The sequence below is a fragment of the Cyprinodon tularosa genome, unplaced genomic scaffold (assembly GCF_016077235.1).
Source record: "Cyprinodon tularosa strain WSP-4 unplaced genomic scaffold, ASM1607723v1 ctg573, whole genome shotgun sequence".
Lineage (NCBI taxonomy): Eukaryota > Metazoa > Chordata > Actinopteri > Cyprinodontiformes > Cyprinodontidae > Cyprinodon > Cyprinodon tularosa.
Window position 1 is genome coordinate 370,905 of NW_024039311.1, and position 288,159 is coordinate 659,063.

At 38.0% G+C, this 288,159-nt stretch overlaps 6 protein-coding genes, 1 long non-coding RNA gene and 1 other non-coding gene across 9 annotated transcripts; 5 read left to right on the plus strand and 3 right to left on the minus strand.

The window, feature by feature from the left end:
* Window positions 1–10,103: 10,103 nt before the first annotated feature.
* Window positions 10,104–13,522, plus strand: npy2r (neuropeptide Y receptor Y2). The gene is made up of 2 exons (XM_038306151.1): window positions 10,104–10,294; window positions 12,327–13,522. The coding sequence occupies exon 2, from the start codon at window positions 12,341–12,343 to the stop codon at window positions 13,433–13,435; it is 1,095 nt and encodes a 364-aa protein (XP_038162079.1). The 5' UTR covers window positions 10,104–10,294; window positions 12,327–12,340; the 3' UTR covers window positions 13,436–13,522.
* A 15,322-nt stretch (window positions 13,523–28,844) lies between these two features.
* LOC119797168 (PDZ and LIM domain protein 3-like) lies at window positions 28,845–45,909 on the minus strand. Of its 2 annotated transcripts, none has more exons than XM_038306126.1 (7): window positions 45,734–45,909; window positions 35,908–36,059; window positions 35,226–35,310; window positions 34,960–35,147; window positions 31,765–31,892; window positions 31,211–31,322; window positions 28,845–29,631 (listed from the first exon to the last, which is right to left on the minus strand). In XM_038306126.1, exons 1-7 carry the CDS (start codon window positions 45,887–45,889, stop codon window positions 29,442–29,444), a joined length of 1,011 nt encoding a protein of 336 aa, XP_038162054.1. In that variant the 5' UTR covers window positions 45,890–45,909; the 3' UTR covers window positions 28,845–29,441. The 2 variants fall into 2 exon arrangements, with proteins under 2 accessions (XP_038162054.1, XP_038162055.1); XM_038306127.1 differs by lacking the exon at window positions 45,734–45,909 and adding an exon at window positions 45,256–45,454.
* Window positions 45,910–48,068: 2,159 nt separating this feature from the next.
* LOC119797179 (sorbin and SH3 domain-containing protein 2-like) lies at window positions 48,069–121,826 on the minus strand. Its single transcript, XM_038306140.1, is given in 31 exon segments — window positions 48,069–51,160; window positions 53,336–53,442; window positions 54,945–54,982; window positions 55,242–55,322; window positions 55,783–56,262; window positions 57,232–58,236; window positions 59,032–59,220; window positions 59,392–59,520; window positions 59,619–59,733; window positions 60,135–60,232; window positions 60,948–61,027; window positions 63,480–65,294; window positions 65,630–65,805; window positions 69,563–69,612; window positions 70,581–70,637; window positions 73,417–73,488; window positions 77,144–77,258; window positions 79,037–79,241; window positions 79,377–79,427; window positions 85,396–85,462; window positions 87,497–87,672; window positions 88,924–89,050; window positions 91,588–92,016; window positions 97,388–97,990; window positions 97,992–98,015; window positions 98,260–98,384; window positions 98,527–98,553; window positions 100,718–100,807; window positions 103,014–103,069; window positions 115,525–115,684; window positions 121,397–121,826. Coding segments are annotated over 29 exon segments (6,603 nt in total). The 5' UTR covers window positions 103,024–103,069; window positions 115,525–115,684; window positions 121,397–121,826; the 3' UTR covers window positions 48,069–51,098.
* Window positions 121,827–138,700: 16,874 nt separating this feature from the next.
* tlr3 (toll-like receptor 3) lies at window positions 138,701–146,144 on the plus strand. The gene is made up of 6 exons (XM_038306131.1): window positions 138,701–139,023; window positions 139,374–139,847; window positions 142,481–142,678; window positions 142,826–144,666; window positions 145,138–145,448; window positions 145,856–146,144. Exons 2-5 carry the CDS (start codon window positions 139,401–139,403, stop codon window positions 145,367–145,369), a joined length of 2,718 nt encoding a protein of 905 aa, XP_038162059.1. The 5' UTR covers window positions 138,701–139,023; window positions 139,374–139,400; the 3' UTR covers window positions 145,370–145,448; window positions 145,856–146,144.
* Window positions 146,145–153,479: 7,335 nt separating this feature from the next.
* Window positions 153,480–164,879, plus strand: LOC119797184 (cytochrome P450 4V2-like). The gene is made up of 11 exons (XM_038306145.1): window positions 153,480–153,723; window positions 153,821–153,933; window positions 155,329–155,414; window positions 155,699–155,889; window positions 157,465–157,534; window positions 157,621–157,747; window positions 157,856–158,029; window positions 158,704–158,806; window positions 159,552–159,686; window positions 164,091–164,270; window positions 164,343–164,879. Exons 1-11 carry the CDS (start codon window positions 153,531–153,533, stop codon window positions 164,513–164,515), a joined length of 1,545 nt encoding a protein of 514 aa, XP_038162073.1. The 5' UTR covers window positions 153,480–153,530; the 3' UTR covers window positions 164,516–164,879.
* Window positions 164,880–168,632: 3,753 nt separating this feature from the next.
* On the plus strand, window positions 168,633–186,538 carry LOC119797185 (cytochrome P450 4V2-like). Its single transcript, XM_038306146.1, has 11 exons — window positions 168,633–168,918; window positions 169,026–169,138; window positions 172,107–172,192; window positions 172,510–172,700; window positions 174,755–174,824; window positions 174,911–175,037; window positions 175,145–175,318; window positions 175,416–175,518; window positions 176,268–176,402; window positions 183,987–184,166; window positions 184,257–186,538. Exons 1-11 carry the CDS (start codon window positions 168,726–168,728, stop codon window positions 184,427–184,429), a joined length of 1,545 nt encoding a protein of 514 aa, XP_038162074.1. The 5' UTR covers window positions 168,633–168,725; the 3' UTR covers window positions 184,430–186,538.
* Window positions 186,539–188,583: 2,045 nt separating this feature from the next.
* Window positions 188,584–188,689, plus strand: LOC119797192. The gene has a single exon (XR_005282559.1). It is a non-coding gene; the product is annotated as a U6 spliceosomal RNA (small nuclear RNA).
* Window positions 188,690–247,834: 59,145 nt separating this feature from the next.
* Window positions 247,835–248,081, minus strand: LOC119797173. Its single transcript, XR_005282557.1, has 2 exons — window positions 247,997–248,081; window positions 247,835–247,923 (listed from the first exon to the last, which is right to left on the minus strand). It is a non-coding gene; the product is annotated as an uncharacterized LOC119797173 (long non-coding RNA).
* Between the last annotated feature and the right edge of the window lie 40,078 nt (window positions 248,082–288,159).

Consider the following 288,159-nt stretch of genomic DNA (forward strand, 5'->3'; position numbering starts at 1 on the left):
GCAGGTAAGCCATGCTGCAACAGACTTTGGGTGCATCAAGAACATAGAATAATAATAAGAATAATAATTTCAAAGAATAATAATGTTCTGGTCTAATCCTAGGCCAGACGGACTCATTGTAGACAGGTTTGTGACAGAAATTTGATAAAAGTGCAAAAAAGCAAATTTTGGGTAAATGCAAATGCCATAATAAGTCACAAGCCTGTGTCACTGATGAAGCAGAGACTGTTGAGGAAAAACAGGCCTGACTCTTGATAAAGAGGTGGCTGCAGCATGGCAGAAGAAAATTAGTATGTTTGAAAGAAACACTGCAGCAAAATGTGTCAGTGCAAGATCTAAGTAAGGTGACAATTAGATCTGAAAAAAAATAAATAAATAAGAGGTGTTCAATTTATCTGATAAAACAGTCATGTAGAAGATAAAAGCAGTTTTGACATACATAAAAAAACACTCCGTAAGACACTGTAAACAAGTTTAGACCCACATTTAGCCCAGATGTGACTGATACACACAGGACTGATACAGAGTTCTCGTCTGCTGGTGCTCACGAGCAGAGTATTAGGAAGCACTTTGTCCCTGGAAGCTACACTCACATACCAACAGATGCTGGATGGAAGCCAGCCACCTTCATGGGAAAAACAGTGGAACCATATTCATATGATGATGTCATCTTCAGGGGAACAGATACAGGTACCTAAGGAGAACCCAGCCAAGTTTTCTGAGAGGAGAAGACTTTGGTAAAGAGCATTGCCCACAATATATTGCTGCATGTGACATTTTGAGCAAAAGGTAGAAATAATGGTGATTATTTAGCTAATAAACCTTCATCCACCCATCCATACATCTTCCTCCGCTTATCCGGGGTCGGGTCGCGGGGGCAGCAGCTTAAGAAGGGAGGCCCAGACTTCCCTCTCCCCAGCCACTTCTTCCAGCTCTTCAGGAGGAACCCCAAGGCATTCCCAGGCCAGCCGAGAAACATAGTCTCTCCAGCATGTCCTGGGTCTTCCCCGGGGCCTCCTCCCGGTGGGACGTGCCCGGAACACCTCACCAGGGAGGCGTCCAGGAGGCATCCTAAACAGATGCCCAAGCCACCTCAACTGGCTCCTCTCGACGTGGAGGAGCAGCGGCTCTACTCCGAGTCCCTCCCGGATGACCGAGCTTCTCACCCTATCTCTAAGGGAGAGCCCAGCCACCCTACGGAGGAAACCCATTTCGGCCGCTTGTATCCGCGATCTCGTTCTTTCGGTCATGACCCAGAGTTCATGACCATAGATGAGGGTAGGAACGTAGATCGACCGGTAAATCGAGAGCTTCGCTTTTTGACTCAGCTCTCTCTTCACCACAACGGACCGGTACAGCGCCCGCTTCACGGCAGACGCTGCACCAATCCGCCTGTCGTCTAATCTAATAAACCTTGCGTTGAGATTTTGATAAACACAACATTCCTCTCAAAGGATCTACTACCAAAAATAGAGCCCTGTGTTCTTGAAAATATTTACTAAGAACTTTTCTCCAAATCTGTCTGTGTTCTGAAACTAGCTAGTGATAAATTGCAACAAAAAGTAAATTTTCTCTAAGGATTACTACAATAAGGGAGTAATTTTAGTTAAATATTTAGATGTGAATTATCGTTTTAAATCATTGATTTAACCAGTGTGAATAAACAGAACATTATATATATATATATATATATATTTATAAATATACATACAGTATATGAAGAGAGAAAGAGATGTATTCAAGTTTTATTTACCGGTATATATTTTATTTATATGTTTTTGCTGGAAGCTGTTTTTTCTTTGTCTTTCATGGAAGCGGATGTAAACTTTCAAGCACAATGGGTGGTACAGGCCATTTACCCTTTACCATTTTAGGCATATGGATGCCATTACAGGGCAGATAAACAAACAACCAATGCTATTCAAATAGGGACTACAGCCTTCGAAAAAGGACTACAAAAAACAAATGTGACACCAATGTAGTGAACTATCAGCTTTCCATTACAAAACCACAAATGCACTGGGAAGTGTCCTGCTTTCTAGTCCTAGCTCTTTTCTAACTCCCAGTCTTATTTGGATAATCCTTACAGATTTGAATTATTCGGATGGGGCTAGAGGAAAAAAAAACTTTTCTAAGTTTTATTGGTAAACAAATCGTTTATTGCTAAGGTCACCAACCTTTCTACTAACTAATAGGAAAGGCTACCACTACTGATCTATGAACTGGAGGAGTCGGCGCTCACCTAAATTTAATGCATAATAAACATATTTTTGATGTTTCTTTTAAATTCCAATTTTCTTTTAGTAACTGTCATTTTGAAATCTATATAAATGCTATAATGCTCTACACGATTACTATGATGAAACGCTTTATAGGTTATTAAAAAAGAAGAGCAACATAATGAAATAAAAGTTCTGCCTTTATTTTGCCACTGACTGTGAGATTTTTGCATAAAATCTGGCATTTCAAAGAGTCCATGCTGTCCTTCACTCTACTCGTATAGCACTAGCCTTTAGGAGATAAACAGCCTGATGCCTTACAGTCATGTTTATTGTAAGTGGTAGCAAGATATTGCTAAGCCTTCATGAAGCCTCTTTTGAATAGATTTAGTTGTATAACAATTTGTGATTACTAGTCTTGCTGTAGATATCAAACTTATTTTGACTTACTTTTATTACGTAGACATTCTAAAATTTACCATATCTGTAAAAGAAAAGCTGATTACTTGAAGACACAGATGGCATACTCCTGAGTTAACACCCAAAACACTGCAACTAAAAGATGACCTCAGAGCAGTGTCCTCCCCACAGGAAGGTTTGTGTGAATAAGACAGTTTGAAACACACAAGGATGTGCACAAGTACAGATGTAGAACAATCCATTTTACAAGCTAATCTTTAATAAGCAGTGAATAAGGAAAGTTAGCATTACCTTTAACATCATCCTATAAAAGAAAAATTACTTTATTGGTTTCAAGTAAGTAGAATAGTTGGACATTTTTAGGGAGAGTGTTTACATATTTAGGCTAGATAGCTTGTTCTCATCTGGTCACAATTATAACTAGCTCATCTCCAAGACAACCTAACAAACAAAACCTAAGTTTTGATTATAAAGAATTGAAGGATATCCAAAAATCACTAAAATTCCATCATAGAGTAAAAGTTATTAATAATGGAACACATTCATCATATTCTTTCATTTGTAGTTATTATTGAACAGATCAATGTTAATAAAGAGGAATTGGATTGTTGTGTTTTTTTATTAGAGACTTACCGTATATTTATTTGGATTTTAAGAGGTTTATGTAATGTCTGGATCATAAGTTGTATTAAGCGGGTGCAGGTGCACAGGACCAGCTGAGATTGGAAGGTAATTCAGTTTTGTTCCCTTCAAAATTGGCACCTAAGTTTCAGGGTGGATTTACAGACAGTAATCACATCTTCTCATTGCGTCTTTGAAAATCAGGTTTTCTGTTTTTGTAAGACCAAACTACAACCAGAGGGCTTGTTTACTTGGATACTTACTTGAATATCACAGAACTTGCTCAGGACACAAACATGCTTAACCTGACTTTAATTCAGGGCATGATGGTACAGATATTCTTAGCTAAAAAGTTTATTTTTATATACCTTTCTTGTTATATGCTATTGGGATTTTTTTACTTTTAGTATTTTAATTTTGAGTTGATGAAAGAAAATTAAACATATGGGTTTTCCATCTTTCTTAGAGCTAAGTTCTGTTAGTTGAGGAGTGTGTTTTTTCTTCAATTCTACTGAATTAATTAGTTATTGCTAATGGCAAATACAGCTGTCAATCTTTTGGAGAATGTTGAGCTTGGACACTAGATGGAGAGTATCTGTAAAGAGCAATTTTAGATCCTCACTGAACCCTGGTTGGATTTAGGCCTTGACCTTGAATGCTTTAAATTTAGCCTTTGATAAATGTGTAGGGTTGTTTTTTTCTAGTTAGAAGGTAAATTTCTGTACTAGTCTCAAGTCGTCTGCAGAATTCAACACATTTTCCTCCAGAAGTATTTAACTCCCTGCCAAAAACTTCCCCACATCATAATGCTGCCAACACCATTTCAATCTGAAAAACTCACACAGAGAGAAAAGACCATTTGGAGAAATTTATTGATACAATTACTTTGTCTTTGGTGCTCAGACCTCTGCAGGAAACATAGCGCTTAATTTTGATAGATATGCATGAACAGGAGTAAAGAACAGGGCTGTTTCCCCCCAGGCCTTAAACTGGTGGTGGAGATAGATGAAGTTGGTCAGTCTGTAGACTGCTGGTTAGCGAGACGGTATGCTGAGCTTTATGGGGAGATCCAGTGGACTGCGTGAGCTGATACTAGAGCTTCACTCAGGGACCTGGAAGTCCAGTTGGATAACACAGGTTGAGAGAACCTGTCCATGATGAGCAAGCATGAAGCAACAGTGGAGAGGAAAATCTCCTCGTTGGGAAGAAACCTCTGGCAGTACCAGGCTCAACATGGCGGTCTTCTGCCGGAGCGGTTAAGATGAGACATGGAACGCAGGATGAGTCCAGGAGGAATGACACTCTGATGAAGCTTAGCTACGATGGTGGAGGAGGGGCTGGAAGTGGGCTGAAACGGTGTCATCTGAATAAATTCACAGCGCATCCACCACCTGTGCACAGGAGCAGACAGGTGCGTATTGGAACCTTTTAAGATGAGCTTTGGATGCCGATTTGCTTTCGCGGAGGGGAGGTTCAAAGCTGATTGGCTGTCACAGGTGGATTTATGAAAAAACACAATGAGTTTCTTCAGTTGATATTCCACCTAGGCTCCATGTTGCACTGTAAAAAAATAATGTGTTAGGAATATGTGTTCTTTGAACTGATCAGAATGCTGTGCATATTTGCTTTGCTGTGTAGATGCCTTTGGTAATTGGTACATATACTTAAGATTTAAGGATTATTTTCATCTTGCGATTCTTTTTGCGTATGAAAGGGCAGACACTTGTGTGAAGGAAAGCTCTGTGTTTAAATGTTTAAGCTTTCCTGTTTAAGCTGCTCAGTGGTGCAGTGGGTGGCAACGCTGCTTCGCATAAAGAAGGTTGTGGGTTTGATTCCTGGCCTGGGTTCCTTCTGCATGGAGTTTGCATGTTCTCCCTTTGCATGCATGGGTTCTCTCTGGGCACTCTGGCTTCCTCCCACAGTCCAAAAACCGGACTGTTAGGTTAATTGGCTTCTCCTAGGTTTGTGTGTGAATGGTTGCTTGTCTCTTTTTTGCCCTGCGATGGACTGGCGACCTGTCTAATATGTACCTCGCCTCTAGCCCGTAGACAGCTGGAGATAGGCACCAGCACTCCTCGCAGCCCCGCTTGTGATAAGCGTGACGGATTTTGGATGGATGGATTAAATGTCTATGAGACATGAGAAAAGATTTTGACAGAAACTGTAATTGTACTCAGACCAGAAATATGGCTCCGCTTACAGATGGCAGCGTTTACCATCGTGCTTGCTTTGGTCCAGAATACCAGTTAGAGAAGCATTTTCTACATACAGCTTGCCACATCTACACACCATTACATCATACACAAATTTGTAAAATGAGGAGACTTCACTGGCTCCAGCCATATTAAAATATTATACAGTGTTCTAGATCAAGGATATCCCAAATGTACAGTGACAGAGCTTGCTGTTAAGAACTATCCACTCCCTTTTATTTCCCAAATCTTTGTTATGTACAAAATGAAGATGATAACATTTTTTATTAAGGCATTAATAGAGTTTAAAAACACATGCAGGAATAATAGAAAATAATCCAAAACACTTGGATTATTGTGTTATATTATAACTTTCCTTTCTTCACAACAACTTTATCTTTAATTGTTGGAGACATTTTTTTTGTCTTCCATATCTTATTTGCTCAATGATATTCTCTATCAAACTGCTGAGGCCTTCAGAATGAGCTGTATATTTATCCATCCATCCATCCATCCATCCATCCATCCATCCATCCATCCATCCATCCATCCATCCATCCATCCATCCATCCATCCATCCATCCATCCATCCATCCATCCATCCATCCATCCATCCATCCATCCGTCCATGTCTGGGTTTATTACATGCAGCTGTACTCTGATTACTATTCAGATTACTTATGAAAGCTGTTGGCTGCAGATCAAAACTTATTGCCACTCCTTTCACTTTTTGGAGAACATTTTGAGTGAGATTTTACTACAATGTATTTGATGTAAAAAAAAGATTATCTGAGTACAAGGACCTGTAAGGTTTGAATCTGACTCTCATCTGCTCAAATAATACTTTGAAACAAATTAATTTTAACAGAGCTCACCTTCACATGCTCATTGGGTTTACAGTTTCCTTCCCAGCAGCAAAAGAGGAAAAAGACATGGTTTAGTTTTAGGTATCCTCTTTCCGAAGGACATCACTTTGTCATTTAAAGTCTGAATAAAAGGACTTTTTATTTTACGTAAGAAAGATGGACTTCAGATTAACCTTGAGTAAGATTATTTTAGCATTTTCTTTTCCTCTTTACTGAAGTCCATTAGTCCATTTAACATTATTAAATCATAATAGGGCAGCATTTTGATGTAAAATGACTTATTCCATTAAAACTCAGAAAACATACTTTACCATGAGTAAGATTCCACGGCCACAGAGCCAGAGGTAATTACTGTATTGATTAGAATGGTTTCCCTATGTGATGGAACTGAGGACACACAGATGACAGGGTTTGTCTGAACAAGGGGTGAGGGAAAATACAATAGTATAAAAGACATAATGGAGGCATGGTATTAGTGATATGAATTACAATTCTTTAGAAGTGACAAACACATCAATTTTTACTTTTGTAAACAGTGTGCTATGTGAAGTCTATATTCTCTTTCTGCATTTGTGGGTCCCTTTATTGTCGTGAACAATTCAGAGTATAAGTATGTATAAGAATGAATTCATCTGGCTTTGCATGGACGCCTCAGATGGGGCTCAGCCTGAGACTGTGAGGAAGAAGCTTTAACATGGCATTATCAAGTAGATGTTACAGTATCGTGCTAGTTAGGAGTCCCCTCTGCTCTTTTTTTTAAATGTCAGTTTGTGACGTACAGTCATAGCAAGTCATCACCTGAGAAAAACCATTGTCACACAAGAAAAAAAGACTGTATTTATTCTACCATTCAAACTTTGGAAAATATACAGTCACATTTCATTGATATTTCTGAGTTTATTTTGACATATATATGACTTTAAATATAAAAACTTCCCATTCTTTTCTGGAGAATCTTTAAAATTATTCTCAAAATTATTATTTTTTTTTGTTCTTATTTTTCATGGGAAATATGTGATTTTAATCACAAAATATTTCAGATAATTGACTAAAATGTGTTATTTCTTTCTTTCATTGACAATAGCCCTTAAATGAGACTTGCAAACACAAAAAGTATATATGAACACTGAAAACCAAACCACATGGAAAGGGAAAATGTGGCAAGCTGCAAAAAAAACAACCCCCCCCAAAAAACTACAATTGAAGAAAGCTGCAAAGTGGCTCTACATAAAGGCAGGCATCCAGACCACTTGGAGGAGATGATAATCATTTAATGTCTATGGACAAGATCCATTAGAAGGACATAAATGGGATGCTCATTAATAGGAAATTTGAATAAAGGCTCTGTTCGAAAACCTGGGCTGCATCCTCCAAGGACGCGGTCTACCTAGACTGGATCCTTCGAAGTCCTTGAAAATAAGGAGACCGGAAGAGTTTTGGCTGTAAATTCGACCAGGTCCTCCCTTCGGCGGGTTTTACCGCCATATGCTCTGTTGCTTAGCAACCGTGAAAGTTGACACACAAAGCAGGAAAAGAATGAAAACCGACGTTTTCAAACTGTTTGTTTATTTATTTATTTTTTATTATAAAGTGAACAAAGACTGATGTGAATCCAGAGTGGAATAAAGGTTCCAACCAGCGGGGGCAGGAACAAATAAAATCAAATGTAATGATATAAACCTTAGTCAGTTAAATAACATGCTGCTGTCATTTTGCACATCTCTGATGTTGCTGCTATTTTCAAATATCCATTACTGTAAAAATGTCCATAGCTGCATATTGGTTATTTATTCTCCAGTTTTATATTGTTAAAAACACTTTACAAGATTGTTATTCTAATATATTTTTCTAAGGTCCACATTTGTGTGACCATTTTCAAATATCTTTCTGCTGCTGTAACTTTGCCCATTGTGGGACAATAAAGGGATTTTCTATTCTATTCTATAAAAGAGGTAGAAAGATATAAGTAAATCTAAATGACGTATGTATAAAAAATATATCTGCAAAATCTCTAGTATTCAACAACAAAAAATATTTAACTAAGCATATTGTGCAAAACAGCAATAAAAAGATAAAAATCCTATCAGATTTATAGTCCCTACAATCTGTCCTTAAATTACAGCCAAACCCATTTACACAGTAACAGATTAAAACCTTTAGATAAACCAAACATTATACCAAACATATCTGACTCAATTACCATTAAAACAACTATTTTCTTTAATCTCAGACGGAACTATTCACAGACTTGTATTATAATAAACTGAACTTCCAATTTTCACCATTGTTCGGCGCCAAGTAACCTTTCCTCTGATCACGGAGCAACAGGCTAGCTTGGTCTCGCAATGAATCCTGGGAAAACCAAGGATACCGAGGATACATCGGACCCGTCCTCCAAATCGGGCTAAAAGAAGGACACATTTTAAGGCTGCATAACGAGTACTCTTTGAATCCGACCAGACCTCGGCGCAGCGCTATGACGTAATCGGCGTTCGAATCTGGCCTTCTAAGGAGGCGTCCTAGGTTTTTGAACAGAGCAAGAGTATCCTTTTATGCCTTTACGAGGAGTTCGGTCCATGATTGTCTCCTTCTAATGGTCTGGAGCCCTTTTTTTTCCACACAAAGCTAGTTTGCAGCTTCTTAATCTGGTTGTTCTATTTTGTGTTTGCAGGGTATTTGCACCCATCAGCCTTTGTATATAACTTTTTAGTGCTGTTAGTGCTGGTATTTTAAGCATATATAGGCAGGAAACCAATTTAGATCAGTGGCGGTTCTAGACCAAATGTTCCAGGGGCCAGCGTTTTTTCATGGGGGCACAGAAAAACATGAAGCAAAAAAAAAACAAACAAAAAAAAACAGGCAAGATATTTAAATATATTGAAAGAGCCGCATAAAGTGAAATTTCTTCAATTAGGCTTTATTAAAATTATATGTCTTCTAACTGAAAATATTTATTTTTGGCTCAAAAGTGTTCAATTGGATTATTGTTAAAAACAAAAAATAAATCCCTTAGCATAGCAAAAAAAGCAACTCAAGAAATTGTAGATATATAAATATATAGATAAAAGATCAAATCAAGCTATTATTTGGAATATTAGGTCAATATACATTGATCATTTAGGAATTTTATATATTTTTAACTTCATTTAAGTTAAAATTATAGTTTTCTATAAAATAAGAATTAGAACTCAAGAAAAACTGATAAATTCAGCTGTAAATCTTTTTTTTTTTTTTTTTTTTGAAAAAAGCAAGATTTTGAAAACTGGGATCCTATCTCAATATCACTGATGCAATCACCTTATTAGTTTTAAATGATTAGTAAAACAGAATGTTTTTTTAAGAAAAAAAAAATAGATCCAAAGGATCAATCATTAACCATGTCTGTTCCAGCACATATCATCATTAGAATTTCATTAGTATTATGTCTATTATGTCTACAGGGGCCACAACAGGGGCCAGGACATGATCTACAGGGGCACTGGCCCCCGTTGGCCCATGTCTAGAACCGCCCATGATTTTAATGCATATCACTCCCGAAAAATAAATAAAATGGCATCAATTTCATAATACTGATAGTTTGATTGTGCTTCACATCAACTTTTCCTCTTGTTGACTTCAGACTTTTAATATTCAAATTCGCACAGAGAGGATATATAACTATAGCGACCGTGTTGTGACTAAAATAACTATCATTTCTCAGTTCGAGGACGCGTTTCCACTCTGTAATCCAGGCAGCCTCATCATAAGGCAGTCAGAGAGCCGTCATTGCCAAACGGACCGCAGTGCGCACAGGGGAAAGGCTGCGCGCCCCGCTTCTGCGCGCACCATGTCGATCCATGGAAGATTTAAGCGATCAGGTTGCAGTTTAATCCGGTTTGAATGTTTTCTCTTCTGTGAATTGGAACTAAAATAAAAGTTTAAAAGAAGCATAAATAATGACGAAAATCTGAAACAGACTACCTCTTTGTGCGTTGAGGTAAGTGGATTTGAGCAATTGGTAAATTCATTTATCTCAAGTCTGTGAGTGTGTGGGTGAATGTAGAGCAAAGCGCTTTGATCAAGTCTCCTTAATTGAAAAAGCACCATTTAAGTACAGGCCATTCACAATCTAATAATTGTGAAAAAATCGACCAGGTGATGTGTGTATTATTTTAAGCCTAAAATCTTTTCCATTCTCCTGAGCTTAGTGAATTATGGTTTTGTTTTGTTTTCCATAGTTTATGATATTTCCTGTTTGTACAAATTCAAGTTAATTTCAGGATTCTGAACCTGTTGCCTTCACACAGCAGCAGATTCAGGTCCAAATCTAATTATTAATGGGCTAATTCTAATGGTTATCATCTATTTTTCCTTTGTGTTATAATTTCATGCATTTTAAAAGAAGCATTTTTTTTCCCAAATAGCATGCTTTCCAGCAAAATAAACAATCTGTGATATAAACCTAATGGACATTCTGATGGCAAAACTAAAAACATACTAAGTTATATGTGTAGTCAAATGTTAAACAGGCGAATTACTGTTTTTTGTTATAATCATTTCGTTATACAACATTTCTACTGTTCTGTTACTTCATTACATACAGTAGGGCTTTCTGAACCCCCTTCTTCCCATTTTATTCAATATAGCCTACTCCATGATATTAACAAAATCACTATATTTGTTTTGCAGTAATAATAGCTGAAAAACTCTCCTCTGCTCTCTTTGTCATAGTTTTTGGTCTGTATGGGATTTTTGTAGAAAAAGTGAAATGATACAGTTATTTAATAATAGGGATGATTACATTCAGGATTTTTTGAGTCAAGGTCCTGATATCTGCTGTATTTTGTAATCTTTCATATTCTCTTATGCATAATGTGTTTTCTCTGGTGAGGTCGTTAATTCACATGTTAATCACTCTAAGCTATTGTGCACTTTTTGCACATTGTGTTTTTTGTGAGTGATGAGTAGGTCTATAAAAAGCAAAACAATTATTTTATCCAGCTTTGACTGCTAAGAGAAAAAACAACATTGATTGATAAAAATGTTTGTAACTAGATAACACTAAATAGGCAGTTGCTGTTAACTCATCATTTTTTTTGGGATGTAAATACTGGTAAATGGTCTACAAACGCACCCATCTAAGCCTAAGTCTAAGTTATAAGCTTTATTGTCTGCTGTTTGTTATTCTAAGCCTTCAAAAACCTAAAACAGTTAACAACTTTAGACAAAGCAAAAGCAAATAAAGTATCTTGGTTAAAACTGTTTTACTATAAGCACAGTTTAGCATAAAAACAACAAATCAAAGCAGCCTATTTCTGTAAATTCCAGGTAAATAATATGAGTTTTTTTTTAAGTCTGCCGTAAGGTATTTATATTTCCAAGATAATTTACATTGCTCCAAATATTTAAAGACCGTGAAAAAGTATTTAGTTGTATTATTTACTTTTAAAAACTAAGATCTGAAAAAAAGTGTGCTTACTCAGCAGAGGCAATTCTGCAGAGGCAGTAAATATATATTTCCAAGATAATTTACAATGCTCCAAATATTTACAGACCGTGAAAAATTATTTAGTTGTTTTATTTCCAACAAAAAAAAATTTTTTTTAGTTGTATTATTTGCCTTTAAATATTAATATCTGAAAAAAGTAAGTAGTATATATATATATATATATATATATATATATATATATATATAATATATATATATATATATATATATCAGATATATCAGCAGAAATCTCTGACAATAAGCTTTCAGAACAACCTCTGCACTGACCTTCCAATAACTTGCAAATAAATCCTGTCTTATTTAAAAAATGTATATATGCAAGTTTATAATTAATATTTCTGTCTTTAAAGGTTCAGGGGAGAAAATCAAAAGATAACTGCTGGTGACTTCCTGTTATTTTCCATTTAAACTACTCAGGGTGTAATTAGCTTTGGCAAGTTATGTCCAGTTTTGCAAAATAGAAAAACAAATTATGTTAATCATTATCTCTCCTAATAATGATCCTATATTTATTCTACAGGTTGACTCTTAGCCATGAATGCGGATGAACTAAACATGACCGAAAAGGAACATTTTCCTCTCCAAAATGGACCTTTCAACTGCTGTTCATTTATAAGTGATGGGAATCTCTGGACATTGGATGACAGCACAAAACTGGTTGGAGTTCAAGTTGTTCTCATCCTCGCTTACAGCACAATTATCCTCTTTGGAGTTACTGGAAACTCCTTGGTGATTTATGTTGTCTATAAGTTCAAAAATCTACGCACAGTGACCAACTTCTTTATTGTGAACTTAGCTGTGGCTGACCTGCTGGTGAACACGCTGTGTTTGCCTTTCACTCTTGTCTACCTACTTTACGATGAATGGATGTTTGGTCAAGTGTTGTGCTTTTTGTTGCCATTTGCTCAAGGCATGACCGTACATGTCTCCACCATCACTCTGAACATCATCGCTCTGGACCGCCACAGGAGCATCGTTAACCATATGGAGACCAAGATGTCCAAAGATATGTGTGTTGTGGTTATCGTCATCTCATGGGCCCTCAGTGCCTTACTGGCTAGCCCTCTTGCCATTTTCAGGGAGTATGGTTCCTTTAAACTTTCCCCAGAAGAGTCCCTGCAGGTGTGCACAGAGAAGTGGCCGGACAGCAGCATGAATGGAAAGATCTACAGCTTCTCAATGCTTGTGGTTCAGGTGGTTATACCTCTTCTTATTAATTCTGTTGCATATATTCGCATTTGGAACAAGCTAAAGAAACACATGACATGCGGACGTAATGACAACCAGCGAAGGAGAAAGACCACCAAGATGATGCTGACCATGGTGGTAGTCTTTGCTGTGAGCTGGTTGCCTTTCCATGCATTTCAGCTCGCTATAGACATTGATAACACTGTTTTGAACATGAAAGACTTCAAGCTGGTTTTCACTGTGTTCCACATCATGGCAATGTGCTCGACCTGCGTCAATCCCATTCTGTACGGATGGATGAACAACAACTACAGGACTGCTTTTTTATCTGTGGTCAAATGTTATACTCCCCTCGGTGTCAAATACAGATCCTCGAAAAACAGAGAGAAACAAAAAGAGGAGGAAAAGGACTGTACTGACTTCCAATCAACAAATCTCTAATGTGAACCAGGATATACTTTGCTAACTCATACTCTACAGTGTCCTGAAAATGTATGTTGCTTTTATACATTTGTCATGTTAAAATGAAACACTTCTATGTATATTATTGGGATTTCACTGGGTGAAGTAAATCAAAGGGGAATTGGTATAAAGAAATAAAGAGAAGATACATGGACTGTGTCCGAATGTCCACCCTAACTCCTCGATCACTGTATAGAGCAGCAACTGTATAGTGGACTTTAAAGTTAACTCAGTTAACTGACTGTTTCGACACTCCCACTTTTCTCTCCCTGTTGGTAATGTGACTCTATTTTTGTGCAAGAAAATCACATGATGCTTTGTGAGGAGAGCTCTTGCAAAGCATTCTGGGATATATCAGCTTGTCTAGTGACCATTGATGTACACTATTTTTTAAGGTGCACAGTGCCACATTTTGATTTTAACACTTTTTCATCTAGGACACATTCAGACACCCCTACAAAATGGTGTAACCCTTGTAGAGTGTCCTTTATAGGGTTAGGGTGCAGATTCGGACCTTTTTTCCCCCCGCCTAAACTGTACAACTTCTAAATCAAATCCAGTGGAGCATGTTGCAAATAGGAATTGTAGGACAAAAAAAAGCTGCATCTCAATGAACACTTTTCAAATGCATTGTCCATAAATAGAAAGAGTGTGACGCAACTGTAAAACTTGTAAGGCCATCCACCTAACCTAACAGTAAAGTTAATTAAAGCACCATTCAGAGAAGCAGCAAGAGGCCCATCGTGTCTGTGGAGGAACTGCAGAGACTCATGCCTCATGTCAGAGTATGTATGTTCCTAAGACCACTATTAATTGTACATTTCAGAAATACAGCTTTTATTGAAGACTGGAAAGAAAAAAATATGGAAATAGAACTATAACAACTTGCTTGGATATTTTATTGAAAGATTAGCATAAACACATGGAAATCCACAGAGATATCTTGTAAAAGACTGAAAAAAGACTATAGCCTAAGGTTGAGGTACATCTTAAAGTGAAATAAAGAGCCTAGGCATACGATCAGAGGTGGAATGATTTAAATAAAACATATGTGCATGTTAGATTGGTCCAGTCAAAGTCCACACATCAAATTAAGTTACTGACAACCAGCCTGATAAATCCTCAGCCTTTGTGCACATGTTTCAGTCTGTAGACATGAAAAGCTAATACATTCTCCAAAGGAAAAAAGCCAAAGGATATTATATCGTATTTGCTTTAAAAAAAAATGTCCTTTCACTTTAAAAATATGAATGACTTAGTGTCAGTCTATCACATAAAGTATAATAAAATGACAAAATATGGAGTCCAGATTTATAATTTTTGGTTGAGGCTGCATGCATGTATTGTGTCTAACTGTGAGAATTACTTTAAATAGTTAAATCAATTTATAATGACCATTATTTGTAGGACTGCCGAGTCATTTTTTTAGCTGAAAGCCTTAACATAGTAATTTATGTAGTCTTTCTGTTTGCATGCAAATTGTAGGATTAAAGGTGGTATTTGAGGCTTTATCTATTAGTCTCATTATGTCTGAATCACATACTTCAAAATGTTGAATTATTTTGTTGCATTTTTACTCTGCTGCTGAGTGCCTGATCAATAAAAGAGAGCATGTAACTGGGATATTTATTTCAGACATAATGACTTCAAATACAATAAATAAATGAGAAATAAAGTTTCAAAGTTGATCTTCATGCAGTTTGTCAAAAAGACAGTTTCTGTCCTTTTGGAGATAAAATGCTGAAGGTCGATTATTGACCCTACACCTCCTTAAAGACATAATCTTCCGTTCATATGGAGTTCATTGCTTTTCAAGCCTGACACGTCCTTCTGAGCACCCACTGCACAACATGATTTTGTCAGGTGCAAACACTGGAGAGAAAATAAGAAAAAGAAACTGTACAAAAAGATAAGAAAAAAATGAGCTCCAGAAAGAATAAAAGATTTTTTGATCAATAACACATCCAAAGTTTTTATAAAAAAAAAAATGTTATATTGCATTTAAGGATTGGTTTAAATGCTAAAAACTGACAGAGTTGTTAAAGGGATTTCTTTTGAATGTAACATGGAATTAGTTGTGATGATTATTTTTAAATATAGTAGCTTAAATGTTTTTGTTCCATCCAGATCCTCCTTGATATTATCATGTTAATTATTTCACAAATACAGACAAAAATGAAGAGCTGAAATTTAATCTCCATATGGTTTTTACTGCCCAATTATGTGCTGTTTGTGCACATAATTTATAGACAGATGATCACCCTTTCAAAATATGAAGCATTTTATGCCCTGATCTTAAGTTTGTATGAGTAGCACTAAAGGGTAATAATACATTTGATTCAGTAGGACATTTGCTTGCAGACTTCTATCATCTTCACCCTTTTCAGTGAAAGAAAAATAAATCCTGTTTCACTAACTAAAAAGAGGAACATGTATAAAGTAAAATAATCCCTAACAAAATAATAGCACAATGTAATTTGTTAATCATATAAGTGTCACTTTGATGATTCAGTTTGTTTTGAGTTGGCTGTAATAAATCTAGCTGTATGACAAATGGGTGTCCTATTTTAATTTCTCTGTTGTTTCTGGTTACTTACTGTATGTTACAGTTCTTGATCTTTTTTATTGGTTGTGGTAATATATTTTTGTTTAAGGAACACCTGTTCATTTGCTGGTGAAAATTCTAGGTCATCCAGGTCTTAGTCATTCCAAACAAGTTAAAAACCAAACCACTGGACTTTCTTTTCCAAGTTTGAAGACGTTTCGCCTCCCATCAAGGAAGATTTTCAATTCAAAATGTCTGAATTATGGCTTAGAAAACATGCAAATTGAACTGGAAGAACAGGTCCGCCCCTTAGTAATAGGGAGTTGTTGAAGGCTTTGTTAGCCTGCAATACATGTTCATTTGCTTTAAAATCGAATTGACCTATCACATGGCAACATCTAAATGCATTAACACAGGGCAGTAATTCAAGTTCTCAAGGGACTAAAAATCTTCATAGAGACGTCCTCAAGGGCCCTTATCCTGCAACTTTTTGATAGTTCCCGATCCAACACATAGACAACAAACAGCTTAATTACCTCCTCAGTTAAAATTAAGTTCTCCAGATGGCATTATTTGATTTATGGAAGAGAAACATCCCGAAAGGTGCAGGACACTGGCCCTTGGGACTGGAGTCTGACAATCCTGGATTAAGGTTTCTAGTTTTGGTAAAGTCAACAGAGAATCAGCATTTGGAAACAGATTTGGGATTAGATTTAAAAGACTTGGAGTCATTATTGGGTTCAGTTTCCTCCTGTTCCTTTGCTCCCTGCTGGTGACCGGTACCTCTTTTCACTGTTCCTTTTGTGTTCTTTCTGTGCTGGGCGTTGGGTGCAGTCTCAGTCCAGGTGTGTCCCCTGAGGGCCTTGGGTTTCTGGGCTCACAACTGTGTTTGCCTTGGGCATGATTGACTGCCTTAGGAGCTTGTGGGCTTCTTTCTGCAACTCCTTAGGGGTTTAGCACCATAGCCTCTGGAGCCTTGAACCCAGGGTTCTCATCTGCCCATGTGGGTGTTGCTGTCCCTGTGTCCGTCACTTTAATCTTGGGTGCCTTTGGCTATCAAGGGCTCTGGCCTCTGCTGTGTCCGCCGTGGGCTCTCTGGGTGGGCCTGGGGCTCCTCACACCTTCTATAGAGCATATCCTGGCATTAAAGGAGGCTTATAAACCTTATATACACCTGCACACAGCACAGGTGTTTGGATCCAATTGTTCACGAATACACGATTTTCCCTTATACTAAGCTGCGGCTTCAACTAAATGTAGCTCTGAATAACATTGTTACTTTTCATAGCATTTGCCTTGTATACATATATTTACTGTGTGTCTATGGGATGCACCCTTTTTTATGATGTTTGGTATTTTTGTTGGTGTGGATGCAGACATAGGAGTTATTATATATTTTCTGTTTTTTTTTCTTAATTAGTCTCTCACTTTTGCTCTCTCTCTCTTCCTCTAAATCTTATCCCCTTTCTCTTTCTTAATTCCCTTTCCATCTCCCTGTTGATTGCATATGTTTCTCCATCAAATCCACTTCTGACAAAGTGTAAACGTATGGTGGTTCATTTGTGAAAGCAAATCATTTTGTCTGTATTCTTGCACGGTGACAACAATTCTCTGTGCTATATTGGCACTGAAAATAGAGGGGAAAAAAGTAATAAATAAAAAAAAAACACTGAGTGGGGCGTGGTTGTTGGTGCCAGATGAGTCGGGCTGAATATTTCAGAAAGTGCTGATGTACTGGTATTTTAAGGCACAGCTAAAAAAAAGTAAAACAATTAACCAGTGGGCAGCAGTTAGTTGAATCAAAATGCCATTTTATGTTTTAATTTGCAAGGAAATGAGTTGACTCATTAGAGATGACAGAAAAGTAAGAGTGCTCAAATAAAAAGCCATAATTGGGTATGTCTTATGCCCTAACTGAATGTGCAACATTCTGAAAGTTAAAGCAGTTAGCTGAATGGAGTGGTACTTGCATCAAGCCCCCACCACAAAGCCTAAGAACAGGAAATGTAAACTCTTATTCTGAGACCATTTCCTTTGGAGGAAACATCATTACATCTGTGATATTCAGTTTAGGCAGGATTTTTTGTAAACAATATGAAAACATGAACCTATATTTCCTTGTATCAAAAAATTGGGACCCTTTGTAACAACATCTACTTACCACACCCTATTGTTGCTGATCCTGTCCTTCCTCTCAGGATCACAGTGTTCCCATCTTCCAAAGGCTACTTCCTGGAGGATAATGCAACATGTCATAAAGCGGTACAAATCATCTCTGGTTTCTTAAGGACAAGTTCACCACTCTCCATTGGCCTCCTTACTCACGGGATTTTAGATCAACAGTGGAACTCTGATTAAATGGTGAAATGGAATCAGTTATAGATGTTTGAAGTCCACAAATCTGCTGTAGCTGTGTGATAGCATTGGGCACCTGAATCTCCTCATAATCCTCCAGATACCTGCTTGAATCTATGCTTCAAAGAGTTCATGCTGTTCGAAAGTTAAAAAAAAAACAGCCTGATTCTTACAAGGTGTATAAATAGAATCACTGATGGTGTTCGTTGATGGTAATTTTGCAGAATAATTCTATGTGATATGGGTTTTGTCACTATATGGAACCTGGGCAGTGCAGTGTAAGTTTTGCTACAACCAAAAAAGATGGACAGTACACATCTTTTCCAAACTAATTACATATTACACAGAGATTGTTGCTAAGCTTCCCCAGCATCATAAAAAATAAACTACTTCCTCTACTTATTCAGTTTCTCAAGGCTATTTTAGACAACGGAATGCTATTTTGGACAAACTATCAATCTTTTCTGATTTAAACTTATAAAAGCAGAAGTCACAATGCATATCAGATTAGAAATATTTACCATCAAATATATTTTTCTAAATAGTATACAAACGTATATGCAGCAACATGGTTACAGATATGTTATAGGAATGTGCAATGTTCAACTTTTACTTATTTTGATGGAATTCGTGTCATTATGGATCACATTTTTCATACATACTAATTAGTGAAGTTTCATTGTGAAAAAGACCCCAATAAAACTGGACAATATTCTATTTAGTATCCAAATGCTAGAGTAGCATTATTTAAAGTTAATCTCTATTGACCATTCATGCCAAGTTCATATGATCTGACTCTATGCCATTCTATGTTTAAGTAGAAAGTAATCATAATTTCATAATGTTCATGCAGTATATAATGAAATGTTAAAATAATGTTGACATGTCCCATCTTTACTGTTCTTATTTTTGTTCATTTATTTTAAATAAACCGTAACAACAATCAAAATCTAAAAGGATAAAGGAACTATCATGCAAAGAACCATTTTAGCACAAAAATATGTGTGATTTTCTCTCCTGTTTTTTCTATATTGCTACCTTGGAAATGTCTTAACATTCAGTTGATATGCCATCAGGAGCAATAAAAAAAATCCTCAGTAAGAGTGATTACAAAAAAGCTTAAATTATAAGAGACCAGTTTCCATCAAAAGTGGTTGAACAAGTGAACAATAGTGGAGCAGCAACATATTTAAGGACAGCCAAGGTTCACTGAGGAAGGCTATGCCGCACAGTACCTCAAATTGCTGTTGAAGGTTAAATTCAGTTGTGATAGATATTAAATCTGTAGAATGTGCTAAACGGCAAGGACCAATCGGTGCAGACTCCACATGAGTTAAAGCTTTGTTTCTCAACCCTTGATTCTATTGGTTTACAGTCCTGTAGGGTTTAGATCTGAACCAAGGTATTTATTTACATCTTCAGATTGCTATGAAGTGCTGCAGAATAAGGTGAATTACCTCATGTTTACATAAAGTTAAGAGCAGGCAGCAGTCCACATACACACACAACCTTTTTACACCAGGGTCAATAAATCTGGACTTAAATGATCCCCTGCTAAACTTTTGTTCCTGATAGCACAGCACACTTTCAGAGGTTTTTAGAGTGCGTGCCTTAATGGGTGGGTGTTGTTTTGGAAGCGAAAGAAACACCAACTCACTCTCAGTTGGATGATCATAATGTTATATCTGATTAAGGTAAGTTTTAAACAGACATTTGATTCATTTAAAAGGGCACATACCCTAAAAAAGTTTTGCTTTGGATTGTTGAGATTATACAAATCCCATCTGGTAGCTGTTTGATAAAAAACTACATAATCCATACATGTGAAATTCGTTAATGTTTTCAATAATGCATCTGTTTCATTTATATATTTTTTCTATATTATTATTATAGCACTGTTCTTCTGTTACGCCTATTTCTGAGACTGCTTGTAAATCTGCTCCAGTTTACTATTTTGGTACAATTTTTGAGGTTTAAGTTAATCAGCAGCATTAATCAGACATTAGCAATAGACTTCTGCAGCCATATTCACTCAATCTTCCTCCATTGTTAGTAAAAGAAATCATCTACTTTAAACTGTATGTGATCTGACAGGCACAAAAAGCCTTTATACAGCAAAGAGTTGAGTTTTGGTGCTCAGCTGCAGTGCGGGGTGATGAAAATTGCTTCAAAGAGAAGCTGCTGGGTAGTTCTGATTGGCACAGGTTTTATTCACTGACCAGCTTCTGCTGTCTTCTGTGCTGGTCTGGTTAGAGGCTTGCTAGAGGATGATGTGGGCCTGCTCATCTGGAAGCTGATGTACAGCCACTCAGATAGTTTTGTTCATTTTAGTTGTTTAGTGGATGGTGCAGCCAAAGGAATATGTGTGAGCACACAACATTCGTGTTCATTAAGCATGTTAGATGCAGTCAGAGTTGCTGCCATTGCTTCTGCTTAGGAGAACACACTACTCTACTTCTTTCCTTGTAATTAGAATCCATATCCAGGTAAAAACACATATTTTTTATGTTATTGCAAATTGACTGAGTCTATCAATGTCAAAGCATGCGAAATTTGTTAATATGCAAATCTTTTGTTCATCTTATTTAATAAAATAGAATGAATATCAATTGAACCCATCAAAAATGCTAGGGCAATGCATTGAATGACGACATGAATGGCCCTTAAAGAATAAATGACTATGAAATATAGCTCTAATGCATTTCTCTGTGATTTCAATGACACACATATTAAACTAACGATTAGATGATCAGCGGGAAAGACCCATTTTAAACTCACTTTTTTAGAAGATAAAAAATTATATAGTAAATATGGCTGCATCAATGTAATATGAAGACATAAATAAACAAGAAAATTGGGAAACACAGAGGGCACTGTTAAGACAGCGAGGGGGTTTTATTATTTAAAAGATTATTCATGCAGCCCACCTGGTATCAGCATGCCTTGCAATAACACTGTATTAGCTAAAATTAATTAAACATTGCAAGGACTCATATCACAAGCTCATGTGAGACTTGTTTTTAAATGCTTCAAGAGGACAAATCATCTACAGAATGTTAGAAAATAATACATTTGTGCAGTGTTTCAATGACTGCTGGCTTATGGGCTTTGTTTTGCTTTAATTGTAAGGTTTGAAAAATCTCACTGACAGAAAAACCCTGATAATGCACCAAACATTGTTCCACAGCTTACAATGTCTGGCTGATGTTGGTAGGGAAGTACGATCACTGAAGGCTTACCCAGTGCCTCTTTGTCTCGGGGGCTGCTGTTCCTTTGGTGACCCACCTCTCTGTGAGGAACATGACTGCCTGGAGGGATTGCTCTGCATCTGAGAGCCTGGCACTACTGCAGCATTTCTAAGGCCAGCTTTACCTGCCTCCTGCTGCTCTTATAGGTTCTGTGGACGACTTTTTGTCATTTTTGTTACAAATGTACACCTCCGGGTTACAAGTCTGAGATCACATCAACACAAACACATTTATTTCTACTTACATGTGCACCTATCCACACACACCTTAACACCAACACACTGTCCTCCCAAATGGTTAAACATAATAAAAAATAGGTTATTGTTACGTTATTGTGGTCTGGCTACTCTAATGCTCTGAACCTTGATTCAATAAAGTTATTTACACTTTAAGGATATTGTCTTTTTGTGGCACATGTAGGCAACAATTTGCTCCATATTGTATGTCTGATAGGTATACAAAAACAGCACTGACATTACATAAATACTGAAACTCTTTTTAATCTGCCAGTGTAAGTTCAGAGCCATGAAATAATCTCTACTCTATGTCTGAAACATCTCTTTGCTAATGAGGGGCAGGATAATGCAAAGCCACACATCTTATTATATTGAAGCAAGGCAAGGTAAGGTTATTTTCAAATAGCACATTTCCAAAGCAAGACAATTCAAGGTGCTGTGCATTACAAAATGTATAAAAAGTACAGTACACTGCAGTGGCATAAAGTTAATTGAATAAGAACATGACTGAGAATAAGTCTGTAATGCACCTTGGTTCCATTTAGTGATTCATAAACTAACAGAAGTATTTAGATGTTTATTCCCTGTGTATGGGGAACCAGTCTAAGGACTGGGTTATGTGTTATGTGGATTAGGGTTATGTGTCTGTGACTTGTTGTCTTTGATGTATTTACCTACTGATGTAAAGGCCCTGTCCTTGAAGTAGGATTCAAACCAGTCAGTACCAGAACTGACCCAGTTCTTCAACCGCGCTAATAGATTAGTGTAATCAACAGCATGAAATTCTGCATTAAGATCCAATAATAGCAAACTCTGCATTTATGCAGATAACATTGAACACTTTGACAAGGGCAGTTCCTGCACTATGGTGAGCAAACAGTAGAAGCCCGACTGGAAGAGTTCAAAGTAGGTGATGATTGTTTGGAAGGTATTTAGCTGCCAAAACACAGCTTCTACAGTAATCTCACCGATGAATGGGGAAATACACTGGAAAAAAATCAAAGTCTAGATAAGTCATTTTGTCTTAAAATAAGTGCATTTTTTCTTGAATTGAGGAGGAAAGTGAGACACCTTGCCAATGGAACAATACAATTTACATTTAAAATAAGAAAAAACCCCAATATAAATTGTCTTATTTTAGGTGCATATTTTCAAATTTTATTTTATTTTAAGAGTAAAGATACTCATTCCATTGGCAGATCATCTTATTTACCTACTCAAATTAAAGATAAGTACAGTTAATTTACTAAATGTTGACGTATTTCATTTCTAGAGCATTGTTGCAGTGTATGAGATAGGCCTGTATTTCTCCATATTACACAAACTTAAGAATATTTTAATTAGATTTTATGTTATATATAAACATTAAGTTGCACATAGGTTTGAAGGTGAAGACATATTTTCATCTTTGATACACAAAGCCCTGCTGGGCATAGGTAAACATGGATACCCTGGAAAAGCACAAACTCATGGAATAACAGCCTTAAATGTATGGAGTATTTTTTGCATATCACCAAACCTTCTCTTTTCACGTTTTTTTCAGAACAGCTCCAGCTTAGTCAAACTACAGAGAAAAGGAGAAAATTTTTGAATTTTCAGTTTCACAATCTTGCATCAGATACTTAACAGGAATTTTGTATTTATTGATATATTTGGTTTTACTTCATTGTCAGGTTTTGGGTCTCAACAGAAACTAAACCACCTTCTTAGTCTCATGTCTTTTGCAGCGTTGTGAAGGTTTTCTTCCAGTAATTCCTCATTTTTAGCTCCCAGTAACTCTAACAGCTTCCCAGTTACAACTAAAGAAATACATACTCACACAATGATGCTCTCCTTTTTTGATGTTGTGAGGACCCACATGCATTGTGACAAGCAAAGAGATTGGCAGCAAACTGTAAAAAATACAAGAATTGAAACTCAGACACTGAAACTCAGTGGTACAGGATAAAAAAGTAGAACAGGAAGCTTAACTGTGAAAGGATCTCAGAAATAGTGACAGGGTTTGTTTGGTTTAAGATGTGGTGAGGGAACAGAACAGAAAGTACTGCAGCTGGAGTGAAAGGAGGGGTATATTCACTATAATAAACATGTAAAGGGAAATTAACTAAACAGTTGGACAGATCTACCCAAAGAAAACCTAAAATCCTAAACAAAAATCAAAGTCCTAATATATGGAAATGTAAACAATAGAACATAAATCATAATAAAAAGTGTCAAGACAAAATAGTTGATAAATAGTGGTCCTGTTTCAGGTTGTCTTAACTGAGTTTCAGATCTCTGTAGCCCATACAGATTTTCACTGGGCTGCTTCTCTGATTAACGTTCACCTTACACATTCTGTCAAAGATGGTCAGCGCCAGGAAATATTGTTGTAGAACCCCTGCTGCTCTAAATTGCTCTACAGCTTCATCCGTCGTCTTTATTGGTCTTCAGATTGATATAATTTATATAAACAGCAACCTGAAGACTGTTATTCATATAAAGTCCTTATTGTTTCCAAGGCTTTTGTACAATCCCCAAATAAACTTTGTGGGTAAAAACAAGGTTTGTTTTTAACTCCTAAACCTGCTAGGATTTTTTTTGCTTCAAAAAAAAATCATACAATTAAACAAGTTATCTTAAATGTATTTACTTCAGTCAAACATGTTTATGTAGTTATGTGTAATTTAGATGTACTTTGACAAGAGAAGCAGATGGAGACAATGGGAAAATGCAATTGGCTTTCTAGGAAAACTAAAGAATGCGGTCCCTCCCCTATCCTGCCTTGTCTTTGTTTGAGCGATGTACTGGCCACTCTTTGCTTTTACAATGATTACACCAGTGTTCGAGTTTTGTAGAGCTCTTCCTGTTGACCATGTCCTCACTGATTAACTTTGCATGTACGTGAGGAGCTCAGGGATTGAAGAATTAGATGCCAGTCTCCATTTTTAGAAAGCTATTGATAGCGTTTTCAGCTTTGAGTCAATAATTGTTTCTTTAGCTGTCCGACATTATTGAGCAGCTGCTCCTAACAAAGCTGACCCTCAGGAGGACAGGACAGTCCATCCACTGATCAACTAAAATGAACAAAAGCTTAGAAGATAAATTTAATTTACCTTCTTGACTAATGGGTCCTGTCTGCGGGCATGTAAAATAAAACCACATAAAGTCATCTTCCAAAAAACTAATTTTGGTTTCAGCCTATACTTTTTTCCATTGTATTAATGTCCTTCTGTCAGTAAAGCATTGATTTTTTTCTATATGTATTTCATTGTGTAATCAGATGGAGCCAGCACACAGAATAAATGTACATTGAATTGAGATAGAGAAGCACAAGAAAAGAAAAAAAACAGTATTATTGACTATTAAAGATATTGGAGACAGTATTGTTTTAAAGGGATCGGAAATGTTGATAGATTCATTTATTTAGCAAATATTGTGATCTGGTTGCTCTAAAGAGAAGTGACACAGAATCACACTGGCAAACTGCCAACTATATTAGATGATGTATTTTGGTTCTGGTAAAAAAAAGAGATGTTTAGCATGACTTTCTTCTAAGATAACTAAGGAACTTTTGCAACTTATTTGAACAAGGGATCTGTACCCATCTTTACAATTGTAACCTAAAATAATCTTTAGAATTGTAACAAAAATAAAGAGTCATACTTGCATTTTATATATTCACTTATATATGCAAAAGGCTTAATTCAGGCGCTCTTATTAAGAATGGGGCTTTGTCTTTATGACATTCAGAATCAAGAGACTGGCCCCTCAAACCCTCATGAAAAAATGAATCACTCTCTGTGAAACTTGGCCTTTCCTTTCTACAATATATTCCAAAGTAAATTGTTAGTGATATAATAACTTAATGAAAGTCACTGAAAATAACAAAAAGTCACTGATAAAGGGGAAGGGCAAATGCATTAACTGAGAGGGGTCAATGAATGCTGAGGCACATACAGAATATTCCAATGGTTAAAAGATCTCTGCAGAGTGGAAGAGGAATGGTGGCCTAGTGGTTAGAGCAGAGTGCATGTGTTTTGAGAAGGCTTGAAGTATCTGGTTCAAACCTTACGGACACTGGCACTTCAACTCCCAGAGCAAAACTCTTTGCCCCTGGGTATTCTCAATGCTCTTTCTTATTACTTTTTTAATCGAGTGATCAAAAGCACAATACAAAAAAGAAATAGTGTACAAGACATATGTAAGGAAAGGGTACAAGAATACACTTTAGAATATAAGAACATATATACGGAGAACAAGTGTAGTTAGAGTAAAAGAGTGGGAAAAAAAACTAAATCACACATTTTAAAATAAATAACTAGACATGTCATATATATATATATATATATATATATATATATATATATATATATATATATATATATATATATATATATATATATATATATATATATATATATATATATATATATATATATTTCCCTGTAGGTTTTTAAGTTAACAATGTTTTAATAAAGAAGTATATTTTGAAATCCTCAATAACCACCCCTCCTTAAGCTGCCACCTTATAATGTTTGAGGTGTTTCACTGCTCAGTGATCACAGACTCTATGTTGTCTAAAGCTTAAATGCCTCTGGTAGGGTCTCCCATGGCAAAATGTCTCTGGATGATGGATCAGACAAAGAGAGGTTCAAAAAGCCTTTGTGATGATGAAAGAAATTGGTGCATGCAACATTACCAAGTATGACAGAGCTGGGACCTCCACCTGGAGCCGGGTCTGGGGTTGGGGTTAATTGCTAACTGCCCAGGGGTTGTGTCTTTCCTCGTTGTATTTGGCTGCGCCGAGCCCAAATAAGGGACATGAATGGGTTCTGACTGTCCCTTCAAACTATTGGCTGAGTGGTGTGGAGTAGTACCAGGCCTTCTTAGTGTCCCTGGTGGGCATAGTAGAGAACGACCCAGCCTATGGACGACTGTTTCCAGCAGTCTGTAAGCAACTGTCTGCAGCATCTTATGGACAACTGTCTCCAGCATTCTATTAGCGATTGTCTCCAGCAGCCTATAAGCAACTGTCTCCAGCATTCTATGGGCGACTGTCTCCAGCAGTCTATAGGTGACTGTCTTCAGCAGTCTATGGGTGACTGTCTCCAGCAGTCTATTGGTGACTGTCTCCAGCAGTCTATGGGCGACTGTCTCCAGCAGTCTATGGGCGACTGTCTCCAGCAGTCTATTGGTGACTGTCTCCAGCAGTCTATTGGCGACTGTCTCCAGCAGTCTATGGGCGACTGTCTCCAGCAGTCTATAGGCGACTGTCTCAGCAGTCTATTGGCGACTGTCTCCAGCAGTCTATTGGTGACTGTCTTCGGCAGTCTATGGGTGACTGTCTCCAGCAGTCTATGGGCGACTGTCTCCAGCAGTCTATAGGCGACTGTCTCCAGCAGTCTATAGGCGACTGTCTCCAGCAGTCTATGGGCGACTGTCTCCAGCAGTCTATGGGCGACTGTCTCAGCAGTCTATGGGCGACTGTCTCCAGCAGTCTATGGGCGACTGTCTCCAGCAGTCTATGGGCGACTGTCTCCAGCAGTCTATTGGCGACTGTCTCCAGCAGTCTATGGGCGACTGTCTCCGGCAGTCTATAGGCGACTGTCTCAGCAGTCTATGGGCAACTGTCTCCAGCAGTCTATGGGCAACTGTCTCCAGCAGTCTATGAGCAACTGTTTCCAGCAGTCTGTAAGCGGCTGTCTCCAGCAGTCTATAGGCGTCTGTCTCCAGCAGTCTATGGGCGACTGTCTCCAGCAGTCAAAGAGCGAGAGGCAGGATACACCTTAGAGAAGTTAGAAGTCTATTGCAAGTATATGTCCCATTGATTTATATTTAATTCTGGTGAGAAAAATGTGAGGTATTTAAAGGTGAAAGAGAGATCGTGATTAATGGTTGTACTATGGCTATGCATTTTTTATTATATTGTAATTCAATATTTATCAAAATCACATTGCAAGGCATAGGAGCTGCATCCTCTCTGTTATGTCTTCCTTTTTTCTTCAAACACTAGATGGAGCAATGGATTTCAGGTAATACACTCTACCTAAGTCCACATAGATGAACACTTAGCTGAAGACTAGATCTATGCTGCATTGGGAGCAAGATGAAAGATTGCTATTTAGAAATGGGACACAATGCTCTCATACCCATCAAGGAGAACATGCGATTGAGGTACATATAGCCAGACCTGTGGGTATTGGGACAGGGCCGTGTGGCTTTGAGATCAGAGTAAAAATCAGGCTTGATTGAATGAGTTTCCATACCTGACCAACAAGTGCCATATAATACAGCAGCTGCAGTGATGAAAAAGTGTGTTGCCACTGGACAACAGAGTAGTGGAGAGATGATAGCTCTTTGGGGAGTGGCGGCCTAGTGGTTAGGGCATTGGCTTGGAATCCTGTGGTTCAGACTACAAGCCCCACTCCCATCGACTGCCTCTCTGGGTCCCTGAGCAAGACCCTTAACCCCCTTAACGCTGGTCCCCGGGCGGTGGCGCTGGTCCCCGAGGTAATTTCATTGCTCTGTACTTGTGACAATGACAGGACAATAAAAAACACTGGAGGAAAAAGAAAAATAGCTCTTGCCAGGAGAGCAGCACTTCACTAAGGTTTTGGTGTGTGGATCCTATGGAGTTCTTGATGGCTGTTTAGTTTCAGTGAAAACAACTCTCAATGATTTAGCATATCAAGACATTTTAGATAATTTCATACCCCAAGCTTAGTGGGAGCAGTTTGGGGAGGGGCCCTTACAGTTAAAACTTGATTGTGCACCTGTAAAAAAAAGTTCAGTTTTTATTTTAAAGCAAAAAAAAGAAAAAGAAAAAAAGAAAAAAACAACACAAAAAATAAATTCATATAAATTCAAGAATTTTTGTGTAGAACTGTGGAACTTTTATTTGCTTATATATGTTTAGATACGTTTAATAATGACTGCTTTTACTCTGTAAACATATAAGTGTAATAAAATCAAGGACAAAACTAAATTCGAAAAAATATAGAGGCTCAAATACAGGAACAAACTAAGCTATAAGTTCAAGTTTATTAGCTTGTAAGTTGTGACAAATTACAAAAAAAAGTTTTGTTGATCATGAGTTTCTAGGGAGATATCTTGAAATAACAGCAGGAACTAGTTTGGGGATTCCTGCTGCTAACAAAGCTCCAAATGCTGTCTTCTGCAATTAGATACGTTTTACTGAGGGAAAAACTCCACAAATCAAGACTTCCAAAGTTCTGACCCATGCAATGAAATGTGATTTTCCTTTTTTTTTTTTTTTATTTTACAGTTGTGCTAGCATGACAGTTTTGAAGCATGGCTTTGGCGTATTACTCGTTGCTTTGTTTCAAACAATATTAATATTGAAGCTGACAATCAAAGCTCTTTACTTGAAAAAAATAAAACTTGGACTTAAAGTGGTGAAAACTTTTCCATTTAAATAATGATGGTGTCCAGTTATCAGCTGCAAAACGTGATATAATGATAAAGTGTTACATTGGGAAATATCACAGAGCTCTGATTATTTTGCACAAACAGCAACAGAAGTGCAGCACAAAACAAAACAAATAGGACCTGAGAGGACTTGCCAAAGTGTTTATGTCTGTGCTAATTAGGGGAAGGATCTAAGGAGAGGGAAATGTCGTGATGAGGTCGTGGCCCTCTGGAGGTCTCATTCTGGCTCGAGCGTGAATCTCACAGTACAGCTGACCTTCAACGAAGAAATAGCCTTTCTGTTTCAGGTTGACTTCACAGTCAGCACACACAAAGCAACCAGGGTGGCGAAATTTGTCTCTGGCTTTCACCACTGTCCCACTGTAGCAACGACAATAAAGAGGCGGTAATTAACAAAAACAACTTTTCTCAGATAAACATAAATAATCTTTGATTTTATGCACTTCAATTGACTAATTCAACCCACTGTTATAAGTAATAAGTTAATTTAGTATACTTTCTTTTCGGCTTTCCATAAATTTCCACTTTTTTATGTTTAAATCCAGTGTTCAATTGTTGAGCTGAACTTTTTTTATTGAGTCCAGCAGAGGAGAATGCAGAGACTATGAGAATGAATTTGTTTCTCAATAAGCTAGAAAAAGAAAAAGTTATACTTATTTAAGTATATGTTAGAAACATGTATTTAAATATGTACTTGTAATATGCCATTTCAAAACAAATACAATAATAATAAAAAGTAAAATCTAGAAAACAATTTAGCATTTGCCAGTGTCTGACTGTGATTCTGGGTGGGTGACAGAATAGCTTGAAAACAGAGAAGCAAAATAAAATGCTTTACAATTACAGTCAACTTACCACTTTAACATTTAAACTATTCCTGGTGCAAAATTAACGAAATGCTTTTTTTTTCTTCAAGATTTTAATTCTCTTATTTATTTCAGCTGTTATTTATCAAGATAGTTAAACATCAATGTCGTTTTTTTTTTTTTTTTTATTGACCTGCTAGCGAACAAGTAACTCAGTAACTTTTACTTAAAATAAAATTTTGCTTAGGGAATTTTTGTTTTTAATTGCTTAACATTTTACACCAGTAACTTTACTTGTATATGAGTAAAGTTTTGTTTGTTTTTTTTAAGCTATTTTGCTTTTTTCTTTGTACCAAAATTTCTATTAAAACTGTTTTCACTTTTTTATAGCAACAAGCACTGTGCAGAAATGATTTGATGCTGTGACATGTCAATAATCTAGGGGGGGTACCTAAGGGGGCCCAATCACATTTCAGGGGCCTCAAGTGACCACTGTTCCCCATCTAGCTCTGTCCCTGCCAGTGTCTCACCATTACTTCTGGTGTATCAAGCTTGGCTGATGATTACCCTAAATAATATACCCTAACTTCACAAGGACCTCCACAAATTTGATTCAAAGCTTATTTTATGAGGAACGCTGCAGACTGCAGAACACTAAAAGATGCATCCATTTAACAAACACAATCGGAAATTAAAAGAATTGATCAAAGTTATATTGTTTTAAAATATATGATTATTATAAGTATTCTAATAAACATTATCTAACTTGTAATTTTATAAAAATAACACAGAAAGATTAGCAGGAAATATTGAAAATAGGTTGCAAAATAAAATAAAAAATATTCTCTAGGTGATTTGCTGGCAGCGTATTATGTTTTGAAATCAAGTATGAAACAAGTATGAAAATATTGTCCTTGGTTTAAAACTTTTGCAGTAAAATAACCTAATTATTATTTTTAAATCAAAAGCAGTGCACATAAGCAATAGCAATAATCACTGAAAATGTATATCATTGTCTTTCTATACAAGCTAATACTGGGTTGACATAGATATAGAGCTGATCCTTATTGCTTGTGCTGTCACAGGTCAGGCCTTAATGACAACCACAGGTGATTTGATCTGTTTGTACTCACACAATCCCATTCCCACACTTGTCGCAGACGGGCAGCTTATGCAGGTTTCCTGTAGGCGGAGGGGGTTTGGTCGTGGGGGCTTTCACTGTGCGAGTCACAATGGGTCTAGTGCCTGGATGCATGAGACAGAACCTCTCAGCAAAACAAGCCTGTGACTAAATCACATAAATTAAAACAAAACACTTGAGTCATATATGGCAGGAACACTTGAGGGGCAGGGACACAAAATAAGCCCCTTGAATCCTAATTGATGCTTCCTTTGAGCCTCGAACCATACTTCATACTTAAACTCAACCTGGATGTTCCTTTTTACACAGCCAAGGAAACACAGAAGGAAGTGCTTGTGTATTGATATAATATCCTACTTTAAGAACACCGTGTTTGATTAGGGGAACACGTTTGATTGTGTCTCAGTGACAGATGAGCTTAGCGTTTAAGGTACACACTTTGACATTATCCTGTAACAGTTAAAATAGTATTATTGCTCTGTGATACAGAATGGAAATTGGTGGGAAAAAAAACATTGAAGTGATTAAAGGGAAAGATTATCTCACCATCACTGTCTATAAACTCCTGCAGGGCTTTAAATGATCCAGACTGCCGAGGCTCCTGTGGGTCATCCTGGTCTTTCTGTAACATTCGGTACACATCAGATTCCTCGATGCTGGTCAGAGCTCTGGGACTGAGCAGTACATGAAGACACAATTAAATTACAAAACAGAAAGAATGAGGCACAAATATAAACCCTAATGTCCTAAATGAAGAACAGAAAGGATAGATTCTTAATGCCTGAAGAAGCAAACAAAGTTAAAGCACAATGCATTGCAGTAGATGTCAAGTTACGACTTAAGAAAACTATGGTGTGTCGTGATTTATGTCTCATCCAAAGGTTTAAAAGACTCCTTACTATCTGCTGTTTCAGAGTTAAAGGCTGCATTTCAAATAATCAGATGACATTCACATAAAGTAAAGCATTACCTAAAATAAGAGGAACCAATATTGGAAAGCTAGAGGATTAATTTATTGCCCCCGGATGGGAGGAATATTAACAAAGTGACTCATATCAACTAAGCCGATAAGAATAACACAAGAAAGGTTTATAATCCTAACAAAACAAACAAAAAAAATCCCTACACCAGGTTAAAAAAAGAAAAAAAGAAAGTGGAAATCTTTGTTTTTTTTGGTTTTTGTTCAGGTCATCAAAATGCAGTTTGGCCTTAAAGGAATAGTACACCCAAAACATGATTAGCCTTCATTTTCTACTCACCCCCATGCTGATCAACACTCTGGAGTACTTTTTTGATATCTCAAATGCATCTGGAGATCTGGGAGGCTTCTTGCTGTCTGCTGACATTCAAATAATGGAGGTCTATGGTGACCGAGACAGAAAGGTCCATAAAAGTCCACAAAAACGTGTCAATATTCCTCCATACTGCTCGTCCAATGTATTCCAAGTGTCCTGAGTGGGTACCATCCAGAATTTACTCGAAACGAAGTCATTTAGAATGTTTTTAGAGCATAAACAGTAGTGTACAGTATTTCCTAAAAGCACGTTCACGAGTCTACGGAAACCGCGGCAGACCAAACCAGATGAAAGTGCACATTCAGCTCGGCAAAGAACTCATGCTCTTCCTCAACACTGAAGTCCTCAGACATTTTTCTTTTGTTGTTTCTTTCTTTGCACAGGTAAACAGCACATTTCTTCTTCTACGCTTGCATTATTGGCAGAGCAGACACTGAATGCGCACTTTCATCTGGTTTGGTCTGCCGGCTTCCATAGCGTCCTGAACAATCTGGCGCGCGCTTTTAAGAAAATCCTATGCACTACTGTTTATGCTCTAAAAACATTCTAAATGACTTCGTTTCGAGTAAATTCTGAATGCTACCCACTCAGGACAATTGGAATACATTGGACGAGCAGTATGGAGGAATATTGACACGTTTTTGTGGACTTTTATGGACCTTTCTGTCTCGGGCACCGTAGACCTCCATTATTTGAATGTCAGCAGACAGCAAGAAGCCTCCCAGATCTCCAGATGCATTTGAGATATCAAAAAAGTACTCCAGAGTGTTGTTCAGCATGGGGGTGAGTAGAAAATGAAGGCTAATCATGTTTTGGGTGTACTATTCCTTGGTGGCACCAAAGCCGAGAGGTTTCAATACTGAAACTACAGATTCACTCGGTCTATGTTTACAGTGCTGGCAAATGTCACACAGATCTGACTTTATTATATGTAATGCATATCCGACTTTTGAGAACTCTAATTTTGATCTTTTCACTTCCAAAAACATCCAAATGGTGTCACTTCTATATATTTTCATCTTGTCGTCTTCTCTTTGCCTAGTCATGATATGGTCATAATATTGTCGGCTCTCGTTAAACAACTTAAAATAACACAGAGATGCTGAGATCGGTTATTATTTTCATAAACAGTGAACTGCAGTGTGATGTCTACACCGTCCTTCTGTGCATGCAGGTCCTGTTGGGGCAGTGAATGTTTAGACTGGAGTATGATGGTCGCCACATTTAGGCCGTAGTTTGAACAACCAAGCAGAAAAAATGTCAGTTTCAGTGAGAAACTGCAAATGAACATCAAGATCTGCAGTGTGAATGCAGCCTTAGATCCACTTCCAAAGCTTTCATTTATACATACTATTTTCATTGTTTATTACCTCTGGTTAATTTTGTTTTAAAGAATAAATTCAGTCTTTGAATGAATCTTAGGCATGTAAGTTTAATATAAACCCAATCTACAGTTTAAGTCATCTCTGTGACACAAGCACTGTTTTATAAATCAAAGTTAAACAAAGGTCCAAATGATTTTTAGAATCTGAGGTGTGCTATCATCAATTAAAATAAAATAGGACAGATGAATCTTAGCTAAAAAATCAAGGTTAGAATTTCTTTTCACCATTTTAAACTGAATGTTTAGAAACATTCCAAAAGTCAAAACTGCATCCTTGAGAAGGCGATAAATTTTCGTTGGGCTCTTAAATACAGTTGCAGACAAATTACAGTTGTTAAACTGTAACTTTACCTGTTAATATAATTTAAAAGTACAAGGGTCCCCTCCAAGGATGAAAAATGAATGCAATATGAGGTCAGTCAGGAAATTCAAGCTAAATATTAAGATTGAGATATGTCCCTTTTGATGGCTCCATGTGTCACATTTTGGATCATCGGACCCAGGTGCAGAGAACTTACAGAAAAATACAAAAAATGAATTAAATAACATTAATGCTGACATTAGTTTAAAGCTTGAGCTTGTTTTTGTTTTGCAGCTGTTGTGCTGCATTTGGCATGGATAACCTTCTATTACTGTAGGTTATGGTAAAGTCTGAGGGCTACCAAAACACTGCCTTCTTTCAGGAAGCATAGGCTTAATCTCAGGTCATGGATCATTTAACAGGGTAATGACTGGATATATGGAGCTAAAAGCTCCTAAAAAAGGCACAGAATACATTGGAATGTTTTTCAATGGCTCTGCATGAGATATTAATCTGACTGAGCTCAAACTCAGGGATCTACAAATGCAGCATAGAGAGGCTACCCTTTAAACTTGAGACGGGTTGGTCTGTCAATTTACAAAGTGACTGTCAGACTATCTATATGTGTAATTAAAAGCAGCATCTAGTCTGTGTTGAATATTGCATTTAAAATAAGTCATTTCATTAGACATTTTGTCAGTTGTTTCACACCTGGTAGTTTTTCTATTTGAGTGGGAAAAGGTTCAGTGAGTAGTGACCACCTCTCAGGTTTTTGATGAACCAGGCCCCGGATCTGACCCTCCATGGCGTCCTGGATGTTGCCTGAGGAGTACAGGCCGATAGGAGTGTTATAGGACGTGGTGACCACCTGACGCCTGTCATCCAAGTTTGCTGCTGCCACAAACGGCTGGGCCTTTCGGTTGTGAGCAGTGCCGATGGGTTTATATTCCTGGAGAAATGAAAAAAAAAAATCAATATAGAATTTTCTCAATGATGAAATGGAAGATGGGTAATATTTTTTACAAACCTGTGGTTGTGACTCCAGGTTAACTTTAAATGGATGAGCTCTTCCATCCTCCACAATCCGTGGGGACCACAGCCTGGAGTCATTCCTGGAAATTATACACAAAACTGCCCAGATAAACACATATTCTAATAATCTGTTGGAGAAAACTATTTTAAAAGCAATGAAATGTTCTATTTGATTTAAATATTTTGTATATATATATTTTTTTCTTTAGCTATATTTTTTTAACATTAACACACTGCACTAGGAATTTAGACATATACGAATTAAATCATTACTTAGCTTAATATTGCAGCATAATAAGAAGAAATTACTAAATGTAATCAGTAAATCAATATAGCATATTTACTTTTTGTTGCTCTAACCTGATGGAATAATGCCATCAAATGTATCCTTCAGATTTTCAGTTCATAACCTGTCATAAAAATTAAACTACTGTCTTTTAAGGACATTTACACCTTAAAAAGACTTGTTTCCTGATTTAATTCAGTTTATCTTTATGGCCCTAACAAAAAAAAAGCAATCTTAGAGCACAATGCAGAGCTGGTAAGCAAGGTAATTTCATTTTATATTGTAATTAAATACCTTCATAAAAGCTGTTTTACCTCTCCACAGGTAGTACAACAGTGTATTTAATGTGTTTAAATAATAATAATGGATGTTTCTTTATTGTTTGTGTCACCTTTCCACAGTGAGGCAGAGCTGGTGGTAGCATTCCTTGATCTTGCTCTGTGCCTCACAGTGCAGCATGTCTGCAGCTGGGACTCCTTCGATGGCCAGGATGATGTCACCAGCACACAAGTTGGCACCAGATGCCTTACTGCCAGGAGTGATCTGGATGGGACCAGAGTTAGCACCGTATGTTTTTGACTTCTTTGTTGTTTATTTTTTTTACATTGCAACTTATTCAGGGGGACTGAGAAAATAGCATGGAGGGACAGGTTGCTTTGCACTAAAAGGAGCAAATTTACTTTACAATATTGAAAAATTGGTTAAGCTCAAAGGTATTCAATAACCCTGGAAAAATGTGATTTAAAATCATTTTCATTCAGCTAATAAAAAAAAGCTAAGAAATTAGATGGAAATCTCTCAGAAATAAATGTATAAACATTCATTGTTTAAATAAAGACAGAATGTATAAAAGATCTACGATCAACATGAAATGTAAATGTTAAACTTTTAAAGATAATAACAAATAATACAATATAAAAAACTTTAGTTTTAATAATATATGTCCTCCATTTAACTGTATAATCAATTAGTTATAAATCAGTTCGCCTCTGCTTTTATGACCACTGCTCTATACACAATGACTGCTGTGGCTCCCCCTGTTTGCCCAGATGATGCAGTTTCCTCCTTCAACTCCATCTGTGCTGATATGCTGGACTGCATTGCACCGTTTAGATATAACTCAACCAAAATCAAACCAGACCCTTGGCTCAATGATACCACCCAAGCTCTGAGAAAGCGCAGGTTCAGGAAAGACAAACTCCAGATGTCTGTGGAGATCTTGAGGGAGAGCCTTGCCAGCTTCCAAAAGGCAGTCAGGGAGGGTAAATGCCAAAATCTTTCAAATATTGTCTCCTCTAACTCTAGCAACCCCAAGGTGCTATTTAACATCATACTGTCTATGATTAGTCCATCTGGCAGTGTGCTGAAGAATGTCTCTGTGCATACATGTGAAAGTTTCCTGAAGCATTTTGTGGATAAAGAGGCAGGATAAACATTGAGCTTTGGTTGTAATACTCACTTAGTTGACAGTTGTACCTCTTCACTGCCCCCCCTGCTGTTCTCGAAAAGTTTGAGCTTGTGACATTGACTGTTCTCTTTGAGGTGGTTCAGGGGATGAGACCCACAAACTGTCCTCTGGACATCATTCCTCCCAGAGTTCTAAAACAGCCTTTTGACTCTCTGGGCCCATACCTTCTCACTCTGTTCAAAGGCTGCCTTTGCTCTGGTTTCATCCTTGCAGCTTTCAAGCATGCTGTTGTTAGGCCACTGTTAAAAAGAACCTAATCTAGATCCTGCTGTCAAATTTCTGACCTGTCTCGCACCTGTGATTTTTTTCCAAGGTATTAGAGAAACAGTTTTTTTTCAGTTGCAGTCTTTTTTTTGGGAGAGAAATTAAATTCTGGAGAAATCTCAGTCAGGTTTCAGATCGCATCACAGTACGGAGTCAGCTCTACTTAAAGTTCACAATGACATTCTGCTCTCTTTGGTTACAAAGAAATCAGTGCTGCTGATGATGCTGGATCTTACTGCGGCATTCAACACCGTGGAACATGCAGTTCTCCATGTTGGTGTTCAGGGCATGGTCCTGCAGGGGTTCTGGTCCTACCTGAGTGAACGGAGCTTTGCTGTGATGGTCGATGACTATTCCTCCTCCTCTGCCCCACTATCATCTGGGGTGCATCAGGGTTCCATCCTTGGCCTGGTCCTGTTTTCACCTTACATGCTGCCACTTGGGTCCTTAACTGCCAAACAATTAATCATTCCACCTTTACGCTGATGATGTCCAGGTATTTTTACCAGTGCTCCATAATACTGCCACTGCTCTCGACTCTCTCTATAGCTGCCTTTTGGACATTATCAAAAGCTTGGAAAGAATTTTTTTCACCTGAATGAAAGTAAATCTGACTTCATCCTTTTAGTTCCAAGGACGTCCCTCAGATTCAATCCGGGGTCGGGGGTTCAGTCAGCAATACCGCCAGGAACCTGGGAGCTGTCTTTGACCGTGAAATGAACTCCAAACAACAAATAAATGTTGCTGTCAAAGCTAGCTTTGTCCAGCTGCGCCTTTTGACCAAGGTGAGACCCTTTCTCTCATGCCAAGACCTAGAGAAGGCAATTCATGCAATTTTTTAGTTCTCGTTGGACTACTGCAATGCTCTCTACTCTGGCCTCCCACAGTCGTCACTCCAACAGCTCCAGTTAGTACAGAATGCAGCAGCTCGTCTCCTCTCTGGCTCATCAAGGCAAAGCCACATCACCCCCATCCTCTCCTCCCTGCACTGGCTCCCAGTACATTTTCGATTGATTTCAAAGTTTTAACACTTGTTTCTAAAGGCCTTCATGGTCTCACCTGCCATATTTAACTGAGATGTTGACCGTACATCGCCCCAGCAGAGCTCTCTGGTCTGCTGATCAAATGGTTCTGGACGTCCCACTATAAACAGTGGGGCAATTGTTCCTTTGTGGTTACCGCACCTAAACTGTGGAACAATCTGCCGCTTGGTCTCCGGGTTCTCACTGATCTGCACCTTTTTAAGTCCAGATTAAAGACTCTTTTTTTTAACTGGCTTTTAATACTTAGGATACATTGTTTTATGCTTATGATTTTAGTATGTTTTTTTGTTTTTCTTGCAGTGTTTTTATCTTTCTGTTAAGCACTTTGGTCTTCCTGGTGTTATTTTAAAGTGCTATATAAATAAACTGATTTGATTTGAGACAGACAAACTACTGTAAGTCAGATAAAATGTGTTTAGTTTCACTACATTGTTTTAAGCAGGAGGTTCTCTCAGCAGTCAGACATCTATTTACTTCACATTTACCCATCTTTGTTGGTAAAATGGAAAATAAATAAATCAAGAAACAATCTTGCATTCATTGTCAACAAAGTTGTACTAACCTTAGGTGAGGTCTTATGGGTAAAAATCCCAGGTCAGACCAACCAAAATAACATTTTACATACAGTTTGAATCATGTACGTGCTTTCTCTATCACAGCTCTAAGAATGTGGACATAAATTAAAAAGTCTACCTCCCTGTCTGATTTTAAATCGCTCCTAAAAACACATGTTTTTGCCTTGGCTTTCAAAACTATGTGAGATGTTGATTTTGGCCTGTGAGAAATAATTTTTTATTATTTCATTTTATCCTATTATAGGTTTTATATTTCTGATTTAATTATTTTTTTTTTTTATCTTTAATGCTTTTATGTTTTTATGTGTTGAAATGGTTTTATGTTGTTTCACTGTACAGCACTTTGGTCCTTCGAAACATTTTAAAGTGCTTTATAAAAAAAGTTGGATTGGATTGGATGTAGCATTTCTAAGATGAACTTCGGCAATTGATACCCAGCAACTAGTATATGGCTATTTTTGAATGCTTATACTTTCAGTGATTAGGAAATTCTTGACCAGGAGTATAGAATCTGTTTTTCTGACTTTTTCCAGAATGATTTATTTGTTTATTTTATTGTACGTAACCTTATCTGTAGTTTGTGTTCTGAGAAAGCATGACTTATAATCTTCACCTTCTGATAATCTAGTTTTGTTTTTTTTCTCTATCAAATCACACTTTAAAAACATCTATTAATTGAATGTGTTCATGGAGTTTTATCAGCAAAACAAAAACAGCATCCATAACATTTACAAAACTGTCATGAGCTGGAGGGGTCATGAGAAGAATGCAACCCCTGGACTAACTTTATATCCTGAAAACCAAAGGAAGTTGCTGTAGATAGATAAATAATCTGCTTTTGCTTTATGTGATTTATTTAAGTTTTTTTATATTGCATGCTTTAGTTTCTTCAAACAAAATCTTTCTCAATCCTCCCTAAAAAACTGTTTTTTAACTTTGTGTTTAACTCTTCCCTAAAACCAGTAAGCCTTTAAATATGTGATTGTTATGTAATACTCCAGATAAATCAATGTAGATATATATGTTGAGGGGGCTGTAGGAGGAGGTGATTGTTTGTAAAACAATTCATAGGGTTTGTTGTTTCATAGTCTGTCAAAATATAACTGTAAAATTAAATATATATCATCAACACAAAGTAAAGCATTACCTAAAATAAGAGGAACCAAATACGGATTCATCAAAAATACGTGATAAATAAAATGAAAATATTTGTGTTCAGCTCTCATTACTGAAATACTCCTAACAAAATCCAATGTGAACTTTTGTCTTCAGATGTAATAAACAGAATTGTGTGTTATTCTGCCTCAGTGTTACATACAGCTGTTCTGTGATGGCTTCAGAGATTTGTCTGAGAACTTTGGTGAAAATAGAGGGGGAAAAACAGCAGAGGAGTCGGGGGGGAAGTTTCATTTATGTTTAAAAGGACAAGATTAAAAAGAACTTTGAACTTTTGACTGAAGAGCTGATGTTCAGAAATGGTAAGTAGCTATAGAGCATTTGTCAGGATGCCTGTACAGTATTTGTTTTCTGTTGTAAATTACTTTTTTGTGATATGCTTGCATTTCCCTACTGTGGGATAACGAAGGATTGTTCTTTTCTATATTACTAAACTGAAAGAATATGGCACAAGAGTCAGGTTACCAAGAATGATTAATGTAAAGAATAATCGTTATCATTCATAAAAAGTCGTGTTAAACTTGTTAAATATAATAGAAGTGTACACTTCTCCATTAATTAGATATATTTTTTCCTAAACATAGTATAATGCAATATGGTATATGTTGTAATCTATATATTGTAAATAGATCTTCCTAAGGAGAACAGTTAGTTGAAGCAAATATCCCTTTTTGTCAGGAAAAAATTAATCCTCTTCATTGCATAAGCCACAAGGTCAGGGGAATAGAATGAGAAGACATGGAGCAGATTTTTCTTGGCTCAACTCCATTCTTTTGATGCCAACAACATGAGCCAGAGAGCTTTGACTCTGCTTATGATCTCTCTGCTAAACTTAGATCAAATCATGTTAAAGTTTACGTCCTGTTTGAGAGCCGTTGACTAAAAGAAGAAGCCTTATTTAAAGAATGATCACTCTAGGCAAAAACAACGGCAAACAGGCTCATAGGTCAAAGCACCTTAAGGGGGAAACAACCTACATCACACTTCACTGATAGGCTGGGCACAGAAAATGAAAAACAGAAAATTATATCATGGTTCAATTCAATTTCATTCAGTTATTTTGAAATAGTGCCAAATCACAACATGTGTCATCTAAAGGCACTTTATGAGATTATAAAATCCCCAGTTTATGTAGAATAATCTATAGGATACTAGTTAACACTCTGCTAAACAAATCTTGACTTTTGTGGAGAGTAATTAGAATGAAGCTATCAGAGATAGCAAAGAGAACAAGTAAAGAAGGTGCATTTCTGAAGGTTTGGCTTTGTTGAATGTTATAACAGTAACTCTGAACATCATCTTGAACACACCATTATTTAAGATAACAGTGGCAGCATTATGCTTTAAGGATGCTTTGCTTGGGCAGGATCAGAGAAGCTAATCTTAGTCGACAGGATATCAGGCAGAAATGAACTTAACAGACAATACTGGAGGAAAACAGCACAGCCGTGAAAATGGTTAATTTCATTCAAATGTCTACATTTGCAATGAAGAAAGACTATGGTTATTATTAGGGAATATTAAATTGAGCAGCTTGTCTGGCCAGCACATGAATTATGTCAAACTTCTTAATTAAATTGTCCTTTGTATTTGTAATCTCAGTAACATTAGATATGTCTGTTCTACAGCCAGATAAGAAAAAAAAATATATCCTGGAAACGACTTAATCTCTCTCTCCTTTTTTTATATAAATGCCTGTAAAATGGTGAAGATTTGTAAATTCTTTGTCTGTTCCACATCAATGGCACATCATCTCTTTATAGGCTGAGATTCCATGTTCCCTTTTCCTGCTCAGACCACAGCTTTAGAAGATTTTCTCTCCCTGAGTCTCACCTGGGCTTAGTATGTCTCTAAAATACAAAAACCAGACTCAAATGAAATCTAACAGCAACACTGATTTATTTACGACTTCAGTTTTTTAGTTTCCTTTGGGAGTGCATGACAGCAAATAAATGTTGCCTCACTGGGATGCAGTTAGAGAGAAGATCTGTAACTGATCTACATGACCCTGGTTGGATTAAACAGAATATGAAAGATTACATATGATTAATGTAATCTGATTGCCAGGATGTGATGAAGATGAGAAAGTATTTTCAGCAAAGCATTTAAGAATATCACAGGAGACAGTTCCAAACTGAAGCAGGCATTCCCACAGATGCTACACAGACCATGAACTGTATTGAGTCATATTCCATTACTAGACACAGCAAGTAGAGCGAGCTACACAGAGACGTTACACTGATCTAAGATTTGGTCATCCGCCTATAAATAACTGGATGAAAGTGTAGATAGGAGGTTTCATGGTGCCAAGAGGGAGAGGTAATTTACAGGGGTAAATTTGTCACTGATTTATTTTCTGTGAACTTTATTTCTTTTCAGCCTTTCAGTGATTTTTTTATTTGATTTTATTACAGCTCTGGTATCTGAAGCATTTTCATTTGAAATACAGCCTGCAATGCATTTTCAGAAATATGTTTGTTCTTTTGTTTTTCCCCTCTGGATTTTGAGTTTTACTGATTTAAACCAGATTTAGAATAAATAAATAAATAAATAAATTCTCAAATAAATCTACTTATAATCTAATAATGACAAAATCCCTCTGCTATGTATATTATTAACGTCAGGGAGAGAAAAAGCAAACACAAAATTATGTCTGCCACATTTTGTGTGTGTGTGTGTGGTCCTGTCCTGGCATCAGAATGAGGACCATATTTTTGATTTCACCAAAAAACTGAGAAACATTTAAAGATGAGCCCATTTTGCTTATTCTCACTCCGTTTTTTGACGATGGATAGGTTTAGGACTAAGGTGTGTATTGAGTCTTGGTTACAGTTAGATATGAACTGGTATTAGTTAAGCTTAGGGTTATTGTCAGGGGTAGGGTTGAGATGACTGGAAATCAATGAAACTCAATTAGAGTCAAATCCTGGTCCACACTATGACTAGATTTAGAATCATTGCTGTTTTATCCATAATCAGTGAGTGATCACATTTGAATGATTCAAATGTTAAAAGAAAAAAAGTCAAAGATAGATGTCATAAAAATAATTTAAATGCAGATTTTGGAGGAAGAGGTGTTTTAATACAGCATATTATTATATTAGGATGTAATTATCCACCAGTACCTTATTATAATTTAAAGAAATTCCACATAATGAATTATTTTTCACAGTAATAATGGAGTTAATGATCTCTAAAAATGGGTCTCAAGTACTCTAAGCGTCTCCTTCTCTGACCAGCCCAGAATTAATGAACACCTCTGAAATACTGTCACAACAGTCTAACATATTCGGGGGGGAAAAAAAGTTATCCAGTGCTTGTTGTGGATAAAAAGAATACTGGACGTATTAAAAATGAGGCTGTGGCCTGTTTGCTGAAGAAAAAGATGGTTCTCATCTTGTGTTTACTTTCCACAAGCAGCTGGAAAGCCAGTGAGTCATTAAGAGGAGGATGTTCCTGACCAAAAATGGCAGCAAATGGAGAAGCTGGAAATGATCGTGCATGAATGAAGTTTGAGAGCTCATTGCAGGAAAAATGCATTATTTTCAGCTCCTTAAATCTACATTTCTATAATCTATCAGGCCTTTCTGTTTGATTCCAAATCAGCAGAAAAAAAAACCTGTTCCTTAAATCTCTGCTGACATATGATTTAACCTACGTGGATGCCTCTCTTCTCTATCATTTCTTTACCATCTCAGGCCGTTCTCATCACTGCCCTCATATAGCCCTGTGAGTGTCCACTGACACAACAGGTGTGAGGTTAATGGGTACAGCTGGCCATATAACTACACTTTTATTTAGTTCCTGAGGTCTTTACCTAAATATAGATGAAGACTAACCCTAACAGAGACTGGGATTACCCATCTATTCTCATTTTAGCTTCAGTAACTCTGGGGGATTAGGCTCACAAATTAATCTAAGAACAAAAGGAGACTCTGCTGTTCCTGATCACTGTGGCTTGTGGCTTACAGACACGAGTTTCAGTATGTCAGATTAAACATTTCTTTGACTGTTTTGTTCTTGGAACTTCACGAAAGATTCATCTCATTAGATCTGGTATAAAACAAACCGTGCTTAGAAAAACATCACATAGATATTCAAACATAGTGGTGGTAGTGTAATGGTCTGGGGCATCTCTTTGCTGCTTCAGAACCTGTAGGACACTCTTACTGATCGAACCAGGATATCTTTTCTACCAAAAGTAGTACCTCAAAGGCAAGTGGGTTCTGCAAAAGGACAATGAAGAGAAGCACACCAGCAATTCCACCTTTTATAAGTGGTTCTGGTCAATGGCTGGACTTAGGTCCAGTGAGGATCATGTTGCAGAATGTTAAAAACACAGTTGCTTAATGGAAATTATTTTGCAAAGAAGATAGGGTAAACATTTCTCCAGAGTGATGTAACTAACTCATGTTCAGTTACTTCAGATGCATGATAACAGCTGTTACCACTGATGTTATGAGGATAATGACAGTCATAGTAAAATGTAATTGGACTTAGAGGCAAATGAATCTTTATTATTAACCCTGGTTAGTTTGGAAAGCTTTTTGTTTCACATAAATGTGCTTTTTAAATTACCTGAAAAATATATTTTTGACTGTTAAAGTATTATTACTGTAAAGTAAAACCTCTCCTGTCACGTAGATCTTGTTTACAAATTCCAATTGTTTACAAAATCCAAAGTGTTCAACACTAACTGAAGCCAAAGTTGACTTTTATCATCCTCTGATCAGCTGCATTGGCATTTACAATTTATATTTACTGTATGGTGGCTGATGAGTTTTTACTTCATCTTTATTTTGTGTGATAAACTCTCTTTGGTTTTCATTAAAAAGCAAAATTTTGAGGATTAGGGTGTGGTTTTGTAAATATTTTCTCAACTCTTAAATTCTTCTGTGTAAAACCTACTCCAAGAGTTCCTGACATATGGTCGTGCCAGGAAGCAACGTAAGCTGCTATTTGTATCTAAGCCGCATGCATCCACTATGGCACAGGTGCAAGCTCCAATCTGCACAGGAATGTTTCTAGAATGAACCGTTGTGAAAAGAGAATGTTGACAGTAAAGTATACAGGGAGCCCTTCAGAGGGAAAAACTCCCGCAGGAAAACTCTGCTTCAGATGTACAACTAAATATTTTTGCAGAATACTTTCCAGGTCTTAGATCACATGTTTACCTCCTAAAGTTAACTTTTTTAACACATCCCATTACTCACCCTGGAGATGGTCAAAGGCTGGTTGAAGTCCTTTCCTCCTGTCAGACGGAAACCCCAGGGGGGTGGCCCATCCAGGACAACATTAAGTGGCATGGCCCTTTAATATCTCCCAGCTGTTTTGACAGCAGCACACAGCTGAAGTGCTCGCTGCTGGGATCACAGTTACAGAATAGAAAAGTTTCAAGTGATGGAGGCTATGAACCAGGCTGTGGTGAGGCTTAGGGAGAGGGGGAGTGGAGAGAGCCCACCCCCGGAGTGAGGTAATTGGTCAGATTTTAGGAACGCAGTTATAGTCTGCAAAAACTCATGCTCACTTATGGAGTTTTAATCCTCTTTTTACAACCTCTTCGTTCCCAACAGAAGCCAGAGGTTTATCTCATAACTCTAATCTTTGATGTTTATCTTATCCCGAACATCTCTTAGCTCCAACTCTTCAGGATCAGGATTACTTACAAGCAGGGTTGAGATGTAGACATACCTTTGTCAGAAGGCTGTTGCTGTGAATGCTTCCACCCAAAGATGTTGGAGGTCTGGCAGTCCTCCTCTTTCTCTGTTTGATGTGTCCAGCTGCTCTCCTTATTTGGTTCCGAAGGCAAAGCTCCTCTCTGAGGTCCTTGAGGCCTTGCAGGAACATTCCAGTCACTTTGGCTCTGGACGGGGCTGAAGTCTCTGGTTTTTAATAACCAAATGGTTTTATTCAGATGTGGGTTGTTGAACAGTTATCAGATTATGATTTATGTTGTTTTTTTATATTTATAAATTCCTCTACTGGCCAGCAAAAACCCTTATTGGAACTGTCTTACAGCATTTCTTTTACTTCTCACAGGTTTTCATTAAGCACCAGTTGTACCCACATAGGAAAAGAACAGGACAAAAACTTCAATATTTTATGTTTTTACACTATTTACTAATTCAAAGCGAACAGCAAATTAGTAACATTAAGAATTACAATATTATCTATTACAAGGCCCAGCCTAATGTTATCAGGAGCCTTAATCAGGATTCAATTAGGGCCCCTCTGTTAATGAAATCCCTATCAGTAAAATGAGGGATTGCTTTCAAGTCAATGAGTCGATGCAATCTGCTCGTCTTCCTTAGACAGAAAACTTTGATCCAATCTGACTGTTTGATCTGGTTGAATTGTCTCTGTAAAGCGCCTTGAGATGATGCTCATTGCTTTATAAATAAACTGAATTTAATTGAAAAGCATTTCAAAAATGATCACTTCGAATCTGTAATAAGTTCAATCAGTTAAGTATAAAAGCAAACACTTAACTAGTTGATATATGATCAGATGTATTTATGAACAGACTTAGCTCAAGTTACAAAGGCCAATTAAAACCTGTACGATCACATTGACAGCTCAGATAACCTACAGCTACATGGGATCAGAGAAAAGTCTGGTTTTAAATCTTTTCAAACTGTACTTCTCAATAGTTTTTCAGGAAGTACTTACTGCAGAGTCAAAAGATTTTTGTTTGATTTGACCGCTTTTTTATTAACACAGTAGAACCTGATGTGTTATTATCATGTCTGGACCAGTTGTTCGGTGTTAAAAGCATAATTTTAAGTCATTTTGGGACCCATTCATCACTGGTAGAATATTTTTTTTCATGTTTGATCAGTTTTCCTCCTCTGGCAGATTTTTGGGGTACCTCAAGACTCCAGTTTGGGTCCTACAGTAGCATACACTTTTCACCCTCTATATGCTTCTTTTGCTGTCACTGGGAATATAGTGCATCTTTTTAATGATCATGTTCTGCCCTCTTCATGGCTCAGTGATACAGAAAGTGGCAATTTGGAGCCTATCTCACAGAGTTGGACGAAAATATACTATTTCTTCATGTGTATTATGTACGACATACACATGTACACACCTTCATTTTAGTTTGGAGTTTTACAATGGAGAGCTTCAGTTCATCCCTTCATTTGTCTAAGTTTGCATTTTTCTGTGGTCTTTTTCAGCAGGCTGCAGTGCAAAATTAACAAACCATATCCATGTGTCTTTCTGTCGCTTGATTACATTCAAAGAAATTCAGGACAGCAGTTGGGAGTTCCTTTGATACCCACAACAAAATCCCTACTGTTGTCTCAAGAAAAGCTGCGTGTGACCAGGAGCTAAAACTTGCAAAACTTGATTTGTCATAAAGTCCCTTTAATGGAAGAAAAAAAAAAAAAACTGGGGGGGGAACTTGCAGACCTTTAAATGATCTTTTGGGTACTTTTACTTGTTCTATTGTCAGGAATGTGGGGGTGTTTTCATGATCATGTTAGATTTTGCAAACAGGTCAGTGCAGTGAGTCAGTCTACTTTTTATAATAATATAGCACTGACAATGAAATTGAGCTTACCCAAAACATGTCGCTATTGTCTCACAGCTTAAAAGACGATTTTAACAGATATTAATTTTTTTTTTTTTATAACGCTGCCTATCCTCCTGGACTTTAGCAGCTGAACAATTCTGGTAATCCTTTTACGGTTATGTCTATTTTTATACAGTGTATTAAAAATGGTAATAAATATTCAATTTATCCTATAACTGCAACATGAACTAAGGAACAGAATCTAAGATGTAATATTGAAAAGGATCTGCCTCAAGGTTACCAAGTAGATAATGGCATCAAAACTGTATTAGTTATCAAACAACATTTAGCTTTTTTTTTTTTTTTTTTCTACAATTATATAAAACTGAACATGGTTATCAGTTTATGGTTCTGCTTGGATCAGGATCTACTTTCATAGATCAGTACTCCTAAAATATATTTTCCTTTTCAGTCAACATTTTGGTTGATCTAATAAGCTTAACAAAAAAAAAAGATTGACCAGCTTGATTTTATTAATAGTACAACTCAGAAGATCATCCAGAATTGCTAGAATATTGTAGAAATACTTGTAATCTACTGAGTACCAGATACAATTTAAATGTCATCACATCTGAAAACATCAGAAATCAAATTTGTTTGCAATTCTCTGCGCTTATCAAGGGCAAACAGGAGGTATAAACACTGAATATTTTTGTCTTCTCTGCACACTATCATTTCTACTTTTTTTTTCCTAGACTACATACGCATAAATTCTTGCATCATAAAAGAGGTTTACATGTACATGGCAATGAAAGTAGTGAAACTTAAATAAGGCAACAGTCCCTACTATAAATTGACCTACCATAACTTCGACTTCAAAAGCATTATGGCTTTTAAAGCACATGTGAGATCAGCTAAAGTTCTGCATTCCATTTGCCTCAGAAGATGGATATGTAAATGACATCGAGTTTTTGTTGCACGGTCAGAAAACAGCCCTTTGCTGATTGCTATTGTGCCGTCTGCTGCTATCAAAGGCTAAACATCTTTTTCTCAAATTTGTATAGATTCAAACATGAAATGAACATAGAAATCATAGAAATGCATTGAAAATATTTAGGGCCTCTGGCTGCTGACCAATCAGACACAAACCATTGCATTGTAGTTGTTCTGTGAATAGCTACCTACTCAAAGCTTGTTCTTAAAAAAAGCCTTTGATGTGAAAGCAGTTATTGTTGAAAAAAAAAAGCACATGAAGTTATTCATTTTCAGGCTCAGTGAGGCGTACCAGGCCATTTAAACTGAAACTGTCATTCCTATAACATGTCGATGTATGCTTGCAGTTTATTCAGGTTGTTATTTAGGTTTTATTCAGACTGGAAGAGAAAGTGAAAGCAAAATAGAGCTCAATTAAGCAGATTAAGAGTCTCTATTTCACCCTTAAATTGGATTCAAAACTGTTGCCAGCTTTCTTGAAATCTCGGACTTGAGGTGAATAAGTATGAATCCTTTTAAATGCAGACATATTTGTTTTACGCTATCAAAGCCAACATCTTTACTCACCAATGAGATGCTAACTGCAGCTTGGAAGTACTGACAACTAATTTAGTCTTTGTTAAAAATGTTTAAAAACGAATACAATGCATAATGATTGTAAATCATCTTATATTTTTTTTAAAGCAATAGATTTTATCTAAACCAGATCCAGTTAGGTTGTGAGGATGCCAAAATTAAATGATTTTCTCTCTATATAGATCAATTTAAAGAATCATTCAGTTTTTTTGAAATTCTTATATTTATCTTCTAGATACTTGAGATCAAGGGAAAAAATGAAATAGTTTCATACATATTTTTTTCCAGATTTATCTGGACTTGTAAAACGGGTAAAATCCAATTCCTTAGGTTTAGGCAGCACAGGACCCTTTCAAATGAAGGCAGTCTGTATTAAATACTCTATTCCTGCCAATTTGACTAGATTTCATAAACGGCTTTCACACCTCAGGCTTTGTCAAGACAGAATAGCTGCATCAGTTACTGAGCCATTCAATTTTACTGACTTTAAAGTGAAACAAATTCTGACTTTTGAGTATAAATAGAATGCATCAAACACATCACACTTACAGGTGAAAGACGAACAAAAATGTGAAGAAAGAAGAAACGAATGTGATGGTGGGTGAAAAACAGCTGAGTTTATAAAGTACGTGGATGCTGGCTGTAGTACAAAAGGCTTACAAAAATGACACAAACGCAAGGCGTGCTCACACCAGCTGACACAGTGAATAACAAGAAGTAACGTGAAGGTGGTTGTTGAATAACATATCTTAAGGTGCTTTAACAATAGTTTTTGCTGTCAGTGTCCATTCTTTGTGAAATGTTAAATGGGGAAAATAAGTGAAACAACAAAAACAAATAGGTGGTGTTCCCTTAACATGACAGCTTATCTAGGATGATAAATGGCAAATCTTCCAAATAATATGCACACATGAACAGTGATACACTACTTACTCACTCTGACAGCAATACATAAATTACCTCACCTCGCATCGTCAAATTCCACATTGGAAATGTGTGATAATTCATTACATTCCAGATAACAACAACCTAACAGCTCAATGATCATTGAAAATAAAACCTTGCCTCAAAACACTAGATTTAAAAAAAAATGTCTAAAAAAAAGACAATGACATGTTCATCTCATAACAATTTGATAAACAGTTTGTCCTCTTGATAAATACCTAAAAAGGTAAACAACCTTTCCGCAAACATTTTCAAGGCGACTGTCTCCTGACGTGCTGCAGTCAAACAAATCTCTAGTGTCATTAATCTGAAGGAAAAAAAAGAAAAGAGACATGCTTGTGTAGAGATACTGTTAAAGTGCATCAACCATAAAGTGAAAAAAACTTTTGAACAAAAACAATATTTTTAAAAAGTTTTGCAAAAATGTTGCATTGTAAATACGAAATCATCAGGGAGAATTTTCTCTATTCACCTGCAGCACCTGAAATAAATGACTGATGATTTACACGTAACTAATGTGATATTTGAATGGCCTATCATAAATGTTATGGAGCATAACTAACACAATACTGCTTTTTCAACACTTTCTGAACTTTATTTTCTTAAGGATTTCTTAAACTGAACACTGCCTAACTGCATCTTAAAGAGTTAAAATATCAGACTACAGAGGTGATCTTGGTAACTTACTGCCTGGAAAACAGCTAACATATAAAGGAAAGTATTTTTTCCGCCCTTGAATATCCTTTTTTCTCATCGCCAAGGAGCAGACATTTTTGAGTTCTCCAAAATAGAAAAATAATAGTAAAAAGAGAAGATTAAAAAAACAGCATCTTGTCAAAGTCTTTCATTAAAGATGGCTAGTTTGAGCTAAGGTTCTGTCTGTGTAAAGCTGAAAGCCTCAAAGGGATGCAAATCTTTAAGTGTGCTGCAGCCTCAGGTTTTCGCTGGCGTCCTGTGAGCGCTGTGCTGACGGCGATGAACGTGTTGCAGAAAGGGGCGGGGCCATAAAGCTCTCTTGAATCATCCTTATAGCTGCTTCACGTAGTTTCCTGGGAAGGTTCCAAACAGCTTGTTCCTTCGAGACGTCCCTTTACAAACATCAAGAAAAGGAGTCAGTCAGGCCTAAAAAACACTGGCTGTAACAGAAGTAGACTGGAAACTAGACACCTAAATGTCATCTAATGAGGCAGTCTTTTTGTGAGCTGGAAATGTAAGCTGATTTTAGCAGCAGTAGGATCCGTTTGAAGAAGCAGCAAGGATTTCTGACAGGTAAACATACAGTATTAGGTTTCAATGAGGTTTAAGTGTAGTACTAGATTGTGGAAATTAGTACCTATTTATTTTTATTTTACTTTATATTTGAAACATTTTTCTAGTTTAGAAGTCAACCAAGTCAAATAAGGAATTAAACTTACGTGTTTTATAACTGGGATCAATCTGTAATGTGTGTACCTTGAATCTTTCAGCATGATTAAACTGAATTGAGTTTTTGTAAAGAGAATAAGACATCCTGTTTTGTTATTCAGGGCTTTAAAAATAAACTCATATGGATAAGGGGCGCATAGGGATGGCCTGGGGTCTCTTTAGTTACCCCCACACCCCATTGCTTATGTGCTCTTTGCAGGTTGGATATATAGCTTTGGAACGGCTGTTCCTGTGCTTCACTTATGACCTGCCTATGCACTGTCTGCATGGCTGCACAAAGTTGATGCCTACTGTCTGTCTGCCTGGGCCCTCCATCATTAATAGCTGAACTTCTTCAGGTATTTCATATGTTTACTAAAAAGCACATTCCATAATACTTACTCAAGCAAAATTAGGCCATACTTTTACTGTTACATTTTATTCTTAGCTTCCACTTCATGAAGAGTGTGGTTATAAACCTGCAAGTGGAGGCACACTGACATCTAGTGGTGAAGGTGTATATATATATATATATATATATATATATATATATATATATATATATATATATATATATATATATATATATATATATATATATATATATATATATATATATATATATATAAAATTTGCACAAGTTTTGTTTTAACACATATTGCACATTTTCTGTTAATCCAATAAACCTCAATTCAAAACTGAAACATTACTGTGTCCATCAGTTATTAGATATGTCAAACTGAAATAGCTGTTGCAAACACCCAAATATTTAGAAATAAAAATAATTAAGATTACTAGGGGTGCCCAAACTTTTTCATATGACTCTAATAAAAGTACTGAAATATGGTGCGAAGCGAGGTAAACCCTGAACAGTTCCTCTGTTCATTGCAGCGCTGCACAGAGTGAGAAATAACGTGACCACATTGGTGTAGGGTTGTCAAAAGTATCGAAACTCAAAAAAGTATCGATACCAAAATGTTGTATCCGGATACAATACTCGTTTTTAAAAGTATCGATACAGTGCCACCACCAGTGGCACCTAAGCAGTCATTCATCTAAAGTGCAGAATAGAGGACAATGCACAATCAGAACACTGTGTGATTGAATAATTCTCTGCACCTTTCGGTTTCAGACTTTTTTTCTTTTTTTGTAACAGGTGCAGCTGCTGAGAATTATTTTTGTTTTTTAACCAGTTTGGCTAGTGTCATTGTTATGTGTGCAAAGCATAGCCAAGGAAGGAACACTTAATTTTAATTTTATAAGTTTTTTATCAAGCTTGCTTAATATTGTGCACAGCATACAACCGTTATTGTATTTATTTATTGTATTTATTTATTAATGAAAATTTTCTGTAGAATTTTGGAGTCTTTGTTTTTATCCTTGTGGTATCGAAAATGGTATCGAGTATCGAATATTTTCCTTAGTATCGGTATCGAGTTGAAAAGTTTAGTATCGTGACAACCCTACATTGGTGGATACGTTATTTTGATAAATAATACCAAAAATAAAATGAGTCAAACAAGGACAAAAAAAAATATCTCATTAAGCTTTTCTGTAACATGTTAATGGTTTCCTAACACAACACAGGGATTTAAAAGCAAATCAGTGATTTATTTCTCTTAAAGCACTAGCTACCTGTAGTGTTCTTTATCATGGAATGTTGGGGGGCATTTGTTCAAAAAGGGTTGACAACCATAGGTTGTTATTCTCCTGGATTATTTTATCAAGTTTTTTTTCTTCCCTTTTAGATGGGATACACATTTGTTGCATTTCCTATAAGCTACTATAATCTAGGTCCTTTTTACCAAACTTGAAAAAAACTATTTCTGCCTTGTTTGATGAATGATATTTAACCTTACCAACAAACCAGCCGTCATCACATTTCTCCATGACGTCCACAATATCTCCCTCCTTCAGCTCCAGCTCATCTTCATTTCGCGGGATGTAGTTGTACAAGGCCTGGTATCTGTGTTTAAAACACTCATGTCAGAAATAGATGGCATTGCTGTGTGTGTGTGTGTATAATACAGCTCACAGTTATATCCATATTTCTCACTACTATTATTATCTAGCTAATATTGTTAGCCACAAACCTTGATGTCTTTATAATTATATGTGATAGTCTTCGACAACTTTAATTTTTATTTTGTACACACAGAGTGTATACAAAATGAAATTTTGTTTTGCATAGCTCTCGTGACATTTTTATTTTCTTAAAGTGCAGCAGTGACCACAGGGACGGCTTTCATCAACATCATGTGTACTTAGTCTAAATATCGTATCTAGTTTCATTCCACCATAGCAGCTTCTTCCTCGTGCCTATCGCTTACTTGATTTGTGCCATTCTTCCAAAAAAAAAAAAAAAAAAGTTTGTGATGTACATAAATAATGAACCCATCTGAAGCCAAAATCTGGATCTTTGCAGCTCCTCCAGAGAAACCACACTGTAATGAATGCTCTTATTTACTGCCATTTCTGCTTGCTCAACCATCTTTCTTAAGGTTCACAGTTGTCCCATACTGGACTGTCTTTAACCTGCAATGAACTGCTCCAGAACTTTATCTATGACCCGTCTGTTCTGTATCTTGGCCCTGAACACAATAGCACACAAGGAAACTATGCATTCTAAGGACAACTGCTTCCACTGGTAGAAAAATATGGGGGCCTCAAAATGAAAAAAAAAAAAAAAATTTTTCTCTGCTTTAAGATTTAGCACTATTTCATGTTTTTCTGTCACATAAAATCCATCAACATAAATAGGAGTTTTTGGCTGAAACAAGAAGGGAAACTAAAAAAATAAAAGCCTTTGCATAACATTAAAGGAATAGTACACCCAAAACAGGATTAGCCTTCATTTTCTACTCACCCCCATGCTGAACAACACTCTGGAGTACTTTTTTGATATCTCAAATGCATCTGGAGATTTGGGAGGCTTCTTGCTGTCTGCTGACATTCAAATAATGGAGGTCTATGGTGACCGAGACAGAAAGGTCTTCCGTAGCGTCATGAACGCGCGGGCGCTCGCTTTCAGGAAATCCTATACACTACTGTTTATGCTCTAAAAACATTCTAAATGACTTAGTTTCGAGTAAATTCTGGATGCTACCCACTCAGGACACTTGGAATACATTGGACGAGCAGTATGGAGGAATATTTACACGTTTTTTGTGGACTTTTATGGACCTTTCTGTCTCGGTCACCATAGACCTCCATTATTTGAATGTCAGCAGACAGCAAGAAGCCTCCCAGATCTCCAGATGCATTTGAGATATCAAAAAAGTACTCCAGAGTGTTGTTCAGCATGGGGGTGAGTAGAAAATGAAGGCTAATCATGTTTTGGGTGTACTATTCCTTTAAGGCACACTTAAGCACATTGACAATATTTTCAGTGAATTAAAAACAGATCAAAACAGAAATGCGAAAAATATGGAGATAATAAAAATGTTGAGGGCAACTAATAGTACTTACGGCTCTCCTCCACCGTGGAGTGCGTCCTGTACCAACCGCTGTTTTACAGGGAGAAAAAAGTACATTTAATTCAAATATGCTTTTCTGTGTATCATCCTTGGTTCAGGGCAATAAACAACTTTATGTTGCTCATAGAAATGAAAAGTTGGAGTCTTATTATGGAACATTTTGATCCATTTAACCAAACAGCATACATATTACAAAGTAAGTTCTTAATCAGACACAAATGATGAGATGAATTATAATGTTTATTTCCTGCACGGAAACAGAATTGCAGTGGTTTTGCAGTCCCCCTACCCTTCGACCTCTAACTGGCGACAGATAGGACCTCCTTGACAAGATGGGGCTACGAGGGGGCTTACCGCCAACAACTGGATCCTGCTTAACAGGCAGAAAGACCAAAGGCACCTATAATCTTATAGGTCAGCAACCTTAATGATAAACCTAGCAAGCAGGGTGAAACTCTAATGTCATGCTGCAAACATCCTCGTCCGTCATGCTGATACCTACAAAAACCTGCCACCTTCAGAGACTTTATAGGGACATTAAAGCATGTCATCTGGTGGGCATACATGATTATCTATGTACTTTTGTGTTAATAAATCAGGCAAGTTAGTATTGATAGTATGACCTCTAAAATGTGAGCAAAATACCTTGAAAAATCTTGTAATAAAACCAAGAACCGAAAACTCTTAAACATTTAGTTTAATAAAACTAGACAAAACAACCCATTACATATCCAATTAGAGAGAAAATGCTCATCATGAAACTTCAGGTAAGTAAAATCTCTGTTAGATGCGGTTGCTTCATAATCTACATCTCCACATTCCAGCTTTACCTTCACCTTGGGGGATCTACGGCCTGCGTGTGAGACAACAGGGGTATTGTTGGGGGAGTGGGGACTAGAGGGGGGAGGAGAGGCAGGTTTAGGGGGAGACGTGTTAATGGGATGGAAAACTGACTGTGAGGTGTGGGAGGATGTAACTGGACAGGGTAGACGAGAGGAATTGGAGGACTGATAGAGAGGAACATCTGAAGAGGGGTCAGAAATGATAGAAAGAGACAATGGCAAAGATGGAGAGAGGGAGACAGGAGGAAGAGGAAAGGTTGACAGGTGAGGGAGGCCTGGGGGAGGATGAGAGACGACAGAGGGAGAGACAGACATTGTGCTGCGGTCTTGATGTTGGGATCTGGATGACGGGGAGGAGGAAGAACTTAGGAAAGGAGTAGGGAGTGTGGAAACTGGAGGGAGTGAGGGAGAGAGGGGAGGGAGACCGGAGCAAGGAAGCTGTGACGGGGAGGAAGAAGAGGCTTCAGCCTACAGCGACAAAAACAAATATGAAGTCACCAGATGTCCGCCTCAATAGTACCATCTTTAGTAAACCTCAGAAGGAACATGGAAGGAAAATCATCACATCCTTTTTTCATCTGTTTTGCAAATCTATTTCTACTTTACATTACTTTTACAAATTGTTTTGCTTAATTTGGTTTTGTTTTGGGACAAAGGACTTTAAACGCTTTAATCTGCATCTAACCTGCTGTGCTCTTTGAAAAAAATAAGAGGCAACAATATAAACCAACCACCAGAATTACTCTATTTTTTTATGAGGGCCTTTAGAAATTATTCTCACATACATCTTTTTTGAACTATTTGAACTTTTTCACAATTTGCTTGGTAGATTTTGTACTGAAAATGTTGCCTTTATCATCTATCTCAAGTGAATTTATTAGCAGGATTATGTTACATTCCTTCCAAGTAGTTGAAGTTATTTGCAAATGAGTCTCCTAAGCAGTCGGGCATAGCTGTTGCCATTATCAGCATGGAAAACACATTTTTTTGCTCAGTAGCTGAGCTGAGGCCTCCCACTCTGTTCAGGGTTGGCTTCTTTCTGATCAGAGGATGAAAGTGAATTCTGATGTGCAGAAACAGTTTAAAGCTGAGAACTTCTCTCTCTAGCCTGGAATTTAGATGGTCTTTCAGACAAAGAACAAATCATCTTTGGCAGTGACATTTTAAGTCTGCTTCTTTTGTTTGATAGGCCATGTCTTGGATGACAGAGTTCCTTATTCACCACCTTTGTCCAGATCTAGATGTGTAATGTTTAGCTGTAATAAAACATGTTTACAATGTTAAAATAAGTTACTAAGAAAGTGTTCACAAATAAATGCTAGTGTTGATATAAACTGTATTAATGTTCATTATAAGCTGCTTTGGATCTTTATTTTTCCCTTCAATGTTTCTTCTGGGAAGCTACTGAACTTACAAAGTGCTCACACCATGCTCTACCTGTTGACTGAATCGCTCATTTAACTCTCTAACTTTCTCCTCTTTGTCCTCCATGTCTTCATCTTCTTCTTCGATGAATAACTCTGTGTATATCTTTCCTTCTACTGATGGCGGCCTCTGAGAATCAATCCGCTGCTCATTTACCGATACTTGCTGCTCTTGCGTCAAATCAGACAGCGGCTTCATGTTTAAAGTCTTGTGAACCTGAACCTTTAGCTGTGCTGTGCTAAAAGAGTCAATATCTGCTGCCAGCGGACTGTGCTGGACTTTGTCCTGGAACCATCTGCTCTGAGCTTCTCTGTTTAACTTGACACATAAAGAGTCTATTGCAGTCTTTTTTGAATCATTGGCATCATCTCCGCTGCTGGAATCATCCAGAACCACTGACAACTCATCATAAGGGTCTCTCACATGCAGCTCAATATCAGGAGACTTGCTGTTTTCCTGCTCATGAGCAGATTCCAGCTGCTCTGGAATTTGGGTGGGTGAGTTTCCTGTCACTGACTTGGAGCAGGTCAAGCAATCAGGCCTGGTTAAGCTTGTTGATTTGTTCCCCTCAAAAACATGTACCCCCTTGCCGTTGTGTGTAACTATATAATCAGAGGTGAATGAGGAACAAGCAGGTGGAGGAAGAGGAGGAGGCGGTGGAGGGGTTGGCTGAGGAAGGACAGTTGCGGTGTGACATAAAGCTGCTCCTTTCTCAGAGAAAAGTGGAGCTTTAAAAGTCGGCCAGTTTGAAAAGGAGGAGCTTTTCTGCGAAGGAGCAGGTGAGACTGAAGTAGACACCTGTGCTGCTAGGAGAGGTGTGAGGTCGGGGGGAAGGGGTGGCGGTGTTGGAGGTAAAGGAGTGGCTGTGAGGGAATGGGTGGGAGTGGGGGTGGATGGGTCCAGCGTGAGCGAGAGCCACTCGCTGGTCACAGCCTGTAGGTCAAGCCTTCTGGGAGAGCGCTGAGGGGAAAGGAGGTCACGGGTGGGGAAGGATGGAGGTGGGTGATAGAAGGACTCCATGAAAGTAAAATGAGAAACAAAAGCATAGAGGGTGAATATTACAAGCAGGAAACATGGTTCAAACTGTTCAGGAATAAAAAGAAAAAGCTTTATAAAAGGGAAAAAAGCTAAGTTTACTTCTGTCTGCAAAATAATACATATCACCTTACTAAAGTATTTTACCCAAGTTTGTTACATTATATACACACATTCTAATGTATTCTATTCAAAATATATCCTGTAGACAAACACACAATTATATCAATGTAAGATTTAAAATAGATATAAAATCTTTTCTATTTTGTAAGGAAATATGAATCTAAAGAGTGTTTAACGTTTGTATTAAGCCTCATGTGGTAAAAAATTAAAGCTACAAGTCCATGTCTTTAATGGCTTATTAGCTTTAGAGATGACATTTTCTGAAAATGATCCTTTCATCAATCAGTTAAAAGGACAGTGTGGGGTGGAGAGTATCTATGTGTGACCTTGTAGCTCCGGTTCTGTTTAGGTTTAATGCATTACGTTATTATGAGGGATGGTAAGCCACTACCCCAACCTTCAAGGTATTTAGCTCTATTCTTCTTTCCAACATAAGGATAAGGAGGTTCTACAAATTTCCTTTTTATTCTATTTCCCTGCAGCTTCATGTGTTATGTGTTTATTTCTTTTAATCCATCACTTCAATCTGAATAAAATACCTTAAAATTTTCGGGAAATAAAATTAGAAAATAAATACTTTTTGAAGGTGCTGCTTTAATTTAACAAGTAATGCAATTTTTTTTAAACTACTGAGGATGTCTCTCACTTTCTTACCTTGACAGGGGTGGAGCTTGGCGCCCTGCTGTAGGCAACAGGATCTACGTGGTGGCTGGGACTCTTGGATGGAGAGTGCTTGACGATATCAACGTAAGACACCGGAAAGATGCCCTGTTTGATTGTGCCAGGAATCTTCCCCTCGAACCAGTTCTGATCCACCCGCCTGATGACTGTAACTCTCTCACCCTACATAAAACCAACAACATTTTGCTTATAGAAGCAATACACCAAAGTTGTTATGAGACACAATAAACTATGACTTGGGGAAATTTTGAGAATCTCTAATCTTATTCAAGGGCAGACATTAATATTCTGCAGTCACTATTTTTCAAGCACACAGTAACACAGTATAGCAACCTTTCTTAGAGACAGCTCCACGTTAGTGTCAGCATTGAAGTTATAGCGCGCCACAGCCTCGCCAATCTCCCTGATGTGTGCTGGAGGAGGAGGACGGATTGGCTGATGCTTCTCCGACGATGGCATCTTCTACAGCAGTGAGAGAATGGGTGCAAACAAGGAGAAGATGCACGACTGAGACGATCAATGCAAGATGAGAAAGGTGCACAAAACAGATGCAAGTTTACCTCAACGTACGCTATGGGGAAGATCCCCACTCGTCCTCTGTGTTCTCCTTCATACCAGTTGTTGTCTATTTGCCTGATGATGTTGACTGCATCACCCTTTTTAAATGTTAACTCCCTGGAACAGAGATGTCTTGGTGAAGTGCTACATGCATATTGGGTCAAGCGGAAAGACCAACTTAATAGGAAATGGAAAAAAGTATGATATACAGGCAGAAAATATAAGCCATAGCAGCACAACACTTTAGAAAAATGAATGAATCCGGTTTGGAAGTACATGCAGTAATGCAGATGCGATTAGTTTTGATAACAGACATTTTGCCGAAAAGCAGTAACGTAGAAAAGATTTAGGGGCTTCAAAATCTATTTTCCATCCTTCCATTAGATGGATGCAATGGATGGATGGGTGGAAAATCTATTGTAAAATCCTCTGACGTAACAGAATGCTGAGACGAAGTGAAATGCAGGTGGGGGAAAAAAAAGTTTTTTACATCCACATGCTAAATGTATAGTACTTACTTTGCTGTTTGTGCCTTAAAATCATAAATTGCTCTTGCAGGCTGTTTCTGATGGAGGAGAGAGAAGAGAATAAGTTGTGTCATCTGTTTATGGGAGACCTGGAAGAGCAATGAGAGAAAAAAAAAGAGCCAACGGACATCACCAGGTTTAACATAAATATATTTGCAAAAAATAGTGTCTGGAAAACGCATTTGTATTGATTGAGCTTCTCCACATGTCACTTTACAGCAACAACTTTAATGTGTTTTATTTGAATTTTATGACAGAGCAGCCAAAGCATTGCATGATATTGAGGTTGAAGAAAAATTATACCAGTTTTTCTTTTTTTATTATGTATTTGTAATGGAGAAAAGTTGTGGACCAACAGCATCATAAAGACCAAAGAATATGTAAAGTAAGTAAGTAAAAGACGCCAAAGGTAGATGCATATTTAAATCAGGTGGCAGATCTGCAGAAAGTACAAATAGTAGTTGTACACTCTACTAAAGAGTTGAGAGAAACGAGCTTAATAAGTTTGACAACAATCGCTAAGGGGATACAAAAAATATAGATATGTGTTTTGGTCAGAATACACCAAAAATAAAGTACTTTATCTATTGTATAGTTTTGCTGACAGGATTTTTTGTGTTTTAGGTAGGTGACACAAACCTTTAAAGTTTCTACCTGACCAAAACACAGCTGGTTACAACTAATCTATTCCCTGTCTTACAAATATATATATTTTTTAACCATTGTGGTGGTGCTGTTTATTAACTACACAAAAAATGCCAGTTTGCTGTAGAGGAACACAAGCAACTTATTTCCAGGTTGTACCTCTCTGTCAGGAGTTGCTCTTCTGCTCTGTGGTGTGTGGTGTCCATCCATGGTGGAATAACTCCTGGAGACATCCTGGTCTGTGATGGATTGAAAAAAAGCATTGATATTTAGAAAGTAGAACAGCAATCCCTCATGTGTAAACTGAGATTAACAAATGGGATTTGGAAATACATTGAACAACACAGAAACGATGTCATTCCAATGGGAAACACAGGGAATGAGAGCTTTGGTAAAAAAAACAGGTGTATTTTATTTCCATCACACAGGGGGGAGCAAACAAAGTGAACAAACTTAAACACAACATGGGACAAATGAGACGCATGTGGTTCTAAAAAGTAAATGCAACACAAGATGAAACGAGGGAAATACAGGCCGGCAAAAACATGATAAGATAAAAGGAAACATTCAAGCAAATGGCTTAAAAAAAAAGATTCAAATAAAATTAAATCAGTAAGAAGATGGCATCCAAATAATGATCCATTCGGAAAACAAAACAGAAAAATAAAGAATATACAAATTTACACTAACCAGCAACTTTGATTACCAAAAATTAGCCCTAAAAAAGAAAAATAATTCTCTAGAAAATAATATACCATATTCCATTGTACCATATAAGGACTGTGTCTGTTAAACATAAGTAAATCTGGATTCAATTGTCAAATAACAGCAAATTTTGAACAGTAGATTATGGAAAACAACCTTACAAAAACCACAGGTCATTTTGGGAATCAGAGTTGCTGCCAGACTTACATACTGTAAATTCTCAATACTGTAAATGTTGTTTTCTAAACAACAAAATAGCAAAGTGGAAACACCTTCTTTTTTTTTTTTTTTTTACATTACCGACAAGCAGATTGCTCTCACTGCCCATATTTGCACAGTCTAATGTTACCCAGATTACATTTTCTGCAAGGTTTTAAATGAAAATCACTTTCAAAGAAAACACTCTTACTTCACTAGCATCACTTTAACATAAAATATTTGCAGAAATATTAAAGGTGCAAATAACTGAAATGTACTAGCAGTGAATTAAAAAGATTAACATTGAGAATTTACAGTAAATAAGCAAGAATATATCTCAAATACATAGAAAATAATGGACATGGCTGTGGACCAAAAAGGCGACTCATGTTTTAAGTGAATGTAACTGAATGAGACTAGGCATGGGCTGGTTAACATGATTAAGTATACAAAGGATCGAAAGGTTCAAGGTTCCAAATTACTAGAAAATTTAGCTTTGATAATGATTTTCAAGGGAGAACACAAAGCTTTATGACAAAAATCTTAAATCAGCGAAGCTGATCAGCTGACTGAGAATACTGCATGTTCTTTTTATTACAAGTCACAGAAAATATGTGTGGACACTAAGATAGTGGCAGCTATTATTAGGTCATCTTCAAGCTACAGTTGGGCAGCTAGTGGTAGCTTGTCTGTTTAGTTACCAGCAGCCGGCTGATCAAAGAAGACAGCCCTACTAGCTACTTAGCCAATATGATATTCTTATACTTGTTTAAAAGCATAAAAAAAAGAACATTTTAGAACATTAAAAACCTACTGTAAAGACAAAATTCAGCTTTAGCATTTTCTCATTTTTGCCTAGGGGTTTACATAAAAATAGCAACAAGTGACTATCAAAGCTGACATTATTATAACTGTCATAAACGTAATGTTATTTAACATAAGTTTTTTTAGGCAAAGACCACAACACTGAAACCCTAGGGAAGCAAACCAGCCTATGCCTAATCCAGACATCAACACATTGGAATTTAAAACAAGAGCCAAACTGATGTCAATCAGTGTCAATCTTACAGAGTTTTGAAATCCTACTGCAGGAAAGGATTAATAAAACGATTAAGCAGAACACAGCCGGACAAATGGATGCACAATATTAAGTATCCAGTAAGTCACTAAGAGTTGATTAAAGCTACAGTGTGTAATTTTCATCGACATCTAACGTCCAGACTGCAGACCGCAACAACATGAACATCTCCCCCCCACCGCTTCTCCCCCCCAACAGTACGGCGAGCGTTACGGGACAAAATGTCTTCCACGACGTCCGCATCACCTACCTTCTCAAGTGAGGAGGTTTGTTTACATAGATAATTTTAATACTGCCATCTATTGTTCAGTACCGTCTCAGTTCATCTCTCTCAACTTGCCGTAGTTACTTTCGAGCGTAATGGGCGATCTCGCAATCGCTAGTTTGTTGGCTCTGCGCTGCCGTAGCGCAAAGATGTCTGCCTCCATGGCTGCGAGACCCGCTCCTATGTAATTATAAATAACGAATTCTAAGGCAACGCAAATATTAAGGTTAAGAGGCTGAGCTCGTAGATGATGATAAATAACATAGTTATGTATAATATATTACATTTCTGACTGTATATCCCTGTAATTATTACACACTGTAGCTTTAAATGATGCTCGATCAAAATATTTCTTAGGCAATCTTATGCATAAATATGAATATCTGATGACAATGTACAGTGATGAACTCCATGTATTTGAAAATGATATACATTTGATCTCCACCTGAATAACAAGGACCATTTCCATTGTCTTGCTCTCCGCTATATTCGTTATTGTTTGAGGCCTCCAAATGTCGTCCATAGCAGGCACTGACTGGCGACTGTAACCTTGGGGACTGTAGACTTGTTGTAGATGGTTCTCTTCTATGCGACACATACACAGCCTGGTTTCCCTCTGGGTAAACGGATGCAGAAAAGTGTCCCCCATGCCAGCAACCCCTTCTCCCTCGCAAAGAGGAACTTCGTTCAGGCACACTTGGCAACAGTTCGGCCAAAATTCTTCTCAAAATACTGTCATCGGGAGGCCTAGGGCTTCTGTGACCTCTCTCTGCTTGAATGTGCTCATAAATGTCTCTCAAGGCTGTATCTAGTGCTTCATAAATGGCCTGTTTGGACTTGGGTCTGCTACCACGACCTCCACCACCGCTGCTCCTCCTAGAGGTAGGTGGTGAGCCCTTTTTCCTGCGGAAAGGCACTGGGCTGACCAAGTAGGCCAGCTTAGACATCGCTTGTTGGGATTGCGAGCCCTGAATTTGGGAATGGCTGCTGTGACTCTGCTGTCTCTGGTTCTGCTTTTGCGCTCGCTCTCTCTCATGGCGAAGCATGGTTGTGAAGCGGGTGTATGAGGCTGGGCAACGGCCCTTGCAGGTGCTGACGAGGTGGCGGTGTTGGTAGCCCTGGCTTTGACCTAGACTTTGGTGACCTTGATGATGATGATGGTGATGGTGGTGGTGACGGAGGTGGTGGTGATGGAGAGTGGAAGATCCGTATAAGCTCTCGGATGAAGTTAGAGAGCAATGGTCAAAATCACTCTCACTACAAAATGAAGAACCTTCCACCTGGATAAAGTCACTGAGGTCAGATGCAATGGCGTCTTGTTCACTGTCAGAATAGTCAGGATTTTCTTGGGGGCTTTGCGGAATAGGAGGGGCCGAAAATGACTGCCCACGTCCAGGCTCAGGACCGACACGTGGTTGCCCTTCTGGTGGGCTACGAGGTATATGATCCATGCTGCAACGTACAATCCTGTTGTTGCTACTGGCATCTTCCTCTAATAATGACTCAATTGAAAATCTGCGTTTTGGAAAAATGGGGGTCATGCCTCCACCGCTGCTGGCAAGAGATGATGAACCACCTGGTGTTGTAGTGCCTGAAGGCACCTCACCATCACCTAAGTTAGGCATAGATTTGGACTTCTGAATAAGACGTTCATATTCAGAAATGCGATTTGGCACCATGTCCCTTGGCACTTCCACACCCCAAGAGGGTGTCCAAGGAAGGAGGCGATGGCGATGAAAATGAGGTTGGCGCTCTAGATCCAGGATACGGGCACGGACAGATCGGATTATTTCAGAAGGGATAAGCTGAGCTCGGTCAATCTGGTGCATTTTACGATAGAGTTGAAGAAAGCCTGGTGAATCATGTGCACGTCGCCGGTGAACAGGCGGAAGGGACTGAGTTGAGGTTAATACTGTAGAGTTATTCCCATCACACACCAAAGATCCAGCGCTTTCTGACCGAGTGGCATTTTGTCCACCAGAACCAGAATGACCGTCATTAAGCAAGTCATCACAACTGCGGGATTTGATTTTGCCAGAGGAGTGTGGTGCCTCCTCTGTGCTGCTCCATGTTTTATCATCCTGACTGTTCGGCTGCCAGTTGTTTGTGCAAAAGACAGACTGCTTTGAGGAAGAGCTGCCTGCCTGGCTGGAATCCTCGTGGCAACGATCAGCGTCAGAAAGAAGAGGAGGGAGAGAGGTACTCTCATAAGGACCTGGGGTGCTTATACTGTTTGAAAACATGTTGCATGCGTCCCCACCTTTTGGATGTCCAATAAAAGCAGCGTGGTAAAGGGAGAAAAAGAAAGAAGTTATGCTAGATTAACGAGAAATAGGGTGGAAGCACAGGGAAAAATAAATATACGAGAAAGAAATTGGAAGAAGAGTTAGGAAAAAGGGGTTCATTTAGTCTTCTCTTTTTTAGAATTCTGTCAGAAAACAAACCTACTAAAACACCAGATAGACATATTGTAAAACAAACAAAGGACATTTTTTTGGTAAGTTGAAATAATAAATGCAGTTAATGTGTGTCTGGGGAGAAAAGAAAAACAGTAATCATTAAGCAAAACCATGATTCTCAAACAAAAATGAATACCTTTGGCTCTTAAGGGTGAGGGAGGTGAGGAACGAACAACAGGTTTCTTCAGGCTGCTGCTGGATCTGTAAGTATCTGCTGATTTAGGGGAAATTGCAGCTTTGCTCTGAGACTGGGAATTCACTTGTGAACTTGATGGCTCAGACTTCCTTCTCTTCCTGTAGTCGCTGGTAGCACTACAACACAGACATCGACAGCTACGTTCACAACACTGCACCTAAAGAAATGCTGAGAGCATGCGCAGACTGAATTTGTACAGATGCTGTGGTTGCAGTTTATTAGCAGCTAAAATCCTTAAACAGTAATATCGGAAGCAAAAATATATAGACATAGATATAATTGAAATCAAAATATGAAGTAATTATAAATAATCAGTGTTTGTCCACATGCATTTCTCTTTTTTCAGTCAAAGTCCACAACATCTTGGTTCTCATTAAAATACAATATTCTTACAGCGGTCGCCTTAAATATGAGACTGCAAAATTCTAAGGAAGGCAGTTGGAAAATGAAAATTGAGGAGAGGAAAATGAAAAATAAAAGTGAATGAAACAGCTAAAGTGAGTTCAAAAGATCTAATATCCAAGTGCAACATTAAAAAAAACAAACAAAAAAAAAACAGGAAGAGGCCTGTAATGCATTTTGTTTAAATTTGATCATTTATCTAAGTTAAATGGACAAAGTTTTGAAACATAATGTTTTTTGTTTTTAGATTCATTTTCAATTCTGGGAAATGCTTAAATCCAATTTCATACTTTTGCAGATTGAGTGGGAAGTGTGATGTCCCTGCCTCTCTGACTCTAGTCACACTGACTTTGGCTTTGCCATAAACGGTTGATTCATTCCGATCCTGGCTGCATCCTGCAGAAACTTTCTCTGCTCCAGTCATATCTTTCTCCTTTCTTTTTTAGCATCTCTGTTAAATTAACCCAGTTGATTTTTCTTTTCTCTTTTTTAATATTGGGAGTGGCCATCTGCATCTCCCCATAATGCGCTGAGCCACCTGCAGCTGCACAGAGTGATACCCACTACGATGCTGTAGTTAATGTGTCCTTCCTTCTTTTCAAATTGAGGGGGTCCATCTTCCGCAGCATGCTTGCTTTATTCTGTGCTCTGTTTTATGGGGTAGAAAAAGCAACAACAAAAAAAACGTGGCGACTACCAGCCGTTTGGGCCTAGAATAGACTACTGACCATTTGGGAAATATCATAAATCTCCCTACTGCCACTCTGCCCTAGTATGAAAAAGTCAGAGTTTTCCGTCATTCCATTTCTGCAGTATAAACATCATTTTCTTTTTCTTCTTCTTTATAAATCTCACCCCTGTAGCTTCTAGATCTACAGTCATGGCCAAAAGTATTGAGAATGACACAAATATTATATTTTCACAGGATCTGCTGCCCTCTGGTTTTCATGTGTGTATGTCAGATGTTGTCATCACATACAGAAATACAACTGCCATAATATTATGAGTAAGAAAAGCTTTTAATGACAGAATGAGTTAATGCAGCAAGTCAATATTTGCAGTGTTGACCCCTCTTCTTCAGGACCTCTGCAATTCTCCCTTGCATGCTCTCAATCAACTTCTGGACCAAATCCTGACTGATAGCAGTCCATTCTTGAACAATCAATGCTTGCATTTTGTCAGAATTTTTAGGTTTTCGTTTTTTCAAACCGTCCATTGATGATTAACTACAAGTTTTCAATGGGATTAAGATCAGGGGAGTTTCCAGGCCATGGACCCAAATCTCTATTTTTTGTTCCCTGAGCCAGTTAGATATCACCTTTGCTTTATGGCAAGGTGCTCCATCATGCTGGAACAGGCATTGTTGATCACCAAACTGCTCTTGGACGGTTGGGAGAAGTTACTCTCGGAGGACATTCTGGTACCATTCTTTATTCATGGCTGTGTTTTTAGGTAAGACTGTGAGAGAGCCGACTCCCTTGGCTGAGAAGCAACCCCACACATGAATGGTTTCAGGATGCTTTACAGTTGGCATGAGACAAGACTGATGGTAGCGCTCAGCTCGTCTTCTCCGAACAAGCTGTTTTCCAGATGTCTCAAACAATCGGAAAGGGGATTCATCAGAGAAAATGACTTTACCCCAGTCCTCAGCAGTCCACTCCCTGTACCTTTTGCAGAATATCAGTCTGTCCCTGATGTTTTTCCTGGAGAGAAGTGGCTTCTTTGCTGCCCTCTTTGAGACCAGGCTTTGCTCCAAGAGTCTCCTCCTAACAGTGCATGCAGATGCACTCACACCTGCCTGCTGCCATTCCTGAGCAAGCTCTGCACTGCTGGTAGTCCGATCCCGCAACTAAAACACTTTTAAGAGACGGTCCTGGCACTTGCTGATCTTTCTTGGGCACCCTGGAGCATTTTTGGCAACAATGAACCTCTCTCCTTGAAGTTCTTGATGATGCGATAGATTGTTGACTGAGGTGCATTGCAATCTTTCTAGCTGCGATTCTCTTTCCTGTTAGGCCATTTTTGTGCAGTGCAATGATGACTACACGTGTTTCTTTAGATATAACCATGGTTCACAGAAGAGAAACAATGATGCCAAGCACCAGCCTCTTTTTAAAGTGTCCAGTGGTGTCATTCTTAGTTAATCATGACAGATAGATCTCCAGCCCTGTCGTCATCACCACCCACACCTGTGTTAATGCAGCAATCACTGAGAAGATGTTAGCTGGTCCTTTTAAGGCAGGGCTGCAATGATGTTGAAATGTGTTTTGGGTGATAAAGTTCATTTTCAAGGCAAATATTGACTTTGCAATTAATTCCTGTTACACTGATCACTCTTTATAACATTCTAGAGTATATGCAAATTGCCATTATAAAAACTGAAGCAGTACACTTTTTAAATATTAACATTTGAATCATTCTCAAAACTTTTGGCCATGTGGTACAGGTTGAATAATGACTAAAGGAGAGAAGCATCCCAAACTTTTGACCTCATTTGGCCCTTGTAGACAGGCCACAATGGACGCAACGCCGCGGTCTGAAACTTTAAAGTCAGCTATAAGGAAATACTTTAGCCACCTCAAGAAAATGGAAAACAATGGGTTGAACGGAAAAAGTTGCATTGGGGCAGTTGCCGGAAGCAATACAGCGAATCGCTTTTCATCCAGTGCTATTAGCTAAATCAAAGGTAAAGTGTTAGCCACTTTAAAATGAACAGGCCACCTTTCGCACGAGGCATTAGTACAAGAAAGAATACTAAAATGTTACTTAGACAGACAACATGGGGATTGAGGTGGACAAAATTTTTTAATGAGAGTTTAGAAGTTGTTGGATTGTGTAGTTGATATGTTTCAAGTTAAAGGCTAAAGTAAAAAATCCCGTAGCACTTTGTATACACTTTTTTATACTTAGAATTACGGTTGCTTTTCTGTTATGTAAGGATTTATACCTACGTGCAAAAATCATAAGTCTAAATGTAATTTTTTTGTAGACACTCTTTAAGATTTGTAAGTGAAGGAATGCTTTTGAAGAAAAAAAGACACCCAAGGTTTTTTTTTCCTCTTTCATTTGAGAGAGAACACACTTAATGTCACTGACATGAATAGCCTATTCATTATATCTCTATTCTGCTTGTTCTGTTCAGCCTGCAGAATGTGACTGAATAACCAGGCTAGCATTGAAAAAAAGACTGAGAAGAGGGGGTTGAGGGGTGGACAGAAAGTGAATAGCAGAATCAATAGATTTGCCGGTTAAATGTATTCAGTCTCAGTGGGAGAGAAAAGCATCCCAACATCATTAACTAAATCGCATTAACAATGCTTCCAATCTGTGCAGATCATCATTAGAGAAAGGAACCACATATTACCCGCACAGTCAGAGTTTTCACACTGCGCTGAATCACAACAAGGAGGGCTGCTGGTGAGAGGATGGGGGAGGGGGTGATGCAGAGGAAAATAAAGAAAGAGCAGTTACCTTGCAGGTCTCTCCGAAGCCTTGTCAGCAGGAGCAATGTGGAGGGACGTCTGAAACAGGGGCACAGGACAAAAGAGAAAAGTGAGCCCAGCATGAACAAAGACATCAGGCAGGACAGCTTACAAAGAACAGCCTGCATGCAACTGAATCTGTGCCACAGTCAAAACATTCCCTCAACTAGAGGTGCAATGAATACTGGTTCCACATGGCACACCTGGCCAAGAGAAGACTGACTTGTGTGCAGAATCAAGGAAGCATTTTCGGTCCCTTTTCTCAGCTGCTCTGAAGGATGATGGCAAAGGTGATATTGCAAAGGGTCTTATGAGCTCAGCTCAGGGGGGCAATTGAACTGCTGCAAAATCTGGTATGGATCAACTGGAATGGATCTTCAAAGCACAGGCTGTACTGTAGGAACACTTCAGCAGTAGAAGTGCAAATGGTAAAAGTCACTGTGGAAATAGTATGAACTAAATACAGACCATTCCCATTTAAGGCAGCAACACAGATTCCCCTTGTAACAACTTAACACCCATAAACATACACTCAGAGTTACAGCAGAATGGTTTATTATTAAAACAAAATCATGAAAGGTAAAGTAAAAAAGTAGACCTTAAATCAATTCAGGGTCAGTTGCAAAATGTTTAAACCAATTCTGACTTATTCTCTCCATCTAATACTACTGGGCTATTTTGCAGAACATGAAAAAATATCAGTTCCAAAGTGGGAAAAGACATACCCCAAAAGACAAACAGTTGAACTGCAGCAAAAGGTTGTTTTACTGATTATTTACTGAAGAAGACTGCCACACTTTTTAGATTTTACAAAAAAAATATATTTGAAAATTGAAATAAACTTCTCCATTACAATATCGCACTGTTTCCTATTGGTCAGATCGCATATCACCTAACATTTAAAAAACAAATTTTAACAGTTTTATATGAGTATATCAAATGCAAACACAATGTGGTTCAATGTATGTAACACATACATTGTGGACTAATGATGAATCTGAGATTACCTCAATGCGCTTGCTGGTGGAGACGTCTGGATTGTAATCCAGCTGTTTTTTAGGAGGCTTCAGCCCCAAACAGTAGCAGCAGCAAGCAGGTAGGGGAGAAGAGCAGGAGGAGGAATAGGAGGAAGGTGAAGATGAAGTGAAGGAGAAGAAGCGGCGGTGACATCATGGGGAGAAATCAAAAACAAAAGAAACATGTGGAGAGGGTAAGACCTGTTAGACAATCTGAGGAACCAGAGATGAGCCAGTTAAAAAAAATGGAGCCAACGAGCTTGTGTCACACAATGTACAAATATGCACCAACTTTTTACACACTAGCACACGTCTAGAGAGCAAACACCCAAACAGAACATGTCTTGACATAGAAAGCCCTATGCAAACTCTTTCACAGTGGTAGCAACACTCACTGGCAAAGCTGCTATCAAATAAAATATTTTCTATTGCAGTGCTGGAATATTATTAAAAAATCTTTTATTTACAGAATATATGTATAGGAGGGAAACAGAATTCATTAGTAATTCAGTTTCTAGCAGTTCTAGACTTTGAAGATACATTTAAAATTATTCTTCTGAGGAGAGCAAAAAAATCTTCAAAGCCCACAGTTAAAGAATTTAAACGTAACCATTACAACTATTAGACACTATCTAGTATCCATTTTAAATCCCAGCATCAAATATTTAAGCATGTTTCCTCAACACGTTAACTGGAACTCTGTTATTAGGGACTAAGCCTTTTAAAACCTAACAAACTAGGTGGATAAACACATGTATAGACTAGTATGTATATTATTACAGATGTACAACAAAAAATGAAAGGGACAGGAATTTAAAAAAAAGTGTAAACTTCTTCCCTATTCGTTTTCAATTAAATAACTGTTCTAAATAACTTTTGTTTTGTTTTTTCCAGCACATTTTTTAGTAATAAATCAGAAAATGAAATTACACTAATATTAAAAGGTATTCTTACAGTAGAGGGTCTGTAAAGCTGTTAGCCTGTTTCTCCTTTAAACTAGTAGCTTTTTTAATTACCAATATATCCAAAATAAATATGTGGTTGCTGATGTCAGAAATCTCAAATTGTAGCATGTCTATTAAGAACAGAGGTTTACAAACTTTTCAGCTTCCAAACTGAAAAATGGTACGAGAGTCGACTTATCGTCCTGACGACTGATTGAGAAAAAACAAATATTTCTGCAACATCAATTAACCATGGCTGTAATAATATTAAAAACAGCATTGATAACAACATCAGTTTGTTTAGTCAATTTTGAAGAGATTCTTCTATATCTTTAAGCCCCTTAACATAAATATTTATTGTTCATTTTAACTTCTATAGTGAATCCCAAGACCCCCTGCTGGTTACTAATGAAGGACCCAAACTTTGGGAATCAATGATCCAGAACATAAATCATAAATCACAATAGCATGCTTTAATTAATACCTGCTTGGACAGTTAAATTGTACTTCACTAATTTTAACCCTTTTCCTATATCTTTAAATACATAAAACTGATTAAGTGCAAACAAAAATAACAATACACAGGTAGATGGGTCCCTCTGTTTGTTCTAACATTTTGAAACTGTCGCAAAAGACTAAACACTGTTCTATTGACAAACAAGGGTTATACAAAAATTTTATGGGTGAAAATGATTGAACAACTAGAGATTTTATTTTAATACATGTAGATATTTCTTTATATGCGATTTTCTTCCCTCAAAATAGTTTAGTCCAGCTAAAGAATTTTTTTAATTATGCCACTGCAATAAGAAATAATTTATTGAAATATATTTCTTTAAATATCTTTACCAGCAGTGCTGAAAAAAAATTGCCTTGCGCTGTATTCATGCTCTTTTTCTACATATTTTTTCTAAAACAAACAAACAAACAAAAAAAAAATCTAAAACACTGCAAATACTTAAATAAAGCCTATCCACCAAAGCACCACACACATGCAAAGTGTAAGTGAAGACTAGCAAAGAAAAACACAAGCTTTAGTGGATATCTGAGAAGGCAGGGGTGTGTGTAATCAAATGCTGTGGTTTTAGTGCAAATGAAAAAGCCTCCAGCTGGCAAAAAAACTTTGTATTTTTATTTTAAGACTGTCGGTGAACAACCTTCGGTTTTGCTACTTATTAGGTGATAAGAGACACTTTAAAGATCGAAGAAGGACATCTCAACACAGCTGAAATTGTTACGGTACCTGACCAAATCAAAGAAGCACCAACAACTGATGTCATGCACTCAAATCATATCACAGACAGAGGCATGTCCTCATCAGATAATAATCACTTTGTAATCACACAGGCTGCTCTAAAGCAACTACCATGTAATCACAACCTACATACAGAGGGAGGCGCTAAAGGCTTGTAAACAGCCCAAGAAATCTAATCCGCTACTAAAAGAAAATGGAAAAAAAAAAACTACAAGCAGGTGGGAAGAAATGTATTTCCAACAGGATAGATTAAACAAAAGGTAGGATTGTTGTATGGTACCTTAAGTAACATATATTTATAAACAAGAATGATTTTTCTTTAAGCTTATAAAGTGCAAAAGAAGAATTCTCCCCCCACCTGCTCAGAGCCTATTAATTTATTACTAAACTACTAAATAAAAAAAATCAGAAAAATAGAGAATTCTCTGTCACAATTCTGTGTTTAGGTGCATGGATGTGTGTAAAGGGAGGGGTCACTGCACCAAACAAATACCACATGCCCAAACAACTAGCCCCACCCAGGCAGACGGTGGAAACAGAACAAAAGTGTCCCGGGTGTGGAAGGAGACTGAGGGTGTATGCCTTACAGCAGAGATATGTTTGTGGAAGCTGCCGAACCGCAACTTACCGGCCGCCCAAACTCCAGCTCGGAAAAGAACTTATACCAAGGCTCGTTCTCTAAATCTATGTCATCATAGGTCTGAGAGAGCATGACAGGGAGAAGACAGAAGAAAGGAGGTGTGGAGGGGAATCACACATAGAGAGACATGGACCCCATGGTTAGGAGTATGCAAATGTAGATGGACACAGGATGAACCAGGATGAAGATGCTAAAAAGGGGTGCTGATGAAGATTCAGCTTTTTTTTCCCAAATACTTCTCTTTTACAGAGCAATAGTGGCAGTGTGTTGTCATAGGCAGAGTCTATTCTAGATTGTTTATCATGCTCTTCTCTATATGCACAACAGCAAGTTTAAATGTCCATTTGCTCAACATTTATTTAATGCTTTTCTAAAAGTGTTCGTGCTCCTTCAACTTTTTCACTGTATTCTTATATAATAAACCACAGATCGCCAACTCCAATCCTCAACAGCTGGCCTCCTGTATAGTTTGGATATGCTCTTGCTCCCACACAGTTGAATCAATGGATTAACTAATAAACCCCTCATTTAATTAAGGTGTGTTGGATCAGGGAAATATCTAAGACTAGCCAGGAAAATAGCTCAGTTGGGATTTAGATCAGGATTTTGTGCTATTCTAACAAGTATATCTTTTGATTTCTATATTAAAAAAAAACAAAAACAGATGGGGCTTTCACAACATTGTCTACCATTGCATAATATAAAAAGGTATAGACCAGCCAAAACTGGCTGTTGCGGGGCAAAAAGAAAAATTTCTTTTAAAATGTAATATGCCGTTCTCTTTTATCCAGTTCAGAGAAATGCTAAAAAAAAAATCACTAATTCTAGCCCAACTTAATAAACTAATTATGTCTAAGACGATGTGGTGATATTAAGAATCTAAATCTTGGTAGCATCTTTAAAGTCTGCAACTATAAAATGCTGCCATCCATCATTTTTGTCCGCTCTCTCTAACCTTCATTCTGCCAAATAAAAACAGCTGAAGATGTGTTGCAGATGCTGTAGTTATAGTTACAGCTCTTTTTCTTTAAAGTGAGCTGGTATTTCAGATATATGAGTCACCCAAAAAAAAAAAAAAATACACAACAAAAAACATCTTTGTAGAGAATGTCAGGAACTCCAATATAAAACATTGGCACACTTAAACAGCCATTAAACAACAACAAAAGATCTCAAAGGAGTACTATTTTTTTCTCTGGCCCAATGCCTAGTTATATCTTTCATGTCTCTTTTTTCCTTTAAACCAGTGGTTCCCAAAGATTTTCTTCTGGGCCCACTTTTTCACTGGATTCTATATAATAATACCACAGATCGCCAACTCCACTTTAACAGCTGCCTCCTGTATACTTTGGATATCTCTTGCTCCCACACAGTTGAAATCAATGGATTAACTAAAAACTCATTAATTAAGGTGTGGATCAGGGAAATATCTAAGACTAGCCAGGAATAATATCCTTGATTTAACAGTATTTTGTCTATTTAAAAACTACTGATGCTTTATTTCACTCATTGCAAAAAAAAACAACAAACAGTGGGCTTTCACATTTTGTTAAATGTTTTTTTTCATGTTGCCTAAAAAAACTTCTAATTTAGAAATAAAGGTTCCTTTTTGTCTTAAAAAATTTATTTAGAACTAATAATCTATTTTTTAAGTCTTGTAACAATAAATTTAACTTTGCCTATCCTCAATCATTTTAAGTAAGCCTCTGAATGGAGAGCTGAGGTGCTGAACAGACAGCAGATCCAGCCAGTGTGGGCAGAGTCTACAGCTTTCACCTTTTATTGCTTCTATCGGGAGCTGACTCATACATAATTTCCCCAGGAGTGCTTTCTGCAGACATCACATTAAATGTCAAACTGTGAATTTTTTTTCTTCTCAGATCATTTCTTTGAAAAGGCTCCCCATCTGTAAAACATTCCTAATAATAGTGTTCAAATCTCAAACACCTTTTATTATTTTTAACCCAGCCTTTTATACAATAATCATCCCTGTCTTCTTTGACGTTTACAACAGAACTGAGAGCCAGTTGGCCGTTGCTAAGGGAAACTAATAGAATTTTTTTTTCCCCACAAGATGTACAGCAGCATAGATCTGTATAAAACTCTATATGGAAATATGCACACAAATATAACGGGTATTATAATCATTTTCTTATTTAAACATCCCTGTATAAAAAAATTAAAATCTAACTTGAAAAGATTAAATCCGTTTTGAAAATAAAACAACGGAAATCCAGAGTGTTTCACTTGCAACCCTAGAAATTTCTGTATAATATAGACTAAAAAACATTTTGTTTTATTCATACTTTTAAATTAGATATTATTAAGAAAAAGACCTAAAGCATTTTTCTATTCTTGTAAACTATGACTTCGTGTATCTCTGAGAGTAAATATAACATGTCAGGTTGGTAAGGAGGGTAAACAAACTAATAAAAGCTCAGCGATAGTCACCAGCTACGTCCAGCATTTTGTTTGGGAGAAATTTAAGAAAGAACTATTACTGTGTATTCAAACAAACACACAGAGGTTGCTTCATAAAAGAATGACTTAATGTGTTTTGGTCAAATTAGACTTATGGCTGACAAACACTGCCACTTTAGGACAGTACAGTGTCGATAGCATCTCTTCTGGTCTAGTACCTCTAGTGCATAAACAATTAGTGGGTGTTGCTTTAAATGATTCAAAGTAATTTTCTAAATAATTTCATTCAAACATATATTTAATTATTTGCTCAGAAATTATTCAAACTATCAAATTGACCTATCAAACTCAGTGAGAAGCAGAGATAGAACCCTGCATCGGCAGGCCAATATGTTTGGCTGATATTTTGGATTTTTTTTCCTATATCAGCATCGACCAATACATGCAAACACTTCCTGATTAATTTCGGCATCCAGCAGTATTTCCTTCAGATCATGATGGACTCATTGTTATTTTTGCTGCTTGATTTGTTATAAAACGTTTCAGGTTTTTTTTTTTTTTTTTTTTAGACTTGTGTAAAATTTGTCATCATTGTGCCATTTTTATCATATAAACAAAGTAAGAAAGTAATATCAGCTATAAAAATAATCATATTTGGGCATAAATTAAGGGCAAAAGAGAACCTAAGGCGGTGCAGACTAGAGTGAGAGATTTAGCAAAACTGAATGATAAATGTATCTTTACCTGTAAGCTTTAATCTTGCTATACGTTACAGAAAAAAAAAATGTCATACTGAAAAAAGGGGACAGTATTAAGTTCAGAGGATTCCAGTCCATCAAATACCATGAAAAAAAAAAAAAAAAAAAACTAGTATTTCTCACAAGGAGTTATATTCATAAAATATGAATGTGTTTGTAGATAACACTGGATTTGTTCCTTTACTTTAAGAAAGGACATTAGTATAACACTGCAATAAAATATGTCATTTTAGGGTCTTTTACACATCTTTCACATGATTGTCGATATTTGTGGAGGCAGTATGACATAATCAAATTTATCAAACCATGAAGAAAGAAAAAAAAACATTATTTTGGATGTGTATTTTGTAGTTTTGGCTTAATTCAAATGTACTTTTAAGATACAGCCACCTGTTTAGGCTATTAAACGTTTCTATGTCATACTCCAACATTAGTCTTCTACTTGGCATAAAACACAGTAACATTCATCAGAAACATATCTATATAAGAAAAATATTCTGTAGGAAAAAATGTCTGCTACTGAATAAATTACTCACTGGTCTTTCATGCTCCAAAATTGACGACTTGCCAGGCTCATACTCAAAAATACTCTTGGGCTCTGCTCGGTACTTTCGTGTGTCAACTTTCCGATCTGGAGGACCCCATTCATTCCTGACGTAAAGAAAAAAGAAATCTGCCTCTCAGAAAAATGCCTCAGACTTTATTAAGAAAAGGATGAAAAGAATCACTCAAATCACTGCATCCTGCTGGAACGTCATTTTCTATGTTTTCTTTTTTATGCTTTGTTTTTGCTCAGTTTGTGAGTTAATTAAGTCCTTTGTGTGTATTTACAATAATACCGCATAAGTCGAGGTATGATACTGGTAAACAAGGAAGTAATGGGGATTAGTAACATGACAAAATTCTGAAAACAAGGATTAAAAGCCTAAAATCCAGTTTGAAAAAGTCTAAGAATATTTGATTCCAAGAATGATAAGACTAGAAAAGTGCTCAAAATAAGTTATGTACATTGGTGATCAGTAAAGCTGAGAGGCATTAAGGTGTCCAGCTGATGGCTGGGTTAGTTAACGTCATTATTAATACTGATACTAGAGATGATATTCATGCAATGCTATTCTTAGTCTCTACAGTCTACAACATCACAAATAGATAGATTGATAGAAATAAAAAGAGCAGAGGGAGGGACTAGCCTTATGTCCATTTTAAATTTAGAAGCTCATCAACAAACACTAACAGTGACATGGCATTTTAACGCTTTTAACTGGTGTTCATTCCTACGAAAAAGGGTTTATCCTTAGATTGTTTTTAATTCATCTAATTGAAATATTTCTTTACTTGATGCTGTTTCCCTGTTTGCATTTGGAAAGTGCAGACATTTTCTTCTCTCTTGATGTTCTGATAGGACTCAGTGGGGGGGATTCATTTGAACTTAGAGCTGCAGTAGATCAGTTTATTGGATTAATAGCGGTTTGGTCTTCATTTCACTTCAACGGTTGAGTTGTTCCTTTACGAAACGATTTTGCAGGAAACAGGAGATTAGGATGGGCTCAGATGGGCTCCGTTAAGTAGCTGCATCAATTGTTGACATCTTGCTTTCGAATTGTTCGGTGCTGCAGGCTCACATCTGTTCATCTCTACATCTGCTCTATGCACTCTGTGCTGGAATTCTTTGTAGGTACAAGAAGAACTACAATCATTGTTAGGTAAGATGCTTGATATATTATAACCTTATTTTATCATAATTAAATAGTTTTTGTATATACAGTATGTATATAATGTTACTATACCCCTTTAACAAAATGTGAACCATAGAGAAGTTATAGGTTAAAAAAGTCTCTGCATCTGGAGCATCAGGGAGCATTTTGCCAATCTTTCCTTACAGAAATAAATATAATATAATATTATAATAGAACCCTATATATAATATAGGGTTCTATTATAATAGAACTATAATAGAACCCTATCTTTTTCTTATTACTGTAAAGGAAAAAATTGACTACAAAAACCTATAATTTAACATTGTAATTATGATGTGTTCCTTTTAATGCATGGGATTACTTTAAGCTTTTAGCTGCAATTTATGACACTTTAGTCAGAGCAATATAGTTAACTGAAGCTTGAATCTTCTTGGTAATATATGCTAAACTACTGTCAAATAAATGTTTAATGATGATGAACCAACAATGCACATTAGAGCTCATGGTTAATAAAGCTGTATAGGCAGATCTAGTGCTGAAGGGGACTAACAGGTCCTGCCTTATACCTTGAGCTAGATTTGATAAAAAATTAAATGTCTACTATGCAGTTATGAAAATTACACTTTACAACAGGCAGTCTGATGAGCGGAAAAAGGGAGTCTATTCTAAACTGATCCATTCTAGTTTCATTCTAACAGTAACGTGTTAAACAAGATAATTTCTCTCTCTTACATGTCAGTAGAATCTCTGTCACGATCGCTGTCTCTGGCCCTCAGCTGCAGGAGGGAAGGCATGGGTGGAGGTGGTGGAGGTAAGGGAGATGGTGAAGGCTCTCGAAGACCCACCTGCCCATCATTGTCTGAGGGGCTTTTGGACAGAGGTCTGTAGGTGTGTGTTCGTGGAGGGGGGTGGGCCATGGTGGTGCTGTAGTCTTCAGCTAAGGGCAGAATGGAAGAAAACAGCGGAGGGAGAAGTAATGAGGGCAATAAGAGAAAGAAGGAGACATATAGGTTGGGAAGAAAATGACAAAAAGTATGAAACCGCTTTATGTTCCATCGAAAACAAGTCTCACCGTTGTTTATGAAAGCATATGCAGCATTGTATGTGCCAGAGTAGTCATCATCTGGAGCAGAAAGGGTAAAAAGACTGATTGATATACAGAAACTTTAAAGCTCCATTGATACATTCTGACTGTAATACTTAAGCTTCACACCCCAGTAGCAAAGCAATATCGAGCAGAAGACACCTACCAATTAAAACCAGCTTCACATTATCTGTTTACACATAGAAATGTGCTTGTTTAGTTTTTGTGACACAGCATCTTATTCAAAAAAGTTTTTCACCCCCCCATAAAAAGAGCAATTCAGTTTGCAGCTCTATAAGCTCAAAATAGAAATCAATAAATGAAAATAATAACCCAGACCTGCTTTCTACTACATACATTGACTGGGCTCACTTTTCATTTACATCACTGACAAACTCAAAACTATATGATCTTTTATAACAGTGGTATGACCTCAAGATGAATATGATAGGAAAACCCAACCTTAAAATTGGGTAATTTATTGAAGCGAGTGAAAAAAAAAAATCAATAATTGGAAATGTTTTTTCACCAACTGCTTATAACTCAGAGTAGGAGAACATAACCTTATTGAGTTATTTTTGTGTTTTTATCAAATTCAAGAAAAAAAGGGGGAAATAATTTTGAAAGTAAAATTAATATATTAGAAAAAACAAATGTTCACCCTGATAGCAAAAACTGATGTTATGTGAGGATGAAGACAAAGTTTTGAGAGAAAATACTTAAAATAAATAAATATAAAATGACATTTGGAAAATGACTTACAAAGAAAAAACAGCTTGCTTGAAAATATGTTTTTACGAGTATTGTTTTTCTGCAATCAGAGTGAAAAAAAGATTTCTCTGTCAAATCTCTTTTCTCTCTGTCTCAAAACTTTTCAGGAAAGTATTTCAGGATATGTCTCCTAGTGAAAGGTGTGTGATGGACAGGCCTGTGTTCCTATTGGTCAGACTCCTTAGTGGTCATATTAGCTGCAAAGGTGGTTACGCCTTAATATTCACGAGGAAACTCTCACTCGCCCAGACTGCCTCGCTCCACCAGCAGGTGTGTTCCAGTTTCACAACACCTCGCCTGGAATGTGGATCATAGCTTACGGCTTGTTGCTTTTCTAAGTGTTTTATTGTGAATTTTCCACTGGGAAGTTTTATAAGACAAATACGATGCCAGCCATCTTGTTCAGTTGCAGACAGTTCTGGAAAGCTTCACAACAGACTTTTAACCCCACCCATTAAGCATAGCCATAAGATCACATTCAACTTAAACACACCTAATATCACCACTCAGCTGACAATTCTGTTGAAATTGACCAATAGGAACACAGGCCAGCCCATGACACATTTTTCACATTGAGAGAAAAATCCTCAATCAAGTGCAAAGACTTTGGTTTTGAGAGAGAAGAAACAAGCTTTGAAAGAAATATATTTTTAAGAAATAATATTTTTACTCGTACTCGTCGTCTCCCGCTTTATCCGGAACCGGGTCGCGGGGGCAGCAGGCTAAGCAGAGACTCCCAGACTTCCCTCTCCGCAGACACCTCCTCCAGCTCTGTTGGGGGAAGCCCTAGGCGCTCCCAGGCCAGCCGAGAGACATAGTCTCTCCAGCGTGTCCTGGGTCGTCCCCTGGGCCTCCTCCCGGTGGGACATGCCTGGAACACCTCCCGAGGGAGGCGTCCAGGGGGCATCCGAAGAAGATGTCCGAGCCACCTCAACTGACTCCTCTCGATGTGGAGGAGAACCGGCTCTACACTGAGCCTCTCCCGAATGACCGAGCTCCTCACCCTATCTCTAAGGGAGAGCCCAGCCACCCTGCGGAGAAAGCTCATTTCAGCCGCTTGTATCCGGGATCTCGTTCTTTCGGTCATGATCCAAATTTCATGACCATAGGTGAGGGTAGGAACGTAGACCGACCGGTAAATTGAGAGCTTTGCCTTTTCGCTCAGCTCTCTCTTCACCAGGACAGACCGGTGCAGCGTCCGCATTATTGCAGCAGCCGCACCGATCCGTCTATCGATCTCCCGCTCCATTCTTCCCTCACTCGTGAACAGGACTCCAAGATACTTGAACTCCTCCACTTGAGGCAAGGACTCCCCTCCAACCCGAAGGGGACAAGCCACCTTTTTCCGGTCGAGAACCATGGCCTCGGATTTGGAGGAGCTGATTCTCATCCCGGCCGCTTCACACTCGGCTGCGAACCGCCCCAGCGCACGCTGTAGGTCTTGGCAGGAGGGAGCCAGCAGAACTACGTCATCCGCAAAAAGCAGGGACGAGATCCGCTGTTCCCCAAACCAGACCCCCTCCGGTCCTTGGCTGCACCTAGAAATCCTGTCCATAAAAGTTATGAACAGGACCGGTGACAGAGGGCAGCCCTGTCGGAGTCCAACATGCACCGGGAACAGGTCCGACTTAATGCCGGCAATGCGAACCAGACTCCTGCTCCGCTTGTACAGAGAACGGATGGCCCCTAATAAAGGGCCCCTGACTCCATACTCCTGGAGCACCCCCCACAGGGCAGCACGAGGGACACGGTCGAATGCCTTCTCCAAGTCCACAAAACACATGTGGACTGGTTGGGCAAACTCCCATGAACCCTCAAGCACCCTACAGAGGGTGTAGAGCTGGTCCACCGTTAATATACCGTTAATAATATTTTTACCCAGCAAAAAATTAGAAAAATATATTCCAGTGTAAAACGTAAATTTTCAATTTGTTCAATGGAAAAATATTTTCTTTCAAAACTTTGTCTTCAGTCTCAAATAGCCAAAGTTTTTGCTATCAGTGTGAACATTTGTTCTCTCCAATATATTTATTTTACTTTCAAATTTATGTTCCCCTGTCAGATTGTTTTTTTTTCATGAGTTTAATGAAAACACAAAAATAACTCCATAAATATTAATTTATTTCAGTGTGATAATGAAGGCAGGCTTAAAAAAAATCTTTGGAATTTAATTTTGTGACACTTATTTGGCAGGAGGGCATAAAGGGAAAAAACTTTGTTGGTCCTGCCTGAGCAAACATTAACATGCAAAGTATGCTAAGCACTGCAGAAATTTTAAGTGCAACTGTGCTTTGGTCAATGGAGAGGTGAAGCAAAACAATAGCAAGGGATAATATATAAAATGTAGACGGTCGACACTCTTAGTCACTGTTATAAAGGATCTATGACGCTGTGGGCCTGTTCCTGTACAATAGGGCGTGAATACTTTGTAGAACAACTAAGATTATTAAATAATACATTCCAGATAGAAATTAGGTGATCAACAATCTTGATGGGCACACAATGAGTCCTCTATGAGCATAATGCTATAAAATGTTCAAAAATCGACATAGATATTGCTGACTAAGTCGGGTACACAGGAGTTTTTAAAAAATATAATTTGCAAACAATGGATTTGTAAATGCACCGAAATTAATAGTTGGATTCCTTGGTCATTTTAAGTGAGATAATGCTGTTGCAACAACAACAATAACTCATTCTTTCCAGGGCTTTTTAAATGCATCTTTAAAAAATGAGGCAGTAATCATTTACAGTGAAGAAAATAAGTAATTGAACACCCTGCTATTTTGCAAGTTCTCCTACTTAGAAAACGAGTATTTGAACACCTGTCTATCAGCTATAATTCTGACCTTCAAAGACCTGTTAGCCTGCCTTCAAAATGTCCACCTCTACTCAATTTATTAGCCTAAATTAGATGCACCTGTTTGAGGTCGTTAGCTGCATAAAGACACCTGTCCATCCCATATAATCAATAAGCTAAGCACCATGGGCGCCCGTGCCATCTGCTCTGCCACTCCTTGGACCTGGAATGCCCTCTCTGATCATCAGAGGGAACCACAGACTATCCACACTTTTAAAAAAGGATTAAAAACATTTATTTTTAGCAGAACCTCCGACTGTTCATCTTATATAATTATGCAACTGACTTATTTATTGATATTAATATTACAATGATGTTTAGTTTATTACTTTTTTTGCTTTTATCTTTCTGATGATGATTTTATCTTATGATGATTTTACCTGTAGCACTTTGAGATTTTTCTTAAATGTAAAGTGCATTACAAATAAATGTAATATTATTATTATTATTATCATTACAATCAGTGATCCAACTACTAACATGGCCAAGGTCAAAAAGCTGTCCAAAGACATTAGAGACAAAATTATACACCTCCACAAGGCTAGAAAGGGCTATGGGGAAATTGCTAAAGAGCTTGGTGAAAAAAAGTTCCACTATTGGAGCAATCATTAGAAAGTGGAAGGAGCTAAACATGACTGTCAATCTCCCGCCGACTAGGACTCAATGCATGTTCTCACCTCCTGGGGTACCAATGATCCTAAGAAAAGTGAGTAATCAGCCTAGAACTACACGGGAGGAGCTGGTCAATGACCTGAAAAGAGCTAGGACCACCGTTTCCATGGTTAAAGTTGGTATTACAGTAAGATGTCATGGTTTTAAATCATGCATGGCATGGAAGGTTACCCTGCTTAAACCAGCACATGTCAAAGGCCATCGTAAGTTTACCAATGACCATTTGGATGATCCAGAGGAATCATGGGAGAAAGTCATGTGGTCAGATGAGAATAAATTAGAACTTTTTGGTCATAATTCCACTAATTCTACTGTTTGGAGGAAGAAGAATGATGAGTACCATCCCAAGAACACCATCACTATTGTGAAGCACAGAGGTGGTAGCATCATCCTTTGGGGGTGTTTTTCTGCATATGGGAGAGGGCAACTGCACTGTATGCCCGAGGCCATGTATTGTTAGAATTTGGGGATCAACCTCCTTCCCTAAGTTAGAGCATTGAAGATGGGTCGAGGCTGGGTCTTCCAACATGACAGTGACCCGAAGCACACAGCCAGGATAACCAAGGAGTATCTCTGTAAGAAGCATATTAAGGTTCTGGCCTAGTCTAGCCAGTCTCCAGACCTAAACCCAATAGGGAATCTTTGGAAGGAGCTTAAATTCCGTGTTTCTTAGCGACAGCCCAGAATGTACAGGAAACGTTTGACCCTTGGAATTGCAAACAAATATTAACATTGATTTTCTCAGGTGTTCAAATACTTATTTGCAGCTGCATAAAACATTGGATTTTTCTTTTTTAGATTATGTCAATCACAGCAGAAATGCACCTACGATAACAATTTCAGACCCCTCAATGGTTTTTAAGTGGGAGAACTTGCAAAATAACAGGGTTCAAATACTTATTTTCATCACTGTACATATTATAAAACAGCTAAAAAATCTTTTAGATGATTTTCCAAAACAACTGTAATAGTCTCAGTATGCTGGTAAAGGTTCTCAGTCATCCAGGTCATATTCATTCCAAAAAGTTAAAAAACAAACACAGGGCAACGGAAGACCCCTGCCTATTCAGCCAGGCCAACAATTCCCTTTAACGATAGCCCTTTCAGAGACATAGACAGGTATGGGGCTTTGCTGGCTAACAAAAGAAGCCAAACGACCCCCATTCCAAAGGATGGCACGTTCGACCGTTTAAATTTTCATGTTGTCTAAGCAAAAACAAAGCTTTGTTGGGCTTCTGTATAAAGCAACTCCAAGCTATTTCTGACATTTTAATTGAAAAAGCTTCCTGGATGGAAAGCGAAACGTATTTAAACTTGGAAACAACAACAAGTGCAGTGATTTGTTTTTGTTTTTTTACTTTTTTGGAATAGTCTCTGTAGTACAATAAGAATATGCGCATTAAAATGCTCATATAAAAGTGTGAGCATTTTTAAAACAATTAAGCCTTGTGCTGACTATGTAAGACTCAGAAAATTAAAGCTGATTTCCCTGGATGGCTCTGGTCTATTAGAGTTCCCTATTCCATCTCCGCTCAAGACTCCCCTGCTCATGTCTAATGAGTTTTGGCTCGGAGGTTGTTTGGGTCGTTAGGTTTAACAGGAACTGACATGTAAAGATGCACGCACACTCGCTCACAAGTGCCAAGTCATCCAATCACAGCATATAATGGGGACATTTTAAAATTGCGTTAGTACTTGACATACCTGCTTTGTGGACTTTGTGAATCTGTTTGAACATAGTTTTGTACCAATCCTTTGGCCTATCAACTGTCTGTGGACAAACAAAAGAAGACATATCTTACAAACTATTATGACATGGAAATGCAAGCTTTAAAGGTTAAAAAAGAAACAGACTTGTTTACAACAGAATTCCAGTTACCATAACTATCTCAGTCTAAATGCTCAGCCAGTTCAGGCTTTTAAATTGCACTCTGGCCAAAAGCATACCAACAGATAGATAAAACATTCAGAAGATTTAATGATCTCATGCTGGGGTTAAAGAAAATACTGCACTCAGTTGTGTCATATTTAATAACTTAGTGCTGAAGAGAGAAGTTAAAGGACTCTGACTTTAACATTTTCTTCAATTTTGTATATCCTCAGCTAAGAAACTAATCTATTTATTTAATCTATTTATATTTATCTAACTTAAACGTGTTTAGGTAATTTCTAAAATATGACCATATCACTTTCTTTTACAGTACATCAATAAACATGTAATGACATGGTAATAACATAGCAAGTTACACCATATTTCTAGGTTACAAGAAAAACTATGAAGAATATTGGTAAATGATTTGATTAAAATTTTAGGCAGACAAGGTAAAGTCCTATATTTCAAACTCTTATTAGCAAGTAACTCATTTCACCGACAGTAAAACATTTATGTGTTATTATCTAGTAAAATGCAGTTTATTATTTGACATATATTAAAAAAAAAAAAACTAAAGGAAAGCAAGGCAATCATCTTAACTAAACTATTATCTATATGTACATGGAGTTTAGTCATATAATGCTTTATTTACCTGATCATAAGTTACATTTTACTTTGTAAGCCGTAGGTAGGTGGTGGCCAATAATACAAACCTTTGTAGTAACCTAATGGTAATTACCCACCAAAAGTCTACATTGTTCTACAATTGCAATAATTACATGCAGTTCCTTACTTTAAACTTATATACCTTTAATTTGGGGCAATTGCCAAATAAAGTGTTTCTTGTTACCTAGTAATATAGTGTAACTTGTTTTGTTATTACCATTTTATTACATGGTTATTGATGCACTGTAAAATAAAGCATTAACAAATATGATACATTTATATATAAAAAATTAGAAAATATAGGAAAGGGTGTGAAAGCAGCAACATATTTAATATAAATTTTAGTTTTACATTTGTGAACTAAAACTTGCTATAATCAAGGATGAAAGTTTGTTTGTTAATTTGATGATAAGAAAACAGAGGGGTAAAAACTGATCAATGATTCAAACTGATACCAATTGGCTCTAAATAATGTTATTTTACCACTTATACAGTATAGCTACGCATAAATATTGTTTTATAAATGTAACAAAATTGAGTGACACAGTTTTTTTTGCGCAGTAGACTAAAACCACAGAAGCTATGTTGATACATAAGCAAAGAAAGCGTTTGTGTTGCTGTGCCAAGAAGCCACAGGAGAAATGCTTGTCTTTGTGTAAACACTATAGATCCAACAGCCACTTCAAATAAGAGCTATCAAATGGCAGAGGGACTTAATCCTTCCGTTATTCAGATGCACTGAGCCCTAGTTCTGGATTCTGGAGGCTGTGCACGCAGAATTGGCAGAGACAAGAAACAGACCAATTAAAGCATCATTCTCCATGGTTACCAAACAGAGTGGCCACAAAAATGTCTGCTTGCTCACAATAAGGAGCATCTTTTTTCCCCCCTCTTTTATACCAACTGCTCTGCTTATTTTCCTCATTTCTTTCCGGTCCCTTTTCTTTCTCCAGCATGTCTACCGTGAATGCATCCTCTCAAGAAACAGACAACTGAGTGAAGCATTAGTGCAAGAAAGGTCTGAGCAGAGATAACACAGATTAAGCTCGTCTTCACAACTAGCACGAAAAGGAAGAGTCAAACAGACACTTAAATAGAGAAGGCTTTTAACATGGGATCAGAAGCTGCTGACAGCTGACAGTAATTCTCTCCATTACAACTAATTACATTCAGTCACATATGAAGTCAGTCTCCAATGTGTCATTTGTCGTACTCCTCTGTGGCTATCTAAAACAGGGTTTTGGATCTTTGGATTTGCAACCTCACCGTGCGAATGGCAATGGGGATGCCTGACTCATCCACAGGCCCGATGCCTTCGTAATGTGGGGCTTTAACGATGGACACCTTCCTTTCTTCCTCTGAGAAGCGAGCAATGGGCACTGTACTGCTGATGCTGGTGTGGCCTGAAACCACAGACTCTCTGGTGACCGACTCACTGCCCTCTAGCAACATAAACAGAAAGGAGAAGAGCACATAGGTTTATCTTTGCTGAAGTAAAAATATCTTATTTTCTTGCTTAATAAATTACATTTTGATAGGTATCATTTATATTTTCTTTAATCTTTACTGGCTCAAATTATTCCCACAGATATGAGTGCAGAAGATGATAAATGTTTTAATTTTTTCAAGGGATCAAGATCTTTAAGAATATTAATTTCTTTCTGTAAAGGTTTTAATTTTGATTTAAGTATCATGCACGCATTCAAAGCCAGGGGTCTCAACAATATTCCATAATGGTTCATGTCTTCACCTGGGAGGATTAAAAACCTATTAACTTGTCATTTGCGATTGCGAATGGCTGCAGCTGCTACTGTAGCTTCTCTCTGTGGCATAAACAGGGTTCATTAGACTGATGGACTGATAGGTCACGATCAAAAAAGGAAAGCCCGTTCTAGAGGTCCTAATGGAGATTGTGGGTGCCTACAGGGTGAAGTCAAATGCTTTCTAGATAAAGGCTTTTCTAGTCAACTAGAAAAGAGGGAGCTATGCAGGAACAGTAATACATTTGTTTAGATGATTGAGAGCGAGGAGTTCAAGCCAATGAATACTTAACTGTAAAGTATGTGGGGAGCAGCATTATTCAATACAGCTGTTTTTTTTTTGTCAAACTGGTGGATTGAACAAAGTTGATGAAATAATGGGGAAGCAATCCAGCTTTAAATTCATCAACTTTGCTTCAACTATTAAGAGTCACAATAAGTTCAAGAATAGGACAATGTTCCAAATGTTGACCACAGGTGGTTTTGGAATAAATAACACAAGCTCACATCAGGTTTATGTGATGACTTTTCCAAAAATCCTGACCTTAACCTTATTAAAATGTGCAGGTTATACTAAATTAAACTGTTCCTTCCAAGAAAATCAGCTATGGGAACAAAATGTGTATTCAAGAATTTATTGGTTTTTGAACAAGGTTTTACCCAATATGTGTTTAGAAGTATATTAATTCACATAATGTATACTTTTGACCTTGAAGGGGTTAATGAAAATCAACAAAGAGTTTTTTTGTTTTTTTTGTCTCGTTCTATTTCCGACTTATAACAATAGATAATAGTGTAATAATAATAATAATAATAGTGTTAGGCTGCCGTCATTACTCCAGACCTGAGAGTAGGGATTTAGGGGCATCTAGTTTCATTTAGGTGAGTTGATCAAACGCATAAACAAACCTGAAAAAAAAAGTAATCACTCACCTGAGCTTCTGTTCTGTTTGTGGAGCCCTGTGTGGAGTGAGGGAGGTGGAGGGGGGTATGATGGCGGGGACATGGGCCTCTGTGGATGGCTAGTACTTCCATTGATTGCATGAGAAAGAACTTGGCCCTAGGAGTGACCCAAAAGCCAGAAAAAGACACATTTTTCAGTAAAAACTTGTTATGAATAAGCTTGTAGATTCATAAAGTTTAAAATACAGATAATTTCTAAAGAGAAGAAAAATGTGTTACACAGGTAAAGTTGGACATATCACAATAAAAACATTTAGATATATTCATACAAATAAATAAGTCAGAGACTGTTTTGTTAGATGGGGAATTCTGGTTTTACCGATTATTAAATAGGAATAATAAAAACACATACAGTGAACAAACACAGCTCATTCACAAACATGTTGGTATTATTTAGTTAATGTAAGCAGGACAGAAGAATGGGAGGCTTTGCTTAAAAAAAGAATGGTCAAAAGTGCTGTCCCATTCAAAAAGCTTTGAAAGTAAATATTTATCAGGACGAAGACAAAATAGTTAAAAGTAAGATGTGATGAGACAGGTGAGTCAAAGCTTCCAAATCAAGAATGGATAAGTCAGGTTCAACCGAGCCTACTTCAGTTTTATGAATCCTGTTCATCTGCAGAGCTAAATACACAACCAATGTGAATATTCTCATTTTAATACACTGAGAGATTTTAAAACCACTAACAGAATTGAACGTTATTGCATAATGTAACAATGGGCTAAAACTACGTAAATCTAAATTCTTGGCGAATAGAAAAAGCAGTAGAGCAAGAATAAATATGACAGTCAAATGTCGATGACTGCTACATACTGAGCCCTCCTCATGTATTGGCATCCCTAAATACATTGATTTAAACCCAACTTAGCTTTTTTTGCATCAGCTTGCTATAACGGTACACTCAACAGTGGGCCAACATTAAGTAGCAGATTTTTGTCTCAAACACCTCCTTTAAAATCTGCATAACTAAAATTCTGGTCTGCATCTAGAACTTTTGTCACAGTTCCAGTTGTTTTAAAATATTAAGCATTGCCTTGACTATAGATATGGGCAAGTCTACATTGGCACAATAAAATGTTTAATAATTTCTTTAATAAATATTGTAGAGATATCCTTTCTAGTTGTTGCACTTAATGAGGGCAAACAATTTTATTTTTTTAATTTTTAAGGATTTTGTTATACAAACATTTCCAGTATATTTACATACATGACAATGTAATCAATAAATATACGGACATAAGGAATAGAAGCCTTGAGAAAAAGAGCTATGTGATTAATGTCATGGCTAAGGCAAAAAAAAAAACTGCACAGGCTGTTAAAAAAAGCTTAAATAAAGTACTTCAATTTCTTACAGCTTGGTAGGAAAGGTCAATGTGAAACAATTATTGTTATGATGTTGCCTTCAAATTGACATTCTAATATTTTTAATCTGAGCTCTTCTTAAAAATCGTTAGGAATTTTAACTCTGAGAGAAAAATGTATTTATAAATTTGAATAACAGAATAACACAACGTCCCATCAGAAGGAATGGGAATCAGAAGGTTACATTTTCACTAAGTAATTTCATACCAAGGGCAACAATTCTGTTGGGTGATTTATCTCCAGGTTTGAAAACCTGCCAGCTGTAGTCACCACATAGTTAATCATCACATCATAGTTATCTGCTGTGTTTACAAGCAGGAACCAATTCTCCAAAAAATTACAAAAGCATCTACTTCTGGATCTCCTTGTGTTCCTATGTTGCTGCTATTATTGCAAAACAAATTTTTTTCAGGCTTTCGGAGGAACAAAATAGAAAAACATTTTATTTATTTTTTTTCCACTGAAAAAGCAGTTCTAAATTAGCCCTTGCATCTAGAAAGTAAAGTATATATCAGCACAATGATCATTTTAAGTAATTTGCCATTGGATCTCCAATAAAAACATGCAATAAATGACTAAAACTCATGTCACTGAAATCTGCTGTCACCGGTCAGGCAATTCAGCATTCCGGTTTCTTCTATGCTTCAGTAGTCACATGATCTAATACCAATAGTTAGAAATAAACAAAATCAAAAATATATCTGAAAGCAAAGCTTTGATTTTACACTATTAATGGGAGGGGGTCATTTTGACCCTTTATCTTTCGGCAGAGATGCTTGACATGGCATGTTTCCTACAGATTATGGGTCACTTCATAAACACCTATTTCACTCTAACTCTTAAGATGTGAAATGTGATTTGTGCACATTTACTCCCATATAAGTTGATATATTTTCCTTTGCAGGGAAACATTGAAGTTTGGTGAGCATATACAGAAGAAGACACAAGGTTATGGGATAAGCAGAAGGATTTTTCCACCCTGAAATACATAAAAAAGAAAGCAGGAAAAGCAACAAGACAGGATGCTGAAGCTGACATTAGCTAAAGCTGACATGAAAAAATCCATTAATGAAATAACAGGGAATTAGATATTGAAGTCTGACAGATGAGGAGCAGTTAATGGTTAGTGAGATTAAATTAATAAAAATAAAAACATAGTAATCCAACATATTGTGTAGTTTAGCCATTAAAATGATTAGGTGGGAGAGAAGCAACATTATCTTTTATGTAAATAATGAAATGTTACAAAGGTGGCTTGTTCAGATAATTACATTAGTGACAGTGGCTGCTGCAGCAGTAGAGCCCACAGAGGTTGTTAGCACATCATCAGGCCCAGCAGTGGATATGTAGGTAGAGACAAGGCTGAGCGTAGGCGAAGGCGTTGGGGAGGCACCAGGTGAGTCCAGGCTACAGATCTGAAGCTCATCAAGCAGACCTGCTGTGGATGATGAGTAGTGGCTGAGCGCTGACACTGTCACGGGGGAAGTCGCCGGTGACACACAGCTACCAGTGCTCATGTTGCTGAAAGCTGTGATGCTCTGCCCACTGATTGTTCCAGCTTTCATAACAGCTCCGCTGGGAACATACGGAGTGGGTGACGATAAGGCCTTGGGCATTAAGCTTGACTGGTAGTCGAGAGACTCGGAGCTCTGGCAGCGAAAGGGGGAGTGCCGTGCTGAAGGGTCAGGGGAAGGAGGCCCCTGGTGTTGGAGTAAGAGGAAATTTGTGGGAGAGGGAGGAAAGGAGGCGAGTGCTTAGTTACATCACTTATTAGCTTGAGTGTCAAAAAGGGTGGAGCGAAAACAACATTTAAGGTTGGCAGATGGGGAATTCAAGCTGCAGCAACATGTTTAAAAAACAAAAAAATGCTGTACATTCAAGACGTATCATTAGTATGAGTTTTTGCACAAGACGACAAATTATTCTTCAATTTAATGAGACAAATATGTATATTTGGTTAATAACAGACGTACAATAAACATGATTAAGAATCACAGTATAGTTGGTCGAATGGAAGCACCAACACAACACAATTAAAAAGCAGAAAACACAAGTTGCATACAAACCAAATTGAAATACAGGATAGCTACCTAGTGATGTCCTGATAAGCTGCACCTTTTTTTTCTCCATCTCTGTCATCCAGTAAGACAGGCTCTTTGATTAGACATCTCCAAACAGCTTTTTGTTTAAGTCGTATTAAATTACCTTGATCCATTCAGCTATAATTTTTAAGACATCGCCTTAGATTATTTCAGCTACATTCTCTCCCAAGCTGAGCCATATTGGAGTAAAATGTTGTAGCTTTTGAATGTAGGAAGTTCATGGACACGGTGCGGCCCACAACATCATGGGCAATGGTAGGAACTTTGAATATAAATAGTAACTATTAATGCTCACTAGTTACTTTCCCCAAAAGTAATGGAATCAATTACTCAGTTACTGCACAATTAGGGTAACTAGTTGCTAGGTAAAGTAACAATGCAGTTACTTTATATCATTTAAAATTATCAAACTGTTATTGGAACTATATGATCGGGCATTTTATTACAAAACAAAGTTGTTTGAAATGATCTAATAAATCAAATAAGAGATGGTAGGGCTGGGCGATATAGAAAAAAAGCTTATCGATAAAAAAAATGCATATTGATCGATATCGATAATTATTGAAAAGATTTGAAACCATATTTTATGTGCAGCTCTGCCTGGACATTTTATGATATTGCTAAATGATTTAATTTTAATAAAGAACACAAACACAGACTTCCAATTAAGTCTTTATTTAACCATAACAGAATTGTTTTAAAGAAAAATAACTTAAGAGACCTGAGTTATGTTATTAAATACTGACAAAGAATAAACTAAAGTGACCAGAAAAGTAAATAAATATAACAAATAAATAAATGGAACCCCCCCACCCCCGACCCCCGCCACCGCCGCCCCCATTCTTCTGAGTTATTACTTTGAAGTTGCTGGCCCTTCAGCATTTTTCTCTCAATTGTTAGAACTACGTGGGAAACTGCCCAGAACTGAATGAATATATACATATTTTCCCGAAATTCTCGAAGATTCCTCGGAGGAGAGCCGCGCCGTGGCCTACACAGCTCGTACTCCTGCGGGTGTGAGCGGCTGAGATGATAAAAAAAAGTTGGTTGTGTTTTCAGACTTCGTTTTCACTGGTTCCCTACACATTTTACAGATGACTGTGGTTTGTTTTTTGTCTGACTTGCCATAACTGAAATACTGCCAAACTGGCGAACTACAAAAACCTTCTTTGGAACAATTTCCTCCGCCTCTCCTTGCTGCAACATCTTCATGTGCTCTGTGTTGTGGTTTGAGAGGGCGGCGCTTGGTGACTAAGGTGACCAGATTTCTGAAATCAAATCTGGGGACATTTCTTGCTCGTGGATAAAAATCAATACATCTTATCGAGATGAAATTAGGAAACGGGGACAGTAATGGTTTCATATATTTTTACATATTTATTAATATTTAAACAACAAAAATCAAGTGTAAAAGCCAGGAATGTGCCTTTCCAAACGTTTAGTATATCCTAAGATGAATAACATGAAGTGTTATTAGTAGAAAACTAGAACTGTGTCTCTGGGTTGGGGCAAAGTGGTGGGGGTGGGAGCGGAGGGGTCAAGGGTCATTAGCAGGGCTTTCCAATTTTGGGGGCCCAATGAGCTCTGCCGCCTCCTAAGGGGAGAGTGACATGAGGAAAAGAAATTTAGAAAAGTAAATACAAACATTTATTCTATGCCTGTGGCTGTCTGTTGAGACAGAGTTTCCCCACCTCTTCAAAAAAGTGCAACAAATACTTATTCTGTTTACATCTACTGTACATACCTATAAGAAATATTTTTTTTCTTCATTAACATAAAAAAAACAAGTAGTAGTCAAGCCTGCAGGTAAAGGTTCATATATGTTTCTTACTGTCACCTAGCCAGATCAATTCAATTCAATTCAGTTTATTTATATAGCGCCAAATTCACAACACATGTCATCTCAAGGCACTTTACAGTTCAACCAGATCATCCAGTCAAATCGATACAAAGTTTTCTATCTAAGGAAAACCAGTTGATTGCATCGACTCATTGACTCTTCAGCAATCCCTCACACTAAGCATGCTTGTAGCGACAGCGGAGAGGAAAAACTCCCTTTGAACAGGAAGAAACCTCCAGCAGAACCAGGCTCAGTGTGAGCGGCCATCTGCTGAGGCCCACTGGGGTTCAAGGAGACAGAAGCAGACATAGAAAAAGCAGCTGTAAAAGGCGGCCCCGTCCAGGAAACACACAGCCAGGCAGACGAGCTCTGAGCCAGCTCCCATGCCAGAGGACGAAGAGAGCACATCCAGTTAGTCACAGGACCACACTGGAAAACAGGCCGATCTCCAACATCTATAAACAAAGGTGTTGATGGCAGCAGCACAGCTGATGTTTCTTTCCAGGATGGAGTCACAGCCAAACAGGAACAGACGAGGCAAAGCTACTCTGAGGAAAAGCAGAGAGAGCAGAACGTTAGAGATTGAACTAACAGATTCTGCAGAATAGGAGAACAGAGATAGAATGAAGCAGAATGATGAAAAAGGGGTCCCTATGTCCTCCAGCAGTCTAAGCCTATAGCAGCAGAACTATAGAGATAGATCAGGATAACCTGAGCCACTCTAACTAGAAGCTTTATCAAAAAGGAAAGTTTTAAGCCTAGCCTTAAAAGTAGACAGGGTGTCTGCCTCACGGACTAAAACTGGTAGTTGGTTCCCCATCAGGGGCCTGTGTGTCTCAAAGTAGCAGGTTCATTTTTCCTACTAACCTGAGTATACAGCCACTCTGTGTTCCACAGCATACTTTGCACACTACATCACTCAATATGTTAGTTTATCACTCAAATCATGTCAACGCTTTATCACTTGAACTTTATTAATACATATTATACATTTTAAATGTTTGAAACAGAAATATTAACTGAACAGGGTCTGAGGCAGTGGCCCTGGTAATTTGGGTAAAATAATATAAGAGAAGACATAGCAAGTAAAAAGCAAAATAACCTTTTTAAATGTCTTAAACAAGTTTAACCATTGAACAGCAGAATAGGCTTAACATCAACACAATGTATATAATCCAAGAATAGTCCATATTTATAAACAGCAATAACATATACATATATAATTTCCTTCTTTTCACAGCTTCTGTATTGTGCATTAAGGCTTCCTCTTATGTTTCCTGCTCTCTGCTTTACTCCTCAAAGTAAATTTTTCTCCCTTCTTGTCAACCGTTTTTTCTATCAGAGTTCCTAGTTTCCTCCTCTCTCATTCAATCTCCTTTCTGTCTTTCTATCTTCTTCCTCACTCCTCCAGCATCAATCTTACATTATTCTAAAACAGAGACATTATATAATCAAAATCACCTCCAAAAAAATTAGGATGTGCAACATGAAAACTTATTATTAATATCTCATCTAAATACTAAAAATGCTAATTACCACAATATTAGGAGCTACAAGCAAAAACCACATAATAAATGGACATTAAACAGGTGGTTACCTCTATCATTCTCAGATCATGTAGATCTTGTCTTATTCAGTTCTCCTGTTACTGACTCCTATTTTTTCACAAGGAACTTTCATATATATCCAAACTGAGCAGTAAAAAAGCACACCAAAAACTGGAAGTCTATGCTCATAAATCACAACCATAAATCATCAAAACAAATTGAAATAACTCTACTTATAATAACTATCTGAAATATAAACTAAAGGTCACCTATCCATTCTAAAACATCTTTATACAAACCCTTGTTGATCCCTGGAGAACCAGCGTACCAGATTAGCGCCTTACAAGGAGTTTTCAATCATTTTGCTACATTTTAACCCAGCGTCTTTTACTCATGCTCAACTCGTGGTCTCGTCTTACTTTTTATTACTGTTTTAACCTGGACACAAACCAAACATTCATCACAAGATCAGCCCGATCAGAATAAAATTAATTGATTAACACACTTACCATCATTCAGCGTAGCTCCCCATCAGTTGCCACAGGTTGTAAAAAACGAACTTCCACTTCTTCTTCTTCTTCTGTTTTAAAAGTGATGCGCTCTTCTTCCTCTTTGTCTTTTAATGGCAGCTGACATCCAAAAGGATCATTACCTCCCTTATTGTGGGGCGCTCTGTTCCTTATCTTTATGTTATCAGCTGCGCAACCAGCTACCGTAATACCTATTTTTGCGCGCAACAGCTCTACCGTAATAACAGTCTACGCGCAACATTTTTCGCCTCGGTAAAATCGGGGACATTTCCGGGGACAGCTTTAGCCGGGGACAGGTGGTCCAAAACAGGGACAGTCCCCGGAAATCGGGGACGTCTGGTCACCCTATTGGTGACGGCGTGCCTGGGTCCGCGAATGTGATTGGTTGGGAGGAAGTAGTGAGTAGCATAAACCTACATGCTAGGCTACAATGAGAAGGAAGGAAAACTGGTTTTCTTTATCGAACTTTTATCGACTCTCTTTTTTTCTATTGCGCCACACGTCTATCGATCGATATATATCGTTATTGAATTATCGCCCAGCCCTAAGAGATCAATTATTAAAAATGATGACATACCTAAAAAGGATCCATGTTAATCTACACCATTTTGGTTTGCATGGTGACATAAGTTTGTTGAGACACTCATGGCGATATATTTATGTAAATATGATTATTATGTTTAATGTTTAGGATAAAATGACTATAAAGCCTATTAGATGATTTAGAACTCAATATATTTCTGCATTGGAAATGTTTAACTTGCAGTTAGATATGTATAAAGCTAAAAATAATGCTTTTTAAATAATCTAACAAAAATGTACTTTGTAATGATTTGATGAATGTTAGGCACAAGAGAACCAAATTGGGACACCCCTTCTTCTAGCACCAACACTGTTAATGTTTCACATAGTATATTTTTGCAAATTCAACTAATGCAACAAGTGTGTAGCCTTTTAGTCACTCTTGGTGCTACCAAGTCCAAACACTGCAAAGACCAATAAGCAAACAGTATGCGTCTTTCTCTTATTGCACTGGATAGTCAGGTATGTACCAATACTTGTGCAGGCGAAGGTCTTGGTGGAACTGTAGGAGGCTTTGTCATCTCTTGCGATGGAGCTTGAGTTGAAGTCTGATTTGGATCTTGATCAGGGACCGTTACCTCCACTCTTGGATTTGAAGCCAAATATTCTGGATTTTTTTGATTTTCTGCACCCAAGTGGACAGAAACTGAAGTCCTCTGTGATGGGGGATGGGAACGGTTTAAAAATGCTTGTGGAGGGGAAGATGGTGGAGGGGAGCTTGAGGCTTCGGTTTGATGGTTAAGGTGAGAAGGGGGGTCCGGGATAGTGACAGGGGTGAGTTTAAGTGAAGAAACCTTACGCCTCTGTGTGCTGTCAGTGGCAGATGCACTGAAGTTGCTAATGTCATTTGCAGCTGTGGACTGATTAACCTGTTGGAGTGAATTTGCACTTGTCTCTGAGTAAGAGTAAGAGGATGTGCTGCTAAGAGTGTAGGACTCTTTTAATAGTGCTTTGTCATTCTTAGTCAATGTTAGCATTCCAGGACTAAAGTCATTAGCCAGATCAACGACTGAATTGTAGTGTGGAGGATTGGTGCCAACAGGCAAGAGGTTAAAACTCTCTCTCCTGGGGGGGCGGCAGTGGTAAGGGACTAACATCCTTGTTAGCCAATCAGAAGCAGAAGCCATTGTAAGTTCAAACAAGTAGAAATAAGGAAGAAAACAAACATCAGCACAGAGATTCCATTATGAAGCTCTTTTAAGAATGTGTTCAAGAATACAAACACTTAGCAAAATCCCTTATTTCCAGCCATAATGACATTGACCAACAAATTACATAATTTTCACAATCCATAGAAAAAGATCAAATAATTTTATGTCACTCTAGAGTATGAGAAATGTACCTGTGGAGGAGACTTTTTGTCCTGTAGGTTGGGTCTGACACTCCGAAAGCCTTTAGCAGCAAGAGATGAATTACTGGCATCTCCATTCTTTAAACCATCAGTAGCACTGTGGGAACGCCAAGAACCTGCAGACCATAATAATATGTTTTGGAGGGTACTTGATTTAACACATTTCTCATTTAGTTAAGAGACATTTTACACCTTCTTTGGCTACGGTCATTGTGTTGTTTTTTTGTTGTTTTTTTTCTAAATGGTTGAGCAACTTACCAAAGTCTGATGAGTGAGAATCATTACCTGAAAAACAGAATAGCAAACATATTCAGAATTGCCTCTATGATTGCTATGTTGAATTATGTCTCTAAAACAGCTGATCATTATCACGTTACATAAAAAAAAAAATGTATTCGACCTAAAGAAGTAATAGCAAAAGAAGAATGTCTGTGAGGTAGAGAAGCAAAGTGGTGAAGAGGAAGATTTAATAAAAGAACAGACCAAAGGAAAAAAAAAAAAAACTTTTATATTACTCTTTATATCACCATTACTCTGTTTTCATAGAGAACAAGACGGCATTGATTATAAATCTAAAAAACAAGGAAAATGTTTAAATCTATTAGTCAAGAATTTATTTTAAAAGTGTTGTTTGTTTAAGGTATTATTTTGGGGGTCATTTTTTTTGCAGAAAAAAAACCTGAACAAAAGCTTACAACATAAAACCAGTGAGATTGAGCAAAATCTGTTATATCCAATGCATAAAGTGGAATTACGTGATACAACACATTTCATTTAAATAATGCATACAGTAATCACCTTAAATACAAGAGTACATTATAAAAGTACAAGGAAGGCAAGAGAAGAAATTGCATTGCATTTCTATTATTGAGGTACATAGATTTCAATGGATGTAAAACTAGAGATTTCACACAGAATCTTGTTTGACAATACATACTTTAGTTTCTCAACAAATATTAGTTATTTTCCTTTTTTTATTTTTTAGATTTATTAAAAAACAAGCAAACAAACAAATAAATACGGTGAATTAAATTTTGCACAAATAAATAAAATAGGCCCTCCCATGTCAAGATAAAGACCATAATACAATGTCAAAAATTAACCAGAATGTTGATAATCATTTCCTTATTTTTTAGGACCCTTGTTGTCCTTTAGCAGTGCAACATTATTAGCTTTTAGTCTAGTAAACAAAGAGTTAAAAAAAAAACAGTAACCCAAGTCATTCTAGAGCTCTAAGTAAACAGGACAAGATCAAATACTGTGCTTGAATTTGAAAGATAATTTCAATAATTTAAAAAATGTATTACTAGAAGATAAAAATCTATTTCAATAGTCTAACTGAATGTATATTTTGATCTCCTCATGTGGCCATAATAAACGGAATCTCTCCAGCTATATAAATAGTGTACCAAGTTAACACTTGGTCTGCTTTCAAATAGCAGTAACTATGATCTTAGCGTCGTACTACTTGGTGGGAGAAGCATGCACTTCTCCAGAAGGCCCTCAGGATCAGCAGTTTTTTTCAATGGGAGACTTGGGACAGTTTGAGATTTTTTGTAGCAGCAGTTCAAATGCAAAATATAACCACAAACCTATCAAAGACCATAAGCTAGTTCCATAGAAGGAGATAACAGATCATTGGTTTTATAAGGCACTTTTATAAATACCTGTTGTACAATTCAGGGATCCACATCAGGTGTTGGACATGCCTGGTTTGTAGATATAAATTACAAAATGGACACATTTTTTTTTTTTTTGAGGTTCACAACCTTTGTGACTTCACTGGATAAGGTGAATCAAGTTAAAATGATTCAACAGTTTACTCTGCTGGTGTTTTCAACTGCATAAAGAAACTTGCTACTAATAGCGAAGGTGGAGAACTTTTCCAAAGCTGACACGATACAATCATCTTTTTAGAAGTTGAGGATACTCTTTAGACTGCAAGTTTCTCTAAGAATGGGGAATTATATAACAACTGTTCTAATTCACACTTCGCTTCTAAGAAGTGAAGAGTGCATCCGTGAGCACACAAAGATAAATTAGGTACTCATTTCTGTTGAAACTACATGTTTTAACAAGTAAACAGACTATGACATTAGCAAAAATAAACATTGAGGAGAGATTAATCTCAATGTGAAAATTTTTGTAAACTTTAAAAATCAAACTAACATTGAATTCTAAAAATTTCAATTATAGCTCATTTATGTAGAAGGCCAAGAATGTAGATAAAAATAAATAAATAAATAAATAAAAAGAAATGCAAAACTGAACTAAATTTCACACACAAAAACATATGCCATCCAAAAAAAACTGTTTTACCACTCTATAGAGCCTTTTTCTTACAATGCAACATCTTAAGCATGTTATACTGCTCATCTATAGTTTCACTAGAATTATAATTTTGTAATGTTTTAAAAGCTAAAATCTGTGTGTTTGCCAGTGTTAGTACCTGTGGGCAGATTTGGGGAGCTCTGGACCCTCTTCATGGGAGAGAGTATGAGTGACAAAGCCACACTTTTGCGAGTATATCCTCCGCTATCTGAGATTTTCCAGCCAGGCCGGTGATCATTGAGGCATAAGCAGAAGCAGAAGCACACATGCACATGCACGATTGCAATAAAATCAACACACAAATACACGAATATGAACAGCGAAAATAAGCAGAGCAAAGCGCATGCATCTGAAAGGCTTACTTTATATTAAAGCACGCTAGTTGTTTGGTTCTGCATTAATTATAATTTTTTAATATTCAAGAGCCACTTGTTTGTTACATTCAGGGTGTATACAGGAGCTCTTACATTATATTTAATATCTTTTAACACCTTTTTAATACAATCAAAACATTTTTTAAAGCAAAGATGACTGTTAGCTGCAACTATGGTTCAATCTTTTCACCTATAATTGAAAGTGACTTATTATAAAGGTGCTAAACTGCAAATTTTTAGTTTAATGGTTGAAGTGTGTGAGTGTATTAATGCTTAAAATTCTATCAAAAACAATTATTCATATAAAATGATTGTGTACTTTTTGTCTCGATGTATGAAGCAATGGTTTGGTTTTTTAAACCTAAGAAAAGCAGTTTTAGTGCCATCTGAATGAAGAGAACACACTCTCTTATTACAGGGTTCCTACAGCATAAGGCAAGTTAAATTCAAGACTTTTTAATATTTTTTAATGCCACTTGAAATAAAAATTTAAGACCAAATTGACAAGAAACACAAGAAAAACCTGCTTGCGACAACTTAACCCAAAGGTTTATTATAACATAAACCACTGCACTAATGTTTCAAATTTTGAAAAGCTTCCCATACAGGAAGAAAGCTAAAAAAACACAGATGACAGATATATTTTAACAATTATTTAACTGAATTCACAAACTTTGTTTTAGCAAGGAACAAAACAAATCAGTTTTAAAGCCACAACTTAACCAGTGCTACTGTAAGTCTTTTTTGCATCTATTGTTCTTTGTATCGTTTTCTTGGTATGTTTGATTTGGTGATAAGTGGATGCGTTGCAGAGACAAGGGTGGAACAAAACTGAGAAATAGCGGCTGTTTCTCTGTAACTCGATTTTGACGCTTTATGTTTCACGCTTCGCATGTGACTCCACTGCCTTAATTCTCATCTTTCTGAGCTTGAATAGCTTCTTGCACAAAATACACTGTGCCTCATGTATGTTCCCTGGTACTGGTTTTAGCCATGGAGAAAACTCTTGGCTGGATAACCAATTTTGTTACTTTACACTTGCTCATATTTTCCAGACAAAAAGTAAATGGCGCATCTCCCAAATGTCGCGAACGCAACAACGCTTTTATTGGTTCTGCTATTGGGGCGGAACCAATAATGGCGAGCCATTATTTTTTTAAACAAAAAAAAAAAAGGTCAATTTTAACGTTTTATTTAGATTACAAAGATAAATCATAATGAAAATAATCCTATTTATGATGTTTTAAAAATTAAGACCTACGAAAGACTGGTTTAAGACATTTTAATACCAATTAAGGCCTTCATTTTCTTTTGAAGGATTCAATGCCTTTCAAGACTTTTTAAGGACCCGCGGGAACCCTGTATTACAGCCATCTCAATGAATCAAATGAAAAATGGAAAACAGAAAAGTTTAACAGAAATGTGCAAGTTAAGGAAATTAACATTTAACATGAGCACAACTCTAACAGAGGAAGTCCAAATTCCTGGACTAGCATTAAACTGTTCTTTAAACAACATTTTACTTTGTACAAAACTTAAAGCATTTGCTTTATGAAGGTAGTTTCAGCTTTCTTAAGTTCCTGAAAGTGTAAATAGCACACCCTTTTCAGCAAAACAAAGGTTAATGGTTAAAAAATTTTTTACTTGCCTTGCAACTGTTCATCTGTGTTTGAATCTGGTTCTCTCTGACCAAATGTCTGAAAAGGCTTTTATCTCAGATATATTTTTGGCATTAATCCAAGCAAGTCCCTAATCACTGATTGGTGGTTGACACAGTTTTAAAAAGTTATTCTTAAGCTAAACATAACTGGCTTTCTGTAACATAGTACATTTGCAAAAGAGCTTTGCAAAAAGTATTACTAATCAATAAGATGTTATTAATTTATTTATTGGCAAGAATATCTGATTTCAAAACAAGAAAATCTGACAATATAAATTAATCTTTTTGATTATACTTTGTCAAGCATAACATTGGTATGGAATGATAAAAAGATGAGTCTGCAATTTTTAAAGCTAATTTGAATGTCTTTGTGTCCATACCTGTATTCATATTGAAGAGGACTCCTTACTGATCTTCTGCAGGGGGGCACACTTCCCTGCAAAAAAAAAAAAGAAAATAAAATAAGTAAGGCTTTTAAAAAAAAAAGCCTTCTACCTCTTTTTACTTTGAAGTGTTAAAAAGCTGGACTCGTACCGACACACAGCCACAGTTAAAAATGTATTCTACAAGGCTAATGCAAAAAGTTTCTTTTTTATTTTAAAGATTTTAGCTTAAAATTGGGTTGGTCAAGGAAATTCACAAGCAGGCAGTTTCTGGTGACTTGCTTATTTCAAAAGACAAAAGCTACAATAACCACCAAACATCGATGTTCTGAAATATACTGTTCATAAATATACTTTGAACAAATATACTTTCAAACTTGAAATCGTTTGAACTGCAAAATATCAAGGGTTTGCTAATTAACCACAGAAATAGACATGAAAACCTTTTTTTTTCCATTTCTATTCCTTTGGTAAATTTTGTATTTGGTTAGACATTATCCACTTATACTGCTGTGACTTTAGTGCAAGCTTTTAGCTAGGAATATTTCATAGGCTGTATCACATGTTTAGGCTTTGTGCGGTGTTGGGGGGTCAAAAGGTTGAAATTTAGACTCTCTGAAACACTATTTCCTGCATTTTGAGGTGGAATGCAGCTAACTTTTGGTCTTTGTTCCAACACTACTTTTGTCCTGATTATGGGAAGTATGTGTGCCTGACTAGAGGTGGAAATTTCATAAGGAAAACATGAGATCATTTTTAGGTACAAGGTTATGTTTCATAAGTTAATTCAAACAATCAAAGTGTAGCTTAATGCTAAAGGTGAAACTTGATTGTTACATATACAACAAGTTGAAGAATGAAAAACTAAAAAACAATCTACAAATACTCCAACACAATCTGCAAACCAAAAGATGTGAAAGGACTGCTTTTATCTCCACGTATCTACTCTGCTTAGAAAGCAGCCAGAAACTTGATTGTCACATTTTCATGTATCTTAGTACACTTTGTAAATGTAAGCTGACGAGTTACACAAGCAGATGTGTTGCGCCAAGGGCAGTCATACCAATTGTAAATGTCAAAAGGGCAAAATAAGTGCACTTTTTATCCATTAACAACATCCATTTATCAATCTTTGGAGTATTGTCCCAAAGAAAAAACTAAAACAAAAAAATACAAAATAATCCACAAACAGAAAAAAGCCCAAATTGATAAAAAATATATATATACTACATGTAATGAAAACAGACCTGATCATGTACTTTTTATTGCTCAGTTGCAGGAGAAATAATCGTAATTCAAAGTTTTGGATACTAAGTGATGAAGTAGATGTTACACGCAATATTAAAAAGAATTGTGAAACCAAACACTAGAACAAAACACCTTTCAGTGTAGGTAATATAAAACCTGCTGCAAGGCCTTTTCAGCACAACCAATACACAAATACACTATATTGCCAAAAGTATTTGCTCACCCATCCAAATTATTGGAATCAGGTGTTCCAATCACTTCCATGGCCACAGGTGTATAAATTCAAGCACCTAGGCATGCAGACTGTTTTTACAAACATTTGTGAAAGAATGGGTCGCTCTCAGGAGCTCAGTGAATTCCAGCGTGGAACTGTGATAGGATGCCACCTGTGCAACAAATCCAGTCGTGAAATTTCCTCGCTCCTAAATATTCCACAGTCAACTGTCAGCTGTATTATAAGAAAATGGAAGTGTTTGGGAACGACAGCAACTCAGCCACGAAGAGGTAGGCCACGTAAACTGACGGAGCGGGGTCAGCGGATGCTGACGCGCATAGTGCGAAGAGGTCGCCAACTTTCTGCAGAGTCAATCACTACAGACCTCCAAACTTCATGTGGCCTTCAGATTAGCTCAAGAACAGTGCGCAGAGAGCTTCATGGAATGGGTTTCCATGGTCGAGCAGCTGCATCCAAGCCATACATCACCAAGTGCAATGCAAAGCGTCGGATGCGGTGGTGTAAAGCACGCCGCCACTGGACTCTAGAGCAGTGGAGACGCGTTCTCTAGAGTGACGAATCGCGCTTCTCCATCTGGCAATCTGATGGACGGGTCTGGGTTTGGCGGTTGCCAGGAGAACGTTACTTGTCTGACTGCATTGTGCCAAGTGTAAAGTTTGGTGGAGGGGGGATTATGGTGTGGGGTTGTTTTTCAGGAGCTGGGCTTGGCCCCTTAGTTCCAGTGAAAGGAACTCTGAATGCTTCAGCATACCAAGACATTTTGGACAATTCCATGCTCCCAACTTTGTGGGAACAGTTTGGAGCTGGCCCCTTCCTCTTCCAACATGACTGTGCACCAGTGCACAAAGCAAGGTCCATAAAGACATGGATGACAGAGTCTGGTGTGGATGAACTTGACTGGCCTGCACAGAGTCCTGACCTCAACCCGATAGAACACCTTTGGGATGAATTAGAGCGGAGACTGAGAGCCAGGCCTTCTCGTCCAACATCAGTGTGCGACCCCACAAATGCGCTTCTGGAAGAATGGTCAAAAATTCCCATAAACACACTCCTAAACCTTGTGGACAGCCTTCCCAGAAGAGTTGAAGCTGTTCTAGCTGCAAAGGGTGGACCGACGTCATATTGAACCCTATGGATTAGGAACGGGATGTCACTTAAGCTCATATGTGAGTCAAGGCAGGTGAGCAAATACTTTTGGCAATATAGTGTAACTCTATTGGCACTAATAAATGATGTCGATTACAATGTTTATCCAACTTAATCCATGCGTCCCTGGATCTATTAGCTATTTGGAGCCAATTTCCTTGAACTGCAGCTAATGACACATGGTTAATATGCACATTGTATACATCAAAAGCTAAAAGCAAGAACATGCATTGCATTACTCCCTGAGTACATAATACACTGTCATCATGGGACTTGGGGCCCATGGTGCAAACATGAAGTAACAAACTCTATTGGATGCCATAGAGCATGTGTTTTCATAAATAATGTTGACAGATTGCTGACACTGTATTACGCACAGGCAGACACACATACCAATGCAACATTTGTGGATAGTGTTATAAAAAGTTTTTTTAAAAGATAATTTGTATATGTTTGTGTATGTTCTCTAAAACATGAATGGTGGCTGCTAAATTACAGGGGGATATTGTAAGTTTTAAATTATATTGTGGAGAACTTTCTTTATATGTTTAGTCTGAGGTTGGACTTTTAAGCTGTAGTCAAGTACATTGTTTAAGTTTCTACAATCGGCACAAAATAAATACATGTGCATATTTCAATTGTGCCAATCTGTATAATAATGTTAGCACAATAAAGCGACTCCATCCAAACAAATAAAAAAGCAGTAGGGATTTTCTATTTCTACTGGAGACAAAAGCTATGCGATAATGACACGCTGCATTCTATAACATAGAATGACATGCATTTCCAGACATTTGGTGCAACTTTATAACACCCTGGGGCCTATTTTTCCATTGAAAAGTAAAGTGTTAACAACCATGGTTGTCACTGGAGCTTATTTTGGAAGAGGTATGTAAACACACCATGACATGAATGTATTGACCATTAGAAGAAGGCTTCAGTGATGAGTGACTCTGGATGAAAGGCAAATCATTCTTCATTTGATCTGAAAGACAACCTTCCAGGCTGAAATAAGACGACAGCTAGGGAAGGAGCAACTTCTGACATTTGTTTATTTCTACACAATATAATTACATTTTAATAACTTTTATAGTAAAACATTTGCTACTTTGAGACATTACTTCTGACCAAAATGTGACGATAAGTCTCCATAACATGGCTGCATAAACTTTTTTCTGCTGGGAAAATCTGATGTCTTTAGTTCTGATGTTGCTCTTCGGACACTTTAACAAAACCTGTTATTGCAAAAGCAGTTCCTCCACATACACTATATTGCCAAAAGTATTTGCTCACCTGCCTTGACTCACATATGAGCTTAAGTGACATCCCGTTCCTAATCCATAGGGTTCAATATGACGTCGGTCCACCCTTTGCAGCTAGAACAGCTTCAACTCTTCTGGGAAGGCTGTCCACAAGGTTTAGGAGTGTGTTTATGGGAATTTTTGACCATTCTTCCAGAAGCGCATTTGTGAGGTCGCACACTGATGTTGGACGAGAAGGCCTGGCTCTCAGTCTCCGCTCTAATTCATCCCAAAGGTGTTCTATCGGGTTGAGGTCAGGACTCTGTGCAGGCCAGTCAAGTTCATCCACACCAGACTCTGTCATCCATGTCTTTATGGACCTTGCTTTGTGCACTGGTGCACAGTCATGTTGGAAGAGGAAGGGGCCAGCTCCAAACTGTTCCCACAAAGTTGGGAGCATGGAATTGTCCAAAATGTCTTGGTATGCTGAAGCATTCAGAGTTCCTTTCACTGGAACTAAGGGGCCAAGCCCAGCTCCTGAAAAACAACCTCACACCATAATCCCCCCTCCACCAAACTTTACACTTGGCACAATGCAGTCAGACAAGTACCGTTCTCCTGGCAACCGCCAAACCCAGACCCGTCCATCAGATTGCCAGATGGAGAAGCGCGATTCGTCACTCCAGAGAACGCGTCTCCACTGCTCTAGAGTCCAGTGGCGGCGTGCTTTACACCACCGCACCCGACGCTTTGCATTGCACTTGGTGATGTATGGCTTGGATGCAGCTGCTCGACCATGGAAACCCATTCCATGAAGCTCTCTGCGCACTGTTCTTGAGCTAATCTGAAGGCCACATGAAGTTTGGAGGTCTGTAGTGATTGACTCTGCAGAAAGTTGGCGACCTCTTCGCACTATGCGCGTCAGCATCCGCTGACCCCGCTCCGTCAGTTTACGTGGCCTACCACTTCGTGGCTGAGTTGCTGTCGTTCCCAAACACTTCCATTTTCTTATAATACAGCTGACAGTTGACTGTGGAATATTTAGGAGCGAGGAAATTTCACGACTGGATTTGTTGCACAGGTGGCATCCTATCACAGTTCCACGCTGGAATTCACTGAGCTCCTGAGAGCGACCCATTCTTTCACAAATGTTTGTAAAAACAGTCTGCATGCCTAGGTGCTTGAATTTATACACCTGTGGCCATGGAAGTGATTGGAACACCTGATTCCAATAATTTGGATGGGTGAGCAAATACTTTTGGCAATATAGTGTATTTCCTTGATATGATAATAAAAGTAAAAGCCACCAAGCCATGGCTGTCAAAATCTTATTGTGTTCTTGTGCTATGCTAGATATATATTATAGTTGGCTGTTCTAAAAGATTTCATTACATTTATTTAGAAACTAAAAACAAATGTCATGGAACTTTGTATCAGTTTCATACACTGAGTTATCTAACCATATCAAATCTATTATTTAAAAAGATAGGCATTTTTCTACTTTTTGGTTAAAGTTTCTAAAAGCGAATTGCTCTATTAAAACAAAAATAATCATTAGTATAAAGTGCACATTAAAAAGCTTCCTTAGCATAAATATCATCATAATAATTATCTTTAAAAATCATTCTTCCTTTTATTTGTTTATGTTGCATGAAGCAAATGCCAAACAAACTGGTCCTTCAAGGGATACATTAGATTGAAACTTTTTTTTTTTTACAAAATAATATAATTAATATAACTAATTGTGATTAATCATCTAATTAACAACTGAAATAATCAACAAATGATTTACGGTAGTTTTCTGAGAATCGTTAACTGGAGGGTAGTGTAAAACATGGCAGCATCAGCTGAGAGCGCAACCCATTCAAAGCAGTAATTATACCGAAATTGTAAAAAAAATAAAAAAATAAAAAAATTAACAGCCAAGATGAAAAAATGTTTTTGTCTGTCAATACGCTCTTTGCAGAATGCCTCATGTGCTATATTTCAACTCCACCTGGTTTAAATTATGTTAAAAATAAGGCAGGTTTTGTTATCTGATTATAAATTGATTCATCAAAAATATAATTAACAGATTAATCAATTAGCAATTAATCGCTAGTTCTTGCCCTAATATATAGTTCTAAAAGCATTTACTGTACCATCTTAAGCCCTTTTACTTTGTTCAGTATTATATAACAACTAAATGACACTGTGGTCTCAAACTCTATTGAAAATCCGACATCCGACTGCAAGGGTCCCCCTCGTCGAGTCTGCTATCAGAAATGTAAATTTAAGAAACAAAGTGCACCAAAACACACACAGCTGATAAGTAAATAACATTATAGTGCCTTATACCTGTCTTCTTGAGTCTTACTCTAAGCACAACCACCATCTTTTAAGCTCACCTTACAAAATAACCTAACTTCAAAGCCTGGATGACTGACATTTCATTTTGAGACATTATCCCTGAACAAAATATGACAATCAGTCTCCATAACATGGCTGCATAAACTGATTTAGGTCCCCACAACACGAGTAACGCTCGCCCACACACAGCCACACACAGTCATACACACAAGAGTAAATCATGGGTCTGGCGTCGCAGGCTGTCTGCATCCAAATGATGGTCAGGTTATAAGCAGCATCATGTTTCTTTGAGACAGATCAGCGGCGACACAGCAGCTGCGACCATGGTGTAAAGTTAGGGCAGGACGTTTGAAGAAACTGCTTCAGGCTTTACTGCTCTGCCCATGTGCACAGGCAGACTTTAAAAAATCTTAAAGACAAAATCTGCAACCCTTCATAGATTATGCTTTTTGCAGTAGGTTACAAATAAAATATTTTTCATATTAATAGGTGGACTAGATATTACATTAATTGGCAGCCAATTGTTTTCAAAGCATTCATGGTATCACTTCCAATAACAGAAAGCGGCACAATGATCCAGAGTGCAAATCTAACTTGATTAAAATACATCAAATGTTATCTTTAATAAAATAACCTTTATTTTCAATGAGCTGCTCTGAATATTCTCCTAACTGTACATGCCAAAGCATTTGGTAGGTTCACTTTCACAAAGTTATTTATTTTTTATTTTGCAGTGGTTTATCCTCTGTCTGCAATTTAGACATTGGTGGGCCACTCTGGAGACTTGTGTGTATATAATTACTGGCTGTAACAGCAGCGGGTTTGCAAATACACAAGAAGGAATTATAAACCAAAGAAATCTGTGAGGTGGAACATCCAGCCGTCAAGATCCATTAATCTGTTGACACTTCTCTGTACTGAAAAGCCTTATTTTAAGTATTTCACCTTTTACTTAGTGGCAAAAAAAAAATAAATTTAAGAACCTTGTTTCTGACTACAAATAGTATCAAGATACACATTCAGGGACATGTTGTATTACATATGGTTTAAACATGTTTAATAATAAACTGTATTCCGGTATCTAGTTTTCTCATAACACTAGAATAGAAATGCTTCAACAGATGAATTAAAATATATGAGGGCCAAAAACTTTTAGTTCAGCAAATAAGATCATTTCTCAAATGGAATTTAGCAAAGAGGTTGAATTCTTTGGTCAATGTTTCTTTGGTCTCCTGAGTTTGATATTTATATTATATTCGGGTATATTTAATTAATATACCCGATTAAAAAACTCTATTGGTTGAGAGGTTTGAAACAAACAAAAAACTAAAAATAAAAGGCAGTACATCATTATTTACTTTCTCAGGAAACTGACACCATGTGGGCACCTTCTAACAACCTCAACATTATGACGACAACAGCAGCACAAAGGGGAAGTTTTACGTGTTGAGTAGTGGCGGACATTAGCATCATCCTCTGGACAAAATGGAGGTAATTTTATAAAGTGGAACCTATTTTATCAATCCCAACACCACAGGTTATCTATGGAGGGCTATTGGTTAGGAGGATTCTTGCATCAATACTTTTCGTATAAAATGAATAAACTTAGTTTACTTAGAAAGCGTTTCCAACCTAATTTTTGGGTGATTATTTTTGACACAACGGTAGACAGCAAGTACTTAATGGAGATAAAGCCTTCAAGGACCCTGACCCTGAGTGGTCAGTCTGGCAGTGATACTTTACTGATGTCAGCAGATTAAGCACCTTAGAAAATCTATTTTAAGACCTGAAAGACTTTAAAGTTGTCACAGAGACATGTTCTAAACATCTCTTTGTGAACAGAAAAGCTTGTCAGCTGTTAATAACAGATCCAGTAGGAGCAATAATGAATATATTTTCTACAATGATTGCCCAGTGCATGTAAATGCAAGGATTTAACTCAATCACGGGAGTAAAACTAAAGAGCAAAGTAAAGGCCATTTGTGGTATCAAACTGGTGATAAGGGAGATCTCCCTTTAAAAAAAGAAAAAGAAAAAAAAATAATGGAGGGCCAACATAAATCTCAGTTGAGACTTTGAGAAGGACAGGCAGATAGGAACACATGCGAAAAAGGCAGAATGTGGAATTACTGCATTTTTGTATTTGCTGTACTGAAGCCAAGTTATTTTAGTGGCACATTTTTGTGGCAAAACAAAGGGAGGTAAATGGCTGCCATGAAAGTAAACAAGGGAATAAGAAGAGCGTGGATGAGTTAAGTTAATCTGAAAAAGTACATATAGAGAGTTTTTCTCGTGATTTCAATTAGTAAGACTACTGAACAGCCTTTTGAAAACTAAACTGAATGTTCAGTGAACGTAGCTAAACACTCCCAGTAACAAAACTGTTAGGTTTACCAAGCAGGAAAACCTTCAAAGTTAGCCACTTTCATAACTCTGATATCTTTAAAAAAGCACAGGGATGTCAAAGAATTTTTTCAAAGGAACCTTCTACTTTCTCTTCAATATACATGCAAAGACAGTTTCACAATGCTAACTGTGCAAATCACTAATTAAGTACAATCAGCTAAAGCCAGTTTGTCATGTAAATTTGTAATGATACGATTTACTTTAGATAACACTTTTGCTCCCGATGTTAGAAGCAGAACAGGAATTGTGCAGAACTATTTAAGGAGGCATTATTAATATTTAGAAATCATAATTTTATGTAAGAAAGGAGATTTGAAAAAAAAGTATTTGACCAAGCATCAGAGAAACCAAATTCTAAACTATTAATGTGAGTTTTGCACATTTTCTATTAAGCCTTAGTGAGTAAATTCAAAGCTTGAACAAAGCTCTATAACATTCTCTGTTACATAACGTTCTAAAATCCTGGGCTAGATTGAAATTATGAGCTCTTTCACACTTGAATTGTTAAAATATGTTAAGAATTCAGTCAAATCAAAGCAAAAGCTGTAACTGCTTTACTGCACTGACAGATGCAAACACATCAATAGAGTTCATCCAAAACATTGTTTCAAAGCTTTTTTACAAAAGCACAAAGCTGTTCGTTGTGAGATGCAGGACATCATACAAGGAAGCTTTATGAGTGTAACTGTTCAAACAGCGCATTACTGCCACTAGTTGAACAACAGATACTTCCAACAAAGTCTACGTTATCGGATTTGTTTGTTCAACCTTGCAACTCATTAGCAGACCCCCCTCCTGGCTGTATGAAAGGACCTAGGAGGTCAAAATGCTGACCGTGCATGCCCACTCACTGCCCATACTGCACATAACAGAGGGCCGTGTGTTCTGCAGATTGCATCACAACTGCACTAACGAGCAAAGCCATCAGCCTGGGAGCACTAATGTAATTATATAACACAATTCCTCTCGCTCGGAGTCGGGGAATCAGGGACGAAGAATGAATAGGATTTGACAATTGGAGGGTTTATTATGTTACCATTCTAATATAGAATCTAGAATGTGGTTAGCTTCTGGGTTTGATGTTTATAGAGAGGGGAAAAAATTGAAAGACTTAAAGGTGAAATATAAAATAAGTACTTCAAAAAAGGGAAAATATTTTTGAAGGAAAACAAGATGGAAATTTAAAATTTAAAAAACTGCCATAACCTGCTAAATATAAGACATTTTAGCCCACGTTTAATGTCTAACTTAATCAAATGCACACAATTTATAGTCAGTATCCCATTAAAAAAACAGCCTCCAGACCACTCAGGTCTTCTGGCTCCAGCCTGCTCTGCATACCTAGAACCAGAACTAAACAGGGAGAAGCAGCATTTAGTTCTTATGCTCCACTTATCTGGAACAAACTTCCAGAAAACTGTAAAAGTGCAGAAAGCCTGAGTTCCTTTAAATCAGGACTAAAAACACATTTGTTTGGGATTGCCTTTGACTGTTCTAGTTAAACAATTCAACTGAAACATCATTAGTTCAACTTTTTTATTTTCTTTAGTCCAACTGTTTTTAATGTTCTTTTTTGTTTCTGAATTTTTTATTTTATTTAATTTTTTATTTTTTTTCCTACTTGCTTTGATTCTGTTTTATTTTCCTTATTCCTATTTTTATCCTTCCTATTTTTATCATGTAGAGCACTTTGCATTGTCTTTGTACTGAATTGTGCTATACAAATAAATTTGCCTTGCCTTGCCTTGCCTAGAGCTAAAACCATGTATTTCCAAAGATAAACACAAATGTTTCCATTTTGATACGATACTCAATGAGAATTTCAAATTCTTTAAACTGACATCATGTTGTCAAAACTATACATTGCTGACAGCTGAGGATAAAAACTGCCACATAGTAATTTATTCTGAGACTTTAACTTTAGATACTGGATCATTTGAACAGTAGATAAAGTCTATGTGCTTCCTGGATAACAGAGCTAATCTGCTGTTGTGTTTTATTAAATCTGTAACAACAACCTGAAGTACAACAAAGGCTGTCAAACAGTCTGTGTGCTAATGTGCATACTGTGGTAATAAACACAAAATAGAAGCTTATCCCATCGATCTTTAAGCATCTTTCAAAATATTAATGTCATAGTCACACACACTTTCCCATTCAGTGAAACGAAAAGCTGAATGATATATCAATTTGGTAAGGCAGAGGCAGTATCAGCTGTGGGTAAGACTGCTTTCCCCCAAAATACTCCTGACCGTGCAGGTACCAGTGCTGAGTGTCCAGCATAAAGATAAGAAGAAGCGATTAGCAGAGATGCTATATTTACATCCATTAGACAGAACCCTTTAACCTCAAGAGAGGCTCAAAACTTCAAAAGACAAATTAATGAGCTAAACTGTCTTTTTTATATTTTGATGCATAAACTTATTTTTTTAATATATTTTAACCCTGATCTGTAACTATTCACGAATGATAATGTCACTCTGTGATAGCTCAATACAGACGTGACGGCTGCGTATAAATGTGTTTGGTCCTTTTTAAATCCCCTTTAAACAAATAGGCACAATCAGTGAGAAACGGGGAAGTGGGGGATCAAGAAAATAGTAAACGCAAATATAACTCAGGTCACCTGCTACAGAGAGTCCCTTTTTTCCTCCCCATACAGCCTACACCAAACAACTGAATGTATGTGTTATTAAAAAAAATACAAAGCTAACCTAATGCATATAATTAATATGATCTAAAATGATTGTAATCTGAAACATATTAGATCTGCCAGATTTGGTGACAATAGCTAGGAAATTAATTGAATCTAGTTCTGATTTAAAGCACAGAGAGGAGCTCCATAGAAATTGTTTGTCATTCTCAGGGATACAGGTAAGTTCACGATATGAACCAAATCTGAGAACCGCCCCTCACTGTGTTCCTGAGGGGTCAAGGTGAAATTCCTCAACACCTCTGAGACTGGCCCTAATGGAGGGATTGGAGCATAGCTTTTTTGAATGAGAAAAAAACAGACCATGAAAAAAAAAAGGCTGTAAGAAGAGACGGAAGTTTGTAGAGTCACTTACAACCATGTGCAAATATGCTCAAAAAATACTCCTATTTCTATATACCTCTACTAATATATACTGAAATACAGTCTTTACATGTAAAAGTATTAACTGTCTTTGCCGGTTCAAACTCAGTCCACACCAGCCTATTGCACAGGATCTGTAATGTTTTTCTCATCCTTTGTTTTTTTTTTTTATTCTTTGTTACTTCAGGCTGCAAACCTAAACTTGTTCCCCTCCAAAGCCTTATGGTCTGCATAACAATAAATCTATTCCTGCTCTAACATTTATAGCCAAATATTGTAAGATCATGCTTCAAATTTTGTCTGTTTGTCCTAAGTTAATCCCTGATGCTATTCCTAAGGTGGCTGTGGGAAGCACTATTTCTATTTAGCACGGTTTTTCCTTGTGAAAATGTCAGAAACAATAAAAGCTTTAAAGCAAGGTCTATAATTGTGGCTTTGAAAGGAGGAGATAAATAGATTTCTGTTTTGGTATATTGGTTGTAAAATCTATTCAGATCTCTTAATGTGTTTTCTCTTACAGACATCATGAGCTTATAACACAGTAACATAGATATAAAACCTGGTTTAGAGAATGATATGTTTAGGAGAGAAAAATAAAGCAATAAAGCAAATCTAATAAAAAAAAACACAGCCAAATACAGAACCATTATATTAATTTGAATTAGATAAGCTTACTGACATGCAACAAGTGTGAAAAAACATTTGATGTTCTAGCACTGAAATAAGAACATAGAAAAAGAGATCTTTAGTGTCAGATGACTGCAGGTCCAAATATCCAATAAGCAAAAAAAAAAATTTTACTTTTACCGTCATAAAACCAGAAGGCTGGAAACTACTGCACGTCAGAAAAGGATGACTGCTGAGATCCAATTCTGTGCTCTGCTGCTTTTCCTTCTCGTTCCCCTCCTCTAAGGATAAGTGTCTCCTGGTGTTGGTCTTTACTTCCTGACCTTGCCCCGTTTAATGCCTGAGAAAAGCAGAGACAACAGAGCAGGAGAAAGTTGGAGTGAGAGAGCCAAAGAGAGAGGAAATGGCGGGGAAAGAGAGTTCCCAATTCGGACCAAGCAGTGATCAGATACAGCTATTTTCAGACTTAGGCATGCTCGTCTACAAGACTGGAGAGTCACCCCCGCCCCCATCCGCTTAGTGTATACAGATGAAGGGGGAGCTGAGTGACACGGTTAACCCATCTCTATTTTACCACTCACAAATATGTTCTCATGCATAGCTTGCTGCAGGTACATAGGTTTCCATATGAAGTTTGGATACAGAATCAAATTTTTTTGCATCATCCAAACACAAAGTTAGACACAAAAATGGGTAAAATCATAGCAGATACCAAACCAGCCGGGGGTACATCGGAAAAGTGGCCTTTTCCACACAAACACCCAGACAGGAATGTCAAACTGTTCCTACATAGAGTAATGGAGTCCTTTTCCTGGTATTTTGCTCACAGATTTTTTGGCAGGGCTAAAATCGCTTACCTGCCCGAATATCTGTGTTCGTAATTTTTTAAGATTTCACTTTAGGTCATTTTTTTTCTCTAACAATGCCCCGTCAGAATAAGTCATATTGAGCAGTAAATATTAATACGTGTCAACTAAAGCGTGTCAGTTCTAATCCTCCTGCTGTGTAATCCATATAGGTATTTATATTTGGAAATGACCACACACAGGCTGAATATACACAGGAGAGAGGTCAGCCAGAAGCACCTCTAGACCACAGACTCCCTGCTATTCCCAGAATGATGATGTAACTACTGCTATTAGCATCTCATACTGAGTTCGAGCCTGGATATCTAAAACCAGTGAGACAGCTACTGTGCAATGTGCAATTTGGACAACATACACATTAAACTAGGTACTGGTCAATATGAGATTCTCATGATTTGGTAAGACCATGTATGAATTACTATTTAATATTTTTAGCTTTGCACAAAAAAACAAATAATAAAAGAAAACCTTAATTATTCCTTCTGGTGTGAAGCCATAATAATGTTATCTGTAAAATTTAATGGTTGTGCGTGATTTCTGTAGCCACATATTTGCTAGATTAATTCATCTCTGTTTTATATGCTTTAGATCCAAGCTATAGCAAATTTACAGTAGCACTGATTACAGTTGATTCATAAACACAAATAACAAACCACTCAACAGCTTAATTCATTGATTTAGCTAAAGAATTTCACTCTGCAAGTCATACATTTCTATGGTGAAACTTTGGTTTTGATCAACACTCAATGAATCATCTGTGTTTGAAGGTGGACAACAATACATCATAACCTCCTCCGATATCTTACTGTGTTTCTAGACCACATATTTTAGCCCCCATTTTATTCTCTATTTTTATAGATTTTTCCATTTTATGATTTTGGACAGGGACCAACTACAGTTAAAACATATTTGTATATATAATTTTAGGGAAACTTTGTAGTCCCTGCAAAAATGTCTCCTGAAATGCTAATTTGCTCCCACATAAAAGAAAGCTCCATTTTAATGCTCATTTTGGGGTTCACAATATCAGGAAAAATAATCCTGCAACTCCAGCAAAAAAATTCAATGACACACTACAATTTCAAAACTTTTGATTCTTTGCAAATTTACAACTATGTAAAATACATGAAGTATAATTTTCTATCTTTCATTTCCCCCAATCATTCCTGTCTAAATTGTGATTATGTACATGCTGTTATTGTAATCTGACTACCATCTAATATGACCAAATATATTGTGGACCTCTTCCTTCACCATATAGAGAAAATCCAAGTTACTCTTGTAGATTAAAACCATAAAATTTAATCCTTAATATTTTTTGTATCCGCAACCAGCTTTTATATATATATATATATACTTCAAACTCAAATTAAAACGGAGAACATAAGAGACAAAAGTCAAGGGTCATAAATCAGTTCAGGAAGAGCAGGTCAGTCAGAACTAAAGAAAATTCCTAAACTTTCAGAACTCCATTAATTAAATGACCATAACTAATCTACTTCTAACATCAAAAGCTGGAAGAAAAAACAACTCCTATTGTCAGAACTATAATGACTTTCTCTGTGTAGTTTCAGCTTCCGTCAGTGACTGACCAAACAAAAGCTATCACTCATGAAGGTCTCAAACAGCAATTACTTGTTTTTATCCGTTAACTCTAATTTGAGCCAAAACCACTTAACAAAGCTGAACTCATTGTTGAGATTTCCTCAGGATCTCTTTCTAATGGACTCTTGATCAACTCTGAGGGCTGCTTTCCGATATAAACATGAAAGTTAAAGTTAACACATAAGCTTCAAAAACAATTAGCTAATCTGCCACTAACAAAACAGCATGTGGCTCCTTGACACTTACGGTCATGCACCGGGATCACAAAGGTATGGTCAGAATCTGAAAACTGACAGGTGCTAATGACTGAACCCTGGATTTGGAAAGATCAGGGGTTTTTCCAAAGGACCAACACAGTCCACTGCTTGATTCTCCACCTAAACTCCCATCAACAACCTTAGTTTTTACTATTCAACTCTGTGATGAACTGCAAATGCCACAGAGGGGAATACTACATAGATTTATTCATCAAATATATTTGAACTTTAATTTTTTTAAATAAAAAATACAGTTTTTCTCCTCATAATAAACAGATTTAACCTTAAAAATACAGTACCAGCGCAAACTATTTTAGCAGTGACAAACCTGCACATAACTCCACTATGACCTATGAGGCACTCCACATTACAGCATTTGCGTCGCCATGGTCTCACCCGTACAGTTTCAACACCTAATTCATTATCAACCTCTGCAAGGCCCTGCTGTTCCCAGTGAAGTAAGTGGCAGGATATAAAAAGCAGAGGAGCTGCACATGGAATGCGTCGCACTTAAAAATACTTAAAACCTTGGAGAAGATCAAAATAAGATAACTATATCCTCATAGATAGTGCCAGTGTCCGCTGCCATGTATCATATAAACATGATGTAGGGGATAGTGAAGAAGGGGCGGATTGACCCGGTGTGAAACCTTAATAAACCTTGCTTTTTGCAACCTTGCCTGTCTTGCTCACCATTCTTGCCATCCGTCTCCCCCTCTGCCATATGAACAATACACACCGTAGTTTTGTAACTCTAAACCAACAGGTTTGAGTTTAAGCTGGTGGACACTTTCCCTCACTGACCATCAATCACATCAAAGTTCTATGAGCCCTCACTAGGAAAGCACATTTAAGCCTCCATGAGAGGTTTATTGCTTCTGTAGCCCCTTTGGAGACAGACAGTTGCCAATTGTTGCTTATTGCATTGCACCTCACTGTGGTGCTTCCACTCTGCCAGATACAGCTGTGCAGCCACAAACTGATATAAACTACAGGATTAGCAACAGCACAATGTAAAAAAAAAAAAAAATGAAAGAGATAAAGCATTCACTCAGACAGGTAGGCCTCACTGGGAGTGGTATGAGGTTCCCGGAGAGATAGTGTTACGTATTGTGCACCCAAGGCACCTATCGACTCTTCCTAGTAACCCAGCACTGAAATTCATTTAGAAAGATAGTACCCACTACTGCTGACCTCCTCACCTTTTTCTACATTAAGTGATTTTCTTACCAGATAGCAGAGAGGATGGGGGATATTTTTTAATTATTTACCTTACAACACACAGATCAAAAGAGAAAAGCTGGAAAAACGGTTGAAAGTCTTTTCATTGTCTGCCTGTATAGGATTTGGGATTTTTTCATTGGTTTATAAAATCCTGGATCTGTTTTTTATTGTCCAAAAGACGACCTTTAAGGAATTAAGGAATTAAAAGGTCAGCTGACTAAATGAAAAGGAAAAACAAGTAGCTGGATGATGGCTGAGAAATGGTAGCCCTAAAGCAAGAAATAACCCGAGCAGGGTTTTAACTGCAAAATTCAGGTAAACAGCTTTAATTTGTCTTTAAGAAGGCTGGAGTGAATGGAGAATGTTAATGTCTAATGTAAACATATCTAAAGTTAATTAGAGTCTAGGATTTAATGGGACTTTTAGTTTATCTCTTTGTTTTCATTTTAATTTAGTATTTCCTATGCTATAAATGTTCAACTATATGGTCAGCCTTGTTTATCCTTTATGTTAATGTTTATCCTAATTTAATGCTCTTGGCATTTACCATGTAAGCTACTGCAATGAAAACATAAGATGTTTCTTTGTTTGGTGCAAAGAGAAACAAAACAGTTATTATTACACTTATGGCAGAACATTAGAATTAATTTACATAAATAATATATTTTTTTAAACTCCTGCTAAACTGATATGGTTAAAGTTAGCTGAAATGCAGAGTTTGCTTAACAGACATAACTCTTAAAGCTTGTCAAGGTTTGTATGAAAACAGCATCACCCAAAGCCTCAACAACAAGACTTGATATTTTAAGACCAAAGGTTTTTTCCAAACACCATTATTCATATTTTTATTTCAGAGGCCCTCTTTAAGCCAGGTGATCAGCAGTGCCCAGCAACAGGTGGGAAGGGGAGGATCTTATTGTACCCTATGCTCCATCAGAGGTTATTGACAATTCAATATCTCTTTACATTTACAATTGTTTTATAATAACAGCAATATGATATTTCTGATATTTTAACATACATTTAAGTCTATAATCCTCAATGATTCAATCACAAACTGATATTGGAAATCTTCCTGATATCAGTGCAAAAACTACTACTATTGTAATATATTAGCCTGCATCTAAAATATCCAATATTAGCTGATGGAAACCCTCTGCTTCTCTTTAAAGTTTCTGTAAACCTTTGGCCAATAATGAATGAATATCATTCTAAGTGATTAAACCTTTTCTAGGATTTAACATTACAAATTAAATATTGAATTGATGATGTGCTGATATGGTATAATGTCAATATTGGTCAATATTTGGGTTTAATGTAATTTCATCTGTTTTGTTTAAAGCAAACATCTCAAAAATTTTATATTGAAGCATGGCAAAAGATTGGTCATATGTTGTAGAGAATTTTTTTGTAGGCATTCTTGGCAGTGTTTCAGATATTTATATGAAAATCAAAATATTGATCAAAATTAAGAAATATATTGTGATATAAGCTTTATAAAGATTTAACATTTATCTAGTATGGTGTGAGCAAAAGTAAACTGCACAGCTAATTGGTGAAATTGATCATCCTATTGTGTACCTTGCTTGTTTTACAGGGATCCATCCACCTTATTTTTCCCAATGAAAATAGCACAAGACAATTTAGCACAGAAATACAGAGTTGGGCTTTCCTGTCCAGAAGCCACAATAACAGACTGCAGCATTGTGTAAACCAAAGCTAACAATAAAGAATATCGGATGTGGGTTCGATATTGATATTTCAGTTCATGTTTACAAACACCAAACTTGTTCAGTTAACGCCCTTATTCCTAAACATGCTTAGTAATTATCTTCCCCTAGCTTTTTTTGTTTGCAGCTTTCCCCATCTTCCTAACCGCATCTTGTTTTAATGCACAGCAGCAGGGATCCACTGGAATGCACATTTATGGAAACAACCGAGCTGACTACATTAGATCTATAATAGGGCAGCTGCTGTCAGTAACGCCTTTGGGTCACTTAACGTGTCTCCTTTATCTTCTTCAAATATATTATATCTCAGCCGAGTCTGATCCGCTGCAGCTTATGAGTTGACAACATAGTTGAAATTGTAAACGCTTACCTTAAAACGACTAACAGTCCTTAAATATCCCCGGGAAATCAGCCTGAGGTGATTAAAAGTTGTCACTTCGTCAGGCGGAGAGGCGACACACGCTCGCGCCGCATCGGTGTGATGAAACCATACACCTGTTTCTCACCGCTCCTAAAGCTAACTAACAGGTAGCTCCGTCTCCCTATCTTTCCCTCTCTCACAGGGGGGTCAAACGGCCTGGAAAAGAACCTGTCCGAGCCCGTCCTCTCATCACAACTACCGCAGCAGCAGGCGAAGCGGTGATACTCGCCCCTTCTATTTGTTGGCAAACCGCAGTACTATTGAACTCAGTCAGCCACCCGTGTCCAGAAATGGTCAAAACATTCCGTTTCCGTTCGGTTGTCAAGTGAATGATGCCACAGCTTCATGCGCAAAATGGCTACTGTTAGTTTCATTCAGCGGCAGACAAACGCGAGCTTCTGATTGGGCCGCCGTGTAGCCATGACAACCCTCGCGGTTCAATCAGTGCTGGCAAAGGACACAAGGCTGTGTACTGCTGTCTGACAGCAAGTAACACTTCTCTTCCTATTCCCACAAAGGACTAACAACAACTGACCCACGGTGTTTGAGGTTATATAGAGGCTAACACAATTACAATAAACAAAACCTTTTGAGACAGTTTTGGACATGTCATAAATTTCAAGTTTGAAGCCAATGTGAAATATCCTTGTGGGTAGTATTATTTGGGATGGACTGCAAGCTCCTTAACACACAAGGGCAAAATTGTTGGTAGCCCTTTTTTAATGAAGAAAAACACACAATGTTTGCAAAACAGCTTCAATCTAACTTAAAATGAACAAATAGGCATAAAAGTCAGAGACTGCTTCTCAAACATGTATCAGCATGATTTATTTATAAAGAAATTATGAAACAGGCCTGGACAAAAATGGTATGCTTAACTTAGTTTATTTCTCCATACATTTTTAAGGGAATCTCTGTAATGAAACGATTCCTATAACTGTCACTGAGTCCACTCTTCAAAACAAACTGCTCCAGCTGTCTCGGTTTTGAAGGCTGCCTTTTCCAGACTGTATGTTTCAGCTCCTTCCAAAGATGCAGCACAAGATCATAACAGAGCCTCCTCCATGTTTTACAGTAGGGACTTTTTTTTTATTTGTACTTAATTTTTTCCATCTGTCAACTAAGAGCCGATGTGCCTTGGACAAAATAAATCAGAACTTGCCAACTACACACTTGTCAGTGTGTAGTTGGCAAGTTCTGATTTATTTTCAAATCATAAGCAAGCCACATACAAAACCAAGACATATGGAGACCAGAATGATCTATACTACAAAACTAACACCTTTGATGCTAATTAGTTTGACATACCGTGATTTAACATGTGCCTCTGGTCACATTATTATTAGTCTTGTTTTAAGGCCAACATTATTTTTGTCCGGGCCTAAATCACTCTGTTGAAGAATGGGTGAAAAAAATGTAGGACTCTCATTTGTTCATTTTTTTCATAATGTTTTTTTTATCCTTACTTTTGGGAAAATCTTTAAAACTGTGAAGTGTCCTTTTGTCCATCCAATAATAAAAAAGTTGTCACTATTCTTAAACCTTTAACCTTTAACTTGTGACTTTTTTACATTTATAGAAAATAGCAGGTCAGGTTATATTTGCATAAAATAAATAACCTCAATATTTTTGTTTGTCTTTGCTAGTCATGTTTCCTCCATCTTATAGACAACTCTGATTACTGATGAAGATAAGCATCACCATGGCATGATTCTGCCGACCCCATTTTCTCCATCAAATGATGCGCAATTGTATTCTCCACATATAATGCAGGCCAAAAAAGTTCAGCAATGGTCTTATCTTGCTCTGTCCCTCTAGATTGTGGCAAACTGCAGAGAAGACATCAAAAGTGGTTCTTTAGCATACTTTTCATGTTTTGGACTTGAAAATACAGAACATTTTATGAGATCCATTGGGAGCCCTCTGACTACCAAAGTCAAGCGCAGTTATCCGTTTTATTTTAGGACATGTGCATAAGAAATCTAAAATGAATAATGAAGAGGGAGTGGTGGCCTAGTGGTTAGAGCTTTGCATTCTCTAAGGTTCTGAGTTCAAGTCCCACTCCTTTCCACAGACTGCCACTCTGGCTCCCTGACCAAGACTCTTAACCCCAGACTGCTCCCCAGGCGCCCCACAATGGCAGCCCACTGCTGCCCAGGGGCATGGATTAAATGCAGAGTGTGAATTTCCCCATTGTGGGACAATAAAGGGATTTATAAATAAAATCTATAATAAACCAATTGAAAACTACAGTTAGGGGATCAAAGTTTGACTTGCGATGCTAGCAACTGTTACATTTGGAGAGGAAGATAAATATTTTCTATATACAATTTTTTAATACAATAACACAGGAAATTTACAGGAGACTACTAATACAGGTGGATAGCGTAAAAGAGGGGTAAAATATGGTAGTTACCCAGCCAAAATGGGAGCAACGTTGTTTCAGAGACTACATTTCTTGAGTGTACAAGTGTTGTTAGTTTTGCCAATAGGCTCTCCTACCAGATCTGCTGATCCCTGCATCTCCCCCAGAGCTACCATTTATTTTCGTGCTTCTCCATATTTATACCACAACATATGCCAGATTTCAACATGATGGTGAGCCGTTTAAACACGACACCAATAGGAAAGCAGACAGTGGTACTTTTAATTACTATGTTAATACCTGTGTATAGTTCATTAGACGGTTGGTAATAAATACACTCATATAATATGTTTCAAACCGCAATAAAGATCTTAAAAGAACAATGAATTTGAGTATTTTTTTTTTTACACTACGACTTGCGTACAATGTATTAGCGACGATGGATACCAAAAAGAGGTACTTAAGCGGATTTCAAAAAAGAAAAAGCAAAGAGCTGCTATTTTGGGAAAAACTTCCCAAAGTCACACAGATAAAGTTGCTTACGGGCTAAATGCTAAATGGTCAAAGGGCCAAACTGACCCAGAGCCAGCATTAGCAGATACCAGACTGCCTTTTATTTGAGCAAATCAAAAAGGATGGCAGCCTTTCATAAATCTTTTGTATGTTGTAGGGGACCTAAAAAAAAAAAGGGAGACAAGAAGAAAAGAATTATGCCAAAAAAAGAGTCAAAATAATGTATTTTAAACATTATTGAAAAATAACACTTAAATAATTCTAATAATTTATATGTATGCTGAAAATGATTGATTATTATTTTTAATTAGGTTATAAAATATCATTATTAAATGAAAAACTGGGGGTTAAAATGTGAACTTAGAGGCTAATATGTAAGAAATGACTATTATGTTGGCTGACAGTATACTGAAAAGCCTTTTCCAGTAACATACCTAACGTTTCACCTCACACACTTTAAAGGTGTGCTTTCTTTTGTTGCGTTTATACCATGAACAGTTTCTCTAAACATTTGTTAGTCAGTGGGAGCGTAATGCAGCGTTGAAAAAAAAAAGATGATATTCTTATGCTTACATTAAATGAACCCTGTTTAATAATAATGGAAGAATTGTTAAACTTGAGAAAATCATTCTAAAAATTGATTTTTAGTTTTGTTTTTACATATTCTGTAGTTTTGTTTGTTCTCCTCCAAATCTTTAATGGTGTTTGGTGGGGAAAACTCCTTACTGAAGGCCCTGGGTACTTTACTGAGTAACACATCATAACATCTAACTTATTATTTAGAAATTTTGTAATAGGACAGAGCAAGATGTTAGGTTTTGTGCAAAGTCTGGCATGTTAAAGTCAATAATAATATAATTAAAGCAAGTAAATAACCTAATTGAGAAATACCAAATCTAGTACGAAGAAACACTTAATTCTTAACAGGAAAGATATGAAGCCAATCCTTACAGCAGATAATGTACATACAGTATATTAGATCAATGTGAAGTACCCCCAGTAATATCCAGTAATAATATTTACTCCTTCCTGTAAATCAGCTTGATCTCCAAAGTTCATGGTAGACTTGCTAGACAAAAAGCAAGATTGCATACCAAAAAAGGAACTCTCATCATAACATTAACCGTATGTCTATGTCTGGAGCACTTTTGTTTAAAAAAAGCTTGTTTGTTCTTCAGTGAAGTTACTCACAGGGGACAAAGTGGCCAAAGTATTAGTAGTGAAAGTCTACAAAAATATAGTCCTTAAAATACATTTGTGTCAAAAACCTACTTAAATATTTGTAACAGGGTAAATGTAATTAGGTACTTCCTCCTCTGCCATCTGAACATTTTATCTTTGTTTTAATATCTTTAAGTCCTGTTTTATGGCCTCTGCTTTTTAACACATACCAAGTAATTTTACTTTTACTGTTATTATCAAAGACCATTGACTGATCATGGATAGCAATAAATATTGTGATTGTTACGTACATTTAGAAATCTATCTCCGTGGGCAGGTCAAATTTGACAAAAACAAGAGATCAGCAATTAGCCAACAATCTTGACTTGGTGCAGTTATATAACATAAAACATTAAATGTCTGTTTGTAACCTAATCTTCTGCAGACTCTACAGTGGCAGTGATTTGTTATAGTGTCCATAAAGAGTCGCTTCCTCTGTCAACTTTAAAGGTCCACAAATTTAGAAGGTTATTGATAGCTGACCTTTGTGAAGTGTCACCAGGACCACATCTGAGGGTGTGTGTGGGTGCGTACACGTTTTTGTGAATGTGCATGCACACATGCCTGCATGCGTTTGGTCTTTCATCGCCGGTCTTGTGTGCAGAATATATCGTCTTTACTGAAACTTGTCAAGGGGACGCCTTTTATAGCTGGAATGTTATTCGCAGACCAGCTATCAGCATTGCATTTTGAGGACTGAGTATATGATGAAGACACGTTATGTTTGGTATGCAAAGATCTGTGGGTGATGGAGGTGTAGACATACAAAGAGCAGAGAAAACCATTCTTATGTACATTATTGGAAAAGTAGTCAGATTAGCAAAGGGATATCTTTCTATAGTGAGGAAAGGGAGGGAGAGGCCACCATCATGCATCATTCATTTAGGAAAGCCTGGTGTTGACATGAATCCTCCCTAAAGATGACCTCGGATATATGATACATCAAGTTTTAACCATGGATATGACACTAAAACAAAGTAGTTCTCTGCAATGCCTTAATCCACTCATATTTCTGCATTAATAATTCCCTATTATAGCACCCACTTCATTCATGCTATTATCTAATGTCTGACCCGATCAAAGCACACTCCTAAAATAGCCCTAGAATTAAGAAGGACTGCAGCCTGGCACATAGAGCTTGTGAGAAAATAACCTATTTATCTCAACAGTGGCACTCTCCCACATCTTTCCACTGTTGACTTCCAAAGAGAACCACATTTGGAACAGCTGATACCAAGCCCCACTCATCTGGTCAGTGTTGAAGAAGCACTTCTGTGCTGAATGTGTTGCTGGCATCTACGTACAGGAGGACATTGTTAGGCAATGACATCATGGTACTCCCACGTCCATTCCAGGCATGCTTTGATGTCTAAGAGCCGACCAGGTGAAATGTCTGAGCATATCTGAGAGAAAATACTGAAGCTTGATCCTACAGCAGCTCTACATTTAGCACCTAATTAAAGGAAGTGAAAGTATTTATTTCATCCTAATCTTTTTTTCATTCTTATTATCCTGCTTTTTTCTGTTGATGGTGTTAGGGACTGTATTTGGGGCAGCAGCACTATCTCCCCCTAATTATTACAAGATTCACTTTATTTATAATTGCCAAAATAAACTTTTTAAAATAATACAAAATCTTATTCAGAGAAATTTGAGTTCTAATTGATTAAACTCGATTGACTTCAATATTTTCTTTATTTACTTTTTTGATTGGCATGTTCAACTTTGAAGAGAATAGGCATGAGTTGTCCGACCCTGTAGTCTCTACTTCCCTATGAGTCATCAGGACCCTGTCAGAATATCAGTGTAAGCCATGTGTCAGTTTATGAAAAGCTGCTGCAGCAAAGTTATGACACGTGAATTCAAAACGCTGACAGAAATGTGATGAAAAACAAAACAGGTGTACAGAAACATTTTATCGATATTTCAACATAATGAATAGAATAGAAAATCCCTTTTTTGTTCCACAATGGGGAAATTGTGGGGTTACAGCAGCAATAGGTTATAGGAGAAATAGTCATAGAATGAATACACATTTTCATGAAGAACAAGAGAACAAGCAGACAGGTAAAAATACTTGGACCTATTATTTGAAAACGGAAACATTAAAGTGTACTGATAATTCCCATTTAAACTAACGGGCCAGGGAAGCAGCACATTAACAGAAGAGGATCCTTAAAGGAATAGTACACCCAAAACATGATTAGCCTTAATTTTCTACTCACCCCCATGCTGAACAACACTCTGGAGTACTTTTTTGATATCTCAAATGCATCTGGAGATCTGGGAGGCTTCTTGCTGTCTGCTGACATTCAAATAATGGAGGTCTGTGGCGCCCGAGGCAGAAAGGTCCATAAAAGTCCACAAAAAACGTGTCAATATTCCTCCATACTGCTCGTCCAATGTATTCCAAGTGTCCTGAGTGGGTAGCATCCAGAATTTACTCGAAACGAAGTCATTTAGAATGTTTTTAGAGCATAAACAGTAGTGTATAGGATTTCCTGAAAGCGCGCACATGCGCGATCACGACGCTACGGAAGCCGGCAGACCAAACCAGCGCATTCAGCTCGGCAAAGAACTCATGCTCTTCCTCAACACTGAAGTCCTCAGACATTTTTCTTTCGTTGTTCCTTTCTTTGCACAGGTAAACAGCACATTTCTTCTTCTACGCTTGCATTATTGGCAGAGCAGACGCTGAATGTGCACTTTCATCTGGTCTGGTGTGCCGGCTTCCGTAGCGTCGTGATCGCGCATGTGCGCGCTTTCAGGAAATCCTATACACTACTGTTTATGCTCTAAAAACATTCTAAATTACTTAGTTTCGAGTAAATTCTGGATGCTACCCACTCAGGACACTTGGAATACATTGGACGAGCAGTATGGAGGAATATTGACACGTTTTTTGTGGACTTTTATGGACCTTTCTGTCTCGGGCACAATAGACCTCCATTATTTGAATGTCAGCAGACAGCAAGAAGCCTCCCAGATCTCCAGATGCATTTGAGATATCAAAAAAGTACTCCAGAGTGTTGTTCAGCATGGGGGTGAGTAGAAAATGAAGGGTAATCATGTTTTGGGTGTACTATTCCTTTAAACCTCTGAAGGAGCTTCAGAAATCCATAAACTAGATGGGAGAAAGTGAGAGGCATCTCCGTGTATATAACGTCAATAAACTAACACCACGGTAAAACATCAAGTTGGCGCATTTCTTCAACAGGGACCAATCCTGCAGGTGCTTCTAAAGACCTCAGAGGGGTTAACAATCCAACAGGACAATGAAATCCAACAATCAGAGCTACACTATACTATACTTAAAATCAAAGAAATATTCAGGACATAGAATGCCAAAGTTCAGAACTAAATTTAATTCAGAGTGTGTGGAAAGGGTTGAAAATGTAATGTTTTGAGATTAGCAATTTTGAAAAAAGAATGGGAAAAAGACTCAGTCTCTTAAAGGTATAATGGAGGATGTTCCTGGTGGATCATCAAAATAACTTGTCCTCCTAATTGTCAATCATTCTAGTGATATGTTTACGTAAGGCCATCCTACATGTTTGTCTCCATTTTCACTTACTGGTGGTAGGTCTGTCACAGTGGAAAGAATGCTAATCTTTTGGAAAGCAAGCTTGTATGAGCGAGGCAAACAGCAACTTATAAACAAATTGGGCCTGTGCATGCTCCCTCTCGGGAGCGGGTACAGCTTTGTGCATGTGCATTTTTTTTGGTGGAGAGGGTGGGTCACTTCAAAAATTCGCAAAAATCCTCCACTGCTGCAACTGCAGCAAAAAGTGGTTCTACATCACATTAACCCAGGGGGCTAAAAACAAACAACATACTTTCTAGATTACAATTTGAAAACACAAACTGAAAGCATAAAACATTTTCCTTCCAGTTTAAGATATTCTGCTATTTTGTAGTTTCAATCACATGAATTTCCAATAAAATACTCTTAGATCTATGGTGAAAAAAGGTAATCAAGCTTATGCTGTACGAGTACAGTCTCTTTTTTATTTTCATGCAAAGTCCAAACTTGAGTTACACTTAATCTAAATGAGTCCAAAAGATAAAACCAACCAGCATGGTAAAAACCATAATACAGGAATAATAATGATAATAGTAGTAGTTACATTATTACTCTATAGCATTCTAACTTTTCATGTCCAATATTCATGTGTAACATATTGATTGTGGTGTTAATTAACTTTGGATTGACATGAAAATAAAATCACTTGCTTCCAATAACCTGTTAACAATTCTCAACATGGCTTCCCAGAATTCTTTTTATTGAATGATTTATTATTGTTATGGGCTGTTAATACATTTCACAGATTTATTTTTTCATATTCTTCTTGGGCCTCTAATTAATTTAATGGCTCAATAATCCCTGCACTTCCAGGCGGGGGAGCAGGGACATTCAGTAGAAGCCAAACAGGAAGAGATTAATACCAATATAACGCGCAATAGTGATGACGCATACAGTAATGGCATGCAAGTTTAGAAACACTAAGAAAATATAAATAGAGTAAGTTGATATGGGAATATTTAAGTAGCAATAGAAATGACAAGAAACCCAGCTGTTAGCATCAACAGAGAATTGCTGAAAGGAAAACGCCACTCTTATAAAACTGCTTTTTTTCTTGGGTTGAGCTTTCTGTGCTTGTCCTCCCTCTGTTGACCAAGGATCAGACAAATCTGGTTCAATCTTTTTTTTTCTTCTATGAGGAATGTAGCCCCTGAATTCCAAACTCCTTCTTTAGGAAAGTCCAGCGCTGCTACTTTAAGAGACTGAGTTTATAAATCACTTTTGACATGTGATAACGAGAAAAGCTCGTGCTTTTGGCTAAAGGGGATGAACACAGTATTTTCAAGTAGAGAAGAAAAGGGACATTTTCCTAAATAATTTGGTTATTTTTGCAAACATATGTTTGTAAGGTGCAAGCTACTGTATGAAGGATCTGAAAAACAAATATTGCAATTTCAAAACATTTGTGGGCTCTGAAATATGTTTTGCCTTCTATAATACAGGACAATATAGAGCTGAGTCAAATGAATAGTTTGTAGTAAATGATACTAAGATTATGGTTTCAAAAAGCTTATCAGCAAAATTATTTCACTCTTAAAACTTTCCCATTAAAATAAGTAGTTTTTTTTTTTCTCAGCTGGAGCCCCACAGCTGATCAACAATACTTTCCTAAAACAATATATAAATGGAATCCTGATAAAATACTGACTGCCTATGCCTTCATATCGGAAAAAAATAATTCAAATTAGTCATTAAATAGCCCACTACATTTAGATCATCACATTACATGTCCAAAAACAAACTGGAAACCTTCATTGTAATGATGAAATGAATGATGTTCATGTCCTACCTAAACTACAAAGAAAGGTTTAAAAAGGTAAACAGTTTATTAGCTACCATTTATGTCCACCTAGATTATTGTTCTGATGCAAAAAGTCCTAAAAGTTAGATTGGGACTATAGGAATCAGTATATTCAGGCTGAAGTTAACTTTTCTCTCAATAGGGCTCCCATAGAGTTAGTCCATAGAGTCCTTTAGAGCTGAAGCCAAGTAGCTCCATAAAAAAGCATCTGCTTTGCTCTGCTCAGACCTGGCAGAAGGAAGCTGCTCCAGTCACCCAATGTATTACCCTTATTCATTGTGGGCGACATAGCCACCCCGACAAATCAAGGTGGTTTTCAACACCTTCCACCATGTTAAGGTGGAGATTATATGGAGAATGAACTGGAATGGATGGATTTTTCCCTCCAAACTGAGGCTCAGTATCTCTCTTAGGTAGATAAGTTGAAAAAGTATGGTTTATATGTGGAGTAGGGAGAAGAATAGCACAACCACAGCAGGTTTAGGTGCAGGTGAAATAGAATTTAGTCAAAAGCCTAAGCTCTTAATTAGTTGTTTTTGTCTACGTTTAACTCTTCTAGGTGGCCATGAGATATCAGTCATGAAAAGAAGAACAAGAGCATGCATTCAAGTAGCTAGAATTTGCTTCCTTTTGTGCGATTTCATGGATTTGTATCAGAACTGCTGTTCACACACTCAGACTGGAATCAGTCGAGGGGTTTGTGATCACAAGGCAGCCTTGGAACATCATCATATGGGAGGTTTTACATGAAAGCTTTGTGGGAGGAGGCCCATGGGCCAACTCCAAACTACGTTGCCCATCTGGATCAGGAAAAATATTGGCATCCTGCAGAAAAAGCTAGATTGCAATGGTTGTTCTTTCTACTAGACCAGTTACAATTGAGAACTGGTCTTAGATTTCTTTTCTTAGGTTCACCCAACAGATGTCTGATCAGTCTCAGAAGATTGTCATGCTGTAGATGAAGGTTGATAATGTTTCATTTCTGTGTTGATTTTTCTATATGTTTTGGATAATCATTCTGATAATAAACCCAATGATTACCTACTGTATTTTCTGGAATACAAGCAGTAACTGAATATTAGCAGCACAAGCTAAAATTAGGGGGAAATCCTGTTTTGTTCATACATTAGTCGCACCGGACTATAAGCCACAGTGTTCAAAGCTTGTGCAAAAGGTAGCGGCTTATCGTCTGAAAATGACTGTGTTTTGGTTGTGACAGTGTCTAACATTTTTTAATGCCCTGATAATACCATCCATCAAGGTTCTTGGGGCCTTCACTGCCACACTATTACAGATCCTCCACCATACTTAAAGATCATAATTATATTATTTTACACATACTGTACATTTTGCACCCGATCAGAATTTTGACAGTGAATAATTAAATTACTACAATAACACATTATTACATTTAGGTGTTTACCTTTTTGTCAACATATTCTAAAAAGAAATCACTGCCCTAATTGTATGGTAAACATTCATTTAAATCTTTGGTCACTTCTCCAGGTAGATGCTAAAGCCTCTCGGCTAAAATTGAAGAGGACCATGATTTCTCATTAGATTCCCTTATTGTGCTGCATTATTTCTTGTACCATGTTTTTAAAATAAATAGACTAACCCAAACAGTTAATGAGGTATTGACACATTTGCCCTATTCTCCTTTATTTGCAACATTTCCCAGTCTTTGCATTTCTCTAATTTGCACTGCAGAGAGCAAACAGCACAGCAGTAGATAGATGCTCCCGATTCCACTTGACTATTGATGTCCTGTCAGCCCCTAGGGGCCACTTATAGTGGGAAGAAGTCAAGTCAGCATTACTGAGCCTCCAGGGAGTGAGAAAAAGCACACACCATGTATGTATAAAAATGAGTTGATAAAATTGAATTACTAAGCACAGCTGTTGAAGCTCGCAAGTAGTCTAACCTGTATTTTGTTATTAGATAGTTTTTTTTTGTGCCAAATGAACTATAGCAAATCTGGCTTCCTGCTATCTACAGAGTGGTATGCTGTTGAGGTTTTTTTCATTCTCACGTGTTCCGGTTTAATTAGGAATTCTGATATATTTTACCAATTCATTTCATTCTTTGGCTTTCCCTTGCACTCCTATGGTGACAGACACTCCTGAACATGTGAGGCAGCAGCTCTCACTATTGGTTCTGCTTAGAGTCTGACCTCCAAACATCATTGGTCAGCATGATGGGGAGGGAGAGATATACCGCAGTGTCTTTCTTTCTGCAGAGGAATGAGAAAACATGCCTCGGATCTCTGCTATCCACCCGCTATCTGCAAACAACTGTGTTTTCCTCTATCTCTACTTTGCATTTACGGTTGGATCGTTTACAACCAATTTTTCTTTGCCAGCCTGGATGATCTAACGTCCTGTTTTTCTCTGAAAGATAATGCTAATTAAGGTATTGCCTTCTCCCCCATGCTTTCTCTGATTACTTATAAAATCCTTTATTTCTTTTCTCCCTTATGAGCCTGAAAGCACAGCCTCCAGCATTAGGGTCGATAAACAACCAATGTAAAATAAAGCACTAAATCAAAGCACTCTGAAAACCTGTGTGAGATTCTCCTGTGAGTACGCAGTAAAGATGATAGTATGAGTGCTTGCGCTTATGATATAGGTTCATAGAAGCTATATACAACCAAGAGGGTATACTCACTGTTTGTGTTGAAGCATGCCAATACCCAGGAGATCCAGTCTGCAAATGAGGAAGAGGAGATTTACCCAATCCGGTAAGATGAAGAATGTGACACACACGCTCCTATTGACGAAGCTGCTGCCTCCTTCCATTTATCCATTTTGCATGAGTGCATTCAGCCACAGGCAGGCAGGATACCCACCAGCTAAAGTAGGTGAAACATGTAGATCAGAGCCACGCACTTAGTCCACTGTTGTCCAATGCAAATGTATTCTTCTTATGAGAGTCTCACTTCATCCTTATTGCTGTCCTCATCCATGCCTCAGTTTGCCTCCTTCTGTTCTGTGCTTCAGCAGAGTGCCACATGATTCAGTTCTCTTAGCACATTTTTCCTGCTTGGTTCATTTAATTACTACTGTCTGTCTAATACATTTCTCAGCATTGTTTGCATCTATAAGCACAACCACAATGCTGACAGCGGAAGTTATCCCTACTTTTAACAGGTCGCCAGCAGTGAAGCCTTTGGCATAAAGCCCTGTAATGTAAGCTGCCTCAGCTTAGTGGAAGCATAAACCAATCAAGTGGGTGAAGGTCTATTCCAAGAACAACCTGCTCTGATTATCAGAGAGAAGGATCAAGGGAGGAACAAGGGGAAGGATGGTGTTAATGTAACTCAGTGAGGCATTAATGCAAGCATGCTAATGAGAAAACATCAATCTAGTTAGCAGAGATGTATACTGTGCTAAATGGTCACACAGGGCCAAGGTTCTCTCTTCATCTATAAGGAGAGTAGGACAACTACAGTAAGTCAATGGAAAATTCTGAAAAAAGTCACCATGTCATGAGGGAATAAAAGGAATTTAGAAAAATAACACACACACAAACTAGTTTGAACTTGGTTCAGACATGACAACTCTACTGCTAGACAACTGCATGAGAGATTATTTCCCTTTCTAAGGTTTCTCAAGTTACTCTAACATTTTTCAGAACATGTAAAAGTGATAAAATATATATATAACAAAACTCCCTGAATAAATAAAGCAATGCAGTTTTGAAAGTTAATTGTATTACTAAGGGAAAAACAGTATACACAAAATAACTACCCCCTTAACTTTGTAGCTACTTATTCTCCCTCTGCATCAGCAATAGCTATAATGTTTTTGTGATAATGTGTCTTGACTGTTGAGGACATTTTTAGAGGTTGACTTGCTTGATTGAATTGGATTATTGAATCTGGTGCATAACCTAAAGGTAATATACAGTATCTCAAGGTACAACTAGTGGTTGGATGCTTTTTAAAAAAAGATTCTTAGACAGAATAATTAATGTTTCAAACATTTATATTAAGTATTCCAAATTTTTAAGCAGCAAAATAGCCAGATCATTACTTTACCACCACCGTTTTGACTGTTAACATGATTTTTTTTTTTTTAAGATTTAATAGAATGTTTTAACCCAAACCCAGTACAAATATAAAACTATTAAATCAACAATGTAACCAAAAAGACAACGGTTTTAGGAATAAAAACAAAACAAGGAAGATGCAGTTAAATAAAACTATTTTTGGCAACCATCTATTTGTAATGGAAAATCTTTAGACTGGTGAGATACTCATAAATCATATATTAAGAAAAATAAACTTTTCAGATGCTTAGGGAGCCGTAATCTTTTTAATATTTAGTTGTACAGATATTTATTGATCTTAGTTGCTGCACAAGGGTAGCAAGTGCTCACGTCAAACTTAGTCAGTGACTTGAAAATTTTTTATGACTATACTATACCTTGCTGTTTAACGCTCAAGCAAACAGCCAGATTTACAATTTTGTGAAGAGAGCAAATTTTAAAGAAAGTATAGGCAATACAATCCAAATCTAAGCAAAATTTACTTATTAATTGTAATTTCCTTTCATTTTGAGGAAAGAACAATATTCCTTTATTAAAGTATAGCAGTTTTAATAACTCTTAGCAGGAGATAAACAGATGAGCATCCATTCATTATCAAAATGTATGCAGCTTGTTTTTTGTATTAATGCATGCTGTAGCACAGTCCTTTTGCTAACGCAAAACTTACCAAGAAAAAACCTCGAAAACCTCAAACTCAACGCTATTCCTGACATTTTGAATTAGAAAAGCTTCCTGGATAACTTCCTGGAAACTTCCTGGAAGTGGAAACAAAGTCCAGTGGATTGTTTTTATTTTATTTTTTTGGAATGACTATGACCTGGAGGACTGAGAACGTTCACCAGCAAAACTGACCAGGCTACTTCCAAGATGGTTTCTTGACTATTAGAAAATGTTTTGAAAAAAATCTGTTTCTACCGTCATATGATGCAAATTCTTTTTAAATAATGTAATAAAATATGAGGGTAAAATCTGCATACTATACAAACTTAACTTTGCAACAGGCTTCATTTATTACAGCTTGTTTTTAGCTGGACTTTGAGATTATAATTGGAATTTTAGGGGGATATAGTTGGATTAATGGTGCACTCTGGTTCCTAATGGTGATAGAACTGAACAGGACTGTTCTGATGATCTACGGTTGTTAGATGTTACTGGAATGCCATTTGCTCACGCAGCAGATCATTTCTACTTTCCCATTTGTGCTGACCTTAAAAAAACGAGCTTGCTGATACCATTATGTTTAGATTTATTACTAATTTAAATGTCACACTAATGCACTTACCTCCAGCCTATAAAAGCAAGGACAACAACAAGTGAAGTAGAACAAAATCTATTTCACCACATTTATTCCCAACGTTTATAAGGCTACCTACTTGGAGAATGGATATGTCATCGTTATAAATATTCTGCTAAATTATGACCAATGAAAGGATGTATACAATGATTAGAATGAAAATTAACATAGCTATCAATAATACCTAGCACTGCATGGCACTATACAAATCATTTTTATCTTTTTACAGTAATATTTTGTTTGAAAGTTTTACAATAAAAACATATATTTCAACTGAAAAGACAAACCCAACAAAATAAATATACCAAACCAAAAGCAAAAACAGAAAAAAGGCTATCAAGAAGACATGAAATACAACAATGATGTAACAGGGATGATGTGGAGCTGTGTTAAAATTATTCAAGTCTGGGAATAATGATTAGTGTAGTTTAGATAGACTACAGATTCAATAAGTTTCCTTATAAGAGAGTTGATGTTAGAGGGTCAAATTTCTACTTGTTTTTTGATTGATTGATGACTTTAGCAAAATTAATTTTGTTCCATGTGCAAAGCAAGGCTATAATAATGCTGGAGGAGTGTAAACATAAGAGTCATTGGAAAATTAAGTGTCTACATTTATAATGGGCAAAACATGTGTATTATCTTTATTAAGAGATGGTGTCATAAATCAAAACCAAGTTGTGGATATAGGGGAAGGCAAAATAGTGTGTTTTCCTATTTTTAAAAGCCTTAGAAATAGTAGGATGCATACTTTTAAGTACCCTTTACTTGGACAGCAAAAAAAAAAAAAAAAAATAATAAAATAAAATCCATTTTCCTCAGACATCAACTAATTAGTAGTTTAAATGTTGATAATTTAATCTTAGTATAAAGCCAGCCATTCTGTGAGGCTAGGAAAGATTTGTTAGAAAACAATAAACAGGTCATTGAATTTGAGTTAAACAGCAAAGAGGTTGCTGATACAGATCTGGAGAAGTTTAAAACACAGACTGTTTATAAAGCATTATCCCTAATTTGAAATATCTCAGAGATCACTGTTTATTTTATCAGCCATAAAGCAGAAACAGATTTGCCCACCAAGCATTGACCAAACTCTAGAGGAGCTGCAGAGGCCAACAGCTCAGGTGGGAGAACCTATTGACAGGACACATTTAGTCATGCTTATGGGGCCTTTGTAGAAGACCAAAAAAAAGGAAAGCCATATGAAGTTCCTTTTTATTCTGACTAAAACCATTAAAGCTACTGTAGAAAAATGTGCATGAATTAGGGTAAACGTATTATCCATCAAAGTGAAGTATAGTGGGGGCTAGAAATGGCCATCGTTTGAATTGAACAATCCCAGTTCTTTGTTCTAAATATGGTTTGTATCGATTCTTGATTCTTTAGAGAGGAAGGAATGATTATCAAAGTTTATACGTTTTGAATTATGTTGACAACCATAGTTCTTTCTGGATTAAATAGTCCAAACTCCTTCATGAATTTTAATCACTGAACTTTTAACTTTGCATAATCATTGCAATAAATCGCCACATGGTTGTTTCTTAGAAGGCATATAAATACTATACCTATGAGCTCTGATATAAATCATGTGAATTTTCTTTTCCAGGTTTACACTTTCACATTGAGAGTTCATTTGAAACCATTAAAACACAGTTGCACATATCCAGTTTCTGATGCTGCAGGTACATATGCTGGACAAAACAGTTTTATTATTTCATTTACCCTATTCTGACTGTGCTATGATATAAGAGAGGGGCAGACTCCCTCAGGGAACCTAGTTTAGCACAAAACAAGGCTCTCATCCTCAATCTGACGGTGCACAGGTACAATATAATCCCATTGCAAGTGCTGCAGGTACTTGCAATGGGAATTGAAAATGTCTGATTTGAAAGATCCATGGAGAATTGAAAGGTTAGAATTGGTTCAAAGGTTTTTCATGTTCAAAAGTATTTTGAAAATGTTTTTTTTCTCAATGGCAACTTTGTGCAGATCAAATAGAATCAAAATAAGTTTTTCCTTTTTTTCTAGTAATGGTTTTAAAAAAATCAATTTCAGGTTGAAGTTATAAGAGAGACAATAAAATAATGCAAATTATTGTAGGTGACAATTATTATAGGACCAATAAGATATTAAACAAAAGGTAACGTACAGTTATAGAGGAAAATTTATCTTTTTCCAGAAACCAAAACATATGATAAAAATAGTGTTGCTGCCCCCTAGCGGCATCTACTGCAAACTCTTTTTGGGGGGGTTGCATCTCCTCCAAAATAGGTCTAAACATGTTCATGCAGGGAGTCATAAAAATATTTTAGAAAACAGAAGTAATGACAACCACAGACTCCAATTAATAAAGGTAAAACATATCGCTTTTATTCTGAAAGGTCAAAGCCAGCGTCACTACCGTATTTCATAGTGTGTGCGTGACCTACAAAACCCCAGCAAGAGCTGGCGTGGCAGCTGTTTTGGAAGTTAAGGTTAACTGGCGCTCAACCGTTTTCACTTCTTTATTAAATATGCGGGCACGGAAGGACATAAGATAAACTTCAGTCAGTCGCATCTCAAGGTTCTTTAGTACTCAAAAACACTCCAAACTACATCAGAAACAGCTGGAAGTGAAACCACAGATGCTCCTTCCTCATTTCCTTATTTTAGCGCATTTTTCAACAACATGCAAGAGCATCCTGTTTAATGTGGTGCTGTGAAGGTCTGAAGTTTGGCTGTTATAAACTGAGACAAAGAACAACTGCTGGTAAGTATTTACAGTCAGCAGTGATTCCAATTTGTTGTATTTGTTTGATAAATTTTTCATTCTGACAGTTTTGACAGCCAATGCTCTACATTTTCAGAGAGAATGTGGAAATCACACTTGACACTGATTTTATTATTTTTGGTAGACAGAAAAGAGAACTTGTTTTTAAACAGAATTGATCTGAAAGGAAATAGATTTTTCGTGGCTGCATACAAATTGATCCTCATTGTAAAATACCTTAAGCGCTCCTTTGTATGAGGTAACATTGTAAATCTTATTTATATCAGTTTGTGTTTCTCAATGCACCTAGACTATTATCACATTGCAGTTTATATTTTTTTCTTTTTCAGATCAATTCTAAGAGACGTCTTTTAGAAATGCTGCAGATGCATCAATCCTTTTACCCAGCATGGGTCATTCCTGTATACATCATTATTGCTGTGAGTCCACATCAATGCATGGCTACCTGCAATGTGCAAGATGGCAGAGCTGACTGCAGTCATCTCAGGCTGAGCTCAATCCCTCAGGATCTTCCCAGCAACATCACCAGCCTGGACATGTCTCATAACATAATGACAGCGGCTCTCCCAGAGTCATTAAAACGATACTCAGGACTTTTGCACCTAGACATCAGTTACAACAGCATCAAGAACCTGGATGTGGACTTGTGCAGGAACTTGCCTCAACTGCTTATGCTAAACTTGATGCATAACGAAGTGCGTTTGCTGAAAAAAGAAGATTTAAGCCACTGCTGCAAACTAACATGGCTGAATATGGCCAGCAACAGGTTAAAGCTCCAAGGGGAACCCTTCTCCTTACTGAAGGTACTGTACATCTATATTTTGTCAGATAACTAATAGAAAATAGGTAAAATAAAGTAAAAGTCACTATATGAAATTAATTTGAAACACACACACATAACTGATCTAACGATATATTTCTAGGTATTGGTTCAGTTCATTTCTATTAGAACTGGTTAAGCTTACAGTATATGAGCCCAAACCTGATTGTCAAGAAAATGTCAGAAGGAAGTAAATCTTGCTGCTATTAAAACAAACTGGTTTTCCTCAATACCTACAGTAAGCAGAGCCTTGGGCTGACACATTATGCATTGATTTAGTAACTTGTGCATAACAAAAAACCCTGACTAAGTATTAATTGCGGTACTATGCACTGCACTGTACAGTACATAGATACCTTGTGGTTTAAATTTTTATTTTTTTGCATTGGCCTGTGTAATTTTCAAATTTTGGGAGGCAATTGACTTATTAAACATAATCAACAAAAGTAAATAAACAAATGAAATCTCCCCTCGGTGTAGACATCCCGTTCCTTATTTTGTCACAGGGCATGTTTTTCCTACAAAATGATAGATTGTAGTAAGATGTTTATACTGCCCGAACCACGGCTGGCCTCACCATCTAAGGCAGTGCCCTGCAGGGAAGCCCATGTCAGCTGGAATTTAATTCTTTTGATCATGACATAGATGAAGGTAGGAATCCAGAATAACTGGTTATTTGAGAGCTTTGCCTTTTGGTTTAACTCTTAACCCCCGCTATATACAGTTGAAATAAATCTCTCTCTTGAGTAATGCTGGGTATTTTTGCCAAAGTCCTGAATCGATTCAATTTTGATTAATACAGTTTGATTCATTTTTAATCGATCTGTTTTTACAATCATGAAAGTGGTTCAACTGTGTGTCAGAATACTCATGTATTTAATTTTTTCCTGTCACATTAAACACAAAGTGCAAACTTGTAAATCAGACAGTTTAAGCTTGAGAAGTGAACAAAACTTTCTCATAAGTGCAAACGTGTTTGTGAAAAGTGAAAAAGTGAATCCGCAATCGTGAGACAGCGGAGACACAGCAGACATCCATGATCTGCATTATGTTCACGGCACAAACCATATTTGCAGCGTTGTCTGTAACAGCTACAGGGTGCTTGCTGGTCAGCCCCCAATTGTTAATGCCTTCAGTCCACCTATTGGCTATATTTCCAGCTGTCTGGCTTGAAGTAATCTTGAGTGCATCTTTCCTGCTCATTTGAATGTGAACGTCACGCGCATCACTATAAAAATAATCAATCCCTTTCCTTAGACATCGATCCTGCAAAAATGTAAAGTAATCGATTTAAAATCGAATTAATCGTTTTTTGTTTTTTTTTACCCAGCCCTACTCTTGAGCCTCTATTTTTAATACAATGAATGTTGCCCTGCGATGGACTGGCGACCTGTCCAGGGTGTAGCCCACCTCTCGCCCATAGACAGCTGGCATCAGCACCCCTCGTGATCCCAGCAGGGAGAAGCACTACCAAAAATGGATGGATTATCTTACATTCTCTTATTAAGAACCTTTATTAACTTTATACTGTTAGACTATCCTTGGTATTGTGTTAAAGTTATTGTGTTAAAGGGACATTTTTTTTTAAGTAGATAGAAAATCGTTTAAAAAAAAAATCTCTGATCCCTCCTTCTCTCTTTTGAACTTCAACTCTGAATGCATAAAGTAAAGAATGCCTCATAGTACTATTTTGTTAGGCAATATGACCTTGTTTGTTAGAGTTGTTAGAACCTTTTTTGTCATTAAATTCATGAAGATCATGCAAGAAGCTCCAGGTGCCAACCAGATTATAGTCTTTAATATTTTTTTCTATTATTGTCAAAGGATAGTCATGTCTACAGTATATACAATACTGGAGATGATTAGAGATGTCTTAAAAGATTGTTTTAAGTTAGGGCTGCGTTAAAATAAATTGCAATGATCAGAGGTGGGTAGTAAGCACTAGATTTACTATATTAGATTTACTTAATTAGCTTTTTGTCAAATATATACTTCTAGGAGAAGTTTTACTGCAATATACCTTTTACTTAAGTAATAGTTTGATACGATTTTACCTCTCTTACTCAAGTCAAATGTTTGGTCACTCCATCTATCATCAGTAACTTTACTTAGTAATTAAAAAACTTATTTAAAAAAATGCTGCACTTAGACATGCAGTTAATGTTTATGTCAAAATGAGTGGGGATTTTTTTGTATATTAGCTTAATTTAACCTACAATTATGTTTCAAGCTATTAAATACACAGTGTACAAATATGTAAATGTAATCGGTTTATTTTCTCAGTTACACTATTTAAATGTTTTAATTATTCTATGGTAATCTTTCAAATATCAGAATTTATACATAACTCTACATTTTGGTATGTTTTTATTTTCAATATCAGATGTAATGATAAGTGAATTTGTACGTGAGTTGCCTTTTTAACCAAATACTTTTTAAATCTTACTTGAATACTTTTTTGGATGGTCAATTTTTACTTTTACTTGAGAAAAATAGAATAAAGTATTGTTATTCTTGCTTGAGTAATTTTTTTGGGTACCCTCCTACTTCTGATTGTGATACAGAAATCTCCTGGTGGCTATTATTCAGTTTCACTTCTCCTTTTTTCACTAACAGAGCCTGAAATATCTTGATGTCTCTATGAACAAACTGCAGTCAGCAATGCTTGGCACGACCCCTCAGCTGCCCAGCCTGGAAACTCTCAATCTTGGATACAATGATTTCACCACTTTGAAGACAAACGACTTTTCTTTCCTGAGGGATTCACCTTTTCTGCAAAAAGTCAGCCTGATATCGTCTATGTCCTTAGAAAATGTAAGTTGGTTAACCAGCAAAGAAAACTGAAATATTGTTGTGAGTGTTTGGAACTTGTAAATGTAGCATTACCTGAATTTCAGTTATCTGTTTTGTTTCCTGTTTTCTGTTTCATTGTAACATTTCTGTGTTTTGTTTTTTTTCCAGTTGGAGTCTGGTTGCTTTAAGCCAATTTCAGGCCTTCGTGTGTTGTCCCTTGATGAAAGTCGTAAGGGCAGCTTGTTCATTTCCGCTCTCTGTACGGAGCTATCTGGAACAGCAATTGATTTCCTGTCTCTTAGAAAAATTTCGCTGCTGAAGCTTACCAGCCAAACCTTTTCAGGATTGAAGGAAACAAACCTTACCTTTCTGGATCTTTCGTCCAATAGCTTAAGCAAAATTGAAGATGGCTCCTTTCAATGGCTGTCTAGACTTCAGACTCTAAATTTGACAGATCATAACATTGGGCACCTAACAAATGGAACCTTTCAAGGCCTTAATATGTTGAAAACACTACTGCTGTTGAAAAAGAAAGATCAGAAATCCCATCTCCTTGTCGATGATTTCTCCTTCCAACCACTAAGCAATCTTGAGAGCCTAATATTGCAGAACACTGCTTTGGTCAAAATCTCAGAGAATACTTTCAAAGGCCTGACTCGTTTAAAAAAGCTTGATTTGAGCTGGAATCCTCAAACAGAACGACAGCTCGCAGATAAGACCTTCGTCTCTCTTTGTGATTCACAGCTTAAAACATTGAATCTAAATGGAATTGCTTCGGCTGGCATCAAACCTGGGAGCTTTTCCTGTCTTAAAAATCTCTCTTTTCTTTTTCTAGATCGTAACTTTATTCGGCAAACATTCCTTGGCAAAGAATTTGAAGGTCTTTCTCATTTACAAGAGCTTCACATAAGCAATAATACTCAGGCCATTTATCTAACCCCTGAGTCATTTGTAGGGGTGCCCAATCTTAGAGTGCTGACCCTGGCGAAGAGTCTAACAGCCGAAACCTTGAACCAGGATTCCTCTCCATTTCGTCCATTGTCCAATCTCACTGAATTGGATCTAAGCAACAACAACATTGCAAACATCAGACAGAATATGTTAGAGGGGCTTGAGAACCTCCGGGTACTAAAGCTCCAACACAACAACTTAGTTAGGTTGTGGAAGCAGGCTAACCTTGGTGGACCTGTTCTGTTTCTCAAACATACATGGAGGCTGGAACACTTTACCATAGATTCCAATGGAATGGATGAGATTCCAATTGAGGCTTTCAGGAATCTGACCCACCTCAGGGAGCTTAGCTTGAGCAACAATCTATTAAACAATTTTCAAGACTCTGTTTTCGATGATCTTACGTCGCTTGAAGTTTTACGTCTGGAGAAGAATTTTATCACTTCTGTCAGACCAGAAGTGTTTAGAACTCCCATGCACAACCTCAGCCTCCTTGTCATGGGTAAAAACACCTTTGATTGCACCTGTGAAAGCATCCTGTGGTTTGTCACATGGTTGAATACCACTAATGCTACTATTCCAAATCTCAGAGACCAGTATATATGTAACACCCCACCGCTTTACTTTAATCGCTCCATTATGGACTTTGACCCTCTCTCTTGCAAAGACATGACCCCATTTCAGGTGCTTTACATACTAACCAGCACAGCTGTTTTATTGCTGATGTGCAGTGCCTTTATTTATCGATTCCATGGCTGGAGGATTCAGTTTTACTGGAACATAATGATCAATCGCATATTAGGGTTAAGTGATGCCAGACTGGGGGAGGGCAGAGAGTTTGAGTATGATGCATATGTCATCCATGCTGAGGAAGATGCCCGCTGGGTGGAGAGACGATTGGTCCCTTTAGAAGACAAAGACTGCCAATTTTTTTTGGAGAATCGAGATTCTGTCAGTGGCATGTCCCAGCTTGAGTCCATCGTGAATAATATGAGAAGATCAAGGAAAATCTTGTTTGTGGTGACCGAGAGTCTTCTCAAGGATCCCTGGTGTAGACGGTAAATCAAACACACTCTTCATTTACTACATTACTACATTTAAATACATTAATTACAGAAAGAGGTAATATGAAGTCATGCACATGACAGTATTCTTTAGTTACTTTAATAACTCAAGAAAGCAAAGCACTATTCTATAGTTTTGTTCTCTCACTTCATGATAGCTGACCCCAGCATGTTTAGATCGGCGCTTGGTTGGGTCATTGCTAACTTCTACAGAACTTTCAATGATTACCAAAAATAGGTGTTTTTAATTTGCTGCTTGTTTAGGCACATTTTTAAGTTGTAATTAAATTTAGAACAACAGAATCAACCTGCTTATTTTACTATTTTATTATTTATATATAAACCAATTCATTATTTTGTGTGATATTATTTAAGTCTCATTTACTATACACATTAATTGACTTCTAATAAGGCTCTTGAATTTTTTCACCATGTTAATATTTGTTTTTATTTCTTCTTATTTAGATTTAAAGTCCACCATGCACTACACCAGGTCATTGAAGCCAGCAGGGACTCGGTTGTCCTAATCTTCCTGCAGGACGTGCATGACTATAAGTTGTCGCACTCACTTTTCCTCCGTAGAGGCATGTTGCATCAAAGTTGCATCCTGAACTGGCCTCCACAAAAGGAGAGGATCCCAGCCTTTTACCAGAAGCTTCTTATTGCCCTTGGAATGACGAATCGACTGCAGGAGTGACCTTTTTTTTTATAATTTTTTTTTATTTGCCATTCTTTTTCTTTTTTTCCTCTTCCCTTGCTTTGTAAATAGTCTGCTTACCCCTTGCTCACACTGGCTCCGGTGCAGTTACCGAGCCGACGGAGACCGCAACTCCCGCACACCCCCTCTCACACCGCCCTTTTGACTACGGTGCGGTGCGGCTCTGCGGCTCCGGCAACAGGTCCGGAGATTTAACAGAAGTTCACTTGAGTTCACGTAACTTCACGCGATAACACGGCCCAAATAAAGGATTTTTGCGAGAGCTTGTTGCGGAGGGCTCCGGCACGCCGCAAGGATAGCTTTCTTGCGGAATTTTCTGCAGCGCCGGAGTGTCTCGGTAACCGCAGCCGGACAGCTCAGCAGCCGGTGAGAGAGGTTTACGTCTTTTTAATGACTTGGAATCACTGCGGCGCCGCACCCACCGCACCTCAACGGTAAGACCGGAGTCGGTGTGAGCCGATTGAGAGACATCTAAAGAACTATTTTTTATCTACTTGTAAAGAGTGACTTAATATGACTAAATTGCACTATGGCATCCCAGAATGTAGACAGGCTACATCTTGGAGGACAAGCAGAGAGCATAACTATGATGATTTATGGAGGGAATGTTTCTTTTTGTCTATGGTTAGATCCATACTAGATGCCAAAGAAGAGGTATAATCTGAGTTATACCGCGTTGTGTTACCAGTTATTTGATACATCTATGTTGTTAAACTCTTTTCTCAATTCTACATTTATTTGGAAAATGATGGGCATGGTATGTTTTATGTAAAATTTCCCATTTTCATTTTAGTATGATCAGTAGCCCTTCATTAATGTGTTAACTGTCTTTCTATACTGTAGCACATTTAATACAGCTCTCTCTCGATAGATAGATAGATAGATAGATAGATAGATAGATAGATAGATAGAGCTATAAAGGTTACATGGAGCACCATAAACAAGTGGCTGGAATAGTGTACGGGAACGTCTGTAGTATGGGCTGGAAACCCCAAGGTCAAAGTGGGGAACATCTCCAAAGACGTTAGAAAATGACTGAGCCAAGATGCTGTGGGACTTGCTGATACAGACAGACTGAATGGTGATGGCAAACCAACCAGACATTGTGGTGGTGGACAAAAAGCAGAGGAAAGCCATTGTGGTTGGTATAGCAATACCAAGTGAATGCAACATCAGGAAAAAGGAAAATGAGAAACCAGAGAAATACCAGGGGCTCAGAGAAGAGCTGGAAAAACCTGGAAAGTCAAGGCATCAGTGGTGCCCGTGGTCATTGGGGCACTTGGGACAGTGCCCCCAAACTTGAGAAGTGGTTAAAGCAGATCCTTGGAAATACATCAGACAGTGCATTAAAAGTGCAGTTCTAGAAAAAAAAAGGCGTAAACCGGAGGGAGAGTTTATATGAAGAGTTTATATATATATATACACTCACCGGCCACTTTATTAGGTACACCATGCTAGTAACGGGTTGGACCCCCTTTTGCCTTCAGAACTGCCTCAATTCTTCGTGGCATAGATTCAACAAGGTGCTGGAAGCATTCCTCAGGGAGTTTGGTCCATATTGACATGATGGCATCACACAGTTGCCGCAGATTTGTCGGCTGCACATCCATGATGCGAATCTCCCGTTCCACCACATCCCAAAGATGCTCTATTGGATTGAGATCTGGTGACTGTGGAGGCCATTTGATTACAGTAAACTCATTGTCATGTTCAAGAAACCAGTCTGAGATGATTCCAGCTTTATGACATGGCGCATTATCCTGCTGAAAGTAGCCATCAGAAGTTGGGTACATTGTGGTCATAAAGGGATGGACATGGTCAGCAACAATACTCAGGTAGGCTGTGGCGTTGCAAAGATGCTCAATTGGTACCAAGGGGCCCAAAGAGTGCCAAGAAAATATTCCCCACACCATGACACCACCACCACCAGCCTGAACCGTTGATACAAGGCAGGATGGATCCATGCTTTCATGTTGTAGACGCCAAATTCTGAACCTACCATCCGAATGTTGCAGCAGAAATCGAGACTCATCAGACCTGGCAACGTTTTTCCAATCTTCTATTGTCCAATTTCGATGAGTTTGTGCAAATTGTAGCCTCAGTTTCCTGTTCTTAGCTGAAAGGAGTGGCACCCGGTGTGGTCTTCTGCTGCTGTAGCCCATCTGCCTCAAAGTTCGACGTACTGTGCGTTCAGAGATGCTCTTCTGCCCACCCTGGTTGTAACAGGTGGTTATTTGAGTCACTGTTGCCCTTCTATCAGCTCGAACCAGTCTGGCCATTCTCCTCTGACCTCTGGCATCAACAAGGCATTTCCGCCCACAGAACTGCCGCTCACTAGATGTTTTTTCTTTTTCGGACCATTCTCTGTAAACCCTATAGATGGTTGTGCATGAAAATCCCAGTAGATCAGCAGTTTCTGAAATACTCAGACCAGCCCTTCTGGCACCAACAATCATGCCACGTTCAAAGTCACTCAAATCACCTTTCTTCCCCATACTGATGCTCGGTTTGAACTGCAGGAGATTGTCTTGACCATGTCTACATGCCTAAATGCACTGAGTTGCCGCCATGTGATTGGCTGCTTAGAAATGAAGTGTTAACGAGCAGTTGGGCAGGTGTACCTAATAAAGTGGCCGGTGAGTGTAAATATATATATATATATATATATATCTATATATATATATATATATATATATATATATATGTACGTTTATGTATATTCATATTATTGCTTTTGCAATATAATTGCAATAAAAAAAGATGCAAATTTCAAATAGCAGAGGAACTCCATTTTAGTCACAATCCAGTCTTCACTGCAGCCCTTTAGGCAGTGCACTTAAAGTAGGTTTGCCACCACGCAGAAAGGTAGAGTTGCAGCTAGCATGCAGATCCATGCATGTGAGTAGAAATAAGCACCTTTTCACAAAAAGGTTACAGTACAGATCTACAACAATGGACTCTGGAGAAGCAAGCTTTTAAACTTACAAATAAAATAAAAACATCGACATGCTTGTGGTTAGTGAAAAGGAAAATCGAAATGGAATTACAATGCAGGTTAAAAGTTGCAATTTTCATTTTTTGGCAAAATCGTTCAGCCCTAATTCATAAACAACACAAAGTGAGGATAGTGACAATAAAAGAACCTCATCGATGGGAGTTGCAGTAAAAACCAGTGCAATTTTTATTTATTTATTTTAACAAAGTCTTAAAAATGCTCCATGTCTGGGCTTTTCTAATATTTAAATTAATACATTTCCTGAGTCTCGGCGCAGCCACAGCAAATAGTTCATGACCTCTAGTTTTCAGCCAAGATCTTGGCACAACCAAAAGAAATTGATTTTTTGATCTTGTTGATTAAGCTGGAACATGGACCTTAAAAGGCTCAGATATATCGATTGGAGCTAACCAATGCAAAGATAAAAAATAAAATATAAAAACATTAATAAAATGTAAAAACAGATCATGTAGCCGACTGGAAGCCAGTGCAGTGAAGCCAGCACAGGAGTTATCTGATTACCCTTAACCTGTTTCTAACTCTAGCATCAGTCTAGTTGTTTCCAAACTGCACAGTATCCTACTGCTGTATTATGACAAATTCCACTAACAGACTTACCAGATATGACTATTGTAAAGGTTATACATTTTTTTTAGTAAAGTCTTTATGCTGAATACCAAGAAATAATAATACATGAGTTTAAAAAGTTGAGTGTGAGCAAAGGAATATCATTCCATGACAGAGGAGTAAATGGTAACTCTAAACAAATATGTTTTTAAGTGTAATTAAACAAAAAACTGAATGGCGCAGAGGATCTTAGGAGTCTAGAGAGTTAATGCAACAAAATGAAATCTGATATACAATATTTTGGCGCTTGAGCTTTCTTTAAGATGTATTTTAAAGTCTATTTTCTAAGTCTGAAACATTGTTTTTGTTTTAACTTAAATTAGTACATTAGCCTTCTGAAAAACTGTTTTTTTTTATAGCCAGAGTAAGAGCTCTTTTTTTTTTTTTTACAGTGTTCTGTGTGGCAATAAGGCAATAAGAATAATTGTCTTGATGCCAAAAAGAGCCCAATAGATTTTACTTTCACAAGTACGGCTGTCGCCATAGTGTTCCGCTTGATTTATGCATATAGATAGCTTTATTATAAATCATGTAGAGAGTATTACAGATTATATGGACACTGAAATGTGAGTGGAATGGAAAGGAAAAACAGAAAAAAGGAGTAAAGATGAAAGAAAGATGAGATAAAAGGGAGATAACGATAAAACTTCTTCATTCTGCTTCATCACCTCACCACAAAGTAAGAGTTCTGAGACAGGGAGTGATTTTACACAAGGAAATGAAAAGTTAATGCTCATGTCCTAAGGACATCTTTACATGAATTTTGCAGCTCAGATGCCAGCTGAAGTTTACACTATGTAAATTTTCACCAAAATCCTGCAAATGTTGCAGTATCTGTCACCTTTCTTTGTCAGTAAGTGATATTTAAAGCAGTCAAAGCAGTCTTAGCATTGATTTAGTAGACTATAAAATGTATTAATAATTTCTTGACCATTTATTTTTATTTTATTATCTGCAAGTCAAAATAATACGGGATATATCCATGAAATCTTAAGCTCTGTGTTTAATAAATATATATATTGGAAGTCATTATTTTCTATCTCTTTTTGACGTTATGTGGTAACATGCACCTTGCATCCCAGCAATGACTATGTTGTTCTGACCTCTTGTGGTTACAATAATGTACTGCAACAATACCTGATTTAATAACAAAGCAATTTATTTTTTAAAGACTTATTGTTTGTTTCCTGTTTGATTATGAGGTAATAAAGTTAACAGCTGTCATATGACTTGTTCAATGTCTTCTGCAAGCAACATACTAAGGGCAGTCATAAATGATTAATGCTTTGACAAATGTTGTATATAAACATTAAGTATTATATTTTTTAAACAAAATATCAGAACTCTGTATTTAAAAAACTAAAGCTAGAATATAAAAAGCAAACCACTTTTTATATTTGTGGGATGTACGGTTTGGTGCCTTAGAGTATAACAAAATTGCATTCTAATGCCTGAAAAAAACATATTCCTTTCTTTTTATTGGAACAGAAATTTCTAGCTGGTTGCAGTACTACCTTTCACATGCTCAAAAGTTAAATAAAAGTAAAGCTTTAAGAAGAGTGACTGGTGATAACAAGTTATCACTAAATATACAATGCATGACCTTGAGATTCGAAAACTTGCGCTGAAAAATGTGCATGTCAGTTATATACACACATGGACAAAATTCTTTGCTTCACTCATTTAAAGAAAACAAAACCAACAAACAAAACACTCGCAATGGTCATAAAACACCTGGAGCCTGACAAAAGTAAGAATGAATAAAAAATTATCCAAAAAACAACTAATCAAAGTTAGACCATGTGTCAGTAGATTGATTTTAAAAAATCAACTCCTGAAACAGATAAAAACAATGGTACTCCTTGAAAAAAATAAATAACATGACCAAAAGAAAATGTTAATTCGATGTGTATCCACTAATTAGCAACAACTGTCTATCAGCTAGAATACTGACCCTCAAAGGCCTTACTCTGCATTCAAAATGTCCACCTCCACTCAATTTATTTCCCTAAATTAGATGCACTGTTTGAGGTTGTTAGCTGAATAAAAACACCTGTCCACCCCATATATTAAGAAAGAATCCACTACTAACATGGTCAAGACCAAAGAGCTGTCCAAAGACACTAGAAACCAAATTATACACCTCCACAAAGCTGGAAAGGGCTACGGGGAAATTGGCAAGCAGCTCGGTGTAAAAAGGTCCACTGTTGGAGCAATCATTAGAAAGTGGAAGAAGTTGAACATTATTATCAATCTCCCTCGGACTGGGGCTCCATGCAAGATCTCACCTCTTGGGGTCTCAGTGATCCCAAGGAAGGAGAAAATCAGCCCAGAACTACACCGGAGGAGCTGGTCAAGAGCAGGACCACCGTTTCCATGGTTACTGTTGGTAATACACTAAGAAATCATGATTTGAAATCATGCATGGCATGTAAGGTTCCCCTGCTTAAACCAGCACATGTCAATACCCATCGTAAGTTTGCCAATGATAATTTGGATGATCCAGAGGAGTCATGGGAGAAAGTCATGTGGTCAGATGAGACCAAATTAGAACTTTTTGGTCATAATTCCACTAATTCTACTGTTTGGAGGAAGAAGAATGATGAGTACCATCCCAAGAACGCCATCACTACTTTGAAGCATGGGGATGGTAGCATCATGCTTTGGGGGTGTTTTTCTGTACATGGGACAGGGCGACTGCACTGAATTAAGGAGGGGATGACCGGGGCCATGTATTGTTAGATTTTGGGGGGAAACTTCCTTCCCTAAGTTAGAGCATTGAAGATGGGTCGAAGCTGGGTTTTCCAAGATGACTGGACTGAAGCACTCAGCCATTATAGGGGCTGGCTCTCTAAGAAGCATATCAGGGTTCTGGCGTGTCCTAGCCAGTCTCCATCTAAGCCCAACAGAGAATATTTGAAGGGCGCTTAAACTGTCGCTGTTTCCCAGCGACAGCCCAGAAACCTAACTGATCTAGAGAAGATCTGTGTGGAGGAGTGGGCCAAAATCCCCCCTGTGGTGTGTGCAAACAAGCTAAAAAAAATACAGGAGACATTTGATCTCTTTAATTGCAAACAAAGGCTTCTGTACAGAATGTTAACATTGTTTTTCTCAGATATTTAAATACTTATTTAAAGCTGTATCACACAAATAAATAGTTAAAAAATCATACATACACCTACGATGACAATTTAAGACCCCTCCATGATTTCTAAGTGGGAGAACTTGTAAAATAGCAGGGTGTTTAAAGGCTTACTTTCCTCATTGTAGATAAAGAGAGAGAGAGAAAACAATGGTAGTCACTGCTCTGTCTGTCAACAAGGTGTATATTGCACTTAGCATGGACCAGAGGAAGGAAAGAGTTTTCTCTGGAAATTAGAAATACTTTTATAGACAAGTAAAAGCTATAAGACCATCCCCATGCAGCTTGTAGACTGTGCAGAAAAAAAATGCTGAATCTGCAGATGAGATTCTGCAGAGGCCATGATAGGTCAGTTCATCTACCTAGAAAGTACTTTGCTTTGCATGTGGCCACTGTCATGAATCTTTTCCTCCTTTAGTCTTTTGTTTTCAAGTTTTATTAATTCAATTCAATTCAGTTTATTTATATAGCACCAATTCACAACACATGTCATCTCAAGGCACTTCACCAGATCATAGAGTCAAATTGATTGAAAGTTTTCTATCTAAGGAAAGCCAGTTGATTGCATTGACTCATTGACTCAAATGCAATACCCCATTATAATAATACTTGGTTTAATTTTGGTGTTAGTTTAGTTATATGGCCATTTGTTTGTCAAACAAAATTTAACCCAAAATTCAAGACACAACCAGTAGTGCATGTGGAAAAGCATAAGTCTATATTTTTGCATGAATCGCATGAAGCACTTCCTATTTTCAGTTTAAAATAAAGGCATACTATTGTGAGAAAAGTGTTAAACCACCCAAGGTCCTGTTAAACATGAATTTTATTTGCACTGCAAATATATTACCCATAAACTATAGAACATACTAAAGGTGTGTATTCATAAAGATAAATTACACCAGGATAAGGCAATTACATATTAACCAGTCAGGTACCACATGGATCACAATGTCCTTGCTCCTAAAATAGCAATAGATAATAAGTGGGATAAAGTTCTTGATTGGTACCAGCTTGTAGCAGTGCACCATGAATGATTAATACATTTATTGCAAAATGTCTGCAAATAATGACTAGTATATTTACTTTCATGATACATTGGTGTAAATTTAACAATTGTTGTGTATGGTCTAGTATATTCTAAGGTAATAAAGCAGAAAAACCTGACCAGTCTGCCTGACAGCCAAAAACAACACAGTAAAACTGAAGAAACTTTTACCCAGTAAGCCATGGGTGCATAGGCCAAACATGGGAGGAGCAGTGACGGCAGTGCATTTGTATCATCCTATTAATATGCAGGACACATCAACAGGCTACTGCTGATTTTATAACAACTGAACAAACTGGATGTGTATGCTGTTGAAGAAAAAAAAAACATGGCAAATTTACTGGGAAGTTACAGTTTACCCTTTCTTGGAGTTAACGTTTTCATCGCAGCTCTGACCTACATTACCTACAACCTGCTGAGCAGTCATCTCCATAAATGGTTCAAGATGAAATCTATTCCTGGGACAGGTTCAGCATACCCCTTTATTGGAGATGCACTGTCGTTCAAAACCAATGCAGGAGGTAGGAAAAGCACTCTTTAATTAGCAAACTCTAACAATATTGAGAAATATAAGGTGTCTTTTTTTTTATAACAAACTCTCTTTTTGTCTTGTTTCAGAATTCTTCAATCAAATTGTTAACTTTACATATGAGTTCAGAGATGCACCATTGTTTAATATCTGGTTTGGACCAATTCCATTGGTTGTCCTGTTTCATGCTGAAACAGTTGAGGTATGTTCACAGAGAAATTCATTACACAGGTGCATCATCATGAATTACATAACCGTAAAAAAAAATTGATGCTAAAATTTAGATATTACATACCATGCCTTCCAAAAGTATTCAACCACCTTGAACTTTTGGACCTTTTGTCAAATTTCAGGGCTTCAAATATAATGATATGAAATTCAAATTTTTTTTCAAGAATCAATGACAAGTGGGACACTTTCACGAAGTAGAACGAAACTTATGGACAGTACAGTATACAGCCTTCACAGGTTTGAATACCTGTATTATACTACCTGCTTATATACCAGTAGGCACTGCAAGGGCTATTTATCACATTAAAGTGACGTGAGCGAGACAAGTTCTATTTATTTTGTTTTTTATCATGGAACAAACAAATTTCAGCCATAATGTGAACAGGCAGGATACACTCTCAAAGGTGTTTTTCATTTCAATCCAGCAGATGTCCCCCTTCAAAACTGTACAAAATCTATCCCACATTTTGTCAAGCTTTGACTAGTTGTGTCAAAGAGGTTTATTGGTTAAAATATCATCTTCAAATTTGCCATCACTATTTCTCTTCCAGGGCTAGAACTAACTACCTTAAATTAAAACTCCTACCTCCTATTCCTTGTTCCCATCCCATCATCTTTTGTCTGGGTCCACAGTAAGAACACTATCCATGGTTGAAAAGGAGTGCCTGCTGTGCTGAATCCGGAGAGCCGCCATTGTTATGGATGTCATTACGCGGCATACACATGAATGATGATGGTAAAATTTGGATTGGAGTGTCACAAAATAATGCATTTTTGCATTTTTGTTAGACTCCACAAGGTAATGTAGGGTGTGCCTATTAATCTTGCCACACAAAGGACAACCTTATAGTTCCATGCAGGTGCTAGGACTGTCAGGAGGATTAGATGCTAACTGTAAGGTCGCTACGAAGCATACTGCTTTCTGGTCCTTGCTCTTTACTGCCACCACTATTCAATTCATTTAGATAAATAATAGTTACAATGAATTGGATGCTGTGAGCCTTCAGCAGGCTATGAGAGGTTCTAACATCCATTTCAATTTAATTTGTTTATTGTTGAACAAATATGCTTAAAAAAGGAAAGAAACACAAGACCTTTGAACCAGTTTTACACTGCTGTTGTATGTTCAGTTGCAGTGGCAGCAACATTTCCTCCCAGCCTGTTCCTTATCTAAATGCGTAACATTGTCTTAATAAGTGTCTCTCAGGCCTTCTGCCCAACTTAATCATATTTCTGCAGACCATAATTGAACTCTGTTTAAGTAGAGCTCTGAGATATGGTTCATAAAGTCATTTATAGCAAATGTAGTTGATTAGTGCTACCTCTGTGATTTACAATTTCCTGTTACTCAAACTGTCTTTTGTAGAAAGTTCTGAGTAACCCCGTTCACCTCGACAAGGCTTTTCCATACAAATTCCTCCATCCTTGGCTTGGAACAGGCCTTTTAACCAGGTACAGATATTTATTTCTTTGACTTGAATAAATCTCTTTAGCAGAAAAAAAAATAATAATAATGATTTGGATGGATTGAATATGATATCAAAATAACAACACCTCATTAGCCTGATTTGAGATCCACATCGACATTGAAAAACACAAGAGACAAATTAAAAAAGCCGACCTATAAAAAAGCTAAAGATATTTGTAAATCATGTTATAAAGTCAGTTGTTTTGATCAGAAAAGTCATTGCAACTTATTTTGTTAGCTTTTGAGTAAACATTGTCTATGTTTTCAGCACTGGGAAAAAATGGAGACAACGAAGAAAGATTCTGACACCGACCTTCCATTTTTCCATCCTGACTGACTTTTTGCAAGTAATGAACGAACAGGCAGAAATTCTAGTGGAAAAGCTGGAGAAGAAAGCGGGAAAAGGTTCTTTCAACTGCTTCAATGACATCACCCTATGTGCACTGGATATTATCTGCGGTGAGTAGATGAAGCATTTAATAAATGAAAAAGCAATCAATTAATGATATCTAACAAATCATGAGATCAAGAGTAACTAATTTCCCGTATAACATTTTCAGCTTTTGGAGGTACAAACACCTTAAGTATAGATGTTTTAAAATGAGACCCCAAAACTGGCAAACCTTAAGAAGACATGAAAATTAATGGGCTTTTTCTATATCACAGTGAGTTAATTACCTGCAATAAAAAAAAAGAAATAAACAGTAGCATGCTGGACAAAGAGGGTAGGAATGCAAGGATAAATAGCTGGCACTCGTGTGGCTCTCTTTATTAAGTCAGAGGACCTGAAAATACTTTACAAATACACTTTGCAGCCCTTTGCAGACACATTTACCCAACAACATGATTATAGTAGTCTGATTTGAAATAGGCATCTTCACACAGGTTTTAAAATCTTATCTTTATATTCAATATCAAATAATACTATCATGAAATAACAGCTAACAATGCATTGTTTTTAATATTCTGAAGATATAATATTTGTCTATGAATACTATTACACTTATAATTGATAATTCCATCCATCTATTTTCCATCACGCTTATCCCAACTGGGGTTGCGAGAGGTGCTGGTGTCTATCTCCAGCGATCTACGGGTGAGAGGAACACAGGGGGTACACAGGTTGCCAGTCTATCGCAGGGCAAAACAGAGAGAAACAAACCATTCACACACACACACTCACACCTAAGGAGAATTTAGAGAAGCCAATTAACCTGACAGTCATGTTCTTGGACTCTGGGAGGAAGCCAGAGTACCTGGAGAGAAGCCATGCATGCACAGGGAGAAAATGCAAACTTCATACACATCCCCAGGCTGGGAATTGAACCCAGAACCTTCTTGCTGTAAGGTAGCAGTGCTACCAGCTGCACCAATTACCAGCCATTGATTGATAAATATAGTTATTGAATTATCCTTGCAATCAAGATCAATACACAATTAAAATATATTTAAGATGACTGTAAACTTTTAACTGGTATCAGACTTTAATAAGTGAACACTTTTAATTATCAAGTAACAATTATTACCTTAATTTATCAATGATTGTAGTCATTTAAAGCAGTTGTGACTCTTAGTTTGAATTAAGCTCTAGTAAATGTGGCCAATTACATTTTATACTATAATAATATTTCTGACTAAGCCACTGCTTAGGCACAAAAGTAACAAATAAAAAAATGGGTTTTACTTTAGTTGCACCCTCCTTGGAGGTGCAGTGGAGAGTGGGTAATAGCAGGCAGTGCACCACTGGGATCTAGGTGATGTGCTGATATCCTGTATTAATTAAACACTCCCAGGTTCCTTAATTTGTCTTTGCACTATTTTCAGGTAAAATTATGTTGAATAGTTTAGTAGAACATTTTTATTTTAATCTATTACTATTTTTTTTATATATATATATGTTTAGCGTTCATATACTGCTTAGTTATATTTTTCAATTCTATTCAAATAAAGTAAAGATATGTGTGTGTGACTTAGTGTGGTGCTGATATGTTGAAACATATCTCTATGTCTAAAACGTCTTTGCTCTTTGTTTAGAAACTGCAATGGGAAGAAAGATTTACGCACAGAGCGATTCTGAATCTGAGTATGTTAAGTGTGTATACAGGTATGCTTTTTGTTTCCTTTCAAAAAATTATATATTCAGTTGAATAATATATGTTTAGAGGGTTGAGCAACATCTTTTACCCCAAGGATGAGTGATATTGTCAGCCTGAGACAAAGGACACCTTGGTTTTGGCCTGACTTTATTTACTACTTCTTTGGTGAGGGTAAGAAGCATGACAAGACACTGAAGACCCTCCATTCTTTTACCTATAAAGTGAGTTAGCCCGTTGTAAGTGGATAGTTTAAAATAAGATGCATTTTTTAATTCATTCATGCAGAGATTGGACACTCCAACAGAAACCATAACAATCTCTATGTGCAGGTGATAAAGGAAAGGTCTGAAAACTTGTCCTACATTGAATCAGACAGCGACTCCGACTATGGCAAGAAGAAGCGACAGGCCTTTCTAGACATGCTCCTGAAGACCACAGATGAAGATGGAAACAAGTTGACCCATCAGGACATTCAAGAGGAAGTGGACACCTTTATGTTTGAGGTTGGTGGTTAGACTTATAGGTTAAAAAAAAAAGGTTTGTCACAGCAGAAAAAAAAATTAACCTACACATCTGGAAATGCATTTAACTCTAACTAATCAGTAGTCTAGTTGTAAAAAAAAAAAAAGGGGGGGGGGGGGTTTCAAGCATACATAGCCTATTTAATATAAACCTAAAGCAATATGCATGGTGTGGTTGTTACATGTCAGGTATGCTGGTCATTGACTTTGACCAAGGCAGCTTACAGTAGAACTGCAGTCGGTCCCTGGACTGGCATGGCTATCACTGCCTCTACACAGTTAGGGACTAATGTCAGCTTCATAGTCATGACAGGCCACTTCTTTGATTTTATTTATTTTGCTCAGTCTACTCGTAATCCCTCACCCCGCCAAATGTTGAAAGGGCAATATTGATGCAATTACTGTTAATATATTGTAGAAATTTTACACATTCCGTAATAAAATATCACAGGGGATGGTATGGGGGGATGGTCATTTAGGAGTGGGAAAGAATTTTTAAGACTTTTTTAAGAAGGGGGATGCCATCCCACCTCATCCCCCCTCAACTCGACTACTGGTTACCAACGCAGCTCAACAGCATTGAATTAACAGTTCAACTAAAAGAAAAAAATTAACCTACACAGTTGGAAATACATTGAACTCTTCTCTTTTTTCAGGGTCATGACACCACGGCTGCCTCCATGAACTGGGCCCTCCATCTGATTGGAAGCCATCCAGAGGTGCAACGAAAAGTTCAGCAAGAGCTGCAGGAAGTGTTTGGTAACATTGACATGGCTCATCCTTCTCTACCTCATTTAATAGCTTGATTAATATTCCAGTCCAAAGGGTTTTTACTCATCTTTATTCAGACTCTTTTGCCCTCTCATAAGTTTAACAGCTATAAAAAACCCTTTGTTTATATTTATTCAGTTCTTCTCATAAAAAACTAAATATCTGTAAGTTATCTGTAATAATGTACAATGCTTTTCATGCAAATTTTCTTCAGTTAAGGAAAGTAAACCTTTGAGGTACTGTGAATGCAAATGTTGTATCAACTCAATGAACTAAATATGCCCTGAAGTACATGAGCCTTTATTATGCTATAATTATTTCCTGTGCACTAAAGTTTCATTTTCATTCCAGTCTATAGATGCGCAGTGCTTGTAGAAACATGCTTCAGAAGACTGCCAGCTGAAGTTCTGGTGCTAGTACAAAGTACTAACTGGGAATGATGGTGGTGATAGTGGGTGGCTGTAAAGAAAATAAAATGTAGGCTCCAAAATCAAATTTGAAATTGACTAATTGATTACGTGTCATTAAACAAAAACACAGCAGGAAGTTTCTTTCCCTGCTGACCTTAACAAGGCAATTGAGTTTGTTATATGGGCATTAAAAGAAGCAAAAATAATCACTGTATCAGTATGACAGTATAAACCTTATAATACACCCAAGATTATGTAGTGTGGATGTGTATTAAAAAAAAAGCATTTACTACTCTTTCCTATTTCTTGATTACTGTGCAAAGGTGCATCAGGCCGACCCATTAACACAGAGGACCTAAAGAAACTAAAATACCTGGAATGTGTCATTAAAGAAGCTCTGCGGCTGTTTCCCTCTGTGCCCTTCTTCGCCCGAAGCCTCTGTGACGACTGCAATATTAGTAAGTTACACAAGATAAGTAACCTTACAGTAACCCCCGTAACAAGTAATCTTATTTGCAACTGTGTTAGCTGGTACTGGGTCACTTTATCATTTACCAATTCAATAAAGAAATATAAATAATAATTTTACTTTTAAGTCTATCTAAGTGGACTAAAGGTAAAAAAAGGGATCTAAGTGCCTTTTTTGTCAGCTGTCTTCATCACAACAGAGTTGCAGTGAATTGTGGCAGCAGCCCCACCCATCCATGTATCGATCTCTCTGCCTTCTCCCATCCTCATGTGTGGGACGCCAAGATACTTAAACTCCTCCACTTTAAGCAGCTGAACCACATCATATGCAAAAAGCAGGGAGAATATTCGTCCACAAACCAGACTCACTTGGGTTACCTTGGCTGCACCTAGAAATCCGACTTCATGGCGGCAATGCTGACCAACCTTCTGCTCCACTTGTACAGGGACTGGATGGCCCCCAGCAAAGAGGCCCTAACTTTATTCTATTTTTATGTCCTATTATTCACTCTAAACACACTATCACTGTGAAATAAACCTGATACCGGTACATGTAGCAAGGGAGTTAACATTATTTAATAATTTATAATTTTAATTAGATATTATATTTTGCTATTAAAAGCTTTCTTTTAGATAAATAATCCTATAATTTCAGAATTTTAGCAGCTTTAAACAAAAACAGTCACTGAATCCGGACCTAGAATCTGTACTAATGAACTTTCTACATGAGTGTTCCCCTTTATATTCAGTTTGTTCAGCCACATATTCCACGAGGTGCGTTAGACTAACAGGCAAATATGCATGAAATAAGCAGAAAGTCCTATGTAGCCTACAAAATCCTGGCTTGTAGATGCATTTTTCCTGAATAAAACAGGCACCCATTGAATTATGTTAAAAGCTGCTTCCTCTTCAGTTTGGTAGACCATATTTACTCCACTGGAAAATCAGTTAAACTAATCACTCTTTTGGATCCAAATCTATCTCGTAATAGAGATAAATTTGCAATGCAGCGTAAAAATCTGAAACAATTAGGGACAGCTGCTGATTTAAAGGTGAAACAGATTAACTGGGATATTAAACATGCAATAAATGATATCCCCAAGTTTTTAAGAAACAATACACTATGCTATAATAAAATTCAACATATCTGTTTGTCTTTTGTAGCTCAACAAGACTCAGAAATAGCTGCGCCAGCCAACCCAGAGACAGCCAGACTCACAGGACACTGACTTAAGATTAAAATATAAGAAACCTACAAGAATTAAAGCACAAATAATAAAAATCAGTGTATAAATGTTTTTTGAAACATAAGGTTCGATTTATAAACTTTGGCTGTCAATGACATATGGGACAAATTTCTAAATTAGATTTTGCTGCATGTGAAGGAGGATATTCACTGATATAGCTTAAAGGGAAGCCAGGCATTGATGGATTGATTGAAGTGAAGTTGTGTCCGTACTAGGGATGCATGATATATTGATGTTGGCATTGGTATCGGCTGTTATTCCTCATTTTTTATACATTAATGTTTTTGAGCCCTTTATAAAATAACGCACTAAAGGCAGGCATCTGTCTATAACTATAAATATCAGTGTATTGTGGTTCTCTTTTGTTCTCAACAATAGGAAAGCATTCAATAAATATATGTTTGAGCTAATTTTTGGAAAATATAAACCCTATTGAAAGCGTTTGGGTTGAATAGCTGTAGGTCCATCAGCCACTATCCTTAGAGCGTTCACACCAACATTTATAGTAAAGTTACACCCTTGCGCCAAGCATTTCCATTATACTACTGGACGGCCTACCTACCTAACTTTCTTGGTCTTCTGCTGGCAAAACTCTCTCATTCAACGGCTCTGGGATTTCTTTCTTTGAGGTATAATATGATTGGCTGGGAAAATTCACTGGATATGTAGTAACCATGTTATTCGAAGAGGGACAACAACGCTGAATGAAATTGAACTGGAAGCTACTTTGTGTTTTAATTGGAATTAAAAGATAGATGACGGGTTGGTTAAAGAGAGGGAAGGGATCGAAAAAGCTGTTACACATATAGAACATTTTCAGCAAATGAACTTTAGTAAGTTTATACTTAGCAAGTTAGAATCATAATACAGTGGATTTGTCAAAATATTGCATCTTAATGTTGTGTTCTTCTTTACCAGTTAAACAAAAAGCTATACAGCTTGGTTCCTCAGAGTTACACCTAAGAATTTATTAAAATGTAATTTTCTTATTGAAAAGAAATATATCAGACTGCAGAGGTTCTAGATATCCCCACATGAAAAATATTTCCTAAATTTAAAAATTATGCTGTGGTGATGGTAACTTAGTTTCTTTAGCATCATTATATTAGTAAACATCTTCATGTTATGTTTTCAGCAGAGCACAGACACAGAAGCAGGGACGGCTGCAGAGTTAAGTATGAAACAGACTGACTGGGATATGTAACATGCAGTAAGAGCTGTCTCAGAAATATTTTACAAGAAAATGTGATGCTATACTAAAAATGGCTCAGATCTTTTTGTCTTTTGAAATTCAACAAGACTCAGAAATAGTTGTACCAGTTAACTCAGGGAGCTGCAGAGTCAGACTCAGGTGAGGCAGAAACCTACGATAATCAAAGCAAAAACAATACAGAAGTGAGGAATGCTCTGATCTTTACATTTGAGAAACCAAGCAACCTCTTCACAGACGCATGGCCCAACACAGAAGAGCGCCCTCCTCTGGACAAGACTCCGCACTACATCTACACATTGTGGACAAATGACATTCTTTTGAGGACCAGAATGTTCACATTCTGGATAAAGAAAATAGGTGGTTTGAGAGGGGCGTGAAGGAAGCCATCTATGTGAAGAGAAAAAACAACTTAAACAGAGGTGGTGGACTCAGATTCCAGCTTCCAAAAACTTACAATTCAGTTATAGAGCTGATCCCTTCCAGATATCACCACCCCCCCCACCCCATCACAGAGGAACAAAGTACCTACCCTCTCCAGCCGGTGAACAATGCCTCCTAAACGACCGACCCTTAACAATCATAAACAGGTTTCAGGTATTACAGGAGACAATCCCCCCCTTTAACGACAATCCCACCCTTTAACGACCGACCTTCAGAATCATAGACAGGTTTCAGATATTACAGGCTAACATTGAAACCAAACGACCCACACATCGGTTGCCATTTGCATGTTTCAAAGCAATATAAGGTCTTGTCTATATAAAAACTCTAACTCACAGCGGATCCAGCCATTAATTGAAAAGCTTCCTGGAGAGGTAGTGAAACGTCTTCAAATCTTGGAAACCAAGTCCAGTGGATTATTTTTTAAACTTTTACAGAAAAACAATATAGAAAAAAAAAATCTATATATCCGTACATCACCACTGGCATTGGTAATGATTGTTATTAGTCATTTTTTAAATATATTTTTGTCTTTATTAGTGCTGCTGAGGCTTTCAAACATTTTATAAATGAGCCACTGAAAGGTAGCTGTCTACCTATCTATAAATATAAATATTAGTCCATTTTGTAACTGTTGCATTCTCAACAGTAGGAGACCATTGAAAAATGTATGGCGTTTACATATTTGTCAGGACACACTATTAACCCTGTACAAAAACACAAGGTCCTTTGGGTTCTATAGCTGTAGGAGCATCAGCCCCCAAACTTATAGAGTGTCCCTACCAGCTTCAGTCACAAAGTGACACCCTTGGTTTCAAGCTTATGTTTTGGGTGGTTTGTGAAGTTATTTGCTTCCTTAGATATAAAATAGATCCCTGATAAATAATCTCTGTCCTGAGGGCCGTTATATTTGTTTTCTGAAATCAAAAACTTTTTTTTAAAGAATATGTAATATATGTCCAATAATTCAGTCCAGGTTTGAATGGTTTATATTGTATTGAGCTTATTATACTGAATAATTATCAATTGGCTTGAGAAAAAGAACAACCCAAAAATTAAAACGGATTCTTCTATAATAATTTTTTAATGGAACAGACATTTGTTTAGTGTCCAGTTCTACCCTGATCACTGTATTTATTTTTCAAGTTTTCAATAAAAAAAAAAGTTGGCAATACCTTTTTAGTAAGGCAAAATTGATAAGCATAAAATAATGCTAAATTTAGCATTGCTAACTGAGCAGGTTATCAAGCAGTGCTTATAAAATACTTTGTTTCATCAGAATAAGAGCCACAAACATACACTGTATGTTTTCAAGCTAAACACAGTGATATTCATACTATACCCTTCAACTTTTACCTGCTTCATTGGTCTAATTCTGAAATAGACAGCAGGTGCTTTACTTCAGCAGGAAATAATTTGGAGTTTTAACATTATGAAATCTTCTTATACATTTAATAATCCGTAAATGTAATTGAGTTTTGCTTTTACTCTAGATGGTTTCAACGTCCCCAAAGGAGCAAATGCGATCATCATTACATACACTCTTCACCGTGATCCACGATACTTTCCAGAACCAGAGGAATTCCGGCCTGAGCGTTTTTTTCCTGAGAATTCACTTGGAAGGCCCCCGTATGCATATGTCCCTTTCTCTGCTGGACTCCGCAACTGCATAGGTGGGAAAAGGAAATTCTGGGGTTCAATTAATCCACATGAATACTTTATTAGAGTCATATGTGTTGTTTCAGGTCAGCGTTTTGCACTGATGGAAGAAAAAGTGGTTTTGGCGTCCATTCTGTGTAACTTCAATGTCGAGGCCTGTCAGAAACGTGAGGAAATTCGCAGAGTGGGGGACCTCATCCTGCGACCAGAGCAGGGCATTTGGATCAAACTGGAAAAGAGAGAACCACTTGCTCCATAAAATCAGCATTGGCTCAATAATTACCTTTCATTCATTCATTCATAGTTTTTGTTTTTTCAATTTTAGATAATTCAAATAGCTGAAAATGTATCAAAAGTATTACAAAAATCACAACTAGTGGAATACAAATAGCATTACTGGGTAGTTTAGCATATCTGCCTCTCATAGTATGATAATCTAAAAAAACTGCTTCGATTGCTTAAAATACATTTCTTTTGTATATTTCTACATTTTGTGGCTGAAACTGCTAATGGAATATGTGAGACTTCTGGTTATTTCATGTTGAACAAGCATTTCTTGTAATTTTGTTTGAAAATGTCTTGCATTACCAAATGTTTAAGATACAGACATGTCACAGGTGGAAGTATTTCTGAGTATTATTGGTCTGGTTTCCAGCCCTCACGTAATGCTGCATTATTACTTTTAGATAATACTTAATAATTCTTAATCAGTTGTGCAGAATTCAGTGATGATTGGGCTGGAACAGTAGAGCAATAAGCATTAGGAAGAAACTAAAATCTGTCACAGACTCGTATAGTTTCCTCTACATAAACAGAGAAAACCTCAAAAATATGAAACATATATATATACGTGTATATATACATATAGCTAATAGCTCCTCTGTTAGCCATCCCGTCATGCACAGATCGGATGCCAGTCAGTTGGGTTTTTAAGAAAAAGATTTTTGTAATGAATGGTAGAGAAAAACAAATACTCTGGTTAGCCTCCCCTCTTCACCAATAGCACAGCTGGGGGCCGAATACATTCTGTGGAATTGTCAGCCGTTCCCTAGTATTTATAGGCCAACCAGTAGGGGGCGCCAAAAACCACTCATCACAAATAACTATAAAACATATTTTAATAGAATTTAATCTACATCTTCTAATATATATATATATATATATATATATATATATATATATATATATATATATATATATATATATATATATATATACATATATATATATATACATTAATATGTAGCGCTAAAGAAGCATTGGTGCATTTGAGTATGCTAAAGAAATGTAAAAAGCTATAACACCATCCGCACACAGCTTTTAGACTGCAGAAAATAATGCTGATTTTAATTCAATTCAATTCAGTTTATTTATATAGCGCCAGTTCACAACACATGTCATCTCAAGGCACTTTATGTATCCTGTTCTGCTTACATTGCAGTGTCCATAACTCTGTAGTACTCCCTGCATGAATTATAATAGAGCTATTTACATGCATTAATCAAGCAGAACACTATGGCGATAACTGTACTACTCCAACTGTGAAAGCAAAATATGATGGGCTCTCTTTTTGGCATCAAGAAAATTACTCTTATTGCTACATCGCCAGACAGGAAACTGTAAAAAAAAAACAAAAAAAAAACATCATAACTCTGGCTGCAGCATTTTGGATCAACTGAAGGCTTTTAACTACAGTTTGTGGACTCCTGGATAGTAAAAAATTACAATTGTTCAGTCTTGAAGTAACAAATGCATGGACTAGTTTCTCAGCATCACCCCTGGACAAGATATTTCAAATTTTTGCAATATTGTGCAGATGAAAAAAGGAAATTCTGGAAGGCTCTTTGATATGGGATTTAAATGACAGGGCCTGATCAAAAGTAAAATCAAGATTATTTACTTTATTATCTAAAATCAGTTTAATCTCATCCAAATAAAGTGACTGACTAATCAGCTTCTTTTTCAAAGACTCTTGTTCAAAGACTATAACTTCTGTTTTGTCTGCATTCAACAGAAAAAGAAGCAGAAAGTTAAAAGTCATTCAGATTTTTATGTCTTCAAGACGTGTCTGTAATTTATGTAATGGGTTAACTTCCTCTGGATTTATGGACAGATATAGCTGAGAATCATCAGCATAACAGTGGAAATTAATCCTATGCTGTCTAATAATCATACCGACTGGGAGCATATATACATTAAAGAGAATTGGTCCTAGCACTGATCCCTGTGGTACTCCACAAGTAACCCTTAAGCATGAGGAAGATTGATCATTAACGTGAACAAACTGAAAGTGATCAGAGAGATAGGATATAAACCAGTCTAGAGCTGTTCCATTAATTCCTACAAAATATTCAAGTCTGGATCAAATGCAGCACTAAGATCTAACAGGACAAGTACAGATACAAGTCCATTATCTGAGGCCATGAGAATATCTTTAGCGTCTTTCACCAGAACTATTTCTGTGCTATGATGAGTTCTAAAGCCTTGATGAAATATTTTCTTCTAGTCATGGTTGACGATTTTTAACACTGGTTGTTAGGAAATACTGTTATTTCTTCAGATTCTATGCCATATCTCAGCATGAGTTCCAAAGTATGAAGATGAGAATGTGTGGGACTATTCACATTTTGAAAAAAGCCAATAGCATCTAAGATAGCATTAAGGGCTGCACTTAAGCTATCACCTTCAATCTAAGTGTGGATATTAACATCCCCCACCATGATGACCCTGTCAGTGTTTAATACCAAATTGGTTAGGAACTCTAAAAACTCATAAAAAAATTCAGAGTAAGGACCTGGTTGAAAATGCAAAGTTAGGGAGGGACCTTGCAATGTCTTTGGGAGGGAAACTAAGGCTTAAATGTTCATAAGAGTTAAAATTATTAAATGTCTCTGGAGTAATCAGTAAGTCAGACTGAAAAAAATGTTGCGACTCCTCCTCCTCTCCCAGCATTTCTGGTAGGGAGATTTAAATAACTAGAAGGATTTACCTCATTTATGCTCACATAATCCTCTTGCTGCAGCCAAGTTTCTGTAAGGCATCATAAGTCAATGTGATTTTTTTCAAATCATGTAATTAACTAGCAGACTTTTTGAAGAAAGAGATGTTATGTTAAATAAACCACATTTAATCGTTTTAACTTTTTCCGCAATTGGATTTATTTTAAATTTGATTAGATTATCATGATTTACTCCTTTGGGAATCTTTTCTAATTTATTCGATTTTGGTAGTGGGCAAGACATTGTTTGGCTGGAGTAATGACTGAGTAACAGTAGAAAGGCTGCAAAAAGGTGTGTCAAACTACGACTCTGCTTCCTGGTCTGCACCCTGGGTTGGCAAGGTTTTGGAGGACTAATAAATTTGGTCAGATTCCTAGATAGAGGTTGCCTTACGAACTAAAAGGCGTTCTATAGCTCACAGCAAGGACTCTAAAAAAATAAGATCAGATGATTCCGTAAAAATTCAAAAAATATCCACTGGACTTGGTTTTCAAGATTTCAAATCTTGAAAACCAAGTCCAGTGGATATTTTTTGAATTTTTACGGAATGACTATGACCTGGATGACTGAGAACCTTCATCAGCAAGATCAGATGATATTCTGCAGAAGCCATGATAGGTCTCTTACCTGCCCAGGAAGTACTTTGCTATGCATTTGGCCACTGTCATCCCTCTTTAACTTCTAGAGCTTTTTTTATTAATATTAGTAGTTTAATTTTGGCCTTTGTATATTTATATGGCCATTTGTTTTTTTAAACATAATTTCACATCAAACCCATGACACAACCAGTAGTGCATGTGGAAAAGTACAAGTTTATATTTTTGCATGGACTGCATGAAACACTTCTTATTGTCAGTTTAAAATAGAGGCATACTATCGTGAGAGAAGTCTAAAAGCCCCCAAGGTGCTGTTAAACATGGATTTTATTTGCACTGCAAATATATTAGCCATAAAGTGTGAAACAAGCACAACGTTTTAAGTCATAAAATAGGAATTACACAGGGATAATTCAGTTACATATTAACCAGTCAGGTATGATATGGATCAAAATGTCCATGCTCCTATCATAGCAATAGATAATGAGCAGGACAAAGTTCTTGATTGGTACCAGCTTGCAGCAGTGCACCATGAATGGTTAACATATTTATTGTATAATGTCTGCAAATAAAGACTAGTATATTCACTTTCCATGATGCATTTATGTAAATTTATCAACTTTTGTGTATGGTCTAGTATATTCTACGGTAATAAAGAAGAAAAACTGACCAGTCTGCCTGACAGCCAAAAACAACACAGTAAAACTGAAGAAACTTTTACCCAGTAAGCCATGGGTGCATAGGCCAAACGGGGGAGGAGCAGTGACGGCAGTGCATTTGTATCATCCTATTAATATGCAGGACACATCAACAGGCTACTGCTGATTTCATAACTGAACAAACTGGACGTGTATGCTGTTGAAGAAAAAAAAACATGGCAATTTTACTGGGAAGTTACAGTTTACCCTTTCTTGGAGTTAGCGTTTTCATCGCAGCTCTGACCTACATTACCTACAACCTGCTGAGCAGTCATCTCCATAAATGGTTCAAGATGAAATCTATTCCTGGGACAGGTTCAGCATACCCCTTTATTGGAGATGCACTGTTGTTCAAAACCAATGCAGGAGGTAGGAAAAGCACTCTTCAATTAGCAAACTCTAACGTGAATGACTATAACAAGGTGTCTTTTTTTTTTTTTTTTTTTTTTACAAACTCTCTTTTTATCTTGTTTCAGAATTTTTCAGTCAAATTGTGAACTTTACATATGAGTTCAGAGATGCACCATTGTTTAATATCTGGGTTGGACCAATTCCATTTGTTGTCCTCTTCCATGCTGAAACAGTTGAGGTATGTTCACAGAAGAATTAATTACACAGGTGCATCAGAGTAAATTAGGCAATTGTAAAAACAAAACTGAAATTTAGATATTACATATGGTGTCTTGCAAAAGCATTCAACCCCTTTGAACTTTTCGAACTTTTGCCACATTTCAGGTTTCAAATTTAATGATATAAAACAGTGTTTTTTTTGTGAAGAAACAAGTGGGACACGATCATGAAGTAGAACGAAATTTATAGGGTATTTTAAATTTTTTCAAGTCATAAAACACTGAACAGTGGGGTGTGCAATTTAATCAGCCCTTTTATTTTCAGTGCAGCAAACACTCTAGAAGTTCACTGAGGATCTTTGGATGACCCAATGTTGACCTAAATGACTGATGATGATAAGTAGAATCCACCTGTTTGTAATCAAATCTCTGTATAAATGCACCTGCTCTGTGATAGCCTCAAAAGTAATTTTAAAGTGCAGAGAGCATCATGAAGAACAAGGAGAACACCAGGAAGGTCTGAGATATTGTCGTGGAGAAGTTTAAAGCCCAATTTGGATACAAAAATATTTGACAAGCTTTAAACATCCCAAGAAGCACTGTGCAAGCAGTATTATTTAAATAGGTGTATCAGACCACTGCAAATCTATAAAGACCCAGCCATCCCTCTAAATTTCAGCTCAAACAAGGAGAACACTGATCAGAGATGCAGCCAAGAGGCCCATGATCAGTCTGGATGAATTGTAGAGATTCACAGCTGAGGTGGAAGACACTCTCAATAGAACAACATTCAGTTGTATACTGCACAAATCTGGCCTTTATGGAAGAAACCCATGTCTTAAAATTAACCTTACAATGTCATGTTTAACGTTTGCCACAAGCCACCTGGTAGACACATAAGGTACTCTGGTAGGATCAAACCAAAGTCGAACTTTTTGACAACAACGCAAAATTGTTTGGCCATTCATCTGTGAAGAGAAAACCTCCCCCAGCGTGCCAGAAACCAGCTAATGTGAGCGGTTACAATAGTCAAGCCTTGAAGTAACACCAAGATTATTTACTTTATTATCTGAAATCAGATTAATCCCATCCAAATGAAGTGACTGACTAATCAGCTTCTTTTTCAAAGAATCTGGTCCAAAGACTATAACTTCTGTGTTGTCTACATTCAGAAGCAGAAAGTTAAGAGTCATCCAGGTTTTTAGGTCTTCAAGACATTCCTGTAATCTATGTAATGGGTTAACTTCCTCTGGATTTTTGGAGAGATATAGCTAAGCATCAACAGTGTAACAGTGGAAATTAATCCCATGCTGTCTAATAATTGTACCGACTGGGAGCATATATACAGTAAAGAGAATTGGTCCTAGCACTGACCCCTGTAGTACTCCACAGGTAACCCTTGAGCATGGAGAAGATTTGTCATTAACAAGAACTGAAATCTATCTGATAGATAAGAGTTAAACCAGTCTAGAGCTGTACCTTTAATTCCTACAAAATATTCAAGTCTTTCTAAAAGAATATTAAGATCAACAGTATCAAATACAGGACTGAGATATAACAGGATAGGTACAGATATAAGTCTGTTATCTGAGGCCATGAGGATATCAATAACGACTTTCACCAGAGCTGTTTCAGTGCTATGATGAGCCCTAAAGCCAGACTGAAACTCTTCAAAAAGTTCATTATAGTGTAAGTGGTTGCACACTTGTTTGACAACTACTTTCTCAAAAATTTTAGATAAGAAAGGAAGATTGAATATAGGTCAGTAATTGACCAAGTAATTTAGGTCAAGAGACAGTTTCTTAAGTAAAGGTTTAATTACAGCAACCTTAAAAGCCTTTGGTACACACCCCTCTGACAGGGAGAGATTATTCTAATCTGAAATGGAGGATGAGATCAAAGGGAATATTTCCTTAAATAACCTGGTTTGAACTGGATCTAAAATACAAGTTAAAGGCTTAGATGAAGACAATAGTTTGACCAACTCTGAAAGTTCAACTGGACCAAAGCAGTCTAAACCCGGTTCAGATTCCATGACTACCTCAGATGCTGCCTCACCTTCCAGTGATAAACCAATCATAGAGGAGTGCTAATGATCTTATTTTTCATAAAATCATTAGTCCTCCTAAGCCTTAGGACCTAAGGAATAGACCTCACAAAATTGCTTTTTAAGCTAAATTAGAAGTAGCACAAAATACACACAATATTTATTGTCATCTACATTATGTAATACAACCATGATGCAATTAAAAGATTTGATCACAAGTACCGGTAAATGCAGTTGTTCCTTTTTTAAATAAATATTGTGGCACAAACTTTGATTTGAAAAGACACCTAAGGTCATTTGAAAAAAACAAAAAACTCATACCTGGTAAACCTTCAGTCTAACAGGTAACAGAAAACCATCAGTATCACTGCATTCATCATACAACACAAACAGGAAAACAATTCTGTGAGACTGCCAGGTGTAACAATGGGGGAGCCAGCTGGTATTTAAAGGTAGTCTGATCAACTGTGATTGTGGAAATGTTTGAATTTTAAAACATAAAATTAGTTACTGTTATTGTATTTATACAAACACAAGGTATGTTCTTAATTTAGATAAATAATAGTTACAATTAATTAGATGCTGCAAGCCTTTACATTATATTGATTTCAGCAGGCTATGAGAGGTTCTACTGTCCATTTCAATTTATTTGTTTATAGTTTTGTTATGTAGTTATGTTGTGAACAAAAGTTGTTAGAAAAAGTAAGACAAACAAGACCTTTGATCCAGTTTTGCACTGCTGATGTATGTTCAGTTGCAGTGGCAGCAACATTTACTCCCAGCTTGTTCCTTATCTAACTGCGTAACATTGTTTTAAATAGTGTCTCTCAGGCTTTCTGCCTAACTTAATCATGTTTTTCATAAAGTTTTTTAACAAATGTGGTGGATTAGTGCTACCTCTGTGAATTACAATTTTTTCTTACTCAAAATGTCATTTCTAGAAAGTTCTGAGTAACCCTGTTCACCTCGACAAGGCTTTTGCATACAAATTCCTCCATCCTTGGCTTGGAACAGGCCTTTTAACCAGGTACAGATGCTGATTTCTTTTGACTTGTATAAATCTTTTTAGCAGAAAAAATAACAGTAAAGATTTGGAAGGATATGAATATGATATCAAAATAAAAACATCTCATCAGCCTGATTTGAGATACACATTGACATTGAAAGAACAGGATTTAAAAAGCTAACCTATTTAAAAAAGCTAACCTATAAAAAAAGCTAAAGGTAGTTTCAATACATCTTATGATTTGTATTGATGTTTTTTGTATTATGATGTTTGACCAGAAAAGTTATTGCAACTCATTTAGTTTGCTTTTGAGTAAACAATGGCTGTGTTTTTTTCAGCACTGGGAAAAAATGGAGACAACGAAGAAAGATTCTGACACCGACCTTCCATTTTTCCATCCTGACTGACTTTCTGCAAGTAATGAACGAACAGGCAGAAATTCTGGTGGAAAAGCTGGAGAAGAAAGTGGGAAAAGGTTCTTTCAACTGCTTCAGTGACATCACCCTCTGTGCACTGGACATTATCTGCGGTGAGTAGATGAAGCATTTAAAAAAATTAGTCGGATCTGTAGAAAACAAACTTGAAGGGAGCTCTTGTGTATAGCCACACTGCATGATCATTCCTCTTGGTATCATGATGGAAGTAGTTCTAATTAGTTAAACTTTATGCATTCAAAACAAGAGTGTTATTTATGACTCATCTGTAACACTTTGTGATAGATGCATTGGAACTACAGGAAGGAACTTACAAAAGGGAAAATTAGGAGGGAACAGGTTTTCTGGGATCACTTGGACTTCCTGGCCCATGATGACCTGCTAACATGATTATTTTATTTTAGTGGGGAGTTTTGGCCTAGTTGTTAGAGCAGTGGGCTGCCATTCGGCTGGAGTTTGACTGGGAAGAGCCATTTTGAATGGCTGCTACTGTAGTCATCCCAGTGCAATGCTTTTGCATCTGTGTATTTGCTTGACTGGATCCAGTATTTGTGATACAAAACCAAAAAAAAGGTGGTACCCTGTTCAGTTAAAGCTGTTGACCACTCTACTCTAAAGTTCCTGAGAAACAGATCTTCCAAGTCTGAATTTACTCACAGGTATATGTTTAATGTGGGGTGCACAGTGGGAAGTGCAGCCTACCTTGCTGCAAGAAGGTTCAGGGTTTGATTTCTGGCCTGGGTTCTTTCTGCATAAAGTTTGCATGTTCTTCCTGTGTGTGCGTGGGTTCTCTTCGGGTACTCCAGCTTCCCCCCACAGTCCAAAAGCATGACTGTTGGGTTAATTTGGTTTCTCTAAATTCTCCTAAGGTGCGAGTGTGTGTGTGTGTGTGTGCATGGTTGTGTGTCTTTGAGTGTCTCTGTGATGCTGGTGCCAATTGACAGCGGGGTCAATTGGCACCAGCAACTCTCGAGACTCCAGCAGTGATAAGTGCGACGGAAAATGGAAGGTTGGAGGGTACATGTTTATTGTATTTTTATTTGTATGTATTTATTACTGTTTTCAAGGCTCCACTTTAAAAAATGAAATTGTCTAGAGCTGATTTAAACGAAATTTCTTTTTATATACACTCGTGTATACAACATGACAAAATAAATTTGTCTAAGTCCAAGTCTAAATTCTAAGTAATTAACCAATAATTAACTCTCTGCCTGATGCCATTTTTACCATTCTGCCTCTGTGAAAATCTTTCTTTGCTTTTATTTTACAGGGCTGCAGTCGTAATCATAAAATGTCAATGATTAGCTGGCTCATTTAAATAAAATTCAACATTTATTTGTATTTAATTGATTTGTTTTTAAATAATTGACCTCTTATGGTTGAAGTGGGGCATGTAGAGGGAAAGTCTTGTAAGCAAACCTTAATTGATTTATAAAGAGGAAAGGTAGCTCTTAACTTGTACCAGACTTTAATAAGAACATTTTTAATTATCAAGTAACAATTATTAACTGAATTTAATAGTGAATGTAGTCATTTAAAGCAGTTGTTTGATTTAAGCTCCAGTAAATGTGGCCAATTAAATTTTATAATTGGAATTGGTAACCTTTAATCATTAACCAAACCAGAAGAACTATCTCCATGTAATCAAGCTGTTAAGTGTTCAGCTCTGACTCTTGACCAAACAGATCACTGATAGAATGCAAGCACAGATATTTGCATTTTACCTTAGTATCTAAAGGTTATATTAAATAATATTGGCTTAGTTAAAAATTATTTCTAAATTTCTAACCAAGCCACTGAAGTAACAAATAACAAAATGGGTTTTACTTTAGTTGCACCCACCTTGGAGGTGCAGGCAAGAGTGGGTAATAGCAGGCAGTGCACCACTGGGATCTAGGTGATATGCTGATATCCTGAATTATTTAAACACTCTCGAGTTCTTTAATTTGTTTTTGCACTATTTTCAGGTAAATATATGTTGAGTAGTTTTGTAGAACATTTTTATTGTAATTTATTACACAATTTATTATGGTTTTGGGATGTATGTTTAGCATTCATATACTGCTTAATTATATTTTTCAATTCTATTCAAAAAAAGTAAAGATATGTGTGTGTGTTAGTGTGATGCTGAACTTTGCTCTCTGTGCAGAAACTGCAATGGGAAGAAAGATTTACGCACAGAGCGATTCTGAATCTGAGTATGTTAAGTGTGTATACAGGTATGCTTTTTGTTTCCTTTCAAAAAATTATATATTCAGTAGAATAATATCTGTTTAGAGGGTTGAGCACAATCTTTTACCCCCAGGATGAGTGATATTGTCAGCCACAGACAAAGAACACCCTGGTTTTGGCCTGACTTTATTTACTACTTCTTTGGTGAGGGTAAGAAGCATGACAAGACACTGAAGATCCTCCATTCTTTTACCTATAAAGTGAGTTAGCCCGGTTAAGTGGATAGTTTAAAATAAGATGCATTTTTTTATTCCTTCATGCAGAAATTGGACACTCCAATAGAAACCATAACAATCTCTATGTGCAGGTAATAAAGGAAAGGTCTGAAAACTTGTCCTACATTGAATCAGACAGCGACTCCGAAAATTTCAAGAAGAAGCGACAGGCCTTTCTAGACATGCTCCTGAAGACCACAGATGAAGATGGAAACAAGTTGACCCATCAGGACATTCAAGAGGAAGTGGACACCTTTATGTTTGAGGTTAGTGGAGAGACTTGCAGCTAAAAATAAAGATTTGTTACAACAGAAAAAAATTAACCTACACAGCTGGAAATGCACTTAACACTTCTTTTTTCAGGGTCATGACACCACGGCTGCCTCCATGAACTGGGCCCTCCATCTGATTGGAAGCCATCCAGAGGTGCAACGAAAAGTTCAGCAAGAGCTGCAGGAAGTGTTTGGTAACATTGACATGGCTCATCCTTCTCTTCTTCGTTTAATAGCTTGTTTAATATTCCAGTCCAAAGGGTTTTTACTCATCTTTATTCAGACTAATTTGCCCTCTCTTACGTTTAACAGCTATAAAACACCTTTTGCTAATATTTATTTAGTTTTTCTCATAAAACAAACAAACACATTTCACAGTTATCTGTAATAATGTACAATGCTTTCATGCTAATTTTCTTCAGTTAAGGAAAGTAAACCTTTGAGGTACTTTGAATGCAAATGTTGTATCAACTCAATGAACTAAATATGCCCTGAAGAACACAAGGCTTTATTATGCTATAATTATTTCCTGTGCACTAAAGTTTCATTTCATTCCAGTCTATAGGCACGCAGTGCTTGTAGAAACATGCTTCAGAAGACTGCCAGCTGAAGTTCTAGTGCTAGTACAAAGTACTAACTGGGAATGATGGTGGTGATAGTGGGTGGCTGTAAAGAAAATAAAATGTAGGCTCCAAAATCAAATTTGAAATTGACTAATTGATTACGTCTTATTAGACAAAAACACAGCAGGAAGTTTTTTTCTCTGCTGACCTAAACAAAGCAATTTAGTTTGTTAGATGGGCATTAAAAGAAACAAAAATAATCACTGTGTCAGTATGACATAGTTTAAGGCTTATAATACGCACAAGGTTATTTAGCGTGAATGTGTATTTAAAAAAAAAACCTTTACTAATGTTTCCTGTTTCTTGATTACTGTGCAAAGGTGCATCGGGCCGACCCATTAATACAGAAGACCTAAAGAAACTAAAATACCTGGAATGTGTCATTAAAGAAGCTCTGCGGCTGTTTCCCTCTGTGCCCTTCTTCGCCCGAAGCCTCTGTGATGACTGCAATATTAGTAAGTTACACAAGATAAGTAACCTACACAAGACAAGCAACCTTGAAGTAACCCCCGTAACAATTATTATTTGCAACTGTGTTAGCTGGATTGGGTCACTTTATCCTTTACCAATTCAATTAAGAAATATAAATAATAGACTTTAGACTTTTAGACTTTAGACTTTATTTGTCCCCAAGGGGAGATTCTTTTCCAAATACAGAGCTCGTTTAGACAAAGACATAAAAAAAGACACCACAGTGAACACCAACACCAGCAAAAGTACAAGACATGATACGAGACATGACACACTCAACGGGGCCTGTTGTTTAAAAAGGTGATGGCTGAAGGGATCAGGCTCCTGCCAAAACGGGCCCTTCTACACCTGAGTGCCCTGTACCTCCGTCCAGAGGGCAGGGGTATGAGGTAGTCCTGTAGTGGGTGAGTGGGGTCTAGTTCTATGGAGAGTGAAACACGTCCAATGGCCTGTGGGTTTGTGTCTGTGAGGTTGGGTGTGGGGAGTCCAATGATTTTAGTATAATAACAAAAACAATATTTTACCTTAAGTCTATCTAAGTGAACTAAAGGTAAAAACAGGAATCTAAGTGCCTTTTTGTCAGCTGTCTTCATCACAACAGACTTGCAGTGACCTATAATGGCAGCGGCAGCTGCACCCATCCATGTATCGATCTCTCGCTGCATTCTCCCATCCTCATGTGCAGGACCCCAAGATACTTAAACTCCTCCACTTTAAGCAGCAGAACCACGTCATATGCAAAAAGCAGGGAGAATATCCGTCCACAAACCAGACTCACTTGGGCCCTTGGCTGCACCTAGAAATCTGACTTAATGGCGGCAATGCTGACCAACCTTCTGCTCCACTTGTACAGGGACTGGATGGCCCCCAGCAAAGAGGCCCTAACTTTATTCTATTTCTTTTTCTTATTGATAACTCTAAACACACTATCACTGAAAAATAAACCTGATACTGGACTACCTCATACCCCTGCCCTCTGGACGGAGGTACAGGGCACTCAGGTGTAGAAGGGCCCGTTTTGGCAGGAGCCTGATCCCTGCAGCCATCACCTTTTTAAACAACAGGCCCCGTTGAGTGTGTCATGTCTCGTATCATGTCTTGTACTTTTGCTGGTGTTGGTGTTCACTGTGGTGTCTTTTTTTAATGTCTTTGTGTAAACGAGCTCTGTGTATGTGGAAAAGACTCTCCCCTTGGGGACAAATAAAAGTCCAAAGTCTACTGGTTAGAGCGTTACTAACCACTTTTTAACATAGCAACGGAGTAAATATTTATTAATTATTTATCATTTTTTTTTAAATATTACATCTAACTATTAACTGCTTTCTTTTAGAAGACCAGGTTCCAGACCCTATGAATTCAGAATCTTTGGAGCTTTAAACCAAAACAGTCACTGAATCCAGACCTAGAATCTGAAGTTATGAACTTTCTACATGAGTGTTCCCCTTCATATTCAGTTTGTTAAGCCACATATTCCATGAGGCGCGTAAAACTAACAGACAAATGTGCATGAAATAAGCAGAAAGATAAATAGCCAGGCTTTGTAGATGCATTTTTTCCTGAATAAAACAGGCACTTATTGAATTATTTTAAAAGCTGCTTCTGCTTTGTTTTGCTACATCAAATTTGCTCTGCTGGAAAATCTGTTAAACTAATCACTCTTTTGGATACAAATCTATCTCGTAATGAATATAAATTTGCAATGCAGCATAAAAGCCTCAAGAAGAGCTAAGAAATTGATAGAAAATTTGGAAGAATAATTTATGTTGAACATCTTATTTTTTTATTTGTTTTTTTAGGTAAAAGAGGAGGAAAGACAAATGTAACTGCATGCCACAATTTGAGTTTCTCTGCTTCATTTTCTGCTGCAGACTATTTTCTGTTATTAAAGTTTGACTATTGACTATGTTTGACTATGAGCGAATGTTGCAGATAGTCTTACAGACAGTCTCTGAAAAAATTTGGGTGTGCGTTTATTGCATTACAGTGATATAACTGATACATTTCTACTTGCAATTGGGCACTAAAGAGCAATTGTATTATCTTTAGGGAGTAGTCTTTATTACTGAGCTCTGTAGAGATAAGCAGAGCTCTGACCAGATACCTCTGGTCAAGGTAAAATAAAAATAAAAATATGAAACAACTCTCATTGTTAATACCTGCAAGTTGTTTAAGGTAAGTCTACCAGCTTTGCAAATGCAGGGACAGATATTTTTGCCCATTCGTCTGCAAATTTAGATTGTATGGAATGTTCAAAGGTATAGTGAAAGATTTTACAGAGTTTTTGAAAAGACCTGCAGTCTCCACTATCAAATGCACATGCACACCCCTGTACTTGCTCTCAAGAGGGAACTCCTATTAAATGTGTGTGAGAGCATCACGGCCCCATTTCTCTCCGTGCACGCTCTGTCTAAAAGTTGCTGTTTGCATCGCTCATACAAACTTACTTTCCAAAAGAAGATTTGCAGTTTTTCCAATATGTCATACTCACCACTGGTAAATGAAAATGGGGATGAACAAGTAGGACTAGTGTGGGGGAATGTCCAGTCTAGCGTTGTTACCGGGATTTTGGTAGTCGACGAAAATCCCGGATGATTCTGAAATTCATACATTTTTTTAGGTCTAAAACAAAGGACAAAAGAGGAAGTCTTGTCACCCTACGTAGGACAGCTTTATGTAAGTTATCACCAAGTAGATCAACAATTAGGATTAAATCTGAACTTGCACTGGGCCTAAACACTTTCATCTAAATTCATTCAACAGCAGCTCATGTCCTGCTACCATGGATTTATAACTTCTACTTTATTATAGATTTGTGATAACAGCAGTTGAATAATAGTAAAAAAATTAATAAGCGTAAGACATTAGCAAAATATTCTTTGTCACAGCTCTTGGATGTGTATATTAGATATATTTGGTGTAATCATAACTGAGCATAAAATTGTTCAGAACAGGGAAGCTTGTCTTAAATGTAATTCAAGATTAATCATTAAGCCTTAGTGGAAATTACAGCTTTTTATTTTCATAATTTTTTCTCACAGTCCAGTGTTTGAAAGCTCTAAACTTTACATCAAAATAACATTCCTCTTCAGCACCAGACTTCTCCTAGTAAAGCATTCTGCCACTGAAAGCTAGTCTGTGGCTTCTTTTGTCATGAGGGATTTTCTAGCAGTCTACAGCAATATACATACATACAGTAATGAATCGTACACTTCTCTGCTGCCACAACTCTCTCTCACTCGAGTTTGTTATTGTTGACGTGAACACGTGTAACTGAGGGACTGGTGGGGACAGTGCTCACCAATAATTTGCACATTTGTTTTGCTTTCTACTCATTTACTTTAGCCAAGAGTATCTTGGGATGGGTGCATTTGTCTGTATTCACAGCGTTTTCAGCTAGTTTTTTCTCTCTCTCTCCCGCTGCTCTTGCGTCCCACCTACCGGGGAAATGTCATTGCATATCTTTGAGCTGGGGAATAGGAGGGTTCTGACCACTTAATTTGCCACTATAAGGGTTGTCAAAAGCATCGATACTCAAAAAAGTATCAATACTGAAACGTTGTATCGGGATACAATACTCGTTTTTAAAAGTATCGATACAGTGCCACCACCAGTGGCACCTAAGCAGTCATTCATCTAAAGTGCAGAATAGAGGACAATGCACTTTCAGAACACTGTGTTTCAGTCTTTTTTTTGTAAGAGGTGCAGCTGCTGAGAATTATTTTTCTTTGTTAACTGGTTTGGCTAGTGTCATTGTTATGTGTGCAAAGCATAGCCAAGGAAGGAACACTTAATTTTGATTTTATAAGTTTTTTATCAAGCTGCTTAATATTGTTCACAGCATACAACCTCAAAATACTGTTCTTATTGTTTATTGTATTTATTTATTGGATTTTATTTATTAATGAAAATATTTCTGTTGAATTTTGGAGTCTTTGTTTTTATCCTTGTGGTATCGAAAATGGTATCGAGTATCGAATATTTTCCTTAGTATCGGTATCGAGTTGAAAAGTTTAGTATCGTGACAACCCTAGCCACTATGGGCAACCTTTTTAGAGTAATGGCGAATTGAGCAGCTAGAGGAAAGGGAGACGCTCATGCTAGCATTGCTATAGACATTAGCAAAAAATGGCAGTCATGCACTGGTAAATCTATAGTCTATTCATCTCTGATCATAAAAACAAAACATTAATATAACTATAAACCTCATAAGTCAACTGAATATGATTGAAACTGGTCCCAGGTAAAAAAGAAAAACGGCTAACAACAACACTATAATATGGAGTGCTACCTCTCAATCAGTGAGCTTTTCATTATGGTTCTGTATTTTGTGAAATGTCACCGATCTGCCTGTGTTTTGAATTTGCCGCCAGCAGAAGACCTAACTAAATATGATTGGCTGGGGAAATTCACTGGATATGTAGTAACCAAGTTATTGGAAGAGGGACAACAACGCTGAATGAAATTAAACTGGAAGCTACATTGTCTTTTAATTGGAATTAAAAGATAGATGACGGGTTGGTTAAAGAGAGGGAAGGGATCCAAAAAGCCGTTACACATACAGAACATTTTCAGCAATGAACTTTAACAGAGTAAGTTTATACTTAGCAAGTTAGAATCATAATACAGTGGATTTGTCAAAATATAGAATCTTAATGTTGTGTTCTTCTTTACCAGTTAAAAAAAAAAAGCTATACAGCTCGGTTCCTCAGAGTTACAGATAAGAATTTGTTAAAATGTAATTTTCTTATTGAAAAGAAATATATCAGACTGCAGAGGTTCTAGACATCCCCACATGAAAATATTTCCTAAATTTAAAAATTATGCTGTGGTGATGGTAACTTAGTTTCTTTAGCATCATTATATTAGTAGATATCTTCATGTTATGTTTTCAGCAGAGCACAGACACAGAAGCAGAGACAGCTGCAGAGTTAAGGATGAAACAGACTGACTGGAATATGGAACATGCGTTTATTGCTATACTGTATATTATTAGACTTCTTCATGTTATTCTTTTCAGTGATAAAAAATAAAATGAAATGGATAGCTTCTGCATTTACTTAATTTAAATACAATACCATGCAAGTTTAAGTACAGTATATTGCTCTGTGATATAACTCTGGTAGCTTAATATGTGCTGTGCGTCTGCCAGTTCATTTTTTTAACGAGTCTGAAAATAAAGTTTGAAAGTAATGCATAATCCAATTACAGTAGTGCACAGTGTGCAGACATAACTCTGATAGCCTACAGTAGGTCTATGTAACTTATTCTGTGTGCCGGCTCTGCTGTGCCACCGGTGCATTTTTTTTTTTTTACATGCTGAAAATAATGTTTGAAACCATTGGTTTCATAGAACAACAACATAGAAAATAACTGCATAGGCTACAGAAAATTAAAGCTAGCCTACCTCTGTTTTGTGTTGCAGATCTGCTGCGCCGCATTAAGAAATCACTTAACATATTTATCCATGGTTCCCTGGATCAGAGTGTTGTCCAACACAGAGTTCACTTTTTTTTTTCAAAATGATGTAAAAGTTCAAAGTTTTTGAAGTCAACATGCAGGAGGATTTTTGTCAGGACTCACTTTTAGCCATTACAAAATATAAGGGCCTTTGGGTTCTATAACTGTAGGAGCATCAGTCCCCAAACTTCAGAGATGGGAAGTAACAAAGTACAAATACTTTGTTACTGTACTCAAGTAGATTTTTCTGATATTTTTACTTTACTACTTATTTTTATGGCGACTTTTTACTTCTACTCCTTACATTTTTACACAAATATCTGTACTTTCTACTCCTTACATTTTAAAAAATTGGCTCGTTACTTTAGTTTTGAATCATTTCAATGGAGTTACCGTTATTATTATTATATACCAAATTCAATCTAATTGGATGGGAATCTACGTTGCATTTGACGCACCGCTACAAGATGAATCGACAGATTCGGCGTTACTTATTCACGGCAAATCATTGCAGCTTGGTGGCGGTGGCGTTAGCATAGCAGTATGGACGACGAGATGATTGAAAATGAACACAACGGAGATCTTGTCCTATTGGCAGACATCCATCTAAAATGTAGGCAACGGCATGAAAAAAGTGGTTTCTACTTTTACTTTTATACTTTAAGTAAATTTGTAAGCCTGTACTTTGTTACTTTTACTTGAGTAAAGAAGTTTAATCAGTACTTCCACTTTTACCAGAGTATTTTTTAACACAAGTATCTGTACTTTTACTCAAGTACGGAAATCGAGTACTTTTGCCATCTCTGCCAAACTTACAGAGTGTCCCTACCAACTTTAGTCACAAAGTTACACCCTTGGTTTCAAGCTTATGTTTTGGGTGGTTTGTGAAGTTATCCGCTTCCTTAGATATAAAATAGATCCCTAAAAAATAATCTTTGTCCTGAGGGCCGTTATATTTGTTTTCCAAAATCAAAAACTTTTTTTTAAAGAATTTGTAATATATGTACAATAAGCCAGTCCAAGTTTGAATAGTTTACATTAAATTTAGCTAATACTAAATAATTATCAATTGGCTTGGAAATAGCTTTTTAGCTTGGCAAAATTTATAAGCATGGAAAAAAATGTTAAATATATGTAACAGACCCAGGCTTTGGGCCTGTTGGTCAGATTAGCTTAGCTTTACTTTTATCTCCGTTTAGCTGAATGGTTCATACATTGCATGGTAGTGAAACATGCATATTGGCAGGCTTAGCTTCAGATTTCAACTTTCACTTAATGCTTTTTTAATAATAAGTAAACCCATATTTATCTGTCCGAATGGTATATCAACACTGGCGCCAGGAGCATTGCCTTTACTTCGTTTTTTCACACCTTTCCACATACCCGAAACTCAACAAAAATGCAGTGCTTACTGACTGATTTATAAAGTCACATTTAGCTGTGTTTCTCAACAGTACTTTCTGACCCATTTCATGTGGTTTACACTCTTTAACTAACCTGTAAAACAGGAGAATGAATGAGACAAGCTACAGGTGAAGTTTCTCCATGCCTCACTTGAAAAAGCAGAGCCTATAACCTCAATATGCCATCTCAGTGTGTAATGTGCCACCTTCTGGTGTGAGTGCGCTACTACAATTCAAACAAATTATCATTAAAATCAAACAAATAAATAATGTGAATACACATGAGTGTGTCACATTTAGCATTGCTAGCCGGTTATCCAGCAGTAAAATTCTTAACGTGTTTACAAATCATTTTGTTTAAGTTATCAGTTCTAAAGGCTGCCAAACAAAGTGACAAGGTTTTATTTATTATTTTATAACTAAGTTGTTGTACAGCTTAAAGAGTCTTAGTCAGCTTATTCAGGTAATCTATAAAATACTTACTTTGTTTCATCAGAATAAGAGCCACAAACATATACTGTATGTTTTCAAGCTAAACACAGTGATATTCATACTATAACCCTTCAACTTTTACCTGCTTCATTGGACTAATTCTGAAATAGACAGCAGGTGCTTAACTTCAGCAGGAAATAATTTAATTTAACATTGTGAAATGTTCTTATACATTTAATAATCCATGAATGTAATTGGTTTTTGCTTTTACTCTAGATGGTTTCAACGTCCCCAAAGGAGCAAATGCGATCATCATTACATACACTCTTCACCGTGATCCACGATACTTTCCAGAACCAGAGGAATTCCGGCCTGAGCGTTTTTTTCCTGAGAATTCAGTTGGAAGGCCCCCGTATGCATATGTCCCCTTCTCTGCTGGACTCCGCAACTGCATAGGTGGGAAAAGGAAATTCTGGGGTTCAATTAATCAACCTACATAAGGGTCATATGTGTTTTTTTAAATTTGTTTTGTACTCGGATTTTCAGGTCAGCGTTTTGCATTGATGGAAGAAAAAGTTCTTTTGGCATCCATTCTGCGTAACTTCAATGTCGAGGCCTGTCAGAAACGTGAGGAAATTCGCCCAGTGGGGGAACTCATCCTGCGACCAGAGCAGGGCATTTGGATCAAACTGGAAAAGAGAGAACCACTTCCTCCATAAAATCAGCATTGGCTCAATTATTAAGATTCATTTATTCATTGCATTTTTTTGTGTGTGTGTGATTTTAAATAATCCAAATAGCAGAAAATGTATCAAACAAAGATCTCTAATAGTGGAATACGAAATAACATTACTGGGTAATTTAGCTGCTCTGCCTCTAATAGTATGATAATCTAAAAAAACATATTGTATTCTAAGCAAACATTTGATTGCTTAGAATACATTTCTTTTGTATAGTTCTGCATTTTGTGGCTGGTACTGCTAATGGAATATGAGTGACTTCTTGTTATTTGACCTTGCACAAGTATTTCTTGTAATTCTGTTTGAAAATTTCTTGCATTACCAAATGTTTAAGATACAGACATGTGACATGAGTGGAACTATTTCTGAGTATTATTGGTCTGGTTTCCAGCCTTCAAATAATGCTGCATTATTACTTTTAGATAATACTTAAGAATTCTTAGTCAGATGAGCAGAATTCAGCGATGATTGGGCTGGAACAGTAGAGTAATAAGCACTGGGAAGAAACCATCCATCCATCCATTTTCTTTCACGCTTAATTCCAAGCGGGGTCGTGAGGGGTGCTGGGGCCTATCTCCAGCTGTCTGCGGGCGACAGGCGGGGTACACCCTGGACAGGTCGCCAGTCCATCGCAGGGCAGGAAGAAACCAAAGAAACTAAACTCTGTCACAGACTGGTATAGTTTCCTCTACATAAAACAAATATTTAACACTGGAAATATGCAAATATGCATAGAGGCAGACTGGCAGCCCCATACAATCCAGCCTCATTGTTTACCATGAACATGATTACAGGACTAAGGTACACATTCATCTTAAGAGATTCTGCAAAGCCAGACAGAGGGTAGCCCAGTGAGACTGTGTATGCACAAGAACTAGTGGAAGAAGCATAACTCAGGATGAAGTCAGCAATAAAATCTGAATAATGTAAAAGAGTTGCCGGAATCTAAGTGACAGCTATTCAGTAAAACAACCATGCTCAGGAGCAGGTATGCCATCTCTTGCTGAGAGATGACAAGCCCAACCCGGCAACCACCTGTCTGTTGGAGAGTCTGCAGAAATGAGCCAGGCAGAGCACGACAGGGAAAAAAAACATGTTTCTTGACACTACTTGATTAGAAAATTAGCCCACCAAGCAAAAACTGGTTTAAAAGACATTGAAAAGATGACATGATTTACGTCCAAACAATGTCTACATTTGGTTGAAAAGTGAAAGGTCATAATTTTCAGATCATTGGAAAGACGTTGCAAAGTCATTTTTAAACGTCTGTTATTGGACTAAAGTGGGACACAATCGGATAGACAAAACACATTCCAATTTTTAACAACTATTTCTGCACTAAATCAAGACTGTGATGGACCGGCCAGATTTAGCCTATAAACCAAAGTCTAAACTATGTGTGGTGTTTGGGGGGAACCCTTTAGTCTCACAAACTGCAGGCTGTTTTTCAGTTAGTGTTTAATCCAGGCAATTGCTGATGCCTCCATATGAGTCTTGTGGAGTTTCTGACATAATAAGGCAGAATCGTGTTAATTGTACTAAAGAAATCAAAGAAAAAGACAGGAATTTTCTCACACTGTAGACTGCCTTGTCTAAATTACACTTAGTTTGTTAAAACAGATATGTATGATAGTTTCTTCAACTCCAACTCTACTCTGATAAATAAACTGCAGTGGCCCTGATAGCTGCATCTTTCCGTGCTCAGGTGAACCAACAGGTATCACTAAGACATTCCATATCTTGGTGATATGGAATGTCAGGGTAACAGGTCTACAGTACTTGAGGACTATTGTCTCAGTTTTCTTTTGTTCTGTAACAAGGCAGGTTTTCCACAACCAATGGACTTTCCCTTTTATGCAGCAACTTTTTTAAACGTGAAGCAGCATTTGAACTTAGCAGGTAAACAAAAAGACCATGCCATGGTGGTAAATGGATCATCCAGAGTATGGGACATGGTAATGCTGCAATAACAATAAGCTGTATAATAAGAGGCATCATCCAGTCTAATGCAGGGTCAATTTTAAGTGAGAGACCCATTTGAATCAGATTAAAAATAATGAAACATTTTTATAAAGTAATATGATGATTGATTTTCCCATTTTCTTTCAAATTGAGCTCAGTGCATTAAAACACATATGACCTTCTTCTCAGTGGGCGAGGTAAGGTCTTCTAATTTAAGAGTTAAGAGGGATACGTTCATAAAACAATGATTATTTAACTCTGCTCAAACTTCTCAAACATGCAGTTCACTGCAACTGAAACTGATGACCAGAGAGCGGCAGCAATGTATCATTTCAGTAGTGTAGCCAGAGCAGAGAGACAATCTTGTTACCGTAGTTGTTGTTAGTATGTTGTCCACAACAAAAAAAGAAGTCTGCCTGTTTTGTTTTTGGTTAACTCGTTTAAAATCATGAAAATGTTTTGAGGGTGTGATTCTAAAACAATAAAAGAAAAGAAAAGAAAAAAAGACCACTTATTGAGTAGGGGTTTTAATGAGAGAAACCAGAGTCTTTTTTTTTTTTTTCTGAGTTATGTACATTCACTTTCATTTTTTCAGTTAATGCAACAATGCAAGAAAAGCTCATGTCAGCACCTGTCCTTTTTAACAGTTGCTTTTTCATCTTCCAGTAAAAGACCCATTGGGCAAGCAGAGTGTTTGGGAAGTGTTGGCCTAGTGGTTAGAACAGAGTGCTTGTGCTCTGAGAAGGTTGCAAGTACCTGGTTTGATCCCCAAAGCCTGCACTCTGGTTCTCTGAGCAAGACCCTTAGCAGTGCAGGGTTAAGGGTCTTGCTCAGAGAATCAGAGTGCAGGCTAGGGTTCTCTGACCCTTTCAGTTCTCAAGACCCTTAACCCTGCACTGCTCCCCGAGCGCTGCACAGTGGCAGCCCACTGCTCCCAAAAGAGGATGGGTTAAGTGCAGAGTTAATTTTTCTCCATTGTGAGATCAATAAAGTTTAATTTCTATACTTCTATTTCTATTATTTTGAAAACTATAGAGTGGCCAAGGCTATAGCCCCAAGATTGGTGTCTAAATAATATAGCAGCTTAACTGAACAAAAACTTTACAAGACCAGCATCAAACATGTTGGAAATTCAGCCGGCCCTCGTAAGGGGTTCGTGGACAAATCCTGCTGTTTATGCAGAGCTATAAGCGTTTTTGGACGTATATTGTGAGCCAGTAGGTTGCATCAGAGCGTTGGGCTGTACAGTATAAGATGCATTGTGAGCTGTGACCTTTTAAATCCTGCAGTTTCGCTGTACAGTTTGAGCTATAGCTGAGTATAACTATTGAGAATATCGCACAGTTTATGCCTGGCTTAACTTGGTGTTGACTGCATGCACCAGCCTCGTTCCAAATGGGAGGATATAAAGTTGTCTTCTAAGGTCAAGTTTTCCTGTGGTGACATCAGATGATGCAGGAGGTTCAAATGGAACATTGTGGTTAGATGCAGTGTTGTTACATTTTATTCAGTGACTGAAAACAGTACAATACAGGGGTAAGTTTACTGGCCAAGCTTGTTGTACACAGCAAGGGAATTATTTTGTTGCAGCCAGGTACACATCAGGGAAGCTAATCCTTTGTTCCTAAAGGTCCCACCTCCATTTAGCATCTGAAAGTTCTGAAAATCGAAAGGAAATGTTGAAATAGTTCTGTTTTGCAGCAACTTGGTTTTGAAGTTAGGCATTAGGCCTGACTTAGACTCTGGTCATTCTGGAGTTTCTGGTCATATTTTCCATTAGATCAATGCCTCTATAAACACCCAAATAATGTCTGTACTGTCCAGTGAGTATTAAGGAAGGGAAATGAGGATGAAGAGAGTAAAAGGAAAGTAAAAAGAGATATTTGCCGGGAATAAATAGATGAAGGAAAATGTAATATAAATCTGGAAAGAGCACAGAGTCTTAAATCTGATGGAAGGACAACTTAAAAAGTAAAAGATTAATGAGAAGACACTCTGTCCCTTGTTTCTCTCTCTTCCCAAGGCAACCTGTTAGATTATTAGCATCCAACTTTGAAGTCAACTGGCTCAACTGTCCAGTTTGAAGTTGACTTATATAGTCACCATGGCATAGAAGTAAGCACAGTTGCTTTAGTATCAATTGTATAATTGCAAAGTTCTCTACTCTGTTTACTTGTAGTTTATTTAGTATATACTAAAATTGGAGCGATACAGAGAAGATTAGCATGGTCCCTGCACAAAGATGACATTCAAATTCGTGAAGCATTCCTCATTTTGAGCTAGGACTAATGGCGCAATAGATAACGCGTCTGACTATGTTTTAGAAAAATCTAGCTTCAACTCCTGGCTAGCTTGTTTGCTTGGATGGGGAATTAGCTAAAATGGTAAAGTGCTTGCTCAGCATCATAGGGTAGCAGGATCAATGCCTGCATTCTCCATTCGACATCAATTTAAGTGACACCACATACTTTTTAAGGGTAGTGGTGGCCTAGTGGATAGGGCATTGTGCATGTAATCCAGAGGTTCTAAATTCAAGCCCCACTGCCACTCTTGTGAGTATGACCTGAGCAAGATCTTAAACCCCACACTGCTCCTCGGGCGAGGCACAATGGCAGACAAACCCCTTCCCAAGGGGATGCACTGCATGAAAAGTGGGATTTTCGTCAATATACGGCACTGTAGATTGTCGTGGAACTTCAGGTTAGCGGCAGTATACGGCAATTTGCAGGCTTCGACGAAAACTCCCGTAAATTGTCAGAAATTGACGTGGAATTTCTTAGGCAGTGTTCCCCCCATGCCTCCCCCCCATGGAATTCTAGGGGAGGCTTTAACATGTAAATGAACATGCTGTGAGCTATACAAATGCAAACCAGGGTTGCAGGGGGGGGTAAAACCCCCCCTGCAACCCTGGGTAAGAAAATCTCTGATACAAAGAGATCAGGTATAGCCTCTTACATTTTAGCTTGAATTGATTTATTTAATTAAAGTATAGAGACCAAAACAGACCTTTAGCTGACAGAGCAATACATTTAGAGCAGTAATTATTTTTTTTTTATTTGCATTTAAGATAAAAAATAAAATGTTGTCTGTCAATATGCTCAATTCACAATTACTTAAGTGGAAAAGTTTCAAGAAATGATTCTGAGATGATTCACTTTATAACATGGCGCATTATCCTGTTGGAAGTAGCCATCAGAAGATTGGTACACTGTGGTCATAAGGACATAGGTCAGCATGCTAAATTGGTTTTAAGTGGCCCAAAGTGTGGCAATAAATATCCCCCAAATAGATGGTAGAAATAGATCAGGCTCAGTATAGCCTAATTATAGACTCTTACATTTTAGCTTGAATTGATTTATTTAATTAAAGTACGCTAGATTACTGTGTATGCAAATGTTATGTAAAAAAAATACACAAAATAATTTACTTCAAAAACTTGTTTTAATCAGAATCAGTTGGCTGTAATGGTTAATTTTTTTTTTAGATTTCCACTTTTTTTTTTTTTTTTGTTATTGAATATATAAGAAAACAATAACAATCTCAAATAACAAGTCAATAACAAATATTTCAATACAAGAAGAAATATCACAACTCCTGCTTTTGAAAAATAAAATTAAATGCACAGGCTGGAACAAAGTATAAAATAAAATAAAATAAATAAAAATAAATAAAATAATAATAGTAGTTAAAGTAAATTAATCAGTGGGGACTACCAACTGAAATTCTTCAATTAACTCAAACAATTTAATTGCATTTAAATTCTGCATCTTTCTCAGACATCTTTTGAAAAGGGAAAGTTCATTTTTGAGAGCAGAGATTGGGAGGGAGCATTTTGCATAGCGACATTTATGGATATAATACTTTGTTACAATTATTAGAATATTGATTAAAAATTCCAATTTTTTTTTTCTTTAATGGATAAACCGAATTGAATGTTTTGCCAGGAAATAAAATCTAAATTTATTGTTTTAGTTTTTGGGAATATATACAAACTATGCTCTAATTTACCAATCTGTTTTTACTATAATTTAATTTGACAAACTTTTCTACATTCTTTTTTCTGTTTGGTGCGATTGCAATAGCGGGTCTTGATCTGGACGGACCGGAGGGGAGCAAAAAATAGCTCAGCTCCGTATTTTGACGGTGAAGGACGGAGAAGACGTACGTGGGCGGTGACGAGCGGAGGATGTGGAACAGCTCTCATTGATTTACATGACAGACAAGTAATACAGATAGTAGGATGGACATTTTATTAGAAATAAATCATACACTGTTCAGAATACGAAACATGGGGCTGATAGTTACATTTGTGTGGGTTCCAGCACATATTGGGGTGGAAGGAAACGAGAGGGCAGATAAAATGGCAAAAAGGGCAATTAAACATTCTATTAGTTTTATAGTTAAAATAAGTAAATCAGAAGGAAAGAGTATTATTAAAGAGAAACTTATGGAAATTTGGCAAAAAAGGTGGGATGAAGATAAAACAGGAAGATGGTTTTATAAAATTCAGAAGATGGTAGGAGAAAGAAGAAATGGAAGAAGAAATAGAAAGGATGAAAGAGTGATAACAAGGTTAAGATTTGGTCATACAGGACTTAATCATACACTTTTTAAAATACAAAAACATAAAACGGGCAAATGTGATTTCTGTGATAAATATGAAACCATAGAACATGTTATATTAGAATGTCATAAATATGAAAAAGAGAGAAGATATATGAGAAGAGAGTTTGAAGACATTAAGGAGAAGGTTAATTTATTAGATATACTGAGGAAAAATTTAGGGAGTAAACACATACAAATAATTATTCGATTTCTAAAGAAAACGAAATTATTCCATAGAATTTAATTATAGTAAGTGTGTTTGTGAGTGAAGGAATGATATACAAAGCTGTGCACAAATATGTTTATATTTTAAGTGTGAATGTGTGAATGTATGTTTAGAAGAAGTTAGGGTAGAATGTATCAGGATCAATATTTAAACCATCACGAACCACACTCCATACCAGTAAGTGGCGGTAATGCTACTAACAGTTTGTTGCCAACCGCCATAAAACTCGACAAGAAGAAGAAGAAGACAGACAAGTACTCCGTACGTGAGCGGGGCGGAGCGCTGACGGAGTATGTGGAATCTGGGGGTAAAGGAGGACAAATACACGTCCGGCTGGGTGCAGCGCCGGACGCCGGACAGTGCAATGAAAATCCGGACTGTCCGCCCTAAAGCCGGACATCTGGCCACCCTATGAGCAACTTTGCGGGATATACGAACTCGAGGAAGAGAAGACGGGTGCACAACGCCACGCTAGCGGTAAATATATGTCCGATTACTGGTAGCTATGCTAAAAGCAGCCTAGCTTAGCTAGGCAAGCTAAAGACAGCCTAGCCTAGCTAGGTAAGCTAAAAGCAGCCTAGCCTAAAGCTTTACTAAAGTGTATTTTTTGTGATTCACAGGAAGCATTATGCCGTCTTAACAACTCGGAGACTAATTGCAGGCGCTATGAACTGGCAGGGGTAAGGTTTAAAGAATATGCTTTCATTCTGCGGTAAAAGGACATGGATACGGATGGATACCGACCATAGCTGTACTTTTTTTTTTTCACAGACTACAGTCGAGGCGGTGACCTCCTATTTGCTCGGATTTGCACGATGTTGATAAAGACGACATTGTGTGTAAGTGACTTGTTTTAATGTTTTCTCCTTCCTTGTTACTGTGACTTGCGTTTGATTTTTTTTATTCATACCACTCTCATTTAATTGTTTTCCAGCTGCCTGTAAGACGTATTTTCAGACGGTACGCAGGAGCTTCAGATACACGCTGCTAGCCAGCATGCTGCGTGCGGAGGCAGCCAGGCTATCTGCTCGGAGTCGGGCCAGACGAAAGAGGGTAAGACTTTATTTGGTGACTATTTTTCGGGTGCATTGATAGATGTGTTGTGTCCATATGCAGTGCGCTGATTCATGTTTTTTTTTTTCAGCTGCTGAAGGCGAGGCAGAGTGTGCTGGCAGATGAGGAAGTGGAACTCTGGAAGTCCGCCGTCGTCGGCGGTGCCTCTGGATGGATTGTACGGTCGCCGCCATTTCGTAGGCTGGATCTCACTGAACTCTGTGTTAAGCTGCAGTCCCGGTTAGAAGCGATGTCGAAGAACAGGGCCACGCACAGTAGGCGTCTGCACATTGGACCTGCCTCGGAGGGAATGCTGCCTGTTACCTCCAACCCCGAGGAAGCAAACGGACCGTTCACGGACTTTTAATTTTTAGATACGCATGTGTTTGGATACGCGTTGTATATAGTTGTGTGTGTTTTAATAAAGCTCTTTCTTTGCATAAACAGCTTCCTGGCAAATCTTCATTTCCTGTATAAATTCATTCATGTCCTTGATGGTAGCATAATAATTGTGTAGTAGTGTAGGATAACATAAATACACAGCATATGAATGAATAAATATATGAATGAATAAATATATGAATATATATATATGAATGAATAAATATATGAATATATATATATGAATGAATAAATATATATATATGAATAAATATATATATGTAAATATATATATATGCCAACCAATCACGAGCGACTTTACTTGTTTAAAAAGAAGTGGTTCCGTCCAATACTCAGTAAGAAAATTAAAGCCTGGCGTGGCCACGTGTGGTTTTGCTGCCAATCACGAGCGATTTCATTTGTTTGAGAATAGTGGTTTCAGCCAATACTGAGAAGGTTATTCAAGCCAGACCTGGCCAGCCGCGCGGGTTTGCTGCATTCATATGCTAATTAGGGCCATTAGTACAGCTGATCGCTCTCCACATACGTCACTGTCCGTTTCCGACAATTTGTGGCACGACAAACGCGGACAAGCACGGGTTGCAAATTGTCGGAAACTGACGAAAATCAGGCAGATCTGCGGGAGTTTACGGGGGTTTACGGGGACGAAAATCTCACTTTTCATGCAGTGATGTGTTAAATGCAGAGAGTGCATTTAGTTGCTCTGTACTCATGACAATAAAAAGCAGTGCCAAAGAAGTGCTGCTAAATGCTGAGGCTACAAACTATCCAGCATAGCTAAAAGGGAGACACCCTGTGTTACTGTGAGTTATAAAATTAACCCCTTTGTAAACCGCCTCTTATTGTTGCATCGGATTAATCCAAATCCCTTTAAGTTGCTGTAGGACGAATGGATTGGACCGAAGAGGGGCCTGCAGAAACTGGACAGAGCTGAAGGCCTTACCTCCACTGAACCAAAAACAGTAACTGCATCCTTCCCCCTCCTATCCATCTGATGCTTAATAAGTGCTCTGCTTGGGTGAACTATAGGTAGAATAGATAGTCATGTTGGTGTTTTTATTTGAAATAAGCTTTCTGATTCAACTGCTGATGGTTTAAGTGTTAACTGAATGCTAATGCGGACTCTTAAACCCCTCTTCCCACTTTATTTCTTAAAGGCACACTTTGCAACATTTTTCAGTTAATGTGTTCCATAACGTTTTGGATGATTAAATGAGTCATTTCAGGTTGAACAAAGGTATTCTCGGCTGCCATGGTGGTCTGTGGGGGAAATACCGCACTTGCAACTGCAGGAGCACCGACCCGCACCCACAGGCTCAGAAGTCTCGCGAGAGTCAGTCTTGCTTTACAGCGAGAACTGCTACACGCCCCCAGTTAAAAGCATGCTCGTTGCTAGCACAGTGGCGATCTTTGTGCAGTTATGCTACGTTCACATCGGACACAGCAAAATCGCGTCTGCTGCTTCATTTTTACTGCTTGTACCAGTTAGTTCTGACGCGCGGCTGAAGCAGCTTTGCTGCTCTGGCTGCGCGGTGCAAAAGTGTGTCTGACGCGCGTTGGGCGGAGCTTCACTATCCTTTCTCTGCCTTGCAGCCATATTTGCTGTGATCAGTGGGAATAAAGTAGTTTTAATATGTGTTTAAGTGAGAAAATACACCTGAAAACGTAATCAGTGCCGTCAGTTCATTCAGATTATTATCCTGCCTTCAATATTTTTTCTGTCGGAGCCGCTCAGACCCCCACATACCAGCGGTGCGCTGACAGTAGGAATCCCTTCATCAGCAGCCTCTGGCTGGGTCGCCTCCTCGCGGTTCACCGCGGCAGCTGGTAGGTGTTTTTCATCTAAATAATCTAAACTGCAGGCAGCAGGATAATAAAAGCCAACATATTCTGCTGACAGAATTCTGCATTTTAAGTTAATTTAGGCGTCAATAAACTGTTTAAGAGAAGTGATCATAGCCTCTGATCATCAGCGCTGTGTCTCTCTCCCTGCGTCAGATGATTAAACGTGCCCGACACACTTCAGCTGCTCAGACGCGCTGCGCCTGCTGCTCAAAACGCGCCGCGGGACCTTTTGCTGCGCCTTGACGCGCGTCAACCATTGACTTTGCATGTAAACTCGCTGCTTCTGTCGCACCAGCTGCGTCCGGTGTGAACGCAGCATTAGTCATTCGCTGCGTTCGCCTGTCTGCTAAGCTCAAAACAACCGTGCCTGGCTTGACGGAGAAACCAGGAGAACAGCTGTGCATATTTACGACAGTGCACTTTTACTTTCGCCCTCTGGGGGGAGCCTCGCTGGAAAATCAACACCGGTTGCATAGTGTACCTTTGATTTGCTTATTTTCAGTAGATTTTAGTGTTTTGCTTAGTTATTAGACATAATACTGTGTGATTGCAGCTAATAAAGCTGCCATTATATTCTAATCCTTGGTCATTTGTGTTAATTTTACACAGTGAACAAGTTATCACTCAGGCTGGATTCATTCTTCTTTCAGTAGCATCCGAATTAACAGAGACACATTTATTTGGTTGGTGATTAATAACGCTGCTAAGAGCCATAGCCTAAATTACTAAATTGGTGAATGACAACTGGAATTTTAACAGCTGGATTCAGGAGTCTAACCTTTTAGGAAAGGGGCTAAAACCCTGATCACTAAGCAAATTACAGTTATAATCATCCAACTGATAATAAATAATTAGATTTACCCTTGATTTGAATTACCTATTAATTAACTAACTTCCAGATCTAGTTATTTACAATATTCATAATCTTCTGGTAAGCTGGCACAACATGGTGAATTGTAAAGTGCCTTGAGAGGAAATGTGTTGTGAATTGGCGCTATATAGATAAACTGAATTGAATTGAAATAAACATTTAAAATCAACTGGTATGTCCTGCTGCAAGACCGGATTATTCACTGGGTGTTATGGGCTAGGGTCCAGGGGCCCATATGGTCTTATCCAAGGTACCCAATAACCAATAAGACACATTCTGTTACTGATACTTAAAAAAAAGAAAAATAAAACTCTATAGAGTTGTATGATTCTTTAGGCTCAACCCTACAGATCCCGAACTCTACCTCATCTTCAAATAAGCCCGCACTGACCAACCTTTGAAAGTAATAATAGGCTAGTTAGACAGACTAATTGAGAAAAAAATAAAGTGGTTGCTTTAAACGTAAACTAAAAAGAGAGTACAAGGAAGGGTGTTTATTAAGAAGTGAGCCATCGATACTGACTGAAACACAAAAATATATTTCATGTAATCAACACCTTAAGGATCCCTAAACTTCCTCCTACATTTTCTGTGAAAGACTTTTATTGGTTTGTCTTATTACATGACCTTACGTCACTGTTGTGGTATCTTTAAAATGCAACCATTTGATAATAAATACACAGTGAGTATTTGATACAGGGAAATGGAAAATTATGGGCAAGAATTTAATGTTTAAAAGATTGCTTTAAAAAAACATTGTAAATCACCTCGTTAACAGCAAGTTTGGTTGATTGTGTCACTTAGTGAGCAATTTGTTTTAAAAAGATGTTAGATAGAAGTGTTAAAATGATCAATTATTTTTTATACTTTTTCTTGGAGGTACAGTTTAAGTGGGGAGTATACCATATATGACCTTTGTCAGGTCAAGCAGTGACATGGACATTCCTGTAATGTTGCTAGAGTTATGTGGACCTGAGCTAAGCCCTTAAAATAAAAACAACCATCAGAATGACAAGGAAGTGTTTAGTCATCAGTCTTTTCTATCAGCAGATAACTCCTACTACTCCATTTAAAAAAGTGCTGAAGCAGCCATTTGAAGAGGTGCTCATTGGTGTTTGCTTACAGTTTTCATTATCTAGCATGTACAAAATGAAATAGTTATTGTGTAGAGATTAAAAGTTGGGCATGTATTCTTTCTTGATGTATAACCAATACAACAAAGGGGTTGCCAATTTGAACCCACCATTAATCAACAGAGAGCTCCCGACAGCAAATTCAGTGTGATTCGGTGCTAGCTGAAAAAGACTCAATTGGTACATAACAAATTTGACAGAAGATGGATATGTGGGTTACATTTTAAAAGATCAAGGCCAGGATGTAATGATCTCTGCTCTGATTTCATGCCTGATCACTCAGTCCATACATCTGCTCTACTCCACCCGTCCGCAATCAGCTCTGACTGGAGTCACCTGTTTCCATCACTTTATAATCCCCATCAGACCAGTCATCTGTGCCAGATTATCTCATGCCAACCTAGTAAGAATAGTCCAGCATCTCTTAAGAAGTATCTGTTGTCTGCCCGTTACTGACCCGATCTGTCTCCTGATACCGAGCCTGCCTGATCCCTGTCTGACTCTGCCTGCCTGGATATCCTCTCTGCTCTACCTCTGGACCCGCAGATCTCTGAATCAGTCTGGCCAGACTGCCTGCTCCGCTCTCTCTGGATCACAAACTCAGAGAAGCTCAGCATAAATTGTTTGCCTTCCTCTCCTGGATCTCGAACTGGTAAAGCTTCACACAATCTGCTCGCCTGTCTGCCTGCAGCCTGTCTGCTCCGCTCAGGTTCAGTCCCGCTCTCAAAGCAAGTTGTTCAATAAACTGTTCAAACGTCACTGACCTATCTTGGTTATATATGGATCCAGCCTCAGTTTCATTACACAGGAGCTGCAAAATAAATTCAAGACCATGTCAGTCTAAACTATGTGAATGGATATCTAAAGGCTTTCCTCTTTACCTATTCAGTGTGCATCAGAAGTGAAGCCATGTCATTTTGATTTAAGGGTGTGATGGATTGGTCATGGAAAAATGTGATATAGAGTGCAAATGTGAGAGCAAAACACTAGGGTATTTTCTCCTTAAAGCAGAAGCAGTACTACAGTAAACTAAATCTTTTAAAATGCAATCTCTATTTTGTAGATCTGAATTTTTGTTTTATTTTAACATTACCTTTTAAAATAATTTTCACTCAACTTTTCTTTGTATTTACTGTTCAGTTTAGATTCAAAGATTTCACAACCCTCCAAATAACAAAAAAAAAAAAAAAGCACACACAAGGAGAAGGAAAGAACTGTTTTTGGGACTGGGAAAAAAATAAATGTGGAAAACTTAAATAGTATGCATCTCAAAGAAAGACCATAGTTAAGCTTAAAGCACACAATGTTGCAAAAGGTCTCAAAGATAAGAGATTAGTGCTAGTAGGCATTTGGCTATTGACACTACAATTTTCTGGTATTTAAACAAATATTTTTTAACCAAATTGTCTCTTAATGGGATTGAGAGGGTTGATGTGATAATATCACCCAAAAACTTTGTTGTCCTTACTGTGTAATGCTTAGATTTTATGACAGTATGAAAAACCCAATTGTTACTATTGACCAGACTGATCAGACGCCCCTGCATCTTCTGCTGGCTGTTTTAACCCTTTTAGTTGTGCAACTTTAGCAGTTTGCTTATAAATTTATTATTAAGTGTAAGCAAAGTTTATAGTTAAATAATTATTTCTTTAATTATTGTATTTTTTTAAACATGCAACACTATGTAAATGGTAAATGGTAAATGGCCTGTACTTATATAGCGCCTTTATTCAAGTTAGGAGACTTGACCAAAGCGCTTTACACTACATTCATTCACCCATTCACACACACACTCACACACTGATGGTGGCAAGCTACATTGTAGCCACAGCTGCCCTGGGGCTCACTGACAGAAGCGAGGCTGCCGTACACTGGCGCCACCGGGCCCTCTGACCACCATCAGTAGACAATGCAGGTGAAGTGTCTTGCCCAAGGACACAACGACAATGAAAGTCGGAGTCGGGGCTTGAACCGTCAACCCTCCGATTACAGGGCAAACTCCTACATCCAACGCCACTGTCGCCCGTACTATGTAACTATTGAATGACTTTAACTATTGACTAATCATTAGGTCTGACTGGAAGATTTTTGCCACTCCTCACCCAGAATTTCTGTGCATAAGAAAACGAGCAGGTGGGAGTTTCCTCCTTTAGGCTAACATAATTCCTCTTGTTGCAGCCAGGTCTCTATAAGACAACATAGTTTAATTGAATTGTCAATGATCAAATCAACTCAATGGTCAAGTAGCTTCACTTAAGGCTTTTATCTACAGTTTGTGGACTTCCTTATAGTAAAGAATTACAATAGTTCTGCTTGAAGTAACAAATGCATGTTCTGTTTTCTCAGCATCATCCCTGGATAAGATATTTTTTTCAATATTATGCAGATGAAAGAAGGAAATTCTAGAAACCTATTTGATATGGGATTTAAATGACAGGTCCTGTTCAAGAAGAACAAGATTTTTTTACTTTATTATCTGAGATAAATCTAATCCCATCCAAATGAAGTGAGTGACTAATCAGTTTCTTTTTTAAAGACTCTGGTCCAAGGACTATAACTTCTGTTTTTTCTGCATCCAGGAGAAGAAAGTTAAGAGTCATCCAAGGTTTTTATATCTTCAAGACATGCCTGCAATCTATGTATCATCCAGACATCTGATGCTCGCACTGCTCCTGTATTCAGTGGCAGAGTGGCTTTTGCTATATTTGGTGTGATAAGTGCATGATAGCAGTTTTAGTATGTTTTTAAGTGAGAAAGTAAACCTCAAAACATAATGTGTGCATTCAGTTCATCAAGAATATGATCCTGCATTAGAATATTATTTCCTTCCCACATTATTATTTAAATATTTAATAAATGAAAAATTCATAGGATCTCTCTTCTAATTGTAAAATTTTAAATGTAACTAGTGATGTATGCATTAATAAAAAAAAAAATCCTAAATAAATACATTATTTATTTTAAATAATTCATTTTGCTGCTGAGAAGGAATGCAATATTTTGCTGTAGCAGAAAAATATCTAAGAAACAGAAAAAGTTGGTCCTGATATAAAAAGCAAGGCTGTATCATAATGCACTGCTCTAAATTGAAAATGTATTTATGTCAGGTAGTGTGGAAGGTTTAGAGGACCAAAATGCAGAGAGGAGTAGACATGGCTGAGTTTGGATGATTTAAGAAAAGTCCAAAGGAAACAGAGGCAAAACTACAAAATACAAAAATACTGAAAACCAAACAAAATCTAAAATCAGGGAAAATACTTGAGAAGCTAGATACTAGAAGGCAACAAAACAAACTTCTACAACACACAAGAAACCAGCTCCAAATAAAGGCTCTGGTGCTCTTTTAAGCTTAGCACTATGATTATAAAGATTAATTTCACCTGCGTTGGCTACCCAGGTTCTCCACAAAGATCCTTTATGGTAGAGATGCACAACTCGAACTAAACCACACACAGGAACCCTAACAATTTAGTTTGACAAATGCCATAATTATTGCACTAAATTTTCAATACATATGTTTTTTTTTTATCATTAAACAGTTACAGCCAATTCTATTTAGTTTAAATACCAAAACATAAATGTAATCAACTGCTATTACAGTTGCTTTATATGTTCAATTTAAAGAACTTTAAATTATGTTCACTACAGGCAAGTATCTATTCTGTAACTTATTTTATAACAACTTTATGAGCCATTCCAATTGCAACGTTGTTTTGGCCATTAGAAGTCCGTTATATTCATCCTCAGTCACTGCATTGTAACTACCTGAAGGAGAGGGAGCCTCCATCAGAGACACCTGTCTAACAGCACCTTTGCTCTCCCCCTCTATCCTTATCATCAATTCTGCATGTTGTGGTTTAACCTGCAGTGTTTGACGAGGTTGTGTTATTGCAACAACTTAATACAAAATATACACCTTAAATGAACGCAGTATCAAAATGTTGAATTTTTAATTTGAGAATCAATTTTAGTCCCTAAAGTTCTGGTATCTGATATTTTAAAGTCACTTAGCAAACCACCAGATTGTGCATACATTTAAGAGTGAGAAATTTGTTAATTAGATGTGCGTTGTGTCAGCGCGTGCCCTTGATAAAATACAGCGGTCAATTGGTGAGAGTTGAGATCCTGTGAACGATCTCAGGATCTCTTAACAGCTGCAGACCTGCATTTAGGTAGATTACTCACAAATGGCTTGGCATAGCGGCACTTGTTGAGCCTGTCTTTGCTTTGGAAAGTAGATTATAAAAAAGGAATACAATAAAATGAACAAAGTTTAGTATGGTAAGAGTTTGTTAAGTATTTCCCATATGTTTCAAACCTGGATTTCTCTGGGAACAGTAGGTAAGGTCTGGCTTCAAATAGCTCACATAGTCAGACCTAGCTCATCAAAAGCACTTGAAACCATAATCCTTACACTTAGCCGTGATCACATGAGCCAGCTGCTTTACGGCACAAATGACTCCTTAAATGTTTTAGGTCTTTTCTCAAAAGGAAGCTCTTTAATTCTGTCACATTGCATTATAAATTAATCCTCAACTGTCTGACCCAGAAGTTTAATAAGCTGGGTAATGGACACACTCCTTTTTTTTTGGCTGCTATCCTTTCAATGACTGGATGTTAGCTAATATATAATCTCTCTTAAACATCTCTGGAAAATACAGGTGCTGGTCATAAAATTAGAATATCATGAAAAAGTAGATTGATTTCAGTAATTCCATTTAAAAAGTGAAACTTGTATATTATATTCATACATTACATACAAACTCATATATTTCAGATGTTTATTTTGTTTAATTTTGATGATTACAAATGACAACAAATGAAAATCTCAAATTCATCATATCAGAAAATTAGAATATTACTTAAGACCAATAAAAACAAAGGATTTATAGAAATGTTGGCCAACTGAAAAGTATGAACATGAAAAGTATGAGCATGTACAGCACTCAGTATTTAGTTGGGCCTCCTTTGGCCTGTATTACTGCAGCAATGCGGCGTGGCATGGAGTCGATCAGTCTGTGGCACTGCTCAGGTGTTATGATAGCCCAGGTTGCTCTAATAGTGGCTTTTAGCTCTTCTGAATTGTTGGGTCTGGTGTATTGCATCTTCTTCTTCACAATACCCCATAGATTTTCTATGGGGTTAAGGTCAGGAGAGTTTGCTGGCCAATTAAGAACAGGGATGCCATGGTCCTTCAACCAGGTACTGGTAGCTTTGGCACTGTGTGCAGGTGCCAAGTCCTGTTGGAAAATGAAATCTGCATCTCCAAAAAGTTGGTCAGCTGCAGGAAGCATGAAGTGCTCTAAAACTTCCTGGTATGTGGCTGCGTTGACCCTGGACCTCAGAAAACACAATGGACCAACACCAGCAGATGACATGGCACCCCAAACCATCACTGACTGTGGAAACTTTACACTGGACTTCAAGCAACGTGGATGAAGTGCCTCTCTTCTTTTCCTCCAGACTCTGGGACCTTGATTTCCAAAGGAAATGCAAAATTTACTTTCATCAGAGAACATGACTTTGGACCACTCACCAGCAGTCCAGTCCTGTTTCTCTTTAGCCCAGGCAAGACGCTTCTGACGCTGTCTGTGGTTCAAGAGTGGCTTGACACAAGGAATGCGACAGCAGAAACCCATGTCTTTCATACGTCTGTGTGTGGTGGTTCTTGAAGCACTCACTCCAGCTGCAGTCGACTCTTTGTGAATCTCCCCCACATTTTTGAATGGGTTTTGTTTCACAATCCTCTCCAGGGTGCGGTTATCTCTCTTGCTTGTACACTTTTTTCGACCACATCTTTTCCTTCCCTTCGCCTCTCTATTAATGTGCTTGGACACTGAGCTCTGTGAACAGCCAGCCTCTTTAGCGATGACCTTTTGTGTCTTGCCCTCCTTGTGCAAGGTGTCGATGGTCGTCTTTTGGACAACTGTCAAGTCAGCAGTCTTCCCCATGATTGTGTAGCCTATAGAACTAGACTGAAAGACCATTTAAAGGCTTTTGCAGGTGGTTTGAGTTAATTAGCTGATTAGAGTGTGGCACCAGGGGCCATCAATTTTGAACCTTTTCACAATATTCTAATTTTCTGATATGATGAATTTGAGATTTTCATTTGTTGTCATTTGTAATCATCAAAATTAAACAAAATAAACATCTGAAATATATGAGTTTGTATGTAATGTATGAATATAATATACAAGTTTCACTTTTTAAATGGAATTACTGAAATCAATCTACTTTTCATGATATTCTAATTTTATGACCAGCACCTGTAGTTTCGTTTTGAATAGTATATTTTTACCATTTGCTTCCTAAGAAAACGTAATTGGAAACACCCTAATAACACTCATTGAGACTCTTTATCCATTAACTACTATGCCACCTGAATCTGCCATACATGTATATACCTCACTGGATTTGTCAAACTTGAACGAACAATACACCAGAAACACATTGTTATAGAAATATGCTATAAAACCATCCATATTCCTTCATGCTTATCCCTGCTGGGGTCGCGAGGGGTGCTGGTGCCTATCTCCAGCTGTCAATTAGCCAGAGCCGGGGTCACCCTGGACAGGTCGTTAGTCTATCACAGTTTATCAAATAGGCACACACTCACAATTTAGAGAAGCCAATTAAGTTAACAGTCATGATTTTGGACTGTGGGAGGAAGCGGAGTACCTGAAGAGAACCCACGCATGCACAGGGAGACCATGTCTGGAAATCAAACCAGGAAATGTCTCTCTGCAAGGCTGCCATCGTGCACCCTGCCATAAAACTATTTTTATATTAGCAAGAGATGCAAAGTTTACATTCAGACAAATTTGTATAATCGACTTTACTTACAAAACGCTTTTTGTCTACTCTAGAGTAACGGCAATTATTGAAACTGTAACAACAAGTAAAAAAGATAAAACAAAAACGTGACTTTGAAATCAAAGTAATAAACAACCTGCGATATGAGGCATAATGTGTAAATATCAAAGTATTTGACAATACTTTGGCTCTTTTGTTGCTAATACCTCCTAGTATCAGAATAGACCTAGAGCATCACAGATTGACCAAAAATCTCTCGGAGAACCCCTGTTTCACTTCTTGCATGTGTAACCGGGTGGTCTAGTAGGTGTAAATTCCCACCCGTTTTGGGTCCTTGAACACATCACAGCTCCGTTTCTTTACCTTCACGTCTGCTTTACAGAATTGACAGGCTCATTAGCGTACTGTATATAGGCACCAGGTGTGCAAGCAAGCTGAGAGTCGGCTTAGTTTGGTGTGCAGTAGATTCTTTTGAGCGTCGGGAGCCGTGCTGCTACACAGAATTTGGATCTTGGTATTCGCGCTGCTGGAAAAGTTTTCATGGAAGCGTCTGCATATATCCCTGTCTGAGGCTGATGAAGATTGCTGCTGTTGCTTATTATGCTCTCACCATTGAGACCCCTTTTTTTTGTTATGCTCTTGGTAAAAGGTTTTCTCTGGAGTTAGAGTTGTAGCACGGGCACTACAGAACCAGAACGACCATTTATTTCTTTTATAAATAAGCTGATTGGGCGCAGCTCTATAGGACGCAACGTGAGATTCGTGTTCTTCTAAATTAATATAATCTTGTTTGATCTTGTGTGCTACTAACGTGGTTTGCAGTGTTTTTCTAGAGTCTCAGATTGCTTCTTCTGTCATGGGTTCTTGTGCCTTATTGGATTTTAAAATAGAATAATAAAGTTGTCTTCCAATTGTAAAATAATCCATAAATAAAATATATAATTTGTATACTAAATCTGTTTCCTCATTTCAAGCCAGACTTACCTAGGTACATTTAATTGGGAGACCCTAGGCTACTTGATGATACTTTTAGTGGTCTACTAGTTGGTTTAGGGCCACGTCCTCGGTCACAATCCGGGTAATTCCCCCGTGTTACACATGTATATTTCCAAACTTCTAACAAAATATGGAGGCGTTATTATTGCATGACTCATTTAACTGGTAGTTTTAAACTACCCTTCAGTATCATGGCAGTCATAGTTGTGGTCTTTGTATGGCCCTGTGGTGGACTGGCAACCTGGCCAAGTTGTACCCTGCCTTTCACCCATAGATTGCTACACAAGTTATAGAAGTTGGATAGGTGTTTTATCAGTTCAGAAAATAAGCTTAAATTGGATGCCTCCCAAATATCCTTTTATGTTGAATTGTGAAGATAAATATAATTTAGACTCACTGCATGTCTTTTTTTCCTTTAACAGTATATGTCTTTAAGAATACACAGAAACATGAAAATGAATGGGGCACCCATGGAGGAACACACTTTATATATTATGATGGCTTAAAAAGCACTATTGCTAAGGATCTAGATCCCTGAAAGCAGAAAGTATTTTTCCATAATGCTTAAGCTGTATAAATGTCTCTTTTTTGCCTACAGCAGTTTAACAGTTAATTAATTTAAATGAATTACTGCCTTACCTTATTTACAAATTTACAATTTTTTTAAAAGTTGAGATTAAACAAAATCTGACAAATAGACAGCAACAGCTAAGCTCTACTCATTAACTTATTGAAGAATAATCTTGGTTAGGTTCCTAAGGACCGTACTCCTCCTGTTCACACAATCCCACCTATGCACACTAAAACACACTGCTACCTTAAGCCATCTGATGAGGATTAGTGACTGAAAGGCTGAGGCGTGGGAACCTCTTCCTCTTCCTGTGTTTTCATTTTAAATCAGGTCTCCTGAGGGAAGTGACATTGTTCTACTTCAAAGAATGACTGCATTTGAATCATCTAAGGATTTGGATGTTGTTTTTTATCCCTATAAGCCCCTTAAGACTGGAGGTGTACGTTTTTCATTGTGTACTGGTCTCTAAATCGGTGTCAAAGTTGGGTTATTTTGAATCTATTTTTGTGCTGTTTTTATATTAAATTGATCTACACACAACTATAAAAATCCCAAAACAAAATTTTAGAATTCCGTGCATGTCTAGTGCTACTACCACAGATGATCTCGCTTTTGAAATGGAATTGAACGATTCAGATTAGATAGCTGAATGCATAGAAGGGGTAGAGCGTAGCCACCTGTAGCCCGGGCTGCCTGTCACAACTCCAGTCCGTCACACGGATGACGTCATACACACTCTGCTTTGTTTTAAAAAAATAGAAATATAAAAAATAGAACCGCGGATATCTGGGGACAGTTATTCACCTACATGTTATGAATGCTGCCGTACCATAAATATTAAATCATGAACAGTTTAGTTTGTGCCTTCAAGTCGTTGCCCATAGGAAGATGTTACTTGGATATAGCCTAACCGGATATCTTCAGAACAGCTTCAAATTACACAAAACTCATATTGGTGAGTAGAACATGATGTAATAACATAAAATCAAGGGGCCAAATGAAAATAAATAAAATGGTGTTCCCCTTTAAATGTTCTCTTTTCTGTGGACGTTGTTCTATAAAAGTACATTATACTTTTACGTGTCACTATACGGCCCATTAACTGATTTAGTGTGTAATAAAAAAAAAGGTTCCAATATTGAGAGGACGGCAGCAACCAGTGGTACTGGGAGGATAACGACAGCCAGCCTGTGTGCAGCAGCCCTCTCAATGTCCAAAGGGTTTCAACAGAAGCAAAAATCCACAAACAAAATACAGAAAATTTTAAATCCACAAGACATCAGGAAAAACTCACATGAGAAGCCAAGAGTTGATGAGGAACTGACAAAGAGTGGCTGAACAGTAGGCATGGGAGACAGAAACAATGGGAAGACTAATTAGCAGATGAGGAACAGGTGTGGGCAGAAGAATTTAGAAGGGAGCTAGGGGAAGGAGACTGACACAAGAAGGCAACAGAGGGTAAACAGGAAATACCTAAGAACTCAAACATAAGCAATGCATGCAATATCTTCTCATGTAAACCATCATGTTGAACACAAGGAAAGGGTTGGTAAAGAAAAATGGAGACATGGGAATCCTGAGGATTGGATGAATTCTTTAGGTGTCTTCCAGTCCAATAATGCGCAAGGCCCATGGGATTTGTCGGATTTAAACCCTCTTGCCAGCACACCACAGCCAGGACCTGTTAATTGGAAGCACACAGATGGAAACTGTTGATCTTTTTAAAGTCAACCAGGGATTGTTGGTAAACAAGTGCAGTCTTTAGATCATCTCTCTTGTTTTTACTCACTGGAATGTTGCAATACAGTGAGGACGTTTTTCTACTTATTCTCAAAGACCCCTTTAAAATGGTACAAATCTCTTCCCTGGGTTTGCTTCACCTTGCTACACTAAGATGTCATCCTTTTGCACTTAATGACCTTTGACCCCATATATTTCTTAGCTGTCTGCTGTGTCTGTCTTTATTGTGGGTTAGCAGTACATGGTGTTGATTTTGAGACATAAAGACTTGCTCCCAGCAGGAATAGCCTGTTTGCAGTTTTAGTAAACACAACTCCTCTAATGTAAGATTACAAATTGGATTGTTCAGTCGAGTAAACCAGCCTGAGTAACCGACTATCACAGCAATAATAACTGTATCAAAGCATCTTCTTTCTAAAATGTATGCAAGCTCAAAATTGTCATAGTTGCAGACCTCCACTTTCACTGCATTTGTGGTGAAAAGGGGTGGTCAACAGTTAGCCTATTAAAACCGCTAATAGGTTCTACAGCAAAAAATTACTGTTTTCTTGACACTTTTAGTCTAAATTAGTCCTTCTGTGGTGCAGCAATCTGAAGACCACACTATTAATTTTGGAAGTTCAGATTCACACCCTGTTTGCACCAGGAAGGGCATCATGTGCAAAAACGCATCCAGATATCAATTGTTACTCATATTTTAATTCTGATTCTGATTAATCATGATTGATAAATTTCAATTTCAATTTTAAATAGTAATGTATTTTTCTAATCAAGGTCAATCAATTAAATTCAGAGTATTGAAATAGCGCATATTCACATGTCAAGAAAATTTACAGAAGCAATTCAGTCAGATTATACAGTCAGTTAAGTTAAAAGTTTCTATCAAGGAAAACCAGCTGACTGTATCAAAGAGAGCACATAGTCACAGTAAAAGCAGAGCCCATGCTTATCTTGAGGAGAGAACCAGATATACACTGATAAACAGCCCAAACAAAGGCATCTATAAACAGGCATCTATAAACAAAGGTGTTGATTGCGGCAGCCCAGCTGATATTTCTCTCCAGGATGGTATCAAACATTCAAAGAAGAAGAAATCAGATGAAAATATTATGACGAGAAAAGGCTGAGAGAACATACAATTATGTGTTGAACTAACAAATATTATTATAAATATTTCTAAATGTATAGGAGGCTGATGTGGAGCTTATTATAGATTGCTGCTTTCCCAGATGATGTTCCAAAGCTAATTGTTATTAGCTTCTGTATTACTGAAGTCAGATAATGATCCAAAGTTAATTGTTTTTAGCCTCTGTAATACTGCAGTCAGAGGCTAACTGCATGATAACCAGAGATGGCAGAAGTACTGACTTTCCGTACTTGAGTAAAAGTACAGATACTTGTGTTAAAAAATACTCTGGTAAAAGTGGAAGTACTGATTAAACTTCTTTACTCAAGTAAAAGTAACAAAGTACAGGCTTGTAAATTTACTTACAGTATAAAAGTAAAAGTAGAAACCACTTTTTTCTAGATCTCCGTTGTGTTCATTTTCAAACATCTCGTCGTCCATACTACTATGCTAACGCCACCGCCACCAAGCTGCAATGATTTGCCGTGAATGAATACCGCCGAATCTGTCGATTCATCTTGAAGTGGTGCATAAAATGCAACTTAGATTTCCATCCAATTAGATTGAATTTGGTATTGATGACGTGAAATATAATAACGGTAACTCCGTTGAAATGATTCAAAACTAAAGTAACGAGCCAATTTTTTAAAATGTAAGGAGTAGAAAGTACAGATACTTGTGTAAAAATGTAAGGAGTAGAAGTAAAAAGTCGCCATAAAAATAAGTAGTAAAGTGAAAATATCAGAAAAATCTACTTGAGTACAGTAACGAAGTATTTGTACTTCGTTACTTCCCATCTCTGATGATAACCGAAATATAAGCAAAGCATCAAAAGTCCAATTTTTCAATTTTATTCAAAATGTATTTATTAAAAATGCTTAACAATTCCTGTAATGAATGAATAGCACAATGAAAGAAATAATGTCTCATCTAAACATCCCTCACTTAACAATAAAAGTTAACAATAACTCTCAACTCCCAATAACACATGATACTCAGCCTCAGTAATGAACGAAATAATGTCTGTTCTGTAGGCTATTGGAAAAAATAAATGAACAAATGAGCTAATTAACAAAAAATACCTCTTGTGTAGCAAAAATAACTCAAAATGTAGCAAAAACGAACAAACATATCAATAGACTATCTTTACTTTCAGTGTCCAGGTGGCTTTTCAGATTCCTTGCTCCTCCATTGGACACCGAGACATATGTGACTGCTTTGCACACTGTGCACAAGGCCTCCCGTTTGTCTCGACCCGGTCTGAAAGAGGGGAAACTCTTTTGTAAATTGTCGGTAAACATATATTTGCGCCTTTGCATGTTGTTGGCGTTCTGACAGCCACGCAAACTATATTCTGATTAAGAACAGGGCTGCCCGCACTGACGCGGCTCAGGGATTACGTCACATGCAGCGCCATGCGCAGTGCCCTAGTGCCTGTAAATTTAATGGTCCAATGAAGGTCATTTAAAAAAACAGGACATTTCTTCACTTTCTAAAAAAAACCCGGGACGCCTGGGACAGGACGTGAAATACGGACATGTCCTGGGAAATACGGACGTTTGGTCACCCTAGCTTAGAGTGTGTGGTGACGGTAAGGCCGCATGTAGTGAGTCTGTTTGAGAGTGAAAAAATCGTCTCTTACAGTTTTTTTGTGATAATTTCTTTTTATGTGCTTTTTTCCAAGTATTGTTTCTTTGTTTCTTGTACTGATTCTAAATATTGGAGTTGTTTTGGTCTCATTAGCGCTTGCAGCGCTGTTTGTTTGCAAGGATGGCGTCTTCAGTCTGCAGTCTTTGAGGAAAGGGATTCGGATTCAGCCTGATTCTTCAATCCCAACTGAGACAGTTCTCTTGGCTGTTGGAGACATTGTGGGTCACATCAAAACTGGAGACCAGTGTTGGAGAACATTGCCAAACGATCAAATTAATAAATTTCCCATGTTTTTCTGCTCTTCTCGTGCTGACTGCCCACAGGTGACGCTACATGTGACTCGTCTGTTCACTTTGAAAAACAAGCTATTCTGAAGTGCAAGACGCACACCTGAGTTTAAACTCAGGAACCTGTTTTTTTTTTTTCGTTTAAAAGAGGCATAACCAATTTTAAAACACATTTGGGAACCAGAAAGGTTTCCGACCATGACGGTGGAAAAGGGGCATTATATAACTTCAATAAGTTGTGCTGCTTGTTTAAATTACAATATTGTATGATGGAAATTTTGAGGACCTGTATGCAAAGACGAATGTTTAATTTAGTAAAACAGGCTTTTTATCACTGGGAACTTTGTGTGTGTTTGCTGTTCCTCATAGGAGACATAATAGCAATGGGAGTCAATTCATTCGCATGTACACAATTTTTTAATGTCTGCTTTGTGTTGATTTAGAAAATAACCTTTCTTTTTTTTTCTCCGCTCTGAGTAGCATTCTTAAAAGCAATGTATGGGAAATTGTCTCCAGTGCTGTGATAGAACTTGTTGCTTATCTCTTTCAAAGCTAATAGAGCTTTATTATTATCACCAATTTTGTAATTCTTTATTTTGCACAGCTATATTTTTTTCCTGTACAGTCTAAAAAGGATACCTTGTTTTGCACAAGTTAGAAACTGCAAAACACTTATGATTCTGTCTTTTTTGTAATTTGTGTCAGAAGGAAGCTGTTAAACACCTTTGCACTCAAGTGTAGCGAGGTGAATATGAAATCACTCTCTTTAAAGCTACAGTGTGTAATAATTACAGGGATATACAGTCAGAAATGTAATATATTATACATAACTATGTTATTTTATCATCATCTACGAGCTCTGCCTCTTAACCTTAATATTTGCGTTGCCTTAGAATTCGTTATTTATAATTACATAGGAGCGGGTCTCGCAGCCATGGAGGCAGACATCTTTGCGCTACGGCAGTGCAGAGCCAACAAACTAGTGATTGCGAGATCGCCAAAATGTCACAATGATGTAGAAAAAATAACGGGTATATTTATTATCTTAAGTCTACATGAAATCTATACCCTACACAGACTAATGAAATACTATCTGTAAAATTATCTATGTAAACAAACCTCATCACTTGAGAAGGTAGGTGATGCGGACGTCATGGAAGACATTTTGTCCCGTAAAGCTCGCCGTACTGTTGGGGGGGGAGAAACGGTGGGGGGGAGATGTTCATGTTGCTGCAGTCTGCAGTCTGACCGCTAGATGTCGCTAACACACACTGTAGCTTTAAAACAATTTTTTTTTAAATAAAACCCCCCAAATTTTGTTCTTATGTTATCTGATACACACTCTAGACCAGTTTTTAAAAGTCTAATGGAATACAAAGCTGAAGCATTGTAAGGTAAAGTACAGCTAATATGCTGCAGAAAAGTAATGATCTCAATCAATAACTACCAAGAGAGATGTTTGGTTTGCCTCTTAATTTTCTTTAGCTTAACAAAGATTTTTTTTTTTTTTCCTGTGCTGTCTCTCATTTATTGCTTGTTGTTTACTTATGGAAAGTTATTTCAACAAATAGCAAAAGCTCACACAAAGAACAGCTTTAGGATAATGCCCCTAAGCTCCTCTCATCCTGCTTCATCATTGCAAAACATGCCAAGATAAGAAGAGTGAGCAAAAGGGAGAGAGTAGAAACTAGGACGGGGACAGATGTGGGAAAAGTTTGAAACAAACATGCTCTTATAAAGAAAGAAAATCTTGCAAGAACCGGCTATTTGCCTGATTTGAGTTAACCTGCCAGAATCAGGAGAACAGCAAGAAAACAGGGAAACCTTTTTTCCAAGAGTGACCTATTGATCGACCCTTACAGCATGTCTCTTGGTGGAGCTTAGATGACCAGTTTTGACAGAACACAAGAACAAGTAGAGGGAGAGGATGCTTTTTCAGTGACAGGGAGTGAGTCACTGGGGAAAGCATGACAATAGCAATGACCTGCATTTAGGTGGTAACTAGACAGAATAGTCTGAAGCCCTGAAGCCTCCTAGAATGGAAATAAAATAAAACCCTATGCCAGCTCTCCTCCTGCTTGCAAGTACTGTAGTGTTGTAGCCAGGGGAGCAAGGTGGGTTTGCCCACAACACAGACTGTGGGCCCCCATCATAATACCAGCTTCAATACATTGCCTCCAGCCCAAGATAGGGAGAGACAATCCCTGTAAAAAAAGGGCTCAGATGAAATAGAGCACAGGGTCCCACCCCATGCAGATAGCTGACCAGCTAGTGTGAACTGATCATGTCCAGATGAACCCCACCCTAGGCAAAACCTCCAACCCATCGCCCAGCCCAGGGGTTTGCCACAGCAAGATCAGGAAACAACTAGAGCAAGACCTGCGCCTACACCAAGGAGGAGGGCATGCCACACTTGACCCAAGACTTTTGAACAATCCAATTCCCATAAGCCACACAAACCCACCCACCCAACAGCACACACATTTCTCATATAAAGGGACTGGATCAGTCAATCTCAGCCAAGGGACTTAGCAGGTCACCAGACAGACCACACCCCCATCACGGCCTCAAATTGGAGAGTGACTGTATGGAAACCAAGAGATGACAAAGCCCAAAGCCTCCTGCCAGGTAGAAGCACCTAAAAGAGGGAGTAGGGGGCCAGGGCCAATCCCAGAGAAGACCTGCACTGTGCAGTACTCACTGCAGAAACATAGATGGAGCTGGACTAGCATCAACCCTGCCAAAACCACTCTCAGCAATTTCCAACCATACCTTTTAGTCAGTGGCGGCTGGTGAGAAATATTTTTGGTGGGGCTGATATAGCCTAGTGTATGTCTCCAACTAATCCGGAATAAGAATTCAAATAAACAATTGGAAAATACATACAATTTAACAGTAATGATTTAATTTACTATATAATAACAGTAACAGTGATGATTTGGGTCACTGTGACGGGGTTCTTTGGCCTCCAAGAATCCAGTCTCAGTCGGGTTACCGGTGTTGGTGATTTATTGAGCTCAAAAACTCAAAACAGGGTGCAAAAGAAACTAAACATATACAAGATACTCTGGGCCTCAGCCTCCCTCCAGTTACCAGCAATGTAACAAAGAAACAGAAAACAAAAATTGCCGCTTTTCTTCCCACAGCCCTCATAAATAGTTTAAGCCCCTCACCTCAGGCTCTCTTATTTCTGATTTCTTCTCATTAATCAGTTTTGTCCATATATTACCTCCACAAACAATTGATGTACAAAAACAAACAAATAATTTTTACAGCTTAATTCTTTTATACAGATTCATTGACTTATTCAATTACACCAAACTGGGTTTGAACCCAGCAAAGACGCAGCCAGACTGAAGATGACAAGTCCCCTTAGCATAAACACGTACACACCCACACCCCCCACACACCCACACACACACACACACACACACACACACACACACACACACACACACACACACACACACACACACACACACACACACGGCTAACCCCACTGAAATATTAAGTGTGCACCCTCAATACGCCAGCAGGTAACCAGGAACAGCTTGTGTGTTTTAAGTTCATGGAGCTACTGGTCTCAGCGCGAGTGTATTGGTCCTCACAAACACAGTATAACAGGAATGTGTGTGTGGCGCGCAAAGTTAGAGAGGTTGTTTTAAGCGACGAGGTGGATTCGTCACAGTCACAATAACCATGACATGAAATTTTCATATCCTACAACAGGGATGTTCTTCTGGCAAACGGGTAGATAAATAAGGATCTCACTGAATTTGGTGGAAGCTGCATCTCATTCGTTACATTCGCCATCTTCCCTCTAATTGTCTGCACCTGCGCTTGGGTTCAGAAGCCTGTTAAAGTGCATTATTTTCAGAGCCCCAAGACCATAAAGTTCCGAGACGCTGATTGGCCATTAAATTCATCTAGCAATAGTACATGATTGTCAGATTCTCTGCAAATGTGGGGCTGTCTGATCACAGCCCCCAGAACAGAGACGGTAGGAGTCTGTCTGTGGAAATCCACAAATTAATGACAGTAGATAGGGAAATTTAGATTATATAATTTGTTTTGCTTATAGGTACACACTCTAGAGAGTAAAACTGACATTTATGAGTTAATTTCTAAAAATATATTTTACGTCTCTCTCTTCTTATCAGGGAGGGCGGTGCCCCAGCGCCCCCTATGGGCCGGCCGCCACTGCTTTTAGTACAGTTGGATATCACTAGCTATAATTTTGCTTTTGCAGATTTCTTGAAGCGTTAATAATAATGCTGAGAGACCTAAAGCCATGACTGAATGATTCTTGAACTTTACTTTACTTAACTAATTAATGTGGTCTCCAAACATCAATTGCTTTGATGCCTTGTAACCAGAGATGGCAAAAGTACTCACTTTCCATACTTGAGTAAAAGTACAGATACTTGTGTTAAAAAATACTCTGGTAAAAGTGGAAGTACTGATTAAACTTCTTTACTCAAGTAAAAGTAACAAAGTACAGGCTTGTAAATTTACTTAAAGTATAAAAGTAAAAGTAGAAACCACTTTTTTCATGCCGTTGCCTACATTTTAGGCGTCCATGCTACTATGCTAACGCTACCGCCACCAAGCTGCAATGATTTGCCGCCAATGAATACCGCCGAATCTGTCGATTCATCTTGTAGTGGTGCGTCAAATCAGAATCAGAATCGGGTTTATTGCCATTGTTAGTGAAGGAGTTCGCAACTAGGAATTTTTTATGGTACAATCGTGCAACATGAAACATATAATATGGAATAGGTAAATAAAATTATAAAAATCTCTAAAAACACTGGGGTATAAGGCATGCAAAAAAATAGACTAATATATACACTTAGGATAAAAATAATAATATAATATAAAAAATGCAACGTAGATTCCCATCCAATTAGATTGAATTTGGTATTGATGACGTGAAAAATAATAACGGTAACTCCATTGAAATGATTCAAAACTAAAGTAACGAGACAATTTTTAAAAATGTAAGGAGTAGAAAGTACAGATATTTGTGTAAAAATGTAAGGAGTAGAAGTAAAAAGTCGCCATAAAAATAAGTAGTAAAGTAAAGTAAAAATATCAGAAAAATCTACTTGAGTACAGTAACGAAGTACAAATACTTCGTTACTTCCCATCTCTGCTTGTAACAAACCAAAATAACTGGTGCTAGCAGAGCTGCAGTGACTTACAATTGATCAGTTTTGTGTTTTAGTGGATTTAGCATAAGGATTTATTGCAAGGTTAGTGATTAGCACCATAGGATGAGTGCTGGTGCTTGTTTGACAGTCTGGTCTCGTATCCCTTCTCTGTATGATGGCAGCTGAGTTTAAGTGCTCAGTATTGCCTTACAAATTTGGTGGCAAATCAACCCAGTTATGCCGGACAATATTGACAGTTGCTCAAGTAAAAAAAGTCTGGAATCAGATTTGTTTTATAAATACTATCCAAGTGTCAAAACAAGCTTTTATAATAAACCTTGTGAATTCCTTCCTACAGAACCAACAAAGGTTCATCCAAAGAAAAAGTTTTAGAATTTACTGATGACTATTATTAGCATTAGTGTATTTTCAGATCTAGGTATCAGATGTTTGACTAATCTATTATGGTGATTCATTCAAAAAGAAATTAATCTTAAGGTGTGTTTTTTCTACATTAACATGTAAAAGTGGCTGATGAAAAAATAGAAGTCAGCGACAGAGAAACTATGAATTCAGTTGAATTCGGTTTATCAATATATCACCAATTTATAATAGTCATCTCATGGCATTGTACAAGGACAATTCAATCTGATCATATAGTCAGATTGGTTAAATCGCATCTGTTGAAACCTAGCTGATTGCATCACGTCATTGACTTTGTAGATTGTGCTTTTCCTTGATGAACATGTGGTGACAGTAGATATTGGCTTGGATTGTATCAATGGCTCCACAGAAATCCCTCACTCCAAGCATGCATGCAGCAACAGGGGGGAAGAAAAATTCCCTTTTAACAGGAAGAATCCCTCAGGAGAAATAGGTTTAGTGTGAGCGCCCTCCCTCTGAGGCCGAGCGAGGGTTTAAGGAGATGTACTGTAAGCAGACCAACAAAAGGAACATAGCAGCACTGATACATCAGTTCTGTCAGTATGTGGCAAATAATAAGAGACTTCTAGGTAAAAGTCATGCACTGTCATAATTTAACAAAGTTCAGACCCAAATGCAGAAAACCGGACAGGGAGACCAGGGAAAAGGTTTAACGGGTTTTTTGAAGAGATAAAACAGAGGGAGAAGTGTTGCTCTGAACACTGCTCAACCGGAACTGAAAAGTGAGGGGAAGACACAGCGATTAGTTCAGGCTCAGTTGGAATTTTGACTCGTGAACTTGGAGAAGAGGATTTGGTTAGTAGTTGAATCCTTGACTCCTGTCTGTGTGCTGTAGTTCCAGTGTTTATCTGATTCTGTGGAGGGCGGAACAGGGTTTACCCAAAATGCGGTTGATAGTTGGTGAATGGCGAAACTGACTGCCACTCAGATTTCCTGCGGTACATGAACGGACTGTTGTACAGATGAATCCCTCGCTCAGTGTGAAGCTCAAACGTTTCTTCGGGGAAAAGTGGATCCAAACCTCTTGTTTGTATCCCCAGCTCAGTTTGAAGCTCAGTTGATCCTTCCAGGGAGAGAAGGTCCAAAAAAATCCAGTTTGCAAGATGACTTCCTGCCGAGAGGCAAAGACAAAAAAACTAAGTTAAGACTCAGGTTGACAAAAACTCAGTTTGACTCAGCAAAACTCAGCTTGGCTAGAGTACCCAAAACTGGCAAACACTCTGGCGTTGAGATAGTGGCAGTCAGCAGCTTAAGAACACTCCGTTTAACCAGGAAACCATCAGCAGGTGTGTGAGGAGGCGACCAGAACCAGGCGCCTCCTGGTGGATGAAGGGAGACAAACACAGAAACATACATACACAAAGACAGGAGTCCTGACATGCACGCTGACCAGTCAAAGTGGCCAAGCAACCAAGGCGCTTGATCAGTCGAATTAAATGACAGGACATCACTGTCACATATGTTAGAAAAGGTAACTGTAAACTAACTCCACAGTTAAATAAACAGTTACTAACTAACAACTAAATAAACAGTTAAGGAGACAAGCTCTGAGCCAAATATCATGCCAAAATTGGATTAAAGAGAGGCCTTAGCAATGTGTAGGAGAGAAACAGGATTAAGCACTGAAGAACAGGCCCAAATTCTATAAACCACTAGTAAACTTGCAGATTAAGAGCAAAGTGGTCCGTCAGGATGAAAAGGAACAATGAGATGTATGATATAAAGATGGAACTTCGTTATTTAGCACTTCTAATGTAAGGATAAGAATTTCATAATTCTATGCTGGATGTAACAGGAAGCCATTGAAGGGAAGCTAAAATAGAACACATGAGACCTCTCTTTTTTATGTTCAAAAGAACTCTGTCTACAGCCTTTTGGGTCAGCTTCTATGCACAACTCCATTACCTTCTTTTGTTTCCCGTCTTTTTCTACTGGATGAACTGATTAAGTGTGACTGACCTCAGTAACCATGGGCAGACACACTTGGATTAATCAGTTCATCAAATGCTTTTTTTCTGTTTTTATAAATGTTTTATATGAAGTGAGTTCATGTGACTGTGCTTCTCTCATACGGAAAAATTAATTTTAATAGTATCTTCACGCTAGATAAATTAAATCACCCTTTGGAACCTAAATGCATTGCTTATTTTGGTTATTTTTGTCAAACATTAAAATTATTGTTGATCGAAAACTGAAATTTGTCAAAATAACACACAAGCAACTCCCAAGTTTCTTAGTTTTTTAAAGTGTGTTTCTTAACTTTTGAAGAACAATAAAAAACTCATTACATTGCATAGTTTCGTTGTGGTCATCTTTTATTTCAGAAAAGAAGAATATTTTACGTTTTTCTTTCTATGCAATAAGACATACAGAGGATCTGTGAAAATATTATGTAAATATCACAAAGCGTAATGGTATTACATGAACAAATGTCACTGACAGAATAGAAAACCATGGCTTTGACTTCAAAGACTTGTGAGTCCAGCACAGAAAAACAGAACACCATAGCCAAGTTTTTGTTCTGGGCTTTGTATTTGCCCCACGTTCATGTTGATACATAGACCCACACACAGTCTTACACAAACAAATGCACACAACATTTAAACACAGGGGCATCCTGTCAGAAGTAGATCCATAGCAAGTCAGCTGCCAGAGACATGGAGTCATGAGATATGCTGTGTCCGAAATGTATTCAAATAAATTAGAAAAAAAATGTTGTATGAAATAAATCTCAGGTAAAAAATCTAAAAGATGAAAAATTATTCATTTGTGTTACTATTTCATTACATTACAAGGAAAACACTTAGGAAAAAATATAGTTTTGATATAAATAATGATCAGAATCCATTAGTCGGTTTTCCATTAGTTGGAAAATTCTTATGTAAAGCACCCACACACTTTTGCACCTGTGGTGCTGCAGTTACATATTCTTTCTCAAACAACTGTGTTGAAATCCTAAGCTTATTCAAAGGGACAACAACAACCATGTTAAAAAATAGTTTTAACACCCCAAGCATCACTACCAATTAAAAGCCATGGTCTGTTTCGGCCACAAGTGTTGCTGAAGCAGTATTCTAATATATTAAGCTTGAAAATGTGCCTAAGAATTTCCTATACAATAAGTGATCTCATGACCTCCTTTTTTCCAAAGGGACGAAATAAACAAAGATGCAATGGACTGCCATTAGGAATTACAACGCACAGACTTATTAACAGGTCCTGACTGAGCTCAGTTTTTGAACCTTCATGCAAAAAACAGGGGAAACAGCAGAGTTGCTTATTTCATAATACTTTCCTGGCAAGGAGGTTTGAACAGTGGCCAGAGATTTTAGATTTAAACGATATAGATCTCAGAGGAGGTTATTTATACCAAAGGGGAGTCCAGACAGTTGAAAAGGTGTGTAAATTAGGTGTGGCTCTGGAAGACTGATTTGCATTGATTTCTAGCAATTTGGAAATTGGGATTTTTAGGGAGGTATTTTGAGAACCAGTAAAAGGAGAGGTGCCAGGGAGTTGTTTTTCAGGTAGTTGTGAATAGACACTTTCCTTTAATGCAAAGAAGGGAGAGACATGAGTAATCTGGCTAAGAAGGTATGTCAGGGACTTCATAATCCATCCATCCATCCATCCATCCATCCATCCATCCATCCATCCATCCATCCATCCATCCATCCATCCATCCATCCATCCATCCATCCATCCATTTTTTTCTCACGCATATCCCAAGCGGGGTGATGAGGGGTGCTGCTGCTTATCTCCAGCTGTCTATGGGCGAGAGGCGATGTACACCCTGGCCGGGTCGCCAGTCCATCACAGGGCCAAACCAGCCAGTAAAACGAGAAAATAAACTTTAAAAAGAATAAAAAAATTTTCAGAAATATTTTTTCAAGCTGATATGTAGGGCCCCAAAACAAGTAAACTTAGAATGATTTAATTCCGGTATTACTGCAACTCCCTCGCAAATTAATCTTAAATACTAAAAGATCCAAATTCAAATAAAAACTATTGGCTTTAAACACGAGAAACGAGTCGGATTGAGTCCATGTAATAGTACTTTATCCGTTTTTTCAATTCAAAAACAGTAATAGAAATAAGAGAAACTAATGTTTATTTTTTTTTTCAAATTTTGTCCAATAGTAGGCCTACAGAAATATGAAGATCAAAACTGTTTTATTTTCTGTTGCTAAAATTTATTAGCAAACAAATAAATATGGAAATGAATTAAATTTATTTTTATTTGGTCTTGGGAACTTCTAGCATCTAAGCCTGCAGGATGTTCGATGTGCAAGTTGGCTTTATTAAATAAGCAACATCAGCTGTCCTGATAACAATCCCAATTATAGAGACTCACTATGAAGCCATTTTAATGTAAAAAGAATAATAATAAAATAAAAACATTTTTTTACATTTAGGAATTGCATCTGAATGAGTCGCCTATAATGTGAGTGTCCTTTGAAAACAGTTCTGGGAAGAACTGGATAGTGAATCAAAGAGCACTACAGGTACATAAATAATTAATCCAGCAGGAAGAAAAATATGTGGATGCCAAAATTGTTTATCTTTCTAGGTTTATAGAACAAGTCAACTCATGGGTTTGTAATAGCCTTGCTAATCAACATGCACAGAGCTTGAGACGCATCCACTGCACATTGCGATGCAGCATGTGAATTTCCTTTTCTTTGATTAGACCGATTTTTTGTAATCAGCGCCAACAGGAAAGAATATACACGAAACAGAATAGTTCTTTTTTAATTGGTCATTTCCCTGATACTTTTTTACTTTTAAAAAATTATAACAAGCATATGTATTCATTTATTAAAGTTCCCTGGGGTTTTTTTTGTAGTTCACAGCAAGATTTATTATTACATGTTTTATTATTAAACTTTTTTTTAAAGCACATTTTAAGGTATTGTGGAGGATTTTCTGGAATTTTTTGAAAGACCTGTCCCCTCCAATAAAAAAAAAATGAGAGCATGCATGAGCCCATTTCTCCTCCTGCACACTCTGTTTAAAAGTTGCTGTTCTCATAGCTCATACAAGCTTACTGGGTCCGAACGTCTGCTCTAACCCCTAAATCACTATCACAGTCAACTTACCATTCGGACAGATGGTCACTTCCCCGTTGGTCCACTGCACGGTGCCATCTTTGTTATTTGTCGGCATTGTCAGGTAGCAGTAGCCTATGGCAACAGCTGTGATAGCAAATCCCATAATGCTTTGCAAGGAGAGCTCCCCACGCAAAGCATTCCAGGATATATCTGTCTCTTCTGAGGCCCTACCTTTTTTTCTCATACCCTTCGTAGACACTTACGACCCTCTGCCATTTTCAACAAACCATGGTGAGAAAGATGAGCTTCAATGACTGTAACTGTAGCTCACCACAGATATATACCTTTTTCTAAGAAAAAGATAGCTAACGGGATGAGCATGCGGACGGCCTTACGTAAACATATCATCTGAATGATCACCAGCATGCTTCCTGCACAAGTTTGGCAGGTAACCAAACTGCTGCTATTGGGGAGGGTCGACTCATTGACTCAAATGCAAATCCCTCACACTAAGCATGCTTGTAGCGACAGTGGAGAGGAAAAACTCCCTTTTAAAACAAATAAACCTCCAGCAAAACCAGGCTCAGTGTGAACGGCCATCTGTTGAGGCCGACTGGGTCAAGATAGTAGCTAGAATGGGGCACAGAGGGGGCCTGGGGTTGGGAAACTGGCCCCCTCTATTTTATTAAACAAAGGCTATTCAGGTTCAAATGCGACTATAAATCTTGTGTTGATTCAGAAAGTTGATAAATGTTATGTTAATTGTTTTGTGTATATTTGTTTACACTCTGTTGTTATTCAAAACCTTTTTTTTGTAGATTTCTTGTTTTTTCTAAAATCCTTTAGATTAATATTTTGAATTAAAAACACTTATTTAGAGGCACGCTTATACAATGCATCTCATTTTCTATTTATTTTATTGACATTTTGTTGTATACAATGATAAATTATGATGAAACACAGGGTTATTCTTATGATCAAAGGCTTTGTCATTTGAAGATCTTCTACAATGTAGTTATAACTTTGATTTTTATTTATTTTTTTGCTTTTTTTAATCACCTATGAATCAGAGATGGTGACATTTGTATTGGTGGTTGCAGCTGAAAAAAATATTTTTTTATGCCTTTCTGTCTTACAACAAATTTCTATTCTATGACTTCAAGGCTGTTCTTGATCAGATGAAATTTCAGGTCGACATTGGTCCTAAAAATCGTTAATCCAGTATGTGCACTTCATTTCGATTGCCATAGTTTCATAAAACAAAAAATAAAATGTGGTTAAACTGAAGCAGTTTAATGAGAAAGATTAAGATGTTATATGTCACAATAAAGGTCTTGCTAGGACTTTTTATCCTAACACAAGCTAAAATATCTCTTGCCCTTCTGTTTCCTATCTCCTATTTTCCTCTTTCTCCCCAAACAGTTCACAAAAGCATCTGCGTTCAGTTATTTTCCTTCTGTTCAGGATGTGTCTAACTGATAATGCCATGGCCAGTGAACTGTGTGGTGAAGGTGACAGCCTCACACTGTCAACACATTGCAATAATTGGCAGCTGTCAGTGTAAACATTGATGCCACCTAGGTTAAACAGCATACAACTGTGTGTATTTTGAGCTCTGGAGATTTGTATTTCACATTTTCTATAGCATATGTATCTTTGCTTCATACAAGGAATATGGGTTATTTGATATAACATGGGATAGTCTAATGAAGGTTTCTTAAATTATACAAAGAAATTAATAAATTCAGTTTAATAAATGCGTTTGGTAACTTATTTAATTGATAAAAAATGTTTTCCTGAGTTAACAGAAATACATATTTAGTCAAACTAATGCATATCAAAACTACCTGCTATTGCCTGTTATAACCATAACAGTACAGAGAAAGCTAGTTTATTGCCTGAATGGTAGTTGATCAATTCAGACCCAGCTGCAGAAACAAATTAAAGGGGGAGGAATTCTATGTTCTTAAAGGGACATACTTTCTCAACAAACTTTATTTGTCTCTGGCTTAGAAATGGCTCTTTGACTGCTCTTAGAGTACTTAGAGCATTAAATCTTTCAATAGATAGATGAAAATTCCACTTGGGATCCTTCTGGAAGTAAGCTAGCCAAATTTTCTTCCTTTTTTCTACCACCAGAGCTGTTGACCGCAGTGTATCGTCGCCACCCTACTTGCTTTACAGCAGGTGAGAAAACAGAGCCTTCAGCCTTGTTAACCAGCCGCCCTGCGCCACTTAACAGGGATCCCCTTTGAGGAGTCAGCGTGGTTGAACTACTGGGGATCACCTCCGGGGGAAGCTGTAAGGTTTATTAGATCAAATAAGGTGCTGAGCTTGGGCAAGAGTAGTTAAGTTCAGGTTTTTTGCATGCGTTCAATTGAACTTCCGGATTTTTAAGCTGTCGGTTTATTTTAAAGGGTTCTAAAGTGAGCACTGGTTTCATGGTATGAATGAATGCAGTGAGTCTGCCTGTAAGTTTATACGTTTCTTTCCACTTGAGTTCTTGGTTTACTTTGTCCTGAGGTTGAAGTATCAGACCAAACTGAGATGACTGTAAGTCATTTTAAGTCTCCTGCAACTACATGCTAGGGACAGCCATCTTCTGAGTCTTAAAACCCATTGTCTTGAGATCTGCAGTCCACCCCTCCTCTTTGTCATAGGGTAGGAGCAGCCATTTCCTCTTCCCAGAGTGCAGCAGGAAGAACGGTCCATGGTGGGGGTGTGAGGGGTCATGGATATTGTAAGGGCTTGGGACACGCAGCGCTGGGATGAAATGTCTTTTATGGAAGGGAAGAGGAACCCCGATGATCTTCTCTGCTGTATCACCACTCTCCTCATGTTCTTCCAGTCTGCGCTGCTGCAGCCCCCACACCATACAGTGAGACAGCTGGTCGGAACACTCTCTATGGTCCTTCTGTAGAAGGTCGTGATGATGGAAGGGGGAAAGTGGCTCTCCTCATTCTCCGCAGGAAGTACATGCACTTTTGTGTCCTTTTGTTGAGTGAGGTGGTGTGGAGGTCTGGGATTTGCACCCCCAGGAATTTGGTGCTGCTGACCACCTCTAGACCTGAGCTGTTGATAAGCAACGGAGCGTGGTTAGGTTGATTTTTCCTGAAGTCAACGATGGGAGCACAAGGATCAGATCAAAGGGTTACCTTTCTGCTTGCAACTAGCCCAGGTTTGTGTGTTGAGATGGGAGGGATCAGATACTGACAGAAGTATATCCTAAATACATACCATAAACTGAATTGTTTTTCTTCGAACTGTGATGTCACCACTCACATTTATACTATCCAGCTGAGGTATACTATTAGCTTCTTGCTAATGCGGCTAATTCTCCAAGCATTAGTGTTACTAATTTCAGATTTATATTCCAACATAAATTAACTGCACTGCTTCCTGCCCACTTTTGTCTGTCCCATCAGCCCTTTTGATAATAGTCCGCATACGATAAGTCCTCTAATATAGGACGGGACCTTTATTTCAGAACAATACATTCATTTAGTTTGGCAAATCACAGTGGACAGGCTCACTCACAAATACAATAGTGATAGAAGGTATGCTAATTTCAACATACCTGTCCCTCCCTGAAGCACAGTATCGTCCTCACTCCCGTCGGCTTTCACAGACTGCCCACATACTTTGAAGAGCTTGACGATCAGGTCCTTGTCCCAAGCAGCGAGAACCCAGTCCAAAAGCAGACAGCGAGATGGTGCTTTTAAGTTCCCTCCACTTGTGTATTGCTTGGCCATGTCTCCAGCCAACCACTCATCATAAGAAACATGTAGGCTTGCTTTGAATGGCTCTACCACTGACCTTAGCCATGCTGTGGTCAAGTCGTCATTCATCCAGCTGTTGGCAGCTGGATGCCATCAGCCATCAGCCTTGGCAGCAAGGACAACAGCGAGGGGGCTTTTCTCATGGCCTGTTATTTTCAGGAAAACGCTCTTCATCCCTCTTACATCAATGGTAATGGAAGACACCATATCAAACCATATGACAGTCTTATCCATTGCAATTGTCCTTCTCTAAAATTATTTTCGAGACAACAGTTTTGCTCACGTAGTCGACGAATGAGACAAGTTTCTTTGTGAGGAGATCTGGGTCCTTCTGAGCCATTGTGGGGTGTGAGGCCATTTCGGTTTAAAAACTTTTGAAGCCAACCCCTGCTAGCAAGAAATTGTGTGCCGCTATCACTAACTGTAGGTTAGATTTCCAGAGCCTTGTTTCTGATGATTGCTCTCGACACCCAGTTATAATTATCCCTCATTGAATGGATCCACTCAGAGAGTTTTGTGTCCAACTCCTCTCCAACCTTTTTTTTTCCCCTCCTCCTGGCAGTCTTGCTCTATTTTGGTTTGCTGCAACTAGATCAATTTTCTGCTTTTTCCAGTATCTTATTCTTTTTGGGTCAATGTTAAAATGTTTAGCAGCTTGCTCCCCAGAGTGCACTGCAGCATATTTCAATACATTCTCTTTTTCAAATTTTCATCTCTTCGCTGCCATAGTAAACTGAAAACTGAAGTCTCACGTTTGACTCAAGAGCAAGTTGATGACCAAGCTACCGTAATTAAGTTGCCTGGTTACCACCAGTACTTCAGGCTACATCAGCGACCATGGATCGCAACACCATTGACCTATTCCAGCATTCTTAGTTCCGACCGACCTGTCTGCCTCTCGACTTCTGAGCCTGCCTGTTCCCGTCTGATTGCCGGACTTGTCTTCCGGCTTCAGCCTGACCTGACTACCTGTCTGATCTCTGTTCGTTGTGTACCGACTGGATTTCCTTTCCTGACTACCGAGCCTGTCTATCCTCGTCCAGCCCGTCTGCTGCTCTGTGAATCGTTAACTGTGACCAGACTCCGTCCTGGATCATCCTTCGGTGTTTCAGTTTCCTTTGTGGATGCTGACACCACCCGCTCTTTTTCTGCTCTTAAACTGTTAAACCTAAACTGTTTGTCTGTCTCTAATACTGGGTCCTTCTGTTCTGAGCCTAACATATACTGTAAATATTTAATTCTCTTTGAGTTAATGCTGATCATTCTTTAATAAAGAATGACATGCGGACGAAATGCAATATTTGTTTTTAAAAACCTATTGAACTATACACAAAACTACGAGAAAAATGTCCTGACTAAATAAGGAAATCAAACCTCATTTCTAGGGAGCGCGGAGACAGAGGACAAAACCTGCTCCTGACAAGGTTAGCCCCAGATTAGCTCCACTGTCACTATGGTAACACAAACAGAGGTTGAGTAAACTCTGCTCGTGAAACGGAAAACACAGAAAAAGAAATCTTTGATTTCAGGTTTAACAAACTTAACCTGTCACGATTCAGAAAAGAAGGACCCAGTACTTGGGTAAGACAGACAGCGGGATTACTCAAAAAGACTCAAAACTGAAAGATCTTTATGAGGAACCCAAGCATTTTTATTTTGTGGATTTGTACATCTCTAAAACATTAAGAATTGATGCTATGCATGTGAAAGAAAGAATTTATCACATTGTGTGAACGTGAACTAAACCTGGACAGTATTCAGTCTTGAAATTGTTTTCTCATTCACTCATTTAATTATCCTTGTTCAGTCACTATCTGACATAGATGGTTCTCTAAAAACTGTAAAGCAGACAATCCAATTTCCCGGAAAGGAGCTGGGTGGTGTAAGGTAGTTAACCTACTGGCTGGACCTAGGATGTGGTATGCTGTTAGTGATCATCACAGTTTCCCCTTTTGAAATACCATACCATATTACTTAGGGATGGGAATCGAAAACCGGTTCCTGTTAAGAACCGGTTCCGTATTTTCCGATTCCATGGCATCGTTTGGCAGCTCGCTGAACGATTCTTTTTTCGATTCCCGCAGCACCACAGCCTAGAGCGCCGGCTCTGGGGAGCACGACTTACGTCACGTTTTTTACGTAAGTTACGCAACTTACGCAAGTTACGCAAGTTACGCAAGTAGGAAGAACTATTCGAGGAGGAAGACAACGAGCTGCGGTCACTTTGTGAATCAAAGCCCCGTCTTTCCTTAGCCCAGAGGGTAGATCAGGAAATCCAGCTCTATAAAAGCTTGCCCTCCATCCCCTGCAGGGATAGCGCCACACTGTGGTGGTGGAACAAGCAAGATATGCTGCCCTTGCTATCTGGACTGGCTGAAAACTACCTCTGTGTGCAGGCTTCCTCCATCCCATCTGAGAGGGTGTTCTCCACGGCTGGAGACACCATAAGCCCTGAAAGATCCCGTATCCTTCCAGAAAAAGCAGATATGCTCATCTTTCTGCAAAAGAACTGTTAATTTTCCCTACTACTGTTTTATAATTAGTATTTTTTGTTATTTAAAATAGGTTTTTATCCCATCATTTGTTATTAGACATTGTTGGTTATTAAGTTTGTTCTTGTATTCATTTTTCATTTAAACACAGATGTTACTCCAGTTTCACATTTCCTGTGGACATCTTGATCTTGTTGAGTTTGTAAGATTGTGCAATAGTTAAGTAAACAAAGTTGATGCTGATAATCAAACTGTTCTCCTTTTTCCCCCAAATTGGAATCGAAAAAAGAATCGATAAAGAATCGAATCGTTTCATAGAATCGAAAAGGGAATCGGAATCGTGAAAATCTTTTCAATTCCCAACCCTAATATTACTTAAGTTAGCAAGAATCAATTAAAATAAATATTCTACTGGTAGATGCAATATCCTAACTTGGAAAATTAGGTCTGTCTTTCATTAATTTCTTTCAGTAACATGTGATTACTTATATTAGCATCCTCCAGAGTAATAACTTTCAATCTAGCTAGCCTAGATTTAAGTTAAAATAAAACAACAAGTGCTATTATATGTTGTATTATTATAGTGTGTGTGTAGTAAGCTTGACTGTGTGGACACCTGTGTTTAGTTCTGTTGTCTCCTACTGTATCTGCCACTGGAAAATGAGAATGCAGTTTAATATCATAGCCCTATGTTGTTAACTTGTTGGGATCTATTGCTATTGAATTGTTCTCATATTAGGCACATTTCCTTGAAAATGAAATAAAAAGGCATTCTAAAATACAATTCATCTAGAAAAACACAAACTGTGAAGATATGTGCTTTTGATTAGTGACTTTGAACCAGGTATTTACATTATGAATTAATTTATGAGGTACAAATATTAAATATTCTATAGTTTCCTATAAACATTTCCTGTTTCTATTGATAGCTACACAAAACATGGCAACCTTTCCTAAAAAAGAAAGTGAGGAAATTTCAGGTTCTTTTTGGGTCAGCTAGGAGCGTGGCTATGTTCTTTTGCTGACACAGGTCATCATTAGAATACATTGTTTGTTAAAAACCAACCCATGTTGTCATCTGTTTTTCGACTCCTCCTTGTGTGTTTCTTTTTCTCGTGTCCTTCCTCATGCTGCCTACTTAAGATGAAAGGGATATATTTCCATATTGAGGAAGAGCCATTTTTGTTTAGCTAGCCACTCTTCCCGGGTTGTTTTAATACATTCTAAAAGATGAAAGGAAGAGTATTGTGCTAACCCAACTTATAAACTGTTGTATTTAGCTGTTAAGAGCAGAGATTCGCATTTGCAGAAATAAAATATTACTAATATTTGAAGTTTAATGACAATGTCAATATTTGATTATGTGAAGTTTAGCTATTCACATCCTTTGTGGTCACATTACAACCAAAAACTTTGTAATATGTTGTGATTCTAAAGTTCTGCATGATTGTAAAAGTAGAAATTGTAGAACTATTTATAACTACAGTCAGTGTTTTGGGGTATATCCTTTCAGGTCCTCATCCTTATCATAACAAGACAGTAAACATGTAGTCCCAGTCCTACAGTCCTTACACTGGATCCCTGTATCTAAGATAATGGACTTTATTAATGCTTAAACAATAATGACAATTCTTCTGTTAATTTATAAATCGCTGAATGGCTTAGAGGCAAAATACAATACTTTGTCAATATATGAACAACCCAGATCTCTCAGGTCCTCTGACTCAATTTATTTATTTATTTGTTTATTTGACAGGGACAGTACAATTAAACATTGCAACCAAACAGGTGGCCGATGTCCAAGTACATAAGGCTTGTAGCCATGGGCTAATTTGCAGCCTTCGTCCCTGGTTAGGCTTTTAAAAGGTGTTAGCATTAAGGGAGAGGGAGGTTAATAACGACACACAAATGCATAAAAACACACAAAAAAAAAACAAAAAAAAACAAGAGAAGTTAAAACAAAAATGTACAGTACAAGCCAGTTTAGTGCTCACACTCTTGTTTGTCTTTGAGCCATTTTTTCAATCTTGTGGAGAAAAGTCGAATATCAGTCTGTGACTTAAGCTCCAGAGGCAAAGAGTTCCAGAGATGTGATGCTTTCACTGAGAAGGCAGACTGACCCATAGATGTCCGACATCTTTTAATCCTGCAGTTCCCACTAGCTCCAGCTCTTGTCCTGATTCCTTCATTTGCATATTTTAAAACTAATTTACAGATTACCTCAGGGGCAAGACCATTAAGGCATTTAAAAATAGCTTTTAAAAATGAGAAATTTATAAAATTTTCAAACGTCATCATATTGTGTTTTTTAATAATTTTGCAGTGATGCCACTTCACCGGTTTTTGATCAAATATTTTTAATGCTTGCTTGTGAAGTGAGAGTAAAGGTTTTAAAACAGACTTTGTGGCCTGGGCCCAAACGATAGCGCAATAAGACATATGGGATAAAATCATTGCATGTAAATATACTTGTGCAGCTTGATTTGATACATATGGCCGAATCATTCGAAAACAGTTTATATTTGTCTTTATAGTTTTTGTCATTTTGTTAATATGGGCATCAAATTTCAATTTTGAATCTAAAACTACACCCAGATACTTAAATTCACCAGCCGGCTTTATTTCATGTTGATTAATAATTATTTTGAGATCATTGTTTATAATTTTCTTAAGGGAAAAACACATGGAGACAGTCTTGGTGTAATTCAGCGTTAAGCAGTTATTTTGGAGCCACTCTGATAAGATGCACAATTGTTTGTTTAACAGATCAGAGGCCTTTTCAGGTGTGTCTGCTGCCACATAAATTATTGTATCATCTGCATACATTTGACAGATGGCATCTTCGCAGATGTTTGGCATATCATTTATGTACAAACAGAAAAGTAATGGGCCCAAAATAGACCCTTGTGGTACACCCATATTACATTTTTGGATCCCAGATTTGATGCCATTAATTTTGACACACTGATGTCGTTGCTCAAAATAAGATTTGAACCAGCTTAAAGTTTGTTTAGAAACATGTAGTTGTTCCAGTTTCCTTAGCAGAACTGTGTGATTTACAGTATCGAACGCTTTTGTAAAATCTAGAAATACTGCCCCAACACATTTTCCTTCATCCAAACTACTTTTTATGTATTCCGTAAAATGGCATACAGCCATTTTGTGGGAATACCTTGGTCTAAATCCAAATTGTTTAGAGTTAAGTATTCTTTTCTCCTCTAGATAGGCCATTAATTGTTCCGCAACTAGCTTCTCTAGCACCTTAGAAATCACAGGTACAATTGCAATAGGTCGATAATTACAGATCGCATCAGCTGATCCGGACTTAAAAATTGGAGTCACAACAGCTGTTTTAAACCCTTGTGGAAATTCACATTTTTCAATTGACAAGTTCACTAGATGAGATATCAAGCATACACTGTAGAGACAAAACCAAACATGGAAAAGCTGTTTTTAGTTTGTATGCTCCACTAATCTCATACAGGCTTAAGGAAAACTGAAAGAGTGTTCATATAAAAGCATATTAGACTATGCTATCACAATTATTATTGGTTCAGTTTTCATTCCAACGTTACCCTTATTGTTTACAATTTTATCTTTACTTTACTTTATGATCAACTTATTTTGTTAATGCATTTTTATTTCCTTTTACTAATAATGTTACCCTTATGCCATTGCACTTTTCTTTTTTATTAATTGTCATGCTTCTGAGAGGTCTGATAAAGATAAACCTTGCATTTTCTGGCTCATTTTCTATTAACAAACACCCCAAGTTTGGTCAGCTTTGATGGGGGATGCCTCTAAACATCAGGTTTAAGTTTTATCACATATTTTCAATTGGATTTAGCCCTTCTCTTGGCTTTGATTGAGTAATTTTAATGTATAAAGATAATCTAATCTTAACCATACAAACTGCAGGGCAAGGTAGAGAGTTTTCTCCTGCTAGAAAGGGAACCTCTACTGCTGACAAGACCTTATCAACCTCTAACTGATTCCATCCATATTTCTATTATCTCTGACAAACCTTTACATGCTGAATTCAATTCAAATTTAATTCAAAATTAATTAAGATCCCAAATAGAACAAAAATGTTGTTGTAACTTATCTACAATTTGTTGTTTTATTTAATAACTGTAGGTATGAGGGAATCTTCCTTGGAGGTCTGTATTGCATTGGATAAGTCTTTGACTGAATTAACTTATAATTATTATTCAGTTCCTAAACACTCTGAATTGAATAAAGATTTTTCTATCACTTACTCCTCATTCATTTGGCCAAGATATATATTTATATAGATCACACAGTCATGCACCAATTACCATATTGATTATGCCATTTTCTTTTATTTGCAACTAGGAGGCACCGGGTTTATTAAATCCTTTACATTCTATGATGTTCTCTCTGGTTCAATTTGGTCTTTCAACTCTCATATTGAACCAATTCAACTATTTCTATTTAATTTTTAGAAAAAAAAAGAACAAAAGTATTCTTATACATTTCCCCTGAAGGGTACTCTCTCCACATAAAAAGTTTAAATGTATTCTTGTCATGATTTAATTAAAGATCTGACCCAAATGCAGAAGACCAAACAGAGAGACCAGGGAAAAGTTTAACAGGTTTATTTAGTATAATGAGATGAGTCAAGCGCTGGTCTGAACACTGTCAAACCGGAACTGGAAAGTGAGGGGAAGACACTGCGGTTAGTTCAGGCTCAGTGGGAAATTAGATTCTTAGACTTGAAGAGGAGGAATAGGTTGCTGACTCACGTTTCCAGAAAAAGGTGTCTTTTATTGAATCCAGTCTGTGTGGGGTGTGTTAAAGAAAAATGATTATTTTTTAGACTTTAATACAGTTAATCTTATGGCATGTGTAAACACTCTCACTTGAACATATTTCTTAATTTTGAACAAGGCTGTGTTAATGATTTAAAACTACTAATGGGTAAGTATTTAGAGCACCAGGCCATAGAATGAGTATCTCCTGGGGGGTGAATAACAGTTAAGCCTGCAGGAGAGATTTCTGCTTGGTTTACAGAAGGTCAAAAGTCTTCCAGAATAAACAACCAGGGATGGTGTGAAACTGAATCAGGAAAAAGGCCCCCGCATTCCACATCAATTCTGTGGAAGCTTATCTTGTGTTTTATGACTTTAAGAATTCTAGATGCCAGGACAAGCTTTCCGCCTTTTCTTGTTAAAACAAAGAAGCAAATGACCCCAGATGTTTGCAGTAAATAAGGGGAAGCTCTAGGCAGTGTCAGAGATGGCGTCTGGTTGGAGGACCAAGAGCCAGCCTTATGTGAATAAATTAAATACAAGAGGATAAAGCTTTATACATAGAAGTAAAAAATCAGATTTTGCTCTTGCAAACTCTCCAAAGATGTCTTGTACGTCTTTGCTTTCTTTCCTCCTATGTCAGGTAATGGAATGTATGTCTCTGTTGTTCTGCAGTTTCTAGTGTAGGTTTGTGCATTGTCTTATTTCTAAGTTTATGCATTGTCTTATATTGGATTAAACTCTGTAATTCTGTGACGTCAACACACAATGTTGGTTTTTATTACCAAACGCAGCTCGCCGGGTGGACCTGGAGAGGGAAGAATGAGAAGCCAACCTTTTTCCAAAGTTAACTATGTTAGAATATTTTCTTCCTTTACAGGTGTTCCAGTGATTGTCTTTTTTGATGGCGGGCGGACAGGGTTTACCCAGACTGTGGTTGTTCCTTGGTGAACGGAGAAGCGGACTGCCACTTAGATTTCCTGCGGTACTTGAACGGGTTATTGTGGAGATGAATCCCCTGCTCAGAGAGACGCCCCAGGCATCCTTGGTGGAAAAGGTTGATCCAAACCACAAATTTGAATCCTCAGCTCAGTTTGGTTCTCAGAAGGTCCGAAACATCCAGTTTGCAGGAAGACTTCCTGCCAAGAGGCCAAGACAAAAACAGCAAGATTAAAACTCAGGTAAACTAAAACTCAGTTTGACTCAGCTAAACTAAGCATGGCTAGAGTACCCCAAACTGGCAAACACTCTGGCGACGAGGTAGTGGCAGTCAGCAGATTAAGAGCACTCCACAGGTAATGAGGCAACGAGCTGCAGGTGTGCAGGGAGGCCCAATGGGGCTCCACCTGGTGGAGGAGGAAAGGAAACACAAAAACAGACCACACAAGCTGGATTCCTGACAATTCTTTAGTGTAAAACATATATAGCACCCGTCAAATGATTTTAACACTATAACAAAGTTGTACAAAAAAAACTTAAAACTACTTGATCTAAAACTGAACATTTTGGAAAACACCTATCTTTATTTTGGGCACATTTATTGAGTGGGAATAGCTTCTAACAAAACAATCCCGCAGATATTTTCATTCTTAAATCTACAGTGTGTAATTTTCAGTGACATCTAATGATCAGACTGCAGCGACATAAGCTCCAGAATATTGCTCATCTTACCTCTTTTGTCTGGGTGATTCGTCCCCCAGTTTTGGGCATTCTGACCAAAACAAACATTGACCAAGCACAGCAGAATGTAGTTTTACACGGATCATTTCATAAATAGTATTTTATCAGTCAGTGTAGGATACAGATTTCATATAATCCTAACTTGCCGCAGTCAAATTGTACTGACAATCTCTACAGTCACTAGTTTTTCAGCTCTGAAATTATTGCACACAGTAGCTTCAACAATCACTGTATAATACGTTAATAAGTACAATTAATGTCTTTGTTCAGATTTGTAAATTTTAGATGTGATCATTGTTTAAGTTCTTTTAAAAAGGAATTTGAAACAATATAACCCCGGGTATAAACAAATGACAGACAGTCCTATTCACCTTTTAAAATGGGAAAGACAAGAAAACATTCTTCTGAAATAGGACAGAAGTGTGTTGATCATCTTAAGCAAGGACGTGGCTATAAGGAAAAAAGGGTAGTGACATATGCAGTGATATTTTGTTATTGTAAGCTTCTGACTTTCAAGTGATAAAAGTCTTTGGAGCATATTTCCAATTGTATTAAGTTATAAAAGAATAATGACCAAAGTGGATATAAGGCCTAGATGGTTCATGAGTTTAAAGGATTTCAGATCACTGTGAGAGAGGGGTCCCTTGGTCTTTCAACAAAACACTTATCGAGTCTTTATGGTCAAATCAGCTCATAAATGGTTCACTAGAAACACATCCTTTAAAAATACCAGGACAATGAAAAATCCCCTGATATTGATCAGTATTGTTGTAGATTGATGCAGACCTAAAGTTTTTAACTCCTGAGTTTATTTAAGTGATATATCTCTTCTTCATCTGCAGTATAATAACTTCATATTAAAGTAGTTTGTTTTACAGACCATGATGTTGAAAGTCTGTCTTTATATAGTGTAATTTTCAAAATAATTCATGATTTTGTAACTTTCACTCTGAGACCTCTAGACAATGTCCACATATCCTGATTTTGAACCATGGATGCTTTCACCTAGTGTCAGGTGTAGTGAATATATGGACACAAAGTGCCTGTATTAAGGTCAGCGCTGAGACTGGTCACAGATGAATAACTGGGTTCCTATCCTTAGGTGCAGGGAGATTACAGACATGATATCCTAGACCTCCTGGAAGAATTATTGTGAGAAATGCCTTTCAATATCTGAGGCAGGCTGAGGGAGTCTAGCAATGTGTGAGTGTGTGATAGGAGAGGGATGAGCTCCATTTCTCCATCCCTGCCTGCAAGCAAATCAAATTTCAATTCTACTAATCCCCTCATTTGGTGAGAACATCTATTACAATCTCAGACTTGAATGATGAATTATCAGTTTTCAATTTCTTTCTCATTTTGCTAAGATAACAAGGCATTATCCTTTATTCATGTCCTTGACCCACTTTTACTTTGTTTGACAGAACTTTTACAATTCTCCTATAATCAGATTTCTAAATCTTTCCCAAAACTAGGACTCTGATATTCATAATCAGTTTTTGTATACAAAGTAGTAGCCATTCAAAATTTCTCCACTTTCCTTGAATGTATGTATGTATGTATGTATGTATGTATGTATGTATGTATGTATGTATGTATGTATGTATGTATTTACAAGATTCGCCAAAGTATTTCTGCTCCATAAACACTAAAATTAATTAAAATGTACCGTTGGTCTTTAAACTTCTCTGCATTTGAGTATGAATAATTGAGACTGTCCTGACATGCCTCGATACACAAACGCATTTTTTAAAACAGTGGATGGTGTGTTCTGCTTCGACTTCCTTTGAGCTTGATTAGAGCATGCACAATATTATTATTCAATTCAGAGGAGAACAACATGCGGAAATGAACTGTTAATTTAATATGACATAATTAAAACTCACCATCAGCATATATCACATTTTTTTTCCTGCCCAAACATTATTTTTTCCTTGTGGGTTTTTGTAATAGGAATAATCATACAAAATTGGTTTGTTCTCTACCTCCAAAATCAGCATCTCTGCATCCATGTCACCTGCAATAAGAAGTCTCTTTTGAAGCTGTGAGAGGCGCTCTTAGAGTTGTTGTGGCTGGATTTGATGAAACTTTTAAGCTTCATAGTATAAAATAAATATTATGATCGAAATAAGAAATCTGATTCCTGGTATGTTGAAGTACCAACAATTTGCAACCAATAATGTTATTAAATGGTCTTACTTTTGGGAATATATAAAAATTATGCTCTAATTTGTAGTTACGGAGCTGTCATTACCATATTTTAATTTGAAAAACCGGATCTTCCCCAATTTCTTTTTCCTGTTTACTGCGATTGCAATTGCAAATCTTTACCTGGCCTACAGTAGGCCAGCAAACCCTTAATAATACACATGTGTGCGCATGATCATCATTAGCGGTTATCAGTCCCATGGAGTCACTTCAGATTACGCCAGTAGGCTCAGGAGGCTGTTTTCTTGAGTGAATCCTAATCCTAACACTGAAGTAATTCCTTTCTGCCAGCGGACTTAATAAATCTATTTATGTGTAATATGAAAATAATTTTACTTCCTCATGTGCTGTAAAAATAAATAAATAAATAAAAATATCCGCATGCTGATCATGTTAAACAAACTAAAAACAAATAAATCTCCTATCCTGTCAACTGGTCATTCTTTAATAACATCCTCATCTAACCGACATGCAAGGTTTGTTTTTAAACCTAATGTGTGTAACAAACCTAGTTAATGATTTATTTTGTTGTTTTACGCACAAAACTATGACAAAAACCTGACTAAATCCCGAAATAAACTGTGTTATTGGATGTAAGGAAAACAGAGACAGAGGAAACTATATGAAGTAGGTATTACTATGGGTTTCATGGTCTGACGCAGTATGCTGAGCTGACAGAATACCAGACCGGAGCGGGGCATGTAGTCATCCCATGAGGAGTAGTTTTTTGTGATTGGCTTAGACAATGGAGCTCTGTGATTAATTGCAAACCATCCCCTGTTTAAAAAAAATGCATTTCTGTATCGAGGAACATCAGGAGAGTCTCAATAATCCACACTCAAGTGAAGTTTAAAGACCACTGGTGCTTTATAATTGTTTATGGACCAAAAATACTTGGTGAATCATGTGCTGTAAATGTGTGAATCTTGTATGGTTGCGTTAAGCGTACCGTGCGTGTTCAGATCTTCTACTGTGTGTGTGTTTGTGTTGATTTTTTTGTGCTTGTGTGAGTCATACTCTGTGTGCGTGGATCTTGTACTGTGTGTGTGTGGATTTTTTTGTGATTGCATGAATTATATTGTGTGTGTGTGGAGCTTGTCCTGTGCATGTATGAATCACATATGTGTATTTGTTAAAATTAAGACCGATCTACCTCCATACTATGCACTTAACTCCTTGATTCACACTTCAATATGTCCTTTGGGTCAGGAGGGCTAACACGAGTCATCAACTGGTTTATTTTCAGAACCCTCACAGCTTGTCATCAACAAGCAAATTCTTTGAAGAAGTCAATATTTATTTAAAGGAGTGATTATGTGTGTTAGTGTACTAAGAGTGATTCAGGTGTTTTTTTTTATGTATTTGTCATTTTGCCGATTGTTGCAGTATCTTACTTTAGATAACTTTGTCATAGCTTAAACACATTTTTCACTTATTACTACTAGAACTCAAAGTATCATTTCTTTCTCCGATCAAGAGCTTGCTATTAGATTTTTACCCCTTTAAAACAATATGGGTTAGATTTTTTTATTATATGGGTACTATTGCTAAACAGAATAATGCTGCAAATTTCTATACAGTCTGTTCTGTCTCATTATAAACCAAAATCCCAACATCTTTACTAGTGGCTAATTCCTTAATCAGATCATAATGTGTTTAAATAGAAATAAATGACATGTAGCTAAGAATAAGCAGCAATTTAACCGCTTGGTGAACCACACTTAAAAATCTCTTGAGATCATTCCTTATTTCTACCTCTGTTAACATTATTTTAGCTATTTTCCATTTTAACAGAAAAAAAAGTTTCACATACAAACAGTTGCAACATCACGATATCATGGAAAGTTTAGATTTTTCTGTCACCACTCCGCTCTCTCCATGCAGTGCCGCATTTTTAAACACCTCAGTTCTATCTATCAGCACAAAGTGAGAGCAGTAAACGCCCTCACTGCGTGGAATTCATTGTTGATCGCTCCCCCGCCCTTCCCTGCACAGTTTACATAGGAATACAAAATAAATCCACCGCCCTGGCTGTGGACACTGTGTTCAGTCTGAGTACACCTCACTGCAATCACTGCAATTTATTGGTTTCAAAACATCTTTGTATACAAGGATAATGCATCTCTTGGCTTTTGGCAAGACATATTTCCGGGAGTCTGTATACTGACAAATCTCACAACAATTCTTCTTGTTTGAAAGGCAATGTGTTCAATGCTGGGAGTTGAAAAATCACAGTATAACCACAAAATTAACCTAGACTATAGCACTGATTATATCCACCGTCTTAATTTTGTTCTGAGTACAAAGACTGCTTTGATCTAAGTTAGCAGTGTAGAAATTGATCAATGTGATTACTGATAAATATTGGGATAGTTAGGCCCCGTCCACACGAAGTCAAACCCTGGCCTAAACGCACAAATTTTTCACCAAACTAGCCTCTCATCCATATGAAGCCGGCGTTTCGGGGGTCTGTAAACAATCTTTTTTTTATTAAGCCTTCAGAGTGGGAAGATTTTGAAACGCCGTTTTCGCGTTTCCATGTTTAAGCTCTAACCGCATTTTTTTTCTTACACGCATGCATCATAGCGTCGCCTCTAAACACGCATGCGCGACACAGTATCAATGGCGCCGTACTGTGTTGAATGGTTGCTGCTCATGCTACTCACCCTGCTGTCGGGCTTACAACAGAATCTTCTTCTTCTGGAATATCTCCAGGAAGAACAGAGCAATATCGACGACATAGTTCAGCACCTGAATTTATCTGAACCATGAAAATGGACCCGCAGGGCAACCATGTATAAATATTAGTGCGCATGCCCAACATTTCGTCGCCTATTTTTGCTTTTGCACCACAGCGCCACTTACAGGCCTTGCATACATTTTGCAGCGTTTTCATGCATTCGTGTGGACAATCACATTTATTTTACGTCTCCGTCTTTACGACAAACGTTCTGGAAAATATTAGCGTTTCGTGTTCGTTTTGACTTCGTGTGGACGGGGCCTTAATATAAACAATGTAACATTTGATTTGACCATTTGAATGACTTGATAATTTGCTTTACTTTGCATTGCATTGTTTTACTCCCATACAACTCAATGACCTTTCGCGTCTCTAGAGCAGGTTTAGTGACACAGAATTAAAATAAGTTCTATACCCAGCTATTGTAGTATCTAGGCAAAAGCCATCATTCTGGTAAAGAATCTGGTTGTTATTCAAAATTGTAAAGGTTCACTTTCTTTTGCAACATAAAACTGACGGAAACTAGACTGAAACCTTTTTAAGGTTTAGTCAACTAAAACCGACTAAAACTCATATATTGTAATGACTAAAATGCGACCAAGACAAATAATAGTTTTCGTCCTGAAGACTAAGACTAATCTAAGATGGCTGTCAAAAACAACACTGTCTGGGAGTTTGATTTAGATTACTGGAGCATGCTAAATTAAAAGCTACTTAAAGCTGCTTCTCCATGTTTGGTTTTGGTTCTACATTAAATGTGCACTATAGGCTTGAGCTAGAAGATCCAAGAGGTCTGGGCGACCTTGCAAGTCTGTATTGTATTTTGGTGATAAGCTATCAGAAGTATTGTAAAGTCCATTCTCTGAGATATAGAAGAACCGTAACAACTTTAGAACTGGGGTGATGTGCTCCACCTTCTCAGTTTTAAGGACATAGCGGTCTAGTGTATGAACTGCAGCTTATGTACTGTACTGCATCTGTCTGATTGACCTGTTTGGCAGACCTGTGTATACATCTTTGAAGTAGCTCATTTCTTCTAAAGATTCATTAAAGATTCATGCTGAGATATTAGTCATTCAATCCTGGAGTTGTTCTTTAGGGAATAGAAGGCCAGCTGTGTTATTGTCTTTATTTGCCTCTGGAAGTTCAGGTCTGAGTCTAGCACTTCAACCAGATTTTAAGCCTGAAGCAAATTTTGGCACATCCTACCATTGATATCTTCTGTGCATTTTACCAGGGCTTGAAGGAGTTTGTAGTTACAGTACATTTTGACATTGTGATGTTTAATGATTTCACATATTGAAAACTTATGTTATAGTTTAGTATAGATTGAGTTAAAGGGGCCATGTTGATATTAAAAAGGAGGGGCCCTTGAAGAAGTATTGTGTTTTTTGTGGTCTCTGACATAAATTTAGCTACCTAAACTAAATGTCCCTGTCCTTCAAAATAATTTAAACCAGCCAAATGCTGTACCAGAAATGCCAACAAAGTTTTCAAGGTGCTCTCATAATTGTACGTAGATCGTAAGTTTTCTATAACCAAATATGTTTTATCTGGTAGGTTTAGTTAACTATCACCAGCTTAGGGAAAGAGGTGTTGACTTAAATATGTTAACTTGGAATACATATTTTTTTGTTTCTGTTGATAAATTATTATATATTAAAATTAATCTGTGAATTTAGTCCACATTTTAGCCAGTGCTCACTCTATCATCAGTTGTCCTAATACTTATTTGTTTAAATATATAGAAAGCGAAATATAGTATTCAATTGCACAACTGTGAGAAAAACTGATTCTTGTTTAAATAAATGTTTAGATATAGTCATTAACATATTACAGAAATTGTGTTCAACACTTAACCTTGGAGTTTTGTGCTCTCTTTTCTTCCTAAAAGAAGTAATAGAATTGTTATTATATTGTCAAACAGTGATGTATTTACTAATTTTAAATTTTTGCACGTCATACTTTTTGAGGTCATAGCAATTTATCTAAGTTGACTTCTCCTGCTTAATAGATACGCAACATTAAACAACTAGGGCACATACAGAATAGAATCTAATTTCTTAACCAATACAAGAAGATCAGCTCCTCTGTTTAAGAATCATGAACATTTTTTGCAGCATATCCTGTGTCTCATGATATGAGCCTAATGAGTTTGGGAAAAAATGTGGCTCTGAAAAATACATTATGTTTGCACAACAAATGGGGTCAGCAGTGGAAATTGTTATTGTCTTTATTTAAGAGTGGATTAACCTTGTACGGCATTGTTGTCTGGGTAATTATCATGCAAAGTAGTATATTTCTATCCTGGGATATCAATGTTGTCTTTATGCAAGAATGACACAGAGGAGGCTGAACACAAGTTTATCCTAAAGTATAAACTTACCCTAATAGATCAAAAATCATTAAGATTAGAGGGAGTCTGTTTGGATGGGCTGTACTGAAACTGAATTTCCCTTCGGGGATTATTAAACTATAATTGAATTGAGTTGAATTGACAGATTTTCTTTTTATATCAGTAATACATGTACAGTAATAGTAATATCAATAATAATAACAATATCAAAAACACTATGCTATATTTTTTCTCATGCATTTTCCCTTATACAATGGACTGAACAAGCAAGCAAACAAGGTTTATTTGTTTTCTTTTTCTCATAAATTTTCAACGTAAGATCACATCTTGGCTTAGTCTGTCATGGTCTATGCGCTGATGAATGGCCTAATTACTCACTTCATTCACCTCTCTAGCTCTTCCCATTATCTAATTATTACTCATCTGTTTCACCTGCTCCAGCCTCTATTTAACCTGCCTTCTTCCAGTCATCAGTGCAAGGTTATTTGAGCCCTTAGTGAGAGTATTCTAGTTTGTCTAAGTGTTTTCTGATTGCATGATCCCGTTCTGTCTCTGTGTCAGGTTGAGTGAAGGTCTAAAGGACCCAAATGCAGAGATGAAGGCTGGGGTGGTTTCTGACAAGTTTAACAGTCCAAAAGAGTGGCAACTGAGGCAAAAATCCAAAATAAAAAAATACAGAAAATCTTTAGACTTCAGGGAAAACACACATGAGGATTAAGAAACAACGAGGAACCAGCAAGTCAGTAATTTAACTGAGAAATATAGTTTAGATATTTCGATTTGGAATTCTCTGTATGTGTATGTAGTATAAGCTTCAATAGCTTGCAAACCAGATGGTGTCCTAATCTAGTGAGTTATCAATTTAAGTCTCTCTACATAGGTTCTGTTCTGGGACCTTTTCTTTCCTTTAGGTCAGTTTAATTAAAGACACCAGGGGCCATTATTATATGTTTGCCCTTGGCCAGAGGTGTCAACATTATATCCTACATGAAACTGCTGGCTAAGCATAAGGTAATTTTGATTAAAATGAGTGTTGCTTTCAGTGGCGTCTGGTGGAGTTTTCTCTAGGGGGGAAAATAAATTCAAAATAGACGTATGTAACAGACCCAGGCCGTTGGGCAATATAAATGTTCCTATAAAACAGAAGAATGAATGAGACAAGCAACGGGTGAAGTTTTTCCATGCCTCGCTTCTGCCGTATTTATTAATACAATTACATGTATGATAAACACAAATCATAACAAATGATGCTCATATGTGAAATCTGCAATAAATCATCCTTCATGTACAGTAAAAATTTTTATATAGCTTCCATCACAAGTATCCTTTTACATTGACAAAAATGCAAATATTATCAATTACCTGTTTTTAATACCTTTTAGCTGTTTATCTGTTTATTGTATTTAAAACCCTTTAACCAAAACACCCTTTTAACAATCACAGCTGGGCTGCTTTATTAACACAGCTTAACTAGCTTTATTTTTTATCTCCGTTTAGCTTAAAAGCTCATAAATTGCCTGTCACAAAATGGCGCCAGCAGCGTTGCCTTTACTTCCTTTTTTTCACATCTTTCCACATACCCGAAACTGTTTACCATCTGATTTCTAAAGTCACATTTATCTTAGTTTCTCAACAGTGCTTTCTGACCCATTTCATGTGGTTTATACTCTTTAACTAACCTGCAAAACAGGAGAATGAATGAGACAAGCTACAGGTGAAGTTTCTCCATGCCTCGCTTGAAGAAGCAGAGCCTATGACCTCACTATGCCGTCTCAGTGAGTACTGAGCCGCCTTCTGGTGTGAGTGCGCAACTATAACTCAAACAAATTATTACCCAAAGTCAGTCTTTATATCAAAGTCAAACAAATAATAATGTGAATACACATTAGTGTGTCACACGTATACGAAAAGCTAATCAGACATATACTAATTTATCACACAAGTATACTTACATAAGTGTCAACAACAAAATGTCATGATTTTATCTAAAGCTCGGATCCACATGCAGTGAAGCCAAACAGAGAGACACAGAGTAAAAGTTTGAACGGGTTTTATTAAAAGGTATTTAGAGTTTGGTGCAGAGTTCCTCCGAACTCTGCTCAGCCGGAAAACTGAAAGACGAGGGGAAGACAGACTGTTAGATTCAGGCTCAGTGGGGAATTGGAGTCGTTAATCTTGAAGGAGAGGATTTGTTGCCACTCACGTTTCCAGAGAAGAGGAGACACGTAGACTCCAGTCTGTGTGTTGGTCATTCGGGGTTTGTTTGATTCGGTGGAGGGCGGAACAGGGTTTACCCAGAACTCGGACGGAGTGGAATGATGTAGCCGCTGGTTGCAACTCAGTTTTCCTGTGGTACTTTAACAGGTCGTGGTGAAGATGAATTCCTTACTCAGACAGTGATCTCAGCATGCTCAAAGGTGGCTGGATCCAAACCTGTTTGGAATCCGTCGCTCAGTGTAAGACTCAATTGATCCCACTTGGGAGAAGGCGGTCTGAAAAGGTCCAGTTTGCAGGAAGGCTTCCTGCCGAATGGCAAAGAACAAACAAAGTTGAGACTCAGGTAGAAACAAGCGCTCAGTAAAACTCAATGTGATCTCAGCTTGGCTAGAGGACAAAAACTCAAAATGCAAAAAAACTCAGGTTAGACTCAGCATAAACAAGGCTTGGCTAGAGTACCCCAAACTGGCAGACACTCTGGCGTCGAAGTAGTGGCAACCAGCAGCTTAAGAGCAACCCGGTGATGAGGCAACAGCTTGCAGGTGTGTGAGGAGGCGAACCGGAGCCAGGCGCCTCCTGGTGGTGGAAGGGAGAAACACAAAAGACAAGACAAACAGACGAACACAAAAACTGGGATCCTGACACAAAAAACATTAAAAAACACTTTATAAAAACAAAATCTAATTTCATGTACAGGTTAACCTTTTGTACATTTTGCCCTTCTGAGGCTTTGTGAAGGTAAATCTGTTTTGCATGGTCAAATATGGCGCCACAGACCTAAAACAGATAATGTGCTGGTTTAATAATGGAGAAGTTAGTAGTCAGTTTTATACTTTTTGTAATATATAAAAACTATTTATTTTATGAGAATGTATTTATTTATGAGTTTATTTTTGGTTGTAAATAAAAAAAACATCTAGAAAAAGTACACTATATTATTTTTTTATGCAAATCCCAAATTGTTAATTCTTCTTTGCCTTTTCTAAAAGGTGCTTTAAATCAGTCCTACCTGTCGGAGAGGTGTTGTTAAAAAAAAAAGAGTGCACTAGGCACGACTTACACTGAGAGCAACTCCTGCTAAAAGTCTGGTTCTAGGATTAAGCTTTTTCCTCGGTTCGCTGCATTAAATTTATTTCCGGCTTGTCAGGTCCAAGCCCCTTTACATGGATTTTTTCACCGTTGTTCTTCTCACGAAAGAGCAATTCAGTAAAGATCTTACTGAATTGTGTGAAAGCTGCTATTCAAGTTCTACTTTAATTGTCGCCATAATATCTACCTCACTGGCTGACTGAATACTAGCTACATCACCTATATATGACGATTACGAAAACTAAATAAAAATTAGCAGGTGGACATGTAAAATGCATTATTGTGTTGTAATATGTTAGACAACTTGAGCAGTATCAGCCATGCTGCTGCGTCTTGTTTGATCCTGCTGCCCACCTGGCGTGCAGCGGTTGACATTCTGCATGAACACAGATGGATCATGGCAGCAGCGACAGGGCAGAAAATAAGAATGGTCTGGTGCTGTGCGCTGAACTCTGACAAACTCTGATCTTCCAACTGTGCTTGTGCAGAAATGCATCTTTGCAATTGCGTAGCTCAGAATCTGCACTTTAAGCTCTACATTGATGGTTCGCTCTCAGCAGTATGGCGCTTCCTGCCCTCACTACTTAATAAACTATGTATTGTCATTTTAAAATTTGTCTCTGTTTCCTTTAAATAATTCCACATTTTAGTTACCATATCCATTCAATTTAGGTCTGGATTGGTATGGCTTTGCAAGGCAAATATGTAGGTTCTCTCTGTATTTTTTTTTTTTAAATCAAAACCCTTTGAATTTAAATCTTTACTTTGACCCATGAGTAGTGGTAACAAAGTGGGGAATTCTTAGAAAGCCAAAATTGCCAAAGCAGAAAAAAATTATCTTTTCGTTCTTTGCTTTTTTGGAGCAATAAAGATTTCATTGATCTGTGTGCAATGCATAATTTATAGTAGATCAGAAAGTATTTGCTTTTGAATGGAAACCTTGTACATCTAAAAACATTCCTTTATAGTAGATTTTGTTAGCTTGTCTATCTCTTATATTAACCAATATGATGTTTTGAACTAGATCTGCTATTTTCACAGCTTTTGTGGGACACTTTTTTCTAAAGTAGGGCATTAATTCATAAAATCTTTATTTGAAATCTATGAATAAAAGTTTTCTGCCAAACAGCAATGATGAATTCCATGGCAGCATTCTATAACCAACAATTGTAGTATCTATGCTAGAGCTGTCAGTCTGGTAAAGAATCTGGTTGTTATTCAAAATTGTAAAGGTTCACTTTCTGCAACATAAAACTGACTAAAACTAGACAAAAGCTTTTTAAGTTTTAGTCGACTAAAACAGACTAAAACTATCTCATATATTGTAATGACTAAAATGCGACAAAGACTAATCATAGTTTTCGTCCTGAAGACTAAGACTAAATGTAAGGTGGCTTTCAAAAACAACACTGTTGGCAAACCGTTTGGGGAAAATCGGGTCTGAATCTCAATTTGGATTTGGACAATGCTGCTCTTCTCTCTAAGAATCTGACAAAATGTCTTAGTTCTCCAAAACTTAACTATTTCAAGATCCAAAACATGAAGCGGAGCTCGCTTAAGTGTTTGGTCTTTGGAACAACATCAAGGTAATTTCCAGTCCTACCATAGTGTTTATAGTTATCGCTTCAAATCCTTCCTAGGTGTGTGTGCATCATTGCAACGTAAAAAATTTTCACATCACAATGACATAAGAACCTTGATATCCAAAACCCAGATACCACTCTTTATCAAAGGCTTGGTATCTTTTAATTAGCTATAAACTGTTAGTCACAGTCAAGGAAAGGCTTTTGTAAGAAAATAAAAACAAAAAAATTAACAACTATCTTTAAGTTTCTATTTCGGCTCTGGCTGTTATGCAGATCGAATGACAAGTATATGGATACAGTCTAAATCTGCATGTCTATTGTGTTTGACATTGATAAACCATTGGGGGACACTTGAGGTTATTTCTATTCAATTTCATTCTCTTCCCTTCTCTTAACTTCTATTCTACTCCATTCCAAAAATACATACAGCACAACCACAAAACTTAATCCCAAACATAAACAAAACTTGATTGCTAAGGAAAAAATAAAAGAAAGAGGCATTATTGTAATCCTCCAAACAAATTTTGTACTCAGAGTTTGTGATCTCGTCTTTATGTACAATATTGTTTTTTCATCTCATTTACAACTGGACTTTCTTAGCTGAGCTTTCATTCCCAAGCCAAAGTAAAATCTTGGATTGGATAAATGAAAAACATAATGAACAGAGTGTAAATAGAGAGGGTGTCATTCGTGCTTAAATTAGAAGCATTACTTTCAGTCCATGTGACAGAATAAATTTAGTAGCCAACTTTGTATTGTTGTGTTTGTGTTCATGCGACACGACTGTAACAGAATGAATAGAGTGCATGCCAAGGGAGAGAAGGGAAAGGAGCAGTGACAGGATTAGTGCTGAGGAAAATAATTCAGAAACGTGCACGGGAAACACCTCTATTTTTAGCACATGTCCTCAGAGAGCAAAGCAACAGCATAAGCTGACTGATTCCGAATGAGGAGAGTGGGCAGAGGTTTGGAGGGGGGAGTGTATGAATAAAAGAATAAAACCTTTCATTATTTTTAGTTCTCTTGCATTCATATATTCATGATTCTATCTAAATATTGTCATTTCTTGCCTTCAGCGAATCCCCTCCTCTTTTTGTAGCTGCTTGTCATAATTGGGTGCATCAAAGACAAAATCGTGGTGTGGTATAACCTGATCAGTTGTGGCAGGTTAAGCATTCACGTGTTGGAGCAGAAAATAAAACCGGAAGAAAGTGTGTTTCAGTTTAGGCATGCAAATGTGTGTATGTGAGGAGTACACACGTCTGTGAGAGTGACAGAGTTGGTGTGTTGCTTCACGGTGAAACATCCTGAAATGGCTTGCCTTGAGGGGTTTGTCAAAGTATGAAGCAAAACGTGACTGTATAGTCAGTGTTTCACGAATGAATGAAAGGAGGCATGAAAGAGGGATAGAGAGTAAGAAAGTAAATGAATTTGAGTGAGAGAACAGGTGAAAGAAGAATGAGGGGGGAAAGATGAATGACTTGCGATGTGAGAGAAATAAAAAAAGGGAAAAGATCCTCAATTAGATGGTCTATGGAGGATGGAGGTTGCACGCGAGTAGGTGGAAGCACTGAACTGTGGAGGCTTAGTCTGTCACGTGCGGAGCTTTTCGATTTGTCTGTTTCTGTGGCCCCACTGAGGCTAAAAATAGAGTGCATATAAATAGAAACTGCTCCTTTTCTTTTTTCTGTCCAAGACAAAACGATCACGGAATCTTTTCCGAAATACTTATAGCACAAAAACATTTTTAAATGGCTTTCCTTCAGATTTCCTTTTTATAAAAATTGCACGTTTGTATTCACTGCAATATCAATGTAAATGAAAATATATGTAATGCTTTTGTAGTATTTATCAAATACTTACCATAGGACAACCTAATTTGTTTTGAAATCAATGAGAAAAATTACGTGTTAAAAAACTTCAAAGCTTTGTAGATTAGTATAACTTTTTAATATCAGGATTTTAGATGAAGTAGTTCTTCTTCAATGGCCATCATGGCCATTAATTCAATGTTGAAGGCAGTATCACCAACATCAGTTGATGGCAGAGTACACTGTTAAAGTACACAACACACTGTTGAATACTTTTGAAGAAAATGGAAGGGCATGGAGTCAGGTGTGCAATTCATGCTTGGTTAAGAAGTTATCTTGTTTACAGAGACAAATATGCTTGTATAAATTATGTTGAATGAAAAAATATATTTGGAGTTCTGCATGATGATTCTTTTCTTAGATTATAGTTATTTAAGGTTAATAGAACTCATATATTTTATAAATTGTACAATTTAATTAGAATACAATGTGAATTATATATAATTCACATTGTATTCCAAGGCTTGACATTAACAACTGCCAACCTGCCGAATGTTGGTGAATTTCGGTTGTGACAAGTAGCACAACCACTCCTACAAGCCATATTGGCGGGTTGGTTTCAATTTAGTGTTTTAATTCTAGTGTCCTTAATCTGAAATAATAAGCAAAACTAAATGTGTGACATGATTCTAGAGTTGACTCTGGCGCAGACACAACACGAAACTGGAAGCGGTTTAGATAGTTTATTGAAAAGTTTTGACAGAGAGATAGTTTTTGGATCGGCGAAGATTCTCAGGAAACAGCAGCTTAATCAGGAACTGCACAGAGAGAGAGATCAGTTAGATTCGGGCTAGGGAACTGAGTTAACTAGAAAAGATGCAAACTCCTTACAGGTCGATGGAGAGCGGAGCAGATGGAGGGGAGATTGGATGAGCCCACAGAGATTGAGTTTGGCTGAGTGTCGGGTTTCGGCTTGAGAGCTCCAGAGGGTGGACAGGCAGGTGAGCAGCGGAGGACGGATCCAGGAGGACTGAGAAGAGAGCCGGCTTGGAACTGCAAGGCTTCTAGGGAACAAGGAAGACAAGGAGGTGAGCTTGAGCCAAGACACAGAGTTCACTTTAAGACGAGCTAGCTGGTAAGTTACCACTGCGTGGAAATTAACCGACTGGCGTCCGTCCCAGGAAATCCACTCCTCTAAATACTGCTCCCTGATTGCGTCCAATTGGAACCAGCTGGAGGCTCTTCTGGGCTGGAGACTCTGAGGAGGAAAGGTAAGAGAAACCCTAACACAGCTCAGCACACAATCCTGAGGGCCCAACAGTACCCCCCCCCTCAAGGGACGCCACCTGGCGGACGAGCAGAAGAAGACGCTGAACGGCGCTCAAAGTCAGAGATGAGCGCGGGATCCAGAATGAAGGAGCGCGGAACCCAGGACCGCTGCTCCGGACCATAACCCTCCCAATCAACCAGATATTGGCAACCCCGACCTCGGGGACGGACATCCACAATGCGACGCACAGTGAAGGCAGGGTGGCCGTCAACGATCCGGGCGGGTGGAGGGGGCCTGGATGGAGGGCACAGAGGGCTGGAAGATACTGGCTTGATTTGGGAGACATGAAAGACGGGATGGACGCGAAGGTGAGAAGGGAGCTTCAGGCGGACAGTGGTAGGACTGATGACGGCTTGGACTGAGAAAGGGCCCAGAAACCTGAGAGACAATTTTCGGGAGCACCCCTTAAGAGGAAAGTTCTTAGATGAAAGCCAGACCTTTTGTCCAGGAGAATAAACTGGGGCAGGGACGCGTCTGCGGTCTGCAAACTTCTTGTTCTGGGCAGCCGTGCGGTTGAGGGCTGCTCTGGTCTGGTCCCAGATGCGGCGACAGGCCTCCATGTGGCCCCTTACAGAGGGGATGACAGTGTCTGGAAAAGAAGAGGGGATGAGGGATGGCTGATAGCCAAGAGAAGCTTCAAACGGAGACAACCCAGAGGCAGCGGAGATGTGACTGTTGTGGGCATATTCAACCCAAGGCAAATGTGTGCTCCAGGAGGAGGGGTTGTTGGCGCAAACGCAACGTAGTGCGTTTTCTAGTTCTTGGTTCAGCCTTTCACATTGGCCATTGGTTTGGGGATGAAACCCTGACGAGAGACGAGATTTGGCCCCCAGGATAGAGCAAAAGTCCCTCCAGACACGAGAAATAAATTGAGGACCTCGGTCTGATAGAATCTCTGAGGGGATGCCGTGAAGTTTAAATACATGAGAAAATAGGAGGCGAGCGGTTTCAGCAGCAGAAGGAAGCTTGTTAAGAGGAATTAGGTGGCAGGCTTTGGAAAATCTGTCTATGACTGTCAGGATGACTGTCTTATTTTTAGAGATAGGAAGACCAGTGACAAAATCTAGTGCTATATGTGACCAGGGCCGACTAGGGACTGAGAGGCGCTGCAGGAGACCAGCTGGAGGGCGGTGAAGATTTTTTCCACGTGCACATGTGGAACAGACAAACTCTAACACATCCTTGTTGAGGGAAGGCCACCAGAAATAGCGGCGGAGCAAACCAATGGTACGGCTAGCCCCTGGGTGACAGGAGAACTTAGAAGAATGAGCCCATTGGATGGCCTGAGAACGGGTTCTGGCCGGAACATAGAGGCGGTTTGGAGGTCCCCCCCCAGGATCGGGCTCGGCCTTCAAGGCTGCTTCAATGGCCCTCTCCAGATTCCAGGATAGCCCCCCTACCACGCAGGATGGTGGAAGGATCGGTTCAGGGGTTTTAGAGAAATCATCTGAGGCAAACTGTCTGGACAGGGCATCAGGCTTAATATTGCGTGACCCAGGACGATAGGAGATATTTAGGTTGAATCTAGAAAAGAACAAAGTCCAGCGGGACTGCCGGGAGTTAAGCCTCTTAGCGTTCTGGAGGTAGGACAAATTCTTATGGTCAGTCCAAACGACCACTGGGAGTTCTGAGCCTTCTAGCCAGTGTCTCCACTCTTCAAGAGAGAGTTTGATGGCTAGGAGCTCTCTGTCTCCAATGTTATAATTTCTTTCAGAGGGAGAGAATCTTTTAGAAAAGAAGGCGCATGGATGGAGCTTACCATCTGCTGGGGACCGCTGGGAGAGTACAGCCCCAACACCAGTATCTGATGCATCTACCTCCATGATGAATTGAGCCGAGGGATCAGGATGAATAAGAATGGGTGCCTTAGAGAATTGGGTCTTGAGCTCAGAGAAGGCTTTTTCAGCTTCAAGGGTCCAGATGAAGGGTCTCTTGGTGGAGGTTAGGGCGGAGAGGGGAGCGGCGATGACGCTGAAGTTTCGTATGAACCTCCTGTAGAAGTTGGCAAATCCAAGAAACTGCTGAAGCTGCCTTCTGGTTTCAGGGGTTGGCCAGTCCAACACTGCCTTGATCTTGGCTGGATCCGTCTTCACCTGTCCACCCTCAAAAACAAAACCAAGAAAAGAGATTGAAGGAACATGAAATTCACACTTTTCGGCCTTAACATACAGGCGATTCTCTAGCAAACGGTGGAGAACCTGTCTGACGTGGGTCTTGTGTTCCTCCAAATCTCTGGAAAAGATCAGGATGTCGTCTATGTAGACAAAAACGAAGATGTTTAGAAAGTCCCTCAGGACATCGTTTACGAGGGCCTGAAAAACTGCTGGGGCATTAGAAAGACCAAAAGGCATGACCAGATATTCAAAATGACCGATGTGAGTCTTGAAAGCGGTTTTCCACTCGTCCCCCTCCCGAATACGGACCAGGTGGTAGGCATTTCGGAGGTCGAGTTTAGTGAAAATGGTGGCTTGGCTTACGGGTTCAAAGGCGGCGGATATGAGAGGAAGAGAGTATTTGTTTTTGATGGTGATCTGATTTAGTTCCCGATAATCAATGCAGGGGCGGAGAGTCTTATCTTTTTTCTCAACAAAGAAGAATCCAGCCCCAACTGGAGATGAGGAGGGACGGATGATACCTGCTTCAAGAGAACTGTTAATATAGTTCTCCATGGCCTGACGTTCAGGTCTGGATAAGTTGTATAGTCGGCCTGAGGGAAGAGGGGCGCCAGGAAGAAGATTGATGGCACAATCATAAGGTCGATGAGGAGGCAAGGAGAGGGCTAATTCTTTACTGAAGACGCGTTGTAGATCATGATAATCTGGTGGAACTTTAGAGAGGTCAGCTGGAGGTTGCTGGGGATTGGACACAGAACTCTGAGGAGGGAGTGCTGAGCGGAGACAGCTATTAGAGCACTCAGGACTCCAGGACTCAATGCGGGATAGAGGCCAGTTTATTTGGGGATTATGTCTGATTAGCCAGGGGTAGCCCAAAACCACTGGGGAATTCTTAGTGGGAAAAACCAAAAATGAAATCTGCTCGTGATGGTTGCCTAGGGACACAAACTGAAGAGGGACAGTCTGATGAGTAATGGTTTTGAGAGCGCTGCCATCTAAGGCTGACACAAAAATAGGAGTTGGGAGTCTTTGAACTGGAATCTTATATTGGTGAACGAGATCAGGACTGATGAGATTCTGTTCAGAACCGCAATCCACTAGGGAGAGCACGGGGAGGCTTTTATGGTCTAGGCAGATGGATGAGTGAAAAGTTAAGCGGAGGTTGTCTTGAATCATGGTTTTGCCCGCCAGTACCCCCAGATTTACTGACGGGCAAAGGCTTTTGGGCGAACCGGGCAGGTGGAAATAAAGTGACCAGCGTGGCCACAATACAAACAACACCCTGAAGACAACCGCCGTTGGCGTTCTTCAGGTGAGAGCCGAGCTCTGCCAATCTGCATTGGTTCAGGAGAAGGTGGCCGAGGCTGAGACTGAGGGCTAGGAGTCATAGCAAAAGCTTGGTGCGGGGAAGCTATATTTCTCTGACGGTTCCTTTCTCTGAGCCTATTGTCAATTCGGATGGCTAGATTAATTAACTGGTCTAAGGTTTCTGGTTCCTCTCGGCAGGCTAATTCATCCTTAAGCTTTTCACTAAGGGAATGTTGGAACGCCCCCTTGAGGGCTGTCTCGTTCCAACCTGAGTCGGCGGCTAGAGTGCGAAACTCAATTGCCAATTCGGCAGCCGACTTGTTTCCCTGTTTCAGAGTCCATAATTTTTTGGCTGCTTCTTCCTCCCCAACATGCAGGCAAAATGTTTGTTTGAATAAATCCAAAAATTCTCTGAAGGAGTATTCATCAATGTTAGATTCATCAATTATTGCTTCTGCCCACCTTAAAGCCTTGTCTCTGAGCAGGCCGATGACGTAGGAGATCTTGTTGGCGTCATCCGGAAATGACTGCGGGGACCGCCCGAACACTAGGGAGCACTGTAGCAGGAATCCTTTGCTCTTGTTCAGGTCGCCGCTGAATGGCTCCGGGGTGGGCAAAACAACGTCTCTAGGCATGGGAGACCTGGAAGAAGCTGCAGAGCCAACAGGTAAGTACGGTTTCGGAGGAAAAGGAGACGGCAATTTAGAGCTTAATTCCTGTACTTGGAGTGACAGTTGGCTAAGGGTTTGCATGAGTGAGGTTTGTTGCTGAGCAATAGTAGAGATAGCCGAATCGTGCCGGCCGAGGAGAACTCCCTGTTCAGATAGAGCGGTTCGTAGTTGTGCTGCAGAGTCTTGCTGGCCAGTCGGTTCTGACATGATTCTAGAGTTGACTCTGGCGCAGACACAACACGAAACTGGAAGCGGTTTAGATAGTTTATTGAAAAGTTTTGACAGAGAGATAGTTTTTGGATCGGCGAAGATTCTCAGGAAACAGCAGCTTAATCAGGAACTGCACAGAGAGAGAGATCAGTTAGATTCGGGCTAGGGAACTGAGTTAACTAGAAAAGATGCAAACTCCTTACAGGTCGATGGAGAGCGGAGCAGATGGAGGGGAGATTGGATGAGCCCACAGAGATTGAGTTTGGCTGAGTGTCGGGTTTCGGCTTGAGAGCTCCAGAGGGTGGACAGGCAGGTGAGCAGCGGAGGACGGATCCAGGAGGACTGAGAAGAGAGCCGGCTTGGAACTGCAAGGCTTCTAGGGAACAAGGAAGACAAGGAGGTGAGCTTGAGCCAAGACACAGAGTTCACTTTAAGACGAGCTAGCTGGTAAGTTACCACTGCGTGGAAATTAACCGACTGGCGTCCGTCCCAGGAAATCCACTCCTCTAAATACTGCTCCCTGATTGCGTCCAATTGGAACCAGCTGGAGGCTCTTCTGGGCTGGAGACTCTGAGGAGGAAAGGGTAGAGAAACCCTAACACAGCTCAGCACACAATCCTGAGGGCCCAACAATGTGACTCTGCAACATCGTATCTTCCATGAGCACTGCTACACACAGTGTTAGCTCATTCGTCTGTTTGTGACTGAAGTCTCTTTAGAAAGGCGGTCCATGTTGAGGAAAAATCTGCACATTCAAACCTGTCATTGTTTGCATCAAAGATAGATACAAAGTTGAGAACAGAGAGCTGGTGAACTGCTTTGTGCCATGTTGTGGAAACAATCAACAAATTCTGAATGTAAACAAAACAAGGGAGACGATTGGATTGTAGATTTCAGAAATAACAGTACCACATTGAATCCTGTTACCATCATTGGAGAAGAAGTACAGTTGGTGGAGGAGTATAAATACCCTAGTGTTTAACTGGACAACACACTTAACTGGAGTGTGAAACTGTCTATAAGCAGAGGTTGGTAGCAGCTAGTTACATTTAGTCAGTTATATTTGCTTGGGTAACGGGTACTTGTACTTCAGTAAAAAGATGATAAAGCATCGCTACTCTTACTTGAGAAACATTTCTGGCTGCTCCATCCAATGTTTACATCACTTAACAAAAACAGGCTAGCTTTAATCAATTTTGCACCATTTAGAGACCAAGACTTGAAACTCAAGGCTTATTGGTTAAAGTTTTTTTCCCATCTTCTGAGTCTACTATGTCATTTGGAGGTTAAGTAAAAATACAATAAACAGTATACTGTAATTTAACCTATTCTAACACACTGTAGCTATTTATTTTGTAAGTTTCATAACAAAAAATATTAAATCTGTTCTTATGATCATGGGTTATAAGTAAATCAGTTGCTCAGCACTTGAGAAGCCTTTTTACCAAGAACACTTTTACTTGACTAAAAATATAATGAAGCAGTGCTACGTTTACTTATGTACAATTTTTGGTTACTCTACTCGCCTGTCTACAAGAAGAGACAGAACAAACTGTTGCTCAGGAAGATTATGTCCTTTGCAGCAAGATGCTATATATCTATGTCTGTAATGGAGAGTGTGACCTCTTCTTCTATCATCTGCTGGGGTAACAGCATCAGATCAAATTACTTAAACAAGCTCAACAAACTAATAAAGAAGACAAGCTCTGTTTTAGGAACTCACCTCCAGAGGTGATTTCAGGAAGAGCAATTTTTCATAAAGTGAAGGAAATTATTGACAACCATGAGCATCCACTTCAGAAAATTATTAAATAACAACAGTGTCTCCAGTAAAAGGCTTATCCAGATCCGGTGCAATGCAGAATGCTACAGAAGGTACTGCCTGCCTACAGCACTTATTAACACCTACAACTGGTTAAAAAAACAACAACTATGAGTTATTGTAATTTTTCATTTCCCTTTGGGATTACTAAATTTGAGTTTGACTGGAATTAAATACACATACACATATAAATATATATATTTACAATTAAATTTTTTTATTTGTGAAATTAAGTTTTAGATGCAAATATATAATTTAGAAAATCTGTTATTACAGTTCTGACTAGGAATGTGATTTTAAACTAGGAATAATCCTATTTTAGTGATCTTGGATCAACACAGAGAAGAGTGTCTATATTAACCAAAATATGTCAGGGTTTGTTTGGAGGTTTTTGTGAGGACCCAAATGCAGAGGCTGAGAGGCAGGGGTCATAGGCGGATCTACTGGGGTGGCATAGGGTGGCAACTGCCACCCTAAATGACAGCCTTGCCACCCCAGCTGCCACCCCAGTTGGCGGTAGGGGTGGCGAGGCTTATAAATTATGGATCATTTGAGAATTACGACCGCTAATTTCCAATGTCGGACTGCAGTGAATGCAGCACGAGATGACGCGAGAGCGACTGAGACTGATTGTTTTGAAAACTGAATGGGGCAAAGCGAGGGAGCCAGGGGTGATGGGGAGAGGAGAAACGGGATGAAACAGGTAAAAACTGATTAACTATCTATCGAGAAATGAAATCATAATGAAAGCACAATGTTGCTAGCATAGCTGCAATGCTGATTTTGAGATGATAAAAATCAGGCTGCAGAACGTTACTTCTCTATCTATGATGTTAGTTAGGCCTGACGTTTCAGGCTCATAAAGACATATTTGCGGTCAACTATGACAGAAAAGAGACTATATAGTTTGGTTGTACTCAAATCAAAACGCACAAAGGCATTGGATCTAAATAAATTAGTGAAGCGTCTTGCTGAGCAACGTGGAAATCACTGCATTAAGCTGTTATAGTCATGTTAACTTTATGTTATGCTCTCTGGTGAGCCTTTACAGAGCTGTTACATTTTGTTTTGGCACCTGAGAAAATCTGATATTTCCTTTAATAAAAGCAAAAGTGTTAAAAGTTAAAATGTGATACTGGTGTAAATCCTGCTTAACATGAAGCAGTGTTGTTGTTTCTTTTTTGTATATATAGTATGAAACTATCCAGAAATGACCTGTATGAACCTACTCACAAGCAAAATGTATTTTTATGTTGCTTCTTTTCAGATTTGTGGAGATTTTGATGTAACATACAGAACCCGCCTTTTTGTTGATTTGTTGATACAGCAGTATGGAGGACCAACTCTGCCATATTTAAAAATAAATACAGAAATAAATAAATGCTCAATAAATAAATAAGCATACAATTGATTGCCACCAAAAATACAAACAACAAATAAATGTAAGTAGAAATTAAATTATACAGCTAGTCATAAAGGTATATAACTCTTTTAATTGGCTTCTTTATTTCTTTGCCTTTGTAATATTTACCTTATTTATTTTTTTGTCATTTATTATCTTCAACTTAATTTTTTCATTACTTATATTTTTAAGTATTTATTTATGTGCATGTTATCATATTTTTGTCTGTTTTATTCTTCCTTTGTATTTTTTTACCCTAGTTATTTCTTCGCCGCTATTTCTTTCTGCCTGCCCTTTTAACATTTCTGCCTGCCATTATAATATAATTTCTAATTACATTTATTTGTTGATTGTATTTTTGGTGGCAATTAATTGTATGCTTATTTATTTATTGAGCATTTATTTATTTCTGTATTTATTTTTAAATATGGCGGAGTTGGTCCTCCATATGCAGCTCTATCTACAGCATATTTACATGCATAAAATGTCCCTTTCATGTTGCCTTAACTGCTGTATGTGAAGTTACTGAGGAACAAATGGGGTAAATGTGTGTTCAGAGTAAACATTACATAGATGTCCAGTACCTTGTTCGGGTGCCTTAACCCATTTATTTCTACTGTGTAGTTCTGCTCACTTTAGTCCAGCTCAGTCCATAGATCTCTGATAGGTAACTTTTTCTTTCTATAGTTTCTTCTTGGTCAAATGCTGCAAAGCTGCCTCTCTGACAGTCAATCTCTCACATCTGCGACTCAGCACCTGTGTCTTACCTTAATACCTTTCCTGTCATAAGGCCCCTCTAGAAGTAGTGTTATCATTCTTCTATCTCCTATTAAGTGAGATTTCATTGTACGATGTATTATTAATATGAACTGTTTCACATGAAACACTTACTTTACATACTATTCTCACCAAACTGTGATAACTGTGATTAAATTCAGTGTAAACAAATACCATATGGTGCCACCCCTAAAAAATTCCTGCCCCCCTCTTGCCACCCCATAAATATTTTTCTAGATCCGCCCCTGGCAGGGGTGAGTTCTTGGATGATTTAACGGGATAACACAGGTAGCAAAAACAGGAATCCAAGAATCCAACTTAAAAATTTTAAACAAAAACAGGAATCCAAAATTAAAATTAAACACTAACCAGAACCATGGAGACATCAGGGGAAAACTATCACAAGGAGCCAGGGTGAGACAAAGTAAGACAAGGAACCAGCACAGAGGGACTGCAGGCACTGCATGAAAAGTGAGATTTTCGTCCCCGTAAACCCCCGTAAACTCCCGCAGATCTGCATGATTTTCGTCAGTTTCCGACAATTTGCAACCCGTGCTTGTCCACGTTTGTCGTGCCACAAATTGTCGGAAACGGACAGTGACGTAGGTGGAGAGCGATCAGCTGTACTAATGGCCCTAATTAGCATATGAATGCAGCAAACCCGCGCGGCTGGCCAGGTCTGGCTTGAATAACCTTCTCAGTATTGGCTGAAACCACTATTCTCAAACAAATGAAATCGCTCGTGATTGGCAGCAAAACCACACGTGGCCACGCCAGGCTTTAATTTTCTTACTGAGTATTGGACGGAACCACTTCTTTTTAAACAAGTGAAGTCGCTCGTGATTGGTTGGCATATATATATATATTTACATATATATATTTATTCATATATATATATATTTATTCATTCATATATATATATATTCATATATTTATTCATTCATATATTTATTCATTCATATGCTGTGTATTTATGTTATCCTACACTACTACACAATTATTATGCTACCATCAAGGACATGAATGAATTTATACAGGAAATGAAGATTTGCCAGGAAGCTGTTTATGCAAAGAAAGAGCTTTATTAAAACACACACAACTATATACAACGCGTATCCAAACACATGCGTATCTAAAAATTACAACTCCGTGAACGGTCCGTTTGCTTCCTCGGGGTTGGAGGTAACAGGCAGCATTCCCTCCGAGGCAGGTCCGATGTGCAGACGCCTACTGTGCGTGGCCTTGTACTTCGACATCGCTTCTAACCGGGACTGCAGCTTAACACAGAGTTCAGTGAGATCCGGCCTACGAAATGGCGACGACCGTACAATCCATCCAGAGACACCGCCAACGACGCCTTCTTCTTCGTCGGACATGAGGTCGACGGTGGCGGACTTACAGAGTTCCACTTCCTCATCTGCCAGCACACACTGCCTCGCCTTCAGCAGCTGAAAAAAAAAAAACATGAATCAGCGCACTGCATATGGACACAACACATCTATCAATGCACCCGAAAAATAGTCACCAAATAAAGTCTTACCCTCTTTCTTCTGGCCCGACTCCGAGCAGATAGCCTGGCAGCCTCCGCACGCAGCGTGCTGGCTAGCAGCGTGTATCTGAAGCTCCTGCATACCGTCTCATAATACGTCTTACAGGCAGCTGGAAAACAATTAAATGAGAGTGGTATGAATAAAAAAATCAAAAATAAAAAAATCAAACGCAAGTCACAGTAACAAGGAAGGAGAAAACATTAAAACAAGTCACTTACACACAATGTCGTCTTTATCAACATTGTGCAAATCCGAGCAAATAGGAGGTCACCGCCTCATTGTGAGGCGACTGTAGTCTGTGAAAAAAAAAAAGTACAGCTATGGTCGGTATCCATCCGTATCCATGTCCTTTTACCGCAGAATGAAAGCATATTCTTTAAACCTTACCCCTGCCGGTTCATAGCGCCTGCAATTAGTCTCCGAGTTGTTAAGACGGCATAATGCTTCCTGTGAATCACAAAAAATACACTTTAGTAAAGCTTTAGGCTAGGCTGCTTTTAGCTTACCTAGCTAGGCTAGGTTGTCTTTAGCTTGCCTAGCTAAGCTAGGCTGCTTTTAGCATAGCTACCAGTAATCGAACATATATTTACCGCTAGCGTGGCGTTGTGCACCCGTCTTCTCTTCCTCGAGTTCATATATCCCGCAAAGTTGCTCGACTGCAGATAGGGTGGCCAGATGTCCGGCTTTAGGGCGGACAGTCCGGATTTTCATTGCACTGTCCGGCGTCCGGCGCTGCACCCAGCCGGACGTGTATTTGTCCTCCTTTACCCCCAGATTCCACATACTCCGTCAGCGCTCCGCCCCGCTCACGTACGGAGTACTTGTCTGTCTTCTTCTTCTTCTTGTCGAGTTTTATGGCGGTTGGCAACAAACTGTTAGTAGCATTACCGCCACTTACTGGTATGGAGTGTGGTTCGTGATGGTTTAAATATTGATCCTGATACATTCTACCCTAACTTCTTCTAAACATACATTCACACATTCACACTTAAAAATATAAACATATTTGTGCACAGCTTTGTATATCATTCCTTCACTCACAAACACACTTACTATAATTAAATTCTATGGAATAATTTCGTTTTCTTTAGAAATCGAATAATTATTTGTATGTGTTTACTCCCTAAATTTTTCCTCAGTATATCTAATAAATTAACCTTCTCCTTAATGTCTTCAAACTCTCTTCTCATATATCTTCTCTCTTTTTCATATTTATGACATTCTAATATAACATGTTCTATGGTTTCATATTTATCACAGAAATCACATTTGCCCGTTTTATGTTTTTGTATTTTAAAAAGTGTATGATTAAGTCCTGTATGACCAAATCTTAACCTTGTTATCACTCTTTCATCCTTTCTATTTCTTCTTCCATTTCTTCTTTCTCCTACCATCTTCTGAATTTTATAAAACCATCTTCCTGTTTTATCTTCATCCCACCTTTTTTGCCAAATTTCCATAAGTTTCTCTTTAATAATACTCTTTCCTTCTGATTTACTTATTTTAACTATAAAACTAATAGAATGTTTAATTGCCCTTTTTGCCATTTTATCTGCCCTCTCGTTTCCTTCCACCCCAATATGTGCTGGAACCCACACAAATGTAACTATCAGCCCCATGTTTCGTATTCTGAACAGTGTATGATTTATTTCTAATAAAATGTCCATCCTACTATCTGTATTACTTGTCTGTCATGTAAATCAATGAGAGCTGTTCCACATCCTCCGCTCGTCACCGCCCACGTACGTCTTCTCCGTCCTTCACCGTCAAAATACGGAGCTGAGCTATTTTTTGCTCCCCTCCGGTCCGTCCAGATCAAGACCCGCTATTGCAATCGCACCAAACAGAAAAAAGAATGTAGAGAAGACCCGGTTTGTCAAATTAAATTATAGTAAAAACAGATCGGTATCTAGAAATTAGAGCATAGTTTGTATATATTCCCAAAAACTAAAACAATAAATTTAGATTTTATTTCCTGGCAAAACATTCAATTCGGTTTATCCATTAAAGAAAAAAAAAATTGGAATTTTTAATCAATATTCTAATAATTGTAACAAAGTATTATATCCATAAATGTCGCTATGCAAAATGCTCCCTCTCAATCTCTGCTCTCAAAAATGAACTTTCCCTTTTCAAAAGATGTCTGAGTCAGAATTTAAATGCAATTAAATTGTTTGAGTTAATTGAAGAATTTCAGTTGGTAGTCCCCACTGATTAATTTACTTTAACTACTATTATTATTTTATTTATTTTTATTTATTTTATTTTATTTTATACTTTGTTCCAGCCTGTGCATTTAATTTTATTTTTCAAAAGCAGGAGTTGTGATATTTCTTCTTGTATTGAAATATTTGTTATTGACTTGTTATTTGAGATTGTTATTGTTTTCTTATATATTCAATAACAAAAAAAAAGTGGAAATCTAAAAAAAAAATTAACCATTACAGCCAACTGATTCTGATTAAAACTAATTTTTGAAGTAAATTATTTTGTGTATTTTTTTTACATAACATTTGCATACACAGTAATCTAGCGTACTTTAATTAAATAAATCAATTCAAGCTAAAATGTAAGAGTCTATAATTAGGCTATACTGAGCCTGATCTATTTCTACCATCTATTTGGGGGATATTTATTGCCACACTTTGGGCCACTTAAAACCAATTTAGCATGCTGACCTATGTCCTTATGACCACAGTGTACCAATCTTCTGATGGCTACTTCCAACAGGATAATGCGCCATGTTATAAAGTGAATCAGCTCAGAATCATTTCTTGAAACTTTTCCACTTAAGTAATTGTGAATTGAGCATATTGACAGACAACATTTTATTTTTTATCTTAAATGCAAATTTAAAAAAAAATAATTACTGCTCTAAATGTATTGCTCTGTCAGCTAAAGATCTGTTTTGGTCTCTATACTTTAATTAAATAAATCAATTCAAGCTAAAATGTAAGAGGCTATACCTGATCTCTTTGTATCAGAGATTTTCTTACCCAGGGTTGCAACCCTGGTTTGCATTTGTATAGCTCACAGCATGTTCATTTACATGTTAAAGCCTCCCCTAGAATTCCATGGGGGGGAGGCATGGGGGGAACACTGCCTAAGAAATTCCACGTCAATTTCTGACAATTTACGGGAGTTTTCGTCGAAGCCTGCAAATTGCCGTAAACTGCCGCTAACCTGAAGTTCCACGACAATCTACAGTGCCGTATATTGACGAAAATCCCACTTTTCATGCAGTGAGGGGGAGTGTATTTATGGCTGACTGAACAAAGGCAGGACTAACGAGCTGATAAGGAACAGGTGTGAGTAGAGCTGATGAGGAAGCAAAGAGAAAAGAAAACAAAAGGGGGCAACAGAGGACAAGCTAAGAAAATCCTAACACACCAGAACACACCAATAAAGCTAGAAAAGAAGGAAAAACCTGGATGATCTTGAAACTGAAAAACTTAGAGAAAATCAACAGGGTGAAGATTGTTGCAAAATATAAAAACGGCTTGCCATAGCCCACTTCATATAAACTTACATTAACTCGAGCAGCAATTTTCTTCATCTCCTTTGCAGCTGTAGTGCTGTTTCTTTGTCTTTTAAATACATTCTCCTTTTTTCAGCTCTATTTATCTATTTATTGTCATTAAACTGTCACAAATACAGAGAAAAAAAAAGAACTCTGCATTTAACTGATCCCCCTTGGGAAGCAGTGGGCTGCCATTGTGCGGTGCCCAGGGAGCAGTGTGGGTTAAGGGTCTTGCTCAGGGACCCAGTGTCAGTCTGTGGGAGTGGGTTTTGTCGATCATATTTAATTTATGGTATTTATTTTAATATTGTGTTTTATGGCACTTTAAGTGTGCTAAATAGCATTTTTATGCAATTCTTTTAGATTTGCCTTCTAAATGATGTGTAGTTTAGGGGTGGGTATTGGCAAAGAAGTCACGATTCGATTCGAATCACGATTCACATGCCACGATGCGATTCTATCACGATGCATCACGATACTTGAAATATTGCGATGCATTGTGATATTTTCACTGAACACTGTAAGAAAAAGATACAGCCCTTACCAGTGGCTGACTGGCTGGGTGTGATCTGGATAGCGTCTTCAATTGATACATAACTGAAAGCAACTGAATTCATACATAGCTGTATTTATTGAAATTACTTTTGGAGGTGTTGCCATGAAAACAAATACTGGACAGAAATATTACTATTACTGGCATGGACACACCAACAAAAAGATCTTAGGATTCATCAAACTTAAAATAACAAAATGAGGATAATCAGCCCGGACATGCTTATGACACAAAGCAGCAGGCGTCAACACATCCGCAGCGACATCTGCTGGACTGGAAGTTGTATTCCACTTGGTTTGATTGATGTGCGCCAACCATTAATGTATTTTATTTGTTCATTTTTTTTTTTTTTTTATAATCGATTCTTGCCTTCAAGAATCGATTCAGTAGATCACAAAAATTAGAATCACGATTCATCGATTTTACGATTATTTTGCACACCCTTAGATATAACCCACTGTCAGATGTCAAAGATAAACATCCATGTCAGGAATTGTGATAGACAACAAAATTACCTTAGCTTACCTTATCAGAACCTGTGTGTCTTATGAACTGACTTAAAATAACATCTTCATTTTATTAGAAGTATAAATGAACTTAAATCAACTCAATTTAGTTATGGTGTTACAGAATTTGATGCTTAATGACACATTTGTAGCTAAATATTTTGCTACTTAACTTGCTTTAATGATTCGTATTATCTGATGCATTTGCATCATCATGCATAATCATGGGCATAAATTCTGGAGCTGTGGCATGAAATGAATAAGGGCATCAGTGAATTTCATCTTAAGAGCTTTGTAAAGGCTGTGCATGATAGTGAATTTAAATATTTTATCTATTCTAGGAATCCATCATAAAGTTACCATATTCCTGGAATCTGAGTGCATATGATCTCCAGCAGAGAATTCTAAACTACAGCTTTTACTGCATCTGAAGAAGTCTGTATTTATGTCACCTGTTGCAGGCAGTCACTTTTATGACCACGTGACTTTATCTCAGAGGTATTTTAATGTTGTACACTGGGTTTTGCAATGTCGCAGCTTTACCATCTTTCACTGCACCTACCACCTGTATCTAACTCTAGAATGTTTCATCTTTTGTCCACCCTCCCTTTGGTTGCCTTAAGTCTGTTTCATATGAAGTGGTTTGGGTGGGCTACATTTTATATGCATGTCTTTTTACTTTATCAAAAACATACATGCAATTTTCCCTGTCTGATAGGGTGCAATGAGGTATTTGCCTTGATTATCATGTTTATTTATAGTTTAGACACTACCTGTATGGCTCATACAGGCTCATTGTCCTCTGGGGATTAAGGAAGATAGAGCCTCTGTTTCCTACAAGTAAGTGAAATACAGACAAAAATGTATTTTAAAAAAATTACTGGATTGTTCCTTTTCATTAAACATGATCACTACTTGTATCACTGCCAAGGCCTAAAGAGATTTCATTTTTTGTGGTTTTCGAAAGAGTCTGTTGTGAAAAAAAAAAAAAAAAAACATTGGACACTCTGTAAATAATCAGACTTTTAATAAGACATGTTTACATATAAATCTCCAGCAAATCTGGCAGTCTTGAATGGTTCTACTATCTCCACACATCTGGAGTGCACAAAGAATCAAGTGCACTCCTCCCTTGCACTGCCCAGTCTCAGCAGGCAAATCTATAAGGTAATCCTGTTACCCTTTGCCCACATATTGAACTCTATTCAGAGAAATAGTAAAGTTCAATATTTAGTAAGGAACATCTCATCCAGGATGTCCTCACTGATCGTACATTTGACTTTCTCTGTGTGATGAAAAACTTCTCAACAACCTACACTGTAAAAAGCCACACCTTCAGTTAGTCAAAGTTAATGTATTTCTTTAATTTACCTACACTTAACATTGGGAGTTCTTAAGGTTGACCTTAAATTAATGAGTTGCTGACATTCCAACTCAAGGTTATAAGCCAGTTCAATGAAATGTAAATTTGAACATGTCAACATTACTTAATATTTTGAGTTTTCTAAAATACCGGATCACTTCGGGACTAATCACAACCACAGGTGTGGCAGCAATATTAATGTGCCATAAATAGTACTGGAGGTTTGGTGTTGATATGATAAGGGACTCAAAATTATGCCAAGATTTTTGTCACATTTTAACAAGTGCTCCCCTCAGTTGCCTATCAATCGAAGAAGCTGACCACCTCAGCTTATTGAGGATGTGGAAAGCAGAGTAATGGATGGTTTCTTTTTGTCAGCCATATCAGGACTACCTGGCATCGCAGAATTTCGGCGGGACATTTTTGAATGAGAAACCTGAGAGAAGCGAGTTAAACAAGGTAAGTTAAACTTATCAACATTTTCTTGGATAAACATCTCTCTCTAACATTTTTACACAAGTTATATTATAATAACATCCTGATAATTGCAGTCGCGTTTGTGGACGTGAACCTAGCTCAACAGCACCACATTGTACTTAAAATTATATTGAATAAATGCAGGTAGCTAGCAAGTGTCAACCTCATCATCATATTCAAGAACAGGTCCTCTCTGTCCCGGCATTTATAAACTGTAAAGCAAACTTGCCAATTCTGCCCATCAGCAAGTTTTCTCTTATTAATTATATAGTGTAGTATTCTCCTAACTATTTTCAGTTACTGTTATAAGTTTGTCTGTTTAGTTACAGTAAGGCCACATTACCCATGATGCATCTATTCATTTTGTAGTTCCAATTTCACGTAGCTGAGCAAGTTGATTTTCTGTACATCTGGGTGGTTCAGTGACATAAAAATAGCATCCACCATTAAAGGGGTCATAGGATGATTCTATAGGGTATTTGGTTCTGGTCCTTAAGGTCACTGAATAGGGTGTGTAACATTGGTTGAGCTGAAAATGGCATATTTGCTGTTCTATGAGCCCTAATTCAAGCCTGGTTAAAAGGCCTAGAATGAAACATCAGGTTTCCTTCCTTTTATGGTATGCTCATGAATATTTAGATGAAGTGTGCACTGATTGGTTGGTTTAAAACGAGCGAAGCTGCTGAGCACAGACGCATTATAGCAACAAGCATTTACTCACTAAAACAATTCAATTGTTGATATGGTAGGGTGACCAGACGTACTCCTTTTCCGGGGCATGTCCTACATTTTATACCTAAAAAAACTATCAATATTTCAATATTCATAATTTCAATATCGTCCGGGATTTGCATTTATGTTTAGCCGTTTTGCCTGCATGGCTATAAATATACACCTTCATTGTTTCTTCTGTTTTAGATAACCTTACACCCACATACATATACCTAACAAACCAAATATAGGCACCTCATCATCATCTATACCATCATCTCCAATGTACCTGCTTCTATTAATCCATCAATAAACCTTCTAAGCTGCACCGCTGGAGTTGACATATTCCCTCTGACCAAGGAAGATTCAATTGATGAGAAATCTGATATTAGTGCATATTGAACATACACAGTGTTCTAGTTACACATATGATAGCTCTGTTAATTGCATCTTATTACCAGAAAGCTAAAACTGTCATATTTTTTTCTAAACTTAATGTATAAAAGATGAGTTTTGTCAGTCACTGAAGCATATGGTTATATTGATAAGCAAAGTCCTTTAGATTAATGTTACTCACAAATCTGCTCACAAATCTTTTTCTCCTTTTTTATTTTTTCATCCTGAAAAGTTTAATGTTTTGTTATTGTTGCAGTGTATAGTGTTTTTTTTTTTTTTTTTTTTTACCATACTCTAAAGACTTGGGGTCTTTGCTTTTTTAGGTACAAAGTGTTAAATCATTAAAGATAGGCTAAAACTGGGAATGAAGTAGAGCAGCAAGTTTTTAAATCGAAAGAACAATAGTGAGTCACTACAAAGACAATCATCCTACCACAACTGTCCAATTGTGCTCAAATCCCATGTGGATTTTGGGAAACATATCAAGGAACATAAAATAAGATCATATCTAGTTGCTAAATTATGCTGTGAACTCTGTACTTTTTCAGCACCAACCAACATCAAACTTGACAGCCTAAGAAACTGTGAATTGCCCATTTATGGGGTGCTCTTTTAAGTCAATGGTAATCTCAACTTTTACTGCTCATCAGAGTTTAAAACATCGACATGCTGCAAAATTTGGTGATTTCAAACCTGACTGTTGTAAAATGCCACAGTCAAACCTTTGTAAACAATGATGAGTATGCATATTATTTCAGAAATTCTCAAAAGAGGTGATGTAGAGGTGATGGTGAGTTAAGGGTAAACAGGTCAGGTGAACACTCGGCAGTTAAAGTCATGTCTGGATGTTGAGTACTTTAAATAAATCAGATTCTCTCTGATGAAGATGTTAGTTTATGCATTACTTTGTACATTAATGATTTTGAAATTTGCAATCCCATAGGCACATCCAAAAAAAACATAAAGTCTGTGGTGTATATTGGGTGCTTGCCAATTTACCATCACCACTGTTTACCTAGCTTTACTGTGCAAGACTGAACATGTGAAGATTTATGGCTATAGCAGTGTTTTGGAACCAGTGATTAAGGACATACAGTACCTAGAAACAGTCAGTGTGTTTGTTAGGGAAATTGCTTGTAATGTAAAAGGAACCATATAATTGTGACTGCAGACAACTTGGCTGCACACTCTTAAGGTGGATTCAAAGAGTCCTTTAATGTGGACAGATTTAGTACCGGTAGGTTTTGTCTCTGTAGCAGTGAAGAAATACAGATTTCAGATGTTTGGTACCTTTGTTTTACGAACACCAGATTTGTATGATGAAGCTATCAATTTGTTGAACCAAAGTGAACTTTTACCCGTTGATGGTGTGAAGCGAGAATGCCCTCTTAACATATTGACAGGTTTTCATGCATGCCAAGGTTGATAAGGTAATAGCATTAACTAATAAAATAAGAATTTAATAACTGGGAAAAATTCTTACAAAATTGATAGATGGAGCGCTCATATTTCATCATGGTTGATTCCTTAGAAATTGTATATAATTTATTTTCTTATTCTCATGAACCCAATATCATGTCTAATCTCACCTAGATTGTCTCGTGACAGCTACTAGAAACACTTTACGAAATACAGCTTAGTACAACAATAGCACTCACTAAAACATTCTAGTTAGGGCAACATAAAAATGTGGTCAAAATCAGAATAGATTTATAAGATTCCACGTGGTATTCATGGTTATGGAAAACATCAAATTAATGCTCACAAAAAAAGAAAAAAACTAATAATATTCTGATTTGAGAAACTGTTGTCTGCAGTCTGACGTGATCCTAATGCCATTTATTAGATTTTTTATACTGAAAGTGGATTTTTTTTGTCTTTTTTTTCCTCGTCCAGGTGAAAGTGCTCTATAATGCTTCTTTGTGTTGTAGTGTCAGAAACTGACATCAGACGTCTTTCAGTTGAAACCATCCCTTCAAGTGTTGAGGAATTATACCAGGTGTTGCGAACCAACCTTGGTCTGAGAGGAAGATTCATTTTGCAGTTTGAAGATCTTGATTTCAATCAGTTTAGCAACCTGGCGGACATCAAAGACCTTCCTGTGGATCGTGCATTGAGGATGATTCATGATATATTTATACAAGGAATGTTAAGGGGGTCTTGTCTTTATCGAAAGCAACTTCTGTAGTGACATTATTCTGCTATATGTGCATTAAAACAGCTTGTGTATTTCAGTGAGTTTTGAATGTCTGGGATAATCAACACATTTACAGAATCAGAGAATAAAAATGATGCATCTCAAAATAATTAAATAATAGTCCCTCAATAAATCAGCAGCTGGGAGAACTTAATCCCATTCATATTTAACAAGGATATATATAAAAAAAACTTGCTCAATTATATTAGGCATGCTCAGCAGTGTGCTGCAGTTATATTTAGATCCTCTCTCCACTGTTTCTGGCCAGGCACGTGAGGCATTTGTAACGCAAAGCATAAAATATAATACAATACAATACAATAGATATACTGTATTTTCACATTTTTCTCGCCTCAGACCCTCCTTTATATACAGGTGACTGCATCAGCAAAATAATGAAGCTGTGCTGAGTTTTCCTAAACCATCAAGTTTGTGGCATCTCTTAACCACATAGTCTTTAAGCAAGCTTAAGTTTCTAATCTAATTAGACCATTTTTGATACAACTTTCAGGAATCATCTCAACCCATCCAAGCTTTAAATGGCAGAGTTCCTGTAGGATCTGTTTAACAGGATGAATAACCGGAGCCAGCATTCCAAGCAGGTCATAAATGGAACTAACCATCAATACTATCCCACGTTGGGTAAGTGGCTTGTCTTGAAGCTGGATTCTAAATTTAGATTACTCTGTCTCTACGTACTATTATACACCAAGTTCTCTTTCAACACGCATAATGTTGTGATCCCAATTCAGGACGCTAACCTCCTGAGATCGGGCTTCCTTAGCTAAGGAGCAAATAAATACTTTGCTATTGTCATTCACTTATACAGTCTAAAGCCTCCCCTGGCACAAAAAACAATCAGGCTCAATGTCCCTGTCCCCGTACATGCGGGTTTGGGCAGGTATGGGGACGTATGGGCAAGTATGGGTGGGGCGGGTGGGCCACGCTCCGATGTAGACAGCCCTGCACCAGGTACATGTCCACGTTCATGAAGGGCAGGATCAGGACGCCACCTTGCAGGCTGGCCATGTGGACCACGTGCACAGACGCACACAGGAAGCCAGCAAAGGGCCAGCCGTCGAACGTTCTTGTGACCAGAAAGGGCAGCATGTGTGCGCACAGGAGGTCAGGCGCCAACAGGTGGAGCCTGTGTCTGTCTGCGGTCATTCTTTTCGCCCTGCCCCGGCAGTCCATCACGACGGCCACTACGAGGGTGAACACCAGGCAGTTACCATTGTTCCCCAGGGTACTGTAGCTATTGCCCTGTAAGCCGTGCTCAGGTTCATTTGCTGTCGTGGTAGACCCCCTGCGTAGAAGAAAAATGTAGTAAAAAATGGAGACAAAAAATAAAACACTTAACATAAATGATATAAAATAGAATAAAACAAAACATTGTGCAATCGATCAGGTAAACCTGTTTAGTTTCTCTCTTTTCCTTTGTTTTTTCAATGGATTTAAAGGAAAAAGAAAAAAAACAAAAAACAGTAACCTCATTAATATTTACCTGAGGGAGAGGACCTCAAGGTTTGGGACGCATGCCTAGGGGTGGGTGAACCATAACAGTGGATTACTGTGTAGTGTGTGTGTTATTAATACTTAATAATATATAATACAAGTAAGTACTTAGTTATGTGTGTAGCGCTCCCCTAAGTAACAATAGAGATGAGGGCAGGGCTTTTGGGTTTGTCTAATATATAAATCTCAAACTACACTTAAACCAGATTAACTCAAATTTAATATTTGTTTTGTATTTTTTTTTTAAGTTTACACAAATGCACTGTTTTTAACTTACCTCTGAGCTAATAGGATTAATCAAGATTTTACACTCAGAAATAAATGAATTACTCATTTAAAGTAATAAAATACACCACACACTGTTTTTTTTTTTTTTAATAAATTACCTTTATATCCTTAAACTCTGGATGAATTCCCTTTTTTTCAACAGAAACTGTAGCTTAATACTCCCTCTTTCTAAAAGAAAATAATCTTCCTGAAACCGTTTTTTTCAGGTAAATGAGATATCCTTGTAACACTGAACCATAAATATACACATTTACTAAAAACATAAACTTTGTGGGCCACACACCTTATTACTAAAGGTGTCAAACCAAATGGGTACCCTTTAGTATTCGGTGTAGGCCTGGGTGTAGATTGAGTTTCGTTTAAACCTCAGAACACATGTCTGGATGGCAGAAAAAGAGGGGAGTTGAGGAGAAAATCCGTCCAGAATATGAAGACCCTTCACTGCCGAAGATGCCGTGCTGGCTCATCGTCTGCAGTCGACTTCAGTGTAGTGTTTGATACTGTTGATCACTTGATTTTATTACAGCATCTGGAAAACTGGGTCGGCTTTTCTGGTACAGCACTTCAAGTCTTCATTCTGGGTTCCCTACTATTCAATATCTACATGCTCCCTGTAGCTTTGATCGTGGTAGACATTCCAAAAAAAGGTAAAAAAAAAACAATCCATCGGACTCTGTTTCCAAGTTTGTAAACGTTTCGCTTCCCTTCCATAAAGCTTTTTTAATTCAAAATGTCAGGAATAGCGTTGAGTTCTAGGCTATACAGTAGCCTAACAAGCCCTTGTTTGGCTTCTTTTGTTAGCCTGTCCCTCCCCATACCTGTCTATGTACAGAACAAACAAACAGAACAGAACAAAAGTGCCGAACTGTAAAGCTGCAGACCTGCAGCACCTGCAGGGGGTGGGGCGCAACCCATCTCTGACTCTCTGGGGGGAGAAACACAGGTAAGTGACCACGATCATCTGACAGGAGATGATAAAGTGAGTAAGTAACTTACCTGATCCAGCCGATGGGCTGCCAAACAGATGTGGTGTGGGGCCGCCCAGAAGGCCTGGTCAGACCAGACACACCCAGGTTCCTGGAACCCACAGAGAGTGAAGGCCGGTTTTGAGTCAGACAGGTCCAGGAGCGTGTCCTGGGAGATATTCCCCAAAGAGGACAAGCAGAATCCAGTAGGAGTCCAAAGTTGGCTCAGGAAAACAGATCAGATTGGGACAGACAGGGCCAGTGGGTGAGAGGGAATGGAATCAGGGAATATCCTGTCCTGAAGACAAGGCTAAAGAATAATATCCTACTGGAAACGAGATCATGAACCTTGGAAATAACTAAAACAAATGAAACCGAAAGACAGGATACAAACAGAAGGCAAACAGGGAACAAACAATGATCTGGCCCGATAGCTGGAACTGAGCCCAATATAAAGAAACAGACGCAGGTGGGTGAGATCAGCAAAAATTACAGACCGGGCAGAGTTAGGCAGATGAGTGTAATGAACACTTAAGGCCAGCTATCAGAGCATATCATGACAGCATTGGCTACTTCAAGGTTCTGTTATAGCAATTCTTCACTGTAAAAAGGTCAACCAAACAGAGTTGAAAGTGCTCAGCATATCCAAAACAGCAAGTTTGCAGGGATCTCATATTGCTCAGATTTTAGCTTCCCTTCATTGGCATCCAGAAAAAAAAATTAATAAATCCTCTTCTGCACATATAAGGCCCTAAATAATTAAAATACATCTTTGATCAGATATTTGATTGTTCTTTATGTTCCTAACAGAGCACTTTGCTCTTAATCTGCAGTTTTAATGGTGGTTCCTAAAATTTATAAAAGTACAATTGGCAGAAAATCTTTTAGACAGCAGGTTCCCCTGTCAAACAAGAATTCACTTTAAAGCATGAGGCAGAAACTCTCCAATTTTAAGACATGTTTAAAACGTTCCTTTTTGATAAAGCTTATAGTTTGATTTGCTCAGGTTACTCTTTGTCATCTCTGAGGCTATACTGCTCCAGATCTAGAAAAACATACTATTTAGCTGTGACACCACCGAGGGAGGCTTCAGCAGGGCTGCTGATGCTGTACAACACCGTCCAATTATATATTATGCAGTTGGGTATGTGTCTCGGAGTTTAGTGTTGTTTCTCTTTGAAGCATAGATTTACATACAGGTTTTTAGTGTGAGTGACTGTTTGTACTCTCTTCCAATCTTTTTGACATAGAAATTTGCACAGAACTAATTTGTTTAACTTTCTTTCCTTGACAGACACACATATGGAGCTCGTTTACAGTTACCTTCTCTAACACAGAATGTATTTTTGGACCAGTGCCTCAATGTTTGTTTTGTGTGTCTGCTCTTGTTTTCTTGAACCCCCAGATGGCCTTGCCAGAAGGCCACTCACTGTGCCTTGTTCTGCTGGTGGTTTCTTCCTGTTAAAAGGGAGTTTTTCCTCTCCACTGCCAATCCGTGAGGGTTTGCTACAGGGTTAAGAGTTAATGACACAATGCAAGCATATGTCTACTGTTGGTACATGCTCATCCAGGAGGAGTGAGTCCTACAAAATCAATAACTCAATGCAGTGACTGGGTTTATTTAGAGAGGAACCTTAAAACCCATCTGTGTGCACGATTTGTTTAATTGTCTTCTTAAAGCGCCTCGAGATAACATGTGTGGGGAATTGGGACTGGATAATTAAAACTGAATTGAATTATAAGTATTCCTGTAACATTACAGCAGCAAAAATTACTATTGTTTTTTATTTTATTTTATCTGTCATTAATAATGTTACCCAGAATATAAATAGAACTTGAAAGAGTTAAGTATCACCTAGTGTAATAAGCACCAAGTCCATATTTGGAGAACTATGTTTTATAAACATCTTTTAAAAATGCTATTTTTGTCATGATCTTGGCAGTGATGACTGGCTTAATTATTCATTTCATTCACCTGTCTAACTCTGCCTGGTTTCTCATCACTGCTCATCTGACCCACCTGCCTCTGCTGCTATTTAAGGTGCTTGCACCCAGTCACCAGGGTCAGATTATTCCTGTTCTCTTATGCCAGTGGCAAGTGTGCTTTTAGCATTACATTAGTGCAGGGTTCTTCAACGTTTTCCAGGCCAAGGACCCCCAAACTGATGGCAAGATGGAGCGGGAACACCCTACTTATATATATTGTGTGAAATTGTGTTCAATCAAACTGGTCCTATTACTCTATTACAAATGGAGTAATGTAACAAAAGTAATTTCTTCCTGGGATTGTTAAAGTACTTCTGATTCTGATTCCTGGTTGATGGGACAGGAGTTGTGAATGAAACGGTGCCCAGCTTGAAAGAGCTCCTGTGTGTCGCTGAATGTGTGCATTGATGACTGAAAGATATCTTCTGCCTCCATTTATCTGTTTACTACAGTGTGATGAATTCATGTTAATGTGTATTTAAAGACATTTCAATTAGTGGAAAAAATTGCAGGGGGGAATATAAAAAAAACAGGAAAGTCTAATCAACCAAAACTTTCGGGACCCCCTTGCAGTACCTCGGTGGACCCCCTAGGGGTCACGGACCCCTGTTGAAGACCTCTGCCTTAGTGTTTTGATTTCCTGATACTGACCTGTTCTGACTCTCAACTACTGAGCCTGCCTGTTCCCGTTCTGATCTTTTAGCCAGACCTAGCATTGGACTCCTGCATGTTCTCCAGGGCTGCAGCACCTGGGACACTCTGGGCAGCACCTGGCACATCTTGTTAGGATCCAGCCGGTGGGCTGCTATCTCGTTCTCTGGCTATAGACTGAACTTGTAAACCAGTGTTTCCTGCTTCAAACGTCCTAGCAGCTGCTATGACAGACCTGTTTATTTTAATAAAATGCTTTTTGAGTCATCCCACTGTCTTTCTTGCCTGAATACTGGGTCCCCTGTTCTTAACCGTGACAACCTTGATATGATACTGTATAATGTAAAAATGTTATGTGATATAATGTTAAAATTACTAGACAGTGATGTGATCATTGAAGTGTTGAAGTGTGTTTAGCCTGTCAATCATTAAGCAATCAAAGCCCTCATCAAAGCCTCAAAACAATTAATGGCAAGGACACAGGGATGAGACTGCAGGTGAGATAAAATGTATGTATGTGTTGTGGCATTATGAGACTAGGACAGTGGGAGGACTTAAATCTAGGAGATTTTAACAAAAATTGTAGCACCTGTATTAGTATATAGATTGGAAATATGATTAGCATTTGAACTGTCAGCCTGTTAAATAGAAATGCATTGGCACTAATGCCATTCTGATAGAGTTGTTATAAAATTGAAAATCTTTAGAGTTTATTATGCTGTCAGTCACAGCAGGGTTTAGCTTCTAATACTATCTCAAACAGAACCCTAAACCAGTCATCTTTATGCCTTTGCACACTCACTAATGTATTTCACTAAGTAATGGCATACACAATGCCAGCACAACTCTTGCGAACTGATCACAGACGTCTGTTTAAGCTCATTCCTCAGCTGGAGACACATTTTACCTGTTAGTAAGTCATTTGAAGGGTGTGCAGATGAAGGGTAGAGAAAATTAACCAATTCTGTCCATATTTCATCTGCTTTTATTATTACTATTTTCATTTGCTAAGTGTATGCGTTATTACTTAAGGTAAAATCTAGGCAGTATGTCTTCTGTCAAACGCTTATCTCCGTAATGGGGAATTTTTGACTCCATTGGAACTGCAGCAGGAAGAGCAAAAGCCTGTGAGCATCAACTGAGAGGAGCAAAAACTTACTGGAGGCTCTGAAGGTCAGCCTGTTTCAAATAATCATGTGGTGTCTTCATTCTTATTCTTAAAAGCTGCCTGATGATTGGAAATGAGTTCTGGTTGGATCCAATCAGTCGGACAGGGTAGGATCGGCACTGCCACACATACACACACAAACCTGCAAACCTAGCAATACCAAGTGTTTTATAACGCATTGCAACATCTCAAAGGTGACAAAGGTATCAGCAAGGATAACACAACAATGAACTCTAAACTACTAGCAAAATAGAAAAGGACAGTCATTATATCACTGTTTATTATAGCTTTCCAAGTGTCAAAGTTTTTTTCTTTTTGTTTCACAGACAACTTCAGACAGTTGGATCAATTTTAAAAACCCACCAGTTCGATGCATTTACAACTAATAACTCAGAACGCATGAAAATTTCACCGGTAAAATGTTTACCAATATAGACATTTTAGATGTTGTAAAGCAGCCACAACTACATACCTTTGAAGGCATCCAGAAGCCATTTTATAAATCCAATCTTTAATTATTTACACTTCATTTGTCCATAAGGGCCCATAGATAAAAAGTAATCCAGCATATTCTTAATAAAAATATTCCATGATGAGAAAATCGCCAATAACGTCCATTTGTTGACCTCAGAAAAGTTAGTTGGTCATAGCTAATGCTAAAGACAAAAGTTTTGCATCTTATTATGACGTGATTTGAGCCAGATCCAGTCACTGAAATCTCACTTCCTGTCAGCTAGTGATGCACTGAGTAGCACAATATTACGCCTCATAGAGTCCAGCTTTTATTGGTTGAGACCACATGGACTTTTGGGGTTTGTAGCCAATGCAATAGGGTTTCAAACAAGCCTACACATGGGAAGGTTATAAAAGGCAGACCCCGCTTTACCGGCTTGCGACTGCATGGATCAGTGCGCTCAGCTCCAAGCTAAACGATAACAACAGTCCTATTTTTTTTTGTTTGGATGCTGATTTTGTTTTATTACAATGCCTAAGGCTGAAGAAAAATTAAATACAGCTCAGAAAAGGCACTGTGGTTTATTTTAGATTTAAAAGCAGCAGTTTCACTATCTTATATAGATTGTAATATTATTATAGGTGTAAATATGTTACATTTTGTTATATACACTGAATCTGAAAAGAAGTGGAAAAGACTTCATAAATGTTTTATGGCCATCAAAATGCTTCAGTGTTATTCTATGGTTCAAATAGTTAAGCAAAGCATAGCAAAAGCATTTGGCACAATTTGGCACATTTGGAGATTTTTGGGAACCAAAAGTTCAAAGCCCAATGTTCTAGAACTGTTGTAGCTAGAGGTCTGAAATTTTCTGCATTTGTGGTTGACATGATGTAGAACAATGAGACCTGCCTTTTCTCAAGCTTGTCTTTAAAAAAGACCTATCATTTTTAAGAACAACTTTGAGTCATGTTTGAACTGATGCAGCTTGGTCTGTGTTCTACTCACCCAATTTTTCATTTATTTATTCAGAACCTAGATGGCAGTAGCTTTCAAATAATGTATTGCACATGTAATTTGGGTTTACAGTTCCTAAATTATTTGCTTTTTCCTTTGGGTATGCAAAACAGGTAAGAATTTCCCAAAATTGGGAGGCTGTTAAGAGGTTCCTGAATAAAAAAACAAGGCTATCTCAGAGAATATGAATTTGTGCGTGCTTTAGTGACACCATTCATAAACATCTGTAAAAAGCTTAGAAGAAAATGTTACCTCGACTTTGGGTGAATAATGTCATATATAAAGGTTTAATAAAATTATAACTTTAAATGCTAATGAATGCATAAATTTGTTTCAAAGAGACAATTCCACCAACAAAAGTGATTGGTACACAATATTTACAAGGAAAGGTGCAATCAACAAATTCGTATTCATTGGTATAAACACAAACACAACAGTATATATCCATCAGCTTGGTCTCAATCTCGGATCATTAAGCTTAGGTCATTTTGTTTAACCATGACAAATAGTATCAAGGCCAGTTCACAACTGTGTAGTTTTGTTAGAAAAATATATATTTTAAAAATAATCATAATACAAAACATAACTCCTTTTGATCTTCAGCTGCAGACAAACAATGTACTGCATTAGAGCTGGAAAAAAAAAATTGTAATCAAACCACTGGCACATCCCACCATTTCAGACAAATACAATACAGTGTTATTACTGATCGAGGTGGTTGGGGAACTCTCCATGGAAAGCCATAGGCATAGGCTAAATGTTGAATAAATGGTTCCATTTACTTTTCTGTTTTTATTTTTGTTTTTTTTCTCCCATGTCACTTTCCAGTTAGGCCTGATGCCCTGATAACCACTATACCTTAAAAATACAAAGTAGTCTTCTTGCTGTGTGACTTACTGTAAGTTGGTTTAAAAAGTTGGTTTAAAAATAATCTTTTTTTTTTTTGGTGTTGTTTTAAAACATGATTTTTTTTTTCATCATTCAGTTCAACTCGTTTTTTTTTATGTAGCGCCAATTTACAACACATGTCATCTCAAGGCACTTTACAGTTCACCAGATCATACAGCCAAACTGATTCAAAGTTTTCTATCTAAAGAAAACCAGCTGATTGCATTGACTCATTGGCGTGAAGGCAATCACTCACAATAAGCATGCTTATAGCGGAAGTGGAGAGGAAAAACTCCCTTTTAACAGGAATAAAACTGAACCCATGGTTCAGTATGAGCAGCTGTCAAGAACCAAGCCGAAAGGCAAAATGGACACAGGAGGTAACTTAAAAAATCTGCGCTTTATTGATGCAAAAATGGACAAAATGCAAAAGAATGGATAAATGAGCCAGCACATAAAAGAGGTCAACTAAGTGTAACAATACTTAAATTTTAACTTAACAAAGAAAGGAAATTCAACTAAGAAAAACTGACCTAACACAATGACACATGAGGGTAACATATATAGTGGCTTGGCCAAACCAAAAACTGTTGGAAGCTGGAGAAGTACCTCTCTTCTCCAGCAGAGTCCGCCGTGGATCCTCCTGAGCAGAGCCCTCTGCACAGCTGCTGCTCGTTACCATCATCAGGAGGACCCTCTACTTAAGCTGTCTTCAGACCTTGCCTCAATGCCGCAGTGTTGAGCCAGTTGGTTAGCACCTAAGCCCAGAACCTCTGAGAACTTTGCTTGCTCTGAGATCCTGACAGGATCCTAATCTTGTCTCTGTCTCTCCAGGAAAACCTGATCTTCCTTCGTGAAGCTCTGGTAGAGCTTAACCCGCCGAGCCTGCCCTCAGAGCCAAACCTGAAGACTTCCCCTGGATTCTCTTGCAGCTCTGGACCAAGAGCTGGAAATCCAAAGTCAAGGTCTGCTACCTTTCTAGAAGCAAGACGCTGAAGCAGCTAACGGACTCAGCTAATCAGACTCTCTCCAGTTCCAACAACCTTCCTCTCCAAGATCCATTCAAGGACCCACAGGTACAAACCAGAGACTATCAAAGGACAAACCACTAAAAGCCCAGCTAACTAACTGTTTTCCTCACAGACTCCGGTGAACCCGTTTGCCCAGGACCAGAACCAGAACATACTACCATTGGATTGTATTCAATAAACTCTGTTAACTTTTCATCTGTTTCCTGTGTCGTGGTGTTCTGCATAATTGGGTCACATTCGTGTACCGATCATGACAGAACACTGCGGCCAAACACAAGGCCCAGCAGAACACATCCGCCGTCGATTGGAGGAGCAAGATGCACAAATTTATGGACAAGCTCAGACTCTCCGTGAGTTATACTGTCTTGTGGAAACTAACAATCAAAAGCTTCAGAGCTATGCTAATTTCATGAACAGTGCTAACGCCACACCGGCAGCGCAACCTTTTCCGGGTCCAGTTCCCCCTCCGAGGTCACCAGCAGTGACGTCATCAGAGTTCCGCCCAAGCCTTCCTGAAAAATTCTCTGGTAATATGAAGGATTGCAGAGGATTTTTATTTCAGTGCAGATTATTGTTCCAGAACTCTCCAAACAGCTTTTCGACGGACTTTAAGAAAATAACCTTTATTCTCTCTCAACTAACAGGAAGAGCTTTGGAGTGGGCCCAGGCCAGATTTCCCTCAGATGAAAGTCTCAACTGTCGATACTCTGATTTCATTTCTGAATTCTCCCAGGTTTTTAATCAGGAAACTGATCAAACAATTGACTCTCGTGCTCTTTTCAGTATTAAGCAGGGAGATTCATCTGTGGCTGATTTTTCGATCAACTTCCGGGTTAAGGCAGCAGCTTCCGGATGGAATCAAAGTGCTCTGAAGGGAGCTTATTTCATGGCCTTAAATGAGAATATTAAAGACGAACTGGCAACTCTCGACGAACCAGCCTCCCTTGAGGATCTAATTAAACTAACAATTAGATTGGATAACAGAATTAGAGCCAGAAACAGCTCTAAGTTAAGAAATTCTGGGTCTCACGCCTCTACTTCTGCATCAAATATTGTGACTGTTTCTTCTCCTCCCACAGACCGACCAAAAGCCCAGTCCCTCCCTCTGCCTTTTCAGGCTTCATATTCAGGTGGTACGGAGGTCGAACCTATGCAGGTGGGACACACTCGGCTTACTCCTGAGGAGAGACAAAGACGTTTTTTGAGCAGACTTTGCATCTATTGTGGTGAAAGTGGACATTTCATTGCTTCCTGCCCGGCAAAATCAAAAGGCAGGGCCCGCCAGAGGATCTGAGGAGTCTGGCGGGCCAAACCAACTCTAAGAAATCTCCTCGATTGATGCTGCCTGCCACCTTGTTTTGTAATAATCAGAACCTCTCTTTTTCTGCCTTTATTGACTCAGGCTGTGAACGGAACCTCATAGACTCTAACCTCGTTCAACAATTGATGATTGAAACTGTTCCTCTTTCTCAACCCCTCCGTGTCTCTGCCATTGATGGGAAAAATCTCCACCAAGTTACTCATCAAACCCAACCCCTCGAGCTCCTCCTCTCAGGTAACCATCGTGAAACTATCACATTTTTTGTTATTCCCTCCGCATGTTCCCCGTTGGTGCTTGGATTCGAATGGCTGGAGAAACACAACCCACGCATTAATTGGACTGAACGTCACGTGGAAGCATGGTCTACGTCATGTCATGAGACTTGTCTTCGGTCGGCAGCCCCCGTGGTGGGGCCTCCTAGGGGTGGGGGAGAGATGGACTCTCCTGACCTATCTTCAGTTCCCTTTGAGTACCATGACTTGGCCCCGGTTTTCAGTAAGGTCAGTGCTACGTCCCTTCCACCACATAGACCATATGACTGTGCTATTGAGTTGTTACCTGGAGCACCGTTACCCAGCAGCCGTTTATATAACATCTCCAAGCCAGAACGAGAGACAATGGAGAAGTATATTAACGAGTCTTTAGCTGCTGGAATTATTCGCCCGTCCTCTTCTCCTTTGGGTGCTGGTTTCTTTTTTGTTGGCAAGAAGGATGGTTCGTTAAGACCATGCATTGACTACAGAGGGTTGAACCAAATCACCATAAAGAATAAGTACCCTCTACCTCTCCTAGCCTCTGCTTTTGAACCTGTTCAGGGGGCAACAGTCTTCACCAAATTGGATCTGAGAAACGCATATCATCTCCTCAGAATCAGAGAAGGAGATGAATGGAAGACTGCTTTCAAGACACCATTAGGTCAGTTCGAGTACCTGGCAATGCCTTTTGGTTTAACAAACGCCCCCGCCTGCTTTCAAGCACTAGTGAATGATGTTCTCAGAGACTTTTTAAATGTGTTTGTCTTTGTCTATATAGACGACATACTCATTTATTCACGGAACTTAACTGAGCACAAGAAACATGTCCGCCTGGTGTTACAGAGGCTACTGGAGAACAAGTTATTCGTCAAGGCAGAAAAGTGTGAGTTCCACCAACCATCAGTGACCTTTTTGGGGTTTGTGCTCGAGGGCGGGCAGGTTAAGCCTGCTGAGGACAAGATAAAGGCGGTTTTGGACTGGCCGATTCCTGAAAATCGAAAACAGCTTCAAAGGTTTTTGGGGTTCGCCAATTTTTACCGTCGTTTCATTAGAAATTATAGCCAGACGGCTCAACCTCTGACCTCTTTAACTTCAGTTAAGAGGAATTTTCAATGGACTCCCGAAGCTCAGTCTGCTTTTGACAAACTGAAATCTTTGTTTTCCAGAGCACCAGTGTTAATTCAGCCCGACCCTTCTAAACAGTTCATCCTGGAGGTCGATGCTTCGGATTCTGGCGTTGGAGCCGTCCTTTCCCAGAGACTCAACTCAGATCAAAAGATTCATCCATGTGCTTTTTTTCTCTCGCAGACTCTCATCAGCAGAACAGAACTACGGCGTTGGAGATCGAGAACTATTAGCCATCAAATTGGCGTTGGAGGAGTGGAGACACTGGTTAGAGGGAGCTGAGCACCCGGTTCTAGTCTGGACTGATCACAAGAACCTTGCTAGCATCCAGTCTGCCAAACAGGCCAACCCTCGTCAATCCAGGTGGTCCATTTTCTTCTCCAGATTTAATCTCGTTATCTCCTACAGACCCGGATCTAAGAATGTGAAACCAGACTCCCTCTCGCGCCTATACTCCGTCGATCAACCCGAGACACCAGAGCCAGTCCTCCCGGCCTCTTGTACTGTGGGAGTCGTGAACTGGGAGATCTCCGATCTTATTAACTCCGCCCTGGCCACGGAACCCGACCCAGGTAACGGTCCGGCTAACAGAACTTATGTTCCGTCTTCCGTCAGGTCCAGGCTCATTCAATGGATGCACACTGCCAAATTCTCGGCCCACCCTGGAGTCAGTAGAACCATCGCTCTCATCACCAGACGCTTCTGGTGGCCCACTCTCCACAGGGACGTAAAGGAATATGTGCTGGCCTGCCCCATTTGTGCTAGAAACAAGGCCTCGCATCAGCCACCCTCTGGTCTGTTACAACCCCTTCCGATTCCTTCACGTCCATGGTCCCACATTGCCATAGATTTCGTCACTGGTCTCCCCATCTCTCGAGGTATGTCCACTATACTCACCATCGTTGACCGTTTTTCCAAGTCCTGTCATTTAGTCCCTCTCAGGAAGCTCCCCTCGTCGTTCCAGACTGCTCAGCTTCTCGTGAAACACGTCTTCAGATTACATGGCATTCCCCAGGAAATCCTATCAGACCGTGGTCCTCAATTCGTTTCACAAGTTTGGAAAGCCTTCTGTTCAGCTCTGGGCTGTAAGTCTGCCTTGACTTCAGGTTATCATCCACAATCCAACGGTCAGACCGAGCGCATGAATCAGCACCTAGAATCCACCCTCCGCTGCCTAACTTCCAACAACCCCACCGACTGGAGCCAGTATCTACCTTGGATCGAGTACGCCCATAACTCCCAGAGATCAGCTTCCACCGGCCAGTCACCATTTCAGGTCAGTCATGGATACCAACCACCACTTTTCCCCGCAGATGAAAAGGAGATAGCAGTCAAGACCATCAACCAACACATCCGTCGCTGTCAAAGGATTTGGAAAGAAACCATCACCACCCTCAACAAATCATCAGAGACCACCAAACTTTTTGCCGACTCCAGGAGACGTCCCGCTCCCGAGTACGCCATCGGACAGGAGGTATGGCTGTCCACCCGAGACATTCCCCTCAAGGGAAACTGTCTCCCAGATTCATCGGTCCATTTAAGGTTTCCCAGGTCATCCGTCCCTCCGCAGTCCGTCTCCAGTTACCTCCGAGTCTTCGCATCCACCCCACCTTTCATGTTTCTCAGGTCAAGCCCGTAGTCTCTAGCCCTCTGTGCCCGCCATCCGACTCCCCACCACCCGCCCTGGAAGTCGATGGCCACCCGGCTTTTACCGTCCGTCGCATCGTGGACTCCCGTCGACGAGGTCGCGGCTGGCAGTACCTCGTCGACTGGGAGGGCTACGGACCTGAAGACCGTCAGTGGGTTCCCGGCTCTTACATCCTCGATCCTTCCCTGATCGAGGAGTATGAGCGTTCCTGCCCATCTACTTCCTCCGGACCGCCAAGGGGCGGTCGTTGAGGGGGGGGGGTACTGTTGGAAGCTGGAGAAGTACCTCTCTTCTCCAGCAGAGTCCGCCGTGGATCCTCCTGAGCAGAGCCCTCTGCACAGCTGCTGCTCGTTACCATCATCAGGAGGACCCTCTACTTAAGCTGTCTTCAGACCTTGCCTCAACGCCGCAGTGTTGAGCCAGTTGGTTAGCACCTAAGCCCAGAACCTCTGAGAACTTTGCTTGCTCTGAGATCCTGACAGGATCCTAATCTTGTCTCTGTCTCTCCAGGAAAACCTGATCTTCCTTCGTGAAGCTCTGGTAGAGCTTAACCCGCCGAGCCTGCCCTCAGAGCCAAACCTGAAGACTTCCCCTGGATTCTCTTGCAGCTCTGGACCAAGAGCTGGAAATCCAAAGTCAAGGTCTGCTACCTTTCTAGAAGCAAGACGCTGAAGCAGCTAACGGACTCAGCTAATCAGACTCTCTCCAGTTCCAACAACCTTCCTCTCCAAGATCCATTCAAGGACCCACAGGTACAAACCAGAGACTATCAAACGACAAACCGCTAAAAGCCCAGCTAACTAACTGTCTTCCTCACAGACTCCGGTGAACCCGTTTGCCCAGGACCAGAACCAGAACATACTACCATTGGATTGTATTCAATAAACTCTGTTAACTTTTCATCTGTTTCCTGTGTCGTGGTGTTCTGCATAATTGGGTCACATTCGTGTACCGATCATGACAAAAACCACACTCAGGGGAATACAAGATGGCTGAAAATAACCAAAGAAAAGATTTCAACTAACTAAATCTAAATCAGGAGAAAACAATCATGGGGAGTCGGGTAACAACAAGAAACCAGCACTAAAGAACTGCGAGGGGAGAGAATATATGGGATACAGAACAAAGACTGGGGTGAGCTGATATGGAGCAGACGTGGATTGAAGTGACAAGAGGGCTAGGGGAAAGGAAAAGGGAAAACGCTTGTGGGCTAGTAGGAGAGGAGCCTATCACACAGGCAACGAAAAGCGGTTGTGGTTGGGGGGTGGGGGACATTTTCCTTTTGTTCCGCGTGTTGTATGAAGACGCGTTGAGCAGTTTGTGAAATAGGGCTGAGGTCCAACGGCGCATTATCCTCCGGAAGCTGTAGGCGGCCATGAGCTTGCCGAGGTTGTCGATGTCCCCCTTGTTGGCATGACGTTAAGCCGATGGGAGCAGGAGCCTCTCGGCGAAGCAGTTTGAGGTGAAAAAGTTGTCACATGTTACGTTTCACTCAGACAGCCCTGCCTGTGTACACACTAATCCTCTGGGTGTAGCTGATTATACTAATAATAATAATGAGAACAACAATCACCACAAGATACTTCTGAAGGGCAACAGACACTAGTCCAGTGTGACCTCCAGGGAGCAGGGCATCCCACACTTCCCTGAAGGTGGCCAGCTTGTTTATGACACGCTCCTCTGCCCAACTGCTCCGGTCGTCGAAACTCACGTAAGAGGAGAGTGCGTAGTGTTGCTTGAGTGGCATGGGGGCCAAGAAAACAGGCCAGAGGCGGCAGAAGCCGGGAGGATGGAGGACGGCGATGTCCTGCCTAGGGTGAGACGGAGCATGGGTGAGGAGGAAGAGGGTGGGAAGGAAAGCTTCGGATGGAACGGGATCTCTACGTATTTAATTTTTCTTGAAATGCTCCGAACTTCCACATTGATGCGTTTTGCACGTTTTTTCTCCAACGCTGTTAACATTCGATCACTCGCTGCACTTTATGGAATGGTATACAAATAGAGAAACACTTTCGGAGGGCTTAAATATACACTATATTCTGATTAAGATGTAAATTTGGACTCACTTCTTTTTTTACCATTTGTTAAAAATAGTAATGCATTGGCAGTATAATAATCAGCCAATTGCAAGGAAGCATGGCATTTGATTTATAGCCCATATGACTAAATTTATTCTTTAAAGCCCGATCCAAGAATAAAACAAAACAGAAAATTACTTTTTTTTGGTTTGAAGTCCTTATTTGGCCTTTTAACAAAATATGTAAAAAGAAAAAACAGAAATACATTTTGGATATTAATAATTTATTACTATGCGATAAGTCAAGATAATTTTTTGTGTAGTCTTCTGCCCTCTGTTATCAGGTATATCTGATTGTGTACAATAGGATTTTGAGCAAAGTTTTTACCATTAAATTATGCAAAAGGTGTCAGACGCAAAACATTTCAGAAACCGTAGGTATCAAAAATGATACATTTGGCATTACAGGGTTAAACAGCTTTTATTGAAAGTACACTAATTAGATAGAGGCTTCTTTGTTAAAGCTACAGTGTGTAATTTTTAGCGACATCTAGCGGTCAGACTGCAGACCGCAGCAACATGAACATCTCCCCCCCACCGCTTCTCCCCCCAACAGTACGGCGAGCGTTACGGGACAAAATGTCCTCCACGACATCCGCATCACCTACCTTCTCAAGTGATGAGGTTTGTTTACATAGATAATTTTAATACTGCCATCTATTGTTCAGTACCGTCTCAGTTCATCTCTCTCAACTTGCCGTAGTTACTTTCGAGCGTAATGGGCGATCTCGCAATCGCTAGTTTGTTGGCTCTGCGCTGCCGTAGTGCAAAGATGTCTGCCTCCATGGCTGCAGACCCGCTCCTATGTAATTATAAATAACGAATTCTAAGGCAACGCAAATATTAAGGTTAAGAGGCTGAGCTCGTAGATGATGATAAATAACATAGTTATGTATAATATATTACATTTCTGACTTTATATCCCTGTAATTATTACACACTGTAGCTTTAATTTACAATGCTAACTTAATGTTCAGGAGATTATTTTGAACCTCAGATGCTTATTAAAACACAAATCTCTCTTTTTCATTCACCCATTTCTATTTTTGGATTGGTTCCATGTTATTCAGAGAGCCATCCCCATTCAGAGGCCTGTTACTTCGAGCTGGTTGGAACTGGGCACATGTGTCTCTGTTTGTTTCCGATGTATTTTCAGACGGGTTAATGTGTGCTGACATCACATAAATGTCCTCTCATCCAACTGAGAATATGCCAAGCACGCAGCAAGCAAGCCAACCGAATACACACGGGAGCACTCACAACCCACTATCCACACCTCCCATCTGTGTTGATCTTTTTTCCTGGTATTGCAATCAAATCTCATTTCAATTTATACTAAGTAGGAAATTACTTAAAATATATATTTGCCTCTTCCTTGTAATGATTGCAGTAACATTATTAGGCCATTAATTTCTGGAGTCTCATAGAAAATTAGATTTTTAACAACAACTAAAAGACATCTCAGACATTTGTATACATGCCCATCTTTAATATGGTGCTGTAACAGTACCACATTGATCAAAAATAGCTCCAGAGAATGCTGGGTGAACTCTGATAAAGCTGGTCAGCACAGGCATGTAGGAGAAAGTAAAGTCACAGAGCAAGTGAAAAACGCCAATATTGAGTTATAGAGAGGTGAGCTAATGAGGTTGTTGAAGTGTCATGTAGGAGTCTAAAATTAAAACTTTACTAAGCAACTGCAATTTCTCTAAACTTTGGCTGTAAAGATACATTGTTGCTAATTATGATGTAATTTTCAAGCAATAATATTAATTCCTTAAAAAAACGACGGTGAGAAATACAAAATTAAATTGTTTTGTACAGCTTTTAGACAGTGAATGAGCACCATCTTAACAGTGAAATGAAAATTTCCATTCCATAAAGTATAGCACTGAACCAATGTAAACAGTGTGAGAGAAAAAAAAAACATGGTGCATCACACATTGATAGAGAAGTCAGCTTCCACTCCAGTATGAAAGAACAGACAACTGGGAACATTCAAACCACAAAAAAAAGACAAAGGCAACCAAAGTATACATCAGAAAAATGTCATGGGAATGCTCTTGTATAAAGGATTTACAAAGCTTCTAAAAAAAAAGCTTTGTTAATCCTTTATAAAAGTTTTGTAAATTTACAAAGCTTCTTAATAAGAAAAATCAGTAGTAGGTGCGAGTTGCCCCAGACGGGCCCTACAGGGCCTCCGGATGATAATGAGGTGACGTGAGCCCCAGATATCCAAATGCACGGCAGATCAGTAGGACACAAGAATGGCAGACATAGGAATGCTGGTACCCAGCAGTGAAGGGCAGATGGGAGCTCCCCCAGCCTGATCACTGAGGGGCCAAACCTTAAATTGCCCAGGGTTCAAGACGTCTAAAGTGTATAATCAACTCCCTTGTTCCATAAAAGTAAAAAAAAAACGAAAATCCACTGGACTTGGTTTCTAAGATTTTAAGACGTTTCACCACCTCTCCAGGAAGCTTTCTCAATTCAAATGTCTTGATCCGCAGTGAGTTTGAGTCTTATATAGTAGGGCTGGGCGATATAGAAAAAAAGCTTATCGATAAAAAAAAATGCATATTGATCGATATCGATAATTATTGAAAAGATTTGAAACCATATTTTATGTGCAGCTCTGCCTGGACTTTTTATAATATTGCTAAATGATTGAATTTTAATAAAAAACACTTCGACTTCGAATTAAATCTTTATTTAACCAACTTTTTTAACCACAACAGAATTGTTTTAAAGAAAAATAACTTAAGAGACCTGAGTTATGTTATTAAATACTGACAAAGAATAAACTTAAGTGACCAGAAAAGTGACCATAATAAATATAACAAATAAATAAATGCCCCCCCACCGCCGCCCCCGTTTCCTGCTTTAACCTGAGTTTTGAAGTTTCTGGCCCCTCAGCATTTTTATCTCAATTGTTAGAACTACGTGGGAAACTGCCCAGAACTGAAAATATATATATATTTTCCGAAGATTCCTCGGAGGAGAGCCGCGTCGGGGCCTACACAGCTCGTACTCCTGCGGCTGTGAGCGGCTGAGATGATAAAAAAAAAGTTGGTTTCGTTATCAGACTGGTTTTCACTGGTTCCCGACACATTTTCTAGATGACTGTGGTTTGTTTTTGGTCCGACTTGCCATGACCGAAATACTGCCAGACTGCCGAACTACAAAAACCTTTCTTTGAAACAGTTTCCTCCGCCTCTCCTTGCTGCATCTTCATGTGCTCTGTGTTGTGGTTTGAGAGGGCAGCGCTTGGTGACGGCGTGCCTGGGTCCGCGATTGTGATTGGTTGGAAGGAAGCAGTGACTAGCATAAACCTACATGCTAGGCTACAATGAGAAGGAAGGAAAACTGCGTTTCTTTTTTATCGAACTTTTATCGACCCTCTTTTTTTCTATTGCGCCACACGTCTATCGATCGATATATATCGTTATTGAATTATCGCCCAGCCCTATTATATAGACAAGGCCTTGTATTGCGTGGAGATATGCAAATGAAACTGATGAGTGGGTCGTTTGGTTCCATTCTTAGCCTGTAATATCTGAAACCTGTCTATGATCCTGAAGGTCGGTCATTAAAGGGACACTATGCAACATTTTTCAGTTAATTAATGTGTTCCATAACGTTATGGATGACTAAATGAGTCATTTCAGGTTGAACAAAGGTATTCTCGCCGCCTGGTGGGCTGTGGGGGAAATACCACTTGCAACGCAGGGCACCCACCCGCACCCCCCAGGCTCAGAA

What these genes read in the sequence shown, in the direction of transcription:
- npy2r (XM_038306151.1), top strand. Translation starts at nt 12,341, where the DNA reads ATGAATGCGGATGAACTAAACATGACCGAAAAGGAACATTTTCCTCTC.
- LOC119797168 (XM_038306126.1), bottom strand. Translation starts at nt 45,889, where the DNA reads ATGTTCCTGCAAGGCCTCAAGGACCTCAGAGAGGAGCTTTGCCTTCGG. An exon ending in GCAACAGCCTTCTGACAAAG is followed by an intron (nt 36,060 to 45,733) that starts GTATGTCTACAT and finishes GGTCCCATCCAG; the next exon opens with ATCACTCCTGGCAGTAAGGC. An exon ending in GTTCATCAAAAACCTGAGAG is followed by an intron (nt 31,893 to 34,959) that starts GTGGTCACTACT and finishes TGTACTGCTCAG; the next exon opens with TCCCAGAGCTCTGACCAGCA.
- tlr3 (XM_038306131.1), top strand. Translation starts at nt 139,401, where the DNA reads ATGCTGCAGATGCATCAATCCTTTTACCCAGCATGGGTCATTCCTGTA. An exon ending in CGTCTATGTCCTTAGAAAAT is followed by an intron (nt 142,679 to 142,825) that starts GTAAGTTGGTTA and finishes TTTTTTTTCCAG; the next exon opens with TTGGAGTCTGGTTGCTTTAA. An exon ending in AAGGATCCCTGGTGTAGACG is followed by an intron (nt 144,667 to 145,137) that starts GTAAATCAAACA and finishes CTTCTTATTTAG; the next exon opens with ATTTAAAGTCCACCATGCAC.
- LOC119797184 (XM_038306145.1), top strand. Translation starts at nt 153,531, where the DNA reads ATGGCAAATTTACTGGGAAGTTACAGTTTACCCTTTCTTGGAGTTAAC. An exon ending in AGAGCTGCAGGAAGTGTTTG is followed by an intron (nt 158,807 to 159,551) that starts GTAACATTGACA and finishes TACTGTGCAAAG; the next exon opens with GTGCATCAGGCCGACCCATT. An exon ending in CTGTGACGACTGCAATATTA is followed by an intron (nt 159,687 to 164,090) that starts GTAAGTTACACA and finishes CTTTTACTCTAG; the next exon opens with ATGGTTTCAACGTCCCCAAA.
- LOC119797185 (XM_038306146.1), top strand. Translation starts at nt 168,726, where the DNA reads ATGGCAATTTTACTGGGAAGTTACAGTTTACCCTTTCTTGGAGTTAGC. An exon ending in GGAACAGGCCTTTTAACCAG is followed by an intron (nt 172,193 to 172,509) that starts GTACAGATGCTG and finishes TGTTTTTTTCAG; the next exon opens with CACTGGGAAAAAATGGAGAC. An exon ending in AGAGCTGCAGGAAGTGTTTG is followed by an intron (nt 175,519 to 176,267) that starts GTAACATTGACA and finishes TACTGTGCAAAG; the next exon opens with GTGCATCGGGCCGACCCATT.